Source organism: Ovis canadensis, chromosome 17 (assembly GCF_042477335.2).
Source record: "Ovis canadensis isolate MfBH-ARS-UI-01 breed Bighorn chromosome 17, ARS-UI_OviCan_v2, whole genome shotgun sequence".
Classification (NCBI taxonomy): domain Eukaryota; kingdom Metazoa; phylum Chordata; class Mammalia; order Artiodactyla; family Bovidae; genus Ovis; species Ovis canadensis.
The window spans coordinates 10,754,919-11,017,312 of NC_091261.1; the positions used below are offsets into that span (position 1 = coordinate 10,754,919).

At 39.3% G+C, this 262,394-nt stretch overlaps 2 protein-coding genes and 1 pseudogene across 7 annotated transcripts; 2 read left to right on the forward strand and 1 right to left on the reverse strand.

Moving 5' to 3' along the window:
* Positions 1 to 8,144: 8,144 nt before the first annotated feature.
* LOC138422925 (large ribosomal subunit protein P1 pseudogene) lies at positions 8,145 to 8,451 on the reverse strand (annotated as a pseudogene).
* Positions 8,452 to 30,830: 22,379 nt separating this feature from the next.
* Positions 30,831 to 199,631, forward strand: KLHL2 (kelch like family member 2). The gene is made up of 15 exons (XM_069556626.1): positions 30,831 to 32,593; positions 46,064 to 46,189; positions 73,301 to 73,407; positions 100,597 to 100,718; positions 124,589 to 124,751; positions 169,006 to 169,115; positions 174,171 to 174,287; positions 175,993 to 176,142; positions 181,794 to 181,911; positions 192,434 to 192,631; positions 193,025 to 193,126; positions 194,645 to 194,773; positions 195,399 to 195,539; positions 197,041 to 197,184; positions 198,518 to 199,631. Exons 1-15 carry the CDS (start codon positions 32,568 to 32,570, stop codon positions 198,544 to 198,546), a joined length of 1,782 nt encoding a protein of 593 aa, XP_069412727.1. The 5' UTR covers positions 30,831 to 32,567; the 3' UTR covers positions 198,547 to 199,631.
* A 9,740-nt stretch (positions 199,632 to 209,371) lies between these two features.
* Positions 209,372 to 226,603, forward strand: MSMO1 (methylsterol monooxygenase 1). 6 transcript variants are annotated; one of them, XM_069556629.1, is made up of 7 exons: positions 209,429 to 209,636; positions 211,161 to 211,299; positions 213,846 to 214,131; positions 219,664 to 219,812; positions 220,708 to 220,834; positions 222,620 to 222,774; positions 225,630 to 226,603. In XM_069556629.1, exons 3-7 carry the CDS (start codon positions 213,877 to 213,879, stop codon positions 225,823 to 225,825), a joined length of 882 nt encoding a protein of 293 aa, XP_069412730.1. In that variant the 5' UTR covers positions 209,429 to 209,636; positions 211,161 to 211,299; positions 213,846 to 213,876; the 3' UTR covers positions 225,826 to 226,603. The 6 variants fall into 6 exon arrangements, with proteins under 6 accessions (XP_069412729.1, XP_069412730.1, XP_069412734.1 ...); XM_069556630.1 differs by having other exon boundaries at positions 209,571 to 209,707; XM_069556631.1 differs by having other exon boundaries at positions 209,578 to 209,816.
* Positions 226,604 to 262,394: the final 35,791 nt, after the last annotated feature.

Below are 262,394 nucleotides of genomic sequence, written 5' to 3' on the forward strand. Positions count from 1 at the left end.
CACTTTCATCAAGAGGCTTTTAGTTCCTCTTCACTTTGTGCCATAGGGGTGGTGTCATCTGCATATCTGAGGTTATTGATATTTCTCCCAGCAATCTTGATTCCAGCTTGTGCTTCTTTCAGCCCAGCGTTTCTCATGATGTACTCTGCATAGAAATTAAATAAGCAGGGTGACAATATACAGCATTGACGTACTCTTTTTCCTATTTGGAACCAGTTTGATGTTCCATGTCCAGTTCTAACTGTTGATTCCTGACCTGCATACAAATTTCTCAAGAGGCAGGTCAGGTGGTCTGGTATTCCCATCTCTTTTAGAATTTTCCACAATTTATTTTGATCCACACAGTCAAAGGCTTTGGCATAGCCGATAAAGCAGAAACAGATGTTTTTCTGGAACTCTCTTGCTTTTTCCATGATCCATTGGATGTTGGCAGTTTGATCTCTGGTTCCTCTGCCTTTTCTAAAATCAGCTTGAACATCAGGAAGTTCACGGTTCACATACTGCTGAAGTCTGGCTTGGAGAATTTTGAGCATTACTTTACTAGCGTGTGAGATGAGTGTAATTGTGCAGTAGTTTGAGCATTCTTTGGCATTGCCCTTCTTTGGGATTGGAATGAAAACTGACCTTTTCCAGTCCTGTGGCCACTACTGAGATTTCCAAATTTGCTGGCATATTGAGTGCAGCACTTTCACAGCATCATCTTTCAGGATTTGAAACAGCTCAACTAGAATTCCATCACCTCCACTAGCTTTGCTCGTAGTGATGCTTTCTAAGGCCCACTTGACTTCACATTCTAGGATGTCTGGCTCTAAATGAATGATCACACCATCGTGATTATCTGGGTCATGAAGATCTTTTTTGTACAGTTCTTCTGTGTATTCTTGCCACCTCTTCTTAATATCTTCTGCTTCTGTTAGGTCCAGACCATTTCTGTCCAAAGATCGAGCCCATCTTTGCATGAAATGTTCCCTTGGTATCTCTAATTTTCTTGAAGAGATCTCTGCTCTTTCCCATTCTGTTGTTTTCCTCTATTTCTTGGCACTGATCACTGAAGAAGGCTTTCTTATCTCTTCTTGCTATTCTTTGGAACTCTGCATTCAGATGCTTATATCATTCCTTTTCTCCTTTGCTTTTCATTTCTCTTCTTTTCACAACTATTTGTAAGGCCTCCCCAGACAGCCATTTTGCTTTTTTGCATTTCTTTTCCATGAGGATGGTCTTGATCCTTGTCTCTGGTACAATGTCACGAACCTCCATCCATAGTTCATCATGCACTCTCTCTATCAGATCTAGTCCCTTAAATCTATTTCTCACTTCCACTGTATAATCATAAGGGATATGATTTAGGTCATACATGAATGGTCTAGTGGTTTTCCCTACTTTCTTCAATTTAAGTCTGAATTTGTCAATAAGGAGTTCATGATCTAAGCCACAGTCAGCTCCTGGTCTCGTTTTTGTTGACTGAGTAGAGCTTCTCCATCTTTGGCTGCAAAGAATATAATCAATCTGATTTCGGTGTTGACCATCTGGTGATATCCATGTGTAGAGTCTTCTCTTGTGTTTTTGGAAGAGGGTGTTTGCTATGACCAGTGCATTTTCTTTCTCCACAGGGGGGCAGTAAGGGTTAATGACATAACTGATAATCATTTTTAGGAGAAAGGTAGAAAATGCTATGTATGTGCTTATTGCATATTGATAACTAAAAGGAAAAATATAGGCCCATAAACAAAAAGCCTGTGTAAACTTTAATACTTTCAATGTTTTGAATTCATAGACATATTCAGTTTATATGCTTTACCAAGGAAGGTGAGAAAAGAAAAAAAAATAATAATAATAACACCTCAGCTTTAGAAACACCAATGTTCCCAAGGTCACATGAATGCTAGGAAGACAACCTTACCACTTTTTTTCAATATTGCTCAGTCTTATCCATTAGTCACTAACTTCTGTGTCTCACTTTTTTAGAAATGTGTATAAGCAGTTTACTATAAAAACTGAAATGCAGAACCACATATTTTGAAAAAGGGATTGAAAATAGAAAACTCATTTAGACTAACCAAAGAGCTCTCTAAATTCCATTTTGCTCTACTGGAAACACAAGGATTATTATGAGTTGCTACTTTTTATTAGTTACAAAATTGAAAGTCATTACTGCAAGGTCCTAGTACCAACTGCAGAGCATCTAAGAAATCTGAACATTTTCCCCAGGGACCAACTAAGTTCCTAGTTTATTGCCCCAATTCTTGGTTCAATGCAGTTTGAGGTATCTACAACAATTTACTCCTTAGAATTTCGTTTCAGTTTCGGCAGATTTACTAATCAAGCTCCAGGGAGCAGCAGAGCGGCAGCAAGTGATTCTCAAAGAGGGCCATGTGGGAGGGTAGACAGTCAACCCCCACATTCTTCACTCAGAGCTGGTTGAGAAGGTTTAGGTGTATCTAAGTGTGGGGGGGGGGAATTCAATTATAATTTTATATTTGGGGAAAATACTTCTACTTTTTAAATAAGACTAGAGAAGGTAAGACTCTGGAAAAACTAGATGTATAGATTTTAGAAATTTGAGAAGCATTATCAAATACTGAACATCATTTATTTATTTATATTTTTGACTCTGCAGGGTCTTCGTTGTGGGCTTTCTCATGAGGGCTTTCTCTAGTTGTGGTGAGCAGACGCTACTCTCTAGCTATGGTTTGAGGGCTTATTGTGGTGACTTCTCTTCTTACAGAGCCTAGGTTCTAGAGCCTGTGAGCCTGTGAGTTTCAGTAGTTGCAACATGCGGGCTCAGTAGTTGTGGTGCAGGGGCATAGTTGCCCCACAGCATGTGGAATCTTCCCAGAACAGGGATCAAACCTATGTGCACATTTGTAGGCAGTTTCATTGAACCACTACCGAAGTCCCAACAGTGAACATTATTGTCAAAGAAAGAAGGTTTTAAAAGAACTGGTCATTTAGCCAGAATCTTAAGAAAACTTTCTTGTTAGAAGAGGTGACAGAGCAATGAGGAAATCTCCAGTACCCGGCGTTCCAGTTTCCTCCGCTCCCACGCCTGTCTGCTCACAGCAAGCTGTGAATTTGGAAGGCAGAACTGCAACTTGATTAGCTTCAATCAAGGCCAAGTTCAGTTGAAATCATGGCACTGTGCTTCAAAACCGAAACACAGAAACATAACCCTTGCCAAGTGGTGATTCCAAAAGGTTGAGGGTTTTAAATATGCCTAAAGGTGGCTGGGAAAGTAAAGATGACAAAATAAGGAGAGAGAGAGGGAAGGACAGACAGAGAAAGAGAAACAAAGAGAGGCAGAGAGAGGAGGTGGGAATGGGGAGAGCTGTGTGCAACAGAACAATCAAGCTCTAGAAGAGAGGGAGAGAAAATTAAAAATTTGTATTGAATTTTACATTTATGAAGAAACAGAATCTCTAACAATAGATCATCATACAATTAAGTGTATAGTAATCAATACTGTTCACTATAATGCAAAGAACTTTAGCACTTTAAGGTAACAAGTCTACAGCTGCCAGAAACTAGAATTACAAACAGTGTTCAAAAGCATGTATTATTTGGAGACAAGCAGCAGAGCAGGCACACACACATTTTCACGCTCTAACCACAGCAATTTCTCTGAACTACTAGAGAAATACAGTCTTTGGAGAACAAACAGGGACTCTATACATATACACCATGGAGGAACACACTCTAAGAGTCACTTCTAAAAAGAAAACTCTCATATCTTTTGGGATTCTCATGACTTTTCTTTGCAGGCTATGTGGTATAGCTAGGTCACTGTACAGTGATGCCTGTTGGGGATGCTGTACAGTGATGCCTGTTGGGGATGACTTATATAGGTTAAAATATGCTCCATTAAAAATCATCCATAGGTGGGTAAAGTTACTTACTATCAGTTCAGTTCAGTCACTCAGTCGTGTCCGACTCTTTGCGACCCCATGAATTGGAGCACGCCAGGCTTCCCTGTCCATCACCAACCTCCGGAGTTCACTCAGACTCATGTCCATAGAATCAGTGATGCCATCCAACCATCTCATCCTCTGTCGTCCCCTTCTCCTCCTGCCCCCAATCCCTCCCAGCCTCAAAGTCTTTTCCGATGAGTCAACTCTTCGCATGAAGTGGCCAAAGTACGGAGTTTCAGCTTTAGCATCATTCTTTCCAAAGAAACCCCAGGGCTGATCTCCTTCAGAATGGACTGGTTGGATCTCCTTGCAGTCAAGGGACTCTCAAGAGTCTTCTCCAACCCCACAGTTCAAAAGCATCAATTCTTCGGCGCTCAGCCTTCTTCACAGTCCAACTCTCACATCCATACATGACTACTGGAAAAACCATAGCCTTGACTAGACGACCCTAGTTGGCAAAGTAATGTCTCCGCTTTTGAATATGCATCTAGGTTGCTCATAACTTTTCTTCCAAGGAGTAAGCGTCTTTTAATTTCATGGCTGCAATCACCATCTGCAGTGATTTTGGAGCCCCCCAAAATAAAGTCTGACACTATTTCCACTGTTTCCCTATCTATTTCCCATGAAGTGATGGGACCAGATGCTATGATCTTCGTTTTCTGAATGTAGAGTTTTAAGCCAACTTTTTCACTCTCCTCTTTCACTTTCATCAAGAGGCTTTTTAGTTCCTCTTCACTTTGTGCCATAAGGGTGGTGTCATCTGCATATCTGAGGTTATTGATATTTCTCCCGGCAATCTTGACTCCAGCTTGTGTTTACTCCAGTCCAACGTTTCTCATGATGTACTCTGCATAGAAGTTAAATAAGCAGGGTGACAATATACAGCCTTGACGTACTCCTTTTCCTATTTGGAACCAGTCTGTTGTTCCATGTCCAGTTCTAATTGTTGTTTCCTAACCTGCATACAGATTTCCCAAGAGGCAGGTCAGGTGGTCTGGTATTCCCATCTCTTTCAGAATTTTCCACAGTTTATTGTGATCCACACAGTCAAAGGCTTTGGCATAGTCAATAGAGCAGAAATAGATGTTTTTCTGGAACTCTCTTGCTTTTTCCATGATCCATTGGATGTTAGCAGTTTGATCTCTGGTTCCTCTGCCTTTTCTAAAATCAGCTTGAACATCAGGAAGTTCACGGTTCACGTATTGCTGAAGCCTGGCTTAGAGAATTTTGAGCATTACTTTAATAGCATGTGAGATGGTTGCAATTGTGCGGTAGTTTGAGCATTCTTTGGCATTGCCCTTCTTTGGGATTGGAATGAAAACTGACCTTTTCAAGTCCTGTGGCCACTACTGAGATTTCCAAATTTGCTGGCATATTGAGTGCAGCACTTTCACAGCATCATCTTTCAGGATTTGAAACAGCTCAGCTGGAATTCCATCACCTCGACTAGCTTTGTTCGTAGTGATGCTTTCTAAGGCCCACTTGACTTCACATTCCAGGATGTCTGGCTCTAGATGAATGATCACACCATCGTGATTATCTGAGTCATGAAGATCTTTTTTGTACAGTTCTTCTGTGTATTCCTGCCATCTCTTCTTAGTTATTCAGAAATGTCGTCTGGAAGATTCAGGTGAATCAAAGTCTGATTTACAAAGTTATTTTTGAGATCTACAAGTTTGTATTTTAAAGGTCCCCTGGAACATATGCTAATTTCCACAAAACTTCCAAGGAAGGCATTCTTAGGAAATTTTTTTAACACATAGATAAAAGTCATTTCTACTTTGCTACCATTTACATGCAAATAGCTGATGCTAAAGCTGAAACTCCAATACTTTGACCATTTTATGCAAAGAGTTGACTCACTGGAATAAACCCTGATGCTGGGAGGGATTAGGGGCAGGAGGAAAAGGGGACAACAGAGGATGAGATGGCTGGATGGCATCACCGACTTGATGCAGATGAGTTTGGGTGAACTCCGGGAGTTGGTGATGGACAGGGAGGCCTGGCATGCTGTGATTCATAGGGTCGCAAAGAGTCAGACACGACCGAGTGACTGAACAAACTGAACTGAACATGCAAATAAGTGCTGCCACACAATATCAAGCGTGCTGCATCTTCTGAAAGAAGGCTAATAGTGCCCTCCAGAATTTTTTTCACTAATAATTTACTTAGCACACACTTTCTTCAGAAAAAGTAAAAAGGTTGTGACCTTGCCATCATCGAATTATTTCATCTTCTTTTTTTTTTACTTTAATATATTTTTTAATTTTTATTTTTACTTTATTTTACTTTACAATACTGTATTGGTTTTGCCATACATTGACATGAATCCACCACGGGTGTACATGCATTCCCAAACATGAACCCCCCTCCCTCTTCCCTCCCCACAACATCCCTCTGGGTCATCCCCGTGCACCAGCCCCAAGCATCCTGTATCCTGCATCAGACATAGACTGGCGATTCGTTTCTTACATGATAGTATACATGTTTCAATGCCATTCTCCCAAATCATCCCACCCTCTCCCTCTCCTACAGAGTCCAAAAGTCCACTCTACACATCTGTGTCTCTTTTACTGTCTCACATACAGGGTTATCATTACCATCTTTCTAAATTCTCTATGTATATGTTAGTATACTGTACTGGTGTTTTTCTTTCTGGCTTACTTCACTCTGTATAATCAGCTCCAGTTTCATCCATCTCATTAGAACTGACTCAAATGTATTCTTTTTAATGGCTGAGTAATACTCCATTGTATATATGTACCACAGCTTTCTTATCCATTCATCTGCTGATGGACATCTAGTTTGTTTCCATGTCCTGGCTATTATAAACAGTGCTGCGATTAACATTGAGGTACATGTGTCTCTTTCAGTTCTGGTTTCCTCGGTGTGTATGCCCAACAGTGGGATTGCTGGGTCATAAGGCAGTTCTATTTGCAATTTTTTAAGGAATCTCCACACTGTTCTCCATAATGGTTGTACTTTCATCTTCTTAAACACTAGATTTCTTTAAGGAGATATTACTGGTATCCTCTTTATTACCTTTATCACACAAGAATGGTAGTTGTGTCATGTCTACAAACCTGGTGGAAAGCAGTTCAAATGGCAGTACCTTACAATTTGATTAGCTATTTCGAGAATATTCATTGAAACATTAAACAAGATTTGGGAAAACTTTGTGGGTTTATTTTGCTAAAGTATATTTGCCCTTCTTCAGGGGATCTCCCAACCCAGGGATCGAACCCACGTCTCCCACATTGCAGGCAGATTCTTTATCAGCTGAGCCACAAGGGAAGTCTTAATGAATATTTATCTGATTCTTTCTCCACATAAGCACTATATTGGGAGATGGTGTAGACAAAGGTAAGAATCCAAAACGTTCTTTGGAAGTGATGAGAACAAAGTAGATCTCAGTAAGGCTGGAGGGGGAACAGGAACCACCCAGCAAAGCACAAGCTTGAGCAACTCCCCCCACATACATTTACATAAGCTGTAATCATTTCATTATTAACGTAAAGAGGATAAATGGGAGCAAACGGAGGAAGACAAAATGTGGCATAAAATGGGAGGCAGGTGGGAAAAAGCATGGTTAGCTGTAATCTGAGGAAAAGGCAATGGCAACCCAGTCAGCACTCTTGCCTGGAAAATCCCATGGACGGAGGAGCCTGGTAGGCACCAGTCCATGGGGTCGCTAAGAGTCGGACACGACTGAGCGTCTTCACTTTCACTTTTCACTTTCATGCATTGGAGAAGGAAATGGCAACCCACTCCAGTGTTCTTGCCTGGAGAATCCCAGGGACGGGAGACCTGGTGGGCTGCCCTAAGGGGTCGCACATAGTCGGACACGACTGAAGCGGCTTAGCAGCAGCAACAGCAACAGCAACAGCCGCAGCTGTAATCTGAATGGCACACTGGAACAAAAGCTGAGCTGAGGGAAACCTTCCATACTCTCCACTCCTCATTTTTATTTTATTTACTTACTTATCATTATTTTTAAGCATTTATTTATTTACTTGACTGTCGTCGGGTCTTAGTTGCAATGTGCAGGCTCTCTAGTTGTGTCCTGCTGGTTACAGAGCACTGAGTTCGTTTGTTGTGTTTCACGGAGATTAGTTGCCTCTGCGGCATGTGGGGTATTCGTTCGCTGACCAGGGATCGAACCATGTCCCTGCACTGGAAGCCAGATTCCTTTTTTTTTTTTTTTTAAGAGCTTTTTATTGAATGTGTTGCTAAAGAGCTTTAGTCAAAAAGACCAAAGCCCATGTCGTCATCAGACTCTTCAGATTCTTCTTTCTTTGCTTCCACATTTTTCTCCTCAGCTGGGCAGCAGTAGTGGATAGGATAGGTCCATCAGCCCCCACAATGCAGATGAGGCTTCTGATGTTGCCATAGGCCAAAGCTCTTGCAAACAAGCCTGGCAGAAAAGCTCAGCGTTTACACCAGCTGCTTTAATGAGGGTATTGATCTTATTCTCCATGACCATCACCTCATTGTTGTGCAGAATGAGGGCCGAGTAGATGCAGGCGAGCTCCAAGACCTGGACCATGGTGCGAGTGAGGGCTAGGTGGGGGCTGCCAGGTGCAGTGCTAGTCGCCAGTTGATGTGAGGACCTCGCCCCCAAATGATGGAAGCTTCCTTGGAAGGACTGAAGACCTTAGCACCAGCGGAGGAAAGCTGAAAAGTGGATTTTTCTTTACCAGTCGGCCACCAGGGAAGTGCCAGTCCTCATTTTTAAGAGTCATATATTGGATCTTGGGGAGACAAGAGTCACAAGCTCACACCGCAGCAGAAGGAGATCTTTATCTCTCATCATTCATCATCTCTGAGTGGAAACCCCATCCATCCTTCAAGGCTCAATTCAAAAACCATGCCTTCCTCCTCTCTCTTTCACCTCTGAGTCTCCACAGATCACTGAACTCTGGCTCTAGAAGAGCAACAGTTTTGTGTTGCTTGTCCTGGCGTCCTGTTGTTTTTTTCCTTGTTCTGGGCTCTTCTCCCCTGAGGCCTGCTGGTGCTGGAGGAGAAAACCTTATATCTCCTTCAGGACACTACTGATATTTGTGCAGACAGGAAGGCTGTTCTACATAGAGAGCTGTCTTGCTCCAGCAAAATAATGAAACGTGTCTTGGCCCCATCCCTTTTTCCTTCTTTTCAGTAAATGACCTTCATAAATGTCTCTCTATTCCTATGAAGTTGGCCAGAAGCTTAAGGTTTTCCCTCAGAGGATCAAAAAAGGGAAAAAAATAAAATGAAATCCCGGAATGTATGGGAGACCAGAAGCCAGATGCATTCAGCGCTTCTCTGGTTTCCCCTTTGAGTGACAGGCGGTCGCAGACATGTCACGACTGCTTGTGTCACAGGGCCACAGCAGTCATGTGTAGTGACTGACAGGGAATTTAAAGGTAATACAGGAGCATCTATAATTTTTTTCCTATTATTATTATGCTAAAAAGAACTCATTATGAAATCATGTTTAAATAGAAGATGGCTTATACCTAAAGGAGGAATTAACAGCTCAAAAAACGAGATGTCTTCTCTTGTCACTGAGCCTTTGTGAATTTAGAAACCTTGACAAGTGAGTCACTGAAAAGTCCTAAGAGGTAACATTGTTAATCTGCCTCTTCTCCAGAGAAATTAGACATGAGAGACTAGAAATAAAAACTCAAGTCCACCACCTATTAAATTTCTGAAGAAACTAGTGGCAGAAGTGTAGGGTAAGGAAATTAGAGAAAGTGGGGTTCAGAGAAAGAACGAGTCCAAGACCAGCACTTTACAGGAACAGATCACCTTTAATGAGGGGAGAAGAGGCAGCAGTCAGATTAGTGAGCTGCTACACTAACCCAAGAAAAGAGGAAGTATAGATGTGGAAATCTACTGTCTTAAGGGGGCCTGTTCTTCTCCACGGTTGTTTGAATTAGTTATCTCTTGAACGGCTGGGGCAAGGAATTCTGGAGATCGGCCACAGGCTGGGAGCGGCTGGGAGCTGGGCATAATCAACCTTAATGTCCATTTTTTCCTTCAAGTGAGAAAGTTCTTTGTTTTGCATTGAATGGTGGGGAGGACCCCAAGGGGAGTTTTAACTCCAGGCTATTTTCAGCTGTGTAACTTTCCTTCAAGAAAAGTGACAGACAAAAATGAAAATAAAACAAATGAGCAGATCTGACTCCAAGAAATAGTGCTTTAGTTGCTGCAAAGCCCTGGAAAGCAAAGTTGGATTATCACTTCCTTGAGGAAGAAGCTGTGTTCTGCTCACTGGTGAATTTCTTGTTTGCTAGGCAGCAGAGAGGAGGCATTCAGTAGATGTCTAATGCATCAGAATCTTTGAGGCACACTTGGTCTAGGAAAGGCTAGGACATGCCTGTGTTCTCTCCCATAGCGAGCATTTCTGAGTCTCTGCCAATCTTTTCTGTTCTGGGCACTTCACAGAAAAGCAGATGCCCTCAGTCTTTTGTACTATCTATTCTAAGCCTGGGTCTCACAGTAATTTATTTCCCTTCTTTTTCTGCAGTGAAAAAGTGACAACTTCTCTGGCAAGCAATGTCTTCATTGCCACTAATGATGACAAATCAAAAGGTCAGCAAGGCCCCTGTTTTTCAGGCTTACTATTGGGTTGACAATTTGGATTTAGTTGGTAAATTGCCTATTTAGTTGGTAAATAGTCTAACTACCATTGGTTAGACTACTATTGGTTAGAAGTGATTCTCAAGTTTAAGGGTTTTATTCTCAAACCTTGGAGCATCGGAAGTCAGGAAGAACCCTCTGATCTGAATGCTTATTCCTCCTGTTCCTGTTATGGACCTCTGCCTTTCACACCAGTAGAGCCAGGCAGCTCTGTCTAGAGAGCCTATTGCTTTTTTAAAAATAAGGTATCCATGATCAGAAAATCAACATATTTTATTATTAATAGTGATGATAGAGAATTTTCTCATCCTGTTATCTATCCATTCACCTGAGGTCACAAAGAACACATCTTGAGATATTTAGCAGATTATGACAGGGCCTGTATTTGAAGGAAGAAAAACCTTGCATTCAAAACAATTTTGTTTTCAAGCCTTCCAATCATTCATCTTACAGCTATGCTAACCCTCACTGAGTACTCTAGAGGATCTTTAAGTGATGATGCCCTGCACAGCCATGTGGGGCACAGCCCACCCATGTACACTTGGTATTAATCTCCCCACCTTCTGGATCCCTGGAAGTGGGTGTGTGGTGTGGGCGTGTTTCGTGTGTTTGACATCTATAAATACACTCAGAGCTGCTCGGAGCTGCTCACTGGTATTTCAGCACATTCACTATTCCCAGTTTTTACATATACCCACACCCTCATAAAAAGGAGTAAAGCAGGATTTTATTTTTACTGTGATGGCCATGACTCCAGATAAATTGCTACAAAACCAGATGTCACTTTTATTTTATTTTAAAAAAATTAATTAATTTATTTTAAGTGGAGGCTAATTACTTTACAATATTGTAGTGGTTTTTGCCATACATTCACATGAATCAGCCATGGGTATACATGTGTTCGCCATCCTGAATCCCCCTCCACGTCCCTCCCCAAAGTTGCAGGATATAAAATTAACAAACAGACATCACTTTTAAATGTACCCCTTTTGTCTGTAGAACAATGAGACACATAAAGAACATTCGGCTCTCACTCTATTCCCTTCACCTTCCTTGGTGCTGGCTTCCATTTATGCCTCCACCTGCCTCTACAGTTGGGTTTGAGGTTTGTTCTTCTCTCAGTCTGTAACACTGCTTCCATTTTTTGGCTAAAGCTTTATTCTCTCCTTTTTCTCAGGTATCCCACTTGCAAGCCCTCTGGTCATTGCAGCCCAGACCTCCATCACAGTCACACTGACCTGGAGAGTATTCCAGGCCCATCACCCCCTGGACCCACTGCCTGGTTTCTCCTCAATCTCTGGAGCTAGACTGGGTCCAGACTTTGGCCTTGCTTTCTGTATGGGGTATGCAACACGTGTTGGCTTCAGTTTCCTCATTTGAAAAATGGATATATTAACAAGACATACCTCTTGGAGTTTTTAATAAAGACTGGTAGATCACTGTTCAGTTCAGTTCAGTTCAGTTCAGTTGCTCAGTCGTGTCCGACTCTTTGTGACCTCATGAATCACAGCATGCCAGGCCTCCCTGTCCATCACCAACTCCCAGAGTCCACCCAAACTCATGTCCATTGAGTTGGTAATGCCATCCAACCATCTCATCCTCTGCCATCCCCTCCTTCCTCCTGCCCTCAATCTTTCCCAGCATGAAGGTCTTTTCCAATGAGTCAGCTCTTTGCATCAGGTGGCCAAAGTGTTGGAGTATCAGCTTCAGCATCAGTCCTTCCAATGAACACCCAGGACTGATTTCCTTAAAATGGACTGGTTGGATCTCCTTGCAGTCCAAGGGACTCTCAAGAGTCTTCTCCAACACCACAGTTCAAAAGCATCGATTCTTGGTGCTGGTACTGCCAAACCTAGTGAGTCATGCCTCCCTGAACTCATGCCTTTGTGAGATCCCCTATGATATTGATTTGGTTTCACCACGTGGCCTCTTTGGCCAAAGACAGAAGCAGAGTCTTGATCAGTGTGTGTACATTGTGTTTTTACACTCTCTCGTTTGCTGCTTTTTTGAACTTAGCCACTGCTTGGAGAAGCCTGGGTAGACTTGCTGGTTGATGAGAGACAACTGTTCAGCTAACCCACCCCCATCCCACCTTCCCTTGGTCAACTACTAGACATGTGAATGAGGCTATTTGGAACTAGTCAGTCTGGCTAACTTGCCAAGTGATTGTAAACACATGAATGCTTCCAGGTGACCCTGTATGGAGCAGAGATGAATTTTACTGACTAAATCCAAATTGCCAACCCACAGAATCTTTAGCAATTAAGTGATGATTGAGTTATTCAGTTTTGGAGCAATTTCTTATGTAGTAATAGTTAGCTACTACAAAGATAAATGAGTTTTTCTATGGTACATAAAAGGTATTTAGAGAAGTGTGTGGGACAAGGTTTGTGCTTATGTCAGTAGTTAGCCATAATGGTGATCTTGGAGACTTGTGAATGTGCTTAGCCTTCTTATATTCCTGTGCCTTTGCACATGACTAAAACTTTCATGTCTGCATTCATTGACTGCCTACTTCCTCCTTGTCCCTTGAGCAGAGGGATATTAAGAATGTTTAAGAATTGGTATGGTATGGGTAGCAAGCAATCGAATGTGAACCCCTTGAATGTCAAGACTGTCTTTGAATCTCAGTTCAAACATCCTGCTGCCTGAGTTACTAGAGCACTTCATCAGATTCCCCTGTCTCTGCTGTCATGTTCCCCATCCAGTAGTTTGTTCTCAACAGAGTCATCTTTTAAAATGTAAATGATCCTTTAAAAAGATGTCAGATTATGTACCCCTCTCTCAAAACTGGGCAATGGTTCTTGGGTCTCTCCAAGTAAAATGTAAGGTCATTAAAATGTCTAAGCCCTCTGCTCTCGACCCTTACCTCCTGACATCCTCTCATCTGCCTGCTATGCTTACACTCTGCAGCAGCTACACTGGATGACTTCTTCAAAGCTGCCTACATTAGGGACTTTGTTTTAGCAGTTCTTTCTTCCTGGAACCACTGTCGCAAAGGAACTATGCTTGCCTCTCCCAAGTCTGCTCAAATCTTACTTTCTCAATGTAACCTAAGCTGAATCTCTTAATACTGCAACTTGCTCCTACGTATCAGGTTACACTCCCATTCACCCCTGTACCCTACCACCTTTCGTATCAGTCAGTGATCCACTAGTGGAGCAGAACCAGAAGGAGAAATATATCTAAGGAGCTGGCTTCTGCAACTGTGGGGGTTGGCTAGGCAAGTCTGAAATCCACAAGGCAGGCTGTCAGGAAGGGCAGGCTAAAACTTGTCCACATGAGCCAAAACTGCAATCCATTAGGGGAATTTCATGTTCTTAGGAACACCTCCATTCTGCTCTCGTGGTCTTTCAGCTAATTGAATCAGCCCTACCCAGATTATCTAGGAAACCATATAACTAAGGACTATACCCTAGCCAACTGTCCCATAATATTGACAAGCACACCTTCTAACACCATATATAACTTTCTAATTTTTATGTCAGTTGTCTGTCTTCTCTACTAAAAATAAATTCCATGAAGGTGAGAGCTTTTGTTTTGCTTGCTGATGTATTCCACAGTAAATATTCAAAAGGTATTCATTCAATGAAATAACATCACACCCTTAGGAAGTCTTCTCTGACTACCTGCTATCCATCCCTCCAGAGACACTCACATCCCCTAAATAAGGTGTGGTTTTTCTTCTCATTGATCTAAAGTTAGTTAAATCCATTCGCTTCAATCAGACCAGTCTAACCTCCATATAAGATAGAGCAACAGAAATAACTAAATATCTTATGGTTTTATTTATTTAACTTCTCTCTTTGCTCACATTGGTTTCTTATTTTCTATCTATTCCTTTACTTTCTTCTACTTCCTTTCCCTATTCTGCTTTGACAAACTGGGAAAAAATACAAAGAAGGATTGTTACAATTTAATGTACATACATAAAGAATCCCTTGGACTTCCCTGGTGGTACTGCTGCTGCTGCTGCTGCTAAGTCACTTTAGTCGTGTCCGACTCTGTGCGACCCCATAGACAGTAACCCATCAGGCTCCGCCGCCCCTGGGATTCTCCAGGCAAGAACACTGGAGTGGGTTGCCATTTCCTTCTCCAATGCATGGAAGTGAAAAGTGAAAGTGAAATCGCTCAGTCGTGTCCGACTCTTAGCGACCCCATGGACTGGTGCTTACCAGGCTCCTCCGTCCATGGGATTTTCCAGACAAGAGTACTGGAGTGGGTTGCCATTGCCTTCTCCACCCTGGTGGTACAGTGGTTAAGAATTCACCTGCTAATGCAGGGGACATAGGTTCAGTCCTGGCCAGGGAAGATTCCACATGCTGTGGAGCAAGTAAGCCTGTGCGCCTCAACTACTGAACCAGTATGCTGCAACTACTGAAGCCCATGTTCCTAGAGCCTGTGCTCTGAAATAAGAGAAGCCACTGCAATGAGAAGCCCATGCACTGCAAGTAGAGAAAGTCCACATGCAGCAATGAAGATTCAAGGCAACCGAAAATAAATAAATGAATAAATAATTTAGGAAAAATTAAAGAACCCTACGCACAAAGCCAAAGGCAGTGTTGAGTTGTTAGACACTTTCACCTGCAGAAATAGTTAGCAGCATGCATCCATAGTTTTACCAGCACTTATTAAGCACCAAATATATCAGACATTGTATAAAATATTGAGACGACAGAGGGATAAGTCAAGGTATCTGCCTTCAAGTTGTTTACAGACTTGTTCAGAATGATGAAGCAATATCCTAGAGACTGAATCTATCCCTTATTCATTATTAGTTCAACTTACACATTGTTGGTCTATGTGGTATTTGATATTTAAATTAGTTATTAACATTGGAAAATGAGAAGGTCTCACATAAAAATAAGAATATGGGGCTTCCTTTGAAATATGAGAGGATATAGAAACATTGGCAATAGCTGCTCAGATCCAAGGAGGAACTTCTTGAGTGCTCCATCTTTAGTTCTCCATCTTTCCTACCATTGTTATTCTACATCAGGGGCAGATGCCAGGTCCTATTATCTTACCCTTGGCCTGATCTGGTCATTTAGGTTAACTTCCTGGCTGCCTATGGGCATTTGCGTTTTAGATTGCTAGACCAGTGGGTTGCATTTGATTCAGTTCAGTTCAGTCACTCAGTCGTGTCTGACTCTTTGCAACCCCACAGACTACAGCACACCAGGCCTCCTTGTCCATCACCAACTCCTGGGGTTTGCTCAAACTCATGGCCATTGAGTTGGTGATGTCATCCAACCATCTCATTCTCTGTTGTCCCCTTCTCCTCCCACCCTCAATCTTTCCCAGCATCAGGGTCTTTTCCAATAAGTCAGTTCTTTGCATCAGGTGGCCAATGTATTGGAATTTCAGCTTCAACATCAGTCCTTCCAGTGAATATTGAGGATTGATTACCTTTAGGATGAATTGGTTGAATCTCCTTGCTGTCCAATGGACTCTCGGGAGTCTTCTCCAATACCACAGTTCAAAAGCATCAGTTCTTTGATGCTCAGCTTTCTTTATAGTTCAACTCTCACATACATACTTGACTACTGGAAAAACCATAGCTTTGACTAGACGGACCTTTGTTGGCAAAGTAACATCTCTGCTTTCAATATGTTGTCTAGGTTGGTCATAATTTTTCTTCCAAGGAGCAAGCATCTTTTAATTCATGGCTGAAGTCACCATCTGCAGTGATTTTGGAGCCCAAAAAATAAAGTCTGTCATTGTTTCCATCTATTTGCCATGAATTGATGGGACCAGATGCCATGATCTTAGTTTTCTGAATGCTGAGTTTTAAGCCAACTTTTTCATTCTCCTCTTTCACTTTCATTAAGAGGCTCTTTAGTTCTTCGTTTTCTGCCATTAGGGTGGTGTCATCTGCGTATGTGAGGTTATTGATAGTTCTGCCCGCAATCTTGATTCCAGCCTGTGCTTCATCCAGCCCAGTGTTTCTCATGATGTACTCTACATACAAGTTAAATAAGCAGAATGATAATATACAGCCTTGACACACTTCTTTCCCTATTTGAAACAGTCTGTTTTTCCATGTCCAGTTCTAACTGTTGCTTCCTGACCTGCACACAGATTTCTCAGGAGGCAGATCAGGTGGTCTGGTATTCCCATCTCTTTCAGAATTTTCCACAGTTTGTTGTGATCCACTCAGCCAAAGGCTTTGGCATAGTCAATAAAGCAAAAGTAGATGTTTTTCTGGAAGTTTCTTGCTTTTTCAATGATCCAATGGATGTTGTCAATTTGATGTCTGGTTCCTCTGCCTTTTCTAAATCTTGCCTGAACATCTGCAAGTTCATGGTTCATGTGTTGTTGAAGCCTCGTTTGGAGAGTTTTGAGCATTACTTTATTAGCATGTGAGATGAATGAAATCATGTGGTAATTTGAGCATTCTTTGGCATTGCCTTTCTTTGGGATTGGAATGAAAACTGACCTTTTCAGGTCCTGTGGCCACTGCTGAGTTTTCCAAATCTGCTGGCATATTGAGCACTTTCACAGCATCATCTTTGAAGGTTTGAAATAGCTCAACTGGAATTCCATCACTTTGTTCATAGTGGTGCTTCCTAAACCCCACTTGACTTTGCATTCCAGGATGTTTGGCTCTAGGTTGGTGATCACACCATCATGATTATCTGGGTCGTGAAGATCTTTTTTGTATAGTCCTTGTGTATATTCTTGCCACCTCTTAATATCTTCTGCTTCTGTTAGGTCCAGACCATTTCTGTCCTTTATTGTGCCCATCTTTGCATGAAAAGTTTCCTTGGTATTTCTAGTTTTCTTGAAGAGATCTCTAGTCTTTCCTATTCTGTTGTTTTCCTCTATTTCTTTGCATTGATCATTGAGGAAGGCTTTCTTATCTCTCCTTGCCATTCTTTGGAAGTCTGCATTCAAATGGGTATATCTTTCCTTTTCTCCTTTGACTTTCACTCTCTTCTATTCACAGCTATTTGTAAGGCCTCTCAGACAGCCATTTTTCCTTTTTGTATTTCTTTTTCTTGGGGATGGTCTTGATCCCTGCCTCCTGTATAATGTCACGAGCGTCTGTCCATAGTTCTTCAGGCACTTCATGTATCAGATCTAATCCCTTGAATCTGTTTCTCACTTCCATTGTATAATTGCAAGGGATTTGATTTAGGTCATACCTGAATGGCCTAGTGGTTTTCCCTTCTTTCTTCAGTTTTAGTCTGAATTTGGCATTTGATTATACACTATTAAGCACTCTTTAACACTTCAAAATAATTCTGCTTCTAAGATATAATTTGATATTCATAATAAATCTCAGCTATAGGTAGGCCAAGTATTGTTAGTTCCATTTCTCACAAGATGTAATGAAACATTGGAGAGGTTGATTTACTAGTCTGGGCTTTAGAGATGGTTCTAAAATTTAAATTTTCTGGTGAGTCATCTGAGGCATTTTGCAAAGGTATCTCACCCCCTCCTCAACTTTCCTCCCTACAACACTTCAGACTGAAGTCGTTGAAGGTTGGGGAAGGAAGAAGGATTAACACAAAGTTAAAATTGGAATTTTGAATATTACTTAAGACTGAGCTGTGGCTTACTAGCACTATGATTGACTGAAGGATTTTTTATTTTCTAAGAGTGATGGGCCTATTTAATGCTTCATGTTCTGGCAAGAAAAGATAATATCAATGAACACATATTGAAAAGGACAAAAATTGCATTTTCCATATAATTAAAGTGTGTCATATTTTTTCAACTTACTCATTATGCACAGAGATGCATGCACAACACAACACACATGTGCACATTTTTCTCCTTGCACATGCCTAGAATCATTCTATACAGAATATTTTGTAACTTCCTTTTTCCTTCCAACAGTGTCGCTTTCTACAACAATAAATAGTCTTATCTTGAAACAATTTTAATAGTCCTATATAATATGGTGGTATTATAGTATTTGGCCAGTCACCCTTTGGTCAATTTAAATTTCCAATTTATTATTGTATGAAATACTGATTTAATATTCTGACAGATGACTTATTATGTGCATCTGTGATAACTTAAGAGTAGAATTGCCATCACAAGACACATCTATTTTTTAAATATTTTTGATACATGTGTAATATATATTCGACAAAGCCCTTCCTTCTAAAATCTCCCAACAAGTCTTTCCACTTCAGCTGAAAAAAAATCTCACTAAAGTAATGCTTGCATGTTTAATTCCTTGTTAAACAGCCTCAGTGTCTTTTAGCTTATTAGATCAATTTTAAAACCACCCCAACTCAGGATTTGGGAAAACACCTTGCCTTGCCTGTCCAACCTCATCTCAGTTCAGTTCAGTCGCTCAGTCGTGTCCAATTCTTTGTGACCCCATTAATCGTAGCATGCCAGGCCTCCCTGTCCATCACCAACTCCCGGAGTTCACCCAAACTCATGTCCATCGAGTCGGTGGTGCCATCCAGCCATCTTATCCTCTGTCGTACCCTTCTCCTTCTGCCCGAGCATCAGAACCTTTTCCAATGAGTCAACTCTTCGCATGAGGTGGCCAAAGCACTGGAGTTTCAGCTTTAGCATCATTCCTTCCAATGAACACCCAGGACTGATTTCCTTTAGCATGGACTGGTTGGATCTCCTTGCAGTCCAAGGGACTCTCAAGAGTCTTCTCCAACACCACAGTTCAAAACCATCAATTCTTCAGCACTCAGCTTTCTTCACAATCCAACTCTCACATCCATACATGACCACAGGAAAAACCATAGCCTTGACTAGACGGACCTTTGTTGGCAAAGTAATGTCTCTGCTTTTTAATATGCTGCTGCTGCTAAGTCGCTTCAGTTGTGTTTGACTCTATGCAACCCCATAGACGGCAGCCCACCAGGCTCCCCCGTCCCTGGCCAGGCAAGAACACTGGAGTGGGTTGCCATTTCCTTCTCCAATGTACGAAGCTGAAAAGTGAAAGTGAAGTCACTCAGTCCTGTTCAACTCTTAGCAACCCCATGGACTGCAGCCTACCAGGCTCCTCCGTCCATGGGTTTTTCCAGGCAAGAGTACTGGAGTGGAATGCCATTGACTTCTCCATTTAATATGCTATCTAGATTCAGTTCCAGTTAGGGCAGATCTGTTATTTCTGCCAGATCCACCAATTGTTTTTTCTTTCCCTGTATGAGGAAACTGGGCTTCCCAGGAGGTGCTAGTGGTAAAGGACCCATCTGCCAATGCAGGAGATGGAAGAGAGATGGGTTTGATCACTGAGTTGAAAGATCCCCTGAAGTAGGAAATGGCACCCCACTCCAGTATTCCTGTCTAAACAATCCCATGGACAGAGGAGCCTGGCAGGCTACAGTCTATAGAGTCAAACACGACTGAAGTGAAACAGCACATTTGGAAATTGCTTCCTTTCTTCTCCACTAATACAAATCCTATATGTCTCCCCAAACTCACATCAAGTTATACATCTTCCAGAAAGTGATTCTGGGATAATTTCACCCCCAAATTATCTTTTCACTCATGAATCATATTCCCCTATAATTTTAGGTATGCATATCTCATTTCCTCAGGGTGGGCAAGTTATTCCCAGACAGGTTATTTTTTGAATATACCCCCAAAGCAAACAGAGCTATGTGCTGACTCTTAAAAAGGACTATAAAAGTATAGAATAAGTTATTGGAGAAAATTCTGAAATATTGCCTGAATGCCATTCAATTTGGTCATACTCCCATATGAAATTGGATGAATAAATCTGGTGAGTTTTCAAAATGGCTTCAGCTACCTTTTCCTAATAACATGACTATAACAAGTTTTTCAGGAAATATAAATAATTTTTAGCTAGTCATTTGAAGGACACTTTCACTTATTTGCAAAAGTTAATTGGCATTAAATTCAGTATAAGAGAAATCTCTCAATGATGATTTAATCACCACAATTACAAAGTAGTTAGTGGTGGCCATATGACACGGATTTTGAAAACCACATTAGTGAGATTCTATTGTACAAAGATGTTTTAATTCACAGATTATGATATAAAATAGAAATAATGAATTTTAAAATTACTCTAGACAGTGAACATTAAAAAAACTTTAGTTCATTTAAAAATACATAGATTATTTTGATTCCACCTCCCCAAAGTATGGTACTTCACTGTTCCAAAAATACTACATATTCAAATAAACTGTAATTATGAACATATATAGCTTCTTACAGTTAGAATTTTAAAAGTAGATTGTGCTAAAAAAAATGCAAGTTACTGCAACATTTAGATATGCTTTAAAGTAAACATTATAAATAGGCATGTTATTACTAGAGTTTTAGGGAAGTTTAATCAGGAACCAAAACACAAAAGAATAAAATTTCAGTGGCTCTTGACCAACATAAAATGAACAGATATTCACCAAATTCATCTCTTCAAGACCTTCATCACATCCCGAATTTGAAAGCAAAAGCCTTCTTTTTAGATGATGTAACTGGGATGAAAAAATATGGAGAGAAAAATTACAGATTGAAACAAAAGATGTGAAAAAAGAAATAGTGAATCTAGAAACACTAAAGATTTCTGGAAATGTAAATCTAATTTTAAAAAACTAATTTTTACTGGGGAAGTAGTGACTTTGAATCTTGCTCCCTCAGGATTAAAGTAAAAATAAGATTTCCTAAAGAGTATGTTTGCTTTGGTGAGAGAAGAGGATAAAATTATCTGTGGTACTAAGATGCAATGGAGTGTTTATCTGGCAGGGTACTATTTGATTCATCAGCCAAACTTCTGATGTTCACAATCTTCCTATTCACTGATGCTTGAAATTAGCATCAGTTAAAATCCTGGATGCACGGGCAGCTGGCAGCTCAGCTCCCCCTGCCTGGGTCCTAAAGCTACAGCAAATTGGCAGTAAGGCTTCCTTAGCAGGTGCTAACAGGCTAAATGTTACCACACAGCATGATTCCATCTATGCGAAGCAAACAAATACAAACCCATGTATTTTTATATGTACCACACACGTATGTAACTGTGTTGAAAAGTGTTTGAAAAGATACATAAAATTGTTAATATGTGTAATCTCTGTTTACACAGAGGATTTGAGGAGAGGTAGATGGATACTTTCACTTTATGGTGTGAATTTTAACCATAAGAATGTAATCATGTATTATTTGCACAACTTTAAAACTTAAAAATCAAAAAGCAACACTGGGACGCCAACCTATGTAGAGACATGACTGAGTAAGAATAGTTCTCACTTTCACTTTCCTTATTTCCAGGGAGCACTGATTTTATGCTTCCAAAAGTAAAAAGAAAACTAACACATACATGTAGTTTATAGCTGTTAAAATGCACATTGCATTAACTTGAGTTAAAGTGTATATTTTTGGAGGTAAACTTTTTGGTTGGTATACACAACCATGCCAGTTTGTCCATCCAACAGTATTGCTGTGGGCATACTATTTGCAGTACTCTTCTAGGCCCTGTGGGTTTAGCAATGACTAAGAAGACAAAATCCATACTTTCATAGATATTACATTCCAAGGGAGAAGTTAGGCAATAAATGAAAAAATAAGTAGAACATATAGTTTGTCCAGTGGCAGTAACAGTTTTGGGGAAACATAAAACAAGAAAGGAATATAGGGAGTACTGTGCAGAGGTAGCTGAAGTTTAAAACATGTCATCAGTATCTCCCCTGACTTGCATAGAAAATAAGTTGATATAATACATAAGATTGCCTGAATCATTTTGCCTCAGAAAATATGACTAGGAATATTTTTTTCTTGACTTAATTTTAGTTGGCTTTTAACAAAGACTTCAAACTGGCACCTTAGGTTCATTTTTAGTTCAATGAAGAATAGTTCTCATACACATGTAGCGTGGATTCAATTCTATTCCTTGGGTTGGATCCTTACCAAAATCTTAAGAAGAAAAATGAAGAAATATGGATGCCTCAAGAACTAACTAACCACTTAGATCCTGCATTAAACATGCTTCTCTGCATCCAGAAGCTGACTAGTACCAGATTAAGAATGAGAAAGGATTTCTTGGCAAAGGATCTTTACTTGCAAAAATAATTCCAAGACTTGGGCTAAGCTCAAATTTTAGGATTTATGTGGAAACTCAAGACTTTTCTTTTCACATTACCATATGAACAAATTGAACAACAACAACAAAAAAAATACAAGCTCTTAGAGATTTGGTTTCAAAAGGTCTAGAGTTTAAGAAGAATATTTTTCCTCTCTCTCAGAGTGGTCCTTTATTAAACCATTCCTTTGATCATGTTATACAGAAATACCTCTATTAATGAAAAGGACATACACTTTATTGTCTAAAATGTTGTTATTGAAATAATGTAAAATGCACTGGAAAGCATTCTAGGAGGAATAAGACTAGGGGATAGGGTATAAACATATTATTTGGCTAAAATAATAGCAATATGATATGAAACAATACCAATATTACCCCCTTTGTGTTATAGTGTAATCCACTGATCATTCTAAGTGATACTAGATAACTTCGAAGTTTGATTAGGGATGAAGAGAGTCCTGCAGATGGTGAGGTCACAGGTGATAGATATATGGATGCCAAAAGGAACAGAAAAGGAAACACTGGAGAAAAGGAGAATGGCAAAAATACCCCTTATTTCACAATTTAGCTTAGGGTCCATGCTATTAACAGTTGTAAGTGATGGACAAACAGAAACTGTGGGTAGAATAGTATGTGTGTGTGTATGACTTGAGATGAATGACACCAAGCTCATAATGCTTTGCATAATTTGTCAAGCGCTTTTACTTGCTTTTTCTTCTTCCAGCATTGCTGACTGTGTAGAAAGATGTTTGTGATGTTTCAGTTCAGTTCAGTTGATCAGTTGTGTCCGACTCTTTGCAACACCATGGACTGCAGCATGCCAGGCTTCCCTGTCCAACACCAACTCCCGGAGCTTGCTCAAACTCTTATCCATCGAGTCAGAGAACCCTTCCAATCATCTCATCCTCTGTTGTCCTCTTCACCTCCTGCCTTCAATCTTTCCCAGCATCAGGATCTATTCCAACGAGTCAGTTCTTCGCATCAGGCGACCAAAGTATTGGAGCTTCAACTTCAGCATCAGTCCTTCCAATGAATAGTCAGGACTGATTTCTTTTAAGATCAGGTTTGATCCCCTTGCAGTCCAAGGGACTTGCAAGTCTTCTCCAACACCACAGTTCAAAAGCATCAATTCTTTGGTGCTCAGCTTTATTTATGGTTCAACTTCACAACCATACATGACTACTGGAAAAACCATAGTTTTGACTAGATGGACTTTTATGATGCTTAGTCCTGGGTAATTATATAATGAGGTATTACATCACCAGAATACATAAATAGATACCATATAACTATATACAAGTAAAAATAGATTAAGCAAATTTCCTTTTCTTAAAAAAGTGCAGAGAAATTTCTTACCTGATATACATTAGTGTGAAGTCTATTTGGGGATATTTCCTGTACCAGTTCTAACAGATTTCCAATTGAACTTTACAGCAAACAATTTGCTTTCATTTTTCCAGGAATGTCTGATACAGGATAATGGGCAGGTATGTTGTGCTGGAAGTAAGATTTGTATCTTATAGATTATAAAAACAAGGAAGTAACATTTGTAGAATAAACTGGACTCATAGCAATGAAAGATTCCTTCAATTAAAGATTTTCTACTGGTCTTGAGCAGACTAACATTACCCCATTTAACACCACAAAGCCTGTAATAAATACCTTCATGTATTCAAAAATCCATTTGAAAAATAGCAAAGTCTCACAAGAATAATTTGAAATGCCTCATAATATATTCTGTACACTAAGTTGCTTCCAAATCAAAAGAATAAAAGCAAAACCCTGATTTAAAATTAGAAAAGCAACTCAAGTAATGCATTTTAGACTAATCCTTTAGGATAAAAAATAAGACTTCTTAGAACATCTCCATCTTCTTTAATATGCCTTTTGTTTGTTTGTTTCTGTCCATGTGGCTTGGGGGATCTTGATTCCCTGACCAGGGACTAAACCCATTCCTAACCACTGGATCACCAAAGAATTTCCTATTATCAGTTTTGAATGAGTGATGCTTTTCATTTTGCTACCTTTACACTGGTATTCCTACAAGGACTCTTACTGTTTTATATTCTTTGGTGAAATTAAGCCCTTACAGGAGCAATTCTTCGCTTCCAGATTCTTGCCATGTGACGTTTTGCTTGCCAGATCATGTCATTAGTTCCACTGAACCGTCTGATTTGACTTAGCAGCTACCGTTGCAGACTTGTTCCTCTGCATGGTTGCATCTGTGGCTCAGCTGGTAAAGAATCCGCCTGCAGTGCAGGAGACCTGGGTTCGACCTCTGGGCTGGAAAGATCCCCTGGAAAAGGGAAGGGCTACCCACTCCAGTATTCTGACCTGGAGAATTCCATGGATTATACAGCCAGCCTATGGGGTCACAGAGTCCCACATGACTAAGCAACTTTTTCACTTTCACTTTCAGTTTAGTTCAGTTCAGTCACTCAGTCTTGTCCGACTCTTTGCCACCCCATGAATCGCAGTACGCCAGGCTTCCCTGTCCATCACCAACTCCTGAAGTTCACTCAAACTCACGTTCATCCAGTCGGTGATGCCATCCAGCCATCTTATCCTCTGTTGTCCCCTTCTCCTCCTGCCCCAATCCCTCCCAGCATCAGGATTTTTTCCAATGAGTCAACTCTTCGCATGAGGTGGCCAAAGTACTGGAGTTTCAGCTTTAGCATCATTTCTTCCAAAGAACACCAGGCCTGATCTCCTTTAGAATGGACTGGTTGGATCTCCTTGCCGTCCAAGGGACTCTCAAGAGTCTTCTCCAATACCACAGTTCAAAACCATCAATTCTTCGGTGCTCAGCTTTCTTCACAGTCCAACTCTCACATCCATACATGACCACTGGAAAAACCATAGCCTTGACTAGACGGACCTTTGTTGACAAAGTAATGTCTCTGTTTTTGAATACGCTATCTAGGTTGGTCATAACTTTCCTTCCAAGGAGTAAGCGTCTTTTAATTTCATGGCTGCAGTCACCATCTGCAGTGATTTTGGAGCCCCCCAAAATAAAGTCTGACACTGTTTCCACTGTTTCCCTATCTATTTCCCATGAAGTGATGGGACCAGATGCCATGATCTTAGTTTTCTGAATGCTGAGTTTTAAGCCAACTTTTCACTCTCCTCTTTCATTTTCATGATGAGGCTCTTCAGTTCTTCTTCGTTTTCTGCCATAAGGGTGGTGTCATCTGCATATCTGAGATTATTGATAGTTCTGCCCGCAATCTTGATTCCAGCCGGTGCTCCGTCCAGCCCAGTGTTTCTCGTGATGTACTCTGCATATAAGTTAAATAAGCAGGGTGGCAATATACAGCTTTGACACACTACTTTCCCTAGTTGGAACAGTCTGTTGTTCCATGTCCAGTTCTAACTATTGCTTCCTGACCTGCATACAGATTTCTCAGGAGGCAGGTCAGGTGGTCTGGTATTCCCACCTCCTTTAGAATTTTCCACAGTTTGTTGTGATCCACACAGTCAAAGGCTTTGGCTTAGTCAATAAAGCAGAAATAGATGTTTTTCTGTAAGTTTCTTGCTTTTTCCATGATCCAGCGGATGTTGGCAATTTGATCTCTGATTCCTCTGCCTTTTCTAAAACCAGCTTGAACATCTGGAAGTTCACGTACTGCTGAAGCCTGGCTTGGAGAATTTTGAGCATTACTTCACTAGCGTGTGAGATGAGTGAAATTGTGCGGTAGTTTGAGCATTCTTTGGCATTGCCTTTCTTTGGGATTGGAATGGAAACTGACCTCTTCCAGTCCTGTGGCCACTGCTGGGTTTTCCAAATTTGTTGGCATATTTACCAGTGGTATATTCTAATTACTTCCATTCACTTTAGGTAATGGTTACTAATACAGCACCTGTTCTATTTCAACAGTATAATAAGTGAATAGACTTCTATATTGATAAGATCTCAGCCCTCTGTTGGGGAGTCAAGAGCTCATCTAAATAAAAACTGGTAGGTGGTTGGAGCTAATAACCTGAGAAGGGAGTCAAACACTTCAGCATGTCCAATTAGTTCTTATGCCAATGGAAATGGGGATAGGAAGTCTTTGGTGGCCTTGGCCTTTTTTTCAAAAATAAATTTTATGTTTTTATTGAAGCATAATTGGCTTACAATTTTGTTTTCTGTCAAATCTCAATATGAATCAGCCATAGGTATACATGTCCCCTCCCTTTTGAGCCTCACTCCCATCTCCCTCCCCATGCCGCCCCTCTAGGTTGATACAGAGCCCCTGTTTGAGTTCCCTGAGGCATGCAGCAAATTCCCGTTGGCTATCTATTTTACTTATGGTAATGTAGGTTTCCATGTTACTCTTTCCATACATCTCACTCTCTCCTCCCCTCTCCCCATGTCCATAAGTCTATTCTCTATGTCTGTTTCTCCATTGCTGCCCTAAAAATAATTCTTCGGTACCATCTTTCTAGATTCTATGTATATGTGTTAGTATATGATATTTATCTTTCTCTTTCTGACTTACTTCACTCTGTATAATAGGCTCTAGGTTCATCCACCTCATTAGAACTGACTCCTTTTTATGGCTGAGTAATATTCCGCTGTGTATGCGTACAACTTCCTTATCCACTCATCTGTCAATAGACATCTAGGTTGCTTCCATGTTCTAGCTATTGTAACTAGTCCTGAAATGAACATTGGGGTGCAAGTGTCTCTTTCAATTCTGGTTTCCTCAAGGTATATGCCTAGGAGTGGGGTTGCTGGGTCATATGGTGCTTTTATTTCTAGTTTTCTAAGGAATATCCATACTGTCTTCCGTAGTGGCTGTGTCAGCTTACATTCCCACCAACAGTGCAAGAAGTTTCCCTTTCCTCCACACCCTCTCCAGCATTTATCATTTGTAGACTTTTTGGGGATGGCCATTCTCACTGGTGTGAGGTAATATCTCATTGTAGTTTTTATTTGCATTTCTCTAATAATGAGCAATGTTGAGCATCTTTTTATGTGTTTGTTAGCCATCTGTATGTCTTCTTTGGAGGAATGACTATTTAGGTCTTTTTCCCACTTTTTGATTGGGTTGTTTTTCTGGTATTGAGTTATATGAGCTGCTTGTATATTTTAGAAATTAATCCTTTGTCTGTTGTTTCATTTGCTATCATTTGCTCCCATTCTGAGGGTTTTCACCTTGTTTGTAGTTTCCTTTGCTGCACAAAAGTTTTACGTTTAATTAGGTCCCACTTGTTTTCTTTTGTTTTTATTTCCGTTACTCTAGGAAGTTGATCATAGAGGATCTTGCTTTGATTTATGTCATCAAGTATTCTGCCTATGTTTTCCTCTAAGAGTTTTATAGTTTCTTCCAAAGCATTTGGAAGTCTTTGGTGGACTCATAATCTTTTACTTCAGAAAATGGTGAAACTGACATATAATGGAAGACATAATAAAAGTCTCCCCCCGACCCGCGACAGATGGATTTGTGCCCATCTTGCCAAGGTTTGTTTGTTTTTCTTGTGTTTGGTGAGATGAGGTTAACTGTTGAGACTGTATCTGTCCAAGGACCAGTTTTGTGCAGTTATTTGCCCATACAAAGATGAAAATGGAAACTGGGCTCATAAATTGCTACTTCTCTTAAACATGTATGCTTATGTCTGAAAGTCAAAGGTCCTACCACTTTTGTCTTTTCAGAAAACAACAAAGGTTCGGTATAAACTAACAAATTTTTAAATTGCTTCAAGACTCACAGATGAGATATTGAGCTGTGGACCTGGTTCTTGCTCTTCTCTGCAGGGAGTGGAGTCAGGGCAGAGAATTGAATTAGGAAAATGGACCATCTACAAATGCACAATGACCATCACACTAGGAATACTAGAGCATGTGGGCTGATATTTAACTCTTAGCAAGCTTAAGAATAAAAAGAAAATACTTTCTTAGGCCTATGAATTTAGGGATGGGTTTGAAAGAGAAAAGGTTTGAGTAGACATTTCACATGCTAGCTGAATTGGATCCTTAAGAAGCAGAAAATTGTACTGGAAAAAACAGAATTGTACCAGACATAATTCAGGGGAGGATGTGAAACTGGCTATGGTTTGGAGTTGTGTGCTCACTTGTCAGATACTTATAGCCTCACTTTTCAGTATTTACTTGTACCTATAACATTATTTTGGTGGGAAGACACACAAGCATTAGAAGAATTTTGTTTTTGTTTTGTCCTGAGAGAGCTCCTAAAATGGCTGATTAAACAGTCCTGTTCACTCTGCTTGCATGTAGAAGAAGAAAGTCAGACCAAAGGTTTGATCAAATCTAAGTTAGTATGTATCTCTTGGGTCTAGCACTTAACCTCAGTTCCCAAATGAACCAAGTATAACTGATAGTAATGTAAATGTGTAGAAATAATGATATCAATGATAGCCAAAGAATGTTCAAACTAATACACAACTGCACTCATCTCACACACCAGCAAAGTAATGCTGAAAATTCTCCAAGATAGGCTTCAACAGTATATGAACTGAGAAATTCCAGATGTTCAGGCTGGATTTGGAAAAGGCAGAGGAACCAGACATCAAATTGCCAACATTTACTGGATCATAGAAAAAGCAAGTGAATTTCAGAAAAACATCTACTTCTGCTTTATTGATTAGGCCAAAGCCTTTGACTGTGTGGATCACAACAAACTGTGGAACATTCTTAAAGAGATGGGGATACCAAACCACCTGACCTGCCTCTTGAGAAATCTGTATGCAGGTCAGGAAGCAACAGTTAGAACTGGACATGGAACAACAGACTGGTTCCAAATTGGGAAAGGAGTATTTCAAGGCTGTATATTGTCACCCTGCTTATTTAACTTATATGCAGAGTATGCCATGTGAAATGCTGGCTGGCTGAAGCACAAGCTGGAATCAAGATTGCCGGGAGAAATATCAATAACTTCAGATGTGCAGATGACACCACCCTTATGGTAGAGAGTGAAGAGGAACTAAAAAGCCTCTTGATGAAAGTGAAAGAGGAAAGTGAAAAAGCTGGCTTAAAACTCAATATTCAGAAAATTAAGATCATGTCATTTGGTCCCATTACTTCATGGCAAACAGATGGGGAAACAATGGAAACAGTGACAGACATTATTTTCTTGGGGTCCAAAATCACTGCAGATGGTGACTGCAGCCTTGAAATTAGATGATGCTTGCTCTTTGAAAGAAAAGCTATGACAAACCTAGACAGCGTATTTAATAGCAGAGACATTACTTTGCTGACATACGTTCGTATAGTCAAGGCTATGGTTTTTCCAGTAGTCATGTATGGATGTGAGAGTTGGACCGTAAAGAAAGCTGAATAATGAAAAACTGATGCTTTTGAACTGTGGTGTTGGAAAAGACTCTTGAGAGTCCCTTGGACTGCAAGGAGATCCAACCAGTCCATCCTAAATCAGTCCTGAATATTCATTGGAACGACTGGTGCTAAAGCTGAAGCTCCAATGATTTGGCCGCCTGATGTGAAGAACTGACTCCTTAGGAAAGACCATGATGCTGGGAAAGACTGAAGGTCAGAGGAGAAGGGGACGACAGAGGATGAGATGGTTGGATGGCATCACCAACTCAATGGACGTGAGTTTGAGCAAGCTCCGGGAATTGGTGACGGACAGGGAAGCCTGGCGTGCTGCAATACATGGGCTCCCAAAGAGTCAGACAGGACTGAGCAACTGAACTGAACTGAATGATAGCAATGAAGATTTATGAAATGATTCCATTATACACAGTGCCATATACTTATAATAGATTATTTTAATTCTTACAATGACCTTATAAAGCAGGAAGTTTTTTTTGTTGTCGTTTTTATTTTTTTTACTTTACAGTATTGTATTGATTTTGCCATACATCAACATGAATCCACCACGGGTGTACATGTGTCCCCAATCCTGAACCCCTCTCCCACCTCCCTCCCCATACCATCTCTCTGGGTCATCCCAGTGCACCAGCCCCAAGTATCCTGTATTGAACCTAGACTGGCCATTTGTTTCTTATATTATACATGTTTCAATGCCATTCTCCCAAATAATCCCACCCTCTCTCTCTCCCACAGAGTCCAAAAGACTGTTCTATACATCTGTGTCTCTTTTGCTGTCTCGCATACAGGGTTACCGTTACCATCTTTCTAAATTCCATATATATGCGTTAGTATACTGTACTGGTGTTTTTCTTTCTGGCTTAGTTCACTCCAGATATCTAAATGTCTACACCTATCCACACATGGATACTTAACGGACACCTCAGATTTAACTATGTTTAAATCAGAACTGACAAATACTCCCCTCTCCACATAAAATCTGTTTCTTCTTTATTTTCTCAATCTCAGTAAATGTCCACTCCACTCTCCTAAGAGCCCAGAACAAAACTTGAGATCATCTTTCACTCTGGTCTCTTATACTCATGTTTAATCTATCAGTAATTCTGATCTGCTTTATATTTTCTGAAAAAACAGAATCTATAAACTTCTATCACTTTGATCATCCCAGCAGGCAATTTTTTGTTTGCTTTCTTGGATCTGTGGCTCATATAGCAACAGAAGAATCAGCTTACACATAAATGACTAACCCTGTGCACTTATCACTCAGTAACAAAAATTAACATTTTTGCCATCTTCTTTCTTCCATTCCCTACCCTCCCTTTTTTGGTGGAGGATTTTAAAACAAATCCCAGCAAAGTCATCCTTTTAGTGATCAGATCACCTTGCTCACAGCATTTGTTTCTCTTTTCAATAAAAGCTGAAATCTTTTCAAAGGCCTACCAGGGGGACTACACGCGGGACACCATCTCCTTCCACTGTCTCCTGCTCAGATGCCAGAGAGGTCCTTAAACCTTAGTATCCTCTGGAAGGCTTGTCACAGCACAGGCTGCTGGGCTTCATTCTCAGAACTTCTGATTCAGATCTGAAATGGGCCTCGAGAATTTGCCTTTCTAACAAGTTCCCAGATCCTACCACTGCCCAGCGGCATACTTGGGGGACCATCAGCTGCACTGTACTCTTTCATTTCTTCAAGGTCCAGGAGTCTTTGCACTGCTCTTCCCTCTGCCCTGAGCACTCTGATTTACTCAAGATTCGCTTTCTTCCATCTCTTCTATATGATATATTTTGAGAGGCCTTTCCCTAGTGGCTCAGAAGGTAAAGCGTCTGCCTGCAATGCAGGAGACCTGGGTTCGATCCCTGGGTCAGGAATGATCCCCTGGAGAAGGAAATGGCAACCCACGCCAGTACTCTTGCCTGGAAAATCCCATGGACACAGACGCTTGGTAGACTACAGTCCATGGGATCACAAAGAGTCGGACACGACTGAGCGACTTCAATCCTTGACCACCATTTAGCTTCCGGTCTCACCTGACTATTCGATATTTTCATGGCAGGCAGGTACGCGGGCAAGGATACCTAATTTTTCTCTGCATCCCATTACAGTGCTGTAGATCTCTCCCAGTAAGTGCAACGAGGGGATCACAGCCTGAGAAGTGAGGCTCCAGTTCCTGCTTGGGACTCTGGACAGGCGAGCCATTTCTTCTTGCCTCAGTTTCACTATCTGTAAAGGAAGGATCGGCTACGCCCACTCCTCCCGCCTACCTGGCGGTAAACTGCGAGAGGACAAAACAAACGCGCCTGTGGAGTGGAGCAGTCAGGGAACGCCAAACGCCGGGACCACGCGCTTTCCGGCCGGACCCCGCCCTCACGTCTCCGGCTCAAGGGTTCGGGCAGGAGAACCCACCCTGGGAGCCCACTCGGCAGCGGCAGGAAGAGGCGGGGCGGGGTCTTGAGGGCGCGTCACACCCGGAAGTGCCCTCCTGCCGCTCCGCCCCCAGCATCGCCGGCAGGCGGAGAGCGCCCGTGAAGTGCGGCTGCAGAGCTGGGCCGGCAAGCGGGGCCGCTTCTGGAGCGGGTGCCGGTGCAGGCGCGGGTGCGGGGCGGCGGTGGGCTGGCGCCCGGGCGGATGGGACGCGGCGCGACGGGCGGGCGGGGCAGGCGTCCGCAGCTGGAATGGTGCTGGCGGCGGCGGGCGCCGTAGAGCTGAAGCCCGAGAGGAGCCGCCATGGAGACGCCGCCGCGGCCTCCCGCGTGAGTGAGCGGACGGGCAGCGGGCGGGGCCGTAGCGGCCGGGCCGGGCGGCAGGCGGAACCCAGCTGACCCGCGGGCGGGGCGTCGCCGCGCGGGGCTGTAGGGAGGGTCCTCTGCTGGCTAGCTGGAGCCCAGGGAGGGCCGAGCATCGGCGGGATGGAGACACAGGATGCGCGCGAGGCCGTCGGAAAAGGAAGCTGCAAAGTACAGACACCGGTGCCGAGAGGAATTCCTCTCAGCTTGCCTGTTTCTCCGAATTCCTAGCAAAATTCTGTCCGAGGAGCTTGCACATTGCTCGGAAAAAGCTGAACCGTGGCTGTACAGGTCATGTGACCTCTTTTACCTGGCACAGCAGAAAATCGTGTCCAGAAATCACAGCATCTTCTGTTTCTCTGGCACCTTGGGCGAATTAGTAGTGTACGACCTGCCAGGCACAGGTGTCTTTTCCTTGGTACCCAAGTACTTTCAAGACCTGCAACAAATTTGCTTCCAAAATAAGCTGAACAGTTACTTGGGAGACATTGAAGAAACTGCATTATTCAATACAAGATTTTTCTTTTAGCATTTTGTTAAAAGTGGACTATTAATCCCCAGGAATTTTGAACATTTCAAGTTTGATTTACTTTCTTTAGTTTAATCTTTATAAAGGGACAAGAGCCCTTTGAATCTGAGGTTTCAAACCGCCAGCAAATTTCTTCTGAGGAACCATGTATCTTTTTATGACCGCTTATTCTTGGAGCTTTATCACTTTTCATTTAGATTTGGCCAGCTTCACTTCAGGGCAGTTGTACAACAGCAACCTTTTATAGCTATTTGGCAGAATGCCAGCTAAATTTGTTTTGGGCTGAAAGTTTGTTTGATGTTGAGTCCTTTTAGGAGAGCTAATAGAATTCTGAAACTACAGTTTCTAAAAATGCCTTACAGAATTTTTAGCTTGAGTAGAACCAGGTCATGGGGATTAAGGAGTACCTGAGACTCTTGAATTCCTGGACTGGTAGGAACAAGAGCTCAGTTGCTTGATGATGGTTGTGGCTTTGAGGACTTTGTGATATGTTCATGTTGTTCAGCAGGTTTGGGAACACTCCTGAACCTCTAGGAAACATGATGATGGTTGTTAGCATCAACAATGTGAGCATAGCGTCAGCACATGGGTTGTGCTCAGGGGCATAAAAGGAATTGCTACCTGACTGTAGACAACACATGGTATAAAGGATATCTTAGGTAGGGTATTATTTGCCATAAACCTGCCCTGTTTATATCAGTTCCCTGCAGACCCTGTTTTGCTTTGGCAGCAAAGTGAACTAAAGGAAAGAAAAAGGGTACCTTAGACTGCAGATGAGAAAAAGCTTTGGGAAAGCAGGCTCTGAAGGGAGGAAAAGAACATTACACATCATTTAAATATAAGTAATGAAAAATGAAATAAATGTGTGCGTGCAAATACTGATAAACTGAATCTAATACAGATCAACTAAGCAGAATTTTAGGTGTCCAGCATAGTTCTTTGCTATTAAGGCTTCATCAGTAGAGCTGCAACAATGAGAGGCTGAGATGTAATGGAAAACCAGGGGTGAAACAAAGTTAAAACCAAAAAACTCCTTTCAGTCATTGGTGGCTTAAGTTGGTATACTTTTATTTCTGTTCATTTAATGATAAATAGAAATAGGTTTTATTTTCATTTGGTCTATCTAGGAATACTATAATTCCAGAACTGGAGTGTTTTTTACCTTTCTGTACATCAAAAATAGTTTTTCTTCCCACTCCTTGGCCTCTTTGCCTCCGCTCCCAATAACGTTGTTTTTTCCTTCGACACTGACTCATGGCTGCTGGATTTGAGAAATGACAGTTCTTAGGGAAGGAACTTTGCTGGGCCTCGCTGTGCTAGAACTGGGCTAGGAGGCCAGTGTCAGTTATTGAGAGGGCTCAGCTTTTCATAAGGTTAGATTTTTAGCCTGAGCTTAAATGCAAAGAAAGTTGGTTGATGGGGACCTACGTGCTTTGAATGATGTGGTTGGAAGCGGGGACTCACATCCTCTTTGTATGAATGTTTTTTTATTTGTGCAAATATTTGTTTCTCCAAATATTTGAAATGCCTGTCTCTACCTGGTACTGAGTTTATACTTTTGCTTGTGAGTTTTTTTAACAACTGGTTTTGCATCATTTTCAAATCCCACCTTGCTCCTTTTCAGTCTGTTACATCTGGGAAGGTTGGAGGCGACTGTGTCCAGGTCTCTGGTTCCTTTAGATGGGCTTGTTGAGATTAGGGTTTTTTTCCTTTCTCCTCTTTCTACTCCTTGCCTTCAAGCTCTTCTCATCCTTTTTGATTCTCATGTTGATTGTCATGGACTTTATATCTCTGTTTGTTGTTTTCTGCATCCTTGAGTATATGTATCTTTTAGATTCTGTTATATTTTTGGGTCTGGGCAATATTAAAACCATGGGATATTTGCCTCTGATTGAGCCTGAAAAGTGTTCAACTGAAATTTATATAGGTTAGCAAATGAGTCGTCTTAAGCAGTACTGAGATGTGTGAAAGGAAGTGTAAGCTGATCACCCCTGACCTCATGAGTGTTTTATACATTTCTAGCCTTTATAGTTATTTTTGTGAAGATTTTTATAATTACTGAAGACTATGAGTATAGCACAGAATGCATCCCTTTGAACTGAAAAGTTTTCTTGGCCTTCCTTTCTCTACTGACCCTCTTTCACAAGTTGGCTTTTTCCCTACAGGCTTTGGTTTTTTGCTTTTTCTTAATGAAGCTAAGTAAACATGCCTCAGGTATACAACTGTACCTTTTTTCAGTTGATTCCACATCACTGAGAGCTCTTGAACATTAGAGATGTTCAGCATAGGCAGACTAACATCTTGTTGACTGTATTATGAGGGATTTGGGAAGCCAGAAAATTAGTTGAATTAGAGCAGAGGTTCTCATATTTTTGGACTTCACTGACTGAAATTTCTCAGATCCTAAAAGCAGATGATGTGAAAGTGCTGCATTCAATATGCCAGCAAATTTGGAAAACGCAGCAGTGGCCACAGGACTGGAAAAAGTCAGTTTTCATTCCAGTCCTCAAAGAAAGGCAGTGTCAAAGAATGCTCACACTACTGCACAATTGCACTTGTCTCACACGCTAGTAAAGTAATGCTCAAAATTCTCTAAGCCAGGTTTCTATAGTACGTGAACCATGAACTTCCAGTTGTTCAAGCTGGATTTAGAAAAGGCAGAGGAACCAGACATCAAATTGCCAACATCAGTTGGATCATTGAAAAACAAGAGAGTTCCAGAAAAACATCTACTACTGCTATTGACTATGCCAAAGCCTTTGTGTGGATCACAACAGACTGTGGAACATTCTTTAAGAGATGGGAATACCAGACCACCTTACCTACCTCCTGAGAAATCTTTATACAGGTCAGGAAGCAACAGTTAGAACTGGACATGGAATAACAGACTGATTCCAAATTGGGAAAGGAGTATGTCAAGGCTGTATATTGTCACCCTGCTTATTTAACTTATATGCAGAGTACATCATGAGAAATACTGCACTGGATGAAGCAAAAGCCGGAATCAAGATTGCTGGGAGAAATATCAATAACCTCACATATGCAGATGACACCACCTCTGTGGCAGAGAGTGAAGAAGAACAAAGAGGCTCTTGATGAAAGTGAAGAAGGAGAGTGAAAAAATTGGCTTAAAACTCAACATTCAGAAAACTAAGATCGTGGCATCTGATCCCATCGCTTCACATCATGGCAAATAGATGGGGAAGCAGTGACAGAGTTTAATTTTGGGGGCTCAAAAGTCACTGCAGATGGTTACTGCAGCCATAAAATGCTCCTTGGAAGAAAAGTTATGACCAACCTAGACATCATATTAAAAAGCATAGATGTTACTTGGCCAATAAAGGTCCATCAATCAAAGCTATTGTTTTTCCGGTAGTAATGTATGTATGTGACAGTTGGACTATAAAGAAAGATGATGCTTTTGAACTGGGGTGTTGGAGAAGACTCTTGAGAGTCCCTTGGACTGCAAGGAGATCTAACCAGTCCATCCTAAAGGAAATCGGTCCTGAATATTCACTGGAAGGACTGATGCTGAAGCTGAAACTCCAGTACTTTGGCCACCTGATGTGAAGACCTGGCTAGTTGAAAAAGACCCTGATGCTGGGAAACATTGAGAGTGGGAGGAGAAGGGGACGACAGAGGATGAGATGGTTGGATGGCATCACCAGCTCAATGGACATGAGTTTGAGTAAACTCCGGGAGTTGGTGATAGACAGGGAGGTCTGGTGTGCTGCAGTCCATGGGGTCATAAAGAAAGAGTCAGACATGACCGAGCAACTGAACTGACTGAGAAATTAAAAAAAAAAAATTGGAGTCCGACATAGAATTGCTAAGTTTTTTGGTTTGTCAAGTTAAAAAAAAAGTTACAATTATCAACTGTCATCTTTTTGTAAAAGAAAGGACATTTTAGCACCTCTCCCCAAAGATAAAGGAGGGAGGACATAATCTCAGACTAAAGGATACCTCTTAAATTGAATACATGTAGTTTTATGACGCTTCCCTGGTGGCTCAGCGGTAAAGAATCCACCTGCCAATGGAGGTTTGATCCTTGGGTCGGGAAGATCCTCTGGAGAAGGAAATGTCAACCTCCTCCAGCATTCTTGCCTGGGAAATCCCACGGGCAGAGGAGCCTGGTGGGCTACCATCCATTGGGTTGCAAAGTCAAACATGACTTAGCGGCTAAACTACAACAACTTGAGGTTTGTTTGTTTGTTTGTTTGTTTTTCATATTTATTAGATGCCTTTGGTGACCAAGCACCCAGTAAATATTCCCAAAGAAATATCTCAGAAAACAAAACAGTCTTTTTCCTCATGGTTGAAACTGACAGTAAACAAATATATGATACAGTTACTCCAGAGGGGGTGTCTGAGTACTTTGTGTTATATGCTTTTCTCTCTCACATTGCAGGCTGTGGACATTTGCTACAGTATTGTTTTGACCACTGATCCTGTCTTAAAAAACAGGCCCTTGCTCCCTCTGACACTACTTTTTCTTGGTTTCCTGCTCTTGTTTTTAGGTTGTTAAATGAGATTTACTTAATTTTATTACTTTGTTTCATTTAATCTTGTCAGTAGCCTACCTTATTAAGTGTGGAAGTGAAGTGGAAGTGAAAGGTGCTCGGTCCGTGTCCAACTCTTTGCGACCCCATGGACTATACAGCCCATGGAATTCTACAGGATAGAGTACTGGAGTGGGTAGCCTTTCCCTTCTCCAGGGGATCTTCCCAGTCCAGGGGATGAACCCAGGTCTCCCACATTGCAGGAGGATTTTTTACTAAGTAGATCTCGTTACTTTTCAGGGGTTAAATTACATTCCTAAGCTTATCAAATAGAGGAGAGACTGTGACTCTTAATTTCTCTCTCATCACTTTTTTGGCTTACAAGGCTTCTGTTCATTGGCAGTAACTGTTTCTCACAGATACAGACTTTGGCCAGTTCTTCTTTTCAATCAACTGTTTATCACTAAGTTGTGGCTCTTTCTGTGTCTTAAGCCTGATCTATAGATCTGTGCCTCAGTTTTGAATTTTGAGCTTCTTCCTGTACACTTACGCTTAGCGCATACATCAGATTCAGCACATCTGAAACTGAGTTTTCATAATCTTTTTCTCAAATTGACTTCCCTTTATAACATCTCCACTTACTCAATGGAATAATCATTCTTTTGGTCCTGGATACCCAAAGCCTTGAAACGGTCTTTGATTTCTCTTTCTTTAATTATCCTCCACATTTTATCACCTCCCAGGAACTGAACATTATTGGTTTCAAGTGTCCATTCTGATTGCTTATACTCTGATGATACTCAGGGTTTCATCCCTTGATACCTGGATTGTCTCTCATCTCCTTTGAGTTCACCTACTGTTTTGACTGCCTAACATCTAGAGTCAAGTCAAAGACTTTACAAAACCAGGTATTGTAAAGACTTGAGGTATTGTAAAGACTGAGGCCAGGAAGTCTCAGCCCTCCAACATTTTGGCTTATCTTATATATTCAAAATCATTTTGTGCCTTAACCTCCTAGAGTAAACTCTGCCTTATCATAGGTGAGAAGTTTGCAGCATTTTCCTTAGAAAAGCAACTTAGAAATCCTCTAAGTTGGGTGAACTCTGGTAGTTGATGATGGACAGGGAGGCCTGGCATGCTGTGATTCATGGGGTCCCAAAGAGTCGGACACGACTGAGCGACTGAACTGAAGGCCCAGATGGAGTCCTGTTCTGTTCACAAGTCTTCCATGTTTACTCCAGCTCATTGTAGCTCCTCTTTGCAATTCCTATACTGTTTATAATTGGTAGCCCCTATGTTTTTGGGCTCCAAAATCACTGGAGATGGTGACTGCAGTCATGAAATTAAAAGACGCTTACTCCTTGGAAGAAAAGTTATGACCAACCTAGATAGCATATTCAAAAGCAGAGACGTTACTTTGCCAACAAAGGTCCGTCTAGTCAAGGCTATGGTTTTTCCTGTGGTCATGTATGGATGTGAGTGTTGGACTGTGAAGAAAGCTGAGCGCCGAAGAATTGATGCTTTTGAACTGTGGTGTTGGAGAAGACACTTGAGTCCCTTGGACTGCAAGGAGATCCAACCAGTCCATTCTAAAGGAGATCAGGCCTGGGTGTTCTTTGGAGGGAATGATGCTGAAGCTGAAACTCCAGTACTTTGGCCACCTCATGCGAAGAGTTGACTCATTGGAAAAGACTCTGATGCTGGGAGGGATTGGGGGCAGGAGGAGAAGGGGACGACAGAGGATGAGAAGGCTGGATGGCATCACTGACTTGATGGATGTGAGTCTGAGTGAACTCTGGGAGTTGGTGATGGACAGGGAGGCCTGGCGTGCTGCGATTCATGGGGTGGCAGAGTCGGACATGACTGAGCGACTGAACTGAACTGAATCTTGCGCTTGTGTACTGACATCGTGCTGTTCCCTGGTGGTTTCTGAAGTGCCTCCTGGAGAAGGCATCTGTGTTTGGCATCTTTTGTATTCCTCTGCCTAGTATAGGGCATTAGTGGGTGTCTAGGCAGTGCTTCCCTACTCGATTTATTAACAGTGGTGGTGTGGTTTGGAGTATTGTCAGTAAGTTTTAATTTACTGTTACAATTAAGAATGAGGAAGGCCAAGAAAATTCTTAAAAATATATCTCATGCTTAGTTTAGCTTCTAACCCCAACATTTTTTGTAACTATGTGTTTATTTTCACATAGTATTTAGTGTTTATAAGGCTCCCTGAGGCTTGTAGGTGAGGTATTACTATCTTCGACTTCCATATGATGTTTATTAGACAGATTTGTAGAATATCAAAACCTTTTTTTTTAAGTACACAGTCTAAAGCCCAGAGAGGCTAAATGACTAATCCAAGGTCACTTGGTTAGTATCTGGCACAGGCCAGGACTGTGGTTCATGTTTTCTAGCTGATGTTGCGCCTCTTCTAGTGCCTTTTCAGTCAAATGTTGGAAAATGTAGCCCAGTCAACTGAATTGCCAAGTCATATTGCTGCCCTCTTACCAACCAAGTGATGGTAATGGGAAAAATTGCAAAAGATAGGTCAGAAATATGAGTGATTAAAGACATGGAAATATTTGAAATGGATCATCAAACTCCTCCCAATTTTAGTATCTCACATATATCCCACTCTGACAGTAACTTTGTTAGTTGTTTTTAATACATTATTTAAAATAAGACTGATCTTGCAGAAGGCAGGGGGTTTTACCCTGGTCACTTTTCTGATAGTAGTCACTGTCAGGGACAGAAAGTGCTTGCTTGTTCTTTTGTTTGTCATGTAGGTAACAGAAAGTGGGAGAGGGAGCAAGGTTGAACTGACTGAAGCAGAGCACTTTACAGCTCTTATTGTCGTTTGATCTGAGAGCTTCCTTCACCTCTCCACCTAAGAGTCCGATTCACATCCTGTGGGTGTTCTGCACACCATATCCTGGGGGAGTACAGGGCAGTATGTAAGCCTCCATTCTGTCCTCCAGGAAGGTCAGCACTTTGCTTTAAGTGGTAAGCCGTTTTAGTAAAATTGGGCATTGTCAACTTTTCTGGACTTTCTCTTTCTCGGTCTGGGAAATTGGAAACATAACTTAGCAATGTATCTACTATGCTAATGTATTCAGTGCTTTTGTTATGATACCTGTAAGGTGTTCTGTGACTGCATGGGAGGTGTTTTTTAATCACATGATGCTTTATAATCAGTTCTAAAGGTCTCCGTCCTGAAGGTCTATCTCGAGTTCTTAGATGTCTGTAGGGCAGATGTTAACATTATTTGGTAATGTGAGGATATGTTCATAGATTACGGATAGTCTGCTGAGTGTGTACCTAATAAAAGTTTAAATTCTAAGCACTTGAAGGAAATTTGCAGAGTATGTTTTTTTTGCCTGTACCTAATTGCGAAAACTGAAAGCACAACTCTACCACAAACCAAAATGTTTCCGGAGGAGAAAGCCTTCTTCCACTTTCACAGCCTCTAAGTAACATGGTGGTTATTTGGGTGAGGTGAAGGATGTGAGGGTATTTTGTTGGGAAACTATAGGTGGCATAACATATGTTAAAATGAGAGTTATGGTTGCGTCTCTACTTCTCATATGCTGGACTTGTCATGGGAGCAGTGTTCTTATGGTAATCAGCTTCTGAATGCAAGTGTACTTAGAAGACAGAGAAAATAGAAGAGCTATAAAGTAACGGACAAACTTCATAGCAGTACAGCATGGATGGTGACTTTGAAAACAACAGCTTCTGATGTGAACTTGGCAGAAATTTGTGAGTAATGGTGGGTGACATTGCAGGCAGGGGAATCTTGCAGCTTTTGAGGCGAACAGGCAAAGAAAAGAGCAAAGATAGTGGCCACCTAGGAGCTGAGTGTTTGTCTTGAATGTGAAAATGTTTGGTCCACTGGTAAATTTTTCAGCTGCATCACTCACGTGACTTACAGCATTATTTCCACCAAAAAAACCTTGAAAGCGTAAACAACCACTGTTTCCTAATGTGTTTGTTCTCAATCTGAGATGATTGACCTGTGGTGGGAGGTAAGTGGGTGGTGGCGCATATTACATCACTCCCCCCCACTTTTTTTTAATTATACATAGCTGCCTTTCACCTCTATTCCTGGAGATGCTGTCATTCTGGTATACTTAGACCTGTAAAAGGGACTTGCCTGAATTTTCACAGGAAGAAGGATGATTATGTGTAGTTTAGAAAAATTGCTTGGGTCATGTAGTCCTTCCGTCCCCTCCATCCTCCATTGGAAAATGCTGCTGCTGCCACTAAGTTGCTTCAGTCATGTCTGATTCTGTGCGACCATATGGACAAGAGCCCACCAGGCTCATCTGTCCATGGGATTTTCCAGGCAAAAATAGTGGAGTGGGTTGCCATTTCCTTCTCCCTGGAAAGTGCTATTCCAGAACAAATAAAATGCATCCAAGGAAACTATGCTATTTCACAGATTTCCTCAAAATTTTTACAGTAGACTTAAACCTTTGCTTGATTGTGGAATCCTGATTGTTTGAAGGAGACAACCCATATAAAAGTCTTTGTTGGCCTCCTCTCTGAGAATCAGTTATTGGCAGTAGTATGTTTTTAAGCAGAGTTAGAAAGGTGGTCTGAAAAAAAAGAAAGAAAGAAAGGTGGTCTGAGAAGCCAAGCTTGCCTACAACTGGGAGTTTGTAGAAGAGTTAGTCGTGGAAGGAAGGCTTCAGGATTGTCTGTTAGAAGTGTTCTGGGATCCAAACCCTTGAGAACTCAACAGTTGTAGAGTATGTATTGTAACAACAGGCTGCTGGGTAATTTTAACACTGGTTATGGGATGTAGATTTGGGGGAAAGTCTTAAAAGTGAAAGAACTTTGAAAAAGTATCTCCTTTAGATACTTTAAAGGTTTTCATAGTGAGGAGCTTTTCTGGAAAAGGTTAGCACTTTGCTTCTCAAGGGAAGCAGGGAGAGGTGTAACTGCACTTCTGTGTGTGTGTGCTCAGTTGTGTCCGATTCTTTGTGATCCCATTGACTTTATTTTTGGGGGCTCCAAAATCACTGCAGATGGTGACTTCAGCCATGAAAGACGGTTACTCCTTGGGAGAAAAGTTGTGACCAACCTAGATAGCATATTCAAAAGCAGAGACATTACTTTGCCAACAAAGGTCCGTCTAGTCAAGGCTATGGTTTTTCCTGTGGTCATGTATGGATGTGAGAGTTGGACTGTGAAGAAAGCTGAGCGCCGAAGAATTGATGCTTTTGAATTGTGGTGTTGGAGAAGACTCTTGAGAGTCCCTTGGACTGCAAGGAGATCCAACCAGTCCATTCTGAAGGAGATCAGCCCTGGGATTTCTTTGGAAGGAATGATGCTAAAGCTGAAACTCCAGTACTTTGGCCACCTCATGTGAAGAGTTGACTCATTGGAAAAGACTCTGATGCTGGGAGGGATTGTGGGCAGGAGGAGAAGGGGACGACAGAGGATGAGATGGCTGGATGGCATCACTGACTCGATGGACGTGAGTTTGAGTGAACTCCGGGAGTTGGTGATGGACAGGGAGGCCTGGCGTGCTGCGATTCATGGGGTGGCAAAGAGTCGGATACGACTGGGCGACTGAACTGAACTGACTGTAGCCTGCCAGGCTCCTCTGTCGATGGAAATTTTCCAGGCAAGAATACTGGAGTAGGTTGCTATTTCCTACTTCAACTGCACTTATAATGTAACTTAAAAGGTAAACCTTTCCCTCCTATTTGACTGCTTCCTAGTGGGTATTCCTCTTCTATATTTGTAGTTTTAGACATGTTGTGTTGTTTTCTGTTACTCAGTTCTGCTTCTGAACCAGAGACCATGTGACACAAAATCGAATAGGAATTAGAAAATTGTGGACAGTTTAGTGTCAGAAATGTAGACCTCTGGCAGGGTTCTGCATTTGAAAGAGACTTCCAATGCAGACAACACTTAAAAGAAGCAGTGTTATTCCTTATTTATTCCTTTAAGCTTTTGAACAGAATCTTTTCTTTGCAGAGTTTCTGGAGTACATTAGAAAAGCAAGAGCTAAAAATAGCTTTAAGAAAGCAGCAATATAGACATTGGTTGTTGAATGGTATCTGTCTTAAAGTGAATTCTTAAATGCAGTAAGTTTTAATTACAGTTTCTTAGCACATGTAAATACTAATGACTCAATGATATTCTTTATAGGGCAGAGTTGCTTTTGTTTCCATTGTGAGCATTGAAAGGCCTTATGTGATAGTTTTGCCAGTCCTCAATATTGTATTTTCCCTCTGTTGTAAGCTTAAGTAATTAAATTTGAAGCATATATAAATATCGTCAACTTGCTACATATGTGGGTATTCAGTGTTACATGGTAAGAAAGTTTGTGTAGGTTGGATGTATCTACATTATTTTCCCTTTTCCTACTGTTTTCTTAATAAAGTAGTGGTAGAAATGGCATTATGAGAATATGTCTCATACTATTAGGAGTGTCCCCACTTTCCTCTGTCAGATCTAGATATTCTTTCTCTCTTGGCTTCTAGCCTTACTAGCTCTTTCTCTGAGGCCAGATATAATTTGTCCTTCTGTGTGTTCACGCACATACATGAGACCTCAGAGTAGATACACACACACACACACATATACGAGGCCTTGGAGTAGACACACAATCGGCGCTCCATTCTCCAGCCCTGCTCTCACATCCTGGAACATGTGAGGTGCATAGTGGCCTTTTTGCTCTAGTTATTTCTTCCATCTTGGCCATTTCCCACCTCCTGGTCCTTGTTCTAATCTCAGTTCTCAATTCAGCCTGCCCTGATCACCCTGTTTAATACTATAAGTTCCATCACGCCCATATTCCTGACTCTCTTTACCCGACACATTTTCTTTTTTCCGTAGTTCTTATTTTCTAGCATGCTGTTCACTGGTCTGTTGTGTATATCATTACCAACACCCCCCCCCCCCCCCCCCGCCCCCAACTACAAATTCCATGAAGACAGGAATTTTTGTTTTGTTTTTTGAAATGTTCCTAGGGCCTAGTGCCTAAAATAGTGCTTGGTACATAATGCCAAAAATTAGATGCTGAAATAATAATATTTAAAGAATGGATTATCGTTAGGAAAGGAAGTGGCATGAAGAGAAATGGTGAAATACTAATGATGTTTGCCTTTTGTTCTGTGTGTGATGTATATACAAGAATGCATTTTGGGGGGCTTAATTTAGTATCCTAATATTTTTATTTAATAGCTTTATTAAGGTATAATTTGCATACCATAAAATTCAGCCATTATAATTGTCAGTAAATTTCTAGAACTGTGCAGCCATCTCAAAAAGTTCCTTGTGTCTACCCATATGTGGTTAACCCTTCCCACAATGACATCCTGATTTGATTTGTTAATTTTTTGGTTCCCAGATCTTGAAATAATAATTTACACAGCCATACTAATAGCTTTGTACTCTTAACAAATTCCATATAACTATGGAATTAACTATCCCCTGCGTAATGCAGGAAATGGTATCTAACATTAGTGAAAAGAATGGACTTGAGAGTCAAACTGGCCACACTGTTATCCAGCTCTACCATTTATCAAGTTGCCCAGATTATTTTCTGCCTCAGTCTCTTTATGTTTTTTTGGTGATAGTAATTAGCGTACAGAGTTATGAGGATTTAAGAAACAATGAAAAAATATATAGTACAGAGGCTGCCCATACGTTAATACTCAGTAAAGAATTAAAGTAGGTCTGAAATATATGTTGTAAATAACCTTGCAATAGAGAACAAAGTTCAGTTCAGATTCTAAGCTTCTGAAGTATGTACAAAATATGAACCAGTTCCTGTCTTGGTTTGTAAATAGGCCTACTGCAGAATGTAAAAAGCAGGTTAATTTCCAACAGGGAAGATCCTTTCTCAGCATTTCTTTTGAAGGTATCTGGAGAAGGCAATGGCACCCCACTCCAGTACTCTTGCCTGGAAAATCCCATGGACAGAGGAGCCTGGTAGGCTGCAGTCCATGAGGTCGCTAAGAGTCAGACATGACTGAGCGACTTCACTTTCACTTTTCACTTTCATGCATTGGAGAAGAAAATGGCAACCCACTCCAGTGTTCTTGCCTAGAAAATCTCAAGGATGGGGGAGCCTGGTGGGCTGCCGTCTATGGGATCACAGAGTCGGACACGACTGAAGCGACTTAGCTTAGCTGAACCATTTTACTGAATTTTCTGTGCTCATCTTTGAGAGAGTTTTGACACCAGGGAGGTAATTACGTACTTTTTTTGTTAAAATCACAGTGACCATCAGAAAGTGTTCTGAATTGTCGTTTAGTCCTATGTTGGAATATACTGTGAGACTTCCTCTAAGTAAGTGGGGAAGAGATGTGTTCATTGTATCTCTTGTAACCTGATAGGTCTGAACTAAACTGTCTTTAATAAGATCTTTTTCTCTGTTTTGTTATTTTCTCTTATGTACAGATGCACAAATCAGGGTCATCAGAAGCCTCTCGATTCAAAAGATGATAATACTGAAAAACACTGCCCGGTGACAGTGAATCCTTGGCATATGAAGAAAGCTTTTAAAGTCATGAATGAACTAAGAAGGTACTATTACTTTAACATATTTTTATTTTTCAGATGTGTATAGGGGTACCCAGGTGGTGTTAGTAGTAAAGAACCTGCCTGCCATTGCAGGAGACTTAAGAGATGTGGGTTCAGTTCCTGGGTCAGGAAGATCCCCTGAATAAGGAAATGGCAACCCACTCCAGTATTCTCGTCTGGAGAATCCCATGGACAGATGAGCCTGGCAGTCTGCAGTTCATAGGATTGCACAGAATCAGACTGACTGAAGCGACTTAGCATATTGCACATGGTGAATATATTCCCTGTCCCTCATTATTGCTTTGTTTGCTACAGAGAACATTTAAAGCTTTTTCTGCAAGTTTTTAAAGGAAGGAAAAGAGCAAGTAATTTATCAGAAGTGTGAATGGTATAAGGCTGCTCTGTCCAATATGGTAGCCACTAGTCATATTTGGCTAGTCTGAGATGCTCTGTAAATGGAAAATACATAATGGATTTTCAAGACTTATTACCAAAAAAATGTTAAATATAAGTTTTTAAAATATTACATTTAGAAATGATTTTTATTATTCTATAATATTGGATATTTTGGGTTAAATAGAATTCTATCTACTTAATTCTATTAAATTAATTTCAGTTGTTTATTTTTAAATGGGATTACTAGAAAATTCTGACTTGTATTACATTTCTGTTGGACTGGCTAGTCTAGGGTTTCTAACTAATCATTGCAAAGCATATGAAAAGAAAACTTTAATTAAAAATTTTTAAATTGAATGGTTAATTTATAATATGTTATTAGTTTCAGGTGTACAACATAGAGACTCAACAGTTTATAGTTTATACTCCATTTAAAGTCTACAGAGTAATAACTATATTTCCCTGTGCTGTACAATATGTAGGCTAGCCATTTTATACATACTAGTTTGTATTTCTCATCCCCTACCTCAGTCCCTTCTCTCCCCTCCTTTTCCCCACTGGTAACCACCAGTTTGTTCTCTATACCTGAGTCTGTTTTTGTTTTGCTATGTTCACTAGTTTGTTTTCTTTTTTAGATTCCACATATAAGTTCAGTTCAGTTCAGTTGCTCAGTCGTGTCCAGCTCTTTGCGACCCCATGAATTGCAGCACGCCAGGCCTCTCTGTCCATCACCAACTCCGGAGTTCACTCAGACTCACGTCCATCGAGTCGGTGATGCCATCCAGCCATCTCATCCTCTGTCATCCCCTTCTCCTCCTGTCCCCAATCCCTCCCAGCATCAGAGTCTTTTTCCAACCATGTAGAATATTTTTCTTTGTCTGACTTACTTCCCTTAGCTTATATAATACCCTCTAGGTCCATCCATGTTGTTGTCAATGGCAGAATCTCATTGTTTTGTATGACTGAGTAGTATTCCATTGTGGGGTCTTCCCTGGCGGCTCAGTAGTAAAGATTCGCCTGCAATGCAAAAGACATGGTTTGATCCCTGGGTTGGGAAGATCCCTGGAGGAGGAAATGGCAACCCTCTCCAGGATTCTTGCTGGGAAAATCCCATGGACGGAGGAGCCTGGTGGGCTACAAAGAGGGTTGCAAAGAGTTGAACGTGACAGAGCACAGACATATATATCACCACCATCCAGTATTCCATTGTATAGATAAAACACATCTTCTTTATTCATTCAACTGTTACGGACACTTTATTTGCTTCTGTGTCTTGGTTATTATGAGTAATACTGCTGTGAACATTCAAATGCATGCATTTTCAAATTAGTGTTTTCATTTTCTTCAGATGTGTACCCAGGAGTGGACTTGCTGGTAGTTCTATTTTCAAGTTTTTGAGAAACTTCCGTATTGTTTTCTATAGTGACTGTATTAAGTTATATTCCTACCAACAGTGTAGGAATGTTTCCTTTTTTCCACATCTTTGCCAACAATTGTTATTTGTGGACTTTTTGGTGGTAACCATTTTTACAGATGTGAAATGATATCTCATTGTGGTTTTGCTTTGCTTTTCTATGAAAATTACAGATGTTTAGCATCTTTTCATGTGTCTTTTGACCATCTGTATATTGTCTTTGGAAAATGTCTACTCAGACTTTCTGCTCATTTTTCAATCAGGTTTTTGATATTGTATGAGCTGTTTATGTATTTATGTAAATGATAGCAGCTTATCATTTGCAAATATGTTCTCCCATTCAGTAGGTTGTCTTATCATTATGTCAATGATTTCTTTTGCTGTGCAGAAGTTTTTAAGTAAAATTAGATCCCATTTGTTTATTTTTGCTTTTGTTTCCTTTCCTTAGAAAACAGATCCAAAAAATATTTTTACAATTTGTGTCAGAGCCTATGTTTTTTCCTAGGAGTTTTATGGTTTGAGGTCTCTATTTTTTAGTTTATTTCTGTGTGAAGTGTGAGAAACTGTTCTAATCTCATTCTCTTACATGTTAACTGTTCAATTTTCCCAGCACCACTTGTGGAAAAGACTGGTTTTTATACTTTGTGTATTCCTCCCTCCTTTGTTGTAGATTGACCACAGATGCACAACTTTATTTCTGGACTCTTTATTCTGTTCCATTGATCTATGTGTCTGATTTTGTACCAGTACCATGCTGTTTTGATGATGATAGGCTTTTTTAGTCAGGGAGTGTGACACTTCCCGTTTTGTTCTTTTTTTTTTCCTCAAGAGTGCTTTGGCTGTGCAGGGTCTTTTGTGATTCCATGTAAATTTTAGGATTATATGCTCTAGTTCTATGAAAAACGTCATGAGTATTTTGATAGGGATTGAATTAAACTTATAGATTGCTTTTGATGATGTGAACATTTTAATAATATTCTTCAAAACTTATGTACATGGGATATCTTTTATTTCTTTGTATCATCTATTTCTTTTTGTTTTGTCAGTATTTTATAATTTTCAGAGTATAACCTTTTCACCTCCTTAGTTAAGTTTATTCTTAGGCATTTTGTATTTTTGGTGTGATTTTATTTAATTAGTTTATTTTTACCTTTAAAAATAAAGATAATTGCTTTACAATCTTGAGGTGGTTGTGGTACATCAACAAGATTTAGTCATATATATATATATATATACACACACATATATATATATATACATATATATTCACATACACACACACACATATATATGTGTACCCTCCCTCTTGAGCCTCTCTCAAACCTTCAGTCCAGCCTTCTAGATTGTCATAGAGCACCAACCAGGCTGGGCTGTCTCTTTAATACAGCAGCTTCCCACTAGTTGTCTATTTTATGCGTACTACTGTATATATGTCAGTGCTGCTTTGCCAATTTGCCCTCTCTCCTCCCACTGTGTCCACCAGTCTGTTCTCTATATCTGCATCTCCTTTTCTTCTCTGTAAATAGGTTCTTCATCAGTACTGTTTTTCTAGATTCCATATATATGTGTTGATATATGATATTTTTGTTTTTTTCTTTCTGATGTAATTCACTCTGTATAACAGGCTCTAGGTTCATCCATCTCACTATGGCTGACTCAAATTTGTTTTTTTTATGGCTGAATACTGTTCCATTAAATATATGTACTGTGTCTTATCTAGGTTGCTTCCATGTCTTGGCTACTGTAGATAGTGCTGCAGTGAACATTGGGGCACATGTGTCTTTTTGAATTATGATTTTCTGAGGGTATATGCCCAGTAGTGGTATTGATGGGTCATATGGTAGTTTTATTCCTAGGTTTACAGGAATCTTCATATTGCTCTCCATAGTGGCTGTGTCGATTTGCATTCCCACCAACAGTTCAAGAGACTTCCGTTTTCTCCACATCCTCTGCAGCATTTATTGTTTCTAGTTTTTTTTGATGATGGTCATTCAGATTGGTATAAGGTAATGTAACCTCATTGTAGTTTTTGATTTGCATTTTTCCAATAATGAGTGATGTTGAGCATCTTTTCAAGTGTTTATTGGCCATATATATGTCTTCTTTGTGAGATGGCTGGATGGCATCACTGACTCGATGGATGCGAGTCTGAGTGAACTCCGGGAGTTGGTGATGGACAGGGAGGCCTGGAGTGCTGGGATTCATGGGCTCCCAAAGAGTCGGACACGACTGAGCGACTGAACTCAACTGAACTGACTGATGTCTTCTTTGGAGAAATGTCTGTTTAGGCCTTCTGCCCACTTTTTGATTGGGCTGTTTGTTTTCCTGATAATGAGCTATATGAGCTGCTTATATATTTTAGAGATTAATCTTTTGTCAGTTGCTTCATTTGTAATTATTCTCTCCCATTCTGAGGGTTAATTTTAATCTTTTTTATTGTTTCCTTGGCTGTGCAAAAGCTTTTAAGTTTAATTAGGTCCCATTTGTTTATTTTTGTTTTTATTTCCATTACCCTAGGAGGTGGGTCAAAGAAGATATTGCTATAATTTATGTCAAAGCATGCACTGCCTATGTTTTCCTCTAAGAACTGTATAGTTTTTGACCTTACATTTAAGTCTTTAATCCATTTTGAGTTTATTTTTGTATATGATATTAGGAAGTGTTCTAATTTTATATGTAGCTGTTCAGTTTTCTCAGTGCCACTTATTGAAGAAACTTTTAATTCATTGTTGTATTAATGCCATTTTTATCAAAGATTAGGTGCCTATAGGTGTGTAGCTTTATCTCTGGGCTTACTATCTTGTTCCATTAGTTTGTATTTCTGTTTTTGTGCTAGTACCATACTGTCTTCATGGCTGTATCTTTGTAGTATAGGCTGAAGTCAGGAAGCTTGATTCCTCCAGCTCCATTTTTCTTTGGCAAGATTGCTCTGGCAATTTGGGGTCTTCTGTGTTCCATGTAAGTTGTGAAGTTTTTTGCTTTAGTTCTGTGAAAAATACCATTGGCATTTTCATAGACATTGCAGTGAATCTGGATTGCTTTAAGAAGTACAGTCATTTTCATAATATTGATTCTTCCAATCCAACAACATGATATATCTCTCCATCTGTTTGTATTATCTTTGATTTATTTCATCAGTGTCTTACAGTTTTCTGTATACAGATCTTTTGTCTCTTTAGGTAGGTTTATTCCTAGATAGTTTACTCTTTTGTTGCAGTGGTGAATGGAATTGTTTCCTTAATTTCTCTTTCTGATTTTTCATTGTTAGTGTACAGAAATGCAAGGGATTTCTCTGTATTAGTTTTATATCCTGAGACTTTACTGTATTCATTGATTAGCTCTGGTAGTTTTCTGTTTGCAAACCTGGGGTTTTTCTGTGTATAGTGTCATGTCACATGCAAACAATGAGATTTTTACTTCTTTTCCAATACAGATTCCCTTTATTTCTTTTTCCTCTCTGATTGCTGTGTCTAGGACTTTTCAAAACTATATTGAATAACACTGGTGAGAGTGGGCACCGTTGTCTTGTTCCTAATCTTAGAGGAAATGCTTTCAGTTTTTCACCAGTGAGAATAATGTTTTTGTGGATTTGCTTTATATGGTCTTTATTATATTGAGGTAGGTTCCTTCTGTGCCAAGTTTCTGAAGATTTTTTTTTTAATCATAAATGCTGGTTGAATTTTGTCAAAAGCTTTTTCGACATGTATTGAGATGATCATGTGTTTTTTATCTTTCGGTTTGTTCATATGGTGTATCACATTAATTGATTTGTGTATATTGACAAATCCTTGGATGCATGGGATAAACTCCACTTGATCATGTTGTATGATCCTTTTAACATGTTGTTGGATTCTGTTTGGAGGAATTTTGTTGAGGGTTTTTGCACCTATGTTCATCAGTGATGCTAGCCTGTGATATTTTTATGGTATCTTTGTCTGGTTTTGGTCATCAGGATGATGGTGGCCTCATAGAATGAGTTTGGGAGTTTTCCTTCCTCTGTTATTTTCTGGGACAGTTTGAGCACGGTACATGTTAGTTGTTTTCTAAATACTTGATGGACTTCACCTGTGAAGCCGTCTGGCCCTGGGCTTTTGTTTGTTGGAAGATTTTTGATCATAGATTCAATTTCAGTGCTTGTGATTCATCTTTTCATATTTTCTATTTCTTCCTGATTCAGTCTGGAGAAGGAAATGGCAACCCACTCCATTATTCTTGGCCTGGAGAATCCCATGGAAAGAGGAACCTGGCAGGCTACTGTCCATGGGGTTGCAAGAGTCGTACAAGACTTAGCTGCTAAACCACCACTACCACCTGATTCAGTCTTGGAGGAATATACTTTTCTGATAATATGTCCATTTCTTCCATGTTGTCCATTTTATTGCTTGTAGTAGTCTCTTACGAGCTTTTGTATTTCTGTGTTGTCTGTTGTAACTTCTTTTTAATTTTTAATTTTATTGATTTGAGTCTTCTCCCTTTTTATTTTAATGAGTCTGGATAATAGATTGTCAGTTTTGTTTATTTTCTGAAAGAATCACATTTTAGTTTTAGTGACCTTTGGTATTGTCTCTTTCATTTCTTTTTCATTTATTTCTGCTCTGATGTTTATGATTTTTCCCCTTCTATTAAAAGGGAGTTTTTTATTTTTCTTGTTCCTGTAGGTGCGAGGCTAGGTTGTCTATTTGACATTTCTCTTGTTTCTTGAAGTAGGCCTATATTGCTGTGAACGTCCCTCTCAGCACTGCCTTGATTCACGTGTTTTCAGTTGTTACAGTTTCACGGTCATTTGTTTCCAGGTACTCTTTGATTTCCTCTGATGTCTTCAGTGATCTCTTGGTTATTCAGAAGTGTATTGTTTAGCCTCCATGTGTTTGTGTTTTACAGTTTATTTACTCTAGCTGATATTTAACCCTATAGCATTGTAGTCAGAAAAAATGCTGGATATAATTTCAGTTTTTTAAAATTTAGCCAGACTTGATTTGTGATCCAAGATGTAATCTGTTCTGGAGAATGTTCCATGTGCACTTGAGAATAAAGTGAATTCTATTATTCTCAGATGAAATTCTTGTAGATGTCAATTCAGTCTAACTGGTCCAATGTGTCATTTAATGTTTGTGTTCCCTTATTGATTTCCTGTCTGGATAATCTCCATTGGTGTTAGTGGGGCATTAAAGTCCCCTAGTATTACTGTCTTACTTCCCCTTTTATAGTTGTTAGCATTTGCCTTAATGCATTGTGGTGCTCCTATTTCTTCTTTGCTTGATTGCTTGATGATTATGTAGTGTCCTTCCTTGTCTCTTGTAATGATCTTTGTTTACCTATTTTATTTGATGCACGTATTGATGCTGCATTGTCTTTTGTTTTCCTTTTGCATGGAATCTTTTCAGTCCCTCACTTTCAGTCTGTATGTGACCCCACCAGCTCTGAAGTGGGTCTCTTGTAGACAGCATATAGTTCTTGTTTCTGTTTCCATTCAGCCAGTCTGTCATTTGGTTGGAACATTTAATCTGTTTAAATTTAAGGTAATGATATATATGATCCTTTTACCTTTCACTATTGTTTTGGGTTGGTTTTCGTATTTTTTTTTCTTGTGTTTCCTCTCTAGAGAAGTTCCTTTAGCATTTGCTTTAAAGCTGGTGTGGTGGTGCTGAATTTTCTTAACTTCTGGTTATCTGTAAAACTTCTGATTTGTTCATCTAATCTTCATGAGATCATCGTTGGGTACAGTAATCTTGGCTGTAGATTTTTTTTCCCTCATCACTTTAAGTATATCCTATCACTCCATTTTGGCCTGCAGAGTTTGGTTGAAATATCTGCTGTCTTTTTTTTTTTTTTTAAATTTTAAAATCTTTAATTCTTACATGCGTTCATGGGGATATCCTTATATGTTATTTATTGCTTTTACTTTTCTGCTTTCATATTTTTTCTTTGTGTTTAGTTTTTGTGAGTTTGATTAATATATATCTTGGCGTGTTTCTCTTTGGGTTTATCCTGTATGGGACTCTGAGCTTCTTGGACTTGGGTGGCTATTTTCCTTTCCCATGTTAGGGAACTTTTAGACTATTATCTCCTCAGATATATTTTTTCATTCTCTTTCTTTTCCTCTTCTTCTGGTATCCCTCTAGTTCACATGTTGTTGCATGTAATGTTGTCCTAGAGGTTTCTGAGACTGTCCTCCTTTCTTTTCATTTGGTTTTCTTTATTCTGCTATGCTTCAGTTATTTACACTATTCTGTCTCCCAGATCACTTACTCATTCATTCACTTATTCATTCTTCTTCCTCACTTATTCTGCTTTTGTGAAAGTTGCCTGGTTGAGTGAACTAGTTCCTATGTTCTAGTGCTTTGAGCTGGATACTGTCTCTCTGAAGGGCAGTGCTGTTTCCATTGTTGTGTTTTGGGGTATCTGTGGGCTTGGTATGTCTGTGGGAAGCCTATCTGCTAATGGGCAGGGTTGTGTTCCTGTTTTGGTAATGATTTGATGTGAGGCACCTGGCTTTGGAGCTTGCTGGCTGTTGGGTGGGCCATGGTCTTAGTGTTGAGATGGAAACCTTTGGGAGAGCTCTTGCCAATTAATATTCCACAGGGTTGGGAGTTCTCTCGTGGTCCAACATCCTGAATTTGGGTCTCTCACTTTCGACATCCAGACCCAACGCCTTACTGTAGCACCAAGACTCTGCAAGCTGCACAGCACAGAAGAGAAGAAGAAAGGGACTTAAAAAGAGAAAAAAAAGAAGAAAAAAAGAAAAGGAAGTCAAAATCATACAAGGAACAGACAAACAAAACCCTGTGAGAAATGGTCAAAGAAATAGCTAAATAAACTCACACACTCATAAACACACACTCACAAGGAGAACAGGGGAGAGAGAGAAAAAAAAGAATGGAAACAGGAACCAAAAAATGAAAGAGAACAGTTAAGTCAATAAATCCATAAGTGAAAACAAATACTTAGAATTAGACTAGCGAAAATACCAAACCAAAAACATGGGTAAAAATGCAATATCATGAGAGTACTGTAAAAATAGAAACAAAATGATTTTAAAATAGACACATTTAAAAGAGGAATAAGTAAAACCAAAATTAAAGGAATAATGAAAAAGAAGTAACAATGGAACAGTGTAAAGAAGAAAAATTAATTATGTATACAGAGAGAGAGTGGTAGTAAGAAAAATGTCCTCCGTTGTCCTCTTCACACAGTGAGTTCCCTCCAATCTGCCGACTCGGGAAGTCTCCAGTGTTTCTAGGAAGTTCTCTGGACCTGCTGTAGGTGCTGTGGGGTCACCTCAGACTCAGATCTGGTCTTACGGCAGCTTGTAGTTGCTTCCAAAGTCTGCAGTTGGCCCCAAAGTCCACAGGCTCAAACTAATCGTGGGGATTTAATCTGCTGTACCTGTGGCTTCAGGAAGGAATTCCTTTCCTCTTAGATCACACAGCCCCTGGTGCTCAGCTTTGATTTTGGACCTGCCTCTGCTTGTAGGCTGCCCTCCTCTGTTTCCTGCACATATGAGAAGGGCTGAAAGTTGCTACTTACTAGGGTTCAGTTGTTTACTTGGGCTGAGGAGATGGAGGGGTGCAAGACACACATTTGGGGTTTGTGGGGTGTGCCTGCTGTCGCTGATTCCTGAGGGAATTTGCCAGTCTGAGGCAGGTCATGCGCTCCCTCAGGGCAATTGGCCCTGTGTCGTGGGTCCCTTGGCAGAGCATATCTGCATAGGCTCCCAGGAGTGTGTGGATAATGACCTGTGCCTGCTCATAGCTTGGCGGTTTGGGACTGCAGTGGTGTCTTTTCCATTGGCCCTGGTACTCTTGGTGGTGGCCAGGTGGCCTGCATTCCTCCTCTGGATTACAAATTGAAGTCATGGCTAGTCCTGCCTCTGGTGCTCGTTCCCTTCTTTCGTGGCAGCTAGTCAACATATGTTAACATCTTAATGCCCAGTACTTCAGAATGTGTTTGTTTAGAAACAGGACTGTTGCTGAGATATTGGGGTAGGAAGGACCAGTCATTCAGTATAACTGGTGTCCTTATTAAATGGAGACTGGTGTGATTTTAAATGAGTTTATTTTCTTACTTTCTCTGTCTGATAGTTCATTATTAGTGTATAGAAAAGCAGTAGAGATATCTTCTTTCCTGCAACTTGACTGAATTCATTTATTAGTTCTAATGTTTTATTGGTATTGAGATGTTAGGTTTTTCTATGTATAGTATCATGTCACCTGCAAGTAGTAACAGTTTTACCTCTTTCCTTCCAATTTAGAGTCCTTTTATTTCTCTTTATTTTCTAATTGCTGTGACTAGGATTTACAGTACTATGTTAAATAGAAGTAGCAAGAGTGAACATTCTTGTCACTAATTTTAGAGAAGTTTTCAGCTTTAATCATTGGCTAAAGATTTATCATTAATGGCCTTAATTATGTTGAGATATGTTTTTTTACCCACTTTGCTGAGTTTTTTTTTTTATATTGAATGGATGTTGCATTTTGTCAAATACATTTTTTTTGCATCTATTGAGGTGATCATGTAAATTTTATCCTTCCTTTTGTTAATGTAGTATATCGCATTGACTTATGGATATTAAACCATCCTTGCATCCCTGGAATAAATTCCACTTAATCATGGTGTGTGATCCTATTTTTATTGTTGAATTTGATTTGCTAATACTTTGTGAGGATATTTTGCATCTATATTCATCAGAGATATTAGCTTATAATTTTCTTTTTTTGTAGTGTCTTTTTCTGGTTTTGTTATCAGGGTAATGGTGTCCTCATAGATTCAATTTGGGAGTGTTCCATTCTTTCCACTTTTTTGGAATAATTTGAGAAGGATAGGTGTTAGCTTTTTCTTCTTGCTATATTTGGTAGAATTCTTCTGTGAAGCCATCATGTCTTGGATTTTTTTTTTGCTGAAATTTCTTTTTTTTTTTTTTTTTTTACAGATTCAGTTTCACTGTTGATATTGTCTGATTTTTCTTAATTCAGTCTTTGAAGGTTGTATGTTTCTAGAAATTTGTCCATTCTACTGGGTTATCTAATTTGTTAGTATATAACTACTTTTAGTATTCTGTTAAGATCTTCTGGTATCTCTGTGTTATGGATTGTTATTTCTCCTCTTTAATTTTTTATTTGGATTCTCTCTTGGTAGTGAGCCTGGCTGGAAGTTTATCAATTTTATTTTCCTTTAACCAAAAAAAAAACAAAAAACAAAAAAACCCAAAACCAGCTTTTGGTTTCATTGGTTTGTGTGTGTGTGTGTGTGTTTGTCTCTGTTTTACTCAATATTTTCTCTGATCTTTACTATTTCTTTCCTTATGACTTTGGGCTTTGTAATTCTTTTTTTAATTCCTTTATGTGTAGATCAGGTTGTTTTTTTGAGTAAGGCCTGTATCACTATAAACTTCTTAAAACTGCTTTTACTGCCTTCTATAGATTTTGGGCCTGGCATGCTGCGAATCGTGGGGTCTCAAAGAGTCGGACACGACTGAGCAACTGAACTGAACTGATAGATTTTGGGGAGTTGTGTTGTGTTGGTTTCTGCCAAACATCAACATGAATCAGCCATAGATTTACCCATGTCCCCTCCCACTTGAATATACCTCCTACCTCCTTCCCCATGTATTTGATTTCTTGTGTCTCACTATTCTGGTCAGAAAAATTGCTTGGTTGGGTTTGTATCTTGTCAGTTTTAAGACTTGTTTTGTGGCCTAGCATGTGATCTATCCTAGAGAACATTCTGAATGCACTAAGAAGAATGTGCAATTTGGTGTTTTGGATGGGATGTCTTTCAGATACCGATTACGTCCAATGTGGTATTTGAGACTGCTGTTCCCTTATTGATTTTTTGGTCTGGATGATCTGTCCACTGATGTCAATCGGGTGTTACTGTATATTATCATATCTCCCTTTGTGTCTGTTAATATTTGCTTTATATATTTAAGTGCTCCTGTATTAGGTGCATATATGTTAATGAGTATTACATCCTTTTCTTATAGTGATCTCCTCATTATTATATAATGCCATCCTTTGTCTTTTATTATAGACTTTGTTCTGAAGTCTATTTTGTCTGATATCAGTCTTTCTACCCCTGCTTACTTGTTTCCATTGCATGAAATATGGAAAAGTTTCTAGACAGAGAAAAATATAACTCTCTCGTTAATGATGGTCGTGGTAGTGTTAGTGATTTTAGGCAGTAGTGACCTGCCCATTGCTAAAGTATTTTCAAATACTTGAGTTGCTACAATGAAAAGAGTGACGTTAAGTGTTGAATGAAAAATGAGTAGCTTTTTTAATTAGAAGACTGAAGTATGAATGAACCATCTGGTATTATTTTCCTATCATTTTGTGAAAGGTATATATTTTCCCATCATTTCCTTTGTGAAAGCACCTATATTTGAAAGCTTGGGCTAAGAAGGGAGTGACTTAAACTTTCCTTTAATCTATGTGCTGTGTTTTGAAAGGCAGTCCTTTCTTTTGTTCCATCATTTGTTTGCTTCTTCTTTAACTAAGTTCATGATTCAATGAATATTCATCTGCTGGGTGTTGGAGATAACAGTGGTGAGCCAAAACAGACATGGCTGCTGCCTTCATGGGGCTTATGATTGATTATAAGCAGCAGGCATTAATGAAACAATCATACAGATAATTTACTGCAAATTTTAATGGCAATAACTGTTACAGTGAGGGCTGTGAAGATAGATAACAGTTGTCAGGGAAATATTCCCTGAGAGGATAAGAATAATTGTGCTGTGATCAGAAGGAAAAGAGAAATAAGGAAATGAAGTTAGGCATGCTAATTCATTTTAGTCGCGTCTAACTCTGCGACCCCATAGACGGCAGCCCAACAGGCTCCCCCCATCCCTGGGATTCTCCAGGCAAGAACACTGGAGTGGGTTGCCATTTCCTTCTCCAGTGCATGAAAGTGAAAAGTGAAAGTGAAGTCGCTCAGTCGTGTCCGACACTTTGCGACCCCATGGACTGCAGCCCACCAGGCTCCTCTGTTCATGGGATTTTCCAGGCAAGAGTACTGGAGTGGGGTGCCATCACCTTCTCAGGAAGTTAGGCATAGGGAATGGCAATATCCAAGTCTTGTGGAGGGAGAGAGCCAGGCTCCTGTGGGGCTAATGGGTAGCTGGAGTCAAATAGGTGGGGTATCGTAGCAAGAGAGGAGGCTGGGTGGGTTCGTGAAGGCCAGCATTCTTAGAGCTTTCTGCATTTCTGTCTTTATCAGGAGTTGCCATGGGAAGAGCCATTGTAGAGTTTTAAGCAGGGATGTGGCATAATCAGATTTGTATTTTGAACAAAACACAGTGGCTGCTAGGTGGAGAGTGGATTGGAGAGAGAAAGATGAGGGAAAGTTATTGTATATTTGATTTGTTTCCTAGTGCTGCTCTGACGTCAGTTTCAATCAGTAAGTTTTCATGTAGTTTTAGGGTGAAAACATAGTTGGAATAATCCAGCAGGTCTGGCCCTGCTGTTTCAGTCAGTCTGGTTGGGAAAATAGTTATTGGGATATAAAATGTGGTAGTTATTAAGTGACATTGAAATAAAAGTAAGAAAAATAGTGTGGTTATGTTGAGACATTTTTTTCTTTGAAAAGTCTATAAAGGTTGACTTTTAATAGGCCTATCCCTCTTACCTTTCCCCCAGCTCCTATGGAATTGGTAGCCTGGTTTTTCACTTACGTGTGCGTAGGCCCCTGTTGACGAAGGTCTGACTCACTTAACTACAGGGAAGGCCACACCTAGCTCACCTTCCCCTGAGGAAAATGACCCAAGTTTTGGGACAGTCTTTGGCCTTGCCAGTTGTTTTACCTCTTTGAGCCGTAACTATATGAGGGGAGTGGATGGAATGTAGTCTCAGTTTCATTGCTTCCCTGACATTTTCTTACCCTGTGAGGTTTTTCTCCTGTTTCCCTGCAGGTTGTATGGTGCCCTTGTCTTGTTCAAGGATTGTTTAGCTTTACCCTTCATTCAGTTGTTTGTCCCATTTTGGCAGTGAACTGTGTGGCTGTGGACAGTATGCTTGTGTTCTTTGTGTTGTACCATTTCAGTAGCTAGCATATAAGTAGGGTAATAATTGGTACTGGTTTTCAGAAAGAAAGATAAGCTTTGAATAGCTGAATTTGACTGCCAGGTCCACAACAAGGATTGTTTAGATGAAATCACTGACCACTAGTGTTTTAAAAAATGAACTCTCTTTGCGGCTCATTAGAAATTTTTTTTTTTAATGTCTTTCTCTTTTCTTTTACCCCTTATTGCCAATTTTATATAATTCTTTAAAAATTCAAGAGGTCTATTGCTTGTACAGCTGAAAATCTTTAGTTATTTCCTATTCTTGCATCAACTTCCTGCTGCCAGAAATGGGTAGCTGAGAGCAGTTTCCTGACTTCTGGGAAGGGAGAGCTTCTTGTTCTCACCACCCTGCCTTTGGGCTGTCACTTCTAATAGGTAGAATATCAGCTGTGCACTGGGGTGTTTCTGTGAACATTTGACTGATGAAAGTGAAGTTTTAGAAGTAAAAGTCACCTCACTATTCTTCCAGTTATCCTTGGTGTAAGGTATGGTTGTAGAAATAGGAGGACCAGGAGTAAGTTATAGAATTTTAATTTAAGTTTAAGTTAATAATTATAATTTAAGCTTATAAAAGTGAACTGTTAACCTTTTCTTTAAACTAGTTTTTCATTTCTTTTACTTCAGAGGCCCAGATAGAGCCTTATGTCCTATCTCAATATGAGCTTGAATAACTCAAAATTATTTCGTTTAAAAACCCTGTGGTCACTTCTAAACAGTGTATTCAATAAGTGCTTATAGATATCTAGTTCTCCTTTGAAGTCAGCTAGCATGCCTGGAAGGCTTTGTGGGAGCCAGAAGAGCCAGTGTCTGACATTGCCCATGCCCTTTGTGCAGGAGATACAGAGAAGAGAATGAGGTGGTGGAAGATTGTGTGCAAAATGTGGGTTCTGAACAGGGTTCTCACAAGAGAAATTCGCAGAAGTGATTTTGGCTGGGCCTGATAGGGGTGCAGTAGGATTCATAAAAAGTACTGGAGAGGAAAGGCAGTTCCTGGTCTAGATAATTGCACAAACTAGGGTCGGGCCAAATGTATCTTTTTTGGTAAAATGCATCAAAAAGAGTTCATGCTGGGGAGTCTATAGAAAAGGTCAAAATTATGGCAGGCTTAAGTGGTGATTTATTGGGACTTGATTCCAAGGGCAGTGGGAATCAGTGAAGGCTTCTGAGAAAGGGTGTAGCATTGTAAAGCTAGTGATGTCAGAGGAACAGCCTCTCAGTGTAGTGAAAGATGAGTCTGGTACAGTAACACATCTCTGGTGGGGAAGTCAGCTCTGCACATTTCTAGGATGTGGCTTGGCAATGGGAGGAGTTTTTCAAAGCACTAACACACTAACATTTTCAAAAGCAAAGCAGTAAACCTTTACAGAGTGCTTAACATATGCAGCAGAGTGTATTGGGCCTACAGAGTAGACAGAGTAACAAGCTGTATCCCCAGTATACCTTTACTTGAGGACATTACACTGTGAGCTTTTTGAGGTAACCAGAAGAGAACTCTTGGATTTAATGTTTTGCATTTAAAATAAAGAAAGCAAAAATGACTGTCTTCTGCTGCTGCTGCTGTTAAGTCGCTTCAGTCGTGTCCGACTCTGTGCAGCCCCATAGGTGGCAGCCTACCAGGCTCCCACGTCTCTGGGATTCTCCAGGCAAGAACACTGGAGTGGGTTGCCATTTCCTTCTCCAATGCATGAAAGTGAAAAGTGAAAATGAAGCCGCTCAGTCATGTCTGACTCTTAGCGACCCTGTGGACTGCAGCCTACCAGGCTCCTCCATCCATGGGATTTTCCAGGCAAGAGTACTGGAGTGGGCTGCCATTGCCTTCTCCTGACTGTCTTCTAGGACATGGGATTAGACTGGACTTGCATTTTAAAAGTTTCAAAGAGTATTAGTGGGAGCCAACCTATTACTGAGAAGGAAGCTAATATCCTTGGGCCTCTGTGGTGGCTCACTGGTAAAGAATCTGCCTGCTAAGCAGAAGATGTGTGTTTGATCCTTGAATCAAGAAGATCCATTGGAGGAGGAAATGGTAATATACTACAGTATTCTTGCCTGGGAAATCTCACGGACAGAAGAATCAGGCGAGCTATAGTCCTTGGGGTCTCAAAAGAGTTGGACATGACTTGGCGACTAAATAACAGCAACAAATATTGATCCTTAAGTTACATTTAGGAGTTGAAACTTTTTAGTAAATCACTGAAGCAGTTTGAATGTTTGCCTGTATATCACACAGAAGTTGTAAATATTTAATTGTTCAGTTATAATAGCAGTTTACATTCTAGAAGATAGGATGAACATTAAGAGCCTGAGGTCTCTCTTAAGGGGTTGGTTATTGTAGTTTTCCCTTAGGCCGTTAGACATCCTGGACACAGATCACTACTAAGATTGTGTCTGTTTTGCTTCTATGGAAACACTGAGTTGTGGCTCTTCTTTGGTTATTTGTACTTTGTTTCTTAGGTCACAAGTGAATTAAACAGTAAACTGAAATGAGGCTGGCTTTCTTTCGCTTCATAGCTTTATATTGTATATTACTGTTTTTTAAAAGGTTTTAGGAAAAAAAAAATAAAAAATAAAACAAAAAAAAATTAAAAAAAAAATAAAAGGTTTTAGGAAATTGCACAGAGTGTGAATTTTTTTTTATTCCTAACTTATATGTGTGTGTATATGTGTATATATGTGTATATATATATATATATTTCTATAGTAAAACATTATCAGCTTCTTTTCTTTTCTTGTTGTACTAAAGTAGAATATAAAACACTCCTTAAAGGATAGAGTAGTTGGGAAGAGCCCTAACTCAAGCAAACTCGTTTATTTAAGAAAATTTAACAGACATTTTGAAGCTAACAGTCTCAAGTTAGCTTATAATCTTCTACAATGTATCTTAAGCACATGTGATAGATTTCCTATTAGGTGGTATTTATTGACCATGATAGAATCATTAAACAATCAAAGATGTGAAGAATGGATGGTAGTGAGTGAATTTGCTTTTGTTTTTGTCTTCTTTTTTGTGGCATTGCTGATTGCACACCAGCATGCTTCAGGGTTTGCCTTCAGATTCCCCTCCTAAGTCAGAAAACTGGAAGATCTTACCTTGATTGTTTCTCATTTGAATTATAGCTAAGATTATCACCCCTTAGTGAAAGAGGAGAGTGAAAAAGTTGGCTTAAAACTCAACATTCAGAAAAACGAAGATCATGGCATCTGGTCCCATCACTTCATGGGAAATAGATGGGGAAACAGTGTCAGACTTTGTTTTTTGGGGGCTCCAAAATCACTGCAGATGGTGACTGCAGCCATGAAATTAAAAGACGCTTACTCCTTGGAAGGAAAGTTACAACCAACCTAGATAGCATATTCAAAAGCAGAGACATTACTTTGTCAACAAAGGTCCGTCTAGTCAAGGCTATGGTTTTTCCAGTAGTCATGTATGGATGTGAGAGTTGGACTGTGAAGAAAGCTGTGTGCTGAAGAATTGATGCTTTTGAACTGTGGTGTTGGAGAAGACTCTTGAGAGTCCCTTGGACTGCAAGGAGATCCAACCAGTCCATTCGGAAGGAGATCAGCCCTGGGATTTCTTTGGAAGGAATGATGCTAAAGCTGAAACTCCAGTACTTTGTCCACCTCATGTGAAGAGTTGACTCATTGGAAAAGACTCTGATGCTGGGAGGGATTGGGGGCAGGAGGAGAAGGGGATGACAGAGGATGAGAAGACTAGATGTCATCACTGACTCGATGGACTTGAGTTTGAGTGAACTCTGATGGACAGGGAGGCCTGGCGTGCTGCGATTCATGGGGTTGTAAAGAGTTGGACAGGACTGAGCAACTGAACTGAACTGATCACCCCTTCATGGATCACAACTTTGTTGTGGTGAAGGGGCTTAGGTAACTCAGTGAAGCTATGAGTCATGCTGTGCAGGGCTGCTACTGCTATTGCTGCTAAGTTGCTTCAGTCATGTCTGACTCTTTGCGACCCCATAGACAGCAGCCCACCAGGCTCCCCCCTCCCTGGGATTCTCCTGGCAAGAACACTGGAGTGGGTTGACATTCCCTTCTCCAATGCATGAAAGTGAAAAGTGAAAGTAAAGTTGCTCAGTCATGTCCGACTTGTAGTGACCCCATGGACTGCAGCCCACCAGGCTGCTCCATCCATGGGATTTTCCAGGCAAGAGTACTGAAGTGGGGTGCCAGGCTCCCTAAGATAAACGGGTCACAGTGAAGAGTTCTGACAAATCATGGTCCACTGGAGGAGGTAGTAGCAAAACACTCTTGTATTCTTACCAGGAGAACCCCATGAACAGTATGAAAAGACAAAAAGATATGACAGTGGAAGATGAGCCTCCCCAGGTCAGAAGGTGTGTGGTATGAGGAGGAAGGAAATGCCATGAAATGATGGGCCCAGATATGATGATCTTAGTTTTTTGAATGCTGAGCTTCAAGCCAGCTTTTTCACTCTCCTTTTTGTCCTTCATCAAGAGGTTCTTTAGTTTCGCTTCACTTTCTCCTTTTAGAGTGGTATCATCTGCCTATCTGAGGTTGTTGATATTTCTCCTGGCAAACTTGATTCCAGCTTATGCTTCTTCCAGTCTGGGATTTCATGTAATGCATTCTGCATATAAGTTAAATAAGCAGGGTGACAATATACAGTCTTCTCATACTCCTCTCCCGATTTTAAATCAGTCAGTGGTTCCACGTCTAGTTCCAACTGATATTTTTTTGTCCTACTACAGGTTTCTCGGGAGACAGGTAATTTGGTCTGGTACTCCCATCTCTTTAAGAATGTCACACAGTTTGTTGTGATCCACACAGTCAAAGGCTTTGGCATAGTCAGTAAAGCAGAAGCAGATGTTTTTCTGAAATTCCCTTGATTTCTCCATGATTCAACAATTGTTGGCAGTTTAATCTCTAGTTCCTCTGCCTTTTCTAAACCCAGCTTGTTCATCTGGAATTTCTCATTTCAAGTACTGTTGAAGCTTAGCTTGAAAGATTTTGAACATAACCTTGCTAGCATGTGAAATGAGCACAGTTATACAGTAGTTGGAATATTCTTTGCCATTGTCCTTCTTTGTGATTGAAATGAAAACTGAACTTTTTCAGCCCTGAGGCCACTGCTGAGCTTTCTAAACCTGCTGCTGTACTGAGTACAGCACTTTAGCAGTATCAACTTGGGATTTTAAATAGCTCAGCTGGAATTCTGTCACCTCCACTAGCTTTATAGTAATGCTTCCTAAGGCCCAACTTGACTTCATACTCCAGGATGTCCAGCTCTAGGTGAGTGACCACACCATAGTGGTTACCCATGTCATTAAGACATTTTTTGTATAGTTCTTCTGTGTATTCATCACCACTTCTTATTCTTTTCTGCTTGATAGTTCCCTTACTGTTTCTATCCTTTATTGTGCCCATTCTTATATGAATGTTCCCTTGATATTTCCAGTTTTCTTTAAGAGATCTGTTGTCTTCCGCACTCTGTTGTTTTCCTCTGTTTCTTTGCATTGTTCACTAAGGTCTTTTTATTTTTCCTTGCTTTTCTCTAGAATTCTGCATTCAGTTAGGAATATCCTTCCCTTTCTCCTTGACTTTCATTTTTTTTCTCAGCTATGTGTAAAGACTTCTCAGACAACCACTCTGCCTTCTTGCATTTCTTTTTCTTTGGGATGGTTTTGGACACTGCCTCCTGTACAATTATGAATCTCTGTCCACACTTCTTCAGGCACTCTGTCTACCAGATCTAATCCCTTGAATCTATTCATTAACTCTACTGTATAATCATAAGGGATTTGATTTAGGTCATATTTGAATACCCAACTGGTTTTCCCAACTTTCTTCAACTTAAATCTGAATTTTGCAATAAGGAGCTCACGATCTGAGCCACAGTCAGCCCCAGGTCTTCTTTTTGCAGACTGTATAGAGGTTCTCCATCTTCAGCTGCAAAGAGTAGAGTCAATCTGATTTCAGTATTAACCATCTGGTGATGTCCATGTGTAGTCATCTCTTGAGTTGTTGGAAGAAGGTATTTTCTATGACCAACATGTTCTCTTAACAAAACTGTGTTAGCTTTTGCTTTGCTTCATTTTGTACTCTGAGGTCAAACTTGCCTGTTCTGGTTATCTCTTGACTTCCTACTTTTGTATACCAGTCCCCTAAGATGAAAAGCACATATTTTTTGGTGTGAGTTCTAGAAGGCATTGTAGATCTTCATAGAACCAGTCAACTTCAGCTTCTTTGGTATCAGTGGTTGGGACACAGACTTGTATTACTATGATGCTGAATGATTGCCTTGGAAATGAACCAAGGTAATTCTGTCATTTTTGAGAGTGCACTCAAGTACTGCATTTCGTACTCTCCTGTTGACTCCAAGGGCTACTCCATTTCTTGCTCCCAGTAGTAGATACAGTGGTCATCTGAATTAAATTTGCCTTTTCCCATCCATTTCAGTTCACTGATTTCTAAGATGTCAATGTTCACTCTTGCCATTTCCTGTTTGACCATGTCCAATTTATGGACCTTGATTCATGGACCTAACATTCCAGGTTCTTATACAATATTGTTCTTTATAGCATCAACTTTCCTTTCACCACCAGGCCCATCCACAGCTGAGCATTATTTCTGCTTTGGCCCAGCTGCTTCATCTTTTCGGGAGCTATTACTAATTGTTCTTTGCTCCCCCTTTTCTGGAGCTATTACAAATTGCTCTTCACTCCTCATTTTCCAATGAGGTGTACTCATTGGAAAAGACCCTGATGCTGGGGAATGTTGAAGGCAAAAGGAAAGGGGCAGCAGAGAATGGGAAGTTTAGATAGCATCACTGACTCAGTGAACAGGAATTTGAGCAAACTCCCAGAAATAATGGAGGATAGAGGAGCCTGGAGTGCTACAGTCTATGGGGTTGCAAAGAGTTGGGTACAGCTTAGTGACTGCATAGCAGCAACAGTAACAGCAGGAATATCTAGCTCATATTTTATTTCATCAGATTTTTAAAATAATTTTTAATGAAGATGTTTTCCTTGTACATATTTTCCTTTTTCTGCACGTAGTTTTTTCATCACACATGTTCAGAACTCACTTCTACCATTACTGTTTCATCTCTGTAAAATCGTCATGTTTCCACTTTGCTTCATCCCTTTTATCTTTTTCCTGTTGCTCATATCTTCTTTCATTTTATTTCCAATTAGTGGTGTTTTTTTTTTCCACTCTTGACTGTGACCAAGTATTCTTAGAAGTCCTTAAATCTGGATTCTTTACCTTCCCTTCTCTACAAATACTCAGTAATATGCTTCTTGCCGCATCTTCTTGTGACTCTGTTTTATCTCTTTTCCCTGTCATTCTGCTCTCATGTTTCTCTGTGATACTCTCTATTCTGGGATCCTTTTCTTGTTTAAGGCACTTTCTAAATCACTGACCGTAGTTGGCCATCACCCTTTCTTATTTTGTTTTGAAATCTCAGCAGGTACAATCTCTGCTGTTTTTCAGGCCTCTGAATGTGGTGGTGAACCAGAAGCTAGGTTTTCCTTGTGCATCATTGCTACAGAAATTCCCACTCTAACCATCGTTGTTTTAAGGAGAAAAAGTTGATGGTGGTACCACTTGTTACGGAGTTGTGTTGCTCTTTAAGATTATTGACATTTTCGCTAGGTTGCATCTTGCTTGTCTTTTGAACCACAGTTATAGGAGGTTTGGTTAAATATGACTAATTTAATTAAAACAGCTTGTTTTTCTATCTCACCTCCCCTCATGCTGAGCAGCCAGCATTTGATGAAGCAGCTGACCAGCTCTGAGTCTGGCTCATCCTGTGCACCTGAGAGAGAGAGGTGGACAAATGCTATGTAATCTCTCCACCATCCCCACCTCCAGTAGAAAGTAAATTCTTGTTTCCTGAAACTACCAGTTATTTTAGATACCTCAGAGCCTAATGGCACATTCTGACTTTTAAGAAAATACACATTCAGTTCAGTTCAGTTCAGTCGCTCAGTCGTGTTCGACTCTTTGCAACCCCATGAATCGCAGCACGCCAGGCCTCCCTGTCCATCACCATCTCCCGGAGTTCACTCAGACTCACTTCCATCGAGTCCGTGATGCCATCCAGCCATCTCATCCTCTGTTGTCCCCTTCTCCTCCTGCCCCCAATCCCTCCCAGCATCTAAGTCTTTTCCAATGAGTCAACTCTTCACATGAGGTGGCCACAGTACTGGAGTTTCAGCTTTAGCATCATTCCTTCCAAAGAAATCCCAGGGCTGATCTCCTTCAGAATGAACTGGTTGGATCTCCTTGCAATCCAAGGGACTCTCAAGAGTCTTCTCCAGCATCACAGTTCAAAAGCATCAATTCTTTGGTGCTCAGCTTTCTTCACAGTCCAACTTTCACATCTGTTCATGACCACGGGAAAAACCATAGCCTTGACTAGACGGACCTTAGTTGGCAAAATAATGTCTCTGCTTTTCAATATGCTTTCTAGGTTGGTCATAACTTTTCTTCCAAGGAGTAAGATACACATTAGTCCACTCTTATCCAAGGTTTCGGTTACCATGGTCAAACTGTTCTGGTAGTGTGATGGTATTGTCCTGCCTGCTCCGGCTTGAGATGAGACTCACCCCTCTGCCCAGTGTGTCTCAGCCATTCGCCGCTCAGCAGCTCTCTTGGTTGTTAGGTTGGCTGTTGCAGTGCTTGTGTTCAAGTGACCCTTATTTTACTTCATAATGGCCCCAAGTGCAGAAGTGATGCTGGCAATTCAGAAATGCCAAATATAAGCTGTAAAGTACTTCCTTTAAGTGAAAAGTGTAAATGTTCTTGATTTAAGAGGAGAAAAAAACATCATATGCTGAGGTTGCTAAGATCTGTGGTAAGAATGAATCTTCCATCTGTGAAATTGTGAAAAATGAAAAAGAAATTTGTGCTGATTTTGCTGTCACACCTCAAACTGTGAAAGTTATAGCCACAGGGCATGATAATTGTTCAGTTAAGATGGAAAACACACTAACTTTGTATAGTAAGGTATTTTGAGAGAGCTAGAGTACATTCACATAACTGTTATCACAGTATAGTTATTGTTTTATTATCACTTGTTAATCTCTTACTATGCTTAATTTGTCAATTAAACTTTATCATGGGTATGTATGTATGTATGAGAAATAACAGTACATACAGGTTTCAGTGCTATCTGTGGTTTTAGGGATCCATTGGAGGTCTTGGAATGCTTTCCCAATGGTTAGGGAAGGCTTCTGTATATACAGAAATAATAGGGTTTTCTAGTCTTAGGAATTCACTCCTTTGATACCTGAAAACCAAAACGTGTGTTGATATATTTGGGTATGATTTATTTTCAAAGGATTTTTTTTTCCCGAGAAGGACCATTTGTTACGATGTTTCACTTGGGAGATGAGTATCTATCTTTTTTCTGTGTCATTTGAGTTTTATATGAGGCCTGTGTAACCCCTGTTCTTCTCCAGACTTGAGCTTAGAAGTTATTCTCTTTCCAAAGCTTTCCTGGGCTTGGCTTGTGTTAGGGCTTGGCTTGTGTGCTGTGTACTCCGACCTCCCACACTTGCCCTAGTAGCTGTCAGTTCATTTTCTAAGTGTTTGTTAGCTTGTCTCTTTCCCATCTTCCAGGGTAGATTCCTCACTGTCATGGGCATTGTCTTATTTATTGTGGTAAACGTGTGGTAAATATGTTATTGCTGGAATTGAATACTAAAACTAAGCATGTCTTTGATCTATAATGTGGCATTACACTCCAGGTGACCTATCCCAGGTTGTGACTTCATACTGGTTTGCCTTTGTTTTTATCTTATTAGTTAATTAACTGACATTGTCCTTGGTGCCCTGTATGCACTTTAGATATTTGATGAATGAGTGAATAAATGCAGATTTTACTAATTAGCGACTTTATTTATACCTTCATTCTGAAAGACTTTAATTTTTATAGTCAATCGCCTCATTAGATTTCACATAGTAGAAATATAAACTCACCATGTATGCTTTGGGTATGGACGGCTAAAACAAATTTTTGTTATTTTTATTGCTGGATTTTATTTGTAGCTCTCTTCTCCTCATCCAAAGTCATTCAACTTCTTGTGAGCATGCACACTTGAAAGGAAAAGGTAAGGGCCACGTTCAGTAGACACAAACTGGCTGAATGATAGGAAGATTGGTCAAATCTCTCTTGTCTGCAAGTACTATTTTAAAAATATGTTATTGCTGGAATTGAATACTAAAACTAAGCATGTTCCATGTGACCTATCCCAGGGTGTGACTTCATACTGGTTTGCCTTTGTTTTTATCTTATTAGTTAATTAACATCAGCTAATAAGCTACTATTATACCTTGGTTGCTCTGATGGTAATGTATCTGCCCGCCATGCAGGAGACTCGGTTTGATCCCTGGGTCAGGAAGATCCCCTGGAAAAGGGAATGGCTATCCACTGCAGTATTTTTTCCTGAAGAATTCCATGGACAGGGGATCCTGGTGGGCTATACTCCATTGGGTTGAAAAGTTGGACACAACTGAGCAACTAACTGATATTAATTACCTTACCAATAGCCAGTAAGGCCGAGATAATTATGTGATAAAAGGTTTGGATCAATGAATAATTATAATTGAAGCTGAATGTAATTATGTGATTTTGAGGTGTTCAGTGTAATTCCATTTAACTTCCATCTTGAAACTAGAGCACTAGGAAGGATTATTGACAAAAGGAAAAGAGACATAAAGATGAAGTTGACTCACGTTTGAGCTGTGTGCAGATGGTCATGGTGGGAAACCTGGATGGCTCTGCTCACCCCAGCATCACTCTTCTTCTCACATGCTCTTTTTGTGCCACACTCCCCGTGGTACTTTGCTACTTCAGGTCTCCGTCCAGTAGCATCTGCTCTTCTCTCTGTGTGAGATTCTCTTGCTTCTCTCCATCCGGGTAACACTTATCTGTGATTAGAACTCAGCTAAGTGCAGTAGCTGCAGGGTGCCTTTTCTAACCCCAAGTCTGATTTAGATGGCTCCCCTGTTCTAGTGTCTTCACTCTGGCACTTTCTACTTTGTTCTGTAATCCTTGCATTGTCAGACCTTTCTGCTAGTCTCCTTAAGGGCAGAGAAGATCTTGCAGTGCTCTGTTGAATTTGATTTCTAACTATTTTTGTAATGGTAGTGCTAAAAACCTACTAAAACTGGGCCTTTTGTGAACTATATACTGAATTCTGCATCGTATCTGGTGTACAGCATATCTAATAAAAAATGGCTCTTTATATTTTCTATTCCTTGTTTTATTCAAGCTTTAACAAGTCTTAAAATCACATAGCTGATTTTGTAAACCAGTCTCCTTAGATTTGAATCCTGGCATTGTCACTAATGGTGACTTTAGACTGCTTATTCACCTTTACCTTGGTTTCCCCAGCTATACATTGTAAGGGTAGAAATTACAATAACATGGCTCTCATAAGATATTGATCGGAGAAGGCAATGGCAGCCCGCTCCAGTACTCTTGCCTGGAAAATCCCATGGACAGAGGAGCCTGGTAGGCTGCAGTCCATGGGGTTGCTAAGAGTTGGACGCAACTTAGCAGCAGCAGCAGCATAAGATATTGATAGGGTCTAAGTGAAATTATACATGTGGATGGAGCTCCTGCATAACATCTTCCTGAAAAACCACTGACTTCCTCCTGCTTACTTGAGAACCCATGGAATTCATAGACTTGCAGAGTAGTTTCAACTGCTCAGAGTGTACTGTGGACTTTGTCAGTTTTCCACATTGATCTGGAGGAATTTCAGAGAGTGATGTGCCACCTCTGGAGCCTAACAGGCAACTTGCCTTGTGTCTCATTATAACCCATGCTTCAGTTTACAGGGCACAGTGAGCTTATCACTGGGATGCTGTCCTCACTGGGGCTGGGTTGGCCCCTTTTCTTACAGTTTCTTCTGTACTTGGAGGGAATGTGAGTACCGGTAGGATCTTCAGAAGTTTTGATGTGAACTCGACAGAAATAGGGCTTCCCAGGTGTCTCAGTGGTAAAGAACCCACCTGCCAATTCAGGAACCGCAGGAGATGCAGGTTAGATCCCTGGATTGAAAAGATCCCCTGGAGGAGGAAATGGCAACCCACTCCACTGTTCTTGCTGAGATAATCCCATGGACAGAGGAGCCTGGTAGGCTACAGTCCATAGGGTTGCAAAGAGTTGAAAACGACTGAATCAACTGAGCTCACACAGCACAGCACAGAAAGAAGTTTGAAAGTGGTGTGGAAATGGATCACTCAAAGACTGGGTTAAGCTCTTGTGAAAATGTTTCTTGTAAGCTATCTGAAATTGCAGAAGCTGGCAGGTACCCTTGTGGGGAATGGGGATAATTGAGCAGGAGGCCCAGTGTCACCTAGGTACACTATACTCATGAATTCAGTGTCAGGATATTTGAGGTGCAGAAAGGACTTTGGGCTCATCACACCTTGTTTCAGTCGTCAACAACGTGATTGCCAGTAAGGTTGGTGGAGTCCTCTTCTTTTTCCTGAAATCAATGCCAGCATAGATTTTTCTCAAAAAGATATTCTGTGATATTCTTATTTAGCTGGAGCATTTCATCTAGCAGCTTATATAGCTTGTGAAAAATGTTTACTGCATGTTTTTGAATGCATTAGAATGCACATCCATTAAAATGGATGTTTTAGAACTGGAAGTGTAATTATATGTACTGAATAACTTTTAAGATAACAAAATGCATTTTAATTTTATGTGTGGTAATATTTTCTGACTTTGAAGAATGAGATGTTTTATACTGGAAAATGTTCTGATTAAGTTAACCTTCGAATGCTCAAATGGCTTTGATGCAGCAAGTAGTTGAATATAACTTTACCTTTGCTTCATGACCCAGGACATTTCCTGTGTCTGTATAGTTTTGGTACTTTGACCCAGTTTAGTTTCTGTGTGTGTTTTATTTTGTCTTGTCTTAGTGTCATACCACCATCTGCCACTTCTGTTGATGCAGTTCTTAATATAAACAACTTTCCCTTCATACTCCATTGATAATTTGCTGCCAGTAACTTTCATTAGGTTGAGATAACAAAAGCAAAATTCTGAGTGAGGGCAAAGGCATGTTGGTCTGTGTCATGGCTGTTTTATTTGTGCTTCATGTTTGGGAACTCATTTTTAAGGATGGCAGTTTTTAGTTAAGTCTTCAGAAAATTGGGCTTTCACTGTAAAAGTTTTGCATAGGATGTTCAATACATTTACTGTTGTTATCATTTAAATTTTTTCTCTCTCTCTTGTAAACAGTCAGAATTTGCTGTGTGATGTCACAATTGTGGCCGAAGACATGGAAATTTCTGCTCATAGAGTGGTGCTGGCTGCCTGTAGTCCTTACTTTCACGCCATGTTTACAGGTATGAAATGTTTTGGTTATGGACGTTTATAAAATGTATACAGATTTGGGCTTTTCTTTCCACATTTTCTTTTTTCACTTATTTTTGGCTGCACGCAGTCTTCCTTGCTTCATGAGGGCTTTCTCTGGTTGTGGTGAGAAGGGGCTGCTCTCATTGCAGTGACGGGCAACTCATTGTGATGGCTTCTCTGGTTGCAAAGCACAGGCTCTAGGCACGCGGGCTTCTGTAATCGCGGCACACAGGCTCAGTGGGTGCAGCTCGCAGGCTTTAGAGCATAGGCTCAGTAGTTGTGGCACATGAACTTAGCTGCTCCATAACATGTGTAATCTTCCCGCACCAGGGATCAAACCCTTGTCCTCTGCATTGACAGGCAGATTCTTAGCACTATGCCACCAGGGAAGTCCCAGATTTTATTTTCTTATTAACATTTTATTGTTATGAAATTAATTATTGTAGTAGAAGAAAATGGTATTGTTTTGTTTTAAATTCCTCTTCATCTTTGTTTTATATTATTATCATGTTGTGTACATACGTGTGTGCATTACATACAAGTACAATTTTATGCTCAGCCTCCCCCTTTTGCATTTATATTTGCATATATTGGCTAAGTTTGCCTCCTTGCAGTTTATAAGAGCTTTTAGCACTTTCCTATTTTGACAAAAGTAAATTGCTTTTACTGTTCTGCATTTCTTCAAAGGATTTTCACATTTGCCTCACCACTGTTTATAGTGAACAAATAAATGTTTAGTAAATGCCTTTTGATTCAGCAATACAAGAAAATAGAGTGGATACTTAGTTACAAAAATACATAGAATAATTTTAGTATTTCGGACAAAAAAAAAGTAGTTTACTCATGCCACACTCGAAGCTGTTAAATTCATTTTTCTGTCTTCAAACCCTTTAAAAAAATACAGTTGATGTACAATATTTTGTTTTAAGAGCACTGTTTAATGATTTGGCATTTGCATGCTTTATGAAATGGTCAGATGGTCACTATATGAGCCCTTTAGTCACATATCCCCACACAGAATCACTATAGTATCACTGTCTTTATGTTGTGTATTACATCCCCATGACTTTATTCTTTTCATAATTATAGGTTTATATCACTTAACTATTCACCTAATTCTCCCCCTTTCCACCGTACTCACCTGTGTCAGTCTCCCGTTTGTTCTCTGTGTTTGTTGATTCTGTTTTCACTTTATTTTGTTTGTTTTGTTATCTTTGATTTCACATGAAATCATGTAGTATTTGTAGTCTCTGTTTGACTTATTTCACTTACATGATATCCTCTAGGTATATCCATGTTGTTGCAAATGGTAAGATTTCATTCTTTTTTATGCCTATTCATATTTCATTGTATGTATACCATATATTCTTTATCCTTTTATCTATCAGTGGACAAAGGTTGCTTTATATGGTGGCTATTGTAAGCAGTGCTGCAATGAATGTAGAGGTGGACATATTTTTCCAGTTACTGTTTTTGTTTTCTTCAGGTGTGAAGAAGGTGGAATTGGTGAATCATATGGTAGTTGTATTTTTAATTTTTTGAGGCACCTCCATACTGTTTTCCATAGTGGTTGTACTAGTTTACAATCCTGCAAACAGTGCACAAAGGTTTTTCTTTACATCTTCACCAATATTTCTTATTTGTTAACTTCTTCAGAATAGCCATTCTGACAGGTATGATATAGATCTTATTCTGATTTTGATTTGCATTTCCCTGGTTATTAGTGATGCTGACTACCTTTTCATATGTCTGTTGGCCATCTGTATGTCTTCTTTGGAGCCATGGCTATACAAGTACTCTGCCCATTTTTATTTTTATTTTTGATGTTCAGTTGTATGACTTTTTTGTTTATTTTGGATGGAAACTCCTTATTGGATGGTTCATTTGGAAATACTTTCTTTCACTTGGTAGGCTGCCTTCCTAGTTGTTGATAGTTTTCGCTGTGCAAAAGCTTCTTAGTTTCGTGTAGTCCCATGTGTTAATCTTTGCTTTTGTTGCCCTTCCCTGAGGAGAGAAATCCAATAAATATTGCTTTAATCATACTGTCTTGCTTTCCTCTAGGAATTTTATGGTTTCAGGTCTTACATTAAGTCTTTAATCCATTTTGAGTTTATTTTTGTGCATGATATTAGAAAGCAATCCAGTTGGATTCTTTTGTATGTAGCTGTCCACTTTTCCCAGCATCATTTATTGAACAGACTGTCTACTCCCCATTGCCTTCTTTGTTGGAGATTAACTGACCATTTAAGTTTTGATTTATTTCTGTACTCTCTATTTAGTTACATTGACCCATGTATTTTTCCTTTTTTTGTTCTAATACCAGACTATTTTGATTTTTGTAACTTTGTAATAGAATTTAAAGTCAGGGAACATGATACCTCCCTCTTTGTTCTCCCCTCTTAAGATTGTTTTGGCTATTTGGGGTGTTTCCAGACAAATTTTAGATTTGTTCTGGTTCGGTGAAAAGTATCATGGGTATTTTGATAGGGATTGCATTGAATCTATAGATTACTTTAGGATTTATGATCATTTTAACCATATTAATTCTTCAAACCCATGAGCATAGTATTCTTTCCATTTGCTTTTGTTGTCTTTAGTTTCTTTCATCCATGTCTTATAGCTTTCAAAGTACAAGTTTTTTTGCCTCTTTGGTTGTGTTTATTCCAAGGTATTTTATTCTTTTGGATGAAATTGTAAATGTGATCAATTTCTCTTTCTGATAGTTTGTTATTAGTGTATAGAAACACAGCATGTTTCTGAATGTTACATTTTTATTCTAGATCTTTACTGAGTTTATGTATTAAATTAATTCTGATAGTTTTGGGTGGCATTATTAGCATTTTCTATATATGGTCATGTCCTCTGCAAACATTGACAGTTTTACTTCTTCTTTTCCAATTTAGATTCCTTTTATTTATTTTTCTTCTCTGTTTGCTGTGGGTAGAACTTCCAAAACTATGTTGGATAAAAGTGGCAAGAGTGGACATCATTGTCTTGTTCCTGATTTTAGAAGATATGCTCTCAGCTTTTCACCATTGAGTATGATAACTGTGGGCTTGTCATATATGGCCTTATTATATTGAGGTAGGTTCATGGATATTGAATTTTATCAATAGCTTTTTGTGCATCTGTTGATATGATCATATCATTTTTATTCAGTCTATTTAAGTGGTATATCTCATTGATTGGTTTGTGGAGTATTAAATCATCTTTAATCATAATGTCTCTAGGATAAAGTCCACTTGATACAGTGTATGATTCTTTTGGTGCATTGTTGATTTCAGTTTACTAATATTTTGAGAGTTTTTGCACCTGTGTTCATCAGTGGTACTGGGCTGTAATTTTATTTTGGGGATGGTGTTTTTGCCTGTTTTGGTAGGGTGATGCTGATCTTACAGAATGCATTCCAAAGTATTCCTTTGTCTTCAGTTTTATGGCATAGTTTGAGTTGGTATTAACTCTTTAAGTGTTTGATAGAATATCACCTATTGGTCCTGGATTTTTTGTTGGTAATTTTCACAATTCTTGGTTCAGTTTCATTACTGGTAAGCAGTCTTCATATTTTATGTGTCTTCCTGATTGTCTTTGGAGATTGTATATTGCTTGGAATACATCTATTTTAAATTGCCCATTTTGTTGGTTCACAGTAATATCTAATGATCTTTTGTATTTTTGTGGTTTCACCTGTAATTTCTCAATTGTTTATTTGGGCCCTGTCTTATGAGTCTGGCTAAAGAGTTATTAATTTTGTGTATCTTTTCGAAGAACTAGCTCTTCCATTGATCTTTTCTGGTTTTTAGTCTTTATTTATTTTTGCTCTGAAATTAATTATTTCTTTCCTTCTACTAACTTTAGGTTTTGTTTATTTTAATTTTTCCAGTTCCTTTGGGTATAAGGTTAGATTGCTTTGAGATTTTTTTTATTTCCTGAAGTAGGCTTGTATGACTGCAAACTTTCCTCTTAGAACTGCTTTTGCTGTGTTCCATAGACTTTGGATTATTGTGTCATGTTTGGATTGTGTTTCATTTTAATTTGTCTCCAGATTTTTATTTCCTTTTGACTTCTTCAGTGTCCTGTTGGTTGTTCAGTGGCATATTGTTTAGGCTGCATGTATTTGTGCTTTTTCATTTTTTTTCGTATTGATTTTTCTTCTCGTAATACTGATATGATTTCTGTCATCTCAAATTTATTCAGATTTGTTTTGTGGCAACATATCCTGAAGAATGTTCTTTGTGCACTTGAATGAGTATTCTGCTGCTTTTTGCTTATGTTCTGATTGAGCCCAGGTCTCCTGTGTTATAGGCAGATTCTTCACCATCTGAGCTACCAGGGAAGCCCATATTCTGTATATACATAGAAAATTTATCTAGTTGAATGTGTTATTTAAGGCTAGTGTTTCCTTACTGATATTTTTTCTGGATGATCTGTCTGTAGATATAAATGGGGTGTTAAAAGTCCCCTACTATTATTGTAATCCTGTTGGCTTAATTTATTTAGGTACTCCTGTGTTGGGTTTCCCAGGTGGCACTAGTGGTAAAGAAGCCAGTGCAGGAGACATTAGAGATGCACGGTCAATCCCTGGGTTGGGAAGATCCCCTGGAGCAGGGCGTGGCAACCCACTCCAGTATTCTTACCTGGAGAATCCCATGAACAAAGGAGCCTGGTGGGCTACAGTGTATAAGCTTGCACTGAGTCAAACACAACTGAAGTGACTTAGCATGCAGGCACGCATGTTGGGTGTGTATACATTTACAGTTACTATATCTTCTTGGGATTGATCCCTTGATTGTTAGGTAATGCCTGTCTTTGTGTCTCGATAACATCTTTGTTTTAAAGTCTGTCCTGTCTGATATACATCTGCCACCCCAGCTTTCTTTTCATTTGCATTTATGTGGAATATTTTTTCCATCTCTTCACTGTTAGTCTGGGTGTATCTTTAGATCTGAATTAAGTCTCTTGTAGGTAGTATATGTGTGTGGTAAGTTGCTTTAGTTGTGTCTGACTCTGTATGACCCTGTGGACTGCAGACTTCTTGGCTCCTCTGTCCATGGGGATTCTCCAGGCCAGAATACTGGAGTGGGTTGCCATGTCCTCCCCCAGGGGATCTTCCTGACCCAGGGATTGGACCCGCATCTCATGTCTCCTGCATTGGCAGGCAGGTTCTTTACCACTAGCATCACCTGGGAAACATACAGATAGGTTTTATTTTTTTAATCTATTCAGCCATTCTGTCTTTTGATTGGAGCAGTTTGTTTATTTTCATTTAAACTATTGATGTATATGTAGTTCTTGCCATTTTATTAATTGTTTTCTGGTCATTTTTATGGTTCTCTTTTGTTCCTTTTTCTTTAATATTCCTATTAAAAATATCTAATTTAATTAATTTTAAAATTTTATTTATTTGTTTGTTTGTTTGTTTTGGCTGTGGTTGGTCTTTTCTGCTGTGTGTACTTTTCTCTTGTTGCAGCGAGTGAGGTCTGCTCTTAATTACTGTGAGAGGTCTTCTTGGTTTCTCTTGTTGCAGGGCACGGGCTTTAGGGCATGAAGGATTCAGGTGTTGTGGCAAGTGGGCTTAGCAGTTGTGGCTCATGTGGGGTGGTTTTACAGCATATGAGGTCTCTTCCTGGCCCAGAGATCAAACCCATGTCTCCTTCATTGGCAGGCAGGCTCTTTGCCACTAAGCCACCAGGAAATCCCTGATGATTCTCTTTTGTTATTACCATAAGGTTCATATATAACAACCTGTGCGTGTATATATGTGATTATTTTAAATTGAAGATCTCTGCAGTTCTAATGCATTGTAACTGCCCTGCATTTTTATTTCTACCTCCCTTTATTTAATGTTTTTTATGTCATATTTTACATCTTTTTGTTTGTATATCCCTTAACTATTTATTGTAGCTATAAATTATTTTACTATTTTTGCCTTTTTACCTTCCTTCTAGCTTTTAAGTTGATTATCTACTACTTTTACTATTTGTTTGCCTTTACATGTGAGAATTTTCATGTTTCTGTTTGGAGTCTTTCTTTTTCACTTAGAGAAATTCCTTGAATTCATTTCTTATAAAGTTGGTTTGGTGGTACTGAGCTCTCTTAGCTTTTGCTCATTTGGAATACTCCTCCTCTTCCCCTTCAAATCTGAATGAGAGCCTTGCAGGTAGAACATTTGTGGTATAGATTTTACTGTTTCATTACTTGGAATATCATGGCACTCCTGGCCTGCTAAAGTTCCTGCTGAAGAGTCAGCTGACAGTCTGGGGTGTTCTCTTGCTGCTTTTAAAGATTTTCTCTTTCTCTTTAATTTTTGCCATTTTAATTACAATGTGTTGTGGTGTGGACCTTTTTTAAGTTCCTCTTGTTTGGGATTCTTTGCTTCCTCTCACTGAATGTTTATTTCCTTCCCTAGGTTAAGTAAGTTTCACCTGTTATTTCTTCAAGTAACTTCTCTGCCCTTTTCTGTCTTTCCGGTATCCCATAATACGAATGTTAGTATGCTTGATGTTGTCCCAGAAGTCTCTTAAACTACTCTCATTTTTTTCAAATTCTTTTTTTTTTTTCCTGTTCACCTTGGATGATTTCCACTACTCTGTCTTCCATGTTACTATTATACTTCTCTGTATCATCTAAAATACTTTTCCTTCCGGTTTCTTTTTTCTGGGTATTTTATCTTCACGTCTGTTTGGTTTATTTTTATATTTTCTAACTCTCTTAAAATTCTCACTGTGTTCATCTAATTATTCTCCCACATTCATGGAGCATCTTAATGATCATTAATGAGAACTCTTTATCAGGTAGGTTGCCTGCCTCCATTTCTTTTAGTTCTTTTTCTGAAGTTTTGTCTTATTCCTTTGTGTAGAGCATATTTTGCTCTCTCCTCATTTTGCCCAATTTTTTGTATTTATCAGGTAAGTTGGTTATATTTCTGGATCTTGGAGAAGTGGCCTTATATAATTGACATCCTATAGGGCCCAGTAGCTTGCTCCCCTCCTATTTCAGAGCTGTATGTTCTTAGGGTGCCCCCTATATGGACCATGTGACTCCTCCTGTTGTGGTGGGAAGAGTACTGTGAGCAGTCTGGTAGGCAAATTCCTGGTTCCTGGCCTGGTTGGCTGCAAGACTGTGCCCTGCATAGTGGCTGTAGTCAGGCTGGAGGTTGGGATCAGCTTCCCATGAGGCTGTCTGCATGACCCTGGTTGGGCCACAGGGCTGCTGCCAGCTTGCTCGTGTGCAGATAAGCCCCTGGAGCAAATAGTCTATAGGGTGAATCCCAAAATGGCATTGCCAGCACCAGTGTCGTTGTGGTAGAATGACATCCCCAGAATGGTTGCCACCAGCATTGGTGCCCTCAGGGTGATCTCTTGCCTCTTGGGAGCCTCTCTAAGATCAGTATATAGGTCTAGCCCAGGCTTCTTTCAAACTACTGCCTCTGTCCTGGGTCTCTGAGTGTATGAGATTCTGCACATCCCTGAAGCAGCTGAGTCTGTTTCCTATAGCCTTCTTGCTCTCCTGTATTAAGGCCCTTCTGGCCTTCAAAACAGGATATTATAGAGGCTTGTCTTCTTGGTGTAGGATTCCTGAGCTGGTGACCCTGATGTGGGGCTTGGAACCCTTGCTCTTTGGGGAAAACCTCTGTAATTGTGATTATACTCTTGTTTGTGGGTTGATTATTCAGGTGAGTTAGATCTTGACTAGGTCTTGTCACTGTCCCTTCTGCCCTTCTCATTGTGGTTCCTTCTCTATGTCTTTATGTGGGAGATATCTGCTAGTCTTCAGGTCATTGTCATTTATAGCTGCTCTGTGAGTAGTTGTAATTTGGTGTGTCTGTAGGAGCTGGTGAGCTCCAGGTCTTCCTACTCTGCCACCTGGCCACATCCTCCCTTAACTTCATTCTTAAGAAAATAAAAGCTAAACATCCAGTATAGTACTGTTCAAGAAAATGAAGTTATTATCTTTTCCAACAATTAGCTTATAATCTTAGATTATTAATAGAACAAAGAAATGCTTATAAATACATAGTTACACAAAAAAGCACAAATGTAAATCTATTCATACTTTAGAAACTTAAATATTTCCTATGTATAACATTTTGCTAGATACTTCAAGGGGTAATAAACAAAATTAGCACACTTTTTGTACTGGTAATTTATTAATATCATTGGAGAAATAAGTTGTATACACTTTATTTTTATGTTTTTTTGTTTTTTTGTCAAAGGGTGGTTTATTAGAATGGTCAAGGTGCAAGCGTTGAACAATCCAAGCAGACTAACAGCATGACATGTATTAACAGATGTGCACACTTTAAATACATAATAGTTTGTGGAAGATCTGTTCAGAGCAGTAATAATAGATAGTCAAGACTGTGATGAACAGCATTGAGAGATGGGGATCTGGCATTTCCTGAAATGTAATGAGTACAAAGGGTTTATATGAATTAAAAAAAGTGCAGAGGCAATGTGGAGAGAATAGGCTTGGTGTTTTGAGAGTAGTGAGGACTCTGGAGACCACCTCACTTTTCAGCCTGTTAGATTTTGTTGTTCCTGAACTGAGTTAAATAATCAAGAATGTAAGAAAGGGGACTTCCCTGGTGGCCCGGTGGTTAAGATCTGCCTGCCAGTTCAGGGAACACGGGTTTGATCCCTGATCTGGAAAGATTCTGTATGCTGCAGTGGTGCCTCAGCACCACAGCTCCCGAGCCCACACTCTAGGGCTCATGTGTGGCAGCGGCTGAGCCCATGCGCTGTGACTACTGAAGCCCACACACCTAGAGCCTGCGCTCTGCAACAAGAGGAGCCATCGCAACAAAGACCCAGTCCAGCCAAAATAAATAAATGAATAAAATGAACTAATTATAAAAGAGACAAACGTAGGAAAGACAGTAGAGGGGTTGTAAGCCATATTGGGCAAGTGATTGGGGATGGTGCCTTTAACTGAGGCTGATTAGAAAAGTTAGAGAGGGACTAGTCACATTTTTATGTCCTAATTTCACTTCAGTGACCATCTTATTTATTACTCCTGGAGACTTTTTCCAAACAGAATTTCTAGGTTTGTAAAAGGAGTATTTGATCTGCACTGTGTTGGCCTAATTTAGGAGTTCCCTAGTAAAGTGCCTTCCTTCAAGTCCTTGTTAGAATTACTGAATCTGGGATCATTAGTCTCTTCTTCAGTTTTGGCCTCAATTTTCCCTTTTGGAAAATGAGGATAATAATATTACTTCCTAGGATTCTTATAAAGATTATATGAGATCATGCATGTTTGTCCTTTATTTGGCACATAGAAAATATTCAATTAAGATCGGCATTTTCATGGTTATCATTATTATTTTTTACCCTCAATTCCTAAAGGTTGTTGTAAGGGTAAAAGATTGAAAATGTCTTAAAGTAGATGTCTTTTAATAAAGATTTTATTTTCCAGTTACAAAATGTAATGATTAATTTAAAGTTACAAGATCAGAGTTAGTTAGTTTCCTTTCCCTTCAAAAGATGACATTTAAGAGTCTCCAAACTCCCTGAGCCTTTTGACATCCAGAGACATGGATGCTAGTGATGGGAGATCTCATTATGTCTCTGTTTTTCTTCCCTGTTTACTTTTTAATCTAAACTACATTTCAGCTTCCCTCATTTCTTTCTTTCTTTCATCCTTCCTTTTTTTTTAACCTGATGATTCTCACCTCTTCATATTTTAGTTGACATGTAATTTTTGAGTTTTGCCTAATGATGAGGATGGGACCCTGAAGATGTTTTGATTCTATAAGTATTCCTAATGTCTGTCTCAGTTAACTGGTAGCTGGGTACTTCCTGCAGTTCAGCCTGTTTCTGCCTGAGAATACTTGGTCAAATCTTAGATTGCTATGCCAAGGTACAAAATGGGAATACTGTGTTAATTTCTGGCACATATAAAATAGGAATTGAGTACCTTGATGGTGACTTTTACAATTTTATTGAGGCATATTTTACATTGTAATTTTCAGTGATTTTTAATAAATTTACTCAATAGTACTGCCATCACCATAAATCAACTTTATAGCTTTTTAGTCCCTACCTAATATTTTTGAGGCTCATCCATGTCATAGTATATATATCATCAGATTGTTCCTTTTTATTGCTAAGTAGATTCCATTGTATGAAAACAGCACATTTTGACTATATATTTACCAGCTGATGGACATTTAGATTGTTTCCAGTTTCTAGCAATTATGGCTCATGCTGCTGTGAACATTCACGTGTAGTTCTTTGGGTGGACACAAATTTTTATTTCTCATGGTGGTAGATACATATGTGTGGAATGGCTGGTTATGTGGTAAATTTATATTTAACTTTTAAAAAATTGCTATATTATTTCCCCAAGTGACTGCATCATTTTACATTCCTACATTATGTATAAGTGTTTCCATTATTCCACTTCCTTACCAACATTTGTTACTCTTTTTTTTTTTTTTTTCCAGTTGTGGTCATTCTAATGGATGTCAAGTGGCATCTCTTATAGTTTCATTTGCACTTCCCTGATGACTAATGATGTTGAGCATCTTTTCATGTACTTGGTAGGCTAGAATTTAATGGTTCTTTGGTAATAGATATTATTTACTTTCTGGCAATCTTTGTTTATTTTCTTCTTTTAAATCCACTAAATAGCAGTTTGGCAGAGATTAGGTAAAATAAGACATGGAGATTTGGTCTGAGGGGTTTAGTGTACATATATTTAAGATTTGCTAGACTATGAACCCATTGTTGGTCTATTTTCCTGTATGAAGTCTCACTGTATTTATATTATCTTTCATAAAAAATATGAGGAGGCCCACAAGTAGACCTTGGCCTGCTTCCATGCTGTTACGTGCTGTGATTTTTGACTCCTCTGGTTGAGTGATCCGCTATACACAGACATGTCTGCAGTGGCACAGGGCTACCCTGTACTCCTCTTGTTCCTTGTGATTTGCCTGTTTGGAGATGGGGACTCTGCAGATACTCTTTTTGGCCCTTGTTTTTCATCTCCCTTAAACTCTCAGTAAAATTTTCATTCAAATTATATCACCTAAAAAAGAATTCTGTTGCTCTTCGTAGTTCCAAGTATTCTGGTAGAAGAAGGGAAGTGAAAAGTAATTCTGTGATGTATCACTGGTTTTTCTTTTGTGAAGTTTAGATTAAGGCCAGGTTGTTTAATTGTTACTTGAAAAAGAATATATCAAATTGATTTCTTGTGTTTTTATTCATTTATGTATCTTTTTTTGCTTGTTTTGTTTTGGTTGATGGTGGCATGGAGGATCTTTATTCCATGACCAGGGATCAAACCCATGCCCACTGTAGTGAAAGTGAAGTCTTAACCACTAGACCACCAGGGAAATCCTGGGTTCTTGTGTTTTAAAATTAAACTAGCTTGTGTACAGATGTGGCATTTAGAATGCCCTTTTCCTTAACGCATATATTTGAGGCTTCTTTGGTGCCACAGGCTAAAATATCTGAAATCTAGTGGGAAATAGGAAATTGTTTTCATTCTTCTTTATGGGGGAGTGCTTTTTGATAATTTCTTTTGTCACATTGAACGTCATTTAGTAAGGTAAATTAGAATAGGAAGAGAGATTATCATTTGTGTAAGATGTGAGTTTTTTTAAAAGTTGCAAGCATGTTATACTTGTCTTAAGATTTGTGCTTTCCTTCATCAGTTCAGTTCAGTTGAGTCGCTCAGTCGTGTCCAACAGTTTGTGACCCCATGAATCGCAGCACGCCAGGCCTTCCTGTCCATCACCATCTCCCGCAGTTCACTCAGACTCACGTCCATCGAGTCTGTGATGCCATCCAGCCATCTCATCCTCTGTTGTCCCCTCCTCCTCCTGCCCCCAATCCCTCCCAGCATCAGAGTCTTTTCCAATGAGTCATCTCTTCGCATGAGGTGGCCAAAGTACTGGAGTTTCAGCTTTAGCATGATTCCTTCCAAAGAAATCCCAGGGCTGATCTTTAGAATGGACTGATTGGATCTCCTTGCAGTCCAAGGGACTCTCAAAAGTCTTCTGCAACACCACAGTTCAAAAGCATCAATTCTTCAGTGCTCAGCCTTCTTCACAGTCCAACTCTCACATCCATACATGACCACTGCAAAAACCATAGCCTTGACTAGAGGGACCTTAGTCGGCAAAAAATATCTCTGCTTTTGAATATGCTATCTAGGTTGGTCATAACTTTTCTTCCAAGGAGTAAGCGTCTTTTAATTTCATGGCTGCAATCACAATCTACAGTGATTTGGAGCCCACCAAAATAAAGTCTGACACTGCTTCCACTGTTTCCCCATCCATTTCCCATGAAGTGATGGGACCAGATGCCATGATCATCGTTTTCTGAATGTTTAGCTTTAGGCCAACTTTTTCACTCTCCTCTTTCACTTTCATCAGGAGGCTCTTTAGTTCCTCTTCACTTTCTGCCATAAGGGTGGTGTCATCTGCATATCTGAGGTTATTGATATTTCTCCCGGCAATCTTGATTCCAGCTTGTGCTTCTTCCAGCCCAGTGTTTCTCATGATGTATGCACAGAAGTTAAATAAGCAGGGTGACAGTATTCAGCCTTGACGTACTCCTTTTCCTATTTGGAACCAGTCTCTTGTTCCATGTCCAGTTCTACCTGTTGCTGCCTGACCTGCATACAGATTTCTCAAGAGGCAGGTCAGGTGGTCTGGTATTCCCATCTCTCTCAGAATTTTCCAGTTTATTGTGATCCACACAGTCAAAGGCTTTGGCATAGTCAATAAAGCAGAAATAGATGTTTTTCTGGAACTCTTGCTTTTTCCATGATCCAGCGGATGTTGGCAATTTGATCTCTGGTTCCTCTGCCTTTTCTAAAACCAGCTTGAACATCAGGGGGTTCACAGTTCACATATTGCTGAAGCCTGGCTTGGAGAATTTTGAGCATTACTTTACTAGCGTGTGAGATGAGTGCAACTGTGTCGTAGTTTGAGCATTCATTGGCATTGCCTTTCTTTGGGATTGGAATGAAAACTGACCTTTTCCGATCCTGTGGCTGCTGCTGAGTTTTCCAAATTTGCTGGCATATTAAGTGCAGCACTTTCACAGCATCATCTTTCAGGATTTGAAATAGCTCTACTGGAATTCCCATCACCTCCACTAGCTTTGTTCGTAGGGATGCTTTCTAAAGCCCACTTGACTTCACATTCCAGGATGTCTGGCTCTAGATGAGTGATCACACCATCCTGATTATCTGGATCGTGAAGATTTTTTTTGTACAGTTTCTTCCATGTATTCTTGCCACCTCTTCTGAATGTCTTCTGCTTCTGTTAGGTCCATACCATTTCTGTCCTTTATCGAGCCCATCTTTGCATGAAATGTTCCCTTGGTATCTCTAATTTTCTTGAAGAGATCTCTAGTCTTTCCCATTCTGTTGTTTTCCTCTATTTCTTTGCATTGATCGCTGAAGAAGTCTTTCTTATCTCTTCTTGCTATTCTTTGCAGCTCTGCATTCAGATGCTTATCTTTCCTTTTCTCCTTTGCTTTTCGCTTCTATTCTTTTCACAGCTATTTGGAGTACTCACTGAGCAGACCTTCTGTGTGCTGGATGTTATCCTAGGCTTTGGGGAAAGGAAGAAGGGTTAGACAGAGAGTGAACAATGTTTCTTATATTGCTGACTGCTATGAAGAACATTAAATAGGGTATTGCACATAAAGTGCATATGACTTTAGTCTGCATATGACAGAGAACTCCCCTTAAGGTAGTTTAAATAGCAAGGAAATACATTCTCTCATAACTAGAAAGTGAGCTGGTCACCAAGGATCCTCTTCTGTCTGTCTTATCACCAAGCTGTACTCACTAAAAATTTTATCCTTTAATCACTTCCCCCATGAATACAAGATGCCTACCAGAGTGGACCTAATATCTCAAGGAAGGAAAAGGGTTATCTCTTTCCTGTTTTTTTTTTTTTTTTTTTAGGAAGTAGGAGACCAGCAAACTAGAGCCAAATTGGCAGGGAAATGCAGGTACCATGTTTGCCTTAGATTAGTTGTAGAATTGGGGAATTTTGTACCATACCACCATAGCCAGTGCCTGGCAGGGGCATTCGGGTCATCTTGCTGGAAGGAAGATACCAATATGTTGGTAGTGTCTTTGTAACCTAAAAGTGAAAGAGCAATAATGATTGGAGGCATTGACACATGTAACTTGAAGAGTAATGGATTTTATTTATTAAATGTGGCTGTAATTTGTCATTCGAGTCTTAGTGTTTCAACATAGTATAAAGTCTGTATTATACTTTTACTATTTTCTCAATTTTTTGTGTGCTAAGCAGTAACTAATGTTGGACTCATATGCACTTTTTATTGATCCTAGGATTTGCCCTCTTAAATCTGTTCACTTCTTAGAACTTCAGAATGGGTAAACACATTTCTCAGTTTGTTCTGGGCTTCAAGAGTCCTGATTAAGGTCTTTGAGATGGAAATGTTTCCATCCATACATACATCTGTAAATGTTTACAATTTGGAGGTCTTCATTTCTTTTCTCAAGAAAAGTACAGTGTTCACTAGTGAAAGTGCTTAGCTCAACCTGTATAGTAACTTTTCAGTAAATATTTGATGCCTGAAATCCTTCAAAGCTAGAACACAATAACTTTAGTGTTACTGGGTTGGCCAAAAACTTCCTTTGGTTTTTAAGTAAAAATACTGAATTGGCTAAAAAGTTGGTTTGGATTTTTCTGTTAAGATTTTATGGAAAAACCTGAATGAACTTTCTGGCCAACCCAATAAAACACACATTTTTCATTTTTACCAAGATCTTTATGAACAACGTCATCACTGTTTTGTTCCATCGCTCAGTTGTGTCTGACTCTTTGTAACCCTGTGGACTGCAGCACACCGGGCTTTGCTGACCTTTAGCATCTCCTGGAGTTTGCTCAAAGTTGTGTCTGTTGAGTTGGTGGTGCCATCCAGCCATCTCATTCTCTGCTGTCCCCTTCTTCTGCCTTCAATCTTTCCCAGCATCAGGGTGTTTTCTAATGAGTCAGCTGTTCACATCAGGTGGCCAAAGTATTGGAGCTTCAGCATCAGTTCTTCCAGTGTATATTCAGAGTTGATTTCCTTTAGGATTGACTGGTTTCATCTTGCAGTTCAATGAACTCTCAAGATTCTTCTCCAGTACTGCAGTTCAAAGACACTCAGCCTTTTTTATTGTCTGGTTTTCATGTCCATATTGGAGAAGGCAGTGGCACCCCACTCCAGTACTCTTGCCTGGAAAATCTCATGGATGGAGAATCCTGGTGGGCTGCAGTCCATGGGGTCACGAAGAGTCGAACACGACTGAGTGACTTCACTTTCACTTTTCATGTTCATGCATTGGAGAAGGAAATGGCAACCCACTCCAGTGTTCTTGCCTGGAGAACCCCAGGGACGGGGGAGCCTGGTGGGCTGCCATCCATAGGGTCGCATAGAGTCGGACATGAGTGAAGAGACTTAGCAGTAGCAGCATATCCATATAAGACTACTGGAAAAACCATACTTTTGAATAGATGGACTTTTGTAGGCAAAGTAATTTCTCTGCTTTTGAATATGCTCTCTAGGTTTGTCATTGCTTTTCTTTCAAAAGATCAAGCGTCTTTTAATTTCAAGGCTGTGGTCACCATCTGCAGTGATTTTGGAGCCCAAGAAAATAAAGTCTTTCACTGTTTCCATTGTTTCCCCATCTATTTGCCATGAAGTGATGGGACCTGATGCCATGATCTTAGTTTTCTGAGTGTTGAGTTTTAAGCCAGCTTTTCTCACTCTTCTCTTTCACTTTCATCAGGAAGCTCTTCAGTTCCTCTTGCTTTCTGCCATGAGGGTGGTGTCATCTGTATATCTGAGGTTATTGATATTTCTCCCGGCAATCTTGATTCCAGCTGTGCTTCATTCAGTCTGGCATTTCATATGATGTACTCTGCATGTAAGTTAAATAAGCAAGGTGACAATTACAGCCTTGACATACTCCTTTCCCAATTTTGAACCAATCTGTTCATGTCTGGTTCTAACTGTTGCTTCTCGACCTGCATACAAGTTTCTCAGGAGACAGGTCAGGTGGTCTGGTATTCCCATCTCTTTAAGAATTTTCCACAGTTTGTTTTGGTCTGTACAGTCAAAGGCTTTAGCATAGTCAATGAAGTAGAAGTATGTTTTTCTAGAATTTTCTTGCTTTTTCTGTGATCCAGTGGATATTTGTCATTTGATCTCTGGTTCTTCTGCCTTTTCTAAACCCCGTTTGTACATCTGGAAGTTCTTGGTTCAAATACTTTTGAAAGATTTTGAACATTACTCTGCTAGCATATGAAATAAGTGCAATTGTGCAACAGTTTGAACATTCTTTGGCATTACCTTTCTTTGGGATTGGAATGAAAACTGACCTTTTCCAGTCCTGTGCTCACTGCTGAGTTTTCCAAATTTGCTGGCATATTGAGTGCAACACTTTAACAGCATCATCTTTTAGGATTTGAAATAGCTCAGCTGGAATTCCATTACCTCCACTAGCTTTGTTTGTACTGATGCTTCCTATGGCCCACTTGACTTTGCATTCCACGGTGTCTGGCTTTAAGTGAGTGTTCACACCGTCATGGTTATCCGGGCCATCAAGATCTTCTTTGTATAGTTCTTCTGTGTATTCCTCCCACCTCTTCTTAATATCTTCTGCTTCTGTTAGGTTGATACTGTTTTTGTTCTTTATTGTGTTTACCTTTTCATGAAATGTTCTCTTGGTTGGTATTTCTAATTTTCTTAAAGATAGCTCTAGTCTTTGCCATTCTTGTGTTTTCATCTATTTCTTTGCATTTTTTGCTTAAAAAGGCTTTCTTATCTCTCCTTGATAGTCTCTGGAACTCTTTGTTCCATTATCCTCTGCCATTTCTCAATTTCATAATTCCATCTTCAGGAAACTCTATCTTTTTGAGTGAAGAACTGTTCCAGATGCCTTTTACAGTCTTCCAGGGAATTGAAATTTTTTAATTAAGAGAATTTTGTAAAGACTAAAATAAATGGACATCTGAAGATGCAATATCTGATGAATATGGCAGATGAATCAGAAATTCTCAGCCAAGCTGTAACAGTTTTTGCCTGGTCATCAAAGAAACACACGCTTATGTATTATCCTAATGGGATATTATGCATTTTCTGTTGACTAATTCCAAATGCTTTCTTCAAGTGTTGCTTTCACTTTCCCATCTAGTTGGAAACAGTGCTTGTTGGAATTAATCATTTGGTTTTCTCCAAGGAGCTCATAATAGAGGATTCTCTTTCTATCCTACCGTATACACAGCATCACCTTCTTTGGATGAACATTGGCCTTTGGGTAGGTTAGTAGTGGTTCATTTCTCTTGCCCTATGATCTCTTCCATTCCACATTCTTGTACAGTATCCACTTTTCATCACTCATCACAATTTGTTTTATTTTTATTTATTTAGTTTTTTTAGTTTTTTATTTTTTTAATTTTAAAATCTTTAATTCTTACATGCGTTCCCAAACATGAACCCCCTTCCCACCTCCCTCCCCATAACATCTCTGTGGGTCATCCCCATGCACCAGCCCCAAGCATGATGTATCCTGCGTCAGACATAGACTGGCGATTCGATTCTTACATGATAGTATACATGTTAGAATGCCATTCTCCCAAATCATCCCACCCTCTCCCTCTCCCTCTGAGTCCAAAAGTCCGTTATACACATCTGTGTCTTTTTTGCTGTTTTGCATACAGGGTCGTCATAGCCATCTTTCTAAATTCCATATATATGTGTTAGTATACTGTATTGGTATTTTTCTTTCTGGCTTACTTCACTCTGTATAATCGGCTCCAGTTTCATCCATCTCATCAGAACTGATTCAAATGAATTCTTTTTAACAGCTGAGTAATACTCCATTGTGTATATGTACCACAGCTTTCTTATCCATTCATCTGCTGATGGACATCTAGGTTGTTTCCATGTCCTGGCTATTATAAACAGTGCTGCGATGAACATTGGGGTACATGTGTCTCTTTCCATTCTGGTTTCCTCGGTGTGTATGCCCAGCGTGGGATTGCTGGGTCATAAGGCAGCTCTATTTGCAATTTTTAAAGGAATCTCCACACTGTTCTCCATAGTGGCTATACTAGTTTGCATTCCCACCAACAGTGTAGGAGGGTTCCCTTTTCTCCACACCCTCTCCAGCATTTATTGCTTGCAGATTTTTGGATCGTAGCCATTCTGACTGGTGTGAAGTGGTACCTCATTGTGGTTTTGATTTGCATTTCTCTAATAATGAGTGATGTTGAGCATCTTTTCATGTGTTTGTTAGCCATCCGTATGTCTTCTTTGGAGAAATGTCTATTTAGTTCTTTGGCCCATTTTTTGATTGGGTCATTTATTTTTCTGGAATTGAGCTGCGTAAGTTGCTTATATATTTTTGAGATTAGTTGTTTGTCAGTTGCTTCATTTGCTATTATTTTCTCCCATTCAGAAGGCTGTCTTTTCACCTTGCTTATATTTTCCTTTGTTGTGCAGAAGCTTTTAATTTTAATTAGATCCCATTTATTTATTTTTGCTTCTATTTCCAGAATTCTGGGAGGTGGATCATAGAGGATCCTGCTGTGATTTATGTCTGAGAGTGTTTTGCCTATGTTCTCCTCTAGGAGTTTTATAGTTTCTGGTCTTACATTTAGATCTTTAATCCATTTTGAGTTTATTTTTGTGTGCGGTGTTAGAAAGTGATCTAGTTTCATTCTTTTACAAGTGGTTGACCAGTTTTCCCAGCACCACTTGTTAAAGAGATTGTTTTTACTCCATTGTATATTCTTGCCTCCTTTGTCAAAGATAAGGTGTCCATAGGTGTGTGGATTTATCTCTGGGCTTTCTATTTTGTTCCATTGATCTATATGTCTGTCTTTGTGCCAGTACCATACTGTTTTGATGACTGTGGCTTTGTAGTAGAGCCTGAAGTCAGGCAAGTTGATTCCTCCAGTTCCATTCTTCTTTCTCAAGATTGCTTTGGCAATTCGAGGTTTTTTGTATTTCCATACAAATCTTGAAATTATTTGTTCTAGTTCTGTGAAAAATACTGCTGGTAGCGTGATAGGGATTGCATTGAATTTGTAAACTGCTTTGGGTAGTATACTCATTTTCACTATATTGATTCTTCCAATCCATGAACATGGTATATTTCTCCATCTATTAGTGTCCTCTTTGATTTCTTTCATCAGTGTTTTATAGTTTTCTATATATAGGTCTTTAGTTTCTTTAGCTAGATATATTCCTAAGTATTTTATTCTTTTTGTTGCAATTGGTGAATGGAATTGTTTCCTTAATTTTTTTTTTCTACTTTCTCATTATTAGTGTATAGGAATGCAAGGAATTTCTCTGTGTTGATTTTATATCCTGCAACTTTACTATATTCATTGATTAGCTCTAGTAATTTTCTGGTGGAGTCTTTAGGGTTTTCCATGTAGAGGATCATGTCATCTGCACAGTGAGAGTTTTACTTCTTCTTTTCCTATTTGGATTCCTTTTATTTCTTTTTCTGCTCTGATTGCTGTGGCCAAAACTTCCAGAACTATGTTGAATAGTAGCGGTGAAAGTGGACACCCTTGTCTTGTTCCTGACTTTAGGGGAAATGCTTTCAATTTTTCACCATTGAGGATAATGTTTGCTGTGGGTTTGTCATATATAGCTTTTATTATGTTGAGGTATGTTCCTTCTATTCCTGCTTTCTGGAGAGTTTGTATCATAAATGGATGTTGAATTTTGTCAAAGGCCTTCTCTGCATCTATTGAGATAATCATATGGTATTTATTTTTCAATTTGTTAATGGGGTGAATTACATTGATTGATTTGCGGATATTGAAGAATCCTTGCATCCCTATTCCAAGCATCTTTTCTGACCATAATGCATTAATATTAGATCTCAATTACAGGAGAAAAACTATTAAAAATTCCAACATATGGAGGTTGAACAACACACTTCTGAATAACCAAAAAATCACAGAAGAAATCAAAAAAGAAATCAAAATATGCATAGAAACTAATGAAAATGAAAACACAACAACCCCAAACCTGTGGGACACTATAAAAGCAGTGCTAAGAGGAAAGTTCATAGCAATACAGGCATACCTCAAGAAACAAGAAAAAGTCAAATAAATAACCTAACTCTACAACTAAAGCAACTAGAAAAGGAAGAAATGAAGAACCCCAGAGTTAGTAGAAGGAAAGAAATCTTAAAAATTAGGGCAGAAATAAATGCAAAAGAAACAAAAGAGACCATAGCAAAAATCAACAAAGCCAAAAGCTGGTTCTTTGAAAGGATAAATAAAATTGACAAACCATTAGCCAGTCTCATCAAGAAGCAAAGAGAGAAAAATCAAATCAATAAAATTAGAAATGAAAATGGAGAGATCACAACAGACAACACAGAAATACAAAGGATCATAAGAGACTACTATCAGCAGTTGTATGCCAATAAAATGGACAACGTGGAAGAAATGGACAAATTCTTAGAAAAGTACAATTTTCCAAAACTGAACCAGGAAGAAATAGAAAATCTTAACAGATCCATCACAAGCACGGAAATTGAAACTGTAATCAGGAATCTTCCAGCAAACAAAAGCCCAGGTGCAGACGGCTTCACAGCTGAATTCTACCAAAAATTTTGAGAAGAGCTAACACCTATCCTACTCAAACTCTTCCAGAAAATTGCAGAGGAAGGTAAACTTCCAAACTCATTCTATGAGGCCACCATCACCCTAATACCAAAACCTGACAAAGATGCCACAAAAAAAGAAAACTACAGGCCAATATCACTGATGAACATAGATGCAAAAATCCTCAACAAAATTCTAGCAATCAGAATCCAACAACACATTAAAAAGATCATACACAATTTGTTTTAAAATTGGAACGTTTTTGTTACATTTCAGTAAGAGAATTGCAGTGGAAATATTGCCAAGAAGGGTTTTTTTCCCACTTAATTATGTGGGACCCAGACATCAAAAAATTAATATAATGAAGCTGGTGCAAATGGTTTTCAGTGGTTAGGTTGGATATTTTTGAGAATATTGATTATCTCCCATGTGATGTAACATTGATTATATTCAGTTAATGTCTCGATCAATTTCAACTGGTCTGCCCAACTGTGAGACATAGTCCAGCAAGCAATCTCCAGCACAAAACTTCACGAATCACTTTTGATAAACTTGGTGAGTCATAACACCTTCTCTAACACATTGCAGAAATCTTTCTTTTTTTTAGTTGAATTTCAGTTGCAATAATATGCTGAAAGTGTTCCTTTTTTCAGTATTAAAATGGCTATACAATAATTCACCAATTTTAATGTTTTTTAAAATGCATGCTGTTATGATAGCACATATATAATACACAATACTATACTATACTGTATGTGCTTAGTCATGTCTGACTTTTTCAGCCCTGTAGACTGTAACCTGCCAGGCTCCTCTGTCCATGGGATTCTCCAGGCAAGAATACTGGAGTGGGTCACAATACACAATACAAGCTAACAAAATTTTTCAAATGAAATTAAAGACAACTAAGTGCTACTAGAGCCAGCTTACTGAAAAAACTGGACAAACTTTTAGGCCAACCCAGTGCTAATTGTGTTGAAAGGTGCTACACTTCAAATTGGCACTTGTTTTACTTTTCACTTTTCTAGTCATTTATTTATCCAACCATTGTTTATTGGATATCTACCATAGGTCAGGTATTGTGGGATACAGAGGTAAGAAAGATATTATCTGTACTCTCAAGAGGCTTAAGAATCCAGGTGGGGAGAAGCAGATATTAGTATGACAGTGGATTTGTAGGAGGTAGCCTAGGGTAAGAGCCTAACCTAGCCTTGGGTCATCAGCGGATAAGCCTACATGGAGAGGTTCCAGCTGAGTCTTGAAGACTCTGTGGGAGTTAGCCTGGGGAATGAGGGCATAGGGGAATGGATGATGAAGCTTGACAGAGACAGTAAGGTAGGAAGTTGCTGGATGTGTGTGGAGAACTATACAAATTCCTTCCTTATATAAATTAAGACTGGAAGTGGCAGAGAGAAGACTAGATGGTGAGGCAGGGGTGGAACGTGGACAGGGCCTCCATGGTTTAAATGGGAGGAGCTCGAGGCTTTGAGCATCACAGTCAGTGGTGTGGGGTGCGTCTTACAGCAACACCTTAAAAACTATAACATGAAAAATAGCTTGGCAGAGAACTGATAATTTTTTAGTCATACATATAAATTAAAGTCAAATTGGCTTTTGTCTCAATTGGGCCCAAGTTCTGAGAAATGAATTTACTCCTTGAGGACTAGACACGGCTTTATGCTTCTGTGACTCCAGGCCTTGTGGGCTTTTGCACGTCACCGGGGCCATAGAGGTGAATTAAGAGTGGCCTTTTGTTAAAGTCCAGGTAGGAATTAGGAAAGTATTCTCATGTTTGTCACAAAAGAACTTTTAGATGACACAAATCCTGTCTAGCTACAAGGTCCACAGAGAGTAGGACAAAGGAAGGTGCCTTATATGTAAGGTAAGAATTATGTTTCCGTATTCTTTGCTTTCCCCCTTTTCTGGAAAGGAAAAAGAAGTGCTGAGGCAGAGACACATAGCCCAATACCTTGTCTTCCTGCCATTTAGCATGTAACAGAAGCATATCATTAACTTTCTCTCTTCCCTTATAATACCACTGGATGTTTCACCTCAGGAGGTAGCATAGTAGTTTTTCAGATATTTTAGCTCTTAGGAGAATAGCTATTTTTTGAGATCTTGTGAAAGATAATCTCCAAGGAAGCAGGTAGTTAAATATGTATACTGTGCTCAGTTGTGTCTGACACTTTGCGACCCTATGGACTGTAGTCTGCCAGGCGTCTCTGTCTATGAAATTTTCAAGACAGCAACACTGAAGTGGGTTGCCATTTCCTTCTCCAGAGGATCTTCCTGACCCACAAATGGAACCTGAGTCTCCTGTGTCTCCTGCACTGGCAGGTGGATTCTTTACTGCTGAGCCACCTGTCTCTTTCCAGTGTTTTAAGTCTGCAAAAGAATTTTGTATAATTACAGATTTCTCTAGGCTTTTATGATAGTTTATGGTACAGTATAAGCTCAGTTCAGTTTCTCAGTTGTGTCCAGCTCTTTGCAACTCCATGGACTGCAGCACGCCAGGCTTTTCTGTCCGTCACCAACTCCCAGAATTTACTCAAACTCATGTCCATTGAGTCGGTGATGCCATCCAACCATCTCATCCTCTGTTGTCCTCTTCTCCTACCTTCAATCTTTCCCAGCAATAAGGTCTTTTCAAATGAGTGAGTTCTTCACATCACATCGAGTATTGGAGTTTCATCTTCAGCATCAGTCCCTCCAATGAATATTCAGGACTGTTATCATTTAGGATGGACTGGTTGGATCTCCTTGCAGTCCAAGGGACTCTCAGAGTCTTCTCTAACACCACAGTTCAAAAGCATCAATTCATTGGCGCTCAGCTTTTTTTACAGTCCAACTCTCACATCCATACAAGAGAACTGGAAAAACTATAGCTTTGAGTAGATGTAGGCAAAGATAGTACAGTATACTGTACCTGAAAAAGAAACAAATTTTCAAGAAATCTGGAAACCATTGTGTTGTTTTTCTAACAGGCAAGGGATGATGGCACTGTTTTCATACTTCTTTTATCTTTGATGCTGAAAGCTTGGCTTCTCTGTACAGAGGTGCCAAATCAAATGTCAGAGACAGAGTTTTGGGTGAAGTAGAGAAGAATTGCTTTATTGCTTTGCCAGCAAAGGATGACACAGTGGCCTCATGCCCGCAAAACCACGTGTCGCTTCCTGGGAAAGAGAGAAATTCTGTAATAACTGTTCAAAGAGGGCATTATCAGTCCATGGACATTCTGATGGGTTGGTAGTGAGATTAGTAGGAGTCAGCATCATCAAACTTCAGGTTCAACTGGTCTGGGATCTACATGCTTGTGGGCGGCATACCATCATTAATCATCTACTTCTCCCACCTGAAGGGAATTTCAGTATCTGCAAAATAGCTCAAAAATATTGTTGTGTGTATCCTTTGATGTGGAAACAGGACCTTGCCCCAAGGCTGCTCTTGACTGTTTGACCTCCCTTCCGTAATTAACAACTGCTTGAATCTGCCCATTGGAACTCAGGGAAAGTCATGGAGGCTGAATAAAGGCTGTTTCTATAATGAAAGAAATGGGGAACAAAAAGGCCTTGTGACCAGGAGCCCCACAGGACCCTGCACGGTATCAAAACCTGATGAATGTAGAACTAAACGTTTTTGCCAAGGTGTCCCCTAGCGCTCAACACTATTTTTATTTTTTTAAATTTTTTTATTTTTTAAGATTTCTAAAGAATACTTTTATTCCTGCCACCTCATTTTTTAAACCCCAGAGGTTATATTTTCAGGGTTAACATAATAAGTTATTATTATTGAAAACAAATCACTGAAAGCAAAAATTTGGAGGAAAAAAAATACATATGGACAACAAAACCATTATATGATAAAGTAACTAATGTAGCAAAACCAAGCCAGATACTTGCTCATAAACCTCAAAACTAATACAATTTTTAAGAGAGTGAACGCTCAGTAAATGATGCCTGACACTGCTCAGAGAATAAATGTACAAGAGGTCTTCACTTAAGACCAAACCCTAACCAGCTAACTGGAGGCCTCCACTTTCATTAAGATCTTGGTGAGCCTCGGGAGAGGGTCCCTATTAAGCCATTTAATTCTTTATCCTTAACAAAATTTCCATGTGTGATTAAATGTAGGGATGATGAGTTAAACTGGAATTGAAGTAATCAGTTGATTTCTAAAGCCCAGGAATTATTAAAAAAGATCAACACTATTTTTAGACTGTCTCGTTTTTGACTGAGTTTTCTTTCACCACTGCTTATGTCTTCCTATTCTTGGGCCATTATATGTCCATGCATGTGTGCCCAAGCCTGCTTCTAGCTCTTCATAAGTCCCCTGGGTTTAGAAGCAATCCCTTCTCTTTTCTCCTACTCCATTTCTTTCCATAAGAGAGCAACTTATTTATGATCCCTAAATGCTTAGCTAGTTCAGTGGGTAGTAGGAAGGAGGTCTTGTACTAAGTCTTTAGTGCAGTGATGTAGAAGGCATCTGGCTTTAGTAATAAATTGTTGTTGTTCAGTTGCTCAGTCATGTCCAACTCTATAACCCCATGGATGGCAGCATGCCAGGCTTCCCCGTCCTTCACCATCTCTTGGAGCTGCTCACACTCATGTCCATCAAGTCGGCGATGCCATCCAAGCACCTCGTCTTCTGTGGTCCTCTTCTCCTGCCCTCAGTCTTTCCCAGCATCAGGGTCTTTTCCAGTGAGTAAGCTCTTTGCATCACGTGGCTAGTGTATTGGAGCCTCAGCTTGAGCATCCAGTGAATTCACTTCCGGTGAATATTCAGGCCTGATCTCCTTTAGGATGGACTGGTTGGACCTCCTTGCTGTCCAAGGGACTCTCAAGAGTCTTCTCCAACACCACAATTCAAAAGCATCAATTCTTCAGTCCTCAGCCTTCTTTATGGTCCAGCTATCACATCCATACATGACAACTAGAAAAACCATAGCCTTGACTAGATAGACTTTTGTTGGCACAGTAATGTCTCTGCTTTTTATTATGCTTTCTAGGTTTCTTCCAGGGAGCAAGTGTCTTAATTTCATGGCTGCAGTTACCATCTGCAGTGATTTTGGAGCCCAAGAAAATAAAGTCTGTCACTATTTCCATTGTTTCCCCATCTATTTGCCATGAACTGATGGGACTGGGTACCATGCTCTTAGTTTTCTGAATGTTGAGCTTTAAGCCGGCTCTTTAATTCCTGTTCGCTTTCTGCCATGAGGGTAATGTCATGTGCATATCTGAGGTTATTGATCTTTCTCCTGTCAGTCTTGATTCCAGCTTGTGCTTCATCCAGCCCAACATTTCAGATGATGTACTCTGCATAGATTTTAAATAATCAGGGTGACAGTATAACACCCTTGACATACTCCTTTCCCAACTTTGAACCAGTCTGTTGTTCCATGTCTGGTTCTAACTATTATTTCTTGACCCGCATACAGGTTTCTCAGGAGGCAGGTAAGGTGGTCTGGTATTCTATATCTTTAAGAATTTTCCACAGTTGTGATCCACACAGTCAAGGTGGTATGGAAATTACCTAAGGATTAAGTTGCTACATATGACAAGCAGGGATGGATTTTGGGCTAGAATGCCCTTTGACAGTTGCCTTGGTTGACTCACCTCTTTAAAAATCCCTCTTTTGTCTTGCATTTCCTTGGCATTTTGTGTAATTTGTGTTCTGATTGTTTCCTGCCTGAGAGGTGTGTCCTTCCTGAGGGCAGGGGCAGGCCATGGAGTGCTTGTGAGTGAGTGCTATGAACCTGGCGGTTAGCCTCAAGGGGTAACACTGTGTTCTAGTCATGAGTCGAAATTCAAAAGGGAAAGAAACTGCTTTAAAGCATTGCCAACTAAAAAAATGCACACATTAGAAGTTGAAGATTATGTTTTATTCATTGGACTTTTGGAGGACTTTTGAAGCCCAGGGAGTAGCCTCTCAGATTTTTCTGCGGGAATGATCTGAAGAAATAAGAGAGGAGCCAGGATATGGAGGAGTTTTTGCAAAAATAAAAAATAAAAGAAACAGGTAGTTGGAACACCTAAAGATGAAAAACCAGACAAGTCAATTTAGTGCTTTTCTATGTATGGGAAGATACACGAGTCTGGGCTCATTGAAATAATTCCTTTATTATATATTAGTTTGCCTGTTATTGTTTTTTTTTTTCCCTCATTCTGAATTCCCTCATGGTGTACAGTCTGGGGTGGCCTGCAGTGACTGATGGCTGCAACATTCTTTGTTGACTGATACGGCAGATGACATTCTTTATCCACAGCATGGACCAAAAAATGGCATGGGCAGATCAGGCTGTGAATCTATAATGCCACAGGTGTTAAGAGTTCATGCAGTTGGACACGTGGCATGTTCATCACCATGATATAATTTTCAGGTATAAGTGGTTAACAGAGGTACCTTGTATGATTTGTTCAGGTAAGCTTTTACGGGAGGTTAGGGAATGTTGTAGGTTTGCTGAAGGGGCTGGCCATTTTGCCTACTGAATACAGTGAGTGGCTGGCCATCTACCTGGCCTTGGTCTTCCTGCTGGGTGTCTGGTGCAGTGTCAACAATGCTCCTTATGTTTTAGGTGAGATGAGTGAGAGCCGAGCAAAGAGAGTTCGCATCAAGGAGGTGGACGGCTGGACCCTGAGGATGCTGATTGATTATGTTTACACGGCAGAGATTCAGGTGACAGAAGAGAATGTACAGGTAAGGGTGACAGCTCATACCATTTGGTTCTTTACACATGCCAGTTTTGTAATGCAAAAGAGCATACCTATACATAGATACTTTGTATTGTGAAGTGGAATGTCTCCTGCCATATCAATAAACAAAGTCCCACAGCTATCTGAGATTCTGGCCCTCTAATGTGAATTTCTAAGCGATTCTGGCAAGCAGCAGCCGTCAATTCCTGAGCTTCCTGATAAGCGGCCCTACTCCCTGCACAAGGAATTTAAGGATGTCAGTCATCAGCAATTACAGCCCTCCTGGGGGAACCAGAAGGCCCCAAGGAAACTCAAGAGAGAGAGAAAAAGATCTCGGTAAATATGCTGGATGCTGACCCCAGGTAGCTGAGATGCATATGAAAGGCAAGACTTCAATAATCCCAGACTCTTACACCTTCCCTACATAGAAGAATGCTAAATTCCTTAACTTGATATCTGGTTTTTCTTACTTACCAATAATCTTTGATGTTCTGACTGCCTGCCCCTTTGTGGCAAACTTATAGATAGCCTGACTCTTTCCCTCCTGCCTCCTTGGAGCAGTCTCTCAGGGCTACTGAGACGCTGCCTCCTGTATTCCAAGTCCTAATTCCCACCAAATAAAATAACTCTACTTTGAGGTTCTGACTATATTTTGTAGTCAGTAGTACCAAAGTAACAGAATTTGTTGTTATAACTGTATTTTTTAAGAGAATGATTATAGCTTTTTAATAATGTTTCTAATTTCAGTATCTTTACTTAAAGTTCTAAGACACGAAGCCTTTAGTTCACTGAATGATGCTTGTTCTTTTGTGAAAACATGACATGTTCATTCATAAGTACTGGTCAGTGCTGCCCACATTTTCCATTATTTCCTGGAAGGTTAAGTCTGTAAAGAGTGTTTCTGATGCCCAAGAGCCTTCTTACTTCTTTGACAATTTCAGCATCCTCTGTTAGTGATGCTAGAATTCAGCTAAAATTTGACATTGCATCTCTCTTACTTTCTATAAAGAATGAATATTTTGTATGTATGATGCAAATGTTTAATACAGGTGTGTGTGGAGTAGAAAGTAAATATCCCTATTTAAAACTATACTTCTCTTTGTACTTACCCATCCCACACTCTGTGATTTACTTTCTTTCCCTAAAGGTTAGGCTCTGTTTGCTGTTTATCTTTTAAGACTGTTTTCTGTGCAGTTACACACACACGCATATATAGGTTTCTTGACAAAAGTATATTTTTACTATACCTGCTGTTCTGAAACTTGCTCTTTCATTGAGCAAACTGTCTTGAAATTCTTTGTGTCAATACATATGGATCCAGCTCCTTTCTTTTGTGGGGTGTCCCATGTGTTAGTTAGCATACATGATTTTTCACCTTTACAAAAAATGTTGCAGTGAATGAGCATTTTAATATTTGCATTAAATTTCATGGGATAGATTCTTCAACATATAATTGCTGGATCAAAAAGTACATGCATATTTTGATTTCTGATAGATGTGCCGGACTGCCATCTAAAAGTTTGTATTTATTTATGCTCCATCCAATAGATTGACTGTGTTTCGAGGATAGCAAAAAGAACTAGGGCTAACTTCTTAAGAAATAATCTCTATAAATTCTACTTGCACAAATAGGAAATCTTTTGTTCCTTGTAATTATATCCCTATGTAATTATGGCATAAGAAATATGCCACAGAATATTTTAGTTGGGAAACTGAAAACTTTGCACTTTAACTTGTTAGGACATGGTGTTATTAAATTTTAAATATTGGCAGTGGTAAGGCCTCCTGGTAATCCTTCCTAGATAGCCTCAGTAAACCTCTGCTTGGAAGTCCCATTCATAAGGTAAAGCATTTGAAAAGCCTTGGTTGAGCCTGAAGTCATATATAAAGGTGTGAATCAGGTGCTCTGTCAACATTTTTTTAAACATGGAGGAAATGTTTGGTACATGTTATCTCATTCTGATCTTTTCTGTACCAGTAATGCTGTTTGCTGGATTCTGGGGCATTATTTCAACAAGAACCCTGATCTTGGGTTTCTTTTGTCCCTTCTTTTATTAGTTTGAGTGCGGAGTCTCATTGTGCCCTGTATCTGGCCTTCAGTAAATGAGTTACTGATTGGTTTCTTTGATTCACATAATGTGTCACCTGGGTAAAATTTACAAAAGATGGTTTAGGCCTAGAAGACTGGACTGTGTGAATTCAGCCCTGAATGCTATTTGTAGTAATTCTTGCAGTAAAGACATTGGCGTGTGAGGAACTGGGAACACCTTTCATGTTTCTTTTAATAGCTGTCACGTTCCAGTCCTGAAGTGTTAGTCATCACACCTCTCAGAAAACCTCTTGTCCTGCTAATTTGCCTTTGTGTGTATTGCTGACTCTTAAAGGAATACGTTCAAAGAGTTGTATTTGTTGTATTGTTTTGTTGTTTTTTGGAAGAGGGATATAGGGGTATCTTGGTATATAAAGCCTTATTTTACGTTCCATTGAAAAATACTTGTTTTGGAAAAGTCAGTTTGGAAATAAAGTTGGTTAAAATAAGCTACCTTTTCCGTAACAAGTATTTTTAAAAATAAAGTACAAAGTAAGGGCTTAACTATTGAGATATGCTAAACTGCTGTTTCCTCTATTTTGTGTATTTTTGTCTGTCTGCACTTTGGAGATCTTTCTTCTAAATGCTTTTCACCTTAAGGAAAGAAACAATTCTGGAGAGGTATATGGTGTTGCTATTAATGTGAAGCTGGAGTTTTCAATGGGCCTAACTAGAAGCTCTGCTCTGAGTATATCTGCCTTGAAAGTGCTGGCAGTGGGGATAGAACTTTCTGTAATTCAAAGATTTACTGTTGTGGATAGATTTTCTCATGAGACCTAGAATCATATCTTTTGTCAGGTAGGTAGGTAAACTTCCCTTTTGTACATTTTTCTTTTAGTAATAAAGTATAGTCTTAGGATAGAAGGTATGTTAGTATTCTACTTTGGGATTGCATGTTCCATATAGAATCATACCTAGTGCCATAGAATGCTGAGCAACTGACTCTTTACAGCTGTCTTTATAGAGTCTGCTGGTGACAGGGCAGGACCATAACCCTGGTTTCCCTGATTCCTACTTAAGGGTCACTTCTGTAATACCATATAGTCTCCTTATTACACAAATTTAAAATATAAAAAAAAAACTGTTTGAAGTGAAGGTTGTTAACTTTGAGTTGGAATGAGGAAATTAAGTAGTTTGAAAAACTAATTCTAAGTGAGGAATAAATGTCACTTTATTATATAAGTATTAATAATAGGGTTTTAAATTTTGACTGTTTAAGGTTTCCTGATTTTTTTTTTTTTTTTGGTATTGCTGTTGCTTTTTGTTTAAGTTTTCAAATTTTGATTTTGACTTTGAGTAGTTGCTTTTGATTATTTTACTAATTTAAGTCAAGTGAATTTTTTTAAGAGAAATAAAAGGAGAATATTTTACCATGACCACAGTTTTAGTTGAACTTTTATTTGCTGTTGTTGCTGTTGAATAATTTAAATTACTTGTGTCTAGAGTATCCAATCAAATTTTATAAACTTTATAAATCTGGGAACAGAGAAAATGCAGCCAAAGGCTTTTAAACATTTTTGGGGTCATGGAATCTTTGAGAAGCTGATGAAAAACTGTGAACTTTTTCCCAAGTAAAGTTTACTAAAGCGTATATGCACAGAGTTTTGCATACATGTTCAGAGAATTCTTGTACTTTATCTCCCCTTATCTCCTCCACTGAAAATACTTGACTCTGTATATATATATGTGTGTGTGTGTGTGTGTGTGTGTATGTGTATGAAGCGTTTTTACATGGGTTTATTTTCAGTTGTATGCTAGGCATTTTACATATGTCTTTGTGGATATTCATCAGCATAGTAGATAGGTATTACTACTCCATTTGTCAAATGAAGCTCAGGAGGGTTAAGTAATTAGTTCAGCATCACACAACACCTATTAAGTTGCCATTAACTACTAGTGTTACTTAAAAAAGTTTGTGAATTCAAAAATAAAAGCACATTTATAACTGAAAAAAACCTTTTTGTATCCCCCAAATTATTGAAGGTTTTGTATTCTTCATTTGATGTGTTGATTAACATGTTGAAGAATCCTAAAGGATACTGACTTTTTAAAAGCATTCACTTCATGGCTAACTTTTTGGTTTTGTTACATGCATTTTTACTTCTCAGCTTTTGGGTATTTGTTTTGACTTGCTAAAGGTAGATAAGAGTTTTTCACTTGATTTAAGTGTGAAAAACAAAGGTAAGGCTCTTAATAGACAGTGCCAATGTAAGTAAATGATTTTGTTCCCAAATTAATATTATGAGAGTTTGTCTGCATGTTTTGTCTACAATAAAACTTTTATCATACCAGAATTTAAGAAGCATCTGATATAATTTTGAATGGATTGATTTTAAACAGTTCATGAAACTTGTGTATTGCATAAACTGAAATTATTTGAGATAGAAAAGCTCATCCCTTTTCAAAAGGAACAGAATTTAAGCAAGAGTTTTTCAAGAGAAACACATTGGAATGTTTAACACAACCTCAATACAATAGAGGGAGAAGGCAATGTCAACCTACTCCAGTATCCTCCCCTGGAAAATCCCATGGATGAAGGAGCCTGGTAGGCTGCAATCCATGGGGTCACTAAGAGTTGGGCACGACTGAACAACTTCACTTTCACTTTTCCTTTCGTGCATTGGAGAAGGAAATGGCTACCCACTCCAGTGTTCTTGCCTAGAGAATCCCAGGGACGGGAATTCCTGGTGGGCTGATGTCTATGGGGTCACACAGAGTCGGACACGACTGAAGCAACTTAGCAGCAGCAGAAGCAGCAGCCGCAGTATGACAGAAAATTGAACGTGGTTGTGTCCATTTTCTTGGTAGTGTAGACTAGGATGTCTGTTTGAGATCAGAAGTGTCAGTGGTGTGTCATTATCGAGCCTTTTACTTGAGGGAGGGAGCCTTTTACTTCAGCCTGTTACTGAAAGGAGGGAATTACAGAAAGGGCTTCCACAGTAGGTAGGATGCCTGTTGATACAGTTGAGCACTTAATCAAGAAAAGGCTGTTGAAGTAGAGAAATTATTAAAGAGCACTTGTTTACCCTAAATATTGAACCCCAAACATGTTACTATGCAAATTATGCCAGTATTTTGTTGTAAAATTAAGTACAGCCAGCTGCTTGGAGAGACACATGCTTGTTCTTAAAGTACAGCAAGAACTGGGAAACTTAAGGGCTTCCCTGGTGGTCCACTGGTTAAGAATCTGCCTGCCAGTGCAGGGACACAGGTTCCATCCCAGGCCCGAGAAGATTCCACATACCATGAAGCAACTAAGCCCATGTACCGCAACTACTGACCCTGCAGTCCAGAGCCTGTGAGCTGCCACTGCTGAGCCCGCCTGCTGCAGTTACCAAAGCCCTCTCACCCTCGAGCTTATGCCCTGCAACAGGATGTTGTTGTTGTCCAGTCGCTCAGTCGTGTCTGACTCTTTGTGACCCCATGGATTGTAGCTTATCAGGCTCCTCTGTCCATGGGATTTTCCAGGCAAGAGTGCTGGAGTGCATTGCCATTTCCTTCTCCAGGGGATCTTCCTGACCCAGGAATCAAACCCGAGTCTCCCGCATTGCAGGCAGTTTACCATCTGAGCCACCAGGGGATCCCTCATTCTCTACTGCAAGGCCAAATTTGCCTGTTACTCCAGGTATTTCTTGACTCCCTAGTTTTGCATTCCAGTCCCCTATAATTAAAAGAACATCTTTTTTGGGTGTTAGTTCTAGAAGGTCTTCTAGGTCTTCATAGAACCATTCAGCTTCAGCTTCTTCAGCATTACTGGTTGGGGCATAGACTTAGATTACCGTGATATTGAATGATTTGTCTTGGAAAAGAACAGAGATCATTCTGTCGTTCTTGAGATTGCGTCCAAGTACTGCATTTCAGACTCTTTTGTTGACTCTGATGGCTACTCAATTTCTTCTAAGGGATTTTTGCCCATAGTAGTAGATATAGTGGTCATCTGAGTTAAATTCACCCATTCCAGTCCATTTTAGTACACTGATTCCTAAAGTGTTGATGTTCATTCTTGCCATTCCCTGTTTGACCACTTCCAATTTGCCTTGATTCAAGGACCTTACATTCCAGGTTCCTATGCAGTATTGCTGTTTACAGCATTGGACTTTACTTCTATCACCAGTCATATCCACAACTGGGTGTTGTTTTTGTTTTGGCTCCATCTCCTCATTCTTTCTGGAGTTATCTCTCCACTGATCTCCAGCAGTATATTGGGCACCTGCCGACCTGGCGAGTTCCTCTTTCAGTGTCCTATGTTTTTGCCTTTTCATACTGTTCATACGCCTTATGTCAAAATAATTTATAAAATAATTTGCTCTGAGAGAGACTGTAACTACACTCATAACCATGGTGTAAGCTTGGTTACAGTCATATTTGAGATCTGCCCTTAGTTATTTTGATTGAATGATCATTTTCCATTCTCAGCCCCGCATGTGGAAGTTGCCCAAATACTAAAGGAGTTTAGTAAAGGAAAGCTCATCTCCAATGTGAAAAAACATCTACTGAATAGTTTACCAGATGTTAACAGTGGCATTTTAGCATAAAATTATTTAGTGAGTATATAATACTGCATATTTAAAATATCGTTGAACAACTTAGAAGATAATAAGGAACCTGTAGATTGACTGTTTGCTGGAAACTTCATGGGTCAATGGACTCTTGATAGTTTTCCTATTAGAATTCAAAGCTGAAATCTTGAACTCACTATCGACTTCAATAATGGCTTTGAGTAAGATGTTATGTTTTTGGTCTGATGTACAGCTATTAAATGAGGCTAATAATGATTCACTACCTCATAGAAATGCTGTAAAATGTCACAGCTAACACTTCTGAAAATACTAAGATGCTCTATGATGTTAGTCAGGCTTCCTAGGTGGCTCAGTGGTAAAGAATCTGCTTGTTAATGTAGGAGACATGGTTTGGGAAGGTCTCGTGCTAAAGTAAATGGCAACCCACTGCAGTATTCTTGCCTGGGAAATCCCATGGACAGAGGAGCCTGACAGGCTACATACTTGACGTCTCAAAAGAGTCAGATAAGACTTAGTGACTAAACAACAACAATGGATGTTAGCCAGAAAATTCAACAGCAGTAAAAGGACTTGAGTCCTTGAGGAGAAACTCATTTGAGATTGTTTGGGATCACTGTATAAAAAGTGCTCATGTCATCTTTCCCTTACTCTTTATATTTCCACTCTTTATAATCAGCATATATTTGTGATCCCCTGAAATAAAGAGTCATAATTTACTATTGATTCCTCTCCACCCAACAAGTCTTGTATATTTGGATTAGTGTGGAGATAGTACTCTGGGGTGATTGCGGTACTGTTTTCTATCTTTGGTTTATAACAGCCTTTTCCATTGGTTTAACTGTGGTGGCTGGAGTTACTTATAGCAGAATCTATGGAATGCTTGCTGTTTTTCCATTCAAATTCTGTTTCTCTTAGGAAATAGAGAGTAAGTGCCTTGTGTCTAAAAGGATTTTTGGTAGATGATATGCTTGGAAAACATGATTAACACTTAAAAAATAGTAAAAATGTTTTGAATCAAACCTTTAGGGTTAGTGGTTGTTTATGGTATAGCAATGGAAGTCTTATTGGAGTGAATTTATCTGACATTCTAATACCTAGATATCTGTTAACTTAGTATTTTATCACTTTACTGGAATAGTGATACTTTTAGTTTATTGTTATTATATAGAGGCAAAACATGGTGAATTTCTTTAACATTAAAAATTACTATAAGGAATCTGCACACCGTTCTCCATAGTGGCTGTACTAGTTTGCATTCCCACCAACAGTGTAAGAGGGTTCCCTTTTCTCCATACCCTCTCCAGCATTTATTGCTTGTAGACTTTTGAATCGCAGCCATTCTGACTGGTGTGAAATGGTACCTCATTGTGGTCTTGAGTTGCATTTCTCTGATAATGAGTGATGTTGAGCATCTTTTCATGTGTTTGTTAGCCATCCGTATGTCTTCTTTAGAGAAATGTCTATTTAGTTCTTTGGCCATTTTTTATTGGGTCATTTATTTTTCTGGAATTGAGCTGCATAAGTTGCTTGTATATTTTTGAGATTAGTTGTTTGTCAGTTGCTTCATTTGCTATTATTTTCTCCCATTCCAAAGGCCGTCTTTTCACCTTGCTTATAGTTTCCTTCTGCTGGGCATACACACCGAGGAAACCAGAATTGAAAGAGACATGTATACCCCAGTGTACATCGCAGCACTGTTTATAATAGCCAGGACATAGAAGCAATCTAGATGTCCACCAGCAGATGAATGGATAAGCTGTGGTACATATACACAATGGAGTATTACTCAGCCATTAAAAAGAATACATTTGAATCAGTTCTAATGAGGTGGATGAAACTGGAGCCGATTATACAGAGTGAAGTAAGCCAGAAAGAAAAGCACCAATACAGTATACTAACACATATATATGGAATTTAGAAAGATGGTAATGATAACCCTGTATGCGAGATAGCAAAAGAGACACAGATGTAGAGAACAGACTTTTGGACTCTGTGGGAGAGGGAGAGGGTGGAATGATTTGGGAGAATGGCATTGAAACATGTATGCTATCATGTAAGAAACGAATCACCAGTCTATGTTCGATACAGGATGCTTGAGGCTGGTGTACTGGGATGACCCAGAGAGATGATATGGAGAAGGTGATGGGAGGGGGAGTTCAGGATTGGGAACTCATGTACATCCATGGTGGATTCATGTGAATGTATGGCAAAACCAATACAGTATTGTAAAGTAAAAAATAAATAAATAAATAAAAATAAAAATTACTGTAAAATTTTAAATTACTTACAGTTGAGTTTTGAGCTTATGTATTAGTTGTGTCCAACTCTTTGCATCCCCATGGACTGTAGCCCACCAGGCTCCTCCATCCATGGGATGTTTTCAGGCATGAATACTGGAGCGAGTTGCCATTTCCTTCTCCAGGGGATCTTCCCAACCCAGGGATCGAACTCAGGTCTTCTGCATTGCAGGCAGACTCTTTACCATCTGAGTCACCAGGGAAGCTTGAGTCTGATCTTAGTTGCATTTTGTTGTGTTTTTAGTTAGAACTCCATAAGCCTCATAATTTTAATCAAAATATTTGACTAGTGAGAACATCCAGTTTTTAGTTATGCCAGCTAAATTATGTTTTACTCTATATACATTAAGATACAGAACAGATAAAGAACTTTTTCAAAATTTAATATGGAAAAAATCACTGGGGTCAGCTAGCTTGAAAAAATCTAGAAGCTTTATTATAAGAACATCCTATAGAACTAGAGGGATATCACACTTGAAGTGGTTTGTTAAGTTCTTGTTTGGAGAAAAGCTAGTTACTCCAGAAGCATTAGTAATTATGTTATTTATTATAGCTTCATATCATTGAAATATATAATCTTTGAAGATTGTCAAAACAGTTGAATCATTTTGAAGATGTCAGAACAGTTGAATCATTTTGCAGTTCATGTTTCAAGAAGCTTCATGTGGTATATACGAGGTATATATCTTCATGAATAAAAAATAAGTCTACCCTGATTATGATTTAGCATCTTATAAACAATATTGAATAATTTGAGCAGGGATGAGATAAATTAGAAATAAGTCAAAATCCTTATCATGTGGGTTTTTTTTTCCCTTGAACTTTGGCTCTTGTTTAGGTATGGAGCCTGCATGGGAGATAGCATGTTTGCATCAGGCATGTGGCAAGTGTGAGGGAAAGGTCTGTCTCACCAAATCAGTTTAGGTGCTTAGTCTGGAGTTCTTAATTTATCTGTGTTTCTGGCATATTTGGTTTGAGATAAGCCAAAGGTTTTATAAACCCTAGCATTATTTACATAAAATTTTTTACCTTTTGAACCTTGTTAGTAAAATTAATGTGCTCCTCTAGTTTAAGTGTACTTGTGCCTTCCCCTAGGATGTATAAGTTACAGTTATTTTACTTTGTGTCACTAACATGTATTTATAAGCTGCTGTTTTAAATTAACTTTATAATAACTAGTGTAGAAATTTGGTCATGTAAATATGTTTGATTTTTGGAGAGGGGTTACATTCTTATTTTAGATTCTATCAGATAGGATTATTATTTTCCATTAAAATGTTTTATAATTTATAAAAACCTTCCATTGACCTTTGGTTAATCTCAGCATTTGCTTTAAGCAATCATTTCCCACCACTTTATGGGCTATAGCTTACATTCCATGGATTTTAACTTTTCAGTTTGCTAAGTTTTAACAAATGCATATGCCACACCCAGATCAAGATATTGAGCATTTATAATTTCAAGCCTCTTCCCTGTAAATCCCTTACCCCAAATCTAGGGTGATATGATTTCTATTATAACTGATTAGTTTTGCCTATTGAACTTCATATAAATAGAGTCACACAGAATGTACTCTTTTGAGGGTGACATTTTTGGCACAACATAACATTTGTGACAGTCACTTAATTAGCACACATTCCAGTAGTTTGTTTCTCTTAATAAATATGCTGAGTATTCTATTGTGTGTATTTATCACAGTTTTCCATGTATACAGGTAAGGGCTTCCCTGGTGGTTCAGATGAAGAATCCACTAGCAGTGCAGGAGACCTGGGTTCCATCCCTTGGTCAGGAAGATCCCCTGCAGAAGATAATGGCTACCCAGTGTAGTGTTCTTGCCTGGAGAATTCCATGGACTGAGGAGCCTGGTGAGCTACACACAGTCCATGGGGTTCCAAAGAGTTGAACATGACTGTGCAAGTAACACTTTTACTTTCACTATGTTGATGAACATATGTTTAAAGTTTTTTGGCTGTTATGAAGAAAACTTAAAGCACTCTGATAAGGAACATTAACAATAATGCTACAATTTAAGTGCTGTTTGGGGTCAGGTAGAAACTATGATTAAGATGGATGGTGTTACTTAATTGCCTATTAAATATGTTTTTTTTTTCCTTTGGTTTGCTTCACATGTGCTTTCTTATCATGTATTTTCTCCCTTTTCCTTCTTTAACAGTGATTTAATTTTATTTTAGAATCTCTTCTTATGTCTAGGCTTTGAGAAACAAAGTTGAGATATGATGTATGAATATTGATTGCAGACAGAGTTGAGAAGAGAGAGTATAGAATAATTTCTGATGAAAAATAACGTGTACCTGAAAAGAGTTATTTATTTAAGGATTAAGAGTGTATTATGTGAGAGAGAGTTTTGATTTAGCATTATATTTAGCAAAAAAAAAAAAAGCTTTAATTGGCAATCTCTTCAGTGTTGAAAAAAAATCCCATTGAAATAAATTTGGTAATTTGTGGATGTTCTGAATAATGTAAAACAATTTAGAAAGATGATGGAAAAATAATAGGCATAGACAAAAGGAGCAAGAAGGAGAGGAAGAGGAGGGTGTAGTATATAAGTGAGTCATGCTGTGCCATCACGTGACCCCGTTGTTTTTCTTTTCAGACAGAGATCTTGCTTAAGGCCTTATTTTATTACACATGTGAAATTGTTCCCCATTAACTATTTTTTGGAACCTACTGAACAGTAATGGTTGGATAAAATACTTTCCCATTTTAATCAACATTACAGATTTTGGAACAAGGAAGAAATATTTGTTGGTGGAAAAATAATGAACCCTTGGTAAAGGACTTCTCAAATGGATCATATTGAGATTTTCATTTTTCACTTAAAATTTCCCGATTTTCAAGCACATTTGAGTGAAAGTTTAACCCAATCCTGTATTTATAATGCTTTGGATGATTGTTTGTTTGTAGGCCAGATGACTGACACACAAAAGAGACAATGAATTTAACCCGTTTTGACAGTTATATTTGGTAGTTAATTTGGTGATTATCATTCATAGTTGTAAATATATGCAGCATCTTTGAAAAGTCAGAATTGTCCTTAGTCCCCGATGTTAAGAGATAGTCTGTTCTTTGAGTTAACTGATAATCTTGGCCTTTTAAACTTGTTTCTATTTAATTAAAAAAAATTTTTTTTTGAGGCCAGTGGGCACTTGTCAATTCCTGTTTTCTTATTTAGGTAGTGACTTGAGGCCTCAACCTCACAGCCATGATTTAACCAGGTCAAGTTCTGGTTTTGAAGGTAATTATTTGTAAAATTCTAAGGTTGTTGAAAGGAAGAATCTTGGAGGATCTGATGGAGATACAGAAGAGAATTTTGACCTATAGGAGTAAAACATACGTTCAGTTTTCGAGAGATCAGCAGTCATGTTTTTTTGTTTGTGTTGATTTTAGAGAGGAGAGACTAAAGGAGAGGAGATTAAAGTGGATTAATTCTGAGTAATGATAGGAAAACTGGAATGAAATATCCATTTTGGAAGAGGGGGTTACCTGCCTTCTGTGTTCCAGTTACTTTGCTAAATGCTGAAATGCTGACCTCATTTAGTTTTTGTAACATCCTGGACAGAGGGTTGTTTTTTTCTTTTTTTACACATCAAATAATTGCAACTTTGGTTTGACTTTCTAGGGTGACACAGTGAGTATGTTGCTCATACACCCTTCAAGGCCAGAGTTCTCTGACTCTGGAGCTTGTGAGTAGTTTCCATTCTCCATTCTTTTCATATAACTCCATTCTGCCCCTGAAGCTGTACAGGAACTCAGTAACAGATTGGGGATTAATATCTATGGCTCCTAAGTGCTGTCATACCTGTGAACTTTAGACTCTGAGATCCAGAGACCACTGTGAAGGGCAGAAGAACTTGAGTGATGAAAACTCCACATGCCCCTTCTAAATGTAAGCACTCCCTTTTAGAATCCAGGTTCTAGGGTGGCTGATCACTTCCCAATCCCTGGAACTTAGACTAGTGATTGGTATTACTTAGAAGCTTGATAAACAATCATCAGATGAATAATGAGGGAACGCCTGTAAGATAGGCTGGCCCTGTGTGATAAATAGAGGCTGAGACAAGCAAGAAGTCCTGGCAGGACAGGAGGAAGGTACCTAGGAACAACCATTCTGTATCTTCTGAGCACGATTTTAGTTTCTTGGAGAAGTAGTCAGTGCATCGTATTGTAGGGTCCACTGGAATAACAGCCCTAGATAGAGGCATCTAGGCATCACGTGAGCTAGAACTGGGTCTGGACAGCAGAGCATCAGTGTCCAGGGCCACATCAGTGTGGGCAGAAATAAATGTCCAGTGGATTGAGCTGCTTAATTAGAGCTAAGACTTTCTCTGTGCTTAGAGATAAGATTAGATTCAGATCCAAAGCTGCCAATTTTGCAAATGATGGATGCAAGGGCAGGAAGGCAAGCTGGCATTGGAAGGCCCTCTTTATTTATTCCACTGTGTGTCAGGAAAAATGAATCATGTGGGAATGTTCAGTGTTTGGTTTGTTCAACACTGTTTTATGTTCCCTTGAGATCAAAGCAAATGTAATTGATGTCCATTAAACTCTTTCTAATGTGACGGTAGGTTAAAGCTGTATATTCATTTACTTTTATAATAAGATTGTGAAAGTGAAGTCGCTCAGTCGTGTCTGACTCTTTGCGACCCCGTGGACTGTAGCCCACCAGGTTCCTCCGTCCATGGGATTCTCCAGGCAAGAATACTGGAATGGGTTGCCATTTCTTTCTCCAGGGGATCTTCCCCTGGACCCAGAGATCGAACCCCGGGTCTCCCACATTGCAGGCAGACGCTTTAACCTCTGAGCCACCAGGGAAGCCCATAATATGATTGTATCTTGTTGCAAATATTTTAGAAATATTAGTGTGTTCAACCATTATTAGTCTTCATTGTCATTGATTATAATATTTCATTACGTGAGTGTAGCCTAATTTAGCAAATTGCCGTACTGTTAAACCTTTAGTTTTCCCCCCCATACTCTAATAAGCAATGCTAAAGTAGAATTCATGGATATAGAGCCTATTTCTTTTTTTGAACTGTTTTCTCAAGGTAGAATCCCAGAACATACTTTCAGGGCCAAAGACTTTAAACTTTTATTTTTTGGTAACTCTTGATAACTGTTCCCTATTTCCTTTCTAAAAGAACTGACTGGTTTACAGTGACAGCAGAAATGAGCTAAGGGCCAAGGCTTACTATACCTTGACTTGAATGTTTGATGTTAATCGTCTTTAATCAATAGTCATGAAATACTTTCATTTTAATTTATATTTATTTGATGGCTAGTGAGGTATCAAATATATTTCCTATTTTTGTATATTGTGTTGCTTTTTTCCAAATTGTCCCTGATTATATCTTTTACTTTTAGAATATTTGATATGAAAAGAAAGCAATTTTATGTCTATTGTGAATGATCTGGCATAGAATGTCATCTTGTGAGGGAGAATAAATTGTAGCATTTCGTTGTAATGGGACTGAATGTTCAAAGAACAGAAGCCTTGAATCAGCGCTAATGTGCTTCTCCGGTCGTGTCAGGCGGTGTTGAATGGTTGACCAGTTTTTAAAATTTTTTCAATAACTCTGCAGGCAGATGCTATCTTCGTTGTAAATTTGAGCCAGCAGCCGTGAAAAGGGTAGTATAAGAGGGACTTTCATTCTGTCTGAAAGCTGTATTGCTCCCATATTTTTTGTGTGTGTGTGCTCCCTTTGCCTTTCCCCCTCAGTTATAATATCATTGGAAATGACATCAGTTACAAATATGTTCTGCATAAGAGTGAGCTGCTTGTAAAACTTTTACCTCTGGAAGAAATTTTTCCTGGAAGGTGATATGTTATTAACTCTAAGTAGGAATTAATAATAAGATGTTTTTTCTTTTGACCCTGCTGGCAGTAGCTCTCCCAAGGGATGAAGCTTGGGTATGGGATGTACTGGGAGGTGAAGTAGGTGTATTTAGAGAATGAAATGAAACACTTAGCAGGAAAGACAGATTGGGGTGTAAAATCTTAGCTGGGTGCACAGAGCAGAGAGCTGGCTGCCTGTGACCCAGCTTTAGGGCTTTGAGACATAGCAGTGCATGTGAGGGGAAGCCCTGGTGGCTCAGTGGTAAAGAATCCACCTGCCCATGTAGGAGACGTAGGAGACGTGTGTTCGATCGCTGAGTGGGGAAGAACCCCTGGAGAAGGACATGGCAACCCACTCCAGTATTCTTGCCTAGAAAATCTCATGGACAAAGGAGCCTGGTGGGTTTCTGTCCATGGGGTCGCAAAGAGTTGGACACGACTGAGTTACTGAACACACACACAGCACAGTGCGAATGAGGTGGCAGGATGCCAGAGACAAACATTTCCTATTTCAAAACTGTCCCCAGCCAGGCCTACATCCCACAAAGAGGAAGGAAACTTTCTTCTTCCTTCATTGCACCTACTGCCCCCTGAGGTCATAGCCATCAAGAAGTAATGTTCATTGCTGTTGTGGTTTGTAACTGTTTTTAATACTGTTTCTATGAATAAATGTGCAAGGTGTGTCACATAGCCAATTACAAAAATAAAGTTGTGGCATATGACTTACTTGTAACTTGGGGACTAAAGGGAGATTTTAATTGTTATTTTTTTAAAAAATTCTAGTATTAATTTTTCAGCTGTGCTGAGTCTTCATTTCTGCACATGGGCTTTCTCTTATTGCAGCCAGTGGGGTTTACTTTGTTACAATGCACAGGCTTCTCATTGTGGTGGCTTTTCTTGTTGCCGAGCATGGGCTCAAGGGCTCTAGGGTGCATGGGCTTCAGTAGTTGTACCTCCTGGACTCTAGAGCACAGAATCAGTAGTTGCGGTGCTGCATGTGGAATCTCCCCGGACCGGGGATGGGACCCATGTCTATGGTATTGGCAAGCAGACTCTTAACCACTGGAAAGAAAGTAAAAGTGAAGTTGCTCAGTTGTGTCCAACTCTTTGTGACCCCATGGACTGTAGCCAACTAGGCTTTTTGGTCCATGGAATTTTCCAGGCAAGAGTACTGGAGTGGGTTGCCATTTCCTTCTTCAGGGGATCTTCCCGACCCAGCGATCAAACCCGGGTCTCCCGCATTGCAGGCACACAGACGCTTTACCATCTGAGCCTCCAGGGGAACTACCTTAACCACTACCTTAACTACTGGACAACCAGGGAAATCCCAGATTTTAGAAGAGGTATGCTAAGGAAAGTTATAGGTTATATTTCTTAATGAGGCTTTTTTAGTCTAACAACATACAGCTTCTTTAACTTTGGGGATAGTTTCTACTCTCTGCTCATGCCCTTTGGATAGCTGTTTTCCTTGTTTTCACATTATTCCTGGCATACAAGACCCTGGCACCTTAAACAAACAGGTTCATCTGATATGGTTATAAGATGGTTGCAAAATTAATAAAAATTTGCTTTTTGGCAGTGCACTAACTGTAATGTTAACAGTGACTGAGCTGTGAGCATCATATAAGCATCATTCTCAGACATCTGGAAATCTTACATCTGTGGAATAATCAGACCCTGTGGTAGTGTCTTCTAAATATCATCCCTTAAAGGCTCAGGATAAAAGATTTACTACATAAATTATTTCACTCTATAGAGTAGGTGCCCAAGCCAAAAATAAACTGCATATCCTAATAGCCAAGCAGAAGGCGTGTACTTGTCTAAGCAAGACATCTTATATGTAATTTGGCTTGTCAGATAATGTGAAGTAGGATGGAAGCTTCTTACTTTAAAATGTGCAGCTGGTGTAAGATGTCATATGGGTGCTAACTGTTTGGCTTGAGTGTGTTTCGTGTCTGATGTTCCACTTGTCTGCAGGAATCAGTGGTAGCTTTCCCCCTACTTTTGTTCGTTACAGAAAACATCTCCACAGTATAAGATGTTTAGGCTTTATGTGTCTCCATATATTGGAAATCAATATACCTAGATGGAAAATTTTTTTTCTGCTTAACAAAATGATAACATATGAAGTTAAGTTTATTTAATCAGCTATCATGTTCCTCTGAGCACTTATAGAGATGCTATTCATATGAACAAGAAGAGGAACGTGTAGAACCTCTTAAGGCTCTACAAAACACTATCTTGAGAAAGACTAAAGGTCTTTTAACCTCACAGTACTCAGAGGACAGGCCAAACTGTGGTAGTCCCTAGTGAGTGTGGTAGTCACTAAATAAACAGCTCCCCTTACAATTGTGAGATTGGCTAGAATTCTAGAGATCCAGGAAGACATTTCTTTCTTTGGCTGCATTGGGTCTTAGTTGTGGCAGGTAGGATCTCCATTGCTGTGTACAGGATTCTCTAGTTGTGACACGCAGGCATTTCTCTAGTTGTGACTCGCAGGCTCAGTTATTGCTACGTGGTGTGTGGGACCTTAGTTCCCAGACCTGGGATTGAACCCATATCCTCTGCATTGGAAGGTGGATTCTTAACCACTGGACCACCAGGAAAGTTCCCAGAAAGGCATTTCTTTACTTGCTTCTCCCTGACTTTCATTAGAATGTGACTGTTTAAATGGTACAGATTTACTACTGAAATTTTAGAAAATAGAAATCAAAAGAAGAAAATAGAAAAGCCTCCATACTACTGTTAACCAGAGGTAATCCCAAATAACAGTTGTGGACTATTCCTCTAGTACTGTCTTTGTGATCATGTATATGTGTGCTTACAAAAAGGGGACTGTTTAAAAATCAGATTTTTTTACACTAAATATATTAGGAACAAATGTCCTAGTCATTAGCTATTCATCTCTTTCAATTCAGTGAGCCCTCCATATCTTCAGGTTCCACATCTGCTGATTCAACCAACCACAAGTTAAAAATTTGAAAAAAAAACACACAACAAAACCAATTTCAGGAAGTTCTAAGAAGCTTTCTGCTGGCAGCTACTCACATAGCATTTCAGTGAGATGTTGTTGGCCTTTCAAGTGCCTGACATAGTAATTGCTCAGTAAATGGAAGCAACTGCAAGAATGCAATTGAAGTGATTGTCATCTTTATTATTATTGTGGTTGTGTCCTATACTTTTGCAGCACCATGGACTATAGTCTGCCAGGCTTCCCTGTCCATGGGATTTCCCAGGCAAGAATAATAGAATACGTTGCCATTTCCTTCTCCAGGGGATTTTCCCAGTCCAAGGATCAAACCCACGTCCCCTGCATTGGCAGGCAGATTCTTTACCACTGAGCTACCAGGGAAGCCCTTCATCTTTATTTTACAAAAAAATGCAGTATTGCAGATTTAGAAATTAGACAAGCACTTCATACTTACAGATGGGTATGAAGGTAGTGGAAAGAACACTAGACCAAAGAGTTAGTGAATTTGAATATATCCCTATTCCCAGATGGCGCAGAGGTAGAGACCCTGTCTGCCAATGCAGGAGATGCAAGTTCGATTCCTGAGGTGGGAAGATCCCCTGTAGGAGGAAATGGCAACTCACTCCAGTATTCTTGCCTGGAAAATCCCATTGACAAAGAAGACTGGCTGGCTACAGTCCATGGGATTACAAAGAGACAAGATTTGGCGACTAAGCAATTACAGCATGCACTAGCTGTCTTCTGACAGGCTATGGAACTTGGTCAGATCTTTTGGCCTCTCTAGGATTAAGATTCTTCATCAGACAAATTAGGAGGGTTGATTTGACTTGATCCCAAAGCATCCAGCTCAGAGACAGTCAGCTGTTTGATTCCCATTGTGGGTTATGGCATCTGTAAGTTGAGTGTGTTTTGTTTGGTTGGTTTTTTAGCTGGTCACTTTTCCTGTTTTCATCATAAGTGACTGATGGTCACCAGGGATCATGTTAGTAAACCTGAGCCAGTTGTTATTAATAATTATTTTTGAAGCTGTATATGATTAATTTAATAATTATGAGCTATTGAAGTTTTAGTTGTCCAACTCTTTGCGACCCCATGAACTATAGCACCCCAGGCCTTCCTGTCCATCACCAACTCCCAGAGTCCGCTCAAACTCAATGTCCATTGAGTCAATGATGCCATGCAACCATCTCATCCTCTGTCGTCCCCTTCCCTTCCCGCCTTCAGTCTTTCCCAGCATCAGGGTCTTTTCGAAAGAGTTGGCTCTTCGCATCAGATGCAGAAAGTATTGGAGTTTCAGGTTCAGCATCAGTCCTTCAAATGAATATTCATGACTGATTACCTTTAGGATGCACTGGTTGGATCTCTTTGCTGTCCAGCGGATTCTCAAGAGTCTTCTCCAAAACCATAGTTCAAAAGCATCAATTCATCAGCACTCAGCTTTCTTTATAGTCCAACTCTCACATCCAAACATGACTACTGGAAAAACCATAACCTTGACTAGATGGACCTTTGTTGGCAAAGTAATGTCCCTGCTTTTTAATATGCTGTCTAGGTTTGTCATAACTTTCCTTCCAAGAAGTAAGCGTCTTTTAATTTCACGGCTGCAGTCACCATCTGCAGTGATTTAGAGCCCCCCCAAAATAAAGTCGTGTCATTGTTTCCATTGTTTCCCCATCTATTTGCCAAATAGTGATGGAACCAAATGCCATGATCTTAGTTTTCTGAATGTAGAGCTTTAAGCCAACTTGTTCATTCTCCTCTTTCACTTTCATCAAGAGGCTCTTTAGTTCTTCACTTTTGCCATAAGGGTGGTATCATCTGCATACCTGAGGTTATTGATATTTCTCCCGGCAATCTTGATTCCAGCTTGTGCTTCATCCAGCCCAGCATTTCTCATGATGTACTCTGCATATAAGGTAAATAAGCAGGGTGACAGTATATAGCCTTGACATACTCTTTTTCTTATTTGGAACCAGTCTGTTGTTCCATGTCCAGTTCTAACTGTTGCTTCCTGTCCTGCATACAGGTTTCTCAAGAGGCAGGTCAGGTGGTCTGGTATTCCCATCTCTCTCAGAATTTTCCACAGTTTTTTGTGATCCACACGTCAAGTTTTGACATAGTCAATAAAGCAGAAGTAAATATTTTTCTGGAACTCTCTTGCTTTTTTGATGATCCAGCAGATGTTGGCAATTTGGTCTCTGGTTCCTGCCTTTTCTAAAACCAGCTTGAACATCAGGAAGTTCACGGTTCATGTACTGTTGAAGCCTGGCTTGGAGAATCTTGAGCATTACTTTACTAGCATGTGAGATGAGTGCAATTGTGCAGTAGTTTGAGCATTCTTTGGCATTGCCTTTCTTTGGGGTTGGAATAAAAACTGACCTTTTCCAGTCCTATGGCCATTGCTGAGTTTTCCAAATTTGCTGGCATATTGAGTGCAGCACTTTGATAGATCATCTTTTAGGATTTGAAATAGCTCAACTGGAATGCCATCACCTCCACTAGCTTTGTTCGTAGTGATGCATCCTAAGGCCCACCTGACTTCACATTCCAGGTTGTCTGGCTCTAGGTGAGTGATCATACCATTGTAATTATCTGGGTCGTGAAGATCTCTTTTGTACAGTTCTTCCATGTATTCTTGCCACCTCTTCTTAATATCTTCTGCTTCTGTTAGGTCCATACCATTTCTGTCCTGTTTCGAGCCCATCTTTGCATGAAATGTTCCCTTGGTATCTCTGATTTTCTTGAAGAGATCTCCAGTCTTTCCCATTCTGTTGTTTTCCTCAATTTCTTTGCATTGATCAATGAGGAAGGCATTCCTCATTGCTATTCTTTGAAACTCTGCATTCAAATGGCTATATCTTTCCTTTTCTGCTTTGATTTTTGCTTCTCTATCGAAGTTTAGTCCTAGTAAAATTGTATCATACAGCTGAGGTAGTTTGAAGGATTTATTGATAAAAGGAAAATACATAAATTTATTTTCTACATTTTACTAACATTTATGGTGTGTATTGCCACCATAATAACTCCAAGTGAATTTCTAGCCATGTGGGCAACAATTAAGGTAACTTTTATATCCCTGGCCTACATGACTTATTATATCCTTTCCAGATCTGGAATTCAACAGTTTTATGAGTTTCAGTCTCCTGTTGGATAGGTCTAGACTTGGTAGTCATGAAGTTGAAATTAGGGAAGCAAAATAAGTTTTTAAAAGTCTACTATAGCTGCTTTTTTAATATAGATAAATGTATAAATGTGAGTGAATATGTATAGGTTACCGTGTATGTTTGTGTGTTCAATTGCATCTGACTCTTTGCAATCCCATGGACTATAGCCTGCCAGGCTCCTCTCAGCCTGGAATTTTCCCAGCAAGAATACTGGAGTGGATTGCCATTTCCTCTTCCAAGGGATCTTCCCAACCCAGGGATCCAACCTGCATCTCCTGCATTGGCAGCTGGATTCTTTACCACTGAGCCACCTGGGAAACATGTATGTTAGCATAATATCCACCAGTTGCTGATTTTTTTTTCATGTAAGAATATATCTTAGAAATTGTCCTATTCATATAGCTTTCTCATTATTGTATACAGAGTATTCTGTCGAATGGATGAACACCAGTGTTTAACCAATCTCCTTATGGTGGGTATTTAGGCTTTTTTATAACTTCTGCTATTACCCATAATAATACTGTAATGAATGTTGTGTGTATGTGTGAGCTTTTTTGCTTATGTTAGTGGTTAGTGTATCTGTGCTTCCCTGGTGGCTCAGATGGTAAAGTGTTTCTCTGCGTTGTGGGAGACCCGGGTTCGATCCCTGGGTCAGGAAGATCCCTGGAGAAGGAAATGACAACCCAATCCAGTACTCTTGCCTGGAAAATTCCATGGACAGAGGAGCCTGGTGGGCTATAGTCCACGGGGTTGCAAAGAGTCGGACACGACTGAGCAACTTCACTTTCTTTCTTCAGTGTATCTGTAGGTTAAATTGCTGTATTGGAGGATATGTGCATTTGTAATTTTGATTAAATATACAGATTTGCTCTTCATGGAAATTGAACCAGTGTACACACTCACCAGTAATGTGTGGGTGAACTTGCTTCTGCTTGCCTGCTCTCCCCCTCAAGGATTCCTATCTTCTGTATTACAAAGCAGTTTGCATTATACTATATTACCCTATGTCGTCTCTGGGAAAATGCTGATTAGATGGGTGATCATTACCATTTTTACAAGTTTCACAGAGATTGAATTTTACACAGAAGACCACTTTCTTAATATATGTATTTGCTGAATTAAATGGCTGTGCAGTTAAGCATCATGTAATGTACTTTACGTTGCTTCAGAGCATAATTATACCAGTGTAGAAAAACTCCAGTTTGCAAATTGTCAGCCTTCCATGGAGATTTATTCCCATAACATAATGAAGCACACTATCCATATTATGGAAAAGATTTGAGTATAAACAGAGTTTTTGTACTTTATTTCTCCTATTCAGAAAGAAAAGGCATTATCACCAGATACTGTTCTCATAATTTTCAGAGAAAAGTTATTTAGTTGGTGGAGTTGAATTGAAAAACACAAAAAGTCGTCCTCTTCATCCTTAATTCATGACTATTTGACTGTATATGTGGACACACACACAGTTTTTAGCTCGGAGAGTTAAAGCTGCTATGGTTCCTTTAAGAAAATAAAGCAGTTTCTATTACAGAAAGACAGGGATGCACTTTTTCTCTTCTACATTTAGGACTTACTGCATACATTTAGGAAAATTTTGAAGGATATTTAAAACTACTCTCTTTTCTCATTTTCTTTTTGGGCTGCAGCTTGGAATATGTGAAAATCAGTTCCTGAAGGAACTTAGAACTTACTTAATTTTTATGCTAATATGCCCAGGTTACCTTTTCTAAAATTGACTGTTGTTCTAATAGTGCCCCCCCCCCCCACCTTTTTGGCTTTTATAGAAGGATTTGCCAGCTTCTTTTTTATAAAGTTTTCCAATTTGACTTTCCAATATGGTCCTTTACATAGCATTGTACTAATTTATGTACAAGTAAAAATATTTCCATTATTGGCCTATTTGAAAAGTAATTGTGTTGGATATCATATTTATAGTGAAGACACTGGCTAAATCCCAAAGAATAACCTAATTAATACAGTCTTATGGAGATACTGAAATAAAAATATTAATTAAAAAGTTATTAGATAATGACTCCTTTTGTTTTCTTTTTTAACACATATATTTCAGAGAAGTTGCTTACATTTAGCCTGTTGAGTTTTAAATTGTTCTACCCCACTAAGGAAAGTAGTTTGTGGTGTTACTTAGTGGAATAACAAAAAGATGAAGCTTTGGTGTGGGCTTTCCTTGTGGCTCAGACAGTAAAGAATCTGCCTGCAATGTGGGAGATCTGGGTTCAATCCCTGGGTGAGGAAGACCCCCTGGAGGAGGACATGGCAAGCCACTCCAGTATTATTACGCTGTGCTCACCCCTTCACAAATCACTGAATCTCATGACTACTCTAAGGGAAGAAAATCATTTTCATGGAACCATAGGCACCCCCTGCTGCTAAGTCGCTTCAGTCGTGTCCAACTCTGTGCGACCCCATAGACGGCAGCCCACCAGGCTCCACCATCCCTGGGATTCTCCAGGCAAGAACACTGGATTGGGTTGCCATTTTCTTCTCCAATGCATGAAAGTGAAAAGTGAAAGTGAAGTCGCTCAGTCGTGTCCGACTCTTAGCGACCCCATGGACTGCAGCCTACCAGGCTCCTCCATCCGTGGGATTTTCCAAGCAAGAGTACTGGAGTGGGGTACTGTTGCCTTCTCCATAGCATCCCCTAGCAGCCTAATAATTTACGTTTTTAAAATTCAAAGGAACATTTGTTTAGATCTATGAAAAGAATTGTTAATCTAATATAATCTGATGTCTTTTATGTTCTTGTGACCAAGAAGAGACCTTGAAAGATTCCATAGAAATTATGGGGATTGGAAGGAGGCATCATCCTTTTTGCAAATAATGGTTACATTACTTGTCTATGGGATGCTGGGGTCTGGGTGCAGATATTGAGCTGTGGCTGAATCCCTGAGCTCTCTGTAGACACAATGAAGAGTAAACTTCTAGCCAGTCAGCTAAGCATGCTCACTTGTGTTACAGGTACTTCTCCCAGCAGCTGGTCTGTTACAGTTACAGGATGTGAAGAAGACTTGCTGTGAATTTTTGGAATCTCAGCTTCACCCTGTCAACTGCTTAGGAATCCGGGCTTTCGCTGATATGCACGCATGCACAGACCTCCTAAACAAGGCCAACACCTATGCAGGCAAGTGGAATAAATCTTGACTGAATTTGAGACAGGAAGAATCTGAAACTCTTGATTTCTAATATGATTCTATAGTGATTTCTGGAAATTTGTCTCATTTTTGGATCTGCACATTAAAAAAATACATTTAAAATCTTTTACTGGTATTATAGCACTGCATAATTGAAGCATACTCATAGAGTTCTGAATTTTAAAGAAGAACATAAACTGTACATGATATTAGGCCTAAATGATAGAGTAGATAATTTAATGCAAATATTGAATCCCTATGTTTTTCTTTCACACTGTCAAATTAATAGGGTTATAAAAAAGTATTTACATATGAAATTAAGTCATTTAATTCCCATTTTATCCCTGCTTTTTGCAAAGGATCCAAGAAAACAACTTGTGGCTTTTCTTGTATCCAGGAAAACAACTTGTGGCTTTTCTTGTATCCAGGAAAACAACTTGTGGCTTTAGTTCAGTTCAGTTCAGTTGCTCAGTCATGTCTGACTCTTTGCGACCCCATGAACCGCAGCATGCCAGGCCTCCCTGTCCATGACCAATACCCGGAGTTCACTTAAACTGACATCCATCGAGTCGGTGATGCCATCCAGCCATGTCATCCTCTGTCGTCCCCTTCTCCTCCTGCTCCCAATCCCTCCCAGCATCAGAGTCTTTTCCAGTGAGTCAACTCTTCACATAAGGTGGCCAAAGTATTGGAGTTTCAGCTTCAGCATCATTCCTTCCAAAGAACACCCAGGCCTGATCTCCTTTAGAATGGACTGGTTGGATCTCCTTGCAGTCCAAGGGACTCTCAAGAGTCTTCTCCAACACCACAGTTCAAACGCATCAATTCTTCGGCACTCAGCTTTCTTCACAGTCCAACTCTCATCCATACACGACTATTGGAAAAACCATAGCCTTGACTAGATGGACCTTTGTTGGCAAAATAATGTCTCTGCTTTTGAATATGCTATCTAGGTTCTTCATAACTTTCCCTCCAAGGAGTAAGCGTCTTTTAACTTCATGGCTGCAATCACCATCTGCAGTGATTTTGGCTTAAACATTTTCAAAGCAATGAAATCTACTTGACTGTGAGTAGAGGAGAAATGCTGACTCCAACTAGAGGCAGCCCTCTGCTTAGATTAAATGCTGGTTTTCAGGACCTCCTGGTGGCATCCCCTCCCTATAGTGGGCGGAGGCCTGTGGCTGTCCAGTCACAGAGCAGATTATTGTCACAGCTTTGGGTGTAGCTAAAGTACATAGGAGTAACCTATAATTTATTTAGCTCTGAGTTTATAAACATTTAAAAAATTCATATTAAAAATTATTATTGTTTCTAATTAAAAAAACAAAACAAAACATTTTTAGATGATAAACCTGGTGAAAGATACAGTCCACATCTCCACTCTGTATCTGTGAGACACAGTAGGAGCAAGTTACTAAAGAACCTTCCAAGACTGCTGCCCCTTAGTAAATTGTAGGGCCCCAACTTCCTGTACCCTTCAAATGCAAAAGCCCCTCATCTAAACTCTGCTCCACTCTGCCTACTCTGATAACTAAGGAACATAGACACAGGCAAAGCAGAGTATCTGACAGGAGCTTTATTTTTAGAATCCCTATTGCATTTATCAAAGAAATAGTAGTACAGAGTGGTTAGTTGGGGAAAAAAAAATTCTGCAGTAAACCATACCAGGTCCAGTAATTTTGAAATTTATAGAGTTCTCTGGTGTGGCCTGATTGGCTTAACTACCCTTTGTAAAATTGTTTCAGTGGGAAAATATGATCTGAGTCCCAGAATCCTTAATTACAGATAAACTTTTAGAATATAAATTCTGTAAGTTGGAGAATACATATAACATGTAGCAATATTCATATAGTTCTTTTGAGTGGGATGAGGTATTTTAAGAAAATCAAACACAAATTTATATTTATTGATGTGTTCTCCAGTGCAGCCAATTCTGTTCTTCAGCTAAATAGAAATCCATTAGACCTGTTAACTGCTAGACATAATACACCTGTTCTAAGTGATTTATACTATGAAAGCCAAGGAGGCTTTGTGCATTTTTTTTTTTTGGATAGTTTTTTCTACATAAAGCAATCTCTAGTTAATATCTTTCTTGGACTGCTAGTTGTCCTTCATACTTGATAAATGTTATTGAGTTTTAAGAGATAGAAGGAATAAAGTAAGATTAATGCAAAAAATTTCCATACATAGTTCTCATGCTGTGGTAGAACTCTTAGTTTTATTCACATCAGAACCAACTCACTTAACTGTTTTAGAAGATAATAATATTTTATTATTTCTTTTCTCTTCTTTACAGTTTTAAATTTATTGTATGTAATTTATGACAGAATGTCAACAATTTTCTATTAGAATTACAACACCTCTACATCTTAGTATACAGACTCTTTCTACATAATTATACCAAGAATTTTTTATGAAAAAGTTATCACTTTCAACAAAATTACAAATAAAATTTGATTTATCATATTTACACACTATAATTTTAATCAGTCTTATTTTAAAAGATGTACTGATTTTCATACCATGCATCTGAATCTTAAAATTGCACAAGTTTCTAAGTAACATTTTACAGCATCTTTTATTATGAAAAGTTGCAACCATGCAAAAATAGAATAGTACTCACTACCCAACACAGAGTTGTCAATTCATGAATAATTTTATTTTAACTACACGCTTCTTGTCTTCTCTCTCCTATGTTATTATTTTTTATGTAAACTTTTTAGTGCAGACAAGTAAACATGTAAAGTATGCAAATTAGACATCTACAGCTTAATGAATTTTTGAATCCTTGTATTATTTTGGAGCAATTCAGTCATATTATTTCATCTACATATTTCTTATACTTTAAAAAAAATAAAATTGCAGTGACCAATTTCATAAGGCAGAGGAACCAGAGATCAAATTGCCAATATCCGCTGATCATGGAAAAAGCAAGAGAGTTCCAGAAAAACATCTATTTCTGCTTTATTGACTATGCCAAAGCCTTTGACTGTGTGGATCACAAGAAACTGTGGAAAATTCTGAAAGAGATGGGGATACCAGACCACCTAACCTGCCTCTTGGGAAATCTGTATGCAGGTCAGGAAGCAACAGTTAGAACTGGACATGGAACAACAGACTGGTTCCAAATAGGAAAAGGTGTACGTCAAGGCTGTATATTGTCACCCTGCTTATTTAACTTCTATGCAGAGTACATCATGAGAAACGCTGGACTGGAAGAAACACAAGCTGGAATCAAGATTGCCGAGAGGATTATCAATAACCTCAGATATGCAGATGACACCACCCTTATGGCAGAAAGTAAAGAGGAGCTTAAAAGCCTCATGATGAAAGTGAAAGTGGAGAGTGAAAAAGTTGGCTTAAAGCTCAACATTCAGAAAACGAAGATCATGGCATCGGGTCCCATCACTTCATGGGAAATAGATGGGGAAACAGTGGAAACAGTGTCAGACTTTATTTTTGGGGGCTCCAGAATCACTGCAGATGGTGACTGCAGCCATGAAATTAAAAGACTCTTACTCCTTGGAAGAAAAGTTATGACCAACCTAGATAGCATATTCAAAAGCAGGGACATTACTTTGCCGACTAAGGTCCGTTTATTCAAGGCTATGGTTTTTCCAGTAGTCATGTATGGCTGTGAGAGTTGGACTATGAAAAAGGCTGAGCGCCGATCTGTGGTGTTGGAGAAGACTCTTGAGAGTCCCTTGGACTGCAAGGAGTTCCAACCAGTCCATTCTGAAGGAGATCAACCCTGGTATTTCTTTGGAGGGAATGATGCTAAAGCTGAAACTCCAGTACTTTGGCCACCTCATGCGAAGAGTTGACTCATTGGAAAAGACTCTGAGGCTGGGAGGGATTGGGGTAGGAGGAGAAGGGGACGACCGAGGATGAGATGGCTGGATGGCATCACGGACTCGATCGACGCGAGTCTGAGTGAACTCCAGGAGATGGTGATGAACAGGGAGGCCTGGCGTGCTGTGAATCATGGGGTCGCAAAGAGTTGGATACGACTGAGCGACGGAACTGAACTGACCAATTTCCTATAGTCAGGCTGTTTCCATAATTTTGGTGTTTTGATAACTAGCTGCAGGAAACTTTCTAAAATAAATGTGCATGCGTACTCAGTCACTTCTGTCATGGCCAACTCTTTGCAATCCTGTGGACTATAGTCCATCAGGTTCCTCTGTCCATGGGATTCTCCAGGAAAGAATACTGGAATGGGTTGCCATGCCTTTCTCCAGGGGATCTTTCCAACCCAAAGATTGAATCTATGTCTTCTGCATTGCAGGCAGAATTCTTTACTCACTGAGCCACCCAGGATGCTCTTTCTAAAATAAATAATCCAGTATAATACTAAACTGAAGTAATTGTTCTTCATAGTGAAAAATCTGAATGTTGTTTTTATCTTAAGCAAACAGAAGGTAAAGAGTTAACACAGGAAAATACCTAGAGTTCTCTGTTTCTGCCATAGTAATTGTTTTTCAATCCCTTCGTCATTTATTTTTACAATTCAAGTACTTATGTGTCCAGAAGGCCTACCCAGACACCTAAATTGCTTTCAGGTTCAAATTAGAACATGTGACTAGATCTAGGAGAGTGAAGGTATTTCCATAATAATGGTAATAGATGGAAGTTAAAAAGTTAACTTTTTTCCTCCTCTCCTAGGCTTTTAAGTAGGGTCTGAGACATACAGGCAAGAAAGAAGGAAAGGAAGAAATAAAGAGCAATAGCAAGTTAATGCATATAGAAGTCCATACACACATGGAAAGAAGGAGGGGGCAAAAAGAAGGTTGAGAGAGAGGGTGGGAAAGTGAAGAAAGTTGCTTGACCTCAGGCTACTTTCTGATCCAAGGTATCACTGTGTGTTGAGACTGAAGTATCCTTATCCTCTGAAAATTCACTAGGGCTCTGGGCACAAGATCTGCATCATTCCTTTCTGTTGGAGATTGGGAATGAGCTCTGTTGTATTCATTATAGTTAAATTGTGCAGGTATAATAGAAGAGTGAAGATATTCTATGGGAGTCTCTGTGAATGGAGCTTGTTTTTCTTAGTATCAGCATCTTTAGAAAAAGGAAAAATGTGGGAAACCAGGTGGAAAAGGTAGGAGGTCTGAGCAGTGCAGGAGAGTCTCCTCTGCCCAGCCTGGTACCCACCTCCCTTGGTTTCAGTCCCAGCCCCACGCCCTGGCCCATGCTATTTTCTAGGGTTATGAACAGCTTCAAACCATGAACAATCAAGGGTCACCACACCAGCCAGGCAAAATGACCTGCATATTGAAGCCTGGTGTTCTGGACTGTAATCAACCTTTGTTATGTTCTTGAGTGGTTGTTTTCTTAGCTAAAAAGCTGCATGAAATTATTTTTGCTGTATACCTAACAATGAAAACTTTCACATCTCCTTTAAGAGTGTGGACTTGTTTGGAGAATGCTGGTTTGTGGACTCGTATTTCTGATGTGTTTTGAGTGATGTCTATATTTAATTTATTCCCCAAATCATTAAGACTTTGAACTTTTTTGCTGGACTGAAAATACAGAGGAGACAAAAACTGAACTTACAACTTCAGGTGCATTTTAATAGTCTCAGTAAAAGATGGTTTTGGAAGTTGGATTTTACTTTGAAATACAAATTTTATTCAGCCTTCATTGCTGATAAACAAAAGTTACCAGTGGTTGAATTGTGAGAATTTCTAACAAATTTAAGGGAAGCAATAAATTCCAGATTCTTAGTCATTCCAACATCTCAACACTCACCACACTAAAAATCTGAGAAGCTGCTCAATATAGATTCTAACTGACCTTTGGGGAAGTATTTTCTATCATTTTCAAACCAGCTGAAACTCTGAGGAACCTGGCATTCCTCTGTAACAAAGCTGTCTGTGAAGAAGTCCCTTTCCCCTGTCTCTGACATGCTTTCAGTTTATTTCTCATTCTCCTTGCACTTAACCCTGTTGTCTGTTTGTATATCCTAGGCCTGTCTGTGAACCCCATACTGCCTTACTTTAGCCTTCCCACTGTGCTTGTGTGATGGTCAAACATTTTTATATGCCAGCTGTTTTCATGTGTGCCCTCTCTCCCGTTATCTTAAATGAAGCTTTGCTTTTTCGCATACCTGTATATTGGGGGCAAACTTCTTTAAGTGGCGCTTCCCCTTAAAGAGAGTGGCTCACCAGGAAAGCGGGTAGGAGGGTGGACTTCCAGACTGTTCCTCTCTCACTGTCACCATCCTCACTTCTGCACTGGCTCGCTGTCAGTCTGCAGCGCTCTCTCTGCAGCCTGTTTTCTCTCTACGCCTTCAGGCCTCCATTGTTTCTTCCCTCTGCACTTCGTTTCTCTTGCTGCCAGCAACTTCAAAATCTGTACTATTATCTCTACTGAGACTCCCTCTTCCTACCTCCTTGTGAATACTGTCTTTCTTCCATAAACCTATTTGCCACGCAACTCTAGGGCATTTTGAACCTTGTTCCCATTTGGAGCTCCAGGGTATCAGCCTTTGTGGTGACCATAAACTCTGACCGACGCTGACCATTTCCTGCCCTCATGCTCTTGCATTTCTTTATAAATCTGTGTTCTCTGGCCCCAATTCTTACAGTCATGTCTTGGCTGCTGAGCTTAGACCCAGTAGTCAGTCCTTTCAAAACTACCATCTGTGTGCCTGGTATTGCCTGGACTGCTGTGGATGATAACAGGTTCAGTGTGATTTAACCCCTGATTCCAAGGAGTTTATTGGCCAGTAATAGTCAACTCACACCCAACTTTAGTATATCCAGATTATGCTGTATTCTCTGTGAGAGCTGATCCTGTGACATGTTCGTCTGCTGTCAGTTTCCATTAGTCATTTTTCCATTTCTGTAATTTAGGCTAGGAATCACTACTTGGGTAAACATCGGTCAAAATAAACTCATGATTTTGGAAACAGCCCTCTTGAAAGAAACTTGAGAGAGTGGTTCTAATAATGGTGTCACCAGCCTTGACTTTGTGATATGCATAATAAAGAGTAGATGCTGATTATTGAGAGTCTATTGCTATGTTAATGTAATCCTTGGAAGAAAAGTTATGACCAACTTGGATAGCATATTCAAAAACGGAGATATTATTTTGCCAACTAAGGTCCATAGAGTCAAGGCTGTGGTTTTTCCACTAGTCATGTATGGATGTGAGAGTTGGTCTGTGAAGAAGGCTGAGCACTGAAGAATTGATGCATTTGAACTGTGGTGTAGGAGAAAACTCTTGAGAGTCCCTTAGACTGCAAGGAGATCCAACCAGTCCATTCTAAAGGAGATCAGCCCTGGGATTTCTTTGGAAGGAATGATGCTAAAGCTGAAACTCCAGTACTTTGGCCACCTCATGCGAAGAGTTGACTCATTGGAAAAGACTCTGATGCTGGGAGGGATTGGGAGCAGGAGGAGAAGGGGGCGACCGAGGATGAGATGGCTGGATGGCATCACTGACTCGATGGTCGTGAGTCTGAGTGAACTGCGGGAGTTGGTGAAGGACAGGGAGGCCTGGCGTGCTGCAATTCATGGGGTCGCAAAGAGTCAGACATGACTGAGCCACTGAACTGAACTGAACTGAACTGAAAGAAAATTCTTCCTTTGGAAGATAATGAAAGCATTTGATGTTTACCACTGCTTGATTGTTTGCTGACTTAAATGACAGCTCTTAAAAGAATTAATCATTTTTATATTCTTAAATTCGTTATAGTCCTCATTTATGTCCTAGTTAACTGCATGCAGTCTGTTTTGCTTTGTTGACAGTTTTTCTAGCTGAGATGAGTTAGTTGTTCTCAGGTTTCACCAAATTGTGTGTTAATGGGAACTGCTGGAGATACATATATGGACTTTTTTCCCCCTAGAAACTAATAGTATTCAGAATGAAAGACTCATGGAGCGCTATCACTAGTTGGGAACTTAGCAGTTATCTAGTCTAACACTTTAATTGTATTAATTAAGAAAATGAAAACTAGAGATATCTTTATTTTCCCCAGAACACTTTCTCAGAGGTAAGCTGTATGTGGACTTAAAATACTGTTGTTATCCAGGCACTTAACCTCATTTTTCAGATAGGATTCTGCCCTAGGTGGAATATAGAGGAATTATACGAACCCCTCATGGCATTTAATTTTGATCAAAAAGGTTCTTGTTGTGTAGAAATCAGGTATGAAGACTACTTTATTTCTTATCAGAGGGTACAAAACAAAAAGAACTTTGGGCTTGTATTGTAGACTTCATCAGCTTAATTTGGGATGAGAGCCTTTTAGATCTGGTGTGATAAATCCTAGTGACTATCTTCTCTCATTTCTTGACAAACTTACTTTATTTGTAGGAGGGAATCAAACAGGAAAGTTCAGTTGCTCTATAGAGTGAAGAGATTTTTTATATATAAGGAAGAATGCTTGTGTACATTAGATATATATAATATATATGTTTAATATATATTGTGTGGCTATAGCATAGTTAATACTGCTGGGAATCATGTTCTTTTGAGAGAAGGAACTGATCATCAAATGGCAGTGTGATTACTGGTTGGCTTTACTCAGTGGCAGAGGAAACTAGTAGAGGCAAATCACTAATACCACAATAAAAGCTCTGTGCTATAAACAGAATAATCTGTTAACATATGGGTGGGAGGACTGGAAAGAGTCAGTGAGGTTGGTAACAGAATTAGGGTAGTGAAGATAGAAGATTGTGGATCTTGGAACTGATTCTGGATATGAGTACAGGAAATAGACTAGACTCTGAAATGTTCTGCCCCTCAGCTTTACATTTTAGGTAAAGCTTTGTAGATACATTTTAGTGTGTGCATATGTATTGCCAATGTGCAGTAGCTGCTCAATTTTACTATACCTTACTGAGATACAGAAATCTGAATAACAGTTCACTTAGTGAAAAAGAAGAATCTCTTACTTCAGCTTTATGACAAGTAAGTAAGGAGGGAAGTGAAGTTGCTCAGTTGTGTCTAACTCTTTGTGACCTCATGGACTGTAGTCAGCAAAGCTCCTCCGTCCATGGGATTCTCCAGGCAAGAATACTGGAGTTGGTTGCCATTTCCTTCTCCAGGGGAACTTCCTGACCAGGGATCGAATGTGGGTCTCTGGGTTTGTAGATTTCATGGTAAAGAGTTTGCAGGCAGACTCTTTACAATCTGACCCACCAGGGAAGCCCTTGTGACAAGTACTTGGCTTGTATTGGCCAAACCAATCCAAAGATATTAGGGTTTTTATTGATCATGGATTCAATAGCAATCACAATAGCAATAGCAGTAGTAATGTAATTTATCTATAAAGATGTAAGGTGGTTATCTCATTCTCTTCCAACCAGGTCAGATCATATCTATGAAATCGAGCTCATTTTCAATTGCATATTTTAAGAGAGAGTGATGAACTGAAGCACTGAATTCAGAGCCAGGATGATGTTGAAGACCTGAAATTATGTTTTACAAGGAGTAGTCAAAAGAATTTGTAAAATTCTGGAGAATATAATGTTCTCTGTAAAAGTTTGAGGGAATTTCATGAGAGAAAGAGCTTAACCTTGTTCTATGGTAAGTATAAGTAGAAACAGTGTTAAAAATTAAGGAGAAAGATTTTAGTGCAACATAAAGAAGCTTGTAATGAGTGCTCAAGGGTGATGTGGCTGCTTTGCTCTAGGCTGATGTCTGCAAACGATAGCCAGATAGCCATTGAATGTGAACATTTTAGAGATTACTCTTTCATACGGAAGTTGTGGTCAGGTCCCTTGTGTCACTAAATCTTAAGGCATGACTTTCCAGAGTCACTATTGAGGATTCCCAGGATTTGAGAAGCAATTTATTTTAGAGGTTATAGAGAGGAAGGGATGGAGGAAGAGGAAGAGAATACTGGGTACACAGTTTTAGATTTTACAGTGTGAGCATACATAACACTGCTGAACTATATACATACTTAAAAATGGGTAAGTATGACTATACAGTCAGCAAAAACAAGACCAGGAGCTGACTGTGGCTCAAAAAATGAACACCTTATTGGCAAATTCAGACTTAAATTGAAAAAAGTGGGAAAAACCACTAGACCATTCAGGTATGACCTAAATCAAATCCCTTATAATTATAAAATGGAAGTGAGAACTAGATTTAAGGGACTAGATCTGATAGACAGAGTGCCTGATGAACTATGGACAGAGGTTCATGACATTGTACAGGAAACAGGGATCCCCAAGAAAGAAATGCAAGAAAGCAAAATGGCTGTCTGAGGAGGCCTTACAAATAGCTGTCAAAAGAAGAGAAGTGAAAAGCAAAGGGCAAAAGGAAAGATAAACCCATTTGAATGCAGAGTTCCACAGAATAGTAAGGAGAGACAAGAAAGCCTTCTTCAGCGATCAATGCAAAGAAATTAAGGAAAACAACAGAATGGAAAAGACTAGAGATCTCTTCAAGAAAATCAGAGATACCAAGGCAACATTTCATGCAAAGATGGGTTCAATAAAGGACAGAAATGGTATGGGCCTAACAGAAGCAGAAGACATTAAGAAGAGGTGGTAAGAATACAGAGAAGAACTGTACAAAAAAGATCTTCATAACCCAGATAATCACGATGGTGTGATCATTCACCTAGAGCCAGACATCCTGGAATGTGAAGTCAAGTGGGCCTTAGGAAGCATTGCTACGAATAAAGCTAGTGGAGGTGATGGCATTCCAGTTGAGCTATTTCAAATTCTAAAAGATGATGCTGTGAAAGTGCTACACTCAATATGCCTGCAAATTTGGAAAACTCAGCAATGGCCAACAGACTGAAAAAGGTCAGTTTTTATTCCAATCCCAAAGAAAGGCAATGCCAAAGAATAATCAAACTACCACATAATTGTACTCCTCCCACGCTAGTAAAGTAATGCTCAAAATTCTCCAAGCCAGGCTTCAACAGTACATGAGCTGTGAACTTCCAGATGTTCAAGCTGGTTTTAGAAAAGGCAGAGGAACCAGAGATCAAATTGCCAGCATCTGCTGGATCATCAAAAAAGCAAGAGAGTTTATGGACTATGCCAAAGCCTTTGACTGTGTGGATCACAACAAACTGTGGAAAATGCTGAAAGAGATGGAAATACCAGACCACCTGACCTGCCTCTTGAGAAATCTGTATGCAGGACAGGAAGCAACAGTTAGAACTGGACATGGAACAGCAGACTGGTTCCAGATAGGAAAAGGAGTACGTCAAGGCTGTATATTGTCACCCTGCTTATTTAACTTATATGCAGGGTACATCATGAGACGCTAGACTGGATGAAGCACAAGCTGGAATCAAGATTGCCAGGAGAAATATCAATAACCTCAATATGCAGATGGCACCACCCTTATGGCAGAAAGTGAAGAACTAAAGAGCCTCTTGATAAAAGTTGGCTTAAAGCTCAACTTTCAGAAAACAAAGATCATGGCATGCAGTCCCATCAATTCATGACAAATAGATGGGGAAACAATGGCAGACTTTATTTTGGGGGCTCCAAAATCACTGCAGATGGTGATTGCAGCCATGAAATTAAAAGACGCTTACTCCTTGGAAGGAAAGTTATGACCAACCTAGGTAGCAGTTCATAGGGTTGCAAAGAGTCAGACACAACTGAGCAACTGGACTGGTCTGAACTGAAAAATGGTTAAGGTGGTAAATTATCTTATGTTTTTACTACAATATAAAGAGGAGGGACTAGTGAGGAATCAACTGTGACTGAGACTATTTAGCCTTGGAGTCAGTGTGGGTAACAGAGCCATTGCTACCCAAAAGAAACACGAGAGGTCAGGCAGGTGTCTGGAGGAAGGTGTAGATGGGTTTTAGTCTTGATTGCTCAAGGGCCAACCAGCAGTGAAATGTGTTATCAATTTAGAGGTTCTCACACTTGGCAAGATTATTAGCAGTAGCCAAAGACAGCTTGGCCAGCAGAAGACCTTGATTTGTTTTGAGGGAGACAAATCAGTAGACTCAGCCAGAACATCTTTGTTGAGCTTCAAGCCAAGAAGTGAAGCAGTGCCATCAATGGAAAGATGCATAATGATTAAAAAACACCACAGAACTCAAAACAGATGAAAATAAGTGATCTAAGGCAGTGAATAATGTGAATCTTACAAAACTGCGTTTATATGTTGCAGGTGCATGGTATAGGGGTGGATCTATTTGTTTAAAAGAGCCATGACAGTTAGACAGACCATATAGAGACTAAAGATAGCTGGAAATTCATTTTGGGGGAGAGGTTGAGTCTGGGAACAACCATACTGGGATGACAGTTGACAATAACTGGGACACACACAAATGTGGATGGAATGATTAAAGGAGATTGAACAGAGAATGAAAAGGGATGTCAGGGCAGGCAGGACCATAGGTAACATCTAGTTTTAGGGAACTGTTAGAGACAGACTGAGTAGTTAGAAAGCGTTATAGAATCCAGGCTAGGAGAGAGAGTTCTTAGGGTGAAACACTGCATAGGGGTTGAGACAGATTATACTGATCTCAATAAAAGAACTTCCAAAGAACAATTGGATGGGAAAGGGGGCCAGAGGTCGTATTACCACAGACAAAGGTGTGCATGCATCAGTATGTAGAGGCTACATCAGTATGTATCAGTACTAAGGTCTGCCTTAAAGAATTTTGGTGTGAAGGCCAGCAAGGTAGGGCAGTGGCCCAAGTAGGGGAGGATAGGAAATGTTTGTTCACTGAAGTGAACACAATAAAATGCGTTAATTCTCTGTACCAACACTTTTCTTTCTCACTGGGCACAGAAAGTAGTTAGGCTTACTTAGGTGACTTTTTTTTTTCCTTTTGTTTTTAAAATTTCAATCAAAAATATTTTCACATGGTTAAAAACATTTTTTCAGTCATGAACATAACACATCCCTCATTCTTGTCTTCCCTCTCTATGCGCCAAATATCCTGTATCCATCCACAAATGAAAATGTTTTTGTGGCAGCTGTGGGATCCATCACCATATATTAAGGGACCCAGAAGGAGCCTTTCCCACTGTGCATTAGGCAGTAGGAAGGCAGACCTTGGTCCTGGCTGTGGCTTTCAAGTGATCTGTGAATCAGTTTTAGCCCCTCTTGACTGCAGTCTGGGAGCACCCAGAGAACACTGACCTAGACTGTTCCCCACAGATGAGGGAGCTTCTGTGGAAGCCTAGGTTTCCAGAGGAGACAATTTAGCATTCCAGTGGAGCAAAAACAATATCAACACACGTTTGGACATACTGAAGAGGCTGAAAAAGGCAGTTTGACTTCACCTGTGTCCCCTCACCGATGTGGCAGCACAGCTTAGTGCCAGGAGAAACCTTCCTTCTTTAGTCCATGATTCACAAATGAAGGAGAGAGAAAGATTTTCTCAGACACAGAGGCTGAGGGAGTTCATCACCACTGGTTCTGCCATAAAAGAAGTGTTGAAAGGAGTTCTTAAAGCTGAAATAAGAGGATGCTAATTAATAAAATGAAAATGCATGAAAATATACATACAACTAACATAACATGAAATAACATGAAAATATATAAAAGTATAAATACAACACACTGGTAAAGGTAAGTATATAATCAAGTTAAAAATACTCTAGTTCTTTAAAATGATGGTATAAGATTAAAGAACAAGTGTATTACAATTAACTGTAGCTACAATAATTTGTTAATGAATATAAAATATAAAAACAGGTAAACCATACATCAAAATACATTAAAGGTAGATGGGAGTAAAAGGATAGTTTTGGTATCTGATTAAATTTGTCATTAGCATAAAGTAGATTGTTACATCAATAAGGTGTTTTATGTAAGCCTGGAAACCACAAAGCAAAACAAAAACCTAAAGTAGATACACAAAAGATGCACCACTACAGAAAACCATCAGTTTACTAAGGAAGACAGTGAGAGAACAAAGCAACTGTAAAAACAGCCAGAAAACTGTAAGATGGAATTTGTAATATCTTATCTGTCAATAATTTTGCTAAATATAAATGGATTGAATTCTCCAGTCAAATGGCATAGAGTGGTGGGATGGATTTAAAAAATAAACAAACAAAAAGTAATATATGGTACTTACCAGAGACTGACTTCAGCTTTGAGGACACACACATGGGCTCAAAGTGAAGAGATGAAAAAGATACTTCATACAAGTGAAAGCCAAAAGAGTACAGTGGTACCTATACTGAAGTCAGATAAAATCGATGTTAAGCCAAAAATGGTAATTAGAGACAGAAAAGGTCATTATATAATGATAAAGGGTTCAATTCATTGAGAAGATATAACAGTCATAAATAAATGTATACCCAACTTTGGAGCACCGAAATGTATTAAATGCTAAAAGGTCTGGAAAGAAACAGACAACAATAAAATAATCTTAAGGGACATCATTATCCCACCTTCAACAGTGGGTAATACCTAGATTATCAACAGGGAAACTAGACTTCAACCAAGCTTTAAACCAAATGGACCTAAAAGATATATTCTTCTCAAGCACACACAGAATGTTCTCCAGGATGGACCATAGGCTAGATCATAAAGCGAGTCTTAACAGATTTAAGAAAATTAAAATCATACAGGTATTCTTTTTGACCATAGTGGTATAATACTAGAAGTCAGTAGCAGAAGGAAATTGAAAAATTCACAAATATGTGGAAATTAAACAACACAGTCCTGAACAACCAGTAGATCAAAAAAAGGAAATTTAAAGAAAACAGCTAAAGAAGGAGAAATCAAAAAGAAAATTGAAGAATATCTTGAAGCAAACAAAAGTGAAAATGTACCATACCAAACTATCATTTCAGTTCAGTGGCTTGTGTCCGACTCATTGTGACCCCATGGACTGCAGCTCACCGGGATTCCCTGTTCATCACCAACTCCTGGACCTTGCTCAAACTTATGTCCATTGAGTCAGTGATGCCATCTAACCATCTTTTCCTCCATCGACCCCTTTGCCTACCTTCAGTCTTTCCCAGCATCAGGGTCTTTTCCAATGAGTCCTTTGCATCAGGTGGCCGAAGTATTAGAGCTTCAGCTTCAATATCAGTCCTTCCAATGAATATTCAGGACTGATTTCTTTATGATTGACTGGTTTGATTTCCTTGTAGTCTAAGGAACTCTCAAGACTCCTCTCTAACACCAATTCAGCAACCTCAGTTCTTTGGCTCTCAGCTTTCTTTATAGTCCTATTCTTACATCCATACATGACTACTGGAAAAACCATAACTTTGACTAGATGGACCTTTGCAGGCAATGTCTTTACTTTTTAATATGCTGTCTAGGCTTGTCATAGCATTTCTCCCAAGGAGCAAGCATCTTTTAATTTCATGGCTGCAGTCACCATCTGTAGTGATTTTGGAGCCCAAGAAAATAAAGTCTCTCACTGTTTCCATTGTTTCCCTATCAATTTGCCATGAAGGATTTGGTTTTTCCAGTGGTCATATATGGATGTGAGAGTTGGACTGTGAAGAAAGCGGAGCACTGAAGAATTGATGCTTTTGAACTGTGGTGTTGGAGAAGACAGTTGAGAGTCCCTTGGACTGCAAGGAGATCCAACCAGTCCATCCTAAAGGAGATCAGTCCTGGGTGTTCATTGGAAGGAGTGATGTTGAAGCTGAAACTCCAGTACTTTGGCCACCTCATGCAAAGAGTTGACTCATTGGAAAAGACCCTGATGCTGGGAGGGATTGGAGACAGGAGGAGAAGGGGACGACAGAGGATGAGATGGCTGGATGGCATCACTGACTCGATGGACATGAGTTTGAGTGAACTCTGGGAGTTGGTGATGGACAGGGCAGGGAGGCCTGGCATGCTGTGTTTCATGGGGTTACAAAGAGTCAGACATGACTGAGTGACTGAACTGAACTGATGGTACTGGATGCCATATTAGGTTTTTGAATCTTGAGTTTTAAGCCTCCTTTTTCACTGTTCTTTCACTTTCATCAAGAGGCTCTTTAGTTCCTCTTCACTTTGCCATAAGGGTGGTGTCATCTGCTTATCTGAGGTTATTGATATTTCTCCCGGCAGTCTTGAATCTAGCTTGTACTTCATCCAGCCCGGCATTTCTCATCATGTACTCTGCAGGGTGACAATATACAGCCTTGACATACTCCTTTCCCAATTTGAAACCAGTCCATTGTTCTGTGTCCAGTTCTAAGTGTTTTTTCTTGATCTGCATACAGGTTTCTTAGGCAGCAGGTAAGGTGCCTAATTCCCATCTCTTTTAAGAATTTTCCACAGTTTATTGTGATCCACACAGTCAAAGGCTTTAGCGTAGTCAATAAAGCAGAAGTACATGTTTTTATGGAATTCTCATGCTTTTTCCATGATCAATTGGATCTTGGCAATTTGATCTCTGGTTCCTCTGCCTTTTCTAAAACCAGCTTGAAAATTTGGAAGTTCTCAGTTCAGGTACTCTTGAAGCCTAGCTTGGATAATTTTGAGCATTTCTTTGCTGGCACATGAAATGAGTGCAATTGTGCCGTTGTTTGAACATTTTTTGGCATTGCCTTTCTTTGGGATTGGAATGAAAACTGACCTTTTCCTGTCCTGTGGCCACTGCTGAGTTTTCCAAATTTGCTGGCATATTGAGTGCAGCACTCTAACAGGGTGATAGTGGCATAAATATAGACACGTGAACCAATGGAACAGAATCGAGCACTTGGCAATTACTCCCTCATATATAGCCAACCAGTATTTGGCAAGGAAGGTGAGAATATTCAATGAGGGATATAACATGTCTTCAGTAAATGGTGTTGGAAGAATTGGATACTTAAAAGAATGAAATTGGACCCCTATCTTACATTGCATAAGGAAATTAAGTTAAATAGGTTATAGACTTATGCATAAGACCTGAAACTGTAAAGCTCCTAGATGAAAACAGAGAGTTTTTGTGAAACACATTGATGTTGATAGTGATGTTGGTTACTACGAGTGAAATGACACAGAACATACAAGACACACCAGAGACAGACAGGACCCCACTCTGGCCAGAGGAACAGAACTGGGCAAACTAATTGCCGTTTATTATTATAAAGCCCTCCTTAGGCAGAATTCCAGACTGTAAGAGTAAGCCTTTTCAGTACAGTGCAGGTGCATACATGTTATCGTACAGCAAAGGGGAGTGAAATCTCTGTCTACTGCAGAGTCTGCACAAAGCCCTCATCTCCCTCTTATCTCAAGAAGGGAATGCTCCCTTGTTTGCAAGGGACCATTAAACTCAAGGCTGTATCCAGACTCTTTGGCAGAATGCCTCGTATGCAAGGACGCTCAGCCTGAGCAGAGAGACCCGTTTGTAGGCACATCTCTGCTACCCTATTAACCCTTCATAGTGATTTTTCAGATATGGCAAAAAAAAAAGAAAAAATTACTACATAGGACTTTACAAAAATCAAAAAGCTTCTGCACAACAACAGAAATAATTAGCAAAATGAAAAAGCAACCTACAAAGTAGGAGGAAGTATTTGCAAATCATGTATCTGTAAGGGATTGATATCTAAAATATATGATGATCATACAGTCCAGTAACAAAACATAATTACTGTTGCCTTTTGAGTACATGAGATTTATTCTGTTAGCAGTTTTCAACTGTGTAATGTCTTGTTGTTAATGGTAATCACCATTCTATATGTTAGATCCCCAGAACTTATTCACCTTATAGCTAGAAGGTTGTCCCCTTTGACCTAACCCCTTCAAGCCCTGTTAACTGCTCCAATCTACTGTGTTTATATTGCTTTGACTGTCTTAGCTTACACATATAAGTGATATTTGTCTTCATGAGACTTATTTCACTTAGCATGATGCCCACAAGGTCCATCCAAGTTGTTACAAATGGCACAGTTTTCTTCTTTCTTCATAAGTAGTGTGTGTGTGTGTGTGTGTGTGTGAGTGTGTGTGCGTGTGTGTATTACATCCTTTTTCATTCATTTGCTAATGGACTCTTCAGTTGTTTCCGTATTCATTAGAAGACTGATGCTGAAGCTGAAGCTCCAGTACTTTGGCTACCTGATGTGATGAGCCAACTCATTGGAAAAGATCCTGATGCTAGGAAGGATTGAGTGTAGGAGAAGGGGACAACAGAGAATGAACTGGTTGGATGGCATCACTGACTTGATAGACATGAGTTTGAGCAAACTGGGAGACAGGATAGGTCAGGGAAGCTTGGCCTACTGCAATCCATGGTGTTGCAAAGAGTTGGACACGACTGAGCAACAACAGTATGTTTGCTGTTGTGAATAACACCACAGTGAACATGATAATATAGATATCTCTTCAAGTAGTGATTTCATTTCCTTCAAATATATACCAGCAGTGGGTTTGCTAGATCATACGGTAGTTCTATTGTTAATGTTTTAAGGAACCTCCATAGTGTTTTCCACAGTGGCTGTACCGGTTTACCATTTCCATCAGCAGTGCAGGAGGGTTCCCTTTTTTCCACATCTTCACCAGTACTTGTCTTTTTGATAGTAGTCATTCTAACAGTTGTCAAGTAATATCTCATTGTGGTTTTGATTTACATTTTCTGATGATTAATGATGTTGAGCATCTTTTCCTTTGCTTGTTCGCCTTTTGTATATCTTCTTTGCAGAAACATCTGTGCAGATCCTCTGCCTATTTTTTAATCAGATTTTTGGGTTTTTTTGCTGTTCAGTTGTAGGAGTTATTTTTATATTCTTAATATATTACACCTAATCAGATGTGTGATCTGCAAGTATTTTTTCCCATTCCAGTAGGTTGCTTTTGCATGCTGATTATTGTGTCTTGATGCACAACATTTTTATGTTCAATATAGTCCCATTTGTCTAGTTTTGTTTTGGTTTCCTGTTCTTTTGTTGTCATATCTAAGAAAAAATTGCTAAATTAAACATCATAAGGTTTTCACCTGTGTTCTGTTTTAGAGTTTTATAGTTTTGGGTCTTTAGGTTTAGGAACTTAATCCATTTTCAATTAATTTTGGGGTATGTTATAAGATGAGAGCCCACTCTCTTTCTTTTGCATGTGAGTATCCAGTTTTTCCCAACACTATTTCTGAAGAAACTGTTGTTTCTTCTTTCAGTGGTCTTGGTATCCTTATCAAAGATCATTTGGCAGTATACACAAGGGTATTGAAAGGTATGCATTGAAGAGTACACTATGGAGGTTCCTTAAAAAATTAAAAATAGAACTACCATATGATCTAGCAATCCCACTGCTGTCACCCTTGTCTGTCATCACCTTCACCCCCATCCTCTTATAGAGGTAATTACTAGTATTAGTTTTTGAATTTTATGTTCTGTTTTGTGGAGGTGAGGGAGGTTAGAAAATCTATGTACATGGTTCGTATGATAATACAGCACACACCTTTCTTGCTCCCTGGCCATCTTGGTGGCTGCTCTTGGTTGGGGGCTTCCTGCTCCTAAGGTAGAAAGATGGAGGCCACAAAGAAGATGTAAAAGTCACTGGAGTCAATCAGTACTATGCTCCAGTTGGTTATGAAAAGTGGAATGTATGTAGTTGGGTACAGGCCGACTCTGAAAATGTTCAGACAAGGCAAAGCAAAACTGGTCATCCTTGCCAACAACTGCCCAGCCTTGAGGAAATCTGAATAAAGTACTATGCCATGTTGGCCAAAACTGGTGTCCATTACTGCAGTGGCTGCCTCTTGAGAAACCTGTATGCAGGTCTGGAAGCAACAGTTAGAACTGGACATGGAACAACAGACTGTTTCCAGATAGGAAAAGGAGTACGTCAAGGCTGTATATTGTCACCCTGCTTATTTAACTTCTATGCAGAGTACACCATGAGAAGTGCTGGGCTGGAAGCAACACAAGCTGGAATCAAGATTGCTGGGAGAAATAGCAATAACCTCAAATATGCAGATGACACCACCCTTATGGCATAAAGTGAAGAGGAGCTAAAAAGCCTCTTGATGAAAGTGAAAGTGGAGAGTGAAAAAGTTGGCTTAAATCTCAACATTCAGAAAACTAAGATCATGGCATCCGGTCCCATCACTTCATGGGAAATAGATGGGGAAGCAGTGGAAACAGTGTCAGACTTTACTTTTTTGGGCTCCAAAATCACTGCAGATGGTGACTGCAGCCATGAAATTAAAAGACACTTACTCCTTGGAAGAAAAGTTATGACCAACCTAGATAGCATGTTGAAGAGCAGAGACATTACTTTGCCAACAAAGGTCCGTCTAGTCAAGGCTATGGTTTTTCCTGTGGTCATGTATGGATGTGAGAGTTGGACTGTGAAGAAAACGGAGCACCAAAGAATTGCTGCTTTTGAACTGTGGTGTCAGAGAAGACTCTTGAGAGTCCCTTGGACTGCAGGGAGATCCAACCAGTCCATTCTGAAGGAGATCAGCCCTGGAATTTCTTTGGAAGGAATGATGCTAAACCTGAAACTCCAGTATTTTAGCCACCTCATGCAAAGAGTTGACTCATTGGAAAAGACTCAGATGCTGGGAGGGATTAGGGGCAGGAGGAGAAGGGGACGACCGAGGATGAGATGGCTGGATGGCATCACGGACTCGATGGACGTGAGTCTGAGTGATCTCCGGGAATTGGTGATGGACAGGGAGGCCTGGCATGCTGCGATTCATGGGGTCACAAAGAGTTGGACATGACTGAGCAACTGAACTGAACTGAATAATATTGAATTGGGCACAGCATGTGGAAATTACACTGTATGTACACTGACTGTCATTGATCCAGGTGACTGAAATCATTGGAAGCATGCCAGAACAGACTGGTGAAAAATAAATTGTGTACAATTTTTCTTTAACTGGCTGGAGATTGTTTTGTTTTGTTTTTAATGCAGTGTACAAAGCTATCCATTGAAAGAATGTTTCCACATCTGCCCTCTCTTTCCCTCCTCATTAGGTATGCCCTCCTCTGTAGGTTACTGGTTTTGTTAGTTCTTTTTATAATTTTCCAACGTATGTTAATCTATAGTATTACCCTTCTCCTTTCTTACACAAAAGGTAGCTGATATACTATATACTGTCTTCAGTACCATTTCCCTGCCTCAAGTTGGCAATGTTTCGTAAAGCTCTTTTCATAGCATGAGCTTTCCTATGCCTTTTTTTATAGATGAAGAATATTCCATTGTGTAATTTTACTATTTTTAATCAGTGCGAACCAATGAACTCTTTTGCAGTTGTTAAAAACAATGTTACAGTGAGAAACTTGGCATATGTTATTTCATAATTAGTCAAGTGTGTTTGTAGAATGAGATTTCATTATTGTTGTCTGTAGTGAAGTAAAGTCCCTCAGTCGTGTCTGACTCTGTGCAGCCCGTGGACTGTAGCATGCATCAGGCTTCTCTGCCCATGGAATTCTCCAGGCAAGAATACTGGAGTGGGTTGCCATTTCCTTCTCCAGGGAATCTTCCTGACCCAGGGATTGAACCCACATCTCACGCATTTCAGGCAGACGCTTTACCGTCTGAGCCATCAGGGAAGCTGTCTGTAGAGCCTATACTAATAAATTACCTGTCTGTAGAGCCTGTACTAATAAATTACAGAGTTTGGGTGAACTCTGGGAGTTGGTGATGGACAGGGAGGCCTGGCATGCTGCAGTTTATGGGGTTGCAAAGAGTCGGACACAACTGAGCAACTGAACTGAACTGAATTAAAGTCACCCATTCCAGTCCATTTTAGTTTGCTGATTCCTAAAATGTCAGCGTTCACTCTTACCATCTCCTGTTTGACCACTTCCAATTTGCCTTGATTCGTGGACCTAACATTACAGGTTCTTATGCAGTATTTCTCTCTGTAGCATTGGAGCTTGCTTCCATCACCAGTCACATCCACCGCTGGGTGTTGATTTTGCTTTGGCTCTCTCTCTTCATTCTTTCTGGAGTTATTTCTCCATTGATCTTCAGTAGCATATTGGGCACCTACCGACAGGGGGAGTTCATTTTTTAGTGTCCTGTCTTTTTGCCTTTTCATACTATTCATGGGGTTCTCAAGGCAAGAATACCGAAGTGGTTTGCCCTTCCCTTCTCCAGTGGACCACAATTTGTTAGAGCTCTCTACCATGACCCATCTGTCTTGGGTGGCCCTACATGGCATGGCTCATAGTTTCATTGAGTTAGACAAGGCTGTGGACTCATGGTTTTAGAAAAGGCAGAGGAACCAGAGATCAAATTGCCAACATCTGCTGGATCATGGAAAAAGCAAGAGTGTTCCAGAAAAACATCTATTTCTGCTTTATTGACTATGCCAAAGCCTTTGATTGTGTGGATCACAAGAAACTGTAGAAAATTCTGAAAGAGATGGGAATACCAGACCATCTGGCCTGCCTCTTGAGAAATCTGTATGCAGGCCAGGAAGCAACAGGTAGAACTGGACATGGAACAACAGACTGGTTTCAAATAGGAAAAGGAGTACGTCAAGGCTGTATATTGTCACCCTGCTTATTTAACTTCTATGCAGAGTACATCAGGAGAAACACTGAACTGGAAGAAACACGAGCTGGAATCAAGATTGCTGGGAGAAATAGCAATAACCTCAGATATGCAGATGACACCACCCTTATGGCAGAAAGTGAAGAGGAACTAAAAAACCTCTTGATGAAAGTGAAAGTGGAGAGTGAAAAAGTTGGCTTAAAGTTTAGTATTCAGAAAATGAAGATCATGGCATCTGGTCCCATCACTTCATGGGAAATAGATGGGGAAACAGTGGAAACAGTGTCAGACTTTATTTTTTTTGGGCTCCGGAATCACTGTAGATGGTGACTGCAGCCATGAAATTAAAAGACTCTTACTCCTTGGAAGGAAAGTTATGACCAACCTAGATAGCATATTCAAAAGCAGAGACATTACTTTGCCGACTAAGGTCTGTCTAGTCAAGGTTATGGTTTTTCCTATAGTCATGTATGGATGTGAAAGTTGGACCGTGAAGAAGGCTGAGTGCCGAAGTATTGATGCTTTTGAACTGTGGTGTTGGAGAAGACTCTTGACAGTCCCTTGGACTGCAAGAAGATCCAACCAATCCATTCTGAAGGAGATCAGCCCTGGGATTTCTTTAGAAGGAATGATGCTAAAGCTGAAACTCCAGTACTTTGGCCACCTCATGTGAAGAATTAGCTCATTGGAAAAGACTCTGATGCTGAGAGGGATTGGGGGCAGGAGGAGAAGGCGACAGGGAGGCAGGAGGAGACAGAGGATGAGATGGCTGGTTGGCATCACTGACTCGATGGACGTGAATCTGAGTGAACTCCGGAAGTTGGTGATGGACAGGGAGGCCTGGCGTGCTGCGATTCATGGGGTCACAAAGAGTTGGACACGACTGAGCGACTGAACTGAACTGAACTGTGGACCATGTGATTAGATTGGTTAGTTTTGTGTGATTGTGGTTTTCAGTCTATTTGTTGCAGAGAAGGATAAGACACTTATGGAAGCTTCAAGATGGGAGAGACTGACTGAGGGGGAAACTGTTCTGATGGGTGGGGCCATGCTTAGTAAGTCTTTAATCCAATTTTCTGTTATATAGTTTAAGATTAGTGGTTTTGTTTTGTAATTATCAGTTCTGGTCTTAAGGAAAGTTAGTCTTAAAGATTGTTGTCACTATAACTTAGAGTTCAAGAAAAACTCATCTTATGTGATTAAGGGAAAGCAGTGTAGGGAAAAAAAAAAAAAAAGGTTTTGCCCTTTCTCCATCTTCAGAGCCCTGGACCCCTACCTCCTTGAGGGCCCCAGATTCTTTATCAGCCTACCTAACAATTAGCTGTCAGCATAGCTGACTAATATTTGTGATTGTCTCACCCAAAGCTCTTCCTTTTGAGATGGCCAGGAGACTCCCTTTATAAGTGTGGTTTGGATTTTATATGTTATTGTAACAACTTTGTAAAGCTGCTTTTTCTCTTTCAAAACAGGGTTTTTTGTTTTTGTTTTTTTCTTCAGCAGATACAGAATTAAACTTTTCAAATAACAAGGCTTGCTTTAGTTTAGTTCAAGGTAATTGGTTATAGGTACTTTAAAACAAACTACTCTCGATTCTTCTTACTCTAAAGCATTTTGAGGCATAAAACTGAATTGCGGTGAAGTGTGGCTGGCTAACAGGGCTCAGATGGTAAAGAATCTGCCTGCAGTGCAGGAGACCCAGGTTCAATCCCTGGGTCAGGAATATTCCCTGGAAAAGGCTAATGAACCCATTGTGGTATGCATATGTCTGTGCACCTGGACAGATGTGCCATTTTTCTGCACATCTTTTGCATGTGATAATACTACTTTATATATAGTTGCCCTAACCCACAATCAAAAAGAAGGATGGTTTCATGGCAACAGTGGAACTATCATCTTGAGCATAAAGTTTGTGAATGATGGTGGAGATAGTGGTAAAGAGCCTGCTTGCTAATGCAGGAACTGTAAGAGACTTAGGTTCAATCCCTGGGTCTTGAAGATCCCCTGGAAGAGGGCATGGCAGTCCACTCCAGTATTCTTGCCTGAAGAATCCCATGGATAGAGGAGCCTGGCAGGCTGCAGCCCACAGGGTCACAAAGAGTTGAACATGACTGAAGCCACTTTATACACAAACACACACACTTAAACACACACACACACACATAGTATAGGTAGTAGATTAAAGCACACCCTAATGTAATTTAGAGAAGAGTTTATTTGTACATTATTTAGATGTGCTGTATGTGTTCTCTTGGCCATTCATTAATACTCTCTCATTAACTGAGTAATAATTAATTCCCTCCTCTGTTCTCAGTTTCCAGTCATACTTTGTCAGAAGCTTGAATCACCAAACTGTTTTTCATGAAAAAAATTTTTTTTTATAGTGCAAGGGTTGCAAAGAAGTAAAGAGACATGTTACATGCTTTTGAAAATAATATAATAGGCTCAGATACTGCTTTTTTTGTAGATATTTAAAAAAATTATTGAAATACGATTCCTTCATACTGTTGTGTTAGTTTCTTCTTTACAATGAAGTAAATAAGCTGTATGTTTACATTTATCTCTTTCCTCTTGAACCTCCCACTCCCCCACTCACCCCTCCCAGGTCCTTGTAGAGCACCCAGTTGGAGCTTTCTGTGCTTTATAGCAGCTTCCCACTCACTGTTTACATATAAGTTCAGTTCAGTCGCTCAGTCGTGTCCGACTCTTTGTGACCCCATGAATCACAGCACGCCAGGCCTCCCTGTTCATCACCATCTCCCGGAGTTCACTGAGACTCACGTCCGTCGAGTCCATGATGCCATCCAGCCATCTCATCCTCTGTCGTCCCCTTCTCCTCCTGCCCCCAATCCCTCCCAGCATCACAGTTTTTTCCAATGAGTCAGCTCTTCTCATGAGGTGGCCAAAGTACTGGAGTTTCAGCTTTAGCATCATTCCTTTCAAAGAAATCCCAGGGTTGCTCTTCAGAATGGACTGGTTGGATCTCCTTGCAGTCCAGGGGACTCTCAAGAATCTTCTCCAACACCACAGTTCAAAAGCATCAGTTCTTCGGCGCTCAGCCTTCTTCACAGTCCAACTCTCACATCCATACATGACTATAGGAAAAACCATAGCCTTGACTAGACGGACCTTAGTTGGCAAAGTAATGTCTCTGCTTTTGAGTATGCTATCTAGGTTGGTCATAACTTTCCTTCCAAGCAGTACGCGTCTTTTAATTTCATGGCTGCAGTCACCATCTGCAGTGATTTTGGAGCCCCCCAAAATAAAGTCTGACACTGTTTCCACTGTTTCCCCATCTATTTCCCATGAAGTGATGGGACCCAATGCCATGATCTTCATTTTCTGAATGTTGAGATTTAATCCAACTTTTTCACTCTCCACTTTCACTTTCATCCAGAGGCTTTTTAGTTCCTCTTTACTTTCTGCCATAAGGGTGGTATCATCTGCATATCTGAGGTTATTGATATTTCTCCCGGCAATCTTGATTCCAGCTTGTGTTTCTTCCAGTCCAGCGTTTCTCATGATGTACTCTGCATAGAAGTTAAATAAGCAGGGTGACAATATACAGCCTTGACGTACTCCTTCTCCTATTTGGAACCAGTCTGTTGTTCCATGTCCAGTTCTACCTGTTGCTTCCTGACCTGCATACAGATTTCTCAAGAGGCAGGTCAGGTAGTCTGGTATTCCCATCTCTTTCAGAATTTTCTACAGTTTCTTGTGATCTACACAGTCAAAGGCTTTGGCATAGTCAATAAAGCAGAATAGGTGTTTTTCTGGAACTTTCTTGCTTTTTCCATGATCCAGCAGATGTTGGCAATTTGATCTCTGGTTCCTCTACCTTTTCTAAAACCAGCTTGAACATCAGGGAGTTCACAGTTCACGTATCGCTGAAGCCTGGCTTGGAGAATTTTGAACATTACTAGCATGTGAGATGAGTGCAATTGTGCGGTAGTTTGGACATTCTTTGACATTGCTTTTCTTTGGGATTGGAATGAAAACTGACCTTTTCCAGTCCTGTGGCCACTGCTGAGTTTTCTAAATTTGCTGGCATACTGAGTGCAGCACTTTCACAGCATCATCTTTCAGGATTTGAAACAGCTCAATTGGAATTCCATCACCTCCACTAGCTTTGTTCATAGTGATGCTTTCTAAGGCCCACTTGACTTAACATTCCAAGATGTCTGGCTCTAGGTTAGTGATCGCATCATCATGACTATCTGGGTCGTTAAGATCTTTTTTGTATGGTTCTTCTGTGTATTTTTGCCACCTCTTCTTAATATCTTCTGCTTCTGTTAGGTCCATACCATTTCTGTCCTTTATCGAGCCCATCTTTTCATGAAATGTTCCCTTGGTATCTCTAATTTTCTTGGAGAGATCTCTAGTCTTTCCCAATCTGTTGTTTACATATGGTGATGTGTATATGTCAATCCCAACCTCCCAATTTGTCCTACTCTACCCTCCCTCCCCTAACCACATGTCATGTCTCTAGGTCTGTGTCTCTATTCCTGCCTTGGAAATAGGTTCATCTATTCCATTTTTCTAGATTCTATGTGTAAATGTTAGGTGCTCAGTTGTGTCTGACTGTGACCCCATGGGCTTAGCCCACCAGGCTCCTCTGTCCATGGGATTCTCTAGTCAAGAATACTGGAGTGGATTGCCATTCTCTTCTTCAGGAGATCTTCCTCACCCAGGGATTGAACCTGGGTCTTCCACATTGCAGGCAGATTCTTTACTGTCTGAGCCACCAGGGAATATATATCCATTAATATATGATATTTGTTTTTCTTTTTCTGGCTTACTTCAGTCTGTATGAGAGACTCTAGGTCCATTTATGTCTCTACAAATGACCCTATTTCTTTCCTTTGGTGGCTGAGTAATAGGCCATTGTGTTTATGTACCACAGTGTCTTTATCCATTCGTCTGTCATTGGACACTTAGGTAACTTCCATTTCTTGGCTATTGTAAATAGTGCTGCAGTGATTGGGGTACATGTGTCCTTTTGAATTATTTTCTTGGGGTATATACCCATTAGTTGGATTGCTGGATCATAGGGTAGTTCTGTGTTCAGTTTTTTAAGGAACCTCCATACTGTTCACAGTAGCTGTATCAGTTTGCCTTCTCATCAGTGGTGTAAGAGCATTCCCTTTTCTTCACACCCTCTACACCATTTATTGTTTGTAGACTTTTTGATGGCCATTCTGATCCATGTGAGGTGATACCTCATTGTAGTTTTGATTTGCATTTCTCTTATAATTTTTGATGTTGAGCATCTTTTCATATGTTTGTTGGTCATCTGTACGTCTTCTTTGGAGAGATGTTTATTTAGGTCTTCTGCCCATTCTGCCCATCTTGAGATAATTATTTTCTTGATGTTGAGCTCCATGAGCTATTTGTATATTTTAAAGATTAATCCTATGTTTGTTGCTTTCTTTGCAAATATTTTCTCCCATTCTGAGGATTGTCTTTTCATCTTGTTTGTGTAGAGCTTGTGTGGGGAGCCTAATTCCTCCAGCTTTAGTTTTCTTTCTCAAGGTTACTTTGGCTATTTGGTGTCGTTTGTGTTTCCATACAAATTTTAAAATTATTTATTTTTAATTGAATGAAAGATTCTTTAAATTCTGTCATGCTTTATAGTTTTCAGAAGTTTCCCTTCCATAACAAAGTACCGTAGACTGGGTGACTTAAGCAATAGAAATTTTCTTCCTCGTAGTTCTGTAGACTAGGAGTCAAAGATCAAGCTTCCAGTAGGGTTGGTTTCTGGTAAGACCTCTCATCCCAGCTTATAGATAGTCGCCTTCTCACTGTGTCCCCACATAGCATTTTCTCTGTGCATGTCCCTCTTTTTATAGCAACACCAGTCCTATTCATTTAAGCCTCCCTTGTTACCTCATTTAAATTTAATTACCTCCTTGAAGGATATATCTCCAAATTTGAGGGGGGGACACAGTTCATTTCACAGGAACAATCCATAATGTTCAACAATGAGCCAAGAGATATCCTAAAGTGATGGCAAATGAGTAGTTAGAGGGAAAACTGATTCAGCTAACCATCAGCTAAGTTTATTAAGTACAAATAGAGGTAGATCAAAGAAGTTGGTATAGAAATACAAAAATGTGTGTAGTGGCTTTATAAGATGGGCTTGTTTTTTACTGTTGTTATATGTCATATAAATGCTATACTGAAAGTAGATTTCCAGACAAATATATTTTGCTCTGAAAGAGCCTTAGGTAAAGGCCAGGTACAGCTTGTGTAGTAAAGATTTGAACCTCAGACAGAAATGTCTTTCTTTGCCTCAGTTTCTAGGAGGTAATCTCTAGACCCTTGGAATGTTATGCTGATAGGAATGTCTTTGTTTACTCCAGGGCCTTGTGATAGTAATTATGTAATTAGATAGTCAGATAGTAATTTTGTGATTTTGCCTGGGGCCTCAGAGCCACACCCACAACTTAATGAAGGGTGTGGGTTTTCAGTCCTGCAGCTTGATTTCCTCAGGGTTGGAAGCTGAGATGGTCAAATCAGCCCCGATGGGCAGGCAACTATGCATGCAAGATATTTAACGCTATTGACACCAAGGCTTGGTTGGGTTTCCTGTTTGGCAACAGTTCATGCTTTTTTCATACATCATTACCAGGAGAATCATGCTGTCTTGATTCTGTGACAAAGACAATTGGAAACTCTGAATTTTTAGCTTTCTGGACTCTTCCCTATATGCTTTTTCCTTTGGCTGATGTTAATCTCTATCCTAAAACTGTAAGTAACACACATGTGCACATTTACACACACATACAAAAAGTTTCCCACAAATGTTTTTATATAATAACCTTTTTCTCCCTACCCTTCCCCCGTTCTCTCTCCCCTCTGATAACCACTAGTTCTCTAAATCTGTGAGTCTGTTCCTTTTTGTTTTATTCACTAGTTCATTGTATGTTTTAGATTCCACATATAAGTGATACCATACAAGATTTATCTTCCTTTGACTTACTTTACTAAGCATAATGCCTTTCAGGTCTATTCATTTTTCTGCAAATGGAAAATTTTCGTTCTTTTTTATAACTGAGTAAATTCCATTGTGTGTGTGTGTGTATACATACAAATATATAGATATATATGTACACACCCCACATCTTCATCCACTCCTCTGTTGATGGACACTTAGGTCACTTCCATACCTTGGCAGTTGTAAATAATGCACTCTTGAACATTGGGGTGCATAGATCTTTTCAAATGAGTGTTCTTGAGGTTTGTTTGTTTGTTTGTTTGTTTTTGGATATTTACCCAGGAGCAGAATTGCTAGGTCATATGGTAGTTCTGTTTTTAAATTTTTGCAAAACCTCCATATTGTTTTTCACAGTGGCTGCACCAATATACAGTTTACATTCCACCAACAGTGAGCAAGGATTCCTTTATCTCTACATCTTTGCCAACATTTGTTATTTGTGTTCTTTTTTAATGATACTCTTTCTGACTAGTGTGAGCTGATACTTCACTGTGGTTTTGATTTGCATTTCCTAATGATTAGCAATGTTGGGTATTTTTAATGTGTTTATTGGCCATCTGTATGTGTTTTTTGGAACAAAGTTCAGTTTTTATGCCCCTTTTTAATTGGATTTGTCTTTTTGATGTTGACTTGTATCAACTATATATGTTGGATATTAACCCCTTATTGATCATATTATTTGCAAATGTTTTCTCCTACTCAGAAGGTTGTTTTTAGTTTGTTGATGGTCTCATTTGCTGTCCAGAAGCTTTCAAGTTTAATTACGTCCCTTTTGTTTTTGCTTTTGCTTCCTTTGCTTTAGGAGATAGATCAAAAAAGAAATATTGCTGCCATTTATGTCAAAGTGTAATCTGCCTATTTTGTTTTAGTAGTTTTATAGTGTCATTTCTTACATTTAGATCTTTAATCTATTTTGAGTTTATTTTTGTATGTGGTGTTAGAGAGTGTTAATTTTATTCTTTTACATGTAGTTGTCTAATTTTCCCAGAACCACTTATTGAAGAGACGTTTTCTCCATTATTTATTCCTACCTCTGTCATAGATTAATTGACCATCAGTGTGTGGGTTTCTATGCTCTCTCTTCTGTTCCATTGATCTCTATGTGTTGTTGTGCCATAGCATACCATTTTGATTGATATAGCTTTGTAGTGTAGTCTGAAACCAGGGAACATTATTCTTCCAGCTCTGTTCTTCTTTCTCAAGATGGTTTTGGCTATTTGGGGGTCTTTTGTGTTTCTATAGAAATTTTAAAATTATTGATTCTAGTTCTGTGAAAAATGCCCTTTTGCTTTGATAGGGATTACATTGAATCTGTGGACTGCCTTGGGTAGTATGGTCATTTTAGCACTATTCTTCCAATTCATGATCATGGCATATCTTTCATCTGTTTGTGTTGCCTTTCATTTATTTCATCTGTGTCTTATAGTTTTCCAAGTACAGATCTTTTATCTCCTTATCTTTTCTGACCTCAATACTATGATATTAGAAGTTAACTACAAGGGAAAAAACTGTAAAAAATGCAGACATATGGAGGCTAAATGGTAAGCTGCTAAACAATCAGTGGATCAGTGAAGAAATCAAAGATGAAATTAAAAAAATATATATCTGAAGATAAATGAAAATGAACACACAGTGATCCAGGACCTGTGGGAAACAGAAAAAGCAATTCTGAAGGAAAGTTTATAGCAATACAAGCTTACCCAGGAAACAAGAAAAGTTTCAAATAAGCAATCCAATCTTACACCTAAAGGAACTAGAAAAAGAAAAAGACAAAATCCAAAGTTAGTAGAAGGAAAGAAATCATAAAGGGTAGAGCAGAAATAAATAAAATAGAGGCTAAAGGAAAAAAATAGAAAAGATCAATGAAACTAAAGCTGGTTCTTTGAAAAAGCAAGCAAAACTGATAAATCTTTAGCCAGACTCATCAAGAGAAAAAGAGAAAGGACCCAGATCAATAAAATCAGACATGAAAAAGGAGAAATTACAACCAGCACCACAGAAATGCAAAAAAATCATTATGAGGCTACCGCAAGGAACTATATGACAGTACAATGGATAATCTAGGAGAAATGTGGAAATTCTTAGAAAAGTATAATCTCTCAAGACTGAACAAGGGAAAAATAGAAGATATGAACAGATCAATTACAAGTAATGACATTGAATTTTTAAAACTTCTAGAAAACAAAAGTCCAGGACCATATGGCTTTATAGGTGAATTCTGTAAAACACTTAGAGAAGAGTTAACACCTGTCCTTCTCAAGCTGTTCCAAAAAATTGCAGAGGAAGGAACACTTCTAAAGTCATCCTGTGAGGGCACCTGAAACCAAAACCAGACAAAGATATCGCACACAAAAAAGAGAATTACAGACCAAAATCACTGATGAACATAGATGTAAAAATCCTCAGCAAAATACTACCCAACCAACTCCGATAGTACATTTGTAGTTGTTCAGTTATGTCTGACTCTGCGACCCCGTGGACTACAGCACATGAGGTTTCCCTGTCCCTCACCATCTCCTGAAGCTTGCTCAAACTCATATCCTTTGAGTTGGTGATACCATCCAGCCATCTCATCCTCTGTCGTCCCCTTCTCCCCCTGCCTTCAATCTTTCCCAGGATTAGGGTCTTTTCCAATGAATCGGTTCTTCACATCAGATGGCTGATGTATTGGAGTTTCACTTTCAGCTGAAGTCCTTATTAATACCATCACATCATAAAGAATGGATGCTTTCAACGTTTTTAGCTTGATACTGAATAAATTGGTTAAACTTTAAGGTTGGTAGGATCATCCAGAGCAAACACAGGCTGATAAGAAACAATATGAAGATTCCCTGGCACGTCAGTAATAAAGAATCCGCCTTTCAGCAGGAGACACAGGTTCAGTCCCTAGTCCAGGAAGATCCTATGCTTCAGAGATCTAAGCCTGTGTGTCACAGCTATTGAGTCTGTGCTCTCGAGCACAGGAGCCATACCTACTGAACCCCACACACCCTAGAGCCTGACCATGAGAAGTCTGTGCACTGCAACTAGAGAGCGGCCCCCACTCCTTGCAACTAGAGAAAAGCCTTCACAGAAACAAAGACCCAACACAGCCAAAAATAAGCAAATATTAAAAAAAAAAAAAAAAAGACTTTAAAGGACAAATGAGGAACAACAAAAAAATCCCAATAGGAACTGGAGACCAAGGCTTCAGAATATATAAAGTAGCAGATTGTTGGCAATGTCAAGTATAAGCTGTTTTGGAAACAGTTTAGTGAAGATTGTGTCACGGATAGTGGCCCTAGGATATCCCCAAGTCCTGTTGGCCTGTGGGATGATCAGGGCAGACAAATTGTGTAAATTGCTGTGGGTAGGTAAGTGGAATCTTCAGGTTTAGTGGGAAAGATCAGTAAATGCTCACGTTCAGTTCAATTCAGTTCAGTCGCTCAGTCGTGTCTGACTCTTTGCGACCCCATGAATCACAGCACACCAGGCCTCCCTGTCCATCACCAACTCCTGGAGTTCACTGAGACTCGCGTCCATCGAGTCAGTGATGCCATCCAGCCATCTCATCCTCTGTCATCCTCTTCTCCTCCTGCCCCCCATCCCTCCCAGCATCAGAGTCTTTTCCAATGAGTCAACTCTTCACATGAGGTGGCCAAAGTACTGGAGTTTCAGCTTTAGCATCATTCCTTCCATGAACAGTATGAAAAGGCAAAATGATAGGATACTGAAAGAGGAACTCCCCAGGTCAGTAGGTACCCAATATGCTACTGGAGATCAGTGGAAAAATAACTCCAGAAAGAATGAAGGGATGGAGCCAAAGCAAAAACAATACCCAGCTGTGGATGTGACTGGTGATAGAAGCAAGATCCGATGCTATAAAGAGCAATATTGCATAGGAACCTGGAATGTCAGGTCCATGAATCAAGGCAAATTGGAAGTAGTCAAACAAGAGATGGCAAGAGTGAATGTCGACATTCTAGGAATCAGCGAACTAAAATGGACTGGAATGGGTGAATGCTCACGTTAGGTGACATTAAATTAAAAATATTTTTCGCAGGACAAACTTTTCTAATCAAAGACATTTAAAGTGTCCCAGAGTGCCTTTCAGTGACTAAGCCAGAATTCTAGTGTTTCTGGGCACATGTGTATTACAGAAAGAGTTCTGTCATGCTGCCTGTCAATTAATACAGCAGAACGTTTGAAGATTGATACTGTTCAATAGAGTTCAGTTCAGTCGCTCAGTCATGTCCAGCTCTTTGTGACCCCATGAACCACAGCATGCCAGGCCTCCCTGTCCATCACCAACTCCCAGAGTCCACCCAAACCCATGTCCATTGTGTCGGTGATGCCATCCAACCATCTCATCGTCTGTCGCCCCCTTCTCCTCCTGCCCTCAATCTTTCCCAGCATCAGGGTCTCTTCAAATGAGTCAGCTCTCCACATCAGGTGGCCAAAGTATTGGAGTTTCAGCTTCAACGTCAGTTCCTCCAATGAACACCCAGGACTGATTTCCTTTAGGATGGACTAACTGGATCTCCTGGCAGTCCAGGGGACTCTCAAGAGTCTTCTCCAACACCACAATTCAAAACTTGCTCAAATTCGTGTCCATTGAGTCCATGATGCTGTCTAACCATCTAATCCTCTTGCCTTTGATCTTTCTCAGCATCAGAATATTTTCCAGTGAGTCAGCTCTTTGCATCTGGTGGCCAGAGTATTGGAGCTTCAGCTTTAGCATCAGTCCTTCCAATGAATATTCAGGGTTGATTTCCTTTAGGATTGACTGGTTTGACCTCCTTGCAGTCCGAGGGACTCTCAAGAATCTTCTCCAAAACCGTAGTTCAAAAGCATCAGTTCTTTGGTGCTCATCCTTTATGGTCCAACTCACATCTCTACATGAGTACTGGAAAAACCATAGCTTTGACTATACAGACATTTGTTGGTAAAGTAATGTTTCTGCCTTTTAATACACTCCTAGGTTTGTCATAGCTTTCCTTCCAAGGGGCAAGCATCTTTTAATTTCTTGGCTGTAGTCACTGTTCACAGTGATTTTGGAGTCCAAGAAAATAAAATCTGTCACTGTTTCCACTCTTTTCCATTCTCTTGCCATGAAGTGATGGGACCAATGCCATGATCTTCATTTTTTGAATGTTGAATTTTAAGCCAGCTTTTCACTCTCATCAAGAAGCTCTTTAGTTCCTCTTCACCTTTTGTCATTAGATTGATATCATCTGCATGTTGAAGTTTTTTATATTTCTCCTGGCAGTCTTGATTCCAGTTTGTGATTCATCCAACCTATGGCTTTTCATGATGTACTCTGCATATAAGTTAATAAGCAAGGTGATGATACACAGCCTTGTCATTCTCCTTTCCCAATTTTGAACAAATCCACTGTTCCATGTCCAGTCCTAACTGTTGCTTCTTGACTCACATATAGGTTTCTCAGGAGACAGGTCAGGTGGTCTGGTATTCCCATCTCTTTAAGAATTTTCCACAGTTTGTTGTGATCCACGCGGTCAAAGGCTTTAGTGTACTCAGTGAAGCAGAGGTAGATGTTTTTTCTGGAATTCTCTTACTTTCTCCATGATCACATGAATGTTGTCAATTTGATCATCCCTGTTTCTTCCAAACCCTGCTTGTACATCTGGAAGTTCTCGGTTTGCATACTGCTGAAGCCTAGCTTGAAGGATTTTGAGCATAATCTTGCTAGCATCTGAAATGAGCACAATTGTATGGCAGTTGGAACATTCTTTGGCATTGGCCTTCTTTAGGATTGGAATGAAAATTGACCTTTTCTAGTCCTGTAGCCACTGCTGCATTTTCCAGATTTGCTAGGATATTGAGTTCAGCCCTTTAACTACATCTTCTTTTAGGATTTTTAATAGTTCAGCTAGAATTCCATCAGCTCCACTAGCTTTGTTCCTTCCTAGTAAAGCTTTCTGAGGCCCATGACTTCACATTCCAAGATGTCCAGCTCTAGGTGAGTGACCACAGCATTGTGGTTATCCAGCTCATTAAGACATTTCTTGTATAGTTCATCTGTGTATTCTTGCCACCTCTTCTGCTTCTGTTAATGTCCTTTCCATTTCTATCCTTTATTGTGCACATCCTTGCATGAAATGTTCCCTTGATATCTCCAGTTTTCTTGAAGAGATCTCTAGTCTTCTCATTCTATTGTTTTCCTCTATTTTTTGCCCTGTTTATTTAAAAAGGCCTTCTTATCCCTTCTTGCTATTATCTGGAACTCTGCATTCAGTTGGGTATATCTTTCCCCTTCTCCTTTGCTTTTCACTTCTTTTGTTTCTCCTTCTCCCTTGCCTTTCACTTCTTTTCTTTTCTCAGCTATTTGTAGAGCCTCCTCAGACATCCACTCTGCCTTCTTGCATTTCTTTTTCTTTGGTCACCGCCTCCTGTACAGTGTCATGAACGTCTATGCATAGTTCTTCAGGCACTCTGTCTGTCAGATCTAGTCCCTTGAATCTGTTTGTCACCTCCACTGTATAATCATAGGGGATCTGATTAGCTCCTACCTGAATGCCCTGATGGTTTTCCCTACTTTCTTCAATTTAGGCCTGAATTTTGCAATAAGGAGGTCATGATTTGACCCCCAGTCAGCTCTTTTTGCTGAGCTTCTCCATCTTTGGCAGCAAAGAACATGATCAGTCTGATTTCACTATTGACCATCTGGTGATATCCATGTGTAGAGTCATCTCTTTGGTTGTTCCAAAAGGTTGTTTACTATGAAAAGTGTGTTCTCTTGACAGAACTCTTGTTAGCCTTTGCCCTGCTTAATTTTGTACTCTGAGGCCGAACTTGCATGTTGTGGGTATCTCTTAATTTCCTACTTTTGTAGGAATCTTTTGATGAATCTTTTTTGGTGTTCTAGTATGTGTTGTACGTCTTCATAAAACTGGTCAGGTTCAGCTTCTCTGGCATCAGTGGTTAGGACATAGACCCATTTCAGTATTCTTGCCTAGAGAATTCTATGGACAGAGGAGCTTGGCAGGGTATAGTTTATAGCATCAAAAAGACTTGACTGAAGTGGCTTAATACACACTGTGTTGAATGGTTTGCCTTGCGAACGGGGGTTGCAGCCGAATACTGCATTTCTGACTCTTGTTGACTATGAGGGCTACTCCATTTCTTCTAAGAGATGCTTACCCACAATAATAGATATAATGGCCATCTGAATTATTATAAAAGTTGCCCATTCCTGTCCTTAGTTCACTGATTCCTAAGATGTTGATGTTTATTCATCTCCTGCTTGACCACAGCCAATTTACTGTGATTCATGGACCTAACATTCTAGGTTCTTATGTAGTTTTGTTTTTTATGACATCAGACTTTACTTTCACCAGCAGATACATCCACAACTGACTGTTGTTTCTGCTTTGGCCCAGCCATTTCATGCTTACTTGAACTGTTAGTAATTGCCTTCCAGTGGCATATTGGACACCTTCCAACCAGGGTGGGGAGACTCATATTGCAATGAAATATCTTTTTGCCTTTTCATAGTGTCCATGGGGTTCTCGGTGTAAGAATGTTAGGCTGGGCTGCCATTTCCTTCTCCAGTGGACCACATTTTGTCAGAACTCTTCACTATGACCAGACCGTTGTGGGTACTACTAATGAAGAGTACATGATGAGTTTAGAGCCCAAACTTGACTTTGGATAGGTTACTAATGCCCTTGCTTCAAAGTTTATTAGTGAATAGTTATTTATTTTTAAAAAGTCACCCGGTTTATTTTTTAGCAAGTCCATTGTTTTGATTGATGAGGCAGAGGCTAGAGTAACCCATACAGTCATGATTTGGAAAAGTAATATATTTGTTACTATTAGGGATTTTTTCCCATGTGAAAAGTATGTAGAGGTAACCTCTTTCTTTGATTCGGATTTTAAAATTATAAAAGGAACTTGGTGTAAAATCACTGCAGACCTATATTTGGAAGTGAAATATTTTATGATTAGGAAGTAAAGAGGTTTATATCCACTTGCCTTTTATTCAGTAGCTGTTATACATTTATCTTTGAACTTCCAATTTGTTATCACAAGCATTTTAAAGTTTATATGCTGTTTGCCAGATTTTTGCTAAAATGAATTTATTTGGGAACTTTAAATACAAAGGATCTCTTTGTGCTTTTTTTATGTTCCTTTGAAACACAGATCCAATCACTGAAAAAAGGTTTTCCTTATTTCTTTATAAGGAAAGTATAAAAACTTCTGAAATAATTTTTTTGTGTCAACTTATTTCGAGATCATGAAAATTAGGATTTTATTTTAGGTGTAGAAATGATCTTTGTAATTAATCATGATGGTTTATTAAAATCTATAATCCTATTAAATATTTCATGCTAGGTTTTGAAGTACTGTTGTGAAGTAATATGCTATAGAGACTAGGTATCTCTTAAAATTGGTTATTTAAGTTTAATCTCTAGTTTGTAGTCTTTCAAATACCAATTTTACTTTTCTTGCATTGACTTTTGATTTATTACAGATTCAGTTACAAAGTATTCATTTCTGTTTTTCTTTATTAGTACACTCTTTTTTCAGTAAAATTTGTTAGAGCAGTTGTAGGTTTATAGACGAAGAGAGGGGCAAAGCAGAGTTCTTCCTGTGTCCTCTCTCTTCTTACAGCCTCTGCTATTTTCAACATCTTACATTAGTGTGGTATATTTGTTATAGATTTTGAGCCAGTATTAATACATTATTATTAACTGAAGACCATAGTATTTATTATGGTTTGCTCTTTGTGTTGTATATTCTGTGGGTTTTGACAATGTATAATGACAGGTATCCACCATTATCCTTAAAGGCAGAGGTTCTTTTCTCAGCCCTGTCTAGTCTACTAATAAGCTCATCAAGGACATTCTTCATTTTTCTTACAGTGTTTTTGTTTTCTAGCATTTCTTTTTGATTTTTTTTCTTAGACATTTCTGTCTTTCTGTCTACATTACATATCTATTCTTTAATGCTGTCTACTTTATCCAGTAGAGCCCTGAGCATATTTATCATGATAGTGAAAGTTAAAGTGTTAGTCACTCAGTCGTGTCCAGCTCTTGAGACTCCATGGACTGTAGCTCGCCAGGCTTCTCTGTCCATTGAGTTGTCCAGGCAAGAATACTAGCGTGGGTTGCCATTTCCTTCTCCAGGTGATCTTCCCAACCCAAGGATTGAACCCAGGTCTCTTGCATTGCAGGCAGACTCTTTACCATCTGAACCACCAGGGAAACCCTGAATTTATCATAGTTGTTAAATTGTGTTTTAAGTTCCCAGTTTGATAAATGCAGCATCCCTGCCATATCTGGTTCTGATGCTTGGTCTGTCTCTTCAAGTTGTGTCTTTTGCCTTTTGGAATGCCTCATAATTCTTTTCCTGATAGCCATATGTGATAACACCCAGTGAACTGCTATAAACAGGCCTTTAGAGATCTGGCAGTGAGATGTGGGGAAAGAACCCTTCTATATATGACTAGAAGGGTTTGTTAGTGAGCTTATGGCTCTGGACTGAGCTTCACAAATGTTTTTCTGGTTTCTTTCTCCCTCCTAGGTGGAACTGGTTGGACAGAGTAGGCTGGAGTTGGGTGTTTCTCTAACTTCAATCAGTTAGGCTCTGGTTAACTAGATACTCCTGAGGGCAGATCTTGTTAATGTAACACATCAGAATGAGCACAGGCCTTAGCAGGCAGCCATTACTGTGCATCATTATTCCCCACCCTGTTACTAGGCAACAAGTCTTACTCAGCCATTGGTTGGTGCCGCCTCACTGCCCCCTCCCCACCCCAAGCAACCAACTATCCTGCCCAGCTATTGGTCAGCACCACAGTGGGCCCTGCCCACAAGGAACTGTCAGTGAGGGACCATTAGGGAAGCGATTCAGCCAGGGTCAATGGTGTGGTGGTCATTAGGTGGAGAGTGAGGTAAGAGGAAGATTCAGGCCTTCTCCTGGAGGCCCTCCAGCTAACCCAGCCTTGGGCCAACTGGTGAGCTGGCGGGCCCAGGGAGCAGGCTGGACACTCTGTCTTGCAGGGCTCCAGAGCCCTCACTCAAGCCCTCCATGCCGAGGCCCAGGCCTTGAGGCAGCAGTGAACCTGTCTGTGACCTAATAGCAGTGCCTGTTTGTCTGGGTCACAGTCTGTGAGACCTGGTCTCCCCTACTTGGGCAGCCTGAGGAGACTGAGGGCCAGTTGGGTTGGATGCCCGGCTCCCTCAGGGGTGACAGGTGGGCAGAGTGGGGAACCTGGCCGTGAGGAGCTATAGCTGAGCTCTGTCTGCCTCCTCTTAGCCAGGACTGGGACCTCAGAGGGTGAAAGTTGTGCCTTGGGACTTTGCCCTTTCTTGTCAGGACAGAGTAACATTATTCTGTTAACAATAAACAAATAACATTCGTTTGGTAGAGATTTACAGGAAAATCGTTACCGGACCATGACCTGACCTCAAGAGCAAAGGATCTGACACCAGGAAGTTTGCGACAACTAACTTCCTATCCCTCAATTTTTGCTTTTAAAGAGGCTTGCTAAAAGCTTTCAATAACTTTGTGGTTCTTAGGGTGTGAGCCACCCATCTCCCTGTATGAATCTGTAATAAACCTTTCTTAGTTCCAGACTCTTAATGTTTTATTATTGATAGGTCTCTCTGTGCATCAGACACACAGACTTGGCGATTTGGTAACATTAAGAACACAGTTCAGTTCAGTCGCTCAGTCATCTCTGACTTTGCGACCCCATGAATCGCAGCATACCAGGCCTCCCTGTCCATCACCAACTCCCGGAGTTCACTCAGACTCATGTCCATCGAGTCAGTGAAACCATCCAGCCATCTCATCCTCTGTCGTCCCCTTCTCCTCCTGCCCCCAATCCCTCCCGGCATCAATATATTTGGGTATTTCAAAATTGTTTCATTTCTCCTCGCCCTACAGAAGCTGCAGGGGGTTCTTGTCTCATATTTACTGTGGAAACATGTTTGAGCTTCTGGAGGAAATCTCCCAGGATTGTAGAATACCACTGTGACTGGGTCCCCATGGAGTTTTTAACGCTTAAATCTCCACACTGAGATTTTCCTACACTTGCACCAGTTCCCATACGGTTTCCACTTGTGAGTCTCTGCTCCAGTCAACTGCATTTCCCTGTATTCTCCTTTTGATGTCTTCAGTCTTGGGGACATGGTTTGCCTTGTGTTTTCTACAAGGGAGCCAACTATTCATTTTTATGGTATGTTAAAACATGTACTTGAATCTTTAAAAAAAAAAAAAACCTTTGAAATAAATTGCTAGTAGAATACAATTAATTGTAAAGACCTAGAAAATACCTACAATTCCAGGCAGATTTTTACTTTAGAACATAGGTATCACAATATAGTATAATTGAATCTTTACCGTTTACCATGTGCATGTGTGCATGCTCAGTTGTTATCTGACTCTTTGCTATCCCTTTGACTGTGTGTAGCCCAGCCAGGCTTCTCTGTCCATGGAATCGTCCAGGCAAGAATACTGGAGTGGGTTGCCATTTCTTTTATAGATGCTTATTTATAAGCTATTGAGATATTTAATTCTCACAGGAGTCTTTCTTATGTAAGGTATTTTTATTATCCCCATTTTACAGTTGAGGAAGCCAAGATTTAGAGAAATTACAAAACATGCCCGGGTTTTACAAGCTAGCACATGGCAGAGCTGGGATTTGAAAACCACATTTCCTTGTGAATTCACACTTTAAAATGAGAGCTGGGTATGGAGGAAGGGATACTTTGTAAATGATTATTCATTTATTTATTTACTTTTAAGTTTTTAAGTTAGTGATTGTGTTAATAGTCCTCTCTTCCCCTTTGGAGGAATGAGTATATTTGTGAAATCAAAGAAAGGTGTTTTTTGTTTGGGTTTGTTTTTTGTTTGTTTGTTTGTTTGTTAGATTTTTAAAGAATTGTTAATCTCACTGGTTTCTGGAAGGGAGTTGAGGGTATAAAATAGTATATAACTTGATCCCCAAATAAGTTGCTTACATAGTATTCAGAGCTATCTATGAAAGTAAAAGAGAAAGTGTTAGTCACTGTTTTTTGGGGGGTTTTTTGCTTATTGTAAATAGCTTGTTTTTTTGTTGTTTTTGTTTTTTAAAATTTTACTTTACAATACTGTATTGGTTTTGCCATACATTGACATGAATCCACCACAGGTGTACATGAGTTCCCAATCCTGAACCCCCCCTCCCACTACCCTCCCCATATCATCTCTCTGGGTCATCCCAATGCACCAGCCCCAAGCATGCTGTATCCTGTATCAAACCTAGGCTGGTGATTCGTTTCTTACATGATAGTATGCATGTTTCAATGCCATTCTCCCAAATCATCCCACCCTCTCCCTCTCCTACAGAGTCCAAAAGTCTGTTCTCTACATCTGTGTCTCTTTTGCTGTCTCGCATACAGGGTTATCATTATGATCTTTCCAAGTTCCATATATATGTGTTAGTATACTGTATTGGTGTTTTTCTTTCTGGCTTACTTCACTCTGTATAATCAGCTCCAGTTTCATCCACCTCATTAGAACTGATTCAAATGTATTCTTTTTAATGGCTGAGTAATACTCCATTGTGTATATGTACCACAGCTTTCTTATCCATTCATCTGCTGATGGACATCTAGATTGCTTCTATGTCCTGGCTATTATAAACAATGCTGTGATGAACATTGGGGTACACGTGTCTCTTTCAATTCTGGTTTCCTTGGTGTGTATGCCCAGCAGTGGGATTGCTGGGTCAGGCCAATATCACTGATGAACATAGATGCAAAAATCCTTAACAAAATTCTAACAATCAGAATCCAACAACACATTAACAAGATCATACACCATCACCAAGTGGGCTTTATCCCAGGGATGCAAGGATTCTTCAGTATCTGCAAATCAATCAATGTAATTTACCACATTACAAACTGAAAAAGTAAAAGCCATCTGATTATCTCAATAGATGCAGAGAAGGCCTTTGACAAAATTCAACATCTATTTATGATTAAAAACTCTCTAGAAAGCAGGAATAGAAGGAACATACTTCAACATAATAAAAGCTATATATGACAAACCCTCAGCAAACATTATCCTCAATGGTGAAAAATTGAAAGCATTTCCCCTAAAGTCAGGAACAAGACAAGGGTGCCCACTTTCACCGCTACTATTCAACATAGTTCTGGAAGTCTTGGCCATAGCAATCAGAGCAGAAAAAGAAATAAAAGGAATCCAAATAGGAAAAGAAGAAGTAAAACTCTCATTGTTTGCAGATGACATGATCCTCTACATAGAAAACCCTGAAGACTCCACCAGAAAATTACTAGAGCTAAGCAATGAATATAGTAAAGTTGCAGGATATAAAATCAACACACAGAAATCCCTTGCATTCCTATACACTAATAATGAGAAAGTAGAAAAAGAAATCAAGGAAACAATTCCATTCACCATTGCAACCAAAAAGAATAAACTACTTAGGAATATATCTACCTAAAGAAACTAAAGACCTATATATAGAAAACTATAAAACACTGGTGAAAGAAATCAAAGAGGACACTAATAGATGGAGAAATATATCGTGTTCATGGGTCGGAAGAATCAATATAGTGAAAATGAGTATACTACCCAAAGCAATCTACAGATTCAGTGCAATCCCTATCAAGCTACCAGCGGTTTTTTCACAGAGCTAGAACAAATAATTTCACAATTTGTATGGAAATACAAAAAACCTCGAATAGCCACAGCAATCTTGAGAAAGAAGAATGGAACTGGAGGAATCAACCTGCCTGACTTCAGGCTCTACTACAAAGCCACAGTCATCAAGACAGTATGGTACTGGCACAAAGAGAGAAGTATGGATCAGTGGAACAAAATAGAAAGCCCAGAGATAAATCCATGCACCTATGGACACCTTATCTTTGACAAAGGAGGCAAGAATATACAATGGATTAAAGACAATCTCTTTAACAAGTGGTGCTTGGAAAACTGGTCAACCACCTGTAAAAGAATGAAACTAGAACACTTTTTAACACCATACACAAAAATAAACCAAAATGGATTAAAGATCTAAATGTAAGACCAGAAACTATAAAACTCCTAGAGGAGAACATAGGCAAAACACTCTCAGACATATATCACAGCAGGATCCTCTATGACCCATCTCCCAGAATACTGGAAATAAAAGCAAAAATAAACAAATGGGATCTAATTAAAATTAAAAACTTCTGTACAACAAAGGAAACTAATCACTCTGTTTTATCTGACTCTTTCAACCCCATAGACTGTAGCCTGCCAGGCTCCTCTGTCCATGGGATTCTCTAGGCAAGAATACTGGAATGGCTTGCCATGCCCTTCTCCAGGGGATCTTCCCAACCCAGGAATCTAACCTGGGTCCCTTGCATTGCAGTCAGACTGTTCACCATCTGAGTCACCAGGATAGCCCAGAGCTATCTATATCATAAACCAATTCTGTTTTTTTAAATAATGCTCATATATTCAGACTGATCAGCTTTTAAGATATGTTTGTTTAGTTTAGTCTTCAGTTTTTAAATAAAGCAGCTTCCTCTCCTTACATCATTATGTTCTGAAGACCTCTGATATTTTACATAATACATTCAAATGTGTAATGCATCATGCTGTTTATCTGATTTTACAAAAGGTTTTACAAATTCAATACTGATAGTCTTATTAACACATAAGGAATAGATGTTTAACTCTAAAATACCCCCTAATAAAATAAAAGTAGTCCATCTGAGTGTACAGTCAGGTAGACTTCCTGCCTGGGCTGCCACTGAGTTTGTTTGAGTCGTTACTAATTACTAGTCCTCACTTACAAAATATACTTGGTTTTCTCATTCATAGGTTAGATTAAGAAAACCCTCTTCTTTTCTAAGTAGTTTGAAACTATGATAATAGAATCGATTCTCTTTGTAACCTCCAAACAGAACAACATTTTGCAGATGTCGTCCTCAGTGAAGAATTTCTCAACCTTGGCATTGAACAAGTGTGCAGCCTAATCTCAAGTGACAAACTTACCATTTCTTCAGAAGAGAAGGTACGTGTATTTTTCTTTTTCTGGTGTACAGTGATATACTGTTTTTCCTTTTATTTTTTATTTTTTGCTTTGTTTTGTGACAGCCAGTTATCTTTGATCAGAAGTTAAGAAACTCAGTTAATTGACTTGTTGGTTGTGTAAATGACTGTCTTCTCATTCCATAGGAGCTTCCCTAACTGTTTAGACACTGAAGTTTTGTACTGGACACAACAGTAAGAGCTTGCACACATTAAACTGTCTGAAACAAAGGACATTTTGGGAACTGGATTTCTTCTCACAGCTTAGATAGATACCTGGAAGAATTGTGATCTAAAACATAATATTCTTAAATCAAACTGATTTCATCATCTGTGAGTTGGAAGATACCCAGATGGCAAAGCTTAACTGGTTCCACACTGAGCTTCTTCCTTTAGACTGGGCCCTGCAGTTTACACAATATTCTCCCTGTGTTTTCCTCCCCCACTTCCAGAGCCATGTGCAGTTCCTTTGTCTGTGTATAGCCTGTCTCTTCAAATTTGAAGTTGCCTCTGTCAGCCACCTGCACCTTTCATATCAGTGGAGAGAGAAGCTTCTCAGTGGCTTTGATTCTTTGGATAGATTTTATACCTTGTGCAAATCAGGGCACAAAAGTTTATGCACAGGCTGTGTTTAGAAGAAGTGAAACTTTAGTTTTTCTTTTTTATGCTTTGTTGTATAAACTTTAGTTCTCTTCCTCAAGGATATTCATCCTGCTTGGGGGCAAGACACATTTCTCATAATAGTTACCAAATGAAAAAATACGTGAATGTCATGAAATGTATCTTTTAACATCCCAGAAGTATAGAGGAAGACACTACTATTCATGTTTAATAGATGTGTGTTGAGTTTCTCCTGTGTACCAGATATTGCTATGGAATTCTGGATATAAGAAGGTTGACAACATAAAATTTTTAGTTATGACCAGCAGAACAACCAGTGAGGTAATAAATGATCACAGAATGCTGTAGAGGATCCAATAGGAGCATGTAATCATTCCTTGGATAGAGATTGGCATTTAGCATGACTCCAGTGTATGATCCAAGTTTTTTTAAAGTGAGTATGAGTTTTCCAGGGAAACAGGATGGGTAGGAGTGAAAAGGGCAGCCCAGGTAGAGGGAACAGAATATGTAAATATAAAGAGATGTGAAAGAATGATTGCATTTGGTTGGTTTTTAAGACTAGAGTTTATCGTGTATCTTTATAGTTTATACTGTAGTGCCTATACTAGAGAAGGCGATGGCACCCCACTCCAGTACTCTTGCCTGGGAAATCTCATGGATGGAGGAGCCTGGTGGGCTGCAAAGAGTTGGACACGACTGAGCGACTTCACTTTCACTTTTCACTTTCATGCATTGGAGAAGGAAATGGCAACCCACTCCATTGTTCTTGCCTAGAGAATCCCAGGGACTGGGGAGCCTGTGGGCTGCCATCTCTGGGGTCGCACAGGGTCAGACACGACTGAAGCAACTTAGCAGCATCAGCAGCATAGTGCACATGCAATACAGAGTATGTGTGTGTAGGCACAGAGAGTGTGTGTGTGGGCACAGAGTTTGTATGTGTGTGTTTGCACAGAGTGTGTGTGTGTAGCACAGACAGTGTGTGTATGTGTAGGCACAGTGTGTGTGTGGGCACAGAGAGTGTGTGTGTAGACGAAGAGTATGTGTGTGGGCACAGAGTTTGTATGTGTGTGTGGGCACAGAGTGTGTGTGTGTGTGTGTAGGCACGTGTGGGCACAGATTTTGTGTGTGTGTGTCGGCACAGAGAGTGTGCGTGTAGGCACAGAGAGTGTGTGTGTAGGCACAGAAAGTGTGTGTGTGTGTGTGTGTGTGTGTGTGTAGGCACAGAGTGTGTGTGTGTAGCACAGTGGCTGGAGACAAGATGGGAAACGACATAAAATACTTCCTGAGACTTGTTAAAGAAAATTGACTTTATCCTGGTGATAAAGAACATCTGAAGAGTTCTTAGCAGTAGGAGAATACCATAATACCTACCCTGTAGACAGGTCATCAGAGAAGGAGATGGCAACCCATTCCAGTACTCTCACCTGGAAAATCCCATAGGCGGAAGAGCCTGGTAGATTGCACTCCATGGAGTTGCAAAGAGTCAGACACGACTGAGTGACTTCACTTTGACTTTTCACTTTGATACATTGGAGAAGGAAATGGCAACCCACTCCAGCGTTCTTGCCTGGAGAATCCCACGGACGGGGGAGCCTGGTGGGCTGCCGTCTATGGGGTCGCACAGAGTCGGACACGACTGAAGCAACTTAGCAGCAGACATGTCATGGATACTATTCTGGTTTTCTACTACTACATAACAACCTCACCAACCATTTTCTTAGGCTCACGATCTGCGAACAAAATTCATCCAGGGCACATGGGGACAGTTTGTCTGTGCTCTTCAGGGCCTGGGGCTTCAGCTGGATTGGCTTGACAGGTGGCATGGTTCTAACTGGAGCCACGTACCTGAGGCTTCAGTCCCTTTGCACATGGCATCTTGTGTGTCTGGAACACCCAGGATAGTTCCTTCACTCACTTGTCTGGCTCTTGGGCCAATTGTTGGCTGGTTTTATCCCACCCACTTATTCTTTGTAACTGGCTTGGGTCTCTCATGGCATCTCACCACCAGCATCTGGCTTCCCCTTAACAGGAGGATTTTAAGACACCAGAACAAATATGACTCCATAATACTGCCTCCACAACCTTCCCTGTTGGTTTCTCAGGGCCAACTTAGATTCCTGTGTGTGAGGTTACTATATAAGGTGTGGATTCTAGAGAAATGGTTTTACTAGGGACCATTTTTAGAGACTAGCTCTAAAATGGTGATATGCATAATAGATCAGAAGTTGGGTGAGGATCAGATGGGAGGATGCTGAAGTTACCAGTGTGCAGTAAGATCTGGTTGGTGTAAGGTTGTAGAAAGAGAGGTGGAGAAGAGAGAGCAGAACCAAGAAATAGCAATAAAATTGGCAGGACCCTCTTAATCTCTAGCATCTGGCACATAAAGGTACTTGTGGACTGAATGAATTGAAGAGGCATGTTAATTGTAGTGTAGATTATTTTTAGTGTCTTGCTCTGTACTTGCAGTACAATAACCTAATTTTTGCTCCCCAGTTATTAATTTGCTGCTGCTGCTGCTGCTGCTAAGTCGCCTCAGTCGTGTCCGACTCTGTACAACCCCATAGACGGCAGCCCACCAGGCTCCCCCATCCCTGGGATTCTCCAGGCAAGAACACTGGAGTGGATTGCCATTTCCTTCTCCAGTGCATGAGAGTGAAAAATAAAAGTGAAGTCGCTCAGTCGTGTCCGACTCCTAGCGACCCTATGGACTGCAGCCTACCAGGCTCCTCTGTCCATGGGATTTTCCAGGCAAGAGTGCTGGAGTGGGGTGCCGTTGCCTTCTCTGAGTTATTCATTTACATATCATCAAACATTTTCTATAACCCTTTAAAGATTATTGTGTTATATTCTCATCAATCTGGAAGGAAATTATGTGGTTAAATACCATCTTCTTAATAGCTCATTAACTTTCTCATAGGTATATGTTTAATGTCCTTATTATTTAGATTTTTAAGATTTTAAATATCACATTTAATATATTCTAGTATTATGATGAAAGAAAGTTAATCTGTTCTGCAGATTATTTGGAAGTATGTGGTCCAGCATTTTGCAAACCCAGAGTAAAAGCCAAAAATGCTAAGAGTAGATGATTGTTATTCCAGGTATCACTTTGCTTTATTATTTTGGGTGCTTTATTCAAAAGGGACTTTAGATTTTAATCTAGTAGAACCAAGTTCAGTTTGGAAAGGTTGTCAACAATGAATTAGATCATATATCTTCAAATTTTCACCTCTGTCACTGAAGTTCAAGAAGATTAGATAATGTACTTGGTGAAATACATAGTAAATACCCAGCAAAAAGTACTCACTAAATATGTAAAAGTACTAAACATACTTATTAAAGTACATATTTAATTAAAAGTAGATCTACCATATGATCTAGCTGCCCCACTTCTGAGTGTATATCCAAAGGAAATGAAAACAGTCTTGGAATATCTACATTCCCCTTTGCCTGTAGCATTTTTTACTATAACCAAGACGTGGAAACAACTTGAATGTCCATCAGTGGCTGCGTGGATAAAGTGGTGCTAGAGTGAAAAAGCTGGCTTAAAACTCAGCATTCATAAAACTAAAATCATGGCATCCATTCCCATCATTTCATGGGAAACAGATGGGGAAGAAGAGAAAACAGTGACATTTCATTTTCTTGGGCTCCAAAATCACTGCAGACAGTGACTGCAAACATGAAATTAAAAGATGCTTGCTCCTTGGAAGGAAAGCTATGATAAACCTAGACAGCGTATTAAAAAACAGAGATATTACTTTGTGGACAAAGGTCCATCTAGACAAGGCTATGGTTTTTTCAGCAGTCATGTATGGATGTGAGAGTTGGACCATAAGGAAAGCTGAGCATCAAGGAAGTGATACTTTCTAATTGTGGTGTTGGAGAAGATTTAAGAGTCCCTTGGAGCGCAAGGAGATCAAACCATTCAATCCTAAAGGAAATCAACCCTGAATATTCCATTGGAAGGACTGATGCTGAAGCACCAGTATTTTGGCCATCCACCTGATGTGAAGAGCCAGCTCACTGGAAAAGATCCTGATACTGGGAAAGATTGAAGGCAGGAGAAGAAGAGGATGACAGAGAATGAGATGGTTGGATGGCATCACCGACTCAATGGACATGAGTTTGAGCAAAGTTTAACAGGTTCCACACTGAACTTCTTCGCCTAGACTGGCCCTGCAGCTTACACCTGGGGAGATCGCGAAGGACGTGCTGCAGTCCATGGGTTCACGAAGAGTTGGACACAACTGAGTAGCTGGAAACAACAGCATAGTCGTGATTTGAAAAACTTCAACCGTGGATAAAACTTGGGTGTCTTAGCATGAGTGTTATATAAAATGTAATCTCCTTGTATTTTATTCAGATACCTTGGTATATAACTCATTACTTTTCTTTCCCTCATATTCTCTGCAAGGTATTTGAAGCAGTAATAGCTTGGGTGAATCATGACAAGGATGTGAGGCAAGAATTTATGGCTCGGCTGATGGAACATGTACGGTTACCTTTGCTTCCTCGGGAATATTTAGTTCAGGTAAAAGTATTTGCAGAACACATAAGTATGCACTAGCACCATGTCACTGGGGCAACAGTGTGTAGATTCTCGTTACAGAGTGGTGACCGGGCATAGGGCAGTAAATATACCTCATGTCCTCGGCAACTGCTACCTCTTGGGCTACTTCCCAGTCTTAAAGTTTGCTTCTCCCCAGTGTCTGATTTGCATAAGCAGGTACTGGAACTTGTGAAAGCATTGTTTGTGGTGATGTAAGTACATGCAGAAACCGCATCTGTAGTTCTGTGTCATTTCTGCATCTGTTTTGCCTTCCTTCTGTTAGCCTTCTCTAATTAGTGAATGGAATGGAATAGAATGGAATTCTAAGCTGAAGAAAACCGGGTTATTTGAAACAAATAGCAATAAATGGATTTTTAGTAGTCTCTGAGCAATTTTAAATTTACTGTTTTATTATTAGCATTCCTTTATACTAGGATCATTTCAACATTTTAATTTATTTTTTTTAATTTTTTTCTCAGTTATTAAGCTACTTTTTTTTTCTCTTTATTTTTTATTTATTTATTTATTTTTTTTACTTTACAATACTGTATTGGTTTTGCCATACGTTGACATGACTCCGCCACAGGTGTACATGAGTTCCCAATCCTGAACCTCCCTCCCACCACCCTACCCATATCATCTCTCTGGGTCATCCCAATGCACCAGCCCCAAGCATGCTGTATCCTGTATTGAACCTAGACTGGTGATTCGTTTCTTACATGATAGTATGCATGTTTCAATGCCATTCTCCCAAATCATCCCACCCTCTCCCTCTCCCACAGAGTCCAAAAGTCTGTTCTCTACATCTGTGTCTCTTTTGCTGTCTCGCATACAGGGTTATCATTATCATCTTTCTAAATTCCATATATATGTGTTAGTACACTGTATTGGTGTTTTTCTTTCTGGCTTACGTCACTCTGTATAATCGGCTCCAGTTTCATCCACCTCATTAGAACATTTTAATTTATAATTGAAGCCATCCAGTGAAACTTTTTTTTTAATTATTTGTTTTTAACTGGAGGATAATTGCTTTACAGTGTTGTGTTGGTTTCTGCTATTTATCAATATGAAGAAACATTTCTTTATTAGCATTAGATCTGAACATTTAAGAATTGTTTGAAGCTTGTTTACTTGTTGTCATATATCACTTGTACTCCACCTTTAAGAAAATGAACAGAAAAAAAAACAAGAAACCTATCCTGCATTTGAGGATAGGGATAGGAGGGACAAGATTTATTTGTGGTATAGGCACATTGTTATAAAGTATTTTGAATCACTTTACTGGATATTTTATTTCAAGATTTAAAAGCTTGTCTTTATAATATTACCTCCCCTGCTTAGAGGACTCATTATCTCAATTTTCTAATTTTTCTTACTGTGTGGCTTAAACTATTTCTTAATTTGGCTTAAAGATAACAAATAGATGAATATAATACTACTAAAGATTATTCTGTAACTGACATTGAAGTATATGATTTTCATTGCAGTTCTTTATTATTTATATGTTTTTCTCTGCAGACCAGATAGTCAAGCATTTTTTTTTAGTGATATTTATAAACTTGCCTCTGTAACTTTTAGATTCAACCAGAAAATAGTTATTCTTTTTTCTTCTTCTTTACTTGTTTCTTTGTCATTTTCACGTGAATTAGCTATCCCCTCATAGGGTGAGTCTGATTTCTTCTTTCAGAGGGTTGAGGAAGAAGCACTGGTGAAGAACAGCAGTGCTTGCAAAGATTACCTCATTGAAGCTATGAAGTACCATCTGCTACCAACAGAGCAGCGTATATTAATGAAGAGTGTCCGGACCCGACTGAGGACACCCATGAACCTTCCCAAAGTAGGATCTGCTGTTCATACCTGTTACTACCTCATCTGAAAGGCCCATAATGAGGCTCTTAATTTATTTTACTCATCTGAATTTCCATGTACCCAGGAATTCATTGTAGTATATGTAATTCAACTTCTTTTTTGATTTTGTCTGTGGAGGGTGGGCATTTTTTGACTCATTTAATCTTTATAAACCACATGATATTGCTCTTCTGGAATAGAGGCAACTGGTATTTATCCCTTCTGAGTTTCTTCAGCTCTAGCTAACAGCAGAGAGGATAATCAGAATATGTAGATCTAAAGATTTCTTTGTAAGCTACATGTTTGTGTGATAAGTGAAAACTGAGTAGTTTCACAGAATTGCTTACAACTAAGGATGCTAGCTTGTTCCTTTTGTTGCCTCCTATTGTCTGTTGTGTACAAACAGTACACAGTTTGATGATTCACTCACACATCATACATAGCCATTTCAGTGTAGATTTCCCAGATGTCTTCCCAGATCTCCAGTGTTCCTAAATTTCCTGTGTGAAAGTTTGTATTCTATCTTTATCTTTTTAGTTGAAGCCATTCATTTCTTACTGATTAAATTTTCTTTACAAATAACCCCTCATTTCTGTCTTTCTGTTTGCAGTTTCTTCTGCTCTGCGTGCATCTTTATAGTACTAGGAGGCCAGCACTTTAAGCACCATTTTGTGTATGGTCTGATCAAAATGATCCATACATAATATAATACTTTTATTTATGTATTGATTTCTAGCTCTCATGTGTTTGGGGGCAATGATGGATTAAGAAATAAGAATTAATCTGTTACCTATTGTTTTCTTACATCATCTTTAGTTATTTTTATAATTCCATTAAATTATATCTTTTATATTCTTTCACTTTAATAATTTTATTTAGTATTTTTTCAAAGTTTTTATTTTTTGAGTCTACATTTTAGTTGCTTCAAATCCGTATTAGTAGTGTTTTTCTGTTTTGCCCAGTGTTAAGAGTTCTCAATTTAGAACTGATTATATTTTGCCAATGTGCTACTCCCTCCTTTTTTTCTAAATTATTAGTAAATATTTTAATTTAAAATGGACTTCCTGGTGATTCCTCATTAGAAATACTTACTTACCAATATAGTCCATTTATAGGAAGTGTCAGTCCACATTATTGTATTTATTATCTAAACCAAAAACAAGTAATTTGGCAAATAGCATCTGATGAGATCTAGGATCATATAGATTCAAATTTAGCATGATTTTTTTTTTAATGTCCCTCTGTGTGTTACTCATCATTTCATAGGCTCCTAGAAATTTGAATGCTTTTCTCAAAATATTCTAAAGTTTTAGTAAAAATTATTGTCACTTAAAAGATATTTGCAAGGCACTCACTTCCTACCCTATTTTGAAAATTGGTATTTGCCGTTTTTAAATTTTCTGATCTCTCCTCAGTTCTCCAAGATTTTTCAAAAATAATTGTAAGTGGCTCAGTAAGTACATTAGCTAGTTCCCTTAATACCTTAGTATGCATGCCATCTGGGTCTGCTGATTTTATAAGTGTTTACATTTTCCAAATACCTTTTACCTCCTTTTATAAGAAGTCATCTCTATTAAGTCTTCATTACTTCATATCTGTCCATATTGTTTGGTGTCAGTTTTTGTTCTTACCAAAAAATACAGATTTATAAAAGCCATCTATAGCCTAGCCCATTTGAATTATTATTTCTTTTATGCTGGTCTTTTTAACTTCCTTCTAAAAGGTTTGTCTTATCTTTAATACTTTTTAAACATTTCATTTTTTTAAAAGGTCTCTTCTTAACCTGTATATTTCCTTAGCTGGCATCTTTAGCTTCGCTGTCTTAGCTATGCCTTAACCTTTAGAGTGAAAACTAATTCTCTTCTAATTTCTGTAATAAGCATGCTACTTTTAAAAACATTCTAAAGAGTTCTTGGTGAAATCCTGTCAATTATTTTCTCTTTTGTGATCATCTATTCAGTTGACACTGTCTCTAGGCTCTTCTCTGCCAATGGGTTTGGATGGCCCTCCCGACTGTATTAAACTTTGGATTTCTCAGTTCTTTAGCTTTGATTTCATGGCGGGTATGCTGATCCATGAAGGTTCTATTCTGCTCTCTCAGGGTGACTGGAGAGTAGGGCGGCACACCTAACAGGTAGCAGGGAGATATACTGCTGCTAGTTTTGTATTTGCATAGTCTCTCCTGAAAGTTTATTTATCTGCACATATTTTTGAAAAGTGCTTCTACTGGATGCTTTTACAATAACACTGTTTGTCATTTTAGAGGGGCTATATTCAAGATTAATTCTAACTAGATAGTTAAGAATGAGGCAACATGATTAACAGTAATGATGCATTTTATTATAATCACAATAAGACACATCAGACAAAATGTGGTGGCAGTCCTGGAATAATAGATAATATGTCTACCATGACAGTGACTTATTAGTCTCTGATTCTGTGGACTCATACTTATTTGCATAAGATAAATCTTTTTATAGCTCAGACATTAGTTTTGTATCTTCAGTAAACCGTCTTGGGAATGTGTAAGGCACTCTTGGATTTGGACAGTATAATGAAAAACTGTGTATGTTTTGCTACTATATGTTATTGTTTAGTTCAGTCTCTCAGTTGTGTCCGATTCTTTGTTACTCCATGGACTGCAGCATGCCAGGCCTCCCTGTCCATCACCAACTACCAGAGTTTACTCAAGCTCATGTCCATTGAGTCGGTGATGCCATCTAACCATCTCATCCTCTGTCGTCCCCTTCTCCTCCTGCCTTCAATCTTTCCCAGCGTCAGGGTCTTTTCAGATAAGTCAGTTCTTCGCATCAGATGGCCAAATTATTGGAGTTTCAGCTTCAGCATCAGTCCTTCCAATGAATATTCAGGACTGATTTCCTTTAGGATGGACTGGTTGGATCTCCTTGCAGTCCAAGGGACTCTCAAGAGTCTTCTCCAACACCACAGTTCAAAAGCATCAATTCTTCGGCACTCAGGTGTCTTTATAGTCCAACTCTCACATCCATATATGACCACTGGAAAAACCATAGCCTTTACAAGACGGACCTTTGTTGGCAAAGTAATGTCTCTGCTTCTTAATATGCTGTTGAGGTAGGTCATAACTTTTCTTCCAAGGAGCAAGCGTTTTTTAATTTCATGGCTGCGGTCAGTATCTACAATAATTTTGGAGCCCCCCAAAATAAGTCTGTCACTGTTTCCACTGTTTGTCAATAGTTGTGTTGTGCGGGCTTAGTTGCTTCTCAGCATGTGGGACTTTAGTTCCCTGACCAGAGATCAAACCCACATCCCCTGGATTGCAATGAAGATTCTTAACCACTGAACCACCAGGGTTAACAGTAACCATTGGACCACCAGAGTTAACAGTAACACCACATGTTATTGTTAGCTTCTTTTTTTATTTGGAACCTGTATTCTTGTAAATGCTATCATATTATTTCTGTCTGTTTTTCTTTATTTTACCCAGGATATCTAAATTTGATATTTTAGGAGGCAATTTAAACTAATATTTAATAGGTGAAGAAAATGAAAGAACAAAGTTTAATTGATGTACATTTCAAGATGCTCACTTGATTTTGTGTAACTAACTCCCTACTTAAATATGTCATATTTAACTTTTCCATACACATGATTTTGTAGTTTTCTATTCCTTTATATTAGCATAATAAGTATGATGTTTCTCATGTGAAACCATCTGTCTTTTACAAACAGTTGGGATGTCAGAATCATGACACACTTTTGATGGTAGTAACACTGTCTCTTGATCTCATACAAATATCCCTGCTCTCGTCTTCCCTTTATACATTCTTCCTTTCCTGGCTATCTCTGATTTTCGGAGTTCCAAATCCTCAACCCATTTTACTTCTCTTGAGTGAGTAAAGGACAGATATTACTACCTTTCTTTGTAATCAGTAGCACATTTTCCCTTCCCATTTTTGATCTACAAGAAGTGAACTGTTGCATGGAAATCATAAGATTCATAGTTGTGAATCATGAAATCTATTCAACTAGTTTGTTTCTCAAGGATTTTTTGAAAAGTATTCCCTTTAGAGATTATTTTTTTTTAACTGTAACCAAGCCTCTTCTAGCTATTGTGTAACTGGTGGGCAGAGTTTAAAAGTTTAAGCACAGATAGATCTTGTATAGATCCCTAGATACAGGATTGATCTTACTGTCTGTTGCACCTCTGTGATTTCACAACTTTTCCCCCTCCATTTTTTCCCTTTAGAAATAGTAAGGAAGGGTAATGCAGATTTTCTTTGTTAATTCTGCCTTTTATTTATTTGCATTCAACACTAGGGGAATGACAGGTCTAAAAAAACTTATATAATTGTGCTGTATCTGATCTTTTTAAGACCTTTAAAATTCTTTCTCCTTTCCTGTAAATTACTAGAATAAGCTTCTTTTTGGAAATAGGACTTACTTCGATTTCTATGTATCCATCTTTCTATAGTTTTAAGTACAAGTAGGTCATTGTTCAGTCAAGGTGCAAACTTCCCCTTTTTGTGTCTATGAATCATTCCATTTTCTGTTTGAGTTTTTGTTTCTTTTGAATATTCTTTTTCCTGTGGTTATCTAACTTTTTGCTTGAAAAGTCCCTGCCGTTCTTACAGTGTTCTACTTGTGCCATCATTAACTTTTACATTCTTCTGAATTGACAGCTATCCAAAGTGTGCTCATTTATATTCATTAAAAGGCAAACACATTGATTGCTAAATCCCATCTATCCAAAGGTTCTCCCCACTCCAGGAAGTTTTCACTAAATTATGGCTACATTTCATTTTCTGATCAGGAATAGCAATTAATGTCTATAATCATATATAATTGTATATTATTCTTGAACTACTTTAGAATCTTGTCTCCCTAGTGAAATCTATAAGCTCTTAGGGATAGAGACCATGTCTTATATTTCTTATATAGAACACCTTAGCACAGTTCTGATTAAACACAGATGATAGACACTTAATAAATAGTTGGTGAATTGAGTTGACCTCACTTATTCTCTGCTCATTCATTTGTTATGATTTCTAGTATCTCCATTATCTGGCCTCTTGTTTGTTTTATTTGTGGGACATCCATGGAGATCTCTTTACTTGATATCTAGGAATCTGTACTCTCTTGTGAACTTAAATTTAATTAGTGCTCCTTTTTCAGTAGTGTTTTTTTTTCTTCTTCCATCTTTCTTTTAATACCATACTGTCCTCTTCACCTCATCTACCCACTAACATAAATTTCATTTTGTCTGCTCTCCTAGGTTGTGGAGATCTAATCCCTGGTCATTACAAAGCTGGGATCTAGTTTATAGCAAGCCCTATGACATACTGCAGCCTTGCCAGTGCTGATTGCCTGCTGTTTTTGGCTTAAATACTGCTTCTGCTTGAAGGATCAGAAACTTATTTTAGTTTCTGATATCCTTATTTTTGACTAAATGTGCTAGAAAATAGAATTGTAGTTCTAACATATGTGTGCCCCCTTGGTGATGTTTATTAAATGTTTATTAGGTGGTTGTTTTCCCTCAGCTCACCCTACCATCTTCATCCTAATACTCTCCATGTCATTGTCTTTGTATCGGTAAGACATTTTAAATCCCCGAGTATGCAGTAGTTGTTTGTTCAAGTGCTTATACTTCTGCCCTTCCAGTTAATGGTGGTGGTTGGGGGCCAAGCACCAAAAGCTATTCGAAGTGTGGAATGCTATGACTTCAAAGAAGAGCGATGGCATCAAGTAGCAGAATTGCCTTCTAGGAGATGTAGAGCAGGTAAGCATGATGCATTGTGATCATTTGCCTGTTGCTGGGTCATTGGGAGTTTCCTCTCAGGTCTTACTTACTAACTAGAAGAATCTATTGGAAAAACTTTGATTAAAATAGCTATGTGATTAAACAGTGATTCAGGAGCCTCATACAACTCACAAGACATTGGTGGAGTTAGCAGCTTCTTTCTTTAATTTACATATTTTTCTGATTCTAATGTAAGGTGGAGTATTAGCAATTTGCTGGATATTTTCCTAGTTACCTTTGTTGAAGTATTGAGAAGCAATTCTTTAGCTTGGGACACTTATTGCTAAGAAATTCCTAACTTGGCTATAATCCACAGTTGCTTTCTTCCAAGCTTCTGCTTTTCAAGCATTTGTTGAAATGGACCTTAATTTAGCCAAAACTGCAATCAGAAAAAGACGTTTGCAATTGCTAAGATTTCTTTCTGAGACTCAAACCTGGATCTGCAAATTCGTGTCTCCCAGTGCAAAATGAGTTGTAAGCGTAACAGAACATTTCTATTGTGGTAGTCCTTTAACAGTACATCCTGGAGCTTGTTATGTAAGAGCATAGATTTAACTCATTCCTTTATAGCTGCCTAGTATGTTGGAGAGGGGGTTCTGGATGAGTATAATTTTTACTAGTTTTTAATTGAACATTAAAGTTGTTTTTAATCTTTCTTTATGAACAGTGCTGCAATTCCTTATACATATATCATTATGTATGTGTGCTAATAGATTTTAGTTGGATAAAACTCTAGAAATGGAATAATTATTAAAAGGGTCTCTTAAGATATACTAATTATTATTTCCACTAATAGTAAATATGAAGGTACTAATTTCCCTACATACCCTATGAAAGTGAAAGTCCTCAGTCCTGTCCAACTCTTTGCAACCCCATGGACTATATAGTTCATGGAATTCTCCAGGCTTCCCAACCCAGGGATTGAACCCAGGTCTCCCACATTGCAGGCAGATTCTTTACCAGCTGAGCCACAAGGGAAGCCCAAGAATTCTAGAGTGGGTAGCCTATCCCTTCTCCAGGGGATCTTCCCAACCCACAAATCAAAATGGGGTCTCCTGCATTGCAGGTGGATTCTTTACTAACTGAGCTATCAGGGGAGCCCCTATAATACCTTATAATTAAATGTTTGAGTTTTGCAAGCTGGTAGGTGAAAAATTCTTTCACATCTAGTCTGCACTTCTATTTTGAGGAAAGTTAAACATCTTTCTAAATGGTCAGTTCATGGTTTCATGATTTTTGCCATTGTTTTATTATTGATTTGATATGTTAAGGAGAATAGCCCTTTTTTCCTGTCAGTTGTGGTGTGAATATCTATTTGTATTAATCTTTTGACTTTATTTGCATTATTTTTGTGTTATTTTTGCCATGTAACACTATTACTTTCTATATGTTCCTATACCATCAGAATTTTGTCCTTGTACTTATGGATTTCTTTCTTACATAGAAAAGCCTTACTTAAAAATTATTTGTGTGTATAATTCATAGCATTAATATCTTATATAGCTGTGATAGTTCTCAAAACTTAAGAAATCAGTATTGGTATATTACTATTACCTAAGCTACAGGCTTACTGTATTTTAGTTTTTTCTGTTAATGTTCCTGTTCTGTTTCAAGACCTCACATTGCATGCATGCATGTATTTATAATTGAAGTAAATGTAGTTGATTTACAATATTGTGTTAGTTTCAGGTATACAGCAAAATGATTCACTTACGTTTATCTTAAGACTATTTTCCATTATACATTATTTCAAGATATTGAATATAGTTCTCTGTGCTATACAGTAAATCCTTGTTGCTTATCTACCTTATGTGTAGTAGTATGTGTGTGTTAATGCCACACTTCTAATTATCCCTTTCCCTGTTTCCCCTTTGGTAGCCATAAGTTTGTTTTCTGTGTCTGTGAGTCTGTTTTGTATGTAGATTTGTTTGTATCATGTTTTAGACTCCACGTATGTGATGTCATACAGTGTTTGTCTTATGACTTACCTCTGTGTGATATTCTCTAGGTTCATCCATGTTGCTGCAAATGGTAGTATTTCGTTCTTTGTTATGACGGAGTAGTATTCCTCTGTATATGTGACACATATTAAACCAATCATCTGTTGATGGACACTTGGTTTGTTTTCATGTCTTTGCTATTGTAAACAGTGCTACTCTGAACATTGAGGTGCATGTATCTTTACAAATCACAGTTTTCATCTTTTCCAGATGTATGCCCAGGAGGGGGATTGCTGGATCATATTGTAGTTTGCATTTTTAGCTTTTTAAAGAAAACTCCATACCATTTTCCACAGTGGCTACACCAATTTACATTCCCACCAATAGTGTAGGAAGGTTCCCTTTTCTTCACATCCTTTTCAGCATTTATCATTTGTAGATTTTTTGATGAAGCCATCTGACCAGTGTGACATAAGACTTCACGGTGGTTTTGATTTGCACATCTCATAATCTCAGATGTTGAACATCTTTTCATGTGCCTGTTTGGACATCTATTTATCTTCTTTGGAGAAATGTCTATTTAGGTCTTCTGCCCATTTTCTGATTGGGTTGATTTTTTTTCTTTTTGTATTGACTTGTATGAGTGGTTTGTATATTTGGGATATTAACCCCTTGTCAGTTGCACCATTTGGAAATGTTTTCTCCCATTCCATAGGTTGCCTTTTCATTTTGTTGATGGTTTTCTTTGCTGTGATTGTGTTTGTGATGGTTTCCTTTGATTCCTTAAAAATCAAAATTTTTAAGTTTTGGCCACCTCATGCAAAGAGTTGACTCATTGGAAAAGACCCTGATACTGGGAGGGACTGGGGCAGGAGGAGAAGGGGACGACAGAGAATGAGATGGCTGGATGGCATCACTGACTTGATGGACATGAGGTTGAGCGAACTCCGGGAGTTGGTGATGGACAGGGAGGCCTGGCATGCTGCAATTCATGGGGTCGCAAAGAGTCGGACACGACTGAGTGACTGAACTGAACCAAACTGAGGTCCTGTTGTTGATATTTGCTCTTACTTCTTTTGCCTTGGGAGACTGCTCTAAGAAAATATTGCTGTGATTTATTTCCAAGAATGTTTTGCCTGGTTTTTCTTCCAGGCATAGCATGCCTTACATTTTGGTTTTTAAACCATTTGTGTTTATTTTTGTAGGTGGTATGAGGGAGTATTCTAATTTCATTGATTTACATGCAGCTGTTAAGCTTTCCCAACACTACTTGTTGAAGAGACTCTCTCTTTTCTATTGCTTAGTGTTGTCTCCTTTGTTGGATTAATTGACCATAGGTATGTGGCTTTATTTCTGGGCTCTCTGTTCTCTTCCATTGATATATATGTCTGTTTTTGTACCATTACCATAGTGTTGTTTACTGTAGCTTTGTAGTTTTGTGTGATGTCTAGAAGAGTTATACCTCCAGCTTTATTCTTTTTCCTCAGTATTTCTTTGGCATTTCTGGGTCATTTATGGTTCCATATAAGTTTTAGTATTGTTTGTTCTAGTTCTCTGAAAACTGTACTGAGTATTACAGATTGCATTTAATGTGTAAATTGTATGATCATTTTAGCAATATTATTTTTGTAAGAGCAAGAGATTTCTTTCCAATTCTGAATCCTCTCCAGTTTCCTTCATTGTTGTTTTATAGTTTTCAGCATATAGATCTTCTGCCTCCTTGGTTACACTTATTCCTAGGTTGTTGGAATTTCAAATGGGACTTCTCTTTTAAACTTTATTTTTCTGATATTTCATTGTTTGTGTAAAGGAATGCAACAGATTTCTGTGTATTAATCTTGTATCCTGCCATGTTGTTGAGTTTATTTAATAGTTCTAATAGTTGTTTGTGGAATCTTAAGGGTTCTCTATAGAGAATGTCACATCATGTGCAAATAATGACAGTTCTTACCTCTTCTCTTCCTATTTGGATACATTTTATTTCTTGTCAGACTGATAAGACTAGGACTTCCAATACAGTATTGAGCAGAAGTGGTAAAAGTGGGCATCCTTGTCTTCTTCCTGAATTTAGCAGGAAGTTTTCCAGCTTTTCACTGTTGAGTATTATGTTTGCTATGGATTTGTCATAAAGGACTTTTATTATGTTGAGATATGTTCCCTTTATACCCACGTTAATGAGATTTTTTGTCGTGAGTAGATGTTGAATTTTATTAAATACTTTCTCTGTGTCTGTTGATATGATCATCTATTTTTTTGTTGTTCCTTTTGTTAAATGGTGTATCATATTGATTGATTTACTTACCTTAAACCATCCTTTTTAACCTGGAATGAATGCAACATCAATATGATCCTTTCTCTGTGTTGCTGGATTTGTTTGCTAATATTCTGTTGAATAGTTTTGTATCGATATTCTTCAGAGATACTGGTCTGTAATTTTCTCTTTTTTGTAGTATCTTTGTCTAGTTTTGGTATCAGGATGATGGTGCCCCATAGGATAACTTTGGAAGTATTCCTCTCTGTGGAATAGTTTGAGGAACGTAGATAAGCTGTATGGTCCTGGACTTTTGCTTGCAGGGAGTTGTTTTTATTACAGATTCTATTATTATCTGTTCCTTCAGTTTTGGCTGAGCTTTTCAGGTGGCTCAATGGTAAAGAATCTGCCTGTAATGCAGGAGACGTGGGTTCAGTCCTTGTATTGGGAAGATCCCCTAGAGAAGGAAATGACAGCCCACTCCAGTATTCTTGCTTGGGATATTTCATGGACAGAGGAACCTGGTGGACTACATATAGTCCATGGGATCACCAGAGTTGGACATGACTTACCGACTAAATAGCAACGTGTTTCTTGAAACTTTTTCATTTCTTCTTGGCTGTCCAGTTTGTCATTATGTAAGTGTTTACAGTATTCTAATGATTTTATTTTTTTGTATTTCTGTGGTTGTTATTTCTCTTCTTTTACTTCTTTGTTTGTTTGTTTATTTGGATTTGCTCTCTTCTTGTTGAACCTAACTAGAGATTTGTTGATTTTTGCTTATCTTTTCTAAAAATCAGCTCTTGGCTTTATTGATCTTTTCTGTTGTTTTTCTTTTTAATCTTCATTTTCTTTATTTCCTCTCTAATCTTTGTTATTTTTCTTTCTACTAACCTTGAGTTTTATTTATTCTTCTTGTCCTAATTATTATAGTTGGTAGGTTAGGTTGTTTGAATTTTTCCTTGAGGAACTGCTTTTACTTCATCCCATAGGATGTAAGGTTGTGTTTTCATTGTCCTTTGAGTCAAGGCATTTTCTGATTTCTTATTTGAGTCTGTCATTGACCCATTGGTTTTTTAGTAGTATGTTGTTTCATCTCCATATGTTCATTTTTTCCTCTGTTTTCGTTCTGTAGTTGATTCCTAGTTTTACACTACTGCAGTCAGAAAAGATACATGCAATAATTTCTGCCCTCTTAAATTTGTTGAGACTGGTTTTGTGACCTAGTGTGTGGTGTATCCTAGAGAATGGTCTGTGCATACTTCAAAAAAATGTAACGTATGTCTTGGGTATTTTTGGATGTAGTGTCCTATAGATATCAGTTAAATCCAACTAATATGTTGTATCATTTATGATCCCTCTTTCCTTATTGATTTTTTTTGTCTGAAATGTCTGTCCATTGATAGCAATGGGGTATTAAATTTTCCTACTATTATATTCCTGTCAATTTCTTCCTTTATGCCTGTATTTTTTTTTATTTTATTTATTTTATATTGGGTACATGTATCCTCAGAATTTTTCCACAGTTTATTGTGATCCACACAGTCAAAGGCTTTGGCATAGTCAATAAAGCAGAAATAGATGTTTTTCTGGAAACATCTTTGACTGTGTGGATCACAATAAACTGTGGAAAATTCTGAAAGAGATGTGAATACCAGACCACCTGACCTCCCTCTTGAGAAATCTGTATGCAGGTCAGGAAGCAACAGTTAGAACTGGACGTGGAACAACAGACTGGTTCCAAATAGGAAAAGGAGTATGTCAAGGCTGTATATTGTCACCCTGCCTGTTTAACTTCTATGCAGAGTACATCATGAGAAATGCTGGACTGGAAGAAACACAAGCTGGAATCAAGATTGCCAGGAGAAATAGCAATAACCTCAGATATGCAGATGACACCACCCTTATGGCAGAAAGTGAAGAGACATTAAAAAGCCTCTTGATGAAACTGAAAGAGGAGAGCGAAAAAGTTGGCTTAAAGCTCAGCATTCAGAAAACGAAGATCATGGCATCTGGTCCCATCACTTCATGGGAAATAGATGGGGAAACAGTGGAAACAGTGTCAGACTTCATTTTTTTGGGCTCCAAAATCACTGCAGATGGTGACTGCAGCCATGAAATTAAAAGATGCTTACTCCTTGGAAGAAAAGTTATGACCAATCTAGATGGTATATTCAAAAGCAGAGACATTACTTTGCCGACTAGGGTCCGTCTAGTCAAGGCTACAGTTTTTCCTGTGGTCATGTATGGATGTGAGAGTTGGGCTGTGAAGAAGGCTGAGCACCAAAGAATTGCTGGTTTTGAACTGTGGTGTTGGAGAAAACTCTTGAGAGTCCCTTGGACTGCAAGGAGATCCAACCAGTCCATTCTGAAGGAGATGAGCCCTGGGATTTCTTTGGAAGGAATGATGCTAAAGCTGAAGCTCCAGTACTTTGGCCACCTCATGCGAAGAGTTGACTCATTGGAAAAGACTCTGATGCTGGGAGGGATTGGGGGCAGGAGGAGAAGGGGACAACCGAGGATGAGATGGCTGGATGGCATCATGGACTTGATGGACATGAGTCTGAGTGAACTCCAGGAGATGGTGATGGACAGGGAGGCCTGGTGTGCTGCGATTCATGGGGTCACAAAGAGTCGGACACAACTGAGTGACTGAACTGAACTGAACTGAACATGTATTCTCTTTCAGTATTGATCCCTTTATTATTAAATAATGTCCTTCTGTGTCTTTTGTTAGGACTTTTAAAGTCTATTTTGTCTTATATGAGTATTACAGCCTCTCCATTCTCATCATTTACATTTGCATGAAGTATCTTTTTTCATCTTTCCACTTTAAATCTCTATGTCTCTCACACTGAAGTGAGTCTCTTTGTAGACAACACAGTGTAATTCCTTGTCATATTTTTCATTGTTGTTCATTCTGCGAATCTATATGTCTTTTGATTAGTCCATTGACATTTGAAGTAATTATTGATAGGTATGTACTTATTAGGACTTTCCCAGTGGCTCAGCAGTAAAGAATCTGCCTGCAATGCAGGAGACTCAGGTTCAATCCCTGGCTTGAGAATATCCCCTAAAAGAGGAAATGGCAATCCATTCCAGGATTCTTGCTGGGAAAATCCCATGGACAAAGGAGCCTGGTGGGCTATAATCTGTGGAGTCACTAAGAGTTGAATGCAATGAAGCACGTACACAGAGAGCTATCAAATCCCTGTGTAGACTGTGTAAGTCCAGTATTTTTGGTGTGAGGGCTGTTTCTGGTCTGTATGCCAGCCACATCTCTCCTCAGAATGTGCTGTTAACCCTTGATAAGGGGGTGTGATTGGAGTTGTTGTGTCCAGAACCTGCTCTGGATGTTGAGTGGGGCCTCCTTTTTTCTTCTTGGCTGTCACAGCCTTGTCAGGGGCAGGATCTGCCCCCAGTTGTTTGAGTAGAAGCACTGAGTCTCAGGCTCAATATGGTGCCATTGCCCTTGCTCTGTCCCAAAAGAAGTGAGCTCTAGAAGCAAGTGAGGACCGTATGGTCACAGTGTGAACCCCTGTGCAGTCATTTGTGGTTCTGCCTAGAAACAGCCCATGGTCATGTCCCTTTCTCCATGGCGTTCATCCCAGATCTATTGCTAGGCTATGGTGTGTGGTGTGGAGTGGGCTGGTGCTAGGGGCCAGGGTGCTGTAGCTGCAGGAATCAAGATGACTGTGCTGCTGCTGATACTTGAGCTGCCTCTGTGACAGGCCTCTCCCAGGAACTATCTGCATTAGATCTGGCTCCAAGCTTCAGTGTCAGATGGGCAGAACCAGAGTGCTCCATCCAGAAAAGGAACCCCTGTGTATTACCCAGGGGCTGTTTCTATGTTTGTGTTTCATATGTTTCCGTGGTGTCACCCAGTGTATACACCAAGACTGTCTGCTGCCCTCATGGTGTGAGTGCTGACAGTGGGCTCTGAGATTCGATAAGACCATACACAAGGCCCTCCAAGCTGTCTCTGTGCAGATAGACTGAGTCCTCAACCTGGGCCCATCTGCCCGAGATTCAGCATCTAGCTGCTGTGCGTACTAGCATCCCCACCCATTGTGCATTTTAATTTAGACAGGGAAGCATGGTGAGGTTGCGGCGATCAGCTCCAGGGTGTCTCTGCTCTGATTGCTAGTAAACCAGCACCCGTACACTCCTCAAGAGCAAAGACCAGGCCCCTTTGAGACAGGCTGGGACCTGGAATATGGCATCCTTTACTGTAGTGCTTGTATCTGGAAACAGCTTTAGCAGCAGAATATAAAGAAACTCTGATGGTAGTTTAGTTGCTAAGTCACGTCCAACTCTTGCGACTCCATGGACTGAAGCCTGACAGGCTCCTCTGTCCATAGGATTCTCCAGGAAAGAATATTGAAATGGGTTGCATTTTCTTCTGCAGGGGATGTTCCTGACCCAGGAATAGAACCCAGGTCTCCTGCATTGCAGGCAGATTCTTTACTGACTGAGCTATGAGGGAAGCCCACTTCACACATGCATAGTCAGGGCACTTATGAACAAGGCTAAAACACAACTGCCACTTCCGACATGCTGGGAGCAAAAGCAGAGTCCTGCACACAACACTACCAAGGGGTGGGCAGACCATCTAAGTTACATGCCCTGTGCACCCCACCGATCCCCTCTCACCTTCACACCATTTAAGAAATCAGCTCTCATCTCTTCAGGGAGTGAGCAAGGGAACCTGTTACTTGTTTTTGCCCCCTTTTGTTAAGCACATATCCCAGTAAAGGCCTGCCTGAATTCCTGATCTGGCCTCTTATCAATTGCTATTTCTTAGGGAGTCCAGGAGCCCACATCTGTAACACCTTCAGCCCCTCTATCTGTCCTATCAGATCTTGCAGCAAGCAAGGGGGGCTCCCCAAGACAAGGTCCTGCCCATGTGAACCTTTCCTTCTTTACAGCTCCCTCTCAGGTGTGCTAGGCCTGTCCTAAATGCCTTTTTTCCCCCATCCTCCTTGGTTACATGGATATTTTCCTTGCAGCTTTGGTTGTAAGAGATCTCTTGCCAGCTTCCAGTCAGTTTTCTGTGAGAGTTGTTCCACATGTAGATGCATGTTTGATGCATTTGTGGGTGAGATGAGCTCCATTTCCTCCTGCTCTGCCATTTTGATCCTTGTAATATTGCATTTAGTTGTCATGTTTTCTTAATCTCTTCAGACTTGTAACAGTTCCATAGTCTATATTTTCATGCCCTTGATTCTTTTGAAGAGCACTTGATCAGATATTTTGAAGAATGTTTTACAATGATACTGCAAAGTGTGTAAGATTTATTAACCTTGAAATAGATGTTATTTACTCTAGTGGTTCGGGAGTTAGTCATAATCCCTTCAGGATTAGTGGTTTGGGGAAGGCCTCATAGCAAATATGGAACTTTCGTTGGGTTTTCCGACTTGAAGAGGAGCTTCTCAGAACAGGATAGCAGCACGAAAAAGTTTGGGTAGGTGAAGAAGAGGTGAAATCCAGAGTCTGCAATTTAGTTTTTCCACCTAGGGACCCCCTAGCATCTCACTAGCCCAGGGGCTAGCAAACTTTTTCTTAAAGGACCAGAGAGTAGTTATTTGTGGCTTTGTGGGTTATATAATCTTTGTCACAACTAATCAGGTGCCATCATAGTTGAAAGCAGCATGATGAATATCTGGAGCTATGTTCCAATAAAACTTTATTTATGGATACTGAAATTTTAATTTTATGTAACTTTTCATGTATCATGAAATATTCTTTTCTTCTTGACTGCTTTTCAACCATTTAAAAGTGTAAAAATCATTCTCAGCTCAGTGAGCTTCTACTGAAATAGCCTGCTGGCTATAATTTGCTAACCCCAGATTTAGCCCACTAACATGATAAACTAGAAGCACATTATGCAAATTAAATATAAACATGTTCAGGTAGTTGGAAAATTCTTGCTTGTTGTTTAAGTCTGTGTATATCTTTGAAAAAGTCAGGAGTCAAAGTAATACCTCAACCCATGCCATTGCATTTTTTCATAGCAGAAAGGAGCACGATCTAGTTGTTCTGTATTCTCACTAACGAACAGTGTTTCTTAGGACCTATTCAGCCAAGCTTCTCCTTAGGGAAACTTAAAACCTGACAACAGTTTTAGACTGTTTGGAATGCAGTCTTTAGGTGGTGGCAGTGTTCTTGCCTGGAGAATCCCAGGGATGGGGGAGCTTGGTGGGCTGCCGTCCATGGGGTCGCACAGAGTCAGACACGACTGAAGTGACTTGGCGGCAGCAGCAGCAGTTGGGTTGCACACTCACTATTAACTGCTGTATTTCTTTTGCAGGGATGGTTTACATGGCTGGACTCGTTTTTGCTGTTGGTGGCTTTAATGGTTCCTTGAGGGTCCGCACTGTGGATTCTTATGACCCTGTGAAAGATCAGTGGACCAGCGTTGCTAACATGCGAGACCGGAGAAGCACTCTGGGGGCTGCTGTGTTGAATGGACTGTTATATGCGGTGGGAGGCTTTGACGGGAGTACAGGCAATTTTCTTTCATCTTTTCTAAATTACTGTTAGAAATTAACATATCAATCATATTTATGGAACAAGGCCTGGCATAATTAGGAGTCAATTGAGTGTTTTACTAGGTATTATAAATGTAAGTTTAAAATTTCCATCCAGAATGCCTTTAAATGATGTTAAGAGTGCTGAGTATATGTTTTTCTCATGCTTCAGTATCAGTCATCTTGTCAAGTTTAAAGAGCCAATGAATGTCAGTAGCTTGTATAGATGTTCTTTAGAAAAGAAATTATTTCTCTTCATCATATAATTGGATGTTAGCTCATTTTAAATATAAACAACTGAAGTATTTCCCTAATGTATATATAAGGAACCTGAGGAGGAGATGAAGCACATTGTGCTTTGTTCATTACAGGGCTGTCCTCTGTGGAAGCATACAACATCAAGTCTAATGAATGGTTCCATGTGGCTCCCATGAACACGAGGAGGAGCAGTGTGGGTGTCGGTGTTGTTGGAGGTGCGGGCAATCTTCTGGTGGTTAAGAGTGTTTCTTCCAGTAACCCAGACCCCAGTTGTCTAAATGAGCAAGCAAATGATTTTAAAAGGGAAACATACAGTGGTTATTATGAAATGTTAGTCGTCCTTTTTTGCCTGCCCCCTGGCCTCTCTCTGTCCTCCCTCCCTCTTTTTCTCATCTCTTTGTATAACGTATATAAAATTATTAACTGATCTTAGTATAATCATTTGGGAAGCAAACCAGATGGCAAGAATATGAAGTTTTACATCTAGAGAAGGACTGTTTAACTTTTAAGTGATGGGTTGCCACCGTTATTTGTGTACATAATACTTTGTTCCCCCAAAGAATTAACACAGTAAGTATGAATTTTTTTATTCATTGTGCAGATTTGTGGCTTCCCACCTACCTCTCCATGGTGGGTATAATTCTCTGCACTGACTTTTTTTTTAAACCAGATTTATTGTATTTTAATTCACATACAATACATTTTACTCATTAAAGTGTACAATTTGGTGTGCACCTGTCATAACAGTTAATTTTAGAACATTTTTATTACCCCCAAAGCAACCCTATTGCCCTCGGTTATTACCCACATCCCGCCAGCCCTTGGCAAACACTACCCTACATTCCTGTCTCTGTATAAATTTTCTACTTATGGATATTTTCATATTAATGAAATTATAGAGTATGTTGTCCTTTTGCAGCTGGCTTCTTTGACTTGGCATAATGTTCAAGGTTCATTTGTGCTGTAATATTTACCAAGGCAATGGCACCCCACTCCAGTACTCTTGCCTGGAAAATCCCATGGATGGAGGAGCCTGGTGGGCTGCAAAGAGTTGGACACGACTGAGCGACTTCACTTTCACTTTTCACTTTCATGCATTGGAGAAGGACATGGCAACCCACTCCAGTATTCTTGCCTGGAGAATCCCAGGGATGGGGGAGCCTGGTGGGCTGCCGTCTATGGGGTCGCACAGAGTCGGACACGACTGAAGTGACTTAGCAGCAGTAGCAGCTTTTCTTTTTATTAGCAAATAATATTTCATTGTATACTGTACTGACTCTTAATATTACATTTTTAAAATGGCAACCCACTCCAGTATTCTTGCCTGGGAAATCCCATGGACAGAGGAGCTTGACGGGCTATAGTCCATGAGGTTGTAAGAGTCGGACACAACTGAGCACACACACACACATACAAGATAACTTTGCTATTTAATTTGGTTTTTTAAGATATTGTTCACTTAGCACTTAGTGTTATCCAAAGAGATAATAAATGTACTTTCTTTTGTCAGATTATTGATGAAAGTGTTAAATTAATATCATATATATTGTACAGATCTTTATAATGTGATTTGGTAACTCCACCTATCACCATTAGGCAAGATTTTAAATAGTTCATAAAAATCAATAATACTTTAAAGGTCAACTCTGCTATCATGGAGGAAAATTCAACATTTCATGACTTGGAAAAATAGCTGTTTATGAATTTGACTTTCTTTGTGATTCCATGTTTAGGTCTGCTCTATGCTGTTGGGGGTTATGATGGAGCTTCACGTCAGTGTCTCAGCACAGTAGAATGCTACAGTGCCACAGCAAATGAGTGGACCTATATAGCGGAAATGAGCACTAGGCGGAGTGGAGCAGGTGAATAGGAACCTCACTCAGCAATTGAAACACAAAAATGATGGAAAAGAATTAAACAAGTGAAATAATGACATCTCTTTATATTATCAGAAAATATATACTAATTCTAGTGACACTGTTAAAATGTCTTTTGCATTATACAGGTGGAGTGGTAGGTAGATGCACTTAAATTCACTTTCTAAAATTTCTCACGTGCTTCTTCTGTTTCACTTAATTATTCATATTGTTTGGCATTACTTTTAGGTTTTTGTTTTTGGTGCTTATTGGAGAACTTGCTTAATAATCAACTCCCTTCATATCCGTTTCTTACAAATTTAATACTCTTAATACTGATTTCCTTTTACCATGAAAGTTGTTTTCAAAAGGGTTATGTTGTAAAGGCCTTCCCTCTCTGTTTTCACATACACATTATTTTTATTGTATTTGACAATAACAATAGTTCTTACTAAGATTCTCATTTGTAATTATTTTCATTTCCATTTTCTATGTTGAATGCTTTTAATATTGATTTTTAATATGAATAATTTCAGAATTTTTATTTACAAGTCATTTGAATAAACCCTAAAATGTTACAAATTTCCTGTCCCTTTTACTCTACTATAGGTTGGTTTTTTATGTTTTATAGGTGTTGGTGTGTTAAACAACTTATTGTATGCTGTAGGGGGTCATGATGGCCCTTTAGTACGAAAAAGTGTTGAAGTGTATGATCCTGCCACCAACACATGGAGACAGGTAGCAGATATGAACATGTGCAGAAGAAATGCAGGTATCTGGCTAATTTAAGATTATCAAATTTGTATTGAATTGTATTCGGAGTTTTACTGGTATCACTGTGTATTTCCGTTGTTCTTCTACTGATCTGAGTTCCTAATAGATTTGCCCTGTAAAGGCAGAAACTCACAATGATCCTAGGCAGTAAATGCCAAGCATGATGTGGGGCATGCAGTTTAATGTCATCCTTCCATCAGAGCTTACTTTTTGGTGATGACCATAAATACTAAGTTAGAAAAAGAACTCTATGTATTACTCGGATTAATTCTTTTGTACCACAGACATTTTTGAATGTCTGCCTGTATCATATTTTGGAGTTCAGTTTTCAGGGACTTCAGTCTAGTTAAGTAAATACTTTTACCAGATTAAAAAGCTGGTTGTTTATCTGAATCTGGAGGGGAACCTAACGAAGGCAACCACAATTTAATACAGTTCAGGGTTTCTAGAGAATGGAAAAGCTAAAACAACAACAACAGCAATTTTAAGAAACCTGAGGTCTTCAAGACCAGGGAAGTACTACCTTAAAAAGAAAATCCATGGAAGGGAAATAGAAATGGACAATAGATTCAGGATAACTAGATAGTCTTTTGGGGAAATGCTCATCTTCTTAAAAATGGCATTGTCTTCATGCCAGGTCCTATAATCAAAATAAACCTGATGCTGAAAATAACTTTAAAAATCTATCAGTAAAAGACAAATGAATTACGGTAGTATCATACATGAAATACTGTGCAGCCATTAAAAATAATATAAATCTGTATTTATTAACTTGAAGAAATATCCAGGTATATATTGTTTGCTGTGAGTGTGTAAAAAATAGTTTATGTAGCATTAGCTACTTTGGGGTTAAAAAAGAGTCTGAGAATATATGCATAGAAAAGAGCCAAAATTTCAGTACTTGGGATTCTAAGTGGTATAGGATTAGTAGTGGTCTTTTCTTCTTTGTACTTTTCTACGGTTTTGAATTTTTCCAAAAAATAAAAAAAACATAGTATTCTCATAATAATTAAATAAATAATACTGTTCTCCCTTTAAAGGAGATAAAATAATTAGCTAGTCAGTATAATAAAATTCAGAATCATTTTTACCTTCTACAAATATATATATTTATTATTTTCTCTTTTTCCTTAAGATTTCCTTAGAAGCTGACTTTGGGAGAATTACTAAACTTCTTTGACTTTTAAGTTTTCTACTGTTTTTAATAAAGTGGGAAATAAAATAGTTTCTAGCATATAAAGTAAGGTTATTGTGAAGATTAAATGAAATAATGCACATATAGAGCAACTGCTATATAAGTAACTTGAGTAGAAGCTGACAGTTGATACTAGAGAAATTCCTCACATAAAGGAATTCTTTTCAGCTTTCCCCATCTTCTCTTCCTGCCTCTTACGCAGAAGTAATTGTATCTGGATCACTTGACCAGACACGTTCAGAGCCATTTATAGTCATCCAAATTTTTAAAATAATTGTTTTCTCTCTGTTTAATTTTTTTAAAGGAGTTTGTGCAGTTAATGGTCTGTTATACGTAGTTGGAGGGGATGATGGTTCCTGTAACTTGGCATCAGTAGAATATTATAACCCAACAACTGATAAATGGACAGTTGTATCATCTTGTATGAGCACAGGGAGAAGTTATGCAGGTAATGATTGTTCAGTTTTCTTACAGTCTTCTATTATAATACAAAATCATTATGACTTTTCCATTAAGAATGTTTTTCTCATATAAGAAGAAAGTCTTTTCTCAAAGTATATCTTCTTATTCTCAAGATAATTAATGTCAGATATGTATGTTCTAAAATAAGGTACTAGTATTCTTTTGTCATTCTGTAGTCATTTGTATTCAAAATTACAAATGTTTCCATTGTAGAAGGGAATTCACTATGTAGCAAGGCTTTAATTACTCAGATATCTTAAAGATATGGGGGCTTCCCCAATAGCTCACTGAGTAAAGAATCTGTCTGCAATGTAGGAAACACAGTTTCGATCCCTGGGTTGGGAAAATCCCCCTGGAGGAGGACATGGCAAGCCACTTCAGTATTATTGTCTGAAAAATCCCATGGACAGAGGAGCCTGATAGGCTATAGTCCAAAGGGTCTCAAAGGGTCAAGACGCGACTGAGCAACTCTTCACGCATACTAAAAGAAATCTCCCTTGGCAGGGCTCCATGTGATGGTAATATGGTGAGGCTACAGAGTAATTTTTTTTAAGCACAGCACTGATTGAATTATAAAATACTCATTTTGGTCCATTCTCTTCATAAGAAAAATGGTAATACTCTTTAATAATATGAGTCTTTGAAAATGCTGCATATGAATTTTCTGATATCTATATTTATATTGCTTTAAATATTCGAATGTTTCAGTAACATTCTAATATTGATTTACTACTGGAGAAAAAAGAAATTTATACTAATTAACCATCACTGTTATTTATGTATCATCCAAAACAACATGTAATAGAACTATATACAGTAAGCTTCCAGGATAGCATTTGTCAAAATTATGTAAAATTTCTTAAAACAGCTTTAGTGAAATATAACTGACAGAGAATAAATAGCTTATATTTAAAGTATACAGTTTTATTAGTTTTTACATATATATGAAACTGTCACCACAATCAAGATAATGAATATTCATCACTCTCACAAGTTTCTTTGTATCCTTTTTAGTATTAGGTGGACCTTAGTATTTCTTGAGTAAAGTTGTTTTCCCTTCATTATATAACTGTGAAGAGCAAAAGATGACTTCTGGATTAAATAGTCTGACATAGTTTTGGTACATAATTTTTAAACAAAGATTTCATTGTCATTTAGATTAAAATGATAGTAATATTAAAGTTTCTTGGAGATTTTGAAACATCATGATCTGTTCAGTCCTTGTCACTTAAGTTATAATATAAAAAAATGCAAGATTTTCTCAGAGATACAGAATGCTTCCTGTGACTTCAGTTTTATTTCTTTGTTTCTTTGTTCAGGGGTCACAGTTATTGATAAACCATTATGAGCCTAAAGGACATTTTCGGCACATTTACACATGAGAAGCAGACTTCAACAAGTACTTCTGAAGTGACTGAGAGTCTAGCACTTCTCCACTTGTAGCTGCACGTTAAGTCTCTGCAGAGGATAAGATCATCTGCCTCTCTAGGCCGCAGATACTGAAGATTATTTTTGGTAGATGCACCGTGTAGGCTTTTTCTGCAGTGAGCAGCAGCTGACTGAATTTTAATAAGAAACTTGGATTGCAGTATTATTCTGTAGTCTTTGGACAACAGTTGCTTTCACAAACAGTAGTTATCAACCTTGAATAACTATGGATTATTTTGTGAAGGGGGATAAAGTAATGTGTTCTTGTAAAATTAAATTTCATCTTTATTCCTTCTCCTGAAAAATCTGTATGCACAGGAACTGAAAATCTTTGAACAGGTATTAAACTCTGTGTAAGTATATAAACTAGTTGAGGGATAAAACCATTTGCTTTTATAAAATATGTTTGATTACATGAGTATAATAAATTGTATGCATATAAATGTGTGTCTATATGCTTTCCTTTAAATATGTTTGAAAAGATGTTTGCAACTTTATTATACTATTTATAATTGGCACAGTACTTTGAATCATGCCAGTACTACATTGTAAAACAGAGTTGTATTTTTTGATATTTAACAATGCTTAACACTTTAAAATGCCACTTCTGAGGAATGAACATGGTGTAACACACTTGAATACTTGTGTGATGCCAAACTTTTTAAAATAAAATATAAATTATGCTTATTTATTATTTTCTTTGGTTTAATATTGGTCATGTTTTGTCGTGAATTTCAATTTTTTTTTTCTTAACACTTCGGCATGAACATTATTGCAGGTTTTTGATGAATATAATGAATGTATGGAATTCAACTGAATTTGCATGCTCTTAAGAATTTTTTCTGTGTGTATAAATTTAGCTGCTATTAACAGAAGAGAGAACTTTCTGTGAGTAGCCATATACATTGATCAGATAGTTTTTCTGAGATCGTCAATTAATCTCACCTTAAAAATGACCAAAATATGTCTTTATCAAATTAACTTTGAATAAAAGTTTGTATATTATTTGTTTCACGTTGTCCTTGATTTTTATCTAGTTTGTTATTTAAAAAGTTGCCTGTTCACTTCTTGTATTATTTTATAAAATTTGCATTTTCTACTTCTTAAATCAGTATTTAAAATTTGTTGCAAAGAAACATACAAGGCAAGTCAGTTAAGTCACTGAAAACTGTTCTCCAAGAAAAAGCTACCTTAATTATCAAGGAAAACATCTCCCAAGAATTGGGAAAACTTAAACGTTCATAGTGTTCTCTCCCTAATATGGGCAGGACACAAGATAAAAGTAAAAGAAATAGCATTGAATCAAAAGGAAGTCAAAGAAAAAATAGCTACTCTGACACAACTGAGAAAAAAATTGTTGTTTTGATACCAAATAGAAGGAATTGAGGAAATGGACATAGGGAAGTGGGGTGGATACCTGAGGGGCTGAACACAGGAGGAAGAGATGGGATGAGGTCATGGGATATGATGGCTGTTCCTCAGGGATTTAGAAGGTAGTAAGCCTGAGCTTTTGCCAGAATAGTCAATAAGAGGAGAGAACTATACCTGTGATGAAAGTTCTGTTTAGTTAATAGAGTCACATTTAAACATAGAACCACCTTTATTACCAACTTAGTTGAATTTTCCATTGTAAGTGGAATTTAAACAATTAGGAAAAGCAAAAGCCTGTGCTCACCTTATGAAAATAAATTTCTGCATTAGTGTTGCTCCAAGCACGTCCATAGTCAACAAACATGTTGAGGATCTAATGAACTTGGAACACTGTTAACGATTTCAGACAGTGGCACCAAAAAAAGAGTCATTATGTCTCCTGATCACTTCCAAACACTAATATTCCATGAATTAGTCAATTAATGATTTATCTAAAAATTTTTAAAGCTTTTCTTAAAATATAATCTACTAAGTGACAAAGTTCTAAATACTTAGCATGTCAGATACCTCTTTATCTTTTCTCCTTTAAAGATTTAATAAGCTCTACAGTTCAGTCAGTTCAGTTCAGTTCAGTTGCTCAGTCGTGTCTGACTGCGACCCCATGAATCGCAGCACGCCAGGCCTCCCTGTCCATCACCATCTCCCAGACTTCACTCAGACTCAAGTCCATCGAGTCCGTGATGCCATCCAGCCACCTTATCCTCGGTCGACCCCTTCTTCCCCTGCCCCCAATCCCTCCCAGCATCAGAAACTTCCAATAAGTCAACTCTTTGCATGAGGTGGCCAAAGTACTGGAGCTTCAGCTTTAGCATCATTCCTTCCAAAGAAATCACAGGGTTGATCTCCTTCAGAATGGACTGGTTGGATCTCCTTGCAGTCCAAGGGACTCTGAAGAGTCTTCTCCAACACCACAGTTTAAAAGCATCAATTCTTCGGCGCTCAGCCTTCTTCACAGTCCAACTCTCACATCCATACATGACCACAGGAAAAACCATAGCCTTGACTACACGGACCCTAGTCGGCAAAGTAATGTCTCTGCTTTTGAATATGCTATCTAGGTAGGTCATAACTTTTCTTCCAAGGAGTAAGCGTCTTTTAATTTCATGGCTGCAGTCACCATCTGCAGTGATTTTGGAGCCCCAAAAAAATAAAGTCTGACACTGTTTCTACTGTTTCCCCAACTATTTCCCATGAAGTGATGGGACCAGATGCCATGATCTTCGTTTTCTGAATGCTGAGCTTTAAGCCAACTATTTTGCTCTCCTCTTTCAGTTTCATCAAGAGGCTTTTTAGCTCCTCTTCACTTTCTGCCATAAGGGTGGTGTCATCTGCATATCTGAGGTTATTGCTATTTCTCCTGGCAATCTTGATTCCAGCTTGTGTTTCTTCCAGTCCAGCGTTTCTCATGATGTACTCTGCATAGAAGTTAAATAAGCAGGGTGACAATATACAGCCTTGACATACTCCTTTTCCTATTTGGAACCAGTTTGTTGTTCCATGTCCAATTCTAACTTGCTTCCTCGCCTGCATACAGATTTCTCAAGAGGGAGGTCAGGTGGTCTGGTATTCACATCTCTTTCAGAATTTTCCACAGTTTATTGTGATCCACACAGTCAAAGGCTTTGGCATAGTCAATAAAGCAGAAATCGATGTTTTTCTAGAACTCTTGCTTTTTCCATGATCCAGCGGATGTTGGCAATTTGATCTCTGGTTCCTCTGCCTTTTCTAAACCCAGCTTGAACATCTGGAAGTTCACAGTTCACCAATTGCTGAAGCCTGGCTTGGAGAATTTTGAGCATTACTTTACTAGCATGTGAGATGAGTGCAATTGTGCAGTAGTTTGAGCATTCTTTTGCATTGCCTTTCTTTGGAATTGGAATGAAAACTGACCTTTTCCAGTCCTGTGGCCACTGCTGAGTTTTCCAAACTTGCTGGCATATTGAGTGCAGCACTTTCATAGCATCATCTTTCAGGATTTGAAATAGCTCAACTGGAATTCCATCACCTCCACTAGCTTTGTTCATAGTGATGCTTTCTAAGGCCCATTTGACTTCACATTCCAAGATGTCTGGTTCTAGATTAGTGATCACATCATCATGATTATCTGGGTCGTGAAGATCTTTTTTGTATAGTTCTTCTGTGTATTCTTGCCACCTCTTCTTAATATCTTCTGCTTCTGTTAGATCCAGACCATTTTTGTCCTTTATCGAGCCCATCTTTGCATGAAATGTTCTCTTGGTATCTCTAATTTTCTTGAAGAGATCTCTAGTCTTTCCCATTCTGTTGTTTTCCTCTATTTCTTTGCATTGATCACTGAGGAAGGCTTTTTTATCTCTTCTTGCTATTCTTTGGAACTCTGCATTCAGATGCTTATATCTTTCCTTTTCTGCTTTGCTTTTTGCCTCTCTTTTCACAGCTATTTGTAAGGCCTTCCCAGACAGCCATTTTGCTTTTTTGAATTTCTTTTCCATGGGGATGGTCTTGATCCCTGTCTCCTGTACAATGTTACCAACCTCATTCCATAGTTCATCAGGCACTCTATCAGATCTAGGCCCTTAAATCTATTTCTCACTTCCACTGTATAATCATAAAGGATTTGATTTAGGTCATACCTGAATGGTCTAGAGGTTTTCCCTATTTTCTTCAGTTTGAGTCTGAATTTGGTAATAAGGAGTTCATGATCTGAGCCACAGTCAGCTCCTGGTCTTGTTTTTGTTGACTGTATAGAGCTTCTCCATCTTTGGCTGCAAAGAATATAATCAATCTGCTTTCGGTGTTGACCAGCTGGTGATGTCCATGTGTAGAGTCTTCTCTTGTGTCGTTGGAAGAGGGTGTTTGCTATGACCAGTGCATTTTCTTGGTAAAACTCTTATTAGTCTTTGCGCTGCTTCATTCCGCATTCCAAAGCCAAGTTTTCCTATTACTCCAGGTGTTCCTTCACTTCCTACTTTTGCATTCCAGTCCCCTATAAGGAAAAGGACATCTTTTTTGGGTGTCTGTTCTAAAAGGTCTTGTAGGTCTTCATAAAACCGTTCAATTTCAGTTTTTTCAGCGTTACTGGTTGGGGCATAGACTTGAATAACTGTGATATTGAATGTTTTGCCTTGGAAACGAACAGAGATCATTCTATCATTTTTGAGATTGCATCCAAGTACTGCATTTCGGACTCTCTTGTTGACTATGATGGCTACTCCATTTCTTTTGAGGGATTCCTGCCCGCAGTAGTAGATATAATGGTCATCTGAGTTAAATTCACCCATTCCAGTCCACTTTAGTTTGCTGATTCCTGGAATGTCGACGTTCACTCTTGCCATCTCTTGTTTGACCACTTCCAGTTTGCCTTGATTCATGGACCTGACATTCCAGGTTCCTATGCAATATTGCTCTTTACAGCATCGGATCTTGCTTCTATCACCAGCCACATCCACAACTGGGTATTGTTTTTGCTTTGGCTCCATCCCTTCATTCTTTCTGGAGTTATTTCTCCACTGATCTCCAGTAGCATATTGGGCACCTAATGACCTGGGGAGTTCCTCTTTCGGTATCCTATCATTTTATCTTTTCATACTGTTCATGGGGTTCTCAAGGCAAGAATACTGAAGTGGCTTGCCATTCCCTTCTCCAGTGGACCACATTCTGTCAGACCTCTCCACCATGACCCACCCATCTTGAGTTGCCCCGCAGGCATAGCTTGGTTTCATTGAGTTAGACAAGGCTGTGGTCCTAGTGGGATTAGATTGACTAGTTTTCTGTGAGTATGGTTTCAGTGTGTCTGCCCTCTGATGCCCTCTTGCAACACCTACCATCTTACTTGGGTTTCTCTTACCTTGGTTGTGGTGTATCTCTTCTTGGCTGCTCCAGCAAAGCATAGCTGCTGCTCCTTACCTTGTATGAGGGGTATCTCCTTACCACTGCCGTTCCTGACCTTCAACATGGGATAGCTCCTCTAGGCCCTCCTGTGCCTGCTCAGCCACTGTTCCTTGGGTGGCTCCTCCTGGCTGCCGGCCCTGGCCTCGGGCTCGCGGTGGCTCCTCAGGGTCACCGCCCTGGCCTTGGGTGCGAGGTGGCTTCTCTCGGCAGCCCCTGACCTCAGACGTCGGGTGTCTCCTCCCGGCCGCCACTGGCCTTGGATGTTGGGTAGCTCCTCCTGGCCGCCACTATACCATAAGACAGTTTGCCAAGGTTCAGTAACTAGATTCATAACTCTTGATTTCAAAGGATTTGAATTTATTCCCCTCCCCTCCATGCCAGTCTTTATGTCTCCAGTTTGAAACATCTTGTTTTCTTCTCTTCAAGCTTATTAATGTGTTCCTGGCTTGTTCGATTTTGTCCAGAAAAGAGGTCAGAAGTCTTATCCTGCCAGAGGAACCACGAGGTATGAGCAGAGTTCAAGGCTAGTTCCACGAAAATATATTTTAAAGCAACTCGGCTCCTTGTTCCACTTGACTCTGCACCTTCATAACTAAAAGCAGTGATGATTTGGGTTTAGGTAAATGATGTGTATACTTTCACTTCCCTTCCCATTAACTCTGCTATATGATTCCTTGTTTTTATTACCATCCTTATAGATAGCATGAGGACCCATGTATTTATCATCTCAGCTGTTGATGAGTTGATGAGTTAGCATAGTACATAGTGATATAATGGATTAGCCTGCCTCTTGTTTCAGTTTGTTGAACAGATTCCCTCCTACTGGCTTATATGGCTGGCTGTGTCTGATTACAGAGAGAAGGCTAGATGGGACTGTGGAATCACACTCTGAATCAAGTTTCTGGCATTCTAATTCTGGCTTCACAATTCTAAAGGGAAAAAAAAAAAACCAGTGTAAGTGTTGCAGGGCTTATGGGCATAGGAATCAGATGGCTCTGAGTTTGCATCCCCTTCTCTCAGTTACCGGTTCTTCTGGTGGCTCAAGCAGTAAAGAAACTGCCTGCAATGCAGGAGACCTGGATTCAGTCCCTGGGTGGGGAAGATCCCCTACAGAAGGAATGGCAACCCACTCCAGTGTTCTTACCTGGAAAATTCCATGGACAGAGGAGCCTGGCAGGCTGTAGTCTGTGGGGTCACAAAAGAGTCCCACCAGCTGAGCAATTAACTTTTCTGTCAGTTGCTAATTGTAAGTTTAAACACATTTCTTAACCTCTGACTCTTAGTTTGTGTTCTCTAAAATGGCAACATAAGTATCTGTATCTTAGTTTTTTTTTTTTTAATGTTGAGTTTCAGACTAGCTTCTTCACTGTCCTCTTTCACCCTCAAGAGGCTCTGTAGTTCTTCTTCACTTTCTGCCATAAGAGTGGTATCATCTGCATATCTTGAGGTGGTTGATATTTCTTCCAGCAGTCTTGATTCCAGATTGTGATTCATCCAGCCTGGCATTTCGCATGGTGGACTCTGCATATAAGTTAAATAAGCAGAGTGATAATATACAGCCATGTTGTACTCTCCCAGTTTTGAACCAGTCTGTTCCATGTCTGGTTCTAACTATTGCCTCTTAATCCGCATACAGGTTTCTCAGGAGACAGGTAAGGTGGACTGGTACTCCTATCTCTTTTAAGAATTTTCCACAGTTTATTGTGATGCACACAGTCAAAAGTTTTAGTGTAGACAGTGAAGCAGATGTTTTTCTGGAATCCCCTTGCTTTCTCCATGATCCAAAGAAGTGGACACAACTTAATAATAACAACAACAACAACAACAAAAAAAAACAATGAAAGTGTATCCCTTACAAGGTTATTGTGGAGTTTGAAAGAAATGATGTATAGTAGTGTGCTTGAAATACCAAAGACCCTCAATGTTGTTGTTCAGTAGTTAAATTGTATCTGACTCTTTGAGACCCCCTGGACTGCAGCACACCAGGCTTTTCTGTATCAGCACTCCTCCACCACCATCTCTTGGAATTAGCTCAAACTCATCCACTCCAGTGTTCTTACCTGGAGAATCCCAGGGATAGGGGAGCCTGGTGGGCTACCGTCTCGGGTCGCAGAGTCAGACATGACTGAAGCGACATAGCAGCAGCAGCAGCATGTCCATTGAGTCAGTGATGCCATCCAACCATCTCATCCTTTGTCGTCCCCTTCTGCTTTCAATCTTTACAGCATCAGAGTCTTTTCCAATGAGTCAGTTCTTCACATCAAGTGGCCAAAGTTGAGCTTCAGCATCAGCCCTTCCAATGAATATTCAGGGTTGCTTTCCTGCCAGGAGCCACCACGGGAGATCCCACCCATGACAATGTCGTGTGGAAGAGAACTGTTAAGCAAGGCTTCAGAACTCAATGGGCTCCCTAGGCTTTCTCAAGCATCTACCCCAAAACCAGAATCTGTCTGTTTTACTATTTCATGACTTTCACCAACTCCTCTGACATTAACAGGGGTCTATTCCTGACCATCTTTCTCTGGAGAAAATCAACTTAGGGCTATAGCTAATAAGTCTCCGGGACATGAGAGAAATATTTCAAATCAAATCCCCTCTGTTAGCATTTTAGCTTGCTTGGAAGGTATATCCAGACTCTTGCAGCTACGCATATGATTATTTACCTCCTCCCAACTGTAAGAGTCATGGAAAGTCATAGAGCCTGTTAAAGAGTTAAAAGTTATTAGACTAGTGCTAATGTAGGATTTCATTATTGGGCCAATGCTTGTTGCTAAGTTCCCATATCTCTTATCCACTGTGCACCTGGGAGTGCATTAGTTAACATAGTTGAAAAGTGAAAAAAACAAGTGTAGCCTTGAAATTAACCACATCAGACTTTTGAGCTAATTGGTTCTTTCTTGTAACTCACTGCACCTTTGCTTCCTGAGAATGTAACTTTGTTTAATACTTTTTGAGGTTGACATAGATTAGAAATATAAGAAAAAACATTTCAAGGGAAAATAAGTTTTCTGGTTGAACAGCCTTTATCAAAAGAGGGTCATAAAATGTTCACAGGCCTCCAAGGCCGGAAGATAATGTACACAATATTGTTTATGGGAAAAGTTTGCAGAAAAATCCTGATTTCCATAAAGACAAAACAGATGTAATGTTTGGGCTGACTCTGTATGACTTTGCATCTTTCATTTCCCTCTATGTATAAGACAAGGTATAAAAGTACCTTTTAATAATAAAGCTATTGGGCCTCGCTTGAAGAAGCTTGGTCACCCCGTTTTTCCTTTTTCTCTTTTTTTCTCTCTTTCTTTTTCAGGCTGATCCCTTGGAGCATAAAGGCTCCCTGCGTTCACTTATCTGCCTGGGTTTCTAAGACCTGAACCGGAAGACGTTCTGCATCTTCACTCCCTCAGGAGACCGGGAAGGCACCTGTGGCCTCCGTGAACAGGGCGAACTTCCTGTCTCAAAGTTTTATCGGCTTTCTATTTAAACCAAGAACTATCAGCCTCTTTCTCTCCTCTATTTTCTTATCTACAATATTCTTTCCTTATCTCTCTCTAAATCATCCGCCGACGCCGTTTTTCCTTCAGGTTCCCCTGGATCCTGCAGGGGCTGGACCCCGGCAGTTTCCTTTAGGATTGATTGGTTTGATCTCCTTACAGTCCAAGGGACTCTCAAGAGTCTTCCCCAACACCACAATTCGAAAGCATCAATTCTTCCGCACTCAACCTTCTTTATGGTCCAAGTCTGACATCTGTACATGACTGCTGGGAAAACCAAAGCTTTGACTATATGGAACTTTGTCAGCAAAGGGATGTGTTTCAATAAATTACCACTGTTGTTGAAGTTCTCTAAACCACCCATTTCTTCTTTTTTTTTTTAATTTATTTTTTCACTGAAGGATAATTGCCTTACAGAATTTTGTTGCTTTCTTTCAAACCTTAACATGAATCAGCCATAGTTATACATATATCCCCTCCCTTTTGGACCTCCCTCCCATCTCCCTCCTCATCTCACCCCTCTAGGTTGATACAGAGGCCCTGTTTGAGCTAACCTCCTGTTTGAAGAAGCCTCCCATTTCTTCACTGGAAGGAACTGAGATGAGCATATTTCTGTTCTGTTTTGTTCTTTGGAGTTATATCTATGTTTCAGTTCGAAATCTCCAAGATTTAAAATAATCATTTGACCCTTTCACATACTTGCATCTTCTCTAATATTAAAAATAATATATCTTTAGTAAGCAGGACTCTAAGTCAGGGATAATAACCGACTTAGTATTACTGAGCACTTCCTGTATTCCAGATACTGTGCAAAGGGCTTACATACAAGTCACATTTATTGTCATAAAAAACTATTATAATACCCACTTTAATAAGTACTGGTTAAAATTTTGAGAAGTAAATTATCTAAGAGCACACTGCTAATGAGTGGCAAAGCTTGGTAGGTCTGACCCCATGGCATATGCTCTTAATCCTCCCTTAACAGAGTGCAGCATGTTTAGGCAGAGGGAAAAGTAGGCAGCATCCCAGTCACACCCACAACCTCAGTCAATGGGACAGCAGGTGGTGGGGTCTGGAGCTAAGCGGGCCAATCAAAGAAATCCTAAATTGGGTTGCGAGTCTGGGCCATTATACTTCCCCTGGGAAGAAAAATGCTTCATGGGAAAATGGCTTTACCCATTCCCGGTTACTGACGGCCTGCTTCAGTCCTGAAGAGACCTAGGCTGTGCAACACAGCATCTACCCCAGGATACAACAGGCCTCCTGAAGACAGAGCTCTGAGCACTCAAGGGACAGATCCCATTTCTATCCATTTGATATGACTTTTCTGTCATGATACTTTACAAAGGACGTGGGTGTCAAATACATGGGATAGTTAGATGAATGGGTTGAGGGATTTCCTAAAGCAGATGGCACCTGGCCTGTTAGGCACGAGAACCAGTCTGATCACAGCCATGAGAAGCGACAGCGTCCCGTTTGCACAGTCCTGCATAGAAAGTGCCTTCAACGAGAGCGAGTAGTGCCCTTGTGCAAATTTTAAAAGGCTCTCTTAAGCGAAAGCTTAATTTCGTGGATTACCCCCATCCGTGCACACCTCAGCATCCCCGTAGGGGCGGGAGGCGGCCGACCTTGGCAGCAAAACCAACTGCTGCGCCTCGTCTCTTCTAAACCTTCGACTCTTGGCTTCCCGTCCTCAAACAGGAATCGCGCTGCATTTGGAGTTCCCCATTTCCCACGTACATACAGGTGTTATCTAAAGACACTGGGGTTGGGACGAGAAAGAGGTCTAAACTTCAGGCGCAACAGAGTTAAAGCGGCGCCAGTGAATACAGCGCATAGTAAAGATTTCAGGGCCGGCGCGCCTGCAAACTCCCCGAGTGCGCATGCTCATGGAAGGGGCGCGGGTGCTGGGCGGGGCTGAGGTTGCTAGGCGACGTCTCACGGCCTCGCGTCAGCCTAGGCTGGCTGGCGGACCAGCTACTGGCCTGAAGCCTAGCTCTCACGATCCTCACTCCATCTGAGCAGCCAATGGCCGCGCTTCCAGTGCCGCGTTCGCTCGAGTCACACGATGCCGGCAGCTGCGTAGGCCAATCACGGCTCTCAGAAGGCGGGGCGGAGCCCACGCAAGCCAATAACGGCGGAGGAGCCCGTCGACTCTCGAGTGGTAGCGCCTAGCGCAGCTCTGGAGGCGGCGGCTGCAGACTGGGTGGCGCGCAAGGTGAGGGACTGGGGTGGAGGTCCTCGGTTGGCTCCCGCGTACAGAGGCCGGGACGGACGGCCTGGCGGCAGGTATTGGTGAAAACGAGTGAAATCTCTTAATGTCGGAACCAGGCAGTGGTCACAGCACAGAGTGACAGAGTGACCAGAGTTCTACAAAAGGAAGAAGCAAGATCTGTTTGTATGCGCGGCGGGGCGCGCGGGTGGGAAGGGCGTCCTGGAAGGGTTCTAAAGGGTGAATAGCAACTGGGCAGAGGGCTATACCGGCAAGAGATGCTGTTTCGTGGCCAGAGAGGCCCGAAGCGGAGGACAGTCAGAGACCTTGGTGTATCAGTACGGAGTGTGGGGGCGAAAAGCTGAGAGTAAAGGAGAGCAGAGGCCCAGGTGTTTCATCTGTGGGGAGGCACTCCCTGAAACTTTAAGGGTCTGCCGAAGGGCTGAACCCCGTCTGCTGTTTGCATGAATGCTGGCGTCGTGTTTTAGAGGGAGGGTTTAAGAAGGGCACACTTGGAGGTGCCAGGCGTCCGGGGCGGGCAAAGGCCAACAGGCAGTGCTTGCAGGTCTCAGAGACAGGGAAACTTCAAAGTTTCTGGGTGGGTGTGGGGGGGGGTGGGGAGCCACAGACAACTACATTTCTTTTTTTCTGAGTCTGTAGCAGACCTCAAGTCAATCCAGTTGTGCAAGGATGAAAAAGAGAAATAAAATTCACTTGTTATTTCCCCTCTCCTCTCTTCCTTAATACCTATTTTTTGCTTTTGTTCAGTTGGCAGTAGTGTATCCTTTTCCCTCCCTTAAATCTAGAGAGTAAACTCCTGAATGTTAATTAAACCAGTTGTTTCTAAATTGGGAAGTGTTTGAAGACTTAATCCAGGCAGCAGAGATAGAGATCTGGAAAATTCTGTCCTAGATGACTAAGTAGATAGTGGCATCAGTTCACCAAGTTAAGTACGTAGGGAGGGAGTATGTGGGAAGGGTTGCAAGGAGTAGTGGCCGAATTTTGGGACATGTTGACTTTGCCATGCCTCCAAACTGCCTAAATTGGAGATGGCCAGTGTACTTTGGATAATCAGAACCTGGGGTTTTAGAGAGAGAGGATATCAGCATATTCTCACAACAGGGAACAGATATGATCACTCCTGACACTGTAGAATAGTTGGAAGGAGTAAATCAAGCATCTCTGGGAAACTGTTCAGCCTCAATTGTTGAGCCTTTCTTTCTCAAAAGCTGTACCACAGACATACTAAATGGGAAAGTGCTGTATCCTTTCTTATCTCCTGGTTGAGTCTCTAGAACTGATATTTCTTCTGCTCAAAACCACCCATCGACCCCATCCCACCCTCTTTACTCTCTTTTAATCTAGTTAAATTAGATTTAACTGCCTTCCCTCCAGACTCCAGGTTTGAGTTTACATGCTTCTTTCTCTAGTATCTGTTCCCTGGGCCTCTGTGTTTTATATTTCCAACCTTTTATTGCTCTTATCACAGATGTTGTGACAGGGTTGTTACTTCTTTGTATTCCTCCCTAGATTTTGTGATTTGAAGAAATCATATTTATTTATCAAGGGTGAGAGCAGCAGGAAGCATAGTGGCTGCAAATAGTACCACATGTTAAATCAGAGTGAATACATGTGAATCCCAAGAAGCGAGAAAGGCGGGTATATCAAGGTGAGAAGTATCAAATTTTCCTTAAGGGCCAGATAAAATAAACTCTAAAATATTTTTGTTGGATCTGGCAGCTGGGAAACAGTGATTTTATTAAGAGTAAATTTAGTGCATTGATTAGAATACAAAACTGATTTTAATTGCTAGAGAGTGGATGTGAAATCTGAAAATGAAGACAGCCTATATGGAATACTCTTTCAGGAGGCTTGGGTGAACTTTGAGAATTATTCCTCTCTTACTATACCATTTATTGTGTGCTTTATTATTTAGGATCACAGTATGATATGGATGAGAGCACAGACTCCTCCACTTAGTGTTTTTGTAATTTGGGAAAATTAATCTTTCTGAACCTCAGTTTTTATCTGTAAAATGAAAATAATAAAAGTGCCTACCTTGACGCTATGGTAAGGAGTAAAGTCTATAATATAGAGAGAGCATGTGACACTGTTAGAAGTTACTGGTGTATATAAAGCGCTTAATAATTGTTAGCTTTTTTTAGCTTATGTGTCACCTCAACGTAAGTACTTCACATGTATCATTTCTTGGACTCTTTAGAAGAACTATACTGTTATTCCTTATTTTTTCAACTTTATTGAGGTTCTGTTAGCAAAATGTACATTGTGGTTTGATATACATGTACATCATGAAAAGATTCCCATCATCTAGTTATTGTTATTATTTATATTTTGCAAATAATAAAACTGAGGCTTAGAGAAGTTACTTAACTTGCTCAAGGTCGCACAGCTAGTAAGTGGTGTTGATTCAACATTATTAGATTTGGAATCTGCCCGCAATGGAGGAGACCCAGGTTTGATCCCTGGGTTGGGAAGATCCCCTAGAGAAGGGAATGATTGCCCACTCCAGGGTTCTTGCTTAGAGAATTCCATGGACAGAGGAGCCTGGCACACTACAGTCCATGGGGTCACAAAGAGTCAGACACGACTGAGAGACTAACGCTTTGACAGTTTCATGTATTATGCATTCAAGACATACCTAACTTTATTTTATTTTTTTATATTTCTAGGCTATGCAGTTCACCTGTGAGTTTTTTTTCAAATTGTCACAAATCTCCCCAAGTTTTTCCAATTTGTTTTTTGAAAAAAAAACTAAGTCTAAGTGGACCTGCCTGCACAGTTCAAAGCTGTGTTATTGAAGGGTTAGCCATAGTTGAGTGGGTTATGGGGTGGTGCTCTAAGACAAAGGAGCATTTTAAACAATATTAAGAATGCTTTTGAGGTTTAATATATTTATTTTTAGAGTGGCCCATCATAATTTATAAACAAGGGACATCAGTGAACATTTTTAGGAAAGTGACATTCTTTATAAGTTTCTCTGTTTTTTGATTTGGTGGCCTATTAAGCTTATTTATAAGTGAACATACTCATGAAAAAATTAAAATTATAAGAGGTATAAAATGGAAGGTAAATTTTTTCTCCTCTTCATAACCCCTCCCTACCATGTATGCATAGGCATTTTCTATTTGTGTGTTTCTCCTATTTATATATGTGTAAAGTGCATAGATAAAGACATAACCTTTTCACAGAAACATAGGTAAGGCTCTTCCTATACATTCTGCAACTTGCTATTTCACTTAGATGTCTTTCTATGTAGAATATGTAAATCTTCCTCCTCAGTCTTTGGAAGGACCTGATAGAATTTATTTAATTCATTTCTTGTTGATGGCCCTAACATCTTGCTGTATTTTTCTTTGTTTTTGCTATTGTGAGCAATGCTTCCTTCAGTCTTAGTGTGCTCATCTTTGTGTACTTAAGTGAGAAAATTGCTGGCTCAAAAGGTGTATTCGTTTTGAATTGTAATAAATACTGTGGTTTTTTTCCTTAAAGAATAAACTAATCCTCCCATCAACAATGTACAGTGATGCCGGTTTCCCCAAAGTGTTACTGCTAGGCGCTCTGTGAAACTAAGTTTTTGTTTTAGGATGCATTTCCTATTTGAGTCAAACTGAGCTGTTTATTTGCTTAGTATTTGTATTTATTTTTCTGTGAATAGTCTGTCATTTTTCTATTGGGTTTTTAGGCTTTTTCTAAAGGACTCATTGTAGCCCTTTGTCATCTTTGACTTTATTGTTGTCTTTTTATTCCCAATTATAAATATTTAGTATTTATGTAGTCATATTTGGCAGACTTTTTCTAAATAGGTTCTTAAGTGATACTTTTAAACCCAGCTATTGCTCTTTGAAATTACAAGTTTTTCCTGGGAGATACTTTTAAACCCAGCTATTGCTCTTTGAAATTACAAGTTTTTCCTGGGAGACCACACTGATAAGTCTCCTTAAAGATGGCTTGAAATTTCGTATCCACTATTTTTTAGATATTTCTCTTGAACTTTAACATGTGGCTTTTAAATCCTATCTACAAATGGAGGTGGTGATGACATCCTGTAGACTGGTGTTTTTAATCATGGGTTTAGGACCTGAGAGACTGGCACTCCTTTAGCAATTTAAAAATTAATCAGAAGCATTTTAAAACCTGTTATCTCATAATTTTGTTGTTTAGCTTGCTTATTTACTTATTTATTTATATTTACAGAATAATAAGGCTGTCTGCAAAGATTTGAAAAATGGCAACAAATGAAAGTATCAGCATCTTTAGTTCAGCATCCTTGGCTGTGGAATATGTAGATTCACTTTTGCCTGAGAATCCTCTGCAGGAACCATTTAAAAATGCTTGGAACTATATGTTGAATAATTATACAAAGTTCCAGATTGCAACGTGGGGATCTCTCATCGTTCATGAGGTCCTTTATTTCTTGTTCTGTTTACCTGGATTTTTGTTTCAATTTATACCTTACATGAAAAAGTACAAAATTCAAAAGGTGAGTATAATGGACTTGTACTGGAGTATTATCATTAGTCTTGTTGAATATTTTTTTAAAGTAAATATAATTTGTAACTGAAAATAGACTGTACATCAGGGCTGTCCAACAGACATGTAATGAAGCCGCATACATAATTTCCTACTAGAATATATTAAAAATAACAAAAGGGGGGGAATAATGTTCACAATGTATTTAGTTTAATCCAGTAAATCTCAATTATATTTCAGTAAGTAATCAAAATTAAAAAGTATTTAATGGGATATATTGTGTTCTTATTCTTACAATAAGTGTTCAAAATTTAGTGTATATTTTACACTAATTTCAACTCATCTTAGTTAAGACTAAGTGTATTTAAAATGTTCAATAGCCACATTTCTAGTTGCTACCATATTACACAGCACAACCCTAGATCATTACTGATAAGGTTTCAGAAAGAATTTGTTGAATTGTGCCTTCAATAGATGTGATGTTTATCTAATTTGAGTTTATAAGTTTTAATTAAAAAAAATTTTTATTGAGTTATAGTTGATATACAATAAATTAGTTTCAGATGTTAGTTTCAATGCTGAATCACAGCATTGTGATTCGGAATTTTTGTACATTATGCTCTACCTTACATTATTATGAAATACTGGCTATATTCCCTATGCTATCCTTGTTTTGCTGTGCTTAGTCACTCACTCATGTCCAACTCTTTGCAACCCCATGGACTGTAGCCTTTGAGGCTCCTCTGTCCATGAGTATTCTCCAGGCAAGAATACTGGAATGGGTTGCCATGCCCTCTTTCAGGGGATCCTCCCAACCCAGGGATCAAACCCAGGTCTCCCATATTACAGGTGGATCCTTTACCGTCTGAGCCACCGGGGAAGCTAACAAGGGAAATAACAAGTAACAGGGAAGTAACAAGGGAGTAAGAGCCTTGTTACTTAACTATTAACTTATGTAGTAGTTTGTACTTCTTTTTTTTTTAATCTCCTACCTCTATCTCACTCCTTCCCTCTTTCTCCCTGCTGGTTGTAACCTCTAGTTTGTTCTCTAGATCTGAATCTATGTCTTGTTTTATTCATTCGTTCGGGTTTTTTTCTCACATCTAAGTGATAACATACATATTTGTCTTTCTCTGACTTATTTCACTTAGTATAATACCTTCCAGGTCTATCCACGTTGTTGCACTGGCAAAATTTCATTCTTTTTAATGGCTGAGTAGTCTATTGTGTGTATATACCCCGTCTTCTTCCACCATTCATCTGTTGATGGACACTTAGATTGCTTCCATATCTTGGCCATTGTAAAGAATGCTGGTGTGAATGTATGGTATGCTTGTATCTTTTCTAATTAGTTTTTTTTGTTTTTTCAGGTATATACTCAGGAGTGGAATCAATGGGTCATAAGATAATTCTATTTTTAGTCTTTTGAGGAACCTCCATACTGTCCACAGTGTCTGCACCAGTTTACATTTGTGCCAACTGTGTACCGAGGTTCCCTTTTCTTTACATCCTCACCAACATTTGTATTTGTAGTCTTTTTTGATTAATAGCCATTCTGACATGTGTGAGGTGATATCTCATTGGGATTTTTATTTGCATTTCCTTAATGATTTGTGATGTTGAGTATTTTTTCATGTGTGTATTGACCATCTGTATGTCTTTGGGAAAATGTCTGTTCAAGTCTTATGCTCATTTTTATATCAAATTATATGAGCCCTAATCATATGTTTTAGATATCAATCCCTAATCAGTCTTGCAAATTAAATAACTTGCAAATATTTTGTCCCGTTCAATAGTTGCCTGTGGTGTCAGGAGTTTCCTTTGCTATGAGAAACATACTTCAAAGTTTAGGTCCCATTTGTTCGTTTTTGCTTTTGTTTCCTTTGCTCTAGGAGACAGATCTAAAAAGGTATTATTGTGATGTGTTGTCTTCTATGAGTTTTATGGTGTTCCCATACAAATACTAAAATTATTTGTTCCAGTTCTAAAAAAAATGCCAGTGGTGTTTTGATAGGGATTGTATTGACTCTACAGATTACCTTGGGTAGTGTGGTCATTTTAATAATAATTCAATTCAATAGAATAGTTCTTCCAATCTAAGAACATGATGTATCTTTCCGTTTGTGTTATCCATTTGTGTTTGTTTCATCTGTGTCCTAAGAGTTTTTTGAGTACAGATCAATTATCTCTTTAGGTAGGTTTATTACTAGGTATGGTATTCTTTTTGCTGAAATGGTAAATGGGATTGTTTCCTTAATTTCATTGTTAGTGTATAAAAATCTGTTGATCGAGTTTCATATATTAATTTTGTATCCAACAACTTTACCAAATTCACTGGTAAACTCTAGTAGTTTTCTGGTGGGGTTTTTAGGGTTTTTCATGTCATCTGCAGACAGTGACAGTTTTACTTCTTCCTTTCCAATTTGGATTCCTTTTCTTTCTTTTCCTTGTCCTATTGTTGTGTCTAAGACTTCCAGTACTGTGTTGAATAAAAGTGGGCATCCTTATCTTATTCCTGATCTTAGAGGAAATGTTTTCAGGTTCTCACCGTTGACTGTGTTAGCTGTGGACTTACCATCTGTGGCCTTTATTATGTTAAGATATGCTCCCTTTGTACTCACTCTATGGAGAAGTTTTATCATATATAAATTGTAATTTTTGAATTAGCTAGAAGGGAATCTTATTCCTTCATGAGTATTATTTTGCAATTCACTATAATCCTTAATGTCTCAACTCTTCAGTGTTGTTAATATGCTAAGACTTTGATCAAGAGTGTTAAAATTTTGTTTTATTCTAAATATAACATGGTTTTTCTGCAGCATTCATGTCATCTTCCAAAAAATGTTGATGTTCCTAACTTCTCAGTATTTGCTTCAGTACACTAAGTGTTTCTTGAGAGCTTGTGTACATGGTATGTCTTCTCAGGTTTAAACATAGGGAAAATAATGAACTCTTGTAACTAAAGAGTTTGACACAGTTCTCAGGAAGGAGTCTGTACCATATTGTTAAAGAAAGAAAGAATTTATCAACACTTAGTAAACCTATAATAGTTTCTAATGCTTACTATTAGCTTTTTTCAAAAAGTCATGCCAAACTCAGACTTGGGCACACAGTCTTGATGTAAAGTAGGCCTTTTGGGAATGTTCATCTAAAGGTTGCACTCACTGAGTTCATGTCTGGTGGCAGTCAGCGCACATCCTCTGTAATCAGTCTCTTCACTTTGTAGCCTCTCCTGGTGAGTCTCACGTTAAGCAACTATTAACATTGATCCTTTTTGGGGATACTGCATGGGGCCAGCTGCTTGTGGACTCCAGGTCAAAGGAGGGAAGAACAAAGAGTAAAGGGAGAAGGAATTAAAAGGGCTGTGGCCTAAAGGAGAGTATCCTGTTACTGTAAATAAAGGACACAATATTTCCAAAATGTTTTTTATAAAAAGGCCTGCTTTGAAAGGCAGAATTGTGTTTGAGTGTCTTAAGTTCTCATGCATGTTTGGAATTCTGACTGCAGTGGGTCACCCACTGCATTATTTGTGGGGCTGATTGGTTGGTTGTATGACTATCCAGGCCACACTATCCCTCTCTGCCTTCTGCCCTCTACAGTTGACTCACTGGCAGAGGTGGTAACTTTTTCAGAGAGAAAGGCCTGTTTCAGTTAAGATTTTATGAAGACTCCAGAGAAAAATATGGCAAAAGAAAGGACAAGCAATAATCTAGTTTACAACTAGTTACTTACAAACAGATTGAAAGCCTTCAAGTCTGTGCTTAGCATGTGTTTCTTGAGTTTCACAACCATTAAAGTCCCTGCTTTGAGATTTTTTGATAATAAAATTAACTGAAGATTAATCAATACAAGTTTTCACAATATAAAGGGATTTTAAAAACAAGCCAATAAGTCAGTATAAGTTAATTACAGATTTATGCATTTTGAAGGCAGATACCCTAAAACACTGACACTGATGGAGCAACACCAAAAATTCTGCTTTGAAACAGAATAGACAGTTAATGTACATGCTTGCTAGGGGGAAGGGTGATATTCACTTCTGTGAAAGTAAAGAAATAGACCTTGCAGGATTTTTTTTTTTCTTTATGTCATACATCTCAATAATTCTCTAGGAATTTTCCTCAAAGATTTATACATTAAAAACATTCTTTCTGAAATCTGTGACCCTCATAAATGTAAATCGTGATTTTTTTTAAGTTATAACTGATTTCTTTTTCTGTTAATTTCTACAGCTACATCAGTGTTAGATTCTAGCCAAGATATCACCAGTTAGTTAAACATAGTTCTTTGGAGAAAAGAGTGGCTTTTCCCACCCAAGCCAGAATCTTTCATTTATTTTGTCCCCAGTCACAGACTGGAAGTTCAGAGGAGCAAGGTCAGATCATGCTCAGAGCAGAAATAGAAAATTGTAAAGTAATCTTGCCTAATTCCTTCATTTTATTGTTGAGACTGAGATGTGAGATTCACAGAGACCCTGAGGTTAGAACCAACTCTGACTGATTACCAGTTGAACTCTCCCTTTTTTGTCAGGGAAGGAAGCTCTTCTAAAGAATTTCAGGAACAATACTGGAACCCTAGATTTTAGTTAGTCCCAAGTTCTGCTAATAACTGCCTATGTGTTCCTGGGCAAGATGGTTGACCTCTGGGCCTCTGCTGAGGTCAGTGGTTTCCATTGCAGATTTCTGAATTTAGGGGTAAGGGCATTTAAAAGAGCAAAAACTATTTATTATTTGCTATCTTTTTGTAAAACCAAAAGCACTTCTTAACTAAGTACAGCCGTTTGAATTGAATACATATTCACTTTTCTTTATGGCTTGCTGAGCAAGTTGATAATCCTGATGGGGCTTTGTGAACATTTCTCTGCACTGATCACTTGCTCATTTGATTTTAATCTGTGAACTTCATCTGTGGCCAGTAGCTCTCCATTCTTTGGGAACCACGGGACACATTTGTTTCTGGAGTTCTTTCAGCTCAGAGTTTCTAATTCTGTCAATGTGTATGAAGAAAAATGCACTAATTTCTGGGAGTGAAAACCACTGAATGGTGTTGCCTGCCTGTATAGTAAGGCTTTCAATGCTGTGTGTATAGCTCCCTCAGCAATTGGGAGAACTCAGCTGTGATTGTAGCATGACACATGTCTTCACCTCTGGAATTCCTGATAAAAGTAAATGATCCGTGGGCAGCAAAAACAGGACTTACTTATTCTCTAGTGTTGCTTTGGTTTGCTCTGTAGTGTTGCTTAAAGATCATTTGGACCATTATGCCTGAACCTGAGTTTTGACAATTTCTTCATCTGTTTATAGTAGTGATAATAGTTGTCAAGAATTTAGAATGTTGAGGATGAGTGTTACAGTTCCTGGGCCTTAGTTACTGTAACTTAGCAATTATAATACAGAATCTACATAACATAGGATTAATTAAATAACAAATTTCAGGTTCCATATAGACATTAGAGAAAAAGCTAAGAATTTACTTTTAGTTTTCAGGTGAAACTTCTGATAGCAGAGGCTAATACTAAATGTTTTAATTTTTTTCTCCATAGGATAAACCAGAAACATGGGAAAACCAATGGAAATGTTTTAAAGTGCTTCTCTTTAATCACTTTTGTATCCAGCTTCCGTTGATTTGTGGAACTTATTATTTTACAGAGTATTTCAGTATTCCCTATGATTGGGAAACAATGCCAAGATGGTATGTAGATAAAGATATGATTTTTATACTCAGTTATGGTTTATCATTCAATTAAAATATCTTTAGTATTATGTTCTTTCTTCATTTGGTTAATGTTTGTTCTTAACTTGGAAGTAAATATAGAAAACTATAGTAGAAACTTAAAATGTTCCCATTTTTATGTGTTTCTATATTTTAATATCTTTATTGGAGAGTGAGTTTCTTACATTAGAAGTTTCTTATAACAGAAGTTATATGATTATGTATAGGATACGGAGGCTTATACCAAGAAAAAATATATTTTAAGTCTAAAATGAAAAAAATGAGTGTAAAGTTTATAAAAATTTTGTCCATATAGACACACACGTATATATATATATAATATGAGCATAAGTATTTATGTTCAGATAAATTTTGTATTCTAGCTTTTTGTTCTGACTAAACCTGAATAGATGTACAATATATAGATATGTGCTTATCCTATTACTGTATATGCAACATATAAGAGAATTTGTGTATTTGTTCCTATATAAATAAAATATTTTTGCCCATTGCACTTACATGCTTCTCTTTGGCAGAAGAAAGTGATTTTACTGTTAAGAGTAGTAAGTCCTTTATCAGCGTTGCTCTTTGCCTAGAAATTTTGAGTTTTGTTTCTTAGCTCTGATTTTATAACTTATTATTTTTTAATTTAATTAGAATTGATATGGTGGTCAGCCTCTTTAACCCTTCTTCAGCTGGTATCATATATCTAGCTTGTATCTATATGTATTGTTTTGATAATTTTTTGATCAATATAACCAGTTAAATCAAGATAATATTTGATTTTATGCAGTGTCCAGCAGTGATCCTAGGTAAAAGTCTAGATTGTTTTAGTAAGTTATTTTATCCTCATTACGGTATTTTCATCTTAAAGGTACATGCTTTTGGCAAGATGTTTTGGCTGTGCAGTGATCGAGGATACTTGGCACTATTTCTTACATAGGCTTTTACATCACAAAAGAATATATAAATATATTCATAAAATTCATCATGAGTTTCAGGTATGTTAGAATTATCTTTAATATATTTTTTACTCTTTGAGCCAAAAATGTTATTTTTTTAAAGAATCTGAACTTAAAAAAAATTGTCAGTGATGTCTTTATTTCATTTTCCTTTGGCATAATTGTTTAGAATACATACACACATAAACATGAACACAAAGCTAGTTCTACAGATTTTTTCTAGTATCCTAATTTCGTGGTAAATTGAGGCCTGAAAGAAAAATTTTCATTTTTGTGTTTTGATTCAGAGCACTGTACTCACACAGCTGGGTACCTGGCAGTTTGATGGAGGCTCTAATGCTGTTATGATCATTTAAGTGAGACCCCAAAACAACAAACCTTGAATCATTAAGTTTTTCAAACAGTTTTCAACTTAGCTTTAATGCTTTTCCACCTCATTGCTAACTTCTTCCCACAAAACAGGGATTTTTTTTTTTTTTTAAATCAGAAGTGCTTTGTAGTTAGCTTTGTCAGATTTGTTTCATTGGTATGTTCTGCACTGATCCTGATTACCTGATATGATAAATCAAATATCCCTTTCTTGGCAGAACAAATTCAGGTGCATAAATGACATGTAGAATTCAAGCCAGTTGTTTTGATGCCTTTATCTCAAACCATTAAAATAGATCATATTAAGGACATCCCTAAGCCTTCTAATATTTGGTAAAAACAGAGAGATATCTTTATTGAGAATTACTGTTAATGTTTATATAGGTATGACTAGATATACAGTTCACCCGTAATATCCATGGGTTCTGAATCCATGAATTCAACCAACTGAATGAATATGCACATCCTCTGGAAACCCTCATTGAAAATATTTGGGAAAAAAGTTTCAGAAAGTTCCTAAAGGCAAAACTTGAATTTGCCTTGAATGAGCAACTATTTACATAACATTTAAATTGTGTTCACAACAATTACACAATTACATAGCATTTATATTGTATTAGGTCTTATAAGTAATCTGTAGATGATGTATATGGGAGGATGTGCATAGGTTATGTGCAAATACTGCCTTTTTATTAAAGTTTGGTGTCCATGGGGGTCCTTGAACCAATCCCTTTAGAATACTGAGGGATGACTGTATTTTCATAACATATAGAAGGGATATCGTTTTATAAAATGATATGCACAAATAAATTTAGAAAGATGGTAATGGTAACCCTGTATGCCAGACAGCAAAAGAGACACAAATGTAAAGAACAGACTTTTGGACTCTGTGGGAAAGGGAGAAGGTGGGATGATTTGGGAGAATGTATACTATCATGTAAGAAATGGGGAAAAAAAAAGAATATTAAAGAAAATTAATAAAATACATGTATATATTAGTCAGGGTTCTTCCAAGAATCAATAGGAGATACATACACACAGATTTATTTTAAGGAACTGGCTCATGCAGTTGTGGGGGCTGGCAAATCTGAAATCTATAGGGCATCTAACTGGAAATGCAGGAGAGACTTGATGTTGCAGGCCTGAATCTGAATTCCTATGGGCAACAGGCTGGAAAGCACACAGGTTTTCTGTACTGTAGTCTTGAGTGTTCCTTCTTTCCTTGGGAAGCCTCAGTCTTTGCTTTTAAAGCCCTTAGCTGATTGAATGGAGCCCACCTGCATTATAGAGGATCCTCTTTACCGATTTAAATATTAAATATTGATCACATCTAAAATAGACCTTCACACCAAATCTAGACTGGTGTTTGACCAAGCAACTGGACACCATGGCCTAGATAAGTTCATATATAAAATTAACCATTATAATATATTAAGCAATTCTTACTTATTTTAGGCTCCATTTGGAATGGAAGCTGAATATGCACATCCTCTGGAAACCATAATTCTTGGAACTGGATTTTTCATTGGAATCATGCTTTTATGTGACCATGTTATTCTCCTTTGGGCCTGGGTGACTGTTCGTTTGATAGAGACTATTGATGTCCATAGGTAAGGTTTGTTTTCTATTCAGGTAGAAGGTATCATAAAATATCCTTTCTTCATGGTCATAGATTATCTTTATTTTTTTAAATTGAGATGTAATTGACATATTGTGTTTTAGGTATACAGTGTAATGGTTTGATATATATATTGCTGATCCATCTTTATACATTGTTACAATTTTTTTTTTGTGTGTAATGAGAACTTTTAAGATTTACTCTCTTTGCAACTTTCAAATTCACAGGACTGTTGACTTCAGCCTCTATGCTATTCATTACATGCCCAAGGCTTAGTCATCTTACAATTGGAAGTTCATACCTTTGACCACTTTCACCCATTTTACACACTCGTAGTCATTGTCATAGATTATCTTTTCTAAGTAGACTAATAGTAGGAGAAGTTAAACCTTGTTAATGTTACTGTTTTTAAGAAAACAGGAGAATATAATCGTTGGGGAAAAGTTCAAATAATAGACTTATTTTTTGCATTCTTATCTATAACTGTTGTCATTTTTATGATGAGAATATATTCATGTATTATTTGGGAAGACGAAACGAAATTTTGGAAGTGCTGCAAAACTGCCCTCCAAAGGGCCCCTCTTTACATGCCCAGCAGGAGCCGGCAAGAATGCTTTCCCTGCTTCTGATACCTTTTCCAGCCTGGGCATGACAATATCATTAATCTTGGTTATTAGGAGAGCAGAGAACCTTCAGGGTTGTGATCTGCATTCCCCAGGGACTGGTGAGGCTGCACGCCTGTATGCTTGTTGACAACAGTTATTTTTTTCTTTGAATTAGCATTTTATATCACTTGCCTACTTTTTGTTAGGTTATATGTTTTATAACCTATTATGAAAAAGTGAAAGTATTAGTAACTCTGTTGTGTCCTAGTCTTTGTGATCCCATGCTGTGTAGCCCATCAGTCTCCTTGGTCCATGAAATTCTCCAGGCAAGAATACTGAGGGATGGAGTAGGTAGCCATTCCCTTTTCCAGGGAATCTTCTCAACACAGAGATTTAACCCAGGTCTCTCCTGCATTGCAGGCAGATTCTTTACTGCCTGAGCCACCAGGGAGACTTATAACATTTTGGTTCATGTGTAAGCTTTGTTCAGTTCAGTTCAGTTTGGTCTCTCAGTCATGTCTGACTCTTTGCAACCCCATGGACTACAGCACGCCAGGCTTCCCTGTCCATCACCAACTCCCGGAGCTTGCTCAAACTCATGTCCATCATGCCATCTAACCATCTCATCCTCTGTCATCCCCTTCTCCTACCTTCAATCTTTCCTAGCATCAGGGTCTTTTCTACGGAGTCGGTTCTTGAATCAGGTGGCCAAAGTATTGGAGCTTCAGCATCAGTCCTTCCATTAAATATTCAGGACTGATTTCTTTTAGGATTGACTGGTTTCATCTCCTTGTAGTCTAAGGGATTCTCAAGAGTCTTCTCCAACACCTCAGTTCAAAAGCATCAGTTCTTCAGCGCTCAGCTTTCTTTACGGTCCAACACTCATATCCATACATGACTACTAGAAAAATCATAGCTTTGACTAGGTGGACCTTAGTTGGCAAAGTAATGTCTCTGCTTTTTAATATGCTGTCTAGGTTTGTCATAGCTTTTCTTCCAGGGAGCAAGCATCTTTTAATTTCATGGTTGTTACATGAAATTACAAAGTAGGTAACTTTGTTATATATGTTGTAAATATTTTCTGTCCCATCTGTCATTTCAGTTTTAATTCTTGATGGTTCTTTTGCAGTACTGAAGCTTTAAATTTTTATATAGTAAAATCTATCTGTTTTATTTTTTTTCTGGCTTTTGGATTTCATGCCTTGCTTGAAAAGCAAGTTTAATGTTCCTGAAACACTGTTGAAAGAAATATATTTGTGGTTTTAATTAAAAAATTGGTTAAATAGTGTAATTCAGGCCAGCAATTATTTTATTCTTCTGTAATGACCCTAAAGCTAACCTTTACTTGAAAAAAAATACTGAAACATCCAGCCTTCACCAAATAGAACACTTCTGTACATTTCTGCCCACCACTGACAAATATTATGTGCATATTTCACATGCTTCCTTTGTATTGATTAGAAGGCATTTTTTGGTAAATTATTTCTATCTAATTCCTTTTCAAATGCCTAATACAATACCCTAATTGATTATTTAAACATGATTATATATTTTTTGAATTTTGGGGGGAGCTTTTATTTCATCTGTGAAAGCAGAATATGAAATTCTAGAAACTATTTCTGAATCATTAAAATAGCAAAATTAATGCTTCTACTCTTAGGCAGAGAAGTGGTAGATGATGTGTCCTTCTTTCTTTCTTTCCATTGCTCCTTTCTATTTCCTTCCTTCTAAGCCTGCTCAAGGGAGGGAAGGATTGGGGTGGTTCAGACTGGTATAATTGTAGATACCAGATTTTAGACTTGTAGTTAGAAATAAAGAAGTTGCAAAACAGTAATCCTCAGATTTAACCTTTGTAATGCTTGGTACTAATTTTGTATAACTTTCCTAAAAGACATACGTAGTATTATGGGTGTTACAAACTTTGGTAAGCAAATTCCTCTGAAACAGAAAAAATTCATGAAAATCTGTGTCTAAGAATTCATTACTATAATCCTTCCTTCATCTCCTGATTGTAATATTAATATTAAATTCTATAAATTGTTCAAGTTTTTCTTTAATTACTGAAAGTGGTTTCTAGAGTATGTACCATTTGCTGTGAACTTTTATAAACATGTCAGAAATAAGTGACTTAAGTACAGTGGAATGTTATTTGAATGGTTAACAAGCATATTATGGTCAGTGAACAAGTTGATTATTGATGGTGTGTTTACTTCCTTAATGATCTTTATCATTTTCATTTTAGTGGTTATGACATTCCTCTCAACCCTTTGAATCTCATTCCTTTTTATGCTGGTTCTCGGCATCACGATTTCCACCACATGAACTTCATTGGAAACTATGCTTCAACATTTACATGGTGGGACAGAATTTTTGGAACAGACTCTCAATTTAATGCCTACAATGAAAAGATGAAGAAAGTTGAGAAAAAGACTGAATAAGCATCTCATATAAACCTTCCGGAAAATATGCATTTCCTGAATTGAAGCTAGTAGCTAACATTGCTTCTGGGGAACAGAAATATACATATGACTTGGCCACTAAGTGATTTAAAAGAATAGTAACAACTTTTAATTAATTTCCTAGTGGGAGCTTTCATATATTTAAATAGTTTTCCTGAGGAAGTTTTAAGGGCCATTTTGCTAACTTACAAAAAGGATTTAAGTAATGGAAGGAGTATTAATTGTCCAACATTGTACCATAGGCGTGAAGCCAAAATTGGTCTTTAAACCTTTTAAATATATAGTGGCCATTTCAGGAACTCTTGGTAGTGGTGTTGGCCTCCTGTTGAACTTTAAATACCTTTTTGGAATTTGCATAAAAATCAAATGCCATGGATTGAACTATACCAGTCTGTACAGTATGAGTGAGTGCCGAATCCAGAATAGCCAGTGCCAGGAATTTCTTCTTATCTGGAGCTGACCAGTTTGAAGTGACTCTTTGGGAAGTCCATTTTGATTACAATGTACCACTGTTATCTATAAATTAAGGCATTTATGAATTGATGTAAGACTATTTTAGTCTAAAGGTTTTCAAGTTACTTGAACTTTTTTAAAAAATTGAGCTTTATTTCTGCTATTTACCCTTTCATTTTTGTATATCAAGTTTTCTTTGTACTTAAAGCAGTGTCCTGAAACTGTGTACTGGCTTGCTGTATTTGCACTTGGAGCTATTGAAATAAATGTGATTTTGTTTGATTATTCCATTTCCAATTTAAAACATCGTTTGTCACCTTTTATTTATTCTTATCAGGAAAAGTATAAAAATCACTAAATTATTGTTTTATAACAAAAGGAATAGTTTTATCTTTTTAAATGCTTCATTTCTTAAACTTTTTGACAGTTTCAACATGTATTTATCAGGCTATTGTGGGAAATTCTGTTGACCTAATAAAATGGAGGATATCAAAACAGCTCTTTACTTCACTTAGAAAAAATACAGATGGAAGAATAGAGACAAACTTTATAGGGCAGACTTAATTTCAAGTAGGTAGCCCAGTGGAAAAAAATCCACCTGCCAGTGCAGGAGACATGGGTTCAATCCCTGGGTTGGAGACATCCCCAGGAAAAGGAAATGGCAGTGCATTCCAGTACTCTTGCCTGGGAAATCCCATGGACAGAATAGTGAGGTGGGTTACAGTCCATGGGGTCACAAAGAGTCACATGACTGAGCACACATGCACTGTTTTTTTGTTTTTATATACTTATACAGTAAAGAGGTTTAAATAAGGACTGAGAAAGTTGCAGCTGAGACTCTGGCTGTTGTTTGGTTGCTACGTCATGTCCCACTCAACACCATGGACTGCAGCATGCCAGGCTTCTCTGACCTTCATTATCTCATGGAGTTTGCTCAAATCATGTCCATTGAGTAAATGATGCCATCCAACCATCTCATCCTCTGTTGTTCCCTTCTCCCACCTTCAGTCTTTTCCAATGAGTCGGCTCTTCACATCAGGTGGCCAAAGTATTGGAGCTTCAGCATCAGTCCTTCTGATGAATATTCAGGGTTGGTTTCCTTTAGGGTTGACTAGTTTGACCCCCTTGCTGTTCAAGAGATTCACAAGAGTCTTCAACACCACAGTTCAAAAGCATCATTTCTTTAGTACTCAGCCTTCTTTATGGTTCAACTCTCACATCCATACATAACTACTGGAAAAACCATAGCCTTGACTAGATGGACCTTTGTCCACAAAGTAATGTCTCTGCTTTCTAATATGCTGTCTTGGTGTATCATAACTTTTCTACCAGAGAACAAGTGTCTTAATTTCATGACTACAGTCACCGTCCAAAGTGACTTTGAAACCCAAGAAAATAAAAGTGTCACTGTTTCCATTGTTTCCCTTTGTATTTGCCGTGAAGTTGTGGGACTCGATGCCATCCATACTCTTAGTTTTTTGAATGTTGAGTTTTAAGCCAGCCTTTTCACTCAGCTCTTTCATCTTCATCAGGAGGCTCTTTAGTTTCTCTTCACTTTCTGCCATTGAATTGGTATTATCTACATATCTGAGATTGTTGATATTTCTCCCAGAAATCTTGATGCTAGCTTGTGATTCATCCAGCCTGGCATTGCACATGATGTACTCTGTGTGTAAGTTAAACAATAAGTAGAGTAGCAATATACAACCTAATGTACTCCTTTCCCAACTTTGAACCAGTTGGTTGTTTCATGTCCAGTTCTGTTGCTTCTTGACCTGCCTACAGATTTCTCAGGAGGCAGGTCAGGTGGTCTGGTATTCCCACATCTTGAAGAATTTTCCATGGTTTGTTGTGATCCACAGAAGCTTTGGCATAGTCAATGAAATGGAAGTAGATGTTTTTCTGGAATTCTCTTGCTTTTTCTATGATCCAACAGTTGACAATTTTATCTCTGGTTCTTCCACCTTTTCTAAAGCCAGTTTGTACATCTAAAAGTTTTTGTTTCATGTACTGTTGAAGCCTAGCTTGAAGGATTTTGAGCTTTATCTTCCTTGAATGTGAAATGAGTGCAATTGTATGGTAGTTTGAACAATCTTTGGCATTGCCCTTTGAGACTGTAATGAAAACTGACCTTTTCCAGTCCTGTGACCACTGCTGAGTTTTCCAGATTTACTGACATATTGAGTGCAACACTTTAAGAGCAACATCTTAGGATTTGAAATAGCTCAGCTGGAATTCAGTCACCCACACTAGCTTTGTTGGTAGTAATGCCCACTTGACTTCACATTCCAGGATGTCCAGCTCTAGATTTGTAACCACACAATAGCGGTTATCTGGATCATTAAGACCTTTTTTGTACACTTAGGTGTATTCTTGCCACCTCTTCTTAATCTCTTCTGCTTCTGTTAGGTCCTTAGCATTTCTGCCTTTATCATGCCCATCTTTGCATGAAATGTTCCCTTGGTATCTCAAATTTTCCTGAGCGCTCTCCTCTTTCCCATTCTATTGTTTTCTTCTGTTTCTTTGCATTGTTCACTTAAGAAGGCTTTCTTATCTCTTCTTGGTATTCTCTGGAACTCTGCATTCAGTTGGGTCCATCTTTCCCTTTCTCCTTTGCCTTTCACATCTTTTCCCAGCTATTTGTAACGCTTACTCAGACAACCATTTTGTTTTCTTGCATTTCTTTTTCTTGGGATGGATCTGGTCAACACCTCCTGTACAGTATTACTAACCTCCATGCATAGTTCTTCAGGCAGTCTCAGATCTAATCCCTTGAATCTTTTTGTCACTTCCACTGTATAATCATAAAGGATTTGATGTAGGTCATACCTGAATGGCCTAAGTCTGAATTTTGCAATAGAGAGTTTATGGTCTGAGCCACAGTCAGCACCAGGTCTTGTTTTTGCCCACTGTGTAGAACATTTCCATCTTCAGTTGCAAAGAGTATAATCAATCTGATTTCAATATTGACCCGTCTGGTGATGCCCATGTGTACAGCCATCTCTTGTGTTGTTTGAAGAGGGTGTTTTCTATGACCTGTGTGTTCTCTGGGCAAAACTCCTGTTAGTCTTTGCCCTGCTTCATTTTGTACTCCAAGGCCAAACTTGCCTGTTACTCCAGGTATCCCTTGACTGTCTACTTTTACATTTCAATTGCCTATGATGAAAAGAACATCTTTTGGTGTTAGTACTAGAAGGCCTTGTAGGTCTTCATAGAACTGTTTGACTTCAGCTTCTTTGGCATTAGTTGTTGGGGCATAGACTTGGATTACTATGATATTTGAATGGTTTGCCTTGGAAATGAACCAAGATCATGCTGTCGTTTTTGAGACTGTACCTAAGTAATGCATTTCAGACTCTTTTTTTTAACTATGAAAGCTACTTCATCCCTTTTAAGGGATTCTTGCCAACAGTAGTAAATATAATGTTCATCTGAATTAAATTAGCCCATTCCCATCCATTTTAGTTCACTGATTCCTAAAATGTTGATGTTCACTCTTGTCATCTGCTTGACCACGTCCAGTTTACCTTGATTCATGGCCCTAACATTCCAGGTTCCTATGGAATAATCTTTTTTACGGCATTGGACTTTACTTTTTCTTTTCATCAGACTTTACTTTCACCACCAGACAGGGTATCTTTTCTGCTTTGGCTCAGCCTCTTCATGCTTTCTGGAGCTATTTATCCACTCCTCCTCAGTAGCATGGTGGATGCCTACAGACCTGGGGGGGTCACTTTCCAACCCTCCCCCAACGTGTGTGTGTGTGTGTGTTTAATAAGTTTGTTCTTAACTCTCAAACAACAATTTTGAGGCTGTACCTCAAACTATGCTGTTTAGTTGTAAGGTATCTAAGGGAATTGTTTTATCATCTACTTTCATTCCCTAATACTCTTGGAACACAGGGGTCTGAACTAAGAATAGAGTGACACCTACTGTTGAAAATGGTGCTAAATACTTTTAAACAACTTGTTATGTTCTAATTCTCTTTTTATACTAGATAACTTTTACTGTGAATTGTGGTTGATCTCACTTATTGCTCTGCAATGTAGATGCCTTTTTTTTTTTCTATTTATATGTGAACGAATTGTCTCAGAGGTGAAGTTAATCCGGATGTATGGGGCCAGACTTTCGACTTTAGAAACCATGATTGTGGCCACCATATGCCCACACTGCAGACTTGCATCTTCTAGAAAATCTCAGAAAATGCTTCCCAGAATGTCCCCCTTATGCACAATTTTTTTGAGAAGACAGATGCTTTGAAAGGAAAGAAAAAGTTCTAAGCCAGTAGCCATCCAGAAACAAAGACTCATTAATAGGCACTTCAGTACAAATAAATTTTTATATGATTTATTGACCAGACTTCTTTTAAGATTACCTGAATTAAGCTATATTTTTTTAGCACTTGACAGTGGGATAGAAACAAATAAATATGAAGACTGCCAAGTCACTTCAGTCGTGTCCGACTCTGTGCGACCCCATAGACGGCAGCCCACCAGGCTCCCCCATCCCTGGGATTCTCCAGGCAAGAACACTGGAGTGGGTTGCCATTTCCTTCTCCAATGCATGAAAGTGAAAAGTGAAAGTGAAGTCGCTCAGTCATGTCCAACCCTTAGCTACCTCATGGACTGCAGCCTACCAGGCTTCTCCATCCATGGGATTTTCCAGGCAAGAGTACTGGAGTGGGGTGCCATTGCCTTCTCCGAATATGAAGACTAGAGTACAAAAACAATATATAGATCTGTCTAGAAAACAAGGGATTCTTTGTTTCTTAGATTATCTATTTTTAATTTTGCTGAAGTAGTAATTTGAAAGCTTAAAATTAATATAATTAAAATGAGGGTGTAGGATATGCTTAGAGTTAATATCTCTAATGTTATAATTAATTAATATTTTGAGCTTCCCTGCTAGGTCAGTGATAAAGGATCTGCCTCCAACACAGGAAACCCAGGTTTAATTCCTGGGTAGGGAAGATCCCCTGGAGGAGTACAGGGCAACCCACTCCAGTATTCTTGCCTGGAGAATCCCATGGGCAGAGGATCCTGGTGGGCTACAGTCCATAGGGTTGCAAAGAGTCAGACAACACTGAAGTGACTGAGCATGCATGCAATTAGTATTTTACTCTTTTCTATATAATCTGGCTAAAGACATTTTAACCTTTGGAAAAGCTTGGATCTGCAATACTTAAATTCCTAGCTCAACTTCTAACTAAACTCTCACATAAAGCCTAGGGCTTTTAAATTTCCCAAGTTGGAGAAAGACTCTGTTCAAAGTCTTCATGCATGAATGCACAGAAGGCTGTATATTTGTCTCTGAGGATTTAATCCCAATCTATTATTTGAAAAGATCAAAATCTTCCAGCTAATTATCAGAAGAGTGAGCTATGCCTTTGGTCAAATAGATGCTGTGGCAAGTGATTGTCAAATGCTGATGTTCTCCCATAAAATCACCAGAGGACTGTGGTAAAACGTCTTAGGACACACTGAGTACTGTTGTGCTCCACATGTTGAAAGGAAGAGGATGTAAGAGGGTAGAACCCACTATACAAAATGCTACTTTCAAACTATTGAAAAAATAAACCTCGGGAAGGGTGGAGCTCACTGTGCAATTAGAGGCTCAGAGCCTAGGCTATCTTCCCAGTAGACTTGCTCACAGGAGAATGAACCCAGCACCAGGCAGGACTGAGCCGTGGCCTTGTCCCTTTGCTTCAGGTAACTGGTCCACTTCCTGGAAAACCTTTCCCTCTCCTGCTACTCTACAGCAATTTCCTCATCCTGAAATGAGGATGGTAACGTTTCATAGGCAGTTTGTGAGAATTGATTAAAATGTTTCATGTGAAGTACATGTCGCTGTGTGCAATAAATGTTAGCTATTGTGTTATCAGTTCCTGCCATGCTTTCTAATTGAACCAGCTCCAGCCCTCTCCCACCAGCCCTGACTCCCTCACTGAGGTCTTGTGCTGCTTCAGAGAAGGGCAGCCTCCCACCTTTCTCCCGCCTCCCCATTCTGGATCTCTAACCTCTGTCTCTCATGCCTCAGCACATTCTGCCTTGGGTTGCTACCTCTTTTAATCCAGAGATTTCTATGTACTTTCATTCTCCTGTAACATTGTTCCTGCTAATCTCTTTCTGAGCCTTTAAGAGGTTCAGTGAGGGTTATTAATAAGGTCAAAGTCATGCAGGTCATGAGTGACTGCAGAGCTGGAACCTTGCTATTCTCCATCTTTCCTCCCATATCCTCTGTACACCTGGCATGATACCTTGTACATGATAGGAGATCAAGAAATGTTTTATTAATTAAAAAAGGGGGAGACTATTGTAATAGGAACTTAATATAGGATTTGCCAATTATATTGCCATTTAAACAATTCAGTGTTTTAAGTAATAAGAGCCAGTAGTGGGGGTACAGGAGGGGTGTGAGGGATGTTTGAAGTGCATAACAAAACCAGAGCTAGGTGTAGGACTGCTTGGGCCAGCTGAAGTCTTTGTGCTAATTCTTCAGGATCCTAAAGTTTGATATCACTGGTACAAATTCTCATGGAGTATGCAGTTTGATGCGCTCTTTTAGGGAACAAGTTACAGATTAGAGGGCATATGTGTGTGTATTTAACTTGACAAAAAACCCTACCTAACTAAGATCATGGTATCTGGTCCTATCACTTCATAGGAATAGAGGGGAAACAGTGGAAACAGTGTCAGACTTTATTTGGTGGGGGGCTCCAAAATCACTGCAGATGGTGATTGCAGCCATGGAATTAAAAGACACTTACTCCTTGAAAGAAAAGTTATGACCAACCTAGATAGCATATTCAAAAGCAGAGACATTACTTTGCCAACAAAGGTCAAGGCTATGTTGTTTCCAATAGTCGTGTATGGATGAGAGTTGGACTGTGAAGAAAGCTGAGTGCTGAAGAATTGATGCTTTTAAACTGTGGTGTTGGAGAAGACTCTTGAGAGTCCCTTGGACTGCAAGGAGATCCAACCAGTCCATTCTAAAGGAGATCAGTCCTGGGTGTTCTTTGGAAGGAATGATGCTAAAGCTGAAACTCCAGTACTTTGGCCACCTCATGCAAAGAATTGACACACTGGAAAAGACTCTGATGCTGGGAGGGATTGTGGGCAGGAGGAGAAGGGGACGACAGAGGATGAGATGTCTGAATGGCATCACCAACTTGATGGACATGAGTTTGAGTGAACTCCGGAAGTTGATGATGGACAGGGAGGCCTGGCATGCTGCAATTCATGGGGTCGCCAAAAGTCGGACACGACTGAGTGACTGAACTGAACAAGAAAAATGTAGGGGGGGGGTGGTCCCAAGATGGCAGAGGAATAGGATAGGGAGACCACTTTCTCCCCCACAAATTTATCAAAAGATGAGTTGAATGTTGAGCAACTTCCACAAAATGACTTCTGAACACTGGCAGAGGACACCAGGTACCCAGAAAGGCAGCCCAATCTCTTCAAAAGGAGGTGGGACAAAATATAAAAGATGAAAACAGAGACAAAAGATTTAAGGATGGACACCCATCTAGGGGAGGGAGCTGTGAAGGAGGAGAAGTTTCCACACAGTAGGAAATACTTTTACAGGTGTGTCTGTGGGGAGTTTGCAAATCCCAGAGGGCAACATAACTGGGAGGGGAAAAAAAAACCCCCACAGAATATGCACCTAACCATAACCACTAGTGAAGTCAGAGAAGTGACACAGATGCTCGCATCCACCACCAGCAAGTGGGGGCTGGGCAGGGAGGCACAGGTAGCATCATTGGTCCTTAGCTTAAGGACCGGGCTTGAACGCCCTGAGGACTATCTGAGGAAGCTAATGTGAGATAGCAACCCAAACTGTGGGATCGCCACAGAGACAGAAAAAAAAAAAAAAAAAAAGACCTTTGTGAGAAAGGCTGTCATGCCGCACAGTGACCCCTGGCACATGCACAGAACAAAGGAGTGAGCAAATACCCAAAGAGAGCAAGCTGGCTGCCATAGAGGGAGGGTCCTCCCTCCCCAGAGGCAGAAAGGCAGGCGTGTGACAGCCTGAGCCAGAAAGCAAGAGGCTACTGCAATCTTGGCCCCAGAGACTGCATCTTCCACCAAACTCTGAGCAGGCTGCCAGTTGCTAACCACATCTTCCTGGATACTAGTTGGTTCACATCTGCCAGGAGTGTCACAGTATGAGATCAGCTCCCCAGAGGAGACACACGACACACCTGGGACTGTGCTCTCGTGGTGTACCTGGGAACTGAGCAGCTGGGACCGGGGAGGTATATATGATGCACAAACCACTTGCTCAACAAGCACCCAGTCGCCTGAGCTGCGTGCACCTGGGAAGAGCACAAAATGCACAGCCCATCGGGGTCTGTGCCCTTGCAGAGCACCTGAGAACCTGAGCAGCTTAGAGCTGGTAAGTGCACAAGACACAGGGTCCACTTGGGACAGTGCCCTTGCAGAGCAGGCTGGAGCCTGAGCAGTGTGGACCTGGGAAGTACATGCTGCCTTGGGCTGTGGCAAACCCAGTGTGGTCCATCCACTGTGAGCACTCCCCACAGGTGTCATCAGTATTTGTCTGCAGTGTCCCTCCCTCCCCACAACCCAACTGAACAAGTGAACCTAAATAAGTGGCCATGCTTGCTCCCTCGTATCAGGGAAGAAATTAGACACTGAAGAGACTTGCAAACAGAGGAAGCCAAGATAAGCAAAGAAGGCGGAACCACTTTGGAAGTGACAGATGCAACAGACTAAAACCCTGCAGTTAATGCTGAGACTGTGCATTTGATGGACACCTATAGACCTTGAGAACAAGTACAAGCCAGAACAAAGGACTGTCTGGCACTGAACCAACCCCACACTGCCCACCACAGCTCCAGAGAAATTCCTAGATATATTTTTACTATTATCACTTTTTGGTTTTTTAGAAAAAATTTAGTTCTTTATTACTCCTCTAACTTTCATTCTTATAACCTACTATTACCTTTCCAAAAAAAATCTGTTTTTTAAAACAAATTCCATATATTTTTTTTAATTTTTGTGATTGATTTTGCTTTGTATTTTTATATTGCATTTTTGAGAGTCTAACCTTTATTCTAGGTTTTTAATCTTTGCTTTTTGAGATTTGTTATCAGTTTTGTACCTTAAGAACCTAATCTTCAGTATCCATTTTCACTTAGGGATTTGATTACTGTCTTGATTGCTATCTCCCCTTTTGACTCACCCCTTTCTCCTCCAGGTCACCTCTATCTCCTTCCTCCCTCTTCTCTTCTCTGTATAACTCTGTGAATTTCTCTGAGTGTTCCAGGCTGTGGAGAGCCCTTAAGGATTTGATCACTGGCTAGATTGCTCTCCCCTCTTTTGATTCTCCCTTTTTTCCTCCTGGTCACCTCTATCTCCCTCCTCCCTGTTCTCTATATAATTCTGTAAATATCTCTGTGTGTTACTGGCTGTGGAGAATTGTTTCACCATTAACATAGTGGTCTTATATTCTTTGCTGTATGGATGGAAAAGTCTTGAGTCTACTGTAAGAGAAGGACTGAGCCAGAGGCAGGAGGCTTAACTCCAGAACTTTAGAACATCAGAGAACTCCCGACTCCAGGGAACATTAATAGACAAGAGCTCACCCAAAAGTCTCCATACCTACACTGAAATCAAGCTCCACACAGAAGCCAACAAGTCCCCGTGAATCACACACCAAACTAATTATCCAGCAAAACAGGAACACAATCATGAACATTAAAAGATGGACTGCCCAAAGCTATGCCAAACACATGGATCCCCCCAAAACTTGCTACTGGATGCTTCATTGCACTCCAGAGAGACAAGATCCAGCTCCACCCAGCAGAACACAGACACAAGTTCCCACAACCAAGAAACTGTGACAAGCCACTGGTCCAACCCCACCCACAGGGAGCAGACTCCACAATTAAGAGGAACCACAAAGTTCCAGCCTGCAGAAGGGGCACCCCAAACACAGCAATCTAAGAAAAGGCTGAGAAATATTCAGCATGTGAAGGAATGTGATAAAACCCACCAAACCAAACAAAAGAGGAGGAGATAGGGAGTCTACCTGAAAAAGTATTCAGAACAATGATGGTAAAGATGATCCAAAATCTTGAAAACAAAATGGAGTTACAGATAAATAGACTAGAGACAAAGATTCAGAAGATGCCAGACATGTTTAACAAGGACCTAGAAGAAATAAAGAAGAGTCAATCAATAATGAACAATGCATTAACTGAGATTAAAAGCACTCTGGAAGGAACCAACAGTAGAACAGCTGAGGCAGAAAAGAGGATAAGTGAGGTGGAAGATAGAATGGTGGAAATAAATGAAGCAGAGAGGATAAAAGAAAAAAAGAATTAGAAGAAATGAGGACAACCTCAGAGACCTCAGGGACAATGTAAAATGCCCCAACATTTGAATCATAGGAGTCCCAGTAAAAGAAGACAATAAGAAAGGGCACGAGAAAATACTTGATGAGATAATAGTCAAAAGCTTCCCTAAAATGGGGAAGGAAATAGCCACTCAAGTCCAAGAAACCCAGAGAGTCTCAAACAGGAGAAACCCAAGGTGAAACACCCCAAGACACATATTAATCAAACTAACAAAGATCAAACACAAAGAGCAAATATTAAAAGCAGCAAGGGAAAAGCAACAAATAACACACAAGGGGATCCCCATAAAGACAGCAGCTGATCTTTCAATAGATATTGTTCAGGCCAGAAGGGAATGGCAGGATATACTTAAAGTGATGAAAGAGAAAAATTAAAACCAAGATTACTCTGCCCAGCAAGGATCTCATTTAGATATGGAGGAGAAATCAAAAGCTTTACAGATAAGCAAAAGCTGAGAGAACTCAGCACCACCAAACCAGCTCTTCAACAAATGCTAAAGGATCTTCTCTATATAGGAAACACAGAAAAGGTTTATAAAAATGAACCCCAAACAACAAAGTAAATGGTAACAGGATCATACTTATCAATAGTTACCTTAAATGTAAACGGATTAAAGGCTCCAACCAAAAGACAAAGACTGGCCAAATGGATACAAAAACAAGACCCCTATATATGCTGTCTACAAGAGACTACCTCGAACCTAGTGACACATACAGACTGAAAGTGAGGGGCTGGAAAAAGATATTTCATGAAAATGGAGACCAAAAGAAAGCAGGAGTAGCAATACTCATATCAGATAAAATAGACTTAGAAATAAAGACTGTGATAAGGACACTACATAATGCCCAAGGTATCAATCCAAGAAGAAGATATAACATTTATAAATATATATATGCACCCAGCATAGGAGCACTGCAATGTGGAAGGCAAATGCTAACAAGTATCAAAGGGGAAACTAATAGTAATGCAATAGTGAGGGACTTTAATACCCTACTCCCACCAATAGCTCAACCAAACAGAAAATTAGTGAGGAAACACAAGCTTTAAATGATACAATGGACCAGTTAGAGTTAATTGATATCTATGGGCATCTCACCCCAAAACAGTAGATTTCGCCTTTTTTCTCAAGTGCACACAGAGCATTTTCCAGGACAGATCACATCCTGGGCCATACCTAGCCTTGGTAAATTTCTAAAAATTGAAATCATTTCAAGCATCTTTTTGATCAAAATATGGTAAGATTAGATGTCCAAAATCACTGCAGCCATTAAATTAAAAGATGCTTGCTCCTTGGAAGAAAAGCTATAACCAACCTAGACAGCATATTAAAAAGCAGAAACATTGCCAACAAAGGTCCGTCTAGTCAAATCTATGGTTTTTTAAGTAGTCATGTATGGATGTGAGGGTTGGACCGTAAAGAAAGCTGAGCACTGAAGAATTGATGCTTTTGAACTGTGGTGTTGGAGAAGACTCTTGAGAGTCCCATGGACTGCAAGGAGATCCAACCAGCCCATCCTAAAGGAAATCAGTCCTGATATTCATTGGAAGGACTGATGTTGAAACTCCAATACTTTGGCCACCTGATGTGAAGAACTGACTCACTGGAAAAGATTGAAGGCAGGAAGAGAAGGGGACGACAGAGGATGAGATAATTGGATGGCATCACTGACTTGATGGCCATGAGTTTGAGCAAGCTCCTGGAGTTGGACAGGGAGGCCTGGCATGCTGCAGCCCATGAGGTCCCAAGGCATTGTACACAACTGAGCGGCTGAACTGAACAGGAGAAAAAACTATTAAAAATATAAACATATGGAAGCTAAACAACAAACTTCTGGATAACCAACAGATCATGGAAGAAATAGAAAAGGAAATCAAAATATGCATAGAAACAAATGAAAATTAAAGAACAACAACCCAAAATGTACGGGATTCAATAAAAGCAGTGCTATGAGAGAGGTTCATAGCAATAGAGCCTACCTTGAGAAACATCAAATAAACAACCCAACTTTACATCTAAAGCAACTAGAAAAAGAATAACAGAAGAACCCCAAAGTTAGTAGAAGGAAAGAAACCATAAAAATCAGAGCAGAAACAAGTGAAAAAGAAATGGAGGAGACTATAGCAAAGATCAACAAAACTAAAAGCTGGTTCTCTGAGAAGGTATCTAAAATAGACAAACCATTAGCCAGACTCATCAAGAAAAAAAGTGAGAAGAATAACATCAATAAAATTAGTCATGAAAATGGTAAATCACAACAGTCAACACAGTAATATGAAAGATCATAAGAGACTACTGTGAGCAACTATATGCCAATAAAATGGACAACTTGGAAGAAATGGACAAATTCTTAGAAAAGTATAACTTTCCAATATTGAACCAGGAAGCAACATAAAATCTTAACAGACCCATCACAAGCACAGAAATTGAAGCTGTAATAAAAAATATTTCAACAAACAAAAGCCCGGGACCAGATGGCTTCACAGGTGAATTCTACCAAAAATTTAGAGAGGAGCTAACACCTATCCTACTCAAGCTCTTCCTGAAAATTGCAGAGGATGGTCAACTCCCAAACTCATTCTAAATGGCCATCATCACCCTGTTACCAAAATCAAACAGTTCAGTTCAGTTCAGTTCAGTTCAGTTCAGTCGATCAGTCGTGTCTGACTCTTTGCGACCCCATGAATTGAAGCATGCCAGGCCTCCCTGTCCATCACCAACTCATCGGAGTTCACTCAAACTCATGTCCATCAAACAGAGATGCCACAAAAAAAGAAAATTACAGGCCAATATCACTAATGAACATTGATGCATAGATCCTCAACAAAATTCTAGCAAACAGAGTCCAACAACATTAAAAAGATCATTCTTCATTACCAAGAGGGCTTTATTCCAGGGTTTGAAGGATTCTTCATTATTCACAAATCAATCAATGTGATACACCATATTAAAAAATTGAAAGATAAAAAGCATATGTTTATCTCAATAGATGCAGAAAGTCTTTGACAAAATCCAACACCCATTTGTGATAAAAGTTCCAGAAAGCAGGCAAAGAAGTAACATACCTCAATGTAACAAAAGCCATATATGACATACCCACAGCATACATTATCCTCAAAGGCAAAAAATTGAAAGAATTTCCCCTAAAGTCAGGAATAAGGCAAGGATGCCCTCTCTCACCACTACTCTTCAACATAGTTTTGGAAGTTTTGGCCACAACAGTCAGAGAAGAAAAAGACATAAAAGGAACCCAAATTGGAAAAGAAGACGTAAACTCTCACTGTTTGCAGATGACATGATCCTCTGCATAGAAAACCCTAAAGACCCCACCAGAAAATTACTCAAGCTAATTGATGGATATAGTAAAGTTGCAGGATATAAAATTAATATACAAAAATCCCTTGCATTCCTATACACTAACAATGAAAAAAAAAAGACATATTAAGGAAACAATCCCATTCACCATGCAATGAAAAGAATAAAATACTTAGGAATAAGATTTATCTAAAGAAACAAAAGATGAAAACTATAAAACACTGGTGAAATAATCAGATATGACACAAATAGATGGAGAAATATGCCATGTTTGTGGGTTGGGAGAATCAATATAGTGAAAATTAGTATACTACCCAAAGCAATCGATAGATTCAGTGCAATCCCTATCAAGCTATCAATGGTATTTTTCACAGAACTGAAACAAGTAATTTCACAATTTATATGTGAAAGACAAAAAACCTCAAATAGCCAAAACAATTGTGAGAAAGAAGAATGGAACTGTAAGAATCAACTTTGCTGACTTCAGACTATACTACAAAGCTACAGTCATCAAGACAGTATGGAACTGGCACAAAGACAGAAATATAAATCAATGGAACAAAATAGAAAGCCCAGAGATAAATCCATGCACCTATGGACACCTCATCTTTGACAAAGGAGGCAAAAATACACAATGGAGAAAAGACAACCTCTTTAACAAGTGTTGCTGGGAAAACTGATCAACCATGTGTAAAAAAATGAAACTAGAACACTAACACCATACGCAAGAATGGATTAAACTTAAAGTGGATTAAAGATCTAAGTATAAGACCAGAAGCTCTAAAACTCTTAGAGGGAAACATAGACAGAGCACTCTCTGAGATAAATCACAGCAAGATCCTCTATGACCCATCTCTCAGAGTAATGGAAATAAAAACAAAAATAAACAAATGGGACCTAATTAAACTTAAAAGGTTTTGCACAACAAAGGAAACTATAAGCCAGGTGAAAAGGCAGCCTTCAGAATGGGAGAAAATAATAGCAAATGAAACAACTGAGAAAGAATTAATCTCCAAAACATACAAGCAGCTCGTGCAGCCCAATACCAGAAAAATAAATGACCCAATAAAAAAGTGGGCTAAAGAACTAAACACATTTCTCCAAAGAAGACATACAGATGGCTAACAAATACATGAAAAGATGCTCAGCATCACTCATTTTCAGAGAAATGCAATGAAGCACCATCTCACACAGGAAAGAATAGATGCCATCAAAAAGTCTACAAACAATATTAAAACCTAACATACAGAGTGAAGTGAGTCACAAAGAGAAAGATAGATACCATATTCTAACACACATACACGGAATCTAGAAAAATGGTACTAAAGAATTTATGTACAGGGCAGCAACGGAGAAACAGACATAGAGAATAGACTTATGGACATGGGGAGAAGGGAAGAGAGGGTGAGATGTAAGGAAAGAGTAACATGGGAACTTACATTACCATATGTAAAACAGATAGCCAACAGGAATTTGCTGTATGGCTCAGGAAATTCAAACAGGGGCTCTGTATCAACCTGGGGGGGTGGGATGGGGAGGGAGATGCGAGGGAGGTTCAAAAGGGAGGGGATATATGTATACTTATGGCTGATTCATGCTGAGGTTTGACAGAAAACAGCAAAATTCTGTAAAGCAAATATTCTTCAATAAAATAATAAATTATTTTTTAAAAGTCTATAAACAATAGACACTGGAGAGGATGTGGAGAATAGGGAACCCTCTTCCGCTGTTGGTTGGAATGCAAACTAGTTCAGCCACTATGGAGAACAGTGTGGAAATTCCTTTAAAAATTGGAAATAGAACTGCCATACAACCTAGCAATCCCACTGCAGGCCATACACACCAAGGAAACCAAAATTGAAAAAGATATATATATCCCAATATTCATTGCAGCACTGCTTATAACAGCTAGGACATAGAAGCAACCTAGATGTCTGTCAGCAGACGAATGGATAAGCAAGTTATGGTACATATATGCAATGGAATATTACTCAGCTTCAGAAAGAATGCATTTGAGTCAGTTCTAATGAGGTCAATGAAACTGGAGCCTATTATACAAAGTGAAGTAAGTCAGAAAGAGAAACACCAGTATAGTATACTAATGCATATATATGGAATTTAGAAAGACAATAACAACGTGAAATAGCAAAAGAGACACAGAAGTAAAGAATAGACTTTCTCTCACTATGTGAGAGAAGGTGAGGGTTGGATGATTTGAGAGAATAGCATTGAAACATGTATATAACCATATGTAAAATAGATGATCAGTGCAAATTCAATGCATGAAGCAGGGCACTTGGGATGGGGTTGGGAAGTAGGTGAGAGGGGGGTTCAGGTTGGGGGTACACATGTGCACCCATGGCTAATTCTGTCAATGTGTGGCAAAAACCACCACAATACTGTAAAAATTAGCCTCCAATTAAAGTAACTTAAAAAAAAGAAAAATATAAAACTTTGTTTCATCTTTCGGCAGATTTAAGCAAGACTTCTTGTATTCCATGAAGAGTCTCTGAGCTTTCTCTTGCTAGAAAATAACTCATCTGTTAGTAATAGAAGAAGGTAAAGAGGAAGCCATGAGAATAAGGCAGGGGCTACTCCTGAGGAATAGGTGGAACACCATTAATATCTAGGGGGCTTCAGAACCACTCAATGCTTACTCTTCTTCATCAAGGTAAATCCATGTACAAGGTGGGAAATGAATCAAATAGCCCTGCTGAAAGGGAATTGAATCCCAATATAGATGAGGAGATATTTCATCAAGTGTGTAATAGCTTTAAATGAACTATGAAATTACCAGCTTCAAATGAGTTACATTTCTGAGAAGGGGAAGGATTTGCAAACATGATTCTAAAACCACTTTAGATGATCAGGCCGCACTCTGTTTTTTCAGATTTTGTCTCTTTAGGTTGAATTCAGTTTCTCCAGAGAAGAGTCTCCTAATCTCTGCATTGGGAAGAATATGCCCCAATGTCATCCTTTTGAGGATCAGCTATGGAAAAGGGACTTAGAATCCCTGAGTTCAGCAAAATGCCTCTGTTCTCAGCTGTATGCCCACCTTACATGAGGCCTCTCCAGTTCAATTTCTATTCAATTTCTCCAGAGAATAATCTGCTCCCTTTGAGGGATGTCTGTGGGGAGCTAGGGGAAGAAGCCTCTGACATAAAGCCTTTGTGAACAGAGTTCTGAATAGAGATTGCAATGCTGTTGTCACTATTTTTCAATACTGTGTTAGAGGGTTTTAACTGAAATACATCATGCAAACAAAAACCCACAGCTTGATAAGTGATCACATTCATGCAGTCACTACCCAGATCAAAAACCTGACTAGCTCATTATCACTTTTGACCAGGAATATAGTTAGATTCTTATGGGCTTCCCTGGTAGCTCAGCAATAAACAATCTGCCTGCAATGCAGGAGCCACAGGAGATGCAGGTTTGATCCCTGGGTCCAGAATATCCCCTGGAGAAGGGCATGGTAACCCACTCCAATGTTCTTGCCTGGAGAATCTCGTGGACAGAGGAGCCTGACAGGCTACAGTCCATAGGGTTGCAAAGAGTTGGACACAACTGAAGCGACTTAGCATGCACACGTAGTTAGATTTTTACCTGGTTTAACAACAAAATACAAATTATCTTGATTAGTGAAAGTTTCTGTGCTGTGACAGGAAACTTTGTAGTGGTCTTTTCCTGTTAAACTCATATATCGTTCATTTGGATAATACCATTGAAGGCGAACTTATCAAATTATTGATCAAGACAAAGGCAAAAAGAAATGGTAACACTTTGTTTTACATGACAGACTCAAGAACCAATAATTTTTTTGCTTTTAAGTTCAGCTGTTCAAATGGAAGCTTAGAGTTACAGACTTAGATAAATAGCAATATATATCTGAAGAACTTACAGAGTTTTAGTAGAGTACAAGCACTAACCTACTCCAATGTTAAGAAAATCTTAAACTGAATTATTGGCAAGCCCGAACTTCAGAGAGAATAATCAGTCATCTCATTGACTGCTTGGTTGACAGCACCTGGAACAGTATATCATGATTACTATGGAACATTTTGATTCCAAATGATAACCAGGAAGGGCTTAAGACCCAGCAATAATGACACCAAAATAGTGTGAGTGAATGTAGAGACCTAGTCTAGAGCTGCTTTATCAAGTATGAAAGTGACTGGCTACATATAGCTACTGATGCAGTTGACAGCATAAATTATAGAATATGTTCATCATTACATTATTCTTTTAGAAAGCACTGATTGATTACAAAAGGACTAAATACAAATTTCTCTATAGAAGAGGCTTAGGCATTCTTTATTGCTTCAGAGAGAAGAACTTTACTAAGAAATAAAGTTATAGAATTCTTTTTTAATAGCTCAAACTTTGAAAGTACTTTATAGCCATCAGAGTTTGTTGCTTGCTTCTTCCTTGACAGTTTAGGCAGCAGCTGCTGCTGCTGCTAAGTCACTTCAGTTGTGTCCGACTCTGTGTGACCCCATACATAGCAGCCCACCAGGCTCCTCTATCCCTGGGATTCTCCAGGCAAGAACACTGGAGTGGGTTGCCATTTCCTTCTCCAATCATGCATGCATGCTAAGTCGCTTCAGTTGTGTCCAACTCTGTGCAATCCTATGGACAGCAGCCCACCAGGTTCCTCTGTCCATGGGATTCTCCAGGCAAGAATACTGCAGTGGGTTGTCATTTCCTTCTCCAAGACAGCAGCTATAGGATCATTAATCAGTATTTCACAGAAGAAATCCCTGAGATGAGGGAAAATTTGTATAGGGTTGTTTCCAATGATACTTCCAGCTCTGCCCATGATTCTAATGGATATATTTTAACTTATTGTTATAATCATTTTTATATGGTTACAGGGTTTTATCTCAATTGATCCTGCTTCTACCATTCCAATCAGGTCCATACCAAGCTGCTCAGCCCTGCAAAGAACCTTATGCTCTCTTGCCTCTTGGCACTTTCATTTTCTCTTCTTGATGCCTAGAACAGTCTTTCATCTCCCAGAACTTTGGTCCTCTTCACCTGGCTAATTCCCATGCATTCTGTCTCAGATCAGGCATTTCTGATGATCATTTTCTGATCTCTTCTTTCCAAGTCTGATATGGGTACTTTTCTGATGTACTCGACACTGTTCTTTCCCTACCATTCCACTAAGCATATTGCATTGCAAAGGCCAATTTGCTTGTCGGTAAAGTTTCCCTCAGTGACTGTTGTAGTGGTTATTTTACTCACAGTAACCTTCTCAGTTCCTACACAGTGTCTGGGGGTACTAGGAAAGCTAAATAAAATGAAAATATGACTATTTTCACTGAAACCAGAATAGATTGACAAAAGTGCTTAGAAGAAAACTGATTTCAATGTAAATATTAAGTGGATGAATATTTAGTCATTGTTGAACAAAATGACACCACCCTTATGGCAGAAAGTGAAGAAGAACTAAAGAACCTTTTGATGAAATTGAAAGAGGAGAGTGAAAAAGTTGGTTTAAAGCTCAACATTCAGAAAACTAAAATCATGGCATTGGGTCCCATCATTTCATGGCAAGTAGATGGGGAAACAGTGGAAACAGTGGCTGACTTTATTTTTGAGGGCTCCAAAATCACTGCAGATGGTGACTGCAGCCATGAAATTAAAAGACGCTTACTCCTTGGAAGAAAAGTTACGACCAACCTAGACAACATATTAAAAAGCAGAGACATTACTTTGCCAACAAATGTCTCTCTAGTCAAGGCTATGGCTTTTCCAGTAGTCATGTATGGATGTGAGAGTTGGACTCTAAAGAAAGCTGAGTGCCAAAGAATTGATGCTTTTGAACTGTGGTGTTGGAGAAGACTCTTGAGAGTCCCTTGGACTGCAGGAGATTCAACCAGTCCATCCTAAAGGAAATCAGTCCTGGGTGTTCATTGGAAGGACTGATGTTGAAGCTGTAACTCCAATACTTTGGCCACCTGATGTAAAGAACTGACTCATTGGAAAAGACCCTGATGCTGGGAAAGATTGAGGGCAGGAGGAGAAGGGGACGACAAAGGATGAGGTGGTTAGAAGGCATCACTGACTCAAAGGATATGAGTTTGAGTAAACTCTAGGAGTTGGTGATGGACAGGGAGGCCTGGCGTGCTGCAGTCCATGGTGTCGCAAAGAGTTGGACATGACTGAGCGACTGAACTGAACTGAACTGGTATTTCTGGGAGAAATCCTCTTCAGTTCAGTTCAGTTGCTCAGTTGTGTCCAACTCTTTGCGACACCAAAGACTATAGCATGTCAGGCTTCCTTGTTCATCACCAACTTCAGGAGCTTGCTCAAACTCATGTCCATCAAGTCGGTAATTCAATCCAACAATCTTATCCTCTGTCGTCCCCTTCTCTTCCCACCTTCAATCTTTTCCAATGACTCAGGTCTTCACATCAAGTGGCCAAAGTATTGAAGTTTCAGCTTCAGCATCAGTCCTTCCAATGAATATTCAGGATTGATTTCCTTTAGGATGGACTGGTTGGATATCCTGGCAGTCCAAGGGACTCTCAAGTGTCTTCTCCAACACCACAGTTCGAAAGCATCAATTATTTGGTGCTCAGCTTTCTTTATGTTCCAACTCTCACATACAAACATGACTACTGGAAAAACCATAAATTTGATGAGATGGACCTCTGTTGGCAAAGTAATGTCTCTGCTTTTTAATATGGTATCTGGGTTGGTCATAGCTTTTCTTTCAAGGAGCAAGCATCTTTTGATTTCATGGCTGCAGTCACCATCTGCAGTGATTTTGGAGCCCCCCAAAATAAAGTCTCTCAATGTCTCCATTGTTTCCCCATCTATTTACCATGAAGTGATGAGACCAGATGCCATGATCTTTTTTTTTTTTTGAATATTGAGTTTTAAGCTAGCTTTTTCACTCTCCTCTTTCACTTTCATCAAGAGGCTCTTCAGTTCCACTTTGCTTTCTACCATAAGGGTGGTGTCATCTGCATGTCTGAGGTTATTGATTTTTCTCCCAGCAATCTTGATTCCAGCTTGTGTTTCATCCAGCCCAGCATTTCACATGATGTACTCTACAGATAAGTTAAATAAGCAGGGTGACAATATACAGTCTTGACATCTTCCTTTCCCAGTTTGGAACCAGTCTGTTGTTCTACATCTGGTTCTAACTGTTGCTTCTTGACCTGCATACAGATTTCTCAAGAGGCAGGTCAGGTGGTCTGGTATTTCCATCTCTTTCAGATTTTTCCACAGTTGCTCCACAACTGTCAAAGGGTTTGGTGTAGTCAATAAAGCAGAATTAGATATTTTTCTGGAACTCTCTTGCTTTTTCTATGATCCAATGGATATTGGTAATTTGATCTCTGGTTTCTCTGCCTTTTCTAAATACAGCTTGAATATGTGGAAGTTCTTGGTTCACATTCTGTTGAAGCCTGGCCTGAAGAATTTTGAGCATTACTTTGCTAGAGTGTGAGATGAGTGCAATTGTGCAGTAGTTTGAGCATTCTTTGGCATTGCTTTTCTTTGGTCTTGGACTGAAAACTGACCTATTCTAGTCCTGTGGCCACTGCTGAGTTTTCCAAATTTGCTGGCATATTGACTGAAACACTTTAACAGCATCATATTTTAGGATTTGAAATAGCTCAGCTGGAGTTTCATCACCTCCATTAGCTTTGTTTGTAGTGATATTTCCTAAGGCCCACTTGACTTCAGACTCCAGGATGTCTGGCTGTAGGTGAGTGATCACACCATCATGGTTATCTGGATCGTGAAGATCTTTTTTTTGTATAGTTCTTCTGTGTATTCTTGCCACCTTTTCTTAATATCTTCTACCTCTGTTAGGTCCATACCATTTCTGTCCTTTATTGAGCCCATCTTTGCATGAAATGTTCACCTGGTATCTCTGATTTCTTGAAGAGATCTCTAGTCTTTCCCATTCTATTGTTTTCCATAATTTCTTTGCACTGATCCCTGAGGAAGGCTTTCTTATCTCTTCTTGCTATTCTTTGGAACTCTGCATTCAGATGGGTATATTTTTACTTTTATCTTTTGCCTTTAGCTTCTCTTTTCTCAGCTACTTGTAAGGCCTTCTCAGACAGCCACTTGGCACATCCCAGAAATATAAAGGTTAGTTTAACACTCCCAAGCCAATAAACATCATGCTAATAGAATAAAAGAATAAAAACCATCTCAATGGGTGGAGGAAAAGTTATTCTACAAAAATCCAACAGTATCATGATGAAAACACTCAACAAACTGGCACTAGAAGAGAAATACCTCAACCTGATAAAGGGCATCAACACAAACCTTACCAAACATCTACCACAGCTAGTGTATTAATAATGAAATACTGATGGCTTTCCCTATAAGATCAGAAACAGAAAAAGAATGTCTGCTCTTGTCATTTCTATTTGTCATAGTAATGGAGGCTCTGGACAGGCTAATTGAGAAAGAAAAAAAATAAAAGTTATCTAGATTGGAAAAGAAGATGTAAATTTACCATCATTTGCAGATGGCATAATCTTTTATTTTAAAAAGTCCTCAACTAAAACTAGTTAGGATAACTAATTAATTATAACTAATAATTATAACTATTAGTCAATTGAAAGTAATCAGAATAATGATCCCATGGACTGTAGTCTGCCAGGATCCTCTATCCACGGAATTCTCCAGGCAAGAATACTAGAGTGGGTAACCACTCCCTTCTCCAGGGGATCTTCTTAACCCAGGGATCAAAAATGGGTCTCCTGCATTGCAGACCGCTTCTTTACCATCTAAGCCATCAGCGAAACCCTTTAATAATAACAAAATGGGTTTATCTAGGATGCAGAGTACAAGAAAAATATACAGAAATAAATTATCTTTCTACGCACCAATGAAATCAAGCAGGACCCTCAGGGGCCCTCCCATGTACAAAAGCCCTTCTTTGTTCCCTGTTTCTTGTTTGCAGAGAAAGGCTTTAGTCTCCCAGGGGGATCCCTCAAGCCACAAAAGTATAGCTCAAGAATTAATGATTGCCATTCTCCCAAATCCAATACAATATTGTAAAATAATTAGCCTCTAATTAAAATAAATAAATTTAAATTAAAAAAAATTATGATTGAAAAGATACAGACATATATGATAAAAATAGCATTTAGGCCAAGAGAACTGCTAACAATTTAAACAGTGAATCAGTCATATGACAATCACAGAATCTTTAGTTTTCCCACTGAAAGACATAGACAATATAGATAGATTATATACAATTATAGACAATATAGATAGACAATACAGATAGATACACATTCCTAAGCTGTTTTGCACAGTTCAAGAGGCTAGAAGCTGAGATCAGGTATTGCCAAAGTTGATTTCTTCTGAAGTCTGTTCCATGAGCAACATTCTGAGGGAGAGTCTGTTTCACTCCTGTCTCCCAGGTTGTGGGGGTATGCCAGTCTCTGGTGTTCTGTGATGTATATTGATAGATGCATCCTCAGATCTACGCTTTCACATTCACACAGTGTTTTGTGCGTGTGTTCACATCTATCTTTTTGTCTAAATTTCCCCTTTTTATAAGGATACCAATCCTACTGGATTAGGAAAGTGAAAGCAAAAGTGAAAGTGATAGTGTGGCTCAGTTCTGTCTAACTGCTTGGGACCCCATGGACTGTAGCCCACCAGGCTCCTCTGTCCATGGAATTCTCCAGGCAAGAGTACTGGCGTGAGTAACCATTCCCTTTTCCACAGGATCTTCCTAGGAATCAAATCCAGGTCTCCTGCATTGCAGACAGATTCTTTACCATCTGAGCCACCAGGGAAGCCACTGGACTAGAGCCTTACCCTAATAACCTCATCTTAACCTGATCTTCTTCAAATACCCTATTTCCGACTAAGGTCACATTCACAGATCCTGGTGGTTAGAACTCCAAATTCTTTTGTTGGGGGGGAGCATTACAATGCAGTAAGAAACAACTAAGACATTATTATTTTCTTTCTTTTTCTATTTCTTCTAAATAGAGGCCAAGATGTAAGAATCTTGTTTCCTTCTAAAAAAAACTCACTGAATTCTCCTTTTAAGACGTTAAGACTGTAACACAGAGAGAAGATATTCTCCTTTTTAACTTCCTGTTAGCTTGAATATTTACTTAGAAGAAGCGGAACTTTTCCAGATGAAATTTCAGAATGTTTCTGTGTCCTTCAGTGACCTTAAAAGTAATTTAATTTAGTCACCTTTTCTAGACTTGAATTTCCTTTATGTAATGATAGACATGAAACAGGGCTTGGAACTGGGACCATCGTATTCCAAGAGCAATTCAAGTAGCTCCCTTTCCAACTGGTGACAGTATTTTGCTTGAAGCCCTGCAGTCTGAGGAAAGGGCATAAGAACTGCAGTGTTCCCTGGTTTGGAGCCAGTTTATTGTGCGGTCTGTCTGTGTGACCTTGGGTGGTTGCTTAACTGAGTCTTTGTTTCTTTGTGTATAAAATGAGACTAGTATTGCTTACCTTGCACAGTTCAGTTCAGTTCAGTTCAGTCACTCAGTCCTGTCTGACTCTTTGCGACCCCACGGATCGCAGCACGCCAGGCCTCCCTGTCATTCACCAACTCCCAGAGTTCACTCAGACTCACGTCCATTGAGTCCGTGATGCCATCCAGCCATCTCAGCCTCTGTCGTCCCCTTCTCCTCCTGCCCCCAATCCCTCCCAGCATCTAAGTCTTTTCCAATGAGTCAACTCTTCTCATGAGGTGGCCAAGGTACTGGAGTTTCAGCTTTAGCATCATTCCTTCCAAAGAAATTCCAGGGTTGATCCCATCCCACTTAAGGTAAATACTATAGGCTTTGCAGAAATATCACACTTGGTTGCAGTGTTATACGACAGAAGTCATACTATGTTGTCTCCTTAAAAGAATAATCAAAGGTCTAAGTTCTGACACACTACTCTCTATGAGAATTAGAAGTTATGTGCTAACATATTTAAAGTTGGCACTATGATAATATCCATTTTTATAGAAAAAGATACTGTAACAGGTCAATAATGAAATATTTAACAAAAAGGGCTATATTAAAGTCTGCAATCTTCTGGTTGGAAAATTTGATGGAAAAAATTAAATATCTCTTCCTTTATTGTTTGTAATTGGAGGAAAATTGCTTTACAATGTTGTGTTGGTTTCTGCATACAAGAAAACATGTCAGCCATAATTATACATATACCCTCTTCCTCATGAGCCTCCCTCCCCTCCCCATATTATACCCCTCTAGATCATCACAGAGTGCCAATCTCGGCTTCCTGTGGTATACAGGAACTTCTCACAAGCTATCTAATTTACACACTATTCAGTTCAGTTCAGTCGCTCAGTCATGTTCGACTTTGTGACCCCATGAATTGCAGCATGCCAGGCCTCCCTGTCCATCACTATCTCCCAGAGTTCACTCAGACTCACGTCCATCGAGTCAGTGATGCTATACAGCCATCTCGTCCTCTGTCATCCCCTTCTCCTTCTGCCCCCAATCCCTCCCAGCATCAGAGTCTTTTCTAATGAGTCAACTCTTCGCATGAGGTGGCCAAAGTACTGGAGCTTCAGCTTTAGCATCGTTCCTTCCAAAGAAATCCCAGGGTTGATCTCCTTCAGAATGGACTGGTTGGATCTCCTTGCAGTCCAAGGGACTCTCAAGGGTCTTCTCCAACACCACAGTTCAAAAGCATCAATTCTTCAGCGCTCAGCCTTCTTCACAGTCCAACTCTCACATCCATACATGACCACTGGAAAAACCATAGCGTTGACTAGACAGACCTTAGTCGGCAAAGTAATGTCTCTGCTTTTGAAAGGACTATCTAGGTTGGTCATAACTTTTCTTCCAAGGAGTAAGTGTCTTTTCATTTCATGGCTGCAGTCACCATCTGCAGTGATTTTGGAGCCCCCAAAAATAAAGTCTGACACTCTTTCTATTGTTTCTCCATCTATTTCCCATGAAGTGATGGGACCGGATGCCATGATCTTCGTTTTCTGAATGTTGAGGTTTAAGCCAACTATTTCTCTCTCCTCTTTCACTTTCATGAAGAGGCTTTTTAGCTCCTCTTCACTTTCTGCCACAAGGGTGGTGTCATCTGCATATCTGAGGTGATTGCTATTTCTGCCAGCAATCTTGATTCCAGCTTGTGCTTCTTCCAGCCCAGTGTTTCTCATGATGTACTCTGCATATAAGTTAAATAAGCCGGGTGACAATATACAGCCTTGACATACTCCTTTTTCTATTTGGAACCAGTCTGTTATTCCATGTCCAGTTCTAGCTGTTGCTTCCTGGCCTGCATACAGATTTCTCAAGAGGCAGGTCAGATGGTCTGGTATTCCCATCTCTTTCAGAATTTTCCACAGTTTATTGTGATCCACACAGTCAAAGGCTTTGGCATGGTCAATAAAGCAGAAATCGATGTTTTTCTAGAACTCTCTTGCTTTTTCCATGATCCAGCAGATGTTGGCAATTTGATCTCTGGTTCCTCTGCCTTTTCTAAAATCAGCTTGAACATCAGGAAGTTCACAGTTGAAGTATTGCTGAAGCCTGGCTTGGAGAACTTTGAGCATCACTTTACTAGCATGTGAGATGAGTGCAATCGTGTGGTAGTTTGAGCATTCATTGGCATTGTCTTTCTTTAGGATTGGAATGAAAACTGACTTTTCCAGTCCTGTGGCCACTGCTGAGTTTTCCACATTTGCTGGCATATTGAGTGCAGCACTTTCACAGCATCATCTTTCAGGATTTGAAATAGCTCAACTGAAATTCCATCACCTCCACTAGCTTTGTTTGTAGTGATGCTTTCTAAGGTCCACTTGACTTCACATTCCAAGATGCCTGGCTCTAGATGAGTGATCACACCATTGTGATTTTCTGGGTCGTTAAGATCTTTTTTGTACAGTTCTTCTGTGTATTCTTGCCACCTCTTCTTAATATCTTCGGCTTCTGTTAGGTCCATACCATTTCTGTCCTTTATCGAGCCCATCTTTGCATGAAATGTTCCCTTGGTATCTCTAATTGTGTTGAAGAGATCTCTAGTCCTTCACATTCTGTTGTTTTCCTCTATTTCTTTGCATTGATCACTGAAGAAGGCTTTCTTATCTCTTCTTGCTATTCTTTGGAACTCTGCATTCAGATGGCAAGAGATGGCAAGAATGAACGTCGACATTCTAGGAATCAGCATACTAAAATGGACCGGAATGGGTGAATTTAACTCAGATGACCATTATATCTACTACTGCGGGCAGAGATCCCTTAGAAGAAATGGAGTAGCCATTATGGTCAACAAAAGAGTCCAAAATGCAGTGCTTGGATGCAATATCATAAACAACAGAATGATCTCTGTTCATTTCCAAGGCAAACCATTCAATATCACTGTAATCCAAGTCTATGCCCCAACCAGTAACACTGAAGAAGCTGAAGTTGAATGGTTCTACCTTGCACAGTTAGCTAAAAAAAAAAAAAAAAAAGCTTTTTAAAATAGCAAAGTACCCAATACGAAACAGAAACAAGACCAACAAAAAGCTGCAAATTAAACAAAGCAACTGAGATTTGGTTTTCTAAATTAATTGACCAATGTTTCTCAAATGCATCATCAAGGAAATGAAAAGTTTGGAACCAATACTTATCCTTTTCATTGCAAGTTCTGTTTTCCCATAGACACACCAACTGAGATTTTTTTTTTTTTCTGTAAAGTTGTGGGTAGATATACTCACTAAATTAAATAGATGTAAGTATAAAGTGCACATTTAAAGTAAAAATAATTATTAGTTCACAATACTATAACTAAGCAGATTTATTAAAAATAAAACCCTGAAAAATTTGTCTTCAACTCTTTTTTACTTCCTTTTCCCACTGCTTTGGTCTTGCTGTGCAGCACATGAGATCTTTGTTCTCTGATCAGGGATTGAACCTGAGTCCCCTGCAATGGAAGCAAGGATATCTAACCACTGAACTTCCAAGAAATTCCTGATATTTCTTCAATTTGATTGGAAATTTTATGTTGCAAAAATGTTTTTCAGCCATTTTGTCAGTTTTTCTTATTTTAGTCCAAAGAAATCATGTTTTATTTTTCAGGATCTCTTATAACACTGCAAAAATGAAAGTGATGTTCCTTCCTTGCTGAATTGAAGGCATAAAATAAGTCTGGAACTAAATGGTCTAGGTGGCTATTCCCCCAGATGATTACGCTGACAAAAGTGAATAGTCTTCTTAAATTGTGTTCATTCTATTCCACTTTATTTTTACCTTCCCTCCCTCCTTTCTTCTTTCCCTTCCTTTCTATTTACTTTTGCTGCTTTTAATTCAGCGTATTTAAGTTGCAACAAAGGGGGAACTGATCAGTTCACCTACTCAGGACCTTCTAGTCAGTGGACTACATTCCAGATTCCCTTTGGTTTCAGGTGTATTTCTACACAAACTGACTGAAGTAATAGTGAGAAAGGGGTCCTTTCTCAAGCTCAGAACACTATTCCTCTTGGATCTGCATCTATTTATAACCATGAGCTTCTTCCTGTGGTAATGTGTTACAGCTTAGTGAACATAGATTTTGAGCAAGTTGATTTTAAATTGATAAGGCTTAACTTCACTGGTGGTATCTGTTATCAACTAAGACACATAGCTTGATGTTTAAGAATTTATATGTTCTTTCAGGAAATTTTTACTTAGTTTTAATTATATATCAAACTCTGCTAGGCACTAGGATACTCTAGGAGGCATGAGAGAGTGATTCCTGTCTTCATAAAATGTATAGTAAAAGGAAGATTAAGGTTGATTAAACAAGTTTTAATAATTATGAAAGAGCTCTGAAAAGGAAGAGAGGCACAAGGAACTTTGGGGACACAGAGTAGCAGGATCTTTCCTGCCTGATGAAGGCTGTTCGAGAAGGTTTCCATAGAAAGTCATGTTTACCTGAGACCTGAATGAATGATGGCAAGTTACCCAGGAAGAAGGGGGAGGCAGGGCAGGAGGGGATGAGTCATCGAAATCAGGGGGCCTTGTGCTAAGATCTGGTGGTGACTGTGGATTACATTGCCATCCACTGTGAGAAGGATGGAAGCAGTAGGTGAAGGTCAGAGAGAAAAACCTCGTTTGTGCTTGGGAGGTGTTTTAGGCAAAGGAGCTTGCCCGTCCCTGAAGCCAGTAACTAGAAGTCAGTTGAGTGGAAAGATAATCAAGGGATGTGCAGTTCATGTTTCATCAGAGCACCTGTTACCATCACTGATTCCCTCTTTCCTCTCCTATGTAATCCCATCAGTTCAAGGTACCATTTATTTGGTGCTGTTGCCCAGAGTCCATTGGCTGCCCAGCTGAGCCTGGGCCAGTCATAGACATCCAGGGGTAGATGTTAAATGGTTAACTAAATAGCAGAGACTGGGAGGCAGCCTGAACAACATAAGGAGATAAAAAATAGCTTCTATGAGCTCTGTGTTAATCAGTTTTGTATTCTTCACTGACCACATTCCACCAAGTAACTACCAAGCACATGGTTCTAAATAAAATTTTGTCCAGTGAATAAATGAATTTAAAGCCCTACAGTACTGCATGGAAATAAAGCCATGTTTCTTTACCATCCTGCTTTTATCACTTCCTATACATATAAACTTGTACTAATTATTTATGCTCTCTACACCTTTGGAGAAGGAAATGGCAACCCACTCCAGTATTCTTGCCTGGAAAATTCCATGGACAAAGGAGCCTGGTGGGCTACAGTCCCTGAGTCACAAAGAGTCGGACACGACTGAGCACTTGTCAGCAGCAAACCTTAGTCTTCTTATTTGTAAAATGCAATAAAATGATGAAAGATTAAAGCCAACAATTAGTACAGTGTTTAGTTCAAAGATTTTATATATTGAGACTACTAGAAATGATATTCTTCTTTTACAGGTAAATTGGTTATTTCCCTGAAATCTTTAAAGTCTAAAAGACATAAAGTTTTTGTAGAATTAATTTAAAATGTTAGGACATGTCTCACTTTTCAGTAAATATTTATCATCTTCTTTATGGATTAGATTTTAGCCTGCCATCAAGACTCTCACCTTCTCAAGGGCAAAGAAGCAACTCAAGTAAAAAACATCAACTTTTGCTGAGTGTGAAGAGAGAAATGAGCCCAAAGCCTGACAAGTGGTAATAGGGGTGCCTGGGAGATCTAGGAGAGGAGATTGTAGGGAGAAGATAGGGGAAGGAAAGGAGAGAGGGGAGGGAGAGGTAATGGGGGAGGGAAGACACAGGAGGGATGTGCTGTCCACATCTGTGCATTTTTGATTTCTGAGCAACTTAGCTCACACCATAAAGATCTTATTTATTTACAAGACTGATTAATTAAAAATATTCAAAAATTTATAAGATGGCCAACTTATAAGTGCTGCACTCAATATGCCAGCAAGTTTGGAAAACTCAGCAGTGTCCACAGGACTGGAAAAGGTCAGTTTTCATTCCAATCCCAAAGAAAGGCAATGCCAAGGAATGCTCAAACTACCACGCAATTGCACCCATCTCACATGCTAGCAAAGTAATGCTCAAAATTCTCCAAGCCAGGCTTCAGCAATATGTGAACCAAGAACTTCCAGATATTCAAGCTAGATTTTAAAGAGGCAGAGGAACCAGAGATCAAATTGCCAGCATCCATTGGATCATTGAAAAAGCAAGAGAGTTCCAGGAAAACATCTATTTCTGCTTTACTGACTATGCCAAGGCCTTTGGCGATGTGGATCACAACAAACTCTGGAAAACTCTTAAAGAGATGGAAATACCAGACCACCTGACCTGCCTCTTGAGAAATCTGTATGCAGGTCAAGAAGCAACAGTTAGAACTGGATATGGAATGATGGAATGGTTCCAAATTGGGAAAGGAGTATGTCAAGGCTGTATATTGTCACTCTGCTTATTTAACCTATATGCAGAGTACATCATGAGAAACACCGGGCTGGATGAAGCACAAGATGGAATCAAGATTGCCAGGAGAAACATCAGTAACCTCAGATATGCATATGACACCACCCTTATGGCAGAAAGTGAAGAGGAACTAAAAAGCCTCTTCATGAAAGTGAAAGAGGAGAGTGAAAAAGCTGACTTAAAACTCAACATTGAGAAAACAAAGATCATGGCTTCTGGTCCCATCACTTCATGGGAAGTAGATGGGGAAACAGTGGAAACAGTGTCATACTTTATTTTTGGGGGCTCCAAAATCACTGCAGATGGTGACTGCAGCCATGAAATTAAAGCGTGCTTACTCCTTAGAAGAAAAGTTATGACTAACCTAGACAGCATATTCAAAAGCAGAGACATTACTTTGCCAACAAAAGTTTGTTTAGTCAATCTATGGTTTTTCCAGTAGTCATGTATGGATGTGAGAGTTGGACTATAAAGAAAGCTGAGCACCGAAGAATTGATGCTTCTTAACTGTAGTGCTGCAGAAGACTTTTGAGAGTCCCTTGGACTGCAAGGAGATCCAACCAGTCCATCCTAAAGGAAATCAGTCCTGAATATTCACTGGAAGGACTGATGCTGAAGCTGAAACTCCAGTACTTTGGCCACCACATGGGAAGAACTGACTTACTTGAAAAGATCCTGATGCTTGGAAAGATTGAAGGCAAGAGAAGGGGATGACAGAGGATGAGATGCTGGATGGCATCACCGACTCAATGGACATGAATTTGAGTAAACTCCAGGAGTTGGTGATGGACGGGGAGGCCTGGTATGCTGCAATCCATGGGGCTGCAAAGAGCTGGACATGAGTGAGAGACTGAACTGAATATGGTCAACTTCTCATAGCTAAAGAGAAAACCAGTCATCTTTTATGATACTTGTCTGATGAGAATGTGGCATTTGATCTTTTTTTTTAGTAACGTCATTCTCAAACATAATGGATGTAAAAAATTAGTGGAAAAATTAAGACCTATAGAGCAAAGCATTCCTCTAGCTACTAGAGTCTAGCATAATATTTTATGTTTTTGTTATCTTTTTTAGTGTATTTTTGGAATGCTGTTTAAAATAGCAGAGTATATCATTTTAAGTTAAAGGTGGTGGTGGTGAACACCATTACCACATTTTATAGTTATTAAAGACATATCACAATTTATCGTTGACAAAGACCAAGGAACAATTTCTTCATGGATGGAGAGGAGTAGGCAGAAAGAAAATTCATTCTTAGCTCCAGTAACATATTAAGCCTCTAGATTTATAGTATGTTTTTCTAAAATATAATAATTCAGATCCAAAAGACTAAATGAAGGAGTAACTGTAAAATATATCTTTGAGTTATAATAATTCTGTTTGACCCAGTGTCCCCTTGCTTTGGAATTTATCCTCCATAAATTTAGGTGACTGGTCGCTAAAATGTTGATAATGAAATGAGGTCATTGTGAGAATTAGCAAGTTAGAAAATGCAGGGGAAACACTTCGTAAATGTTACAGATTTTATTTGTTGTTGTTGTTATGCAACTGTGTATCTCAAATAAGATATATGAAGAGATTCTTCAGTTTGATTTAGGATTAATCTTCCAAATTTCCCACACTTATCACAAAGTAGATGAAGTTTATTAAACTTCTAAGACCCTTGAATAGAGAAATTACCAGATTTTCAACTGCCTTACTTTTTCTTGTTTTCGTCCCCTCTTCCTCTTATTTTTTCATTCTCCCCCTTGCCCTCCTCTCTCTCTCACTGTTTCTCTCCTCCGACCCCAATCTTTCTCTCTTACACAGATCCCACCTAGGTTCTCAGCTACACTCTTTTCCTTTCTCCATGGGATTTCCCCTAAAGGGGGCAGTCTACTAAGGCACTCATAAGAAGGCATGACTGGCCAGCAGAGCCTTCTGGGCAGCCACCACTCCAGACTTCTTGGCCTCTCATATCCTAGTGTATTAGTCTGCCCTCTTTCTCTCTGGATGCAGAGTCGTGGAGTAAATCATACAACTGAGAGAGGAACAAGCCAAACCGTTTTCTTCTTTACCTTGGAGCAAGGCTCAACTTATGAGTTACTTTTCAACAAAAAGGCCAACCCCAGTCCTATGTATGGGGTGTAGGAGAAGTCTGGCTTAACTTCAAAGACCAATCGACCCACACTGAGGCGCACAATAACAGTGACTGCAACCGTACCGTGTTAAAGTCATCGATGTCTATGAACAGTGTTTGAGCATCCGCTTGACGAATGTGCTATGCTTTTTTTCTTTCCCAAATAATGATGTGACTGACTGCTCACCCACCCACAGGATGATGCAAGTCATTCCTTCAGTGGGTTTGTTGTCATCCACAAAGCTTCTTTGAAATTAAAGGTACAGTCCTGGTTATGAGTGAGAAGTTTGCTTGTTGACTTTCTTGTTTTCCTCTCTGTATCAGAGTCATCAGTCAGCCTCAATTTCAATCTCATTAGCACCTTGGTCTGTCCCTCTAGAAGCAGAAGCTTCCAAATGTTGGCCAAGGCAGAAGACACCTTAACTTATATGTGTGAGTGCAACATATATTTACTTATATTAATAATTTTGAGTTTACAGGAAAATGGGCAGCTTCCACATAGAAGAGACTGTCTCACTTTGACATTTCATATGTTCTATAAGGGTGTTTCCCTTGTGGTTCAGAAGGTAAAGACTCCACCTGTGATGCAGGAGATCCAGATTCGATCCCGGTGTCAGGAAGATCCCCTGGAGAAGGGAATGGCTGCCCACTCCTGTATTCTTGCCTGGAAAATTCCATGAACAGAGGATTCTGGTGGGCTACAGTCCATGGGGTGGTAAAACTAAGAGGTGAACAACTTTCTTTCTTGGACATTTGAGATTTAAAAAGGTACAAGAAATATTATGTAGTAGATAAGGCATGTTTATTGTTTGTAATGAGGAGTTTCAGTTTCATGATCTACATAATGTTTAATATTTCTGAACTCCATAAAGTTGGTATCTTGTGTAGGAAGTTGTCATGAATTATTCATGTTGATTGGCTTCCAGCAGTTGAAGGGAAAACCAATCATTCTTTGAGAGGTTTACATGATGGAAAATGACAATTTGATTTTCATTTCAGTAATTTGGTTTCCAAAGGTAAGAACATCATAGAAAAATCCACCTTTCTCTTCTGCATATTATATGTGTGATGTGGTTGGCTTAAACTGACCACATGAACAACAACAATGTTGATGGAGATAGGAACTACATTGAAGAATTAGACAGATAAAATGAGATCACTGGCAAATGTCTTGTTACTTGCAAGCAACTTAGTGCATGTGGTTGATGAGTGAAGAGGAAACTGGTTGTGTCAAACCAAGGAAGGGAACCTGTAGAAGAATGAAAGAGCCCAGGAATTCACTGAGTAATCAGAACGTTAAAAACCCAGGTATTAGTCTCAGTGCCAAAAGTAGAAGGCACCTGGAAGCAAGTTAGCAGTTTATCCACTGCCTGCAACCGTGTTTTGTCCCGTTGGCCGTGGCTCTCTCTGTGCCGGGCTGTGGAGGCAAATGTGCAAGCCAGGCCAGTCTCTGTCTCTCAGTGGGAGGGAATGGGTAAAGGACTCAACCTTAGGAGTGACAAACGGACAAATTGATACCATGAGCAAGGATAAGGTCACCCAGATGGAGCATGCGAAGAGGGAGCAGGACAGTGCTCCCAAGTGCGGGCCTGAGGAAGCCCAGGCAAGGCCAGGGGATGTTCAGTCTGGGTGAGGGGCAGAACCCACAGAGGAGAATTCACATGGGAGAGAGGATGCGCTGTGAGAAAGTTGAGGTGTTTGGATGATAACTAATGGGGAAAGTAAAAAGTGAGAATTTCAGTGCTTTCTAGATGAGAGAAGAGAGTTGCTCTCTCTTTTCAAGGATAGCAGACAGCTGCAATTTCAGGAGAGAGGAAGAGTGCTTGGTGGGGAAGTGAGGGCAGGCGTAGATTAGTGGATTGAGGCTGGACTAGGGAGGAGAAAGGGACAGCACAGGGGTAAGGAGAGCAGACGTAAATGTGTTGTGGTTTGAAGGGTGATGGTGCAGGAATTTGAGAGAGAAAATGTGCTAGTGAAAGAAGCAGGAGGAGGCACAAAAAGTGAGCTCTCTAAGGAAATTCTCTGAGGAAGAGGATCACAGCTTTGGCATTGGTCCACTGGGTGATGGACAGGACAGGATGGTGGATGGCATAATCCAGGTGAATGAGGAAAAAAGGTGGTTTTGGCAGCAAGATTAGAAACTGAGGTTAATAGCTGATGAGAGGAATAATCTTCAGGGGAGGATGTTGCCATAGTCCAGGCAAGGAATAACCAGAGCCTGTGCTAAGGCATTATCTGGGAAGATAAAGCAGAAGGAATAATTTTAGAAGATAGGAATATAAGAACAGCAGGATAGCTAACCTGTCCAACATAGCTGTCACCAGCCACTTGTGAGCTGTGAGCTCAGGAAATATGGGTAGTCTAAATTGTGCTGAGGTGCTATAATGTGAATTACACAAGCGATTTTGAAGACAGAATAAAAAAATTCATTAATAATTTATGCTATTTTCAAGTTGAAATGATAGTATTTGGAATATATTGGGTTAAAATTATTAAAATTAATTTCCCCTCCTTCCTTTTTAAGAAATATGGCTACTAACAAGTTCAAAATTACATATATGACTCATAATATGTTTGTGTTGAGTTGTGCTGCTGGGAAATCAAAAATACTGGAGTGGCCGCTGGGATACAGAGAAATTGGTATAGGTAGAGCTGTAGAAGGGGCTTCTCTGGTGGGTCAGTTGTAAAGAATCCACCTGCCAATGCAGGAGACATATGAGATGCAGGTTCGATCCCTGAGTCAGGAAGAACCCCTGGAGAAGGACATGGCAACTCACTCCAGCATTCTTGCCTGGAGAATCCTACGGACAGAGGAGCCTGATGGGCTACAGTGCATGGGGTTGTAAAGAGTCTGACACGACTGAAGCGACTGAGCACTAGAGCTGTAGAATGCTTCCCAGGTGGTGCCTGCCAAAGCAGGAGATGCAAGAGACAAGAGCTTGATCTCTGGTCTGGAAGATCCCCTGGAGGAGGGCATGGCAACCCACTCCAGTATTCTTGCCTGGAGAATTCCATGGATAGAGGAGCCTGGCAGGCTACAGTCCATAAGATCTCCAAGAGTCAGACAGTACTGAAGCAACTTAGTGCCCGCACATAGATCTGTACAATAACACTGATAAACCCTTTGGATTATATTTAATTTAAGCTGGTTATTAGGTTTTAGGCTGTGATATCTGTAAATGGGAGTTTTATCTTGCTGACTCACGTGATGGGTTCAGAGTGCCCTGGCTGTTACCTGTATGGGTAGTACATCCACCCACTAATGTGATACAACTGGAATATGCAGTGGGTATTTAATGAAAGAATCAGTTAAAGAGGAGAGTCATTTTTTAAAAAAGAAAGCACACTTTAACTTATTTGAGCTTAAAACATAAGTATCCAGTTACTCACCTGTTGGTTTTGTTTGTTGGGATG

Bases quoted from the DNA above. Each gene is read 5' to 3' on its own strand.
- KLHL2 (XM_069556626.1), top strand. From the start codon at position 32,568: ATGGAGACGCCGCCGCGGCCTCCCGC. The intron at 169,116-174,170 runs GTACGTGTATTT...ATTCTCTGCAAG, and splicing joins CCATTTCTTCAGAAGAGAAG to GTATTTGAAGCAGTAATAGC. The intron at 181,912-192,433 runs GTAAGCATGATG...TTTCTTTTGCAG, and splicing joins TTCTAGGAGATGTAGAGCAG to GGATGGTTTACATGGCTGGA.
- MSMO1 (XM_069556628.1), top strand. From the start codon at position 213,877: ATGGCAACAAATGAAAGTATCAGCATCTTTAGTTCAGCATCCTTGGCT. The intron at 214,132-219,663 runs GTGAGTATAATG...TTTTCTCCATAG, and splicing joins AAAAGTACAAAATTCAAAAG to GATAAACCAGAAACATGGGA. The intron at 220,835-222,619 runs GTATGTTAGAAT...TACTTATTTTAG, and splicing joins AAATTCATCATGAGTTTCAG to GCTCCATTTGGAATGGAAGC.